Below are 267,647 nucleotides of genomic sequence, written 5' to 3' on the forward strand. Positions count from 1 at the left end.
TAAAAGGGGCCCAAAAATTTGCCATTTTTGGGCTTGTAAAACTTGAAGAGACCACTTTTTGTAATCAACTTTAATAAACTTCCCGCACAATTTTGTTTTGGCCCTAATTTCTGGGTTTTCCTTTTGGAAAAAATGGCCAGCCCCCTTCAGGGTTTTAGAGTTATGGCCCCAAAAGGGGCCCAAAAATTTTGCTATTTTTGCGGGGAAAAAAGATAGTCCCAAACATTTTGCAATAAAACCTTTAATAAAACAAACAGAAAATTGTATTGGCATAATACCCAGTTCCTTTAAAAAAACGGGCCCAGGACCCCTTTTTGGTTTCCGGGTTTTTTGGCCCCCCAAAAGGGGCCCAAAATAGGCTATTTTTTGTTTGTGAAAATATGGGGGAAAACTTTTTTGAAATAAAATTTTTAAATCAAACTTGCACACAACTTGTAACGGGCAAAATTATTTTTTCCTTTCGAAAATTTCCAGACCCCCTCATGATTTTTCCAGAGTTAGGGCCCCTTAAAATCAAAAATTTGCTTTTTTGGGTTTTTGCACCCTTATAGAAAATTTACAGTTTTTATGTTTTGATTTGATACAAATTTTCCCAAAAGGTTTTTGCAACAACAATAAATTTTGGTTTCCAGGGTAAATCTGTCGACCCCCAATTTTTTTTAATAATTCTAGTTTTACGGCCCCTGTTTGGCCCCTTTAAAGGGCCGGGAATTTGGTTTTTTTACCTTAGGGAACATGATGAAGTGGAATTTTTTTTGATTTTAACCAACTTACACAAAATTTAAAAGGGAATTCCTATATTTTTTTATGCAATCTTTCTGCGCACCCGAACATTTATGGAAAACTAAAAGTGGTCCATTTGTTGAAACAGTGCAGAAAACTGAAATATGGGGAAATTCTTAAAATGAAAAAACCATTTTTGAAAATTTTTTATCATTTAATCAAGGTTGTACGGGTTTTTTATTTGTATCGACAAGATCATGCCTGACAGGTATTTGCCTTTTTTGTGGTTGTTTTCCCAACGTCCCCAATTTTAGTACAAAGACAGTTTTGGCCCATAAAATGAAAGACAATTGACTTAGTACTGATAAGACAATTTTACCTTTAAAATTTTTTGTTTTAAAATTTAAAATTTCCCTTGTAATCTTTTTGGTCGGTTCGCGCCTTTTTTGGCCGAAAACGGTGTGAAATTAAGCGGTTTTTTTAAATAAAATTTGGGCCTGATGCCCATACTTTTTAAAGCCTTTTTTATGCTCACAATAAAATTTTTTAAACCAAGAAAAAAAGGGAAAATTTTTTAAGGGAAAGGGGTTTTTTTCCCAAGTTTAAAAAAATATATTTTTCCTTTGGGGTTTATTTTTAAATTAAAAAAAATTTCCCCAAAGTAAATTAAAAAACAATATTTTTTTTTCTTTTTGTACCCTTTTTGAAAGGGGATATAGTTTTACAAATAGGATTGTATCAAAAATTTATTAATAAAATCTGTAATAAAAATAAACCTTTGGGCGGGCTTTTGTATATTTTGGTCGGTATTTTTTAAAAAAAGCAAAAAATTATGAAAATGTTGAAAAATAGCTGGCATTTTTCCGCAAAAATGGGGGTTTCAAAAAAATTTTTTTCCCCAAAAACAAGTTTTGACCATTGATTTTTTTTTTCCATTTTTTTTCGGCACACATTTTCCTATCATATATGTGTTTTGAAAAAAAAATCTATAAAAGGGAAAAAAAGTTATGGGAATTTCTTTTTAAAGCCCACAATAAAAATCGGGTTCCTTTCGAAAAGGCCCTGATTATCATGGGCCCGAGGGGTTACTGCCCCTGAAAGGAGAAAATTTTTTATTTTGGCATTTTAAAGCCATTTTGGGAGGGTTTCTTTTTATTTTTTGGATTTGTTTAAAAAATTGCACAAAAAGATTATTTTGATGATCTCTGGGCCGGGATCGAAATAGGTTATGTCGGATAAAAAAACTGGGGTTAACCCAGGTCAAAAAAAGGGAAAAAGGGGTTGAAAAACAACCAAAGAGGCCCCCTTTTAAGACCCTATCTTCTTAAAATTTGGCCCAAAATTTTTCCTCTCAGAAGGTTTTTTGTTTTTCCTGGGGCCAAGTTTGAAACTAGGTCCCCAGTAAAATAAAAGGGAAAAAAGTGTTAAAAATATTGTTCTTTTGATGGCATGAAATTGGTCGAATGTTTGTCGCTTTGAATATCGTATGAATTTTTTTTGGGGTCATTTTGGTAAAAAACTGGGACCCCCAGGTAAAAATCGAAGAAAAAGTTTGTTTACACCCTAGGGGAAACTTTTTTTTTTCTATTTTTTTTTAATTTTTGGTTTAAAAATTTTCCCCAAGTCTGGGACAAGTTCTTTAAGGGGTCGGGGGGGTCAAAAACTAGGTCATAGGTCAAACAAAAAAAGGGTTTTTTTTACATTTCCAAGATGCCGTGTTTTTTTGGCCCAATCTTATTTAAAAAATTGGTCAAAATATTTTTTTTTCCAGGTAATCACTAGGAAAAACTTTTTTGCAGTTATGGTTGTTACACGGGTCAGCGAAACCCAAAAAGGGCCTCTTGGCCCTTTTTTAAAGGGATATCCGATGCCGTCCATAAAATAGATTTTTTGCCTTTTGTTTTTTCTCCAAAGCATGTTATGTGTTTGATGCTAGGGAACATAATAATTATAAAACATAAAAAACAGAAAACCCAGCGGGTGTTTTACAGGGTATTTGTTATTTTTTTCGGTCCTTCTCGTTTAAATGATTTCAATCTTTAAAATTTTGAAATTTGAAAATTTTGGTTTAAAGCCGGTGCTGGGGGGCATGGGCAGTTTTGCATTTTCAAAAATTTTCTCATAAAACAGGACTCGTTCAAACCAATCTGCAATTTTCATTTTCCCTTGTTCTCGGTGTTTTCCGAGGATTTTCCTTTCCAGATTTTATTGTAAAAAAACCCAAAGTTTTCGGCTGGAAAACAAAAATTTACGGTAAGAACATAATGTACGTTACAAATAAAACAAAAGTGGAACTTTGCTATCATGCTACACTGAAACATTATGAATCACATCTGGGTTACGGGCGTTTCTTTCCCATGCCTTTTTGTGCTACTCGGATAAAAAAGAGTGTTCAAAGCACTTCTAAACTAGCACTATAATTTTTTTGGTATGGTATACATAATTATCTTTTTGAAAAAAAAAAGTTAAAGTATAGGACAGCCAAGAAAAATATCAGGGATGTGTTTACCCCAATTGTTACCGGGCCAAAGCGCAGGTGCCAGGGGGCGGTTTTTTCTATCGATTTTTAAACCCCATGACAGTATTTAAAAATGTTTTAATTAAAGTTATTTTACATTTTTTTATATTTCTGTTTAATTTTCATATTTGTAAAATAACACCCCCCATCTTTCTTTTTCCCCAAAAAATTAATATAAAAAGATACCCTTTAGAAAAAAGTCTTGTTTTTATTAAAAAAAAAAAATTTCACAAAGGAAGGGAAAAAAGATAAAAGGAAATATTAGATTTTTGTCTTTTTTTTTAAAATTTTTAAATTTAAAAAGGCTACCTTACATTTTAGCTATTAAAATTTTTTTAACGGTTTTTATTATGGGTAGACATATGTAAAAAAAGAACCCTTTTTACAAAATTTTTAAGAAGAAAAAACTTTTATATCGAAAAATTATTTTTTGGGGAATAATACCTATATAGGTTGTCTATAATAAATAGAAACCACAAAAAATTTTCAAAAACAACTTTATAAAAAAGTATAAAAAAATTTTGGGTGGAATGTTTTTGCTGAAAATTTTAGGGGCTGATGTTTTTTTCCTTTTGAAATTTTCTTTCTGCGTGGGCCAAAATGTGTTTTGTTCTTTAAGTAACTGCTTGGTGGGTTTTTTTGGTTTTTTGAAATTTTTAAAAATTATTTAAAAAAAGGTTTTGAAAAACATTTAAATTTCACCAAAACAGTTTAAAATTTTTTAAACCAGTCCATATTTTTCCTAAACCCGTTTTTCAAAGGGTTTTTTAAAATTTGGGCCATTTTTTTACCAAAAGCAAGTTTATTTTACCGGTTTTTTTGGAAAAAATTTCATGAAAAATTTTTTAAATTTTTACATTAAAATTTTGCGACCGGGGTGGAAAAAATACTTGTTTTCCTATTTAAAAATTTCCCGATCATTTCTTTAAAACTTTTTTATTTTACCAATTTCCCCAAATTTTTTTTATCCAAAACACCATAAGTTTTAAATTTAAACACCGACTTATCAAATTTTAGGGAAAAAATAGTTTTGAAAAATTTACTGGGAAAATAAAATGAATTTTTAAAAACAATGGGTAAAAGGATTTAAAAAAAAAACATATCATCCCCCGGTTTTTACTTTTTTTACCCCTTTTTTTGATGATAAAAAAATTCTTTCTTAGGAAAATGGGATCATTTAAATTTTAAAAAAGTTCTTTTTAGGAAATGTGAATGCCAAAACCCCAAACAAATTTACAATTTTTTTAAATGGAAAAACATCAAGTTAGAATTTCAGTAGGGTTTTAAAATTTTAAGGAACCCCGTTTATTAAGGGTTATACCTGGAATATCCCCCAGGGGAACAATGTATAATTTTTAAAATCCAGATTTTTTTTTTAAAATTTTTATTTGGGAAAGAAAACCCTTTTTTGTTTTATGTTTTTGCTTTTTTGGGTTCCCTTTCCAAAATTTATTTTTCTATAAAGTTTTCCCAAATGTTCTTTTGATTTTTTTTTCTAAAAAAAGATTTTTTAATCTCAGCTAGTATTTTTTTTTAAATCTGTTTTCCTTTTTATCAAAAAGACAAAAACTTTAATTTTTTAATTGACCCTCATTGTTTTAAAAGGAACAAATGACTCACCCAATTTCTCTTGGAAAAAGGGTTTTTACATTAGAGACAAAATACTTTTTGGTTTCACCCTTCAAAATGCCTTTGTTTAAGTCAGTTTTAAAAAGATGCCCAAAGGGGATGTATTTTTTTATTTTTTGTTGAAAAAGTGGGAAAATTTAAAAAATTTTAAAAACTTCGCGATTTTGGACAGGTTTTCTGTTTTGAGTCAAATATTAAAATAATGTAGAAATGAGATGTTTGATTTTTTTTAAGAGGACGGGTTTATTTTTGGTTTTTTTAAGAATTTCAACATGGCTTTCGAATTTTTCAAATTCCCGATGTTTTAGGAAAAACCGGTATTTTGAATTTTTTTTATTTTTTGGTTTTTTAAAACAATTTTTTACAAAATAAGAAAGCTTATATAGTTACATGAAAAAATTAGAGTAAAAATACTAGTTACGGGCTTTGTATCAATGTAAGGCGTTGGGCAGCAATTTGGGGGGAAAGGGGGTTTGGTAAACCTCGCCCCATTCCCTATCAGCCCCAAAATGGTTTTCCTTAATATAAAAAGACAAAAACCGTTTTTTCTCTAATAAAAAAGGGTTTAGAAAGAAGGTTATGGTAATTCTAAATATATTTTGTGGTAAATTCGACCACCGGGTACAGGGAAAAAAAAATAAGTCGGGCGCCATTTAAATTTTACACTGTTTATTTGTCAAAACTTTGCAAACGAACTGTAAAATCTTTTTTATACTGAATTTTGGTTCGGGTCATTTTGTTTGAACAGTTGAACTCCAAAATTTCAGGGCAAAAACCCTCGCCCCACGAAGTAATTTTTAAATTTCCCAAGAACGAAAAATAGGTTTAAAAGGTATTTTTATCAAAAAATTCCCCCCTTTAAAGTAAGACTATGACTCTTTTTAATGGGGGTTAGGTGCCCGAGGGGGAAAATCCGGCCAAGGGGGGAACTGTTTTGGTGGTAACGAGGCGACGCTGAGTTACCACTTAAATAGTTTCCCCAGAAACTGGATATTTTGTATTCAGTTTTTAAATTTGGGCCAATCATAAAAACTTTATTTTTTCCCCCAAAAACATCAAAAAAAATGTTCAGGGGCTACACAAAAAGTTTCCCTTGAACCCGTCGCGGATGAATTTCAATTTATTTAAAAAAGTCCTAATTTTGGTTGTCATTATTTGCATGGGCCATTTGATCATATAAGATCTAGGCTGGTTTTGGTTTTATTTTAAACCCCCGGCTAAATTTAAAAAAATGTATTCAGCGTCAGTTAAAGGGTTTGAATGTAAATTTTTTTCAGAGGGGAAGGGTTTTAAAAAATTCAAAATTTTTTTCCTAACGGTGTTTCCAGCTTCAAAAATGGGAAAAGTTGCCCTTAAAGGGAAAATAGTAGGGCCCCCATCCCAAAAGCTGTTAAATTTTCCCTTTGGTTTTTTTTTTGGTGATTTTTTGCCTCGCCCCATTTTTTCAAAATTTAATTTTTGAAAAATTTCGAGTACAGGGATAAATTTCCCGAAAATTTTCCCTTTTGGCGGTCGGGGTTTTGTCATTTTTTTCCCTTTCAATTAATATTTTTTAGGAAAATACTGATTGGCCCCCCCCTTTTTCTTGGGTTTCAAATGGTTTAAAATTACACCCAAAATTTTCATCTATTTTTGGGGAAAAATTAAAAGGGAAAAAAAAAACAGTTCTTGTTTGGGCAAAACGGAAGTGTTTCGTTTAAACAAAATTTTTTTAAATTATTATAAAATTCCCCAAATGTACATTCTGGTTTTAAATTTTTTTTACACTATACTTTTTTGAAAGTATTTTAGTTGGGGATCATTCAAAAAAAAATTTAAACAATTATTTTTTTGGCAGTTTATATTTTTACCTTACATTCCCAAAGAGCCCCATTTTTTTAGTTTTTAAGTAAACACTACGTCCCCCACTAAAAAAGGTCCTCCCATTATTGTAACCCAAAAAACTCGGGGCAGAGAGATTTTCGGGGCAAAATAGAATTCATAGCCCAAAAGAGTTAAAAACTGTTAAAGGGTTGGGATTTGCCCATTTTTATCTCACATAAAAGAATTTTACCCGGCCGTGTTGCAAAAAAATTTTTTTATATTTTAAAGGGACGTTTTTTTTAAAGAGTTGGGTTTAATTTTTTTGGAGATTTTTTTTCATATTTTTAATTTTAAACATGAATGGAATATACTGTAATAAATTTACAGTATACATATCATTTAGGTTATTCTTGTAAAAAAAATGTTTTAAAAGTCTTAAAAAATTTTGGGGAAAAAGGGCAGTTTTTAAAAACAGAAAAAATCTGCATTTAAATTTATATATATCGATAGTTTTAAAATTAAAAATTTAAAGGGTTGTAATTTTATGCCCATTTTTTTAAACTATTAAATTTTGTACCCAGTAAAGGTACTGGACAAATTTTAAACTATTATTTTCCCCGAAGTTATTTTGGGTATTTGTTAATTGTATTTTGTAAAAATCTCGCTTTTGTTAAAAACGGAAAATTAAAAATTTTAATTTTTAAAATATTACAAAATAAAATTATTTTTTTAAAACTTGAATGATAGTAAAAAAAGCAAAAAAAAATATTATCGTTTTTAATTTTTGTTAAATAATATATTTGTAACATTAAATTTTGGGGTTTGCAGATTCACTTTTTTTTTTTTTCGGGTTTTTTGGTTAAACATTTTTATCTTTTTTGTTTATTTAGGGGTATGTATCATGAGTCTCTGAAATAAGGAAACTGTCATACAAAAATTTCCCTACAAAATTTTGGGTCCCGAACAAAAAATTTTTTTGATTTACTCCTCTAGGGAAAAATTTTCACCCAGATCAAAAATCGAAAAATCTTGATTGGTCACACTGAGTTGGCCCTTTTAAAATATGAAAATTTTTTAGTTTTTAAAAAAAAAAAGTTAAGACAGGTTTATTTATTCCCCACTCTGGTTTTTTTAAAAAAAGGGAAAAATTTTTTTTTTACTGAAAATCACATTTGTAAAATTTCATATTAAAGTATTTTTTTTTGATATAGATTTCAATCTAAGGTCCCAAAAACAGATTTGGGTTTTTTTTTTTCGTTAAAACCCGGGGTCATCTGTTTTTACAAAATGTCTTTGGTTTTTTGATAATTTAGGTTTAAAAAACCCATTTTTTAAAGTTTTTTTTTTCTTAAAATTTTTCCCGAATTATTTTTTGTTTAACTAATGTCTAGTATCAAAATTAAAAACAATCTAATTTAAAAATTTAAAACAAATAAAATACCCAGTGTCTTAAAATTTGGGGTGAAAAAAGTTTTTGCATGTTATAATAACATCAGGTAAAGTAGTGTTTCTGTAAATTTAGTCAACCGAGTTTATGGGCATGTCCCGAATTTCCCTTTTAAATTTCTTAAACAGAAAAAAATTTTAAAGTGTTTAAAAAATTCAATTTATTTAGTCTATAATTTTAAAAATAACACACATCTCCTGAATTTTGTTTTCCCAAATTTTTGAAAAACCCTAAAACCCGGGTTTTATCCATGGGGACCCGATTCCCAAAAAAAAAAGCCCCGTACGTGTTATACCCCAACCCTAGGTATTCTTTTTAAGAAACCCTGGTCTGAACGGGAAAGTGCAATAACCCGTTTTAATGTAAATTTCCAACTTAAAACCCCGCAGTTCGGTTGGGAAAGGGTAAGTATATTGAAAAAGCGATAATTTTTTCTTAATCGGGACCAGGCACATTGTATCAATATTCCATATTGCTGAGATTATAACATATTTTTTTTTTCGTCAACGTTTCAGAAAAAAATTTCTTGAATTCCCTAATGAACATCGGTCTAGAGGTCACGGAGTGCGCCCCATGTTTGGGGAAAAATAAAAAAACAAAAAAAAGATTTAAAAAAAAAACACAATTTTTTCACTAAAACTGAAATGATGAATGAAATTCATCTTGTATATGATCTTTAATTTGGGAAAACGTAAAATTTGGGCTGCAAACGTTTGTATATTTTTTCCTTTTTCCCCATTTTGCTTTCATTTTCACTTTTAGCCAAGTGTAGTAAAAGACGATTGACAACTTTTCACAACCGCCAAACAGATTGTTTTTTAATCTTTGAACGGAAAATTCAAACCCGGGAAATTCCCAAACAGTTTTTTGTGGGAAAGTTGAAATTTTCTAAAATTTGCGTTGTTTTTCAAGATTAAAAAAGTATGGAAAAAAAAAGTGAAGGGTACACAAGGGAAAATTAAAAATTTCTACCCTTTTTTGATATTTCCCTAGTACACATTTACACACTGGGGTGTTTTAGGTATGAAATGGGATTTGGGAAAGGGTTTGTATTTTTTCCGTTCACGGGCCCTGGTTCTTTTAGAATTTCCTAGGGGGAGGGTTTAAACTTGGAGGCCCTTTTTTTTCTGATCTGGTTTTCCAGTGGGTTTTTTCAGGTATTTTAAAAATGGGAAAAGGGGGTGATTAGAGAATTTTTATATGTTAAATTTCAAATACCAAAAATGTGCGTTACCCAAAAAAAGGTTTTTTTAAAAATTTTTTATTTTAAATTTTGGTTAAAAAATTTTTAATTATATTTTTTTTAAATTTTTTTTTAAACAAAAAATTTGAGGAAGATCCCTTTTGGGCGCAAAAGAATGCAACCAGCAACTAATTAAAAGACTGGGTTTTTTGACCCCCATTCACGAGAAAATTGTGAAATTGGGAACACCCCTCCCGCCCCTGGGACCGGCTTAAGCGGAAATTTTATTTAAATAAATTTTTGAAAAAGGGTCCTGATCTCAAAGGGGCCCGAAATTTTTCAACAGAAAAAGTTTCGGGGAGTACAAAAGGGCCCCTTTAAGTTTATGTTTGTTTTTATGTTAAGGAATTTTTTTGGAAGATTTAAAATTTTTAAAGAAAGGGAGAAGTTTATATAAAATTTAAAAATTCAGTGAAAAAGTGTTAAACTATGTGTAAGATTTTAAAAAACAAAAGTGCCCGAATGTCCCAAAAATACGCCCCTAAAAGCAATTTCTTTACTCTTGTGCGTATTGCAAAAGAATTTTAATTTTTTGGGTTTTTTAGTAAAAATTTTTTTTCAGGGGGTTTTTTTGGGTTTTTCCCCAAACCACAAAAAAAATTCTTAAAAGGGGTAGAGGACCTTGAAAAAACACCTAAAAAATTTTAAAAATAACATTTGGGGTAAAAAAAAGAAAAGGGGTTTTTTGGTTTTTTTCCCCATGGCAATTTTAAACAAAAACGCGGCCCCAAAGCCACGAAAACCCGGGGTTTTTAACCCCTTTTTAAAAGAAAAAAAAAAGTTACTGAAAACAGGGGCCCCTTTAAAGAAACCTAACCCCCAAACCCCAAAAACCCCAACCTAACCCCAACCCCTTTTTTAGTAAAATGACCCTTTACCCTTTATCCCCGAAACCCCAAAATCATCCCAAGTCAATTTATTAAGTTTTTTTATACACTAAATTTTTCATGATGTCATTCCTAAGTTAAGTTTTGACCGGAAAACCCTTTTTTCCCATTTTAAGTAACATTTACCTTGCCTTTACCCCAAACCTAAAATCAAAACCCAGCCTTTGTCTTTTAATAAGCTTCATTTCGTACCAAGTTTTATTCAAAATCTTTTCCGAAAAAAAAGTTTTTGACCCGGAAAAAACCAGGTTTTACCCCCCGCCCCCCCCGCCGACCAACGAATAACCCCCAAATTTAAAAACTCAGGTTTTTGTTTGAAAAACCCGGGTTAAAAAGTTTTCAATATAAAATTATTTTAGTAAAAAACTAAGGAAAGGGGAAAAAATCTTTAAAAAAAAAATTCCCAAAAAATTATAAGTCCCCACCCCCTTTCCGGTACAGATTTGGGCAAAAAACCCAAAAATTGGATGTAGCATGCAGTTGTATACAGGGAAAGTGGTCCGATTTTTCCCTACGATAGAAGAAAAGTTACAATATAAGCTATTTATAGTAACCCAAAAAAGGGAAAATAATTCTAAAGGAAAAGGGAAAAGTGCATGGCCCCCTTCCTCTCATGGGTGGGGTATAATTGGGGCCAAGGACACAAAAACCCCCCAAAGCATGAAAAAAGAAAAAGCTTCGGACAAAGTCATTTTTGTATTTGGCCTTTGGGCCCCTTTAAATGTGACCTTTTACCTTTTGACCTAGGGTCCCGGTTCTTCGCATGCCCCTCCGCCTCATGATGGTGAACAATTTTTTGAAAGTTATATCAAAAACCCTCTATTTCAAAAAGCTAAAAAAAAAAAAGAAGGGTCCCCGGGCAAAGTTTTTTTTTGTATCCTTTTTACCTTTCCCCTGGGACCCGGGCCTTTTGGGCCTAGGGGGCCCGGTTCTTGGCATGAACTCCCCCTCCTGATGGGGAAAATTTTTTGACAAGTTTTATCCAAAAATTTTCCCCCTATGCATGAAGAAAGAATGTCGGACCCAAAATTTTCATTTTTTATCCTTTTACCCCTAAGTGTGATTGACCTTAGACCCGGGGGCCCGGTTTTTGCGCGACACTCCGCCCCCGGGGGATGAAAATTTCTGGGCAAGTTTTATCAAATCCCTCTATGCCCTGAAGAAGAAATTTTCCCGGGCAAAGTTTTCATTCTTTTATCCTTTGACCCCTTTAAATGAGACCTTGACCTTGACCTAGGGGGCCTGGTTCTTGCGCATGGGCAATCCCTCTTGATGGTGAAAAAACTGTGAAGTTTTTTATCAAAAACCCCCATGCCATGTAGAAGTTTTTGTCCCGGGCAAAGTTGGGGGCGCGGGCCCCGGGCCCCCCACCCGGGCCCGCCCGGGGCCCTTCCCAAATAATCCCGTTTTTCAAAACCCGGGTGTATAAAAAAGAAAAAACTTATTTTTTGGTTCCCCAAGACATTTAAAAAGTCCAAGGGGTTTAAACAAATTATGGGAAAAAATATTTACTTTTCCATTGACAATCTGTTACAGGACCGGGGGAAAAAATTTTTTTACAATTTTGTTTAATACTTTTTTGGCAAATTTTTTAAAAATTCATGGAAAAAATTTATTTTTTGGAAAGTTACATAATACAGAACTGTCGAAAATTTTTTACAATCTTCCCCTTGGGAACTCTAGAATTTAAAAAAAGAACCTTTTAAAAATGTCCATGGAATTTTACGGAACCCTAGCGTTGCTTTTTTTTAAAAATCTTTTTTTTTAGTCCGGAAGGTCAAACGGGGGAGTAAAAACTCCTTTTTAAATCAATACATTTTTCTGGGGAAATGCTGTCGTCCATACCTGTAAATACGCCCCCCGTTTTGCGATCGATATTTTTTTTTCGCCCCAAAAAATTAGCGCGTTTAATTTGCCCTATTACCCCATGTTAATCCCCCGGGCTATAAAATTATTGTTCCCAAAGGGGGTTTCCCGTACAAGGGGAAGTGGCGTTAATTAGTGATCAAGATTGAATTTTAAAGGGATTTTGAGCAAAAAAAAGCTGCGAAATGCCATGTGGTGATATGCTTAATTATTTTTGAATTAACTCGAGCTCACTTCCCTAAAAAAATATTTTACCCCGTAAATTCAAACCCCTTTTTCAAAGGGCCGATTTTTTTTGGATTTGAAATAAAAAAATGGAAAAAATAAAAGAAAGTGAAAATTTTCTTAATCTTGTAGGGCCCTAATTATAATTATTTTTTTTAATGTCAGATTTCTACATACAGAAACAAACATTCTTCTTGAACGTAGGGAATGTTTCAAACGAAATTGTTGTTTAAACTCCAAAAATTAGTTTAATAAATTTAATCTTAAAACTGATGTGTGAAAAATACAATGTATTTAAATTAAAATAACAATATTTTTTTTTAAAAAAGGCCGACAACGAAGTTACATTTAGTATTCCGAACTTTTAGATAAAACTGCAGAAAATCATCTAGGTTTAACACGCATTTAAATGGTGAAGAACAGAGCAATATCATAAACAAATATTTTCAAGCAACAGTTTACAGTTTTGACTTGCTATTTTCATTAAAATATGTCCTAATTTTTTTATTCTAAATACTCTGAATCAACAAGGCAAATATCATGTAAAAAACGACATCTTTCTCTCTGGGTAAGACAAGTCTAGATTTAGCCATTTTCACAGGGCGAAAAGTAACATTAATGTAGATATTTTCCATTTAAAAACAGATGCAGGCAATAATTTCATGGCAGAACTTTTGTTTTCAACAAAAAATTCAACAAATGCTTTCCCAGATTTTCACTGAAAGGATGAGTTAAACTGTAAGGCGTAAGTGTTTGAGTAATAGCAGAATAACCTACGGCATACGCTTCGATTGGACGACAGCATCAGATAAGATAAATGCCTGTTTCCAGTCCCCGTATCAGTTGTTCCAGTTTAGATTTAGAAAATACAGAAATAAACTCTTTTATTTAAAATACTTCTGAACACATTAAGCGACAGACTGGAACTGATGTAATAAAACACGGGTGTGATCAAGATTAACTGATCTTACAAGGAGCAATTTCAAATAAAATTAAAACTCTGTGGTGAACAAGTCGTGAAGATTATTGAATATAGATGAATGCATGAAGTAAGTTTAAAAAAGGTGACAAATTCCTTGGAAATATGACGTAAGATATACATAAATTCATGAACATCGGATAAAACGTGCATGACAGTTGTGACAGGGTGATGTTTATGATGTAATTTTTTACATTATATTATCATCATTTAAACATTGAATGAAATAAATCATTATAGCATTTTAAGATAGCATACATATCCTACACTACAGACCGCGTTTGATGAAGATCCATCTAGCGGTTAATAAAAAGAAGTCGTTTAAAGATACTTAACATACTTACATATAAGCTACATATCAATCTAAGTACTATCACAAAACTCAATAATAATCAAATATAATAATATATAAACGTCTAGAAATAGGAATATAATGTTTATAAATAATTTCATATTGGCCTTGTTATTTGTCCAAGGTTGGTCTATTGGTCCCAGGCAAGAGGACATATAATAAGACCAATATGGCATCATTTGATTAATGATAACTTTATTAGCCCGACTATTCGAAGAATATGTGGAGCTATTGTCGTCCATTTGTCGTCGTTCGCGTCCCGATTTAGTTAATTTTTTGCATGTAAGCTGGCATGCGGGAATGGTTTAAACTTCACACACTTATTCACTGTGATGAACTGACTTATTCTGCGCATGTTCCATAACTCCATAACTATTTTGCTTCTTTACAAAATTTTGCCCCTTTCAACTTTGGTCAAGTTTTTTTTGTAAGCTGGATTCTCAATACCCAATGATGGAGATGGCTTGAAACTGACATACAGTAAACAGGTTTCACAACTGTACCTTGCAGTTTTACAAAATTTTGCCCCTTTTACGACTTAGCAAAGTCTTTGTATGTAAGCTGGTGTCTCAGTGCCTTCGGATGGGAATGAATTGAAACTTAATACACTTATCCAATGCGATGAATGGACTTGTACTGCGCAGGCTCAATAATTCTATTATGTTATTATGCGATATAATGCCCTTTTTTCGACACAACAATTTTTGGTTAAGTTTTTGTATGTAAGCTGGTATCTCAGAACCCACAGACGGGAATGCAGTGAAACTTCACGCACTTACTCATTGCAATGATCTGACTTCCACTGTACAGGTTCCATAACTCTGCTTTGCAGTTTTATAAAATCATGCCCGTATTCATTCAAACGACAATACTGCTTAATAGTTGCGCGTTGTTGTCCTCTTGACAGTTCTTGTTTTTAACTCCGTATACACCACCCAATCATCACCATTATCCCCTCCCCGTCAATTTAACCCGTAGCCCTGAAATGTCTGGTATAACAACGGACTGATGATTTCATTGGAAAACTACGTGCTAAATTTTTTTTTTCTTACGCATGAAATTACTTCTATCGTGCGCAAACCACAGGACAAATCATTTCACATTCTCGGGTTGTATACAAAGCAAAAAACATGAGGCAAATACATATATATGTACAATACACAGAATGCATTACATAATGTGGACAACGCCAAGAATGTAGACTTATTGACGTTATTGTCTCCTAGCTATTCTCCGATCTTGTACACTATGAAAAAACTAAAGTAACATAGACAAATTGAATGTAATGGTGATTATAAACAGATTAAAAATTTACAATACGTGAGCAGAAACAGAACAAACACGTCCCTTACGGAAGCAAGCCTCTGTGGCGTACATGCTGCGTATTTGCTGTGTATATGCCGCGAACACAGTAGTACGCCAGAGGAGTACATTTTACATACACCGCATGCCGCCTACATGCTGCGTACTATTTCGACGAGTACACAGCATGTACGCAGGAGGTCACTAGTACACTTCAAGTACGCAGCACAGACTCTGAAAATTTAAGGAGTACACTGCATGTACGCAGGAGGGACTTGTACAAGAAAATAGTACACTGCATGTACACCGCAGATACTTTGAAATTTGTGCAGTACACTTCATATACGCGGGAAAGACTTGTACAATTTCTTTTGGCATTTATACTTAGTTTTTTTTTTATAAGTTAAAGTCTGAAGTAAACTTCATATACGCGGGAGGGACTTGTTCATTTTCTTTCGGTGTTTATACTTTGAATTTTTTTAGGTAAAAGTCTGAAGTACACTTCATGCAGGAAGGATTTGTACATTTTTTTTTTTGGAAGCAAGAACTTGATTTCCGAGTAACTTTTATCTTAATAGCATAGAATTGTTCAGATTACCGGTATTCTGAACAATGAAAATTTGCCAAACTATTTGCAATGTTCATTTGTGAAGCTTACATCTTAGTGATTTCTGAGCTGCACCTTGCATGCAGTGTAAAAATATATTCTTTTTCATTTTGAATTAATCCTGGAGCTTTCTAACTTGGATAATTGAAAAGCCTTATTTGAACTTCGTTGCATTACATTTTGTAATACATGAAATAATTACCAAGATAATGCCTAAACAGTGCCCGAATGAGAAGAATTAATAGCTCTCACTGTTATTTGAATACTCTTCAGCAAAACACCATTCTATCATGTTTTATAAAGGCTTTAATGCTCATTATGTTAACTCATTAAGGCCTCACCAAATTAAAAAGTTGTTCATCGGATTTGCCGCTCGTATATTTTCAGAACGTTTTTGGCTAATTGCGCTCGCCCCATTGGAAAAAATCAATCCAAATTTTTTTGGCACGCTACTTTTTACGGACATAAAAGTGTATAAATGCTTATATAATTCCAGTCCTAGATTGTTCTCAGATGGATTTTAATCAAAATAAATACATACTACGCACACATCATCTATAATAAATCATAACACTTATATTTAGTTGCATTAAAGTTGTTTCCCCTTGATGCAATAACGCCATTTTCTTCAAATGTTTACCAAATTACATGCTACAAAAATTGATTTATTTCATTGAAAAGTGGATGAAGAAAAGCATACTAATTTATTTGATAACATCAATCTACATTATTTTGGTAAGGGTAAATACTTATTGATGCATGTCACTTATCTTTTTTCTGTTTTTTTCTGTCCAAATGACCAGCATTTGCATATGAAAGTTGGTGGGGTAAGGAATTTACATTATCACAGCAGTTTCGCCACAAGAGTACACAGCATGTATGCAGCAGGAGTACACAGCATGTACGCCGCAGGACTCGGGCCAGGAGTACACAGCATGTACACCGCAGGAGTACACAGCATGTACGCCGCAGGAGTACACAGCATGTATGCCGCAGGGGTAGTACACCGCAGGCTCATTTGCATGTGAAAAGTGTATGTGCCGCGTACATGCTGCGTACTATTTCCCGCATACTAAATTCCTCCAGCGTACATCCTGTGTACTATGTAGTCCACAGCATGTACGCAGCAAGTAGTACGCGGCAGAGCTCATTTGCATGTCATAAGTGTACTACAAACGTACTATCGGTGTATGTGCGGTGTATATCCTGCGTACTATTTAAAGCCCTTGTTTTCAGTACACATCATGTACACATCATATACGCTGTATGTACACAGCAAGAGTACGCAGCAGGCCTTTTTCTTCTGTAAGGGGTGACCTAATGTATAGTAGACGCAACTTGACCGCAATGGTTGACCTTAGGCTGATTATTCATATCGGTTATTTCATTATGGTATTCAAGGGTGCTTAGGGTAGCCATGTATATTTATATTGAATAAGTGTGTATACATTGCAGTATCAAAGTATATATACTTACATTTGATCAGTTAAAACTTTCAAATACACTGATTTATATTTACATAAATTTATATTTCCTTCTTTTCGTGCAGCTCCTGTTTTACGTACACTCCTTTTCAATAATAGGTTGTGCCTCATTATGTATTATAATGCAAAGGTCAACCATCGGGGTCAAGTTGCGTCCACTATACAGCAGATAAGTATAAAACATCAATATCAAACAAATAGTTAAACAATATGCATAGTCATGGCAATGATGCCAGTTATGGTAATATGACAGTAAAATTCTATTGAATAAATTGCAACTCAGGATATAAAACTGCAATAACAAAATGCGGCAAATTATGACAAATAACACTTATCAAATATTAACACCAAATACATTTTTATACTACTAAGAAAATGTAAAAGTAGTAAACGGCTTCTAGTTTATAAATTCTTCAAATTTGTTTTTCTCAGGTGACAAGAACTATGTCCTGTTCTCAAATATAGGCAGTGGAACAAAAAATACAAATTTCAAGTTATATATTTCAAGATATATAGGTGTAGTCAACTGTACCAAAGTACATAGTCTGAAAAAAACAAGGACGCACACAGATGATATATTTTAGCATTCTTGTAATACACAATAGGTATTGAAATTTTATTGCCAATATATATGTGAAAATAGAGAGATCTATTTTGACTAAATACAATATGGTCAATGACTCTTTTAGTGTAAATTGCTTGAAACAATAGGAATCCTTATAGGATTTTGATAGGGAAAACGACAGTAAGTTTATCGTCAATACTTTTATTGTTTTAACTTATGAAAAGTAAACCAGAGTATAGAATATCCTTCTAAAGAATATCTAACTGGAAGGTATAAATGACAGCAAACTTTTAATTAGGTCATGAGTCATTTTCCACCTGTCAAATTTTGTCCTTTGTTTTCACGATCTGACAAAATAAGTTTTATCTTTCAATTTTTCACATTCACTGACTGTGCAAGTATCTTGCTAGTACATTGTAGTGTGTAATCTAACAATAAATATTTGTGCTTGAAATTGTTTAGTTGAGCTCACTGAATCGCATAATAATTTCTATTGCTTTATTTAATTGTCGTTATAATTAAGGGCACTAAAACTCATTCTTAAGGTTATAAATGATACAGTGTAATGTATTTGGAAAGAAATGGTGACTTTAGTGACTACATAGCTATTAATTCCTGCTAACCATGCACTCTTTGTCTCTATGAATGAGAAAAAGCATGCAGTATTTCTCAAATAGTCTGTAATATGAAAAGAAAAATATGTAAAACCAAATCAAGAAATGCCCTGTAGAACATGTAACATTTTTGTTGTGAAATTTGTCAACAAACAGGCGATTTTTTTTAAATGTTAAAACACATAGAATTTCTCAAGGTAAAATTTGTTGAGAATACTACTGCTGGAAAGAGAAAAATCTCTGCTACCTATATATGCGTCTAAGTATGAGGAAAATATTTAGAAGTATGAAAAAATAAGTATGTTAGATGCATGCTTGTGTTATCCTGTATAGCATGCAGGTAACATAGATAGATAACTTTTTCATTGCATTGATATAACATGGACAAGATTGACAAGCGGTGTTCACTCAACAATTTCACTCTATAAACAGATTGTGTAAAAAGGATTTGTAGTAAGTCTCCGTCAAATATACCCGATTTCTTTTAATTGCAGAGAATTAGATAAATCTATTCGCATTAAAATATGATATTAACACGTTAATCTGTAATGTATACAACAAATGTTTATACAAATTCTAGGTACAGAAATAGCATCTTAATTATCGTTGATACGTTAAGTATAACCATAAACATTAAAACATTACGAGTAAATTCTTATCAAACCCAGTCTGAAAAATATAACTATTTACAATAAATCCGATTCGTATTCCTAACTTTTTGACGCCATCAAAGAAAAACTGTTAACACAAACAGATTAGTAAAAATGTCTAGGTCATGCGTTTTTTGCGGCAGTTGTGGATGTACTCTGGCAAAATTTTTCCTTTACCACTTATGTTGCACAGACTACCACATGTGTTGTACAGTATATCGCATGATTATCAATGAAGCTAATTTCAATAGCAGATAATTAGTACGTCATTTGAGCACACACGCACGCACGCACACTTTGAATGTTTGCCAGTAAACAGTCAAAACTATTTGTCCCAAGCAACAATAAATCTATAAGAGTTTTACTACGTGATATGAGGAATATATTTTCACCGCTTTTCAGCCCAGCAAACATTTTAAATACAGACCAGTCATATACACAACCTGTGGACCGGCAACTTATACAAGAAGTAATGTAACGTGATAATATATACACAAGGATATATTATACTAAAATAAAAAGAGACATAATGTTTAATCCAATATAATCTGTACATCAGTATAATTCACAGTGATTAAGCATGAAGGATTCAAATAATTCTCATCACAAACGCACGTTATGCAAACTTCATAAAAGCAAATGAACACTTACTAAATACTTTTAATACATTACTTTTCATTAGAGTAAAAGCAATATAGACTGGTATTAACATAAAAATTCGCATCGATTGTTAAAATCTTGAGTAAAAAAACAACGACAGCAACAACTATAAAATGACCTACAACATGTACAAAAGAATGCCTCATAAATTCAGTCGTTGGTATCTGTAATGTAAATGATCATGGGATACAGTAGTTTTCTAAAAAATGTAAAATCTCAAAATGATTTTGCTCAGTAATTTCTTAAAATTTCTTAAAAAATGCTCACCTCATCTGGAGTTTTATTATGATAAGATAATGAAACATAATTAGACATGTAATATGTCAAATTCTAAAAGAGTTGTGTTACAATAACGTTTCATCAATAAAAGTAATCAAGATGTCAAAAGTTCAGTTCTAAAAACTCTTACTTATTATATTTTCAAGAAAATGTATGTATGTTCTTTACAGTGCATCTCATTCTGACTATAATTCACGGGATTTATAGTGTTTCGTCCAACAGTGATTTAATTTCTCCTATCTGCTGCCTATAGCTCACATTGTTAAAGCCGCTAAGCTGTCCTTCCTTCAGTAAGGCATTTGTTCGTTTGTAAATGGTCGATAACGTCGTTTTTATGGATTGGTTGAACTCTCTCCTTGAGATAAGCTGAAAAACTTGTGTTATTATATCATCTATTTCTTCTGGTACCTTTCCCAGAGTTTCTGTTCTTTCATTAAGAACGTGGAAATGAGCCCATAGGCGCAGTCTTTGTAGTTCTTGGTCAACTTCTCGCCAGAACTGCGTAGTTGTAAAACGTTTACCTCTCAGTAACATATCTTTTAGCTTCAATGGATCAACAACCCCTTCAACATACTGAACTGCAACTGATGCAGATGAACCTTTCATGAAAATTAAGATTTCTAACAACTCTCTTATTCTGCCTTTCATAGTATCGGCATAATGCAAAAACCCAAAATTATACGGCAAAAGTTGTCTTAAAACAATATCAGTATCTTTTTTAGAAAGGCCTTTCCTCTCAAGCAGTTTGAATTCTTTCGAAAGAGTCGCTATTCTAATTCGACGTTCCTGTATTGTTCCTGTTAGTCTTTCAAATTCTTTCACAACTTTGTTTCTAGTTTCCTTCAAAACATTTGTAAATGATCTGATGTGCTTGGTAATTGGCTTGTTGCAATAGGGACATCGTTTGCAAAAGCCCCTTTGTCTTTCCAATATGTCCTTTCTAATATGACGACCAAATTTTCCTGCTTCCAAGATACAGAAACAGTTTGGGAGCTGTATAAAAACTGTATTTTTATCAAACACTTCTCCTTGATCGATTCTAACTTTTTCTTTTTGACACTCGATACAAAAACATTTCTCCCTGCATATTCCTCTACATTTGTGGCCTTCATTGCATTCTAGTTCCTTTCCGCAAACAGAAGAACAAGGCTGAACTTCACATAACTCATTGCATCCCAAGGTACATTTTATTTTGTGTCTGTCACAACTAAAGTGGCAGTCATAAATACAAGGCTCGCATTTTTCGTAACATTTTCGTTTACATTCGGTACCATGAGAGCAGGTGAACTCGCACGGTTTTGTACATGGCAGACAAAACTCACTGCAAGGAAATGTACATTGATGACCACATGGTAAAATCTTTCCGCATGATGCGCTGCAGCCTTGATGAATTCTTCCACCAAAACACTTCCCGCACCGCCCTGAACATTTGTGCTTGCAATCAAGCGTACTCTCACACATCTCTTCACAGTCAACTATTTTGGGATCCTCGTGACACATCATCGATTTTTCATGTCCGCATTCCAAAATTTTGACTATTTCAAACTTGCATGATGTTTCATGATGTTTATCTTTGGTGCATTCTGAGCATTGTCTATTGCAGGCATGCTTACAAGGCAACTCAAAGTCACATTTCTGTTTGCACTCCCATTTAAATGGATCATTATGACAGGACATTAATGTTTTATGACCACACATTGGGATCTCTTTCTCCACAAGTGTTTCACATTGACCACAGTCTTGGTAACAATGCTTCGTACACTGGTGTTGTTCACTACAAATTATCTTTTCGCATGGTTTCATGCAGAGGATGGTCTGGTGATCTCTGTCCGTTGGGTGACAACTTTTTGGACAGAAGTGACCACATGATAACTCTGCATTACATGAAAGGTTGCATCCACCTTCTGGCACATATCTAAAATCTGCAGCGGATTTTGCGAAAATCACAGTATCTCGGTGGTTTTGACATCTGAGTTCAAGACCTTCTTTTACCAATCCTTTCTGTCTCATTTTGTGAATCATACAGGCCCACATATCACTACATTCCTCAAGGAGTTTGAAGTTTCCAATAACATAAAATCCCCTTTTCGCCCTCGATAAGGAAACACATATCCTATTTTCTATTCCAACGAATCCAATAGGGTTTCTCTTTTGTGGAATATTTTCGATGGATCTGCTCCTTACTAAAGACAGCAAGATGATTTCATTTTCTTCGCCCTGGAAATTGTCGACTGCTGTAATGCGAACCCCTTCAAAGTCTGACTTTGGCATTTCATTTCGAATTAGCAGGACTTGTCCCATATAGGGTGTTATAACTGAAATTTCATCACGACGATATCCTTGATTGAGCAAATACCTACAAAGCTTGGCAACGAATTTCGCTTCATGCGGATTTGTATAGGTAGTCGATTCGAATAAACTTGTTTCTTCTTCTTCGTGGGTTATAAACTGAACGTTTATATCTACGCCTTTCACATTATCATAGTCATAAACACTAGGATGATTACGAAGTCCAGGATATAGGTTTTCATGGGTCAATAACATAGATATATCGGGACGCATTCTATGCTGTTCATTTAGTGTAACACAAGGAATGCCGTTGCGTACCATTCTTTCGAATAATGAAATATCCATATTAAACTTCTTGGCCAAAGCATATACTGTTGTTGATGGTCGGAGTTGTTTGTGATCCCCAATCAGTATTAGATGTTGGCAGGATTTGTTTAGTGTAGTAACTATGTGTGACTCTAATACCTCAGCGGCTTCTTCAACAATAATTATTTGTGGACAAATACGTTGAAGTATATTTCTGTATTTAGCTGCGCCAGTGGTTGTCATCCCCATTATATCAGAATCTCTTAAAGTTTCAATTGTTTCCATATCCCTTACCTCTTGAAGCTTTTTTGTTGCTTCATTAAACTTCATTTCGTACTGTTGAACCTTCTCTTTCCAATATGTGCGGTAACTTTCGACCCAGTAAGCATACAAATTTCTGCGCATTTGAAGAGGTAATCCCCACAGATGAGTCATTTTCTCCGCTTTTTGTGCAGTTAGAACTGTTGATTTTCTCAACATTGTTCTAATCAAATGAGAACGTGTTTTCTCATTCCAAATCTGAATCCACTCTCCATCCTGCTTTTCATGAGAGCGGTTGGCCTCTGCTTTCTTTATTTTCATTTTCAGATTTGATGCGTCTAAGAGGTATGGATCTTCCTCATCAAGTTCCCGTTCTTCCTCCATATCGTCCCCATCAGTTATAAAGTTCTTGTATGCAGCCGAACTGTCGCCATAGCGGTAAACATTGTCCTCAAGAACCTTTTTAATTTTTGAAATTGATTTCTTTGAAGTAGTCACACACAGCCATTGGGATAAACAATTACCTTCATGTTTGAGTTTCATTTTCAACAATTTCTTTAGTTGCTTTTTTGTGTTCGATCGGCTTACATAAGTATTAAGCTGATCTAATTTCAAAATGGAGATTTCTGCTTGAGAAAGGATATCTATCAATTCATCATTTATCTTTGGATCTTGTTGTACCTGGTCAGTTTCAATAAGTCTGCGAACATTTGATTCAAATTCTAAAATCCATGCTTTGTATAATGCAGCTCTTTGCAAAAGTTCAAGTGAAAAAATATCGTCAACATACTGCCTTTCTGTGTCTGTCATAGGTTCAACTTGTTTCAAAATGTATTCTTGCCAAATCTTTTTTATTCGCTCTTCGTGCGACAAACCAATTTCTGTTTGCTGTGATTCATAAACATTAAGCCATTTTGTCAAACAATTTTGTAACTCATCTTCCGTATGCGACGATTCAAATGCATCCTGCTGCTCTTCAGTCATAAAAGACTTAACAGCTTCGTACTGAAGAATCCTTGTTTCAGATTTCTTTATTCTACTGTTGATTTTCTCTATTTCTTGTTCGCAGTCTTTCAGATCTGCTTTACATTCTCTCTCATTTTCGTTTAAATGGTGATGCATCTGTCCGTGCTCTATTCGTCTGTGTTTGACATTGCGCAGAACATACGGTTCAACTGATTCGTTCTTACACCTGCCGCCGATGCGAATAATGTTTGTTTTTCCAATTTCTATCAGACCCTGTAAAAACTGGTCAAGAGCATGATTTGTGTAACAAACAATTAGAATTGGGGCACATCTTTTTCCTTTCCAGACAGCTTGGTTATCCAACAACAGCTGAGCTATTTTCAAGCCGACGAATGTTTTTCCAGTACCAGGTGGACCTTGAATTATTGCAAGCTCTTTTGTTATCGCTCTTTGCAGGGCTGTGTACTGTGATTGATCTAAGCCAAGTTCGGCAGGTTTTGGCCACTGTCGCGTGTTCAAAACTGGGAATGTAGGCGTATCAAGCTTTTCGTGCAGTAAGTTTGTAAAGTCAAAATACGGTCCTCCATCACCTAGCAGGTATCTTGGAGGCTTGACCGACGTTTCACAGTTAACTAAATATCTTTCAAAAGGTATGTGATCTTCAATTTCCTGAAGTCCCTCGAGAATAAATCTATACGCTTCAAAGAAAGCAGAAGTTTCAGCCATAACAAACTCTGCATTTCTCTGACTATCGGAAAGTTCATTAGCATTTTCAAAGTGAACTGTAAGGTTTCCGTCTTTCAACTGCAATTCGTCCCTGTCTGTGACTGTCGCATACCAAACAGTATCAAAATTGTCGTTAGACAAACAAAGAAGAGAGCCATGTATCAGTCTTCTTGTCCAGTTGCAATGCCTGAGATTTGATACGTCAAACTGTAAAACATAGTTAATTCCTTGTCGAGAACAGACTGGATACATAATTTTGACAGACTGATACAGTTTCAGCTCTTTAATTTTTCTGACCGACCCACCCGACTTCATACATTCACGGTATTCAGAAATGCCTTTACGCAAAGGTTGCATGTAGTCTTCGCGTAGCAGGCGGTACTGTATGTCCAGGTAAGTTTCAAGGTTGTCATACTTGCCTTGAACTTTATTTGCCCTAAGAAATGGTTTTTCATCTAATTGAAGATCTTTAAGCTCTGGGAATACAGGTATTTCACGAAAAGAATTTGGAGGCTCTGTCTGTGTCTTTGTGCTAGAACGTACATCAACTTGTTTCTTTTCTTTTAATTCTTTGTTTGTTTTAACTGTTTTTAAAAGGGTTTCAACGTCTTCAAGTGCAGCTTCTATACTATCTAAATTAAGCTCTTCTTTAACTTTCCTAGCTGCACTAAGTAAAGCTGAACACTTACCTAGCGATGGACTAATGATTGTGAGAATGACTTTTAAAATTTCTATAATATTCAAAAGAAACTTTTCTGTGTTACTTTGAACTTCCCATAAATTTGACAGATTTTGATCCTTCATGCTTAAATCATGAAGCAGAACTGAAAGGTTGTTTAACATATGTGATTCAACTTCTCTCATGATATCTCTTAAATGAGCTGTCTGTGTGGAATGAACGATGATACTCAAAATTCGTACTACATAATAAACTAAATGTGGGTCGAGTGGTTTTCTAAGAATATCGATAAAGCCTGTTGAAAGTTTATCTACTTTTAGTAAAAGTTCGTCTGGTTCTTCTTTAGATTTTGATAGGGTTATCAAATTTGATTCTGACAGTTTTTTTACTCTTGTAGGTGTTATTTTGTGTACTGAAGTATTTACCTCATTTGTGGCACTGTCGTTAGTTCTATTACCTCCTTGACGTTCCCAAAAATGTGCTCTTCTATCATATAAAACTTTATCATGCTTCCTTTCTCTCATAGATGCATTACACGTAGTTTGAAAACGACCTCGATGCCTACTCGCATTACCTCTATGACCAATACTTTTATCAAACTCCTCATACCTTCTGTCTGAACTCTGATATCTCGATCCACGTGGTCTTTCCCTGTAAGAACCTCTTTCTCGAACTCTTCCCCTGCCTCTTCCTAATCCGCTGTTTACCCGAACTATGGATTCATCCTGGTCTGCCGGAACAGGAAATCCTCGTGATCTACCGCGTTGATTTGCTAACCCACGATAACTTGCTGGTTCCCGTTGTTCTACTGGTCGATCCACATTTTCGTGTATTATCATTAACGGGTACTGTTTATCATCCGAACCTAGATCAGTCTCTTCATTCGTTGCCATGGTATCTGAAGTGTACCCAAGATTATCGTCAGAAGAAACCTGACTGCATTTGTAAGAAGTAAGTTTTGTTAAAAAAACTTAGACCTGCATTAAACAAATTAAAGTTTCCATACAATTTCGTCTGACATTTGATCTCTCTCTCTCTCTCTCTCTCTCTCTCTCTCTCTCTTCATTTAAAGGATGTGTACATCCAACATTATAACAGTACCTGGTGATTCAATTCAAAGTTGAACTGTCGTGTCAGAATGGGTTAAAATACGGAGTATTCAGTATAAATGATATATCTTCTGGTCATTGCAATAATTTAATATTGCTTTCATGGTTGAAAGAAATAAATTATCATAATTTGAATTTAAATTATTTAATTTGAGTATTTACAAAAATGCATTTAAGCTGATACTGTAAATTAACTTTGCATTATCCGTATCGTTTTTTATACAAACTATATTCAATAATGACTGTTCGGAGTTGTGTAAATGAGCCTTGACTTTTAAACAAAACTTGAAACTTGACAAAAATATAAAGCGTTCTTACCAATTTAATTGCTTTTTGTGAGTCCCCAAGATTAAAATGACCTGACTGAGTAAGTGTTAGTCTTTGCTCTTTCGGTCTGAACAGGTACCTGAAAAAAATATAAAACGTAATGCAATATATACTTAATTTACTGAACTATGATAATAGAATGGCATCATTTTTCGTTCTTTTTGAAGTACGTTTTTCTCTCTGCAGCGTTTATTTCTATGCATACGTTACGAAGCCTGTGCACATGTTAGGTGACCGATTAGTGAAGTGTTTTGATTTGATAACATAAGTTTACATAGTACAATTTTATCAGCAAGGTTTCCTATGTTTTGTGCGAGGTCTCAGTTCGAAACTGACCGAAAGTGCATTAAAACTGAGCTGTCATTCGTACACGGTTTCAGACAGGTTAGTTAACAATGTGCCTTTTTGAAATGTTGGGCGTATATTTTTAGAAAGAACTGCATGTTAACCAAATTGGTTTTCTTTTCTGTTAAAATCAATATCAGGAATTTATCATTATTACAATTAATATCTAAACAGCATCTACCATATTATATAAAATGACCGTCAAAAATATGACAAGCTAAAATTAATTATATATAAGATGTATAAATTTTGGCGGCCATTTTTTTAAAAAGTGGTCACCTTGAATACAATGATCTGTTATTCTAACAATACTTTGACTTGTTTTAACTATTTACGTAGTCCTGGTTGATTTTAAAAGCAAAATTAATATACGGATAGCTGTCTAATTTCGGGTAGCAATTTTGAAAAATGCGGCCATCTTCTAATAACAACACTCGTGGAAAAACTATTGAATTCCCCACCCCACCCCAGTTGGTTGAGATGTGACCTATACTCATCAAAGATGCACCCTACTATTTTGGGAAAAGAACGATATTTTCTCAAAATTTTTACACAGAAATGCACTAGAGGCCACCATTTCATACCTATATTTCAAATCCCCCAACGCCCACCTCATCAGGAGCGACCGACAATTTGTCTCATCATACAGTGTTATTTTGTTGTATGAACTCCATGAAAAGGGAAATATTGTGGACAAAAATATTGAATCAATATGGTATTACAACATTTAGTGCACTTATGAAAATGCAACCTAATGAGCAATTAGTTCATCTTATTTCTGGTATGCCACAGCATTTGTCTGAAAACGAATCTCTGGAATGCCTACATATTGTCAGTAAAGCACTTTATTTTATGTTTGTTGATATACTATAAATGTCACAAATTTGATTTACTAGCAATTTGTTATATTGCAGATATATCTAAAAACATTTTTTACACTCAAACATTTTGAACCAACAGGATGTCCTCAGTACATGTAATAGTATCTGTGAAATTTCTTTGTGGGATGTTTGACCATAGCCCATCCAACTTGTATTTCGTTTCGGCAAGTTTTTGGGTCAGTGGTGTAAGTTTTCCCGACACATTTTGCAAACTTATGCAAGTTGATATTTGCCTACTGTCATTGAATTTGTTCTTTAAGATGCTTATGTCATTGTATATATTGTAAATACTCAGAGTGCTTAATATATTTATGGTATATTGATATATGTATAACCTAAATTGTTGCATGTATTGTACTTTAAATAATTACTTTATGTTAACTGTATATAAACGCATGTACTCTTCCTGTGTGGAGGTAATAAAGAATTCTATCTAACTAAACTGCATCAGAGGCCGCCATTTCCTGCCTGTATTCCTTTTCTCCAAAAACATAGTGACAAACATTATCAAAGATTACCAGTTGGTTCTAATAAAAAAATATATCAGAACAAAGGAGCTATGTCCAAGGGATTAACACCTACAAGATATTCTCTTTTTTTTTCACAGCTATAAAATGCAAATTAGCATGTTTAAGGGAAGTGTCACTGGTGATAAACTTATAAACTACTTGTTCAACAAACTGAATTAATGCATGTGCCATGTAATTGGAAAGTAATTGAAATGTAATTGTCAATTAGACCCCAAAACTGCTATGAAATTGATTTAATTAAATTACAATTACATGTAATTGACAAATGACCCAATTACAAATTGCATTCAATTACTTAGGAAATGTAATTTAATTGTAATTAATTACAATTACATCTTTAATTACCACAGATCTGCCTGAAATAGTATAAAGTTTGCAACAAATGTTTTCAAAGTTTAGTGAAATAATGAATCGTCAACAGATTTAGTTATTTTTACAACAGTATTACATACTTTTATGTGCTTCATCATGTAAATTCTGTGATTTCTGGTTTGTTAAGAGTGTATATTTTTTAATTTTGTAGTTTTCTAAAAGATACTTCTATATGCTTTTTCATGTAGATTCTGTGATTTCTGGTTTGCAAATAAAGTTTAATAAAACAATGTTACAATGCAAAAACAGCTGGTCTTTTTTCTTCAAAAGAATAAAATATTTCACCCAGGGAGGGCGATGACAGCTGAGACTTTTACCCATTTCATGAATATAAGCCTTTAAGCAAACAAAAGTCTCAAGCAGATAACTGTAGCTGTTAAAAAATGAAATACGATCGATCCAATCAAACCATTCGGTTCATTCGATCTCATGCATATGAGAATAGCGAATGCATACTTCTGCATTAATAACCGTCGAGATATGACGGAAATATTGTTGAAAGCTACATAAAACCTCAAAACAACCATACCAAGGCATGTTTCCTATTTTCTCTGAAACAAACTATTAAGTTGTATCTCTTAAAGAATTACTCTAGTGTTAGTCTATATTCAATTCAATTCAGTTTCAATTTATTGCATAAAGCATGTAAATACAATGCCTATAGCAAGTACAAACAATATAATATGGAGCACAGAGAGTACGTAATAATTTTTAGAAGAGACAATAAAGTAATAAGACAATATTTCACAATGTTGTCACAAAAAAAGTTATATTATATAATATTTTCACTCTAAGTCGAACCTTTAACATGTGTTCTATGTACCTTTACTTAACTATCAAACAGTTAAACCTGTGTTTGGGGTATATGTACTGTCAATCCAATATATTATCAATTTTTCATTTCCATTGCCAGATAAATGAATTTTGCTAAATCATTTAAGATTTTACTAGAAGCTGACGAGATAAGACTTACGAATTTATTTGTGTTTGGCCAATGACAAAAATATGGTTTTAAACATTTCCTTCTAAGTTCCCTATAAAATGGACACACAAGTAGGAAATGATATTCACTTTCAGCTTTACTCATATTACAAAAAGTGCATATTCTATCTTCTCTTAATACGTTTTCATACCTTCCTGTTTCAATACGGAGTTTATGTGATGAAATCCGAAATTTACACAGTGCATTTCTGTATTTACCTTCAGGAACAATCCTTAAATATTTCTCTAAATCAAAGTCATGTTTAAACAAAGCATACGACTGCATTCTACCGGAGTTATTTATATCAGAATACCAATTTTGCATATAAATATCAAAAACCCTTTGCTTAATAATTTCATATGGGATATCTACAAAATCTTGATCAATCCACACTTGAGAGAATCCATGAGAATCTAAGAAATGTTTGAGTTGATATGCCCAATTATTGTTATTATAATTACTGTTTAAATCAGCATCTTGCCTAAGTAAGAAATACGCTTGTTTTACTAGTGAAGTGTTATTGTGGCTAAGTATTTTCATCCAATATCGCAGCATTAACATCTTTCTTAGAACTTTCAATGGAAACCGCCCTGTTTCCCCATACAGTGCCGACGAGTTTGTTGACTTCTTAACGCCAAGTATACTTCTTATAAATTTTGTGTGTATTAATTCTACCTCTTTTGCAGGATGAAAACCCCATATTTCAGCTCCAAAATTTAAAACTGATGCAACTAGGGTGTCAAATAGGTTAAATTTCTGTGACACAGGTAATTCTATATTTCTAAATGCTTTTAATAAATTGTACAACGCAAATGATGCATGCTGAGCAATACTTTTTTGGGGTTCTAGACCAGTAACCATTTTAAACAAGGTAATTCCCAAGTATTTAAATGAATTAACAACCTCTATTTTTGTATTATCTATGTAAAAATCAAATGTATGTCGCCCTTTCTCGAATATCATTGCTTTGGTTTTTGTTGTATTTTTTTAAGACCCCAAACATTACAAAAATTTTCAACATCTGTAAGCACGAGTTGTAGCGTTTCTGGTGACTTCGCGAAAAGTGCTTGGTCATCAACATGTAACAAGTGGAAAAACTTTATTTCGTTATATGTGAATACACCATCTAGATCAGAATTAATATTTTCTGAGATATCGTTCACGAATAACATGAAGAGTAGAGAAGAACTCAGGTCTCCTTGTTTTAAGCCTATTTCGGACGCGAAGTATTCGGAATATTCCCTGTTTAAAGCCTATTTCGGACGCGAAGTATTCGGAATATTTTCTGTTTTAAGCCTATTTCGGACGCGAAGAATTCGGAATATTCTGATTTATACCGGACACATGATTTTACCACGGTATACATTGACTTAATTGCTTGAACTAGTTTGCTACTAACATTTTCATTTATGAGTTTCTGCCAAAGAAATGCTCTGTCTACTCTATCAAAACATTGCTGGTAATCAATAAAAATGCAGTATAACTTTTGGCCAGAGGCTAGCATTTTTGATATCACAGAATGAAAAATAAAAATACAGTCGACAATAGATTTACCCTTTTGGAAACCAAACTGGTTATTAGATATTTTCTCATATTCCGTTGACCATTTAGTTAATCTGTTCAATAAAAGTTGCTAATATATTTTGGCAAGAACATTAATTAATGTGACTCCTCTGTAGTTACTTGCATATCGTCTGGATCTCCCTTTTTGAAGATTGGCGATATGATACCTTTACCCCATGTACGAGGATAATCTCCAGTTGAAAATATACGATTGTATAGTTTCAGTTGTAATGGGGATATAATTTCAAAAGAACCTTTAATCATTACTGCTGAGATGTCATCAATACCGGGACTTTTATTGTTTTTCTGTGAAAAGACTGCCGCTCTGATTTCTTGCTCCGAAAAATCCTTATCTAGATCTACATTTGTAACATTTGGCATATCCTCATATACATGCATGCCCTCATTATTTCGTGATTGTTTTAAAATGCTGAAATAGATTGTTTATTATGAGTGAATCAGGTTTACTTCCGTTTTTTAAAGAGATTTTTAATATTTTTCCAAAACATGCGTGTGTTTGATGCCGCCATATCATTTATACGTTTCCCCTCTTCCCTTAAAATTATATTTCCTTTTCGCCTTCTTCTTAACTCTATATATGTTTTTGCTATAAGCATTTAATTGTATGTTTAATGCAATAAACTTTTTGAGCTGAATTGAGTTACTCAGCGAAAACAGTAATCACTGCAGTGTTACTCAGTGAAAAGAGTAATTTCTCTAAAGTTACTCAGAAAAAAGAGCAACTACTACAAGGTTGCACTGAAAAGAGTAATTAGGCCCAGATTAATGCCAGCTTCTCGGTTTTTACACATAGTTTTTACTTTTATTTGTAACTTATTTATTTGTAACTTATTAAAATATTTATGTGATATGTACAGAAATTATATTGCATGCAGTCTCTTATAATTCTTTAATAGAATGAATGGTCTTGCAATAGTTTATTTGTAATTGTACGCTGTAATTATATGTTGTATGCAAGAGTGATACGTAATTAAAGATACAAAACTGAAACTTTAAAATCCATACATTTCAATCCCCAAGAAAAACGAAAATATAAATATCAATGAAATACAAATAACACGTTCGTTTTCCTATTTTATTTAGAGTATTAAATATATTATACATTATATTGTTATTCAAATAAACAGCTCCATGTTCGATGATGAGACATAAACAAACTAAACATCATCAAGAGAACTTTGATATTGAAAATATGGAATATGTTAGAGACATCGGAAAGCGATGATCCTATGGATCGACTTGTGGATAAAGTGTTCGAACAGTACCAAACAAAATATGAAGAAGTTCTGGCTTTAATGAATCGGGAACACATTTCAGAAGAAGAAGCTCGAGACAGGACGTACAAATCAATGAAAAGCGTTAATCGAAAATCGCTCACTGAGGTCTTTACAGACAATATTCTATGGTTTAGGTCACTCAAAGACAGTTCCCCCGTATTAGTTTTTCCAGGATGTAGGACTACATATCATTTGGATTTGGAATTCATGATTCCCTTACAAAATGTAAAGTCTGCAACACGAGATCTTGTAAGAACAATGCGTCGCTTCCTTTCAAATTCTTTACTATAGATGTCAAGTTCTAGCAACACCTTTTCTTTCACTCGGAGATAATATTATATCGGTGTATCGTAACATGCATCCCAACGGTTTCCTTTGACAGGTGTAACGCGCCGTAAAAGTGGTGTTGTCACGCCATTTACAATACTTTCGTCACAGATATTATAAATATAATACAGTTTCATTTGAGCGATATAAAGTTTTCGTACTAGACGCAAATACTTAAAATTCTAATGACGCAACGGAATAATTTCCATCCAATATGAGTGGTGTCTTAAGATGTTTTTTAAATCGGTATGGTTTATTGTCAGGAAAATAGTCATTACTTTCGTTGCTTTGTAGATACACGATCATGTTTAACGTCCTCGACCGATATCCGGGAGTTCAATGATGAGAGAAAGCCGTCGCACGGTACAAAGTACATTGTAACACATGCATTTGTCTAAAAGGATCAAACGTTCTTGACGGACGATGCAGCTGGGAAAAGATATGTACTTTCATTTCAACAATTGAAACTTAGTTAATTTTTTGTGTGCTATTTATTCAGATACTACTGGGTAATCTTTGCAATGTGTACATGTATATAAACACAGTGGCTGGGAAACTCTCTGTTTACCTGTTTCGAATAACGTGATAAATGTCGATATGGAGTATATGTATATCATTAAATTTCGTGATTTTTTTTTTACTTTATTATTAATTCCGTTCTCCGGCGATCTGATGCTCTGCATCAAAATTTTACTTGTGGTACTTGTATAGACATGCGATTCTCCCTGCCTGTCCCCGTCTATGATTTCGTCTAAAATAGATTAGTTCTTATGTTAAAAATATGTTTTTTTGAATTATTTCCCTTTATTCTTTAACTTTTCTTATTTTTTAGAGTTTTTACAATGACAGTCAAATATTATTTATTTCCTTTATTTAACTTTTTTTTTAATAATATTTTAACGATTGAAATAAAGTTGAGTCAAAGTTTTTGTTTAAGTTTATCTATTTTTTTTATTTTTTATTTATTTTTTATTTTTTTTGGAAATATAATTGTAGTATATATTGCTACATTACCCTTGTGGCATATATCTTACCCAACCTTTGCATAAAACATGGGATGATTTAGAATCTACATGCAATCGTCTTTCATCTGCAAACATTTATGCTACAATAATTACCATTCAATGTGTTATTCCCTGTGAATCGTAAATATGTTTCGATTTTTAGCGGGACTTAACAATATTTCGTCAGTTCCGGATTTGTATTTCAATAGTTGTTGAATTGAAGCCAAAATGTAGAAATTGACTCGAAGTTTTTCATTTTGATAAAGCATATCTTCTAGTTAAGAAGAAGAGAAGGGACCCATGATTCTTATTTGTCAAAACATTATTCTTTTATCTGAAAACTTGAAAACTGTTTTTTGTTTGTTTTGCTTTGTGGAGTGACATGAGCTATTCTTAATAAGTAACCTTATTTACTTAGTACATAACGATTTGTGAAGAAACCATTCACTCATATGTGTACTATTGACTTGTGGGCATGTACAATTTAAACATTTGGTATTATTGATTACGTCATGCCCGCTGCCAAATGTAGATTTGTTCGTAAGTTTGTAAAACGTTATAAAATACTGTAATCCAGACACGCAGAGGTTCATCCTAGATGATATATAGCTTCTGAATACTCAGCCCTTCTAGATCAGTCCTGAGAAATACGAATATTTCCCACTTTTATGCAAACCCAACTAGAACAGTTGATAATCCTCGTTTAATTTACCGATTAAGCCTCACAATTTAGCAATTGAACAAAAAAACTTGAAACCTGGCAAACATTGATAATTTTGGAGTTGAGCAAATTCATATTTATAATCTTGGAGTTGAACTTTTTGAGATCTGATAACTTGGAGAATGAACTTGGAGTTGAACTTTTGAGGTGTTAAATTCTTAGAGTTGAACTTTTCTGGGTGCAATAAGCGCATTCTTTTTCTGTACAGAGTGCATTGCCTGTGGTCGTCTGACTCTACGATATTATTTTCAGATCCTTCTAGTTTACGCTTGAAAATCCTACTAATTTACTGATTTATCACCACAATTTAGCAATTCTTGGTAATATGCTTCAATTTACAATCGTATAAAAATGACACATAGCAAACATAAATGATATTGGAGTTAAACTGTTGGAGATCTGGTCACTTGGAGAATAGCGTCTGATACCCTGGTGAGTAGTAAACATGATTTAAAACATCGTCTGCTACTGATCAAATCATACCTAAGCGAGTCCGTCATCTGTGCCATTGTCTAGGATGCGTTGACCTACCCTTCATTGTTCTCACTGTTCAGGGTGCACAGACTTTGACCAGCCCTCTATTATTTTCATTGAAATATAATCTTGATGTCGTCAGTCAGAATCCAGATAGATATTGGGGAGATATTTTACTACTTTATTACATGTTAAACTCGCTCTTCGTATAGAAAAAGATCTGAAAGGATGCACATGACCACTTATGGGGTTGACCGTAATGCACTGAAACCATGGTCACGTGACTGATAAACGTGATGAAAACGCTAATTCTGCGTAGGTAGACATCAAGAAATACCTACTTTCACTTTCATTTTATCAAACAGCTTCGATTCACTTTTTGAAGCATATAACGTAGCTTAAAATGATCAGCAGACATTCCTCTTTATAATCAAGCCTCAATAAAGCTTATATTTGGCATGAAAATGGCTTTACTGGACGGGAAAATTGCACTATATTGATATGGACTACATTCGAGTGGACCGCAGAGGCATATCCGGCAAATAACTACCTTCATGCCTTTAATACCAACTCCTGTGACACTGAAGACTACACTCACACTTCTTACCAGAACAACATATATTTCTTCAGATTTTGAGTTGTTAACAGCATATTGAAAGGTCTGAACCTTTCTATGCCTTCAGCGCTTTGATTTTATATGTTCTAGTTTAGGCTATTTGCGACTCATGATAAAAGCCGTACCGCAGTTATGTTTCTTCTGTCTTACTGTGCTAAGTATATGTATATATATTCATAGGAATTTATTACTTTAGCATTCAATTCACCAGAATTTACTAAAACTTGATAAAAAATGCAAGTCTTTTCAACCTGATTAATGTTAATACATAATTTGGGGGATTGCATATCGAAGTATAGTTGTTGTGTTTGTTACCTTTATATGATATTTGATATTATGTCCCTCAATTGTTTTGTTTTTTTCAAAAAGTAAAATATCATTATGTTATCGCTTCTTTATAAACATATATTAACGTTGACTATCAAAATATGCAAAATCGTTATCAAATTCAAGAGTAAAAGCCGACAGTTTTTCATAAAGTTTTAATCCGGCAACGTAGGGTATTTTTCACATTCTTTATTTCTTCTTTTTTAGTTCCCCCGTTTCTTGTTATTGTTCTTTATAATACATCAATTTTGTTAACAAGTAGGAAGTCTTGTATTGCTCTGCAATATTTTCTTGTTTGTACCCCTTACAACTTACACATTGTAAGCAATTTCATTTTCCTTAGGATAGTTTCCTAAAAGCAAGCCAATGCTATATTAAAGTCCGTGAATCAACTTAGCTTTTAACCATGGTGGGGGCCAAGAATAAGGTTAAAAGCGTAGCATAAACCGGTTTAAATTAACCTGTGGTGTGTTTGCCACTGACATTTACAAGAAGGTGCCCGACTATGTACCTTTCATTGTTCATTTTGCCCTTGTTTATCTATAATTTTTACATCATTTATATTGTGTAGATATGTTTATGTGTACACATCAATACATACACTGTTACGGGATTGTTGTTTGATTGGACTGCGTTCTCAAAACCTGACTTTTTCTGTTAGATATTAATCTTTGCGTTTTTCAGATTCTCACGTGAGAATTATGTGCCGTTTACCTCACTTACTGTGTTACCCCCAATGGAGCAAACGATAATGTTTTTTCACCATCTATAGTCTGTAATATCCTTACACTACCTTTTCAAGTTAATCAAGATGATTCCTCACAACAGTACCCTATGCTCGCCTTAGTTTGATATGGAAACCCCATAATATTTAAGATTTTATACACATCTTTCCCGCACAATTTTCATCCAGTGTTTTGTATGGTAGCCAGCCTTTCTGTACTTTCAGTACTTTGATTTATAAGCCCCACTTATCAGAAAAAACAACGATTTTCAACAGAATTTGATGAAAAATACATCGTTAGAACATCGAATATGCAGCATATAGGTGAGTATTGCAAAAGATTTTTTTTAAACTCTGACACCACGATGTGTGGGTTAGTCGCTTTAAAACACTCTTTCCTGATACATACTGAACTGCACGAGTGACACCATTAACAGTTATATTGCAAAAGTCATGACACCCTATTGCCAGATCGTTCCTAAATCATGTAAATGTTCTTTTCAGATGGGGGGCTTGTAAAGCATACCGGCAAAAATAGCGGATACGTGCTGCAGGAAGGATATTTTAATAATTACTTAGACAAATGTACCTATTTTCAAATTTTATTGAAGAGATAATTTATTTTGACCTAGATCTACTTCTTCTAGTATAAAGATTTCTTCCTAGCATAACTGAAATCACATGATATACGTTTGAAAATCTATTTTCGGTTTGCCATTATGAAAGAAGTATTTGACAAAATAATGAATTTGGCGAGCGATTCTCAACTGATACTGATTCAAAACCCATTTTGTATGTTGTATCTTTATTTTGATACAACTACAAGCAGGCCCGGATCCAGCCCCCACCCCCACCCCCAGTTCGCTGAGAAGTGATCTATACTCATCAAAGATACACCCTACTATTTTGACAAAGGAATATTTTTCTCAAAATTTAGACCCAGACACGATGCACCAGTGGTCACCATTTCATACCTGTATTTCAAAATTTTCCATGGGGAAAGCTACCTGACCCCCCAATCAAGAGGGGAGTTACGTACACCTCCATTACCTCAAAATTTCGACCTAAAAATGCACCAGAGGCCACCTAATATGAGGGGAGCACACCCACAAATAAATGCACCTGAGGACACCATTTCATACCTGTATTTCAAAAAATAATCCAGGGGAAGAATCCCCCAGTCAAAACATTTCTGGATCCGGGCCTGACTACAAGTAAGATTTCAAAAGAAATACTACATCTAACCATTGTGGAAGCGACTCGTGAATTCAAACTTCCCGAGTGTTTTTGAAAAGTGCAGAAAACTGGTAAAAGTATCAAGCATAGGAGATAATCGGAAGACAATGGTCATATGATCGGGTATGTTACAATGAAATAAGTCCTGTATTTAAGTCTAAATGCCCTATTTTTTCTCTAAGAACCAAGAGAAAAGACATCCATTTTTGCCGTGCATACTATCATGTGAAGTCGGTGCACTTTCTTTTTTCAAAAAATATTTCAGTTATATTACATGATCCGTCAGGCCTGTCAGTTCTTTTCAAGTATCTAAACAGATTTTTTTTCATTTAATACGATACGGACAGTCATTCATAATAAAACTTCCTTTAATATATAAAATGTTATTCTTCTTACAATTTAACTCAATACTTAACTTCCGTCATTTGAAACGTCTCTGTTGTTATACACAATCTATTTATCAGTTCATTCAAACATTTATAAATGCACACTTTACTCGATATATTCTTATCTTTTCAAAATTCGATACGAATTGTAAGTTATCTCACAGTCTATCAAATACATAGATTTTTTGCTTAACAAATTTGTTAAATATATTTATTTTATGCTAACTGATGAAATACCGACCTAAACCCACTGAAAATAAATCATAATAATAAACAAACGTAAATTGCATTAACTAGACTAAAGAAATTCATTGTATCCTGTCATAAAACTGACTATTCATAAAACTAATGCAAATTTGGTTACAGTGAAACCTGTTTTAAGAGACCACTTAAGGGAGAGCAAAAAACTGGTCTCATAAGACAGGTGGTATTTTAATACAGGTTCAATCTATATGAAATGCACTATAGAGGGACCTAAAATTAATGGTCTTATGATACAGGTTTTTGCTTAATGCAAGTGTTCTCTTAAGCAGGTTTGACTGTATTTGTTTTTTTTTTCTGAACAATTGAATTCACAGTAATTCGACAACGCATCAAATACTTGAGTTGACGTGAACAATTGAATATCATAATTTGTATTTTTATTGTTCAGTCAGTGACAAAACATTGTTTAAAGCTAAATCTATTCGGCGTAAATATCAATTACTTTGCCATTTAACGTCAATGTCTTAATATATCAAATTATGAAATTTAAAAATACCATCCATCCATGTCAGATACTGTCAAAATGCATAAACGTTTTTACATGAAAATCATAGAAAACGTCGTTTTACAAAATAATTGTAACGTTTTTAGTGCCACACAAATCCCGTCGGTGAAAAGCTAGCTCATCACTAAAGGTGATTTATCGCTCTTATATACTGTCATCTTACTCCAATGACAACTGACAGGTTTGCAAATTTGCATATTAATGGAATTACTTCCCTTTATGCATTCAGTAATCGTTACATAATTAAACACAACATAAAACATATATATCTTTCTGGATGGATTTACCCGAATGACTTAATTATCTAGGAACTCGCATACCAGTAAGTCCACTTCCTAGTTTATATGAGGATTGGGTAATAAAACTATTTAAGCTTACACCGTCCAGACCGAAACTGCACAAAGCCGTAGGCATATTGGTATGTAGGTTAGTAAACACTTACCTAGAACCTTGTTGAAATCCAAAGCTGACGTCCTTAAAACATTTTTTTGTTTTAGTTTTCTTCGTCGTCTTATAGGAAATCGATATAAATAAAATATTTATTATTCCGAAAGTTTACAATCTTTGGTCCATTATATAGATTAAAGTAGATTTTAATCATTAATATGTTTTCCTAAATCACATCAAATTTAAATGGACACTAGGAACTATTATTTTTTTCTTCTGCGAGATATCGCGAGAACTTAAAACGAAAGTACACTCCTTTTTTTCGGAAATAAGCCCGCTAGCGACTATATATGTTGATTTTTGTACACAAATGAACCTCCCTCATTGATTCTGCCGCTGTCACCAGAGCAGAAAGAAATTGCCATATTATGTGTTATCCCTCCCCGTATAGTTATAGTATGCTTAGGGGTAGGGCATAACGTGTATAATGGCATTTTCTTTCTGCGCTGGTGCAAATTGCAATAAATGGCAGAAACCAAGGATTTTTGGCTACAATGCGGTTATGTGGTTACCATCTGGAGATAATTTAAAGAGTGTGGAGGCCGGAAGTCTCCACTCGTACTTTAAACAAAGCAATACAGTGAACTAGCGTATTCCGAATCAGTTTTCGTTTGTTTGTTTGTTTGTTTGGTTTGATACGTCACACCGGCACAATAATTATAGGTTATATGGCAACTTTCCAGCTTTTGATGGTGGAGGATGGTGCCAGGTGCCCCTCCGTGCATTATACATGGGTAGATTTACCGCCTACCTTCTGCAAGCCAGCTGGATGGCTTCTTCACATGAAGAATTCAACATCCCGAGCGAGGTTCGAACCTATTTTGCATAATATTTACATTTTCTCGACCTCCGTGAGTCATATCAGGCCATTTCGAGCCAATTTGCTGTTACATGTTTATTTGTAGATGTCTACACACGAAAACTAGTTTAGAGAATGAGCACAGCAGTGTCTGGAGACCACATAGTATTCAGATTTTTTGGGGCTAAACCGTGTCTTTGAGTACAGAACATTAACATCAGTCCTGTATCAGCTTCTTCCTAAGTAGATGAGATGTCACTCAGTACCTCAAACCTATTGGCAAACATTAGAATAACCCTCTCGTGATTCTGAAATCCACCTGACAATATACTTTGGTTATTATCTGGCTTATGCGACATATTTTGCAACCATTCTTTGAAAGTAAAAACATTCAAGTTATCTTTGTTGTTTGGATTTCCAAGATATGTTTTCATTTTTCTTGGCAGAATTTGTTGCCTGGAATTTATAACGATTTCCGGAGAACCACCCCCTTGCCGCGCCGATTTCTTTCTCCGGATTTAATTGAGCTATCTTTGTCATATCTGTCAGACACAACACGGACAGTATTACCTTCCACAAAAGCAGATCTTATGAACTGCTGAAGTCCATCTACAATATCCGGTATTGACGCCTACTCTTGATTTTTATCTATGAACACATGCCATATGGTCAATGAAGATTGCTGTGATTGCTCCCCCACCCCACCGTTGCATGTGTAAGAAGTATGCCGTGTACATCGAAGACACACAAGGCTCTCCATATCTCGCAATGATTGTGATTTGTTAGTCTTCGCAAGATATGATAGGAGCATCCAATGGTGTACTCCCTAAACTGACAACACCGGTAGCAATATTTGTCAGTGGCTCTGCTTCCTCTTTTGGGGTGTATATATCAAGCAGAAACGGGTTGCCAAGATGATCCATTAGTGCAGACAAAAACTTGATCTTGTAAGATGGAAGATTTTCTGATCTCACAGTGTAAGTTTTCATCGACAGTATTCATCGGATATACCGATTAAAATTTCTTAATATTGAACTACATTCATGAAAAATCAAATACCATTTGAGCGTTACACTTTGTTGACGGCTGAATCCAATCCAATAATACCTCCTTGCTTGGACTTTGTATCCTTCACGGCTCCTTTCAAGTCCTAGATCAGACCAGACATTAAACACTGTTACCTATCTTTTCGCAGTCAAACTCGAGACTTACCTGTGGTGCTGATTCTGGAAGTAGAATCATTTCTGACAGGTAAACTAAACAATTCCCCATCCCGTCTAGCATAGTTTTGCCGATCGTATGCAAAAGCATAGCATAGTGTTTCGGCAAAGCATTTTAAATGACTTTGCCATTCTCTAGTCTTTTCAGCTGTTATGAAGTCGAACGCGAGTCCTACATCATATATATACTGCTGCCAAAATGCAGATGTTAATTTGGTATTATTATCTTTTGTACATTTGGTAATAACTCTTCAGTTTTGTTTGAAGGGTCTGGAAACTATTTACAACAGCAGTATGAATATCAGTAGTCATACTTATACTGGACAGCAAATTCTTCATGTCAAGCTGCACTGCTGAACTCAACTGCTCAAGATTTAACACATCAATGTAGTACAATTTGTCTTCTTTGATCAGCCAGGTGAGAAATCCTTTAAATTGTAAACAGCACATTACCCGATATATAAACCTGTGAGCAAAAAATACTGTGATGTAATAACCACCTTGCATAATAATAGACATCGCATTCGGACCAAATACTTCGGATTCTACAAGCACATCTTTAATGCCCGTTTACCTATTTTTTCCACAAAAGCTTCGTTAAATGAAATCCGCCTTATCGAATTACATGATGACCATGTTCATCCCAGTTTCGTAAACGAATTCCCTGTGCAGTAATATAAAGCTGCAGATCCAATGTGGTAATAGGAACATCTTGCCCGATAGATCTCATTTGCTGCTATATTAGTTTCAAGCCTGTGTATACTGTATTCCATTTGAAGTAGGTTTACCTTGTACAGTCGGGTTATATCCTAACGTAGTCGGGCTAGTCTGGCCAATAAAATTATAGTTTAGATTTGTATTGACTCATTTCCAGTTCGGAACATTCTGTTCATCTGGGGCAGATTGTGTGATGTCAAGTTCGAGTATTTTTTGTTGGACACATTCGGGCAAAGATCATTCATCTGACTATAAACCAGACTATGACTTGTCTGCTGCCTGTCAAGTGTTTGAGCGAGAAAGCAAGACCAACATGCTTCGGTGTCTTACATCTTGCGGTTGATGCAATACATGCAATATCTTGGGTAACTGAAAGAACTAGTCTGTTTGCTTTTTCATTTTGGCATACATGATCTACTAATTTGCCTCTCAACAAGAGGCATAAAAATGCATATAAATCCTTACGAATCAGCTTTGTTTGCAGAAAATATTATTATTGTTTAAATAAGGGCTCGTTTGTATACATTTTCCCTTTCTTCCTGGTGCTCTTAGTTTAAACGCTTCGTAAAGATCACTAGCATCAGGTAGATCAGATTTAATAGCTTGTTCTTATGCAGCTCGATAATTTATTGATTCGTGTCCTCAGATTAATTGCGTTGCTGTATACAAAGTCAGGTTGGTTCTGTGAACCCACTCTATGAAAAATATTGTTTCCTTAAAAGTACTTTTTAAGTTTTGCTTTGTGTCTCTCAGAATGATTTGCTTCTGGATTTGAACATCAATAATCAGCTAAAAGCAAATTTATAACGCTCCAACAAGAATGACATATCATAAGCACCTCCTTGTAGAAATATATCTTTGAACATTGTCCTCATATTTCTCTCTTAACTGATTAAATAGGGCTTGTTTTCCCTTTTTCTTAGGTTTTGGAAAATATATAAACGATCTATTGTTCTAGTGAGACTTGTTCGAAACTCGTGAACGCTTACATGGAGATGGTCCAAGGTAAATATGGCCTTCTGCCTGAGCCTCGTCTTGTTCTTCTGAACTGCTCATATTTCTATTACCTCGTTATATCTGTATGTCAATAAGATAATAATTTCTATACTTTCAATCTTAAACAAATTCCTGGGGTCAGCTGTATAACTTATCATATTTAGTACAAAAGAGACTTTCCTCTTTATTCATGTTTAAGCATATATTCATAGTTAAGACTCACTTATTAGTAGTAAGACCATTTCATAAAACCAGTTCTCTTTCTACAATGTTTGCAGTGTTTTATATCATTGATCAATTAATTCTTTTCCTAGCACGTGCAAAAATGTGATATTCTTAATGCTATCTAAATGCAAAACGACTTATGGAAAACTGAAATGTTTGAGAAAAATATTTTTCTGTATAGATGTGTTTTCGACACTTTTATTACAACATTTTCAATGTGTTGTATCACTTTTCATGAGATGTTTTCCTGTGACATGCAAAAATAGGATTTAATATTCTGAATACTATTTTAGTAAAGCGACTTATGACCGAGTATTTAGCAAAAATTACTCTGACGTTATATGAAAAAGGCTTGTTTTTAAACATTTATACCTTTACAAAACCGTATCAATAATTCAATTTATTTATTCTCTATAAATTGCGTGAACCAATCAAAACGGGAAAATACTTTTGGTACAAATTGAAATACGTTAAAGTTTTCAACACGTTATTTTCTTTAAAAAAAAAATAACGCGGAAAAAACTAACACCCAATTTAATATTGTTTTGCATTATACCTTTCAGCTGATATCTTCAAACTAAATGTACCAGGTATGTGTAATAGACTACTCTGTTTATTGTTTATACTACGTCATCAGCCTCGTGGTCATTTGTAAAAATAGGTTGCGAAGAAGTCAACAAAGCAATTTGCTAATCCTGTTAATTCATTTGTGCCTGTTTCGAATTGTATGGCATTTTTTCAGGCATTTTCGGGTGTTCCAGGCATTTCTTACTATTATCAACAGTAGTTCCGTTGTGACAATTGCATTTTTGATTTTATTCGGAGAAATTGCGACAGTGAACTACAATTTACTTTTCCATAATATTGTGTTATTACAGCCTTACTGCTACATAATGATCGCCATTAACATTTCTCTTACAATATGTTATTTGTACTAAAATAGTGATTTTTAAAAAAACAAGAGGGCCCTAACGGCCCTGTATCGCTCACCTGCAGAAAGTAGGTCAGTAGGTCACATTCATGGTCACTGAAGTCAGTTTTAAGATCGGTGTGCAAAACTGTACATGTCATCCAAATTTCAAGGCTGTATCTTAAAAAACACAAAAGTAGGTCAGTAGGTCACATTCCTCATGAACCAGATTCAAACTTGACCTAAAGATCATCAAGGTTAACATTCTGAACCAGATTCATTAAGATATGGTCATAAACGTGGCCTCTAGAGTGTTAACTAGCTTTTCCTTTGATTTGACCTGGTGGCCTAGTTTTTGACCCCACCTGATATAGATTTAAACTTGACCTAAAGATCATCAAGGTTAACATTCTGACCAAGTTTCATTATGGTATGGTCATAAGTATGGCCTCTAGAGTGTAAACAAGCTTTTCCTTTAATTTGACCTGGTGAACTAGTTTTTAACCCCACCTGATCCGGATTTGACCTTGACCTAAAAATCATCAAGGTTAACGTTCTGACCAAGTATCATTAAGATATAGTCATAAATGTGGCCTTTAGAGTGTTAACAAGCCTTACCTCCGATTTGACCTAATGACCTAGTTTCTGAATCCACTTGACCTAGATTTGAACTTGACTTAAAAATCATCAAGATTAACATTCTGACCAAGTTTCATGAAGTTACATCATAAATGTGGCCTCTAGAGTGTTAACCAGCTTTTCCTTTGATTTGACCTGGTGACCTAGTTTTTGATCCCACCTGACCAAGATTCGAACTTGACCTAAAGATCATCAAGGTTAACATTCTGATCAAGTTTTATGAAGATACAGTCATAAATGTGGCCTCTAGAGTGTTAACAAGCTTTTCCTTTGATTTGACCTGGTGACCTAATTTTTGACCCTACATAACCCAGATCTAAACTTGACCTAAAAATCATCAAGATTAATAATTTGACCAAGTTTCATAGAGATATTGTCCTAAATGTGGCTTCTAGCATGTTAACAAGCTTTTCCTTTGATTTGACCTGGTGGCCTAGCTCTTTAACTCACCTGACCCATAATTAAACTTGACTTAAAGATCATCAAGTTTAACATTCTGACCAAGATTCATTAAGATATGGTCATAAATGCGGCCTCTTGAGTGTTAGCTAGCTTTTCCTTTAATTTGATCTGGTGACCTAGTTTTTGACCCCACCTGACCTATATTTAAACTTGACCTAAATATTTTAAAGATTAACATTCTGACTAAGGTTCATTAAGATATAGTCATAAATGTGGCCTCTAGAGTGTTAACTAGCTTTTCCTTTGATTTGACCTGGTGACCTATTTTTTCAACCCACATGACCCAGATTCGAACTTGGCCTTAAATTCATCAAGACAAACATTCTGACCAAGTTTCAGGAAGATACAGTCATAAATGTGGCCTCTAGAGTGTTAACAAGCTTTTCCTTTGATTTGACCTGGTGACCTAGTTTTTGACCCCACCTGACCCAGATTTTATTCTGATCTAAATATCATCAAGATTAACATTCTGACCAAGTTTCATAGAAATATTATTATAAATGTGGCCTCTAGAGTGTTAACAAGTGAATGAAGTATTGCCATGAAATACAAAGTCCCCTACTGGAAGGCACCTTATTGTTTCTACTGCAGTATAACATAATGAATTGATATATGTCAATGATGTATAAACAATATTGTACTATATATACAATATGTTATAACAAAACACTTGGATTAAAATTTGCATACATGAAAAACCTATAGTTGCTTACATATGTATTTATTTTGGCCAATTATGAAAAAGTTCTCATATACGTTATCTACAGTAACAACAAAGGGAAATTAATAATAAAAAAATATCTATTAGAAAAAAATATATTACAAGTCCACACAAAACTCTTTACCAGGTAGAGATAGGTCAAAATACATCAAAAAAATTCAATGTAACATGCATGTTGTACCACAGAAAAGTTGAAAAATGTTGTACCACATGGTCTCGATTTTTCCCTACGGCCAGTAATAAAAAGTAACAATATAATCTATTTATAGTAATAACAAAGGGAGGTAATTCTTAAAAAAAGGGTGCCTCATGGCAATGAACATTTGTGCCAAGTTGCATCAAAATCTCTCCATTCATGGAGAAGAAATGCTCTGGACAAAGTCATTCTTAAATTTAACCTTTGACCTCCAAGTATGACCTTGATCTTAAACCTAGAGACCTGGTCCTTGCGCACGATAATCCGTCTCATAGTGGTGAACATTTGTGCCAAGTTTCATCAAAATCCCTCCATGCACGAAGAAGAAATGCTCCAGACATAGTCATTTTTGTATCTGACCTTTGGCCTCTAAGTGTGACCTTGACCTTAGACTCATGGCCCGGGTTTTGCGCATGACATGTTGTCTCATCCAGGGAAATATTTGTGCCAACTAATATTTAAATCATGCCTTGCATGACAAAGTTATAGACCGGACAGGAAAAAAATCCTATTGACCTTTGATCTCAAAGTGTGATCTTGACCTTTAAGCCAGGGTCATTGGTGTTGCGCATGACACGTCATCTCATCATGGGGAACATTTGTGCCAAGTAATATTAAAATTTCTTCATGGATGGCAGTTATGGACCAGACAGGAAAAAAGCCCTGTTGACATTTGACCTCCAATTGTGACCTTGACCTTTGAGCTAGGGGTCCGGGTCTTGCGCATGACACGTCATCTCCTCATGGGGAACATTTGTGCCAAGTGATATTAAAATTCTTTAATGAATGACATAGTTATGGACCGGACACGAAACAGACCCTGTTCATGCCATGTTAACATTAGACTGCTAAGTGTGACCTTGACCTTTGAGCTAGGGGTCTGAAAGTTGGGCATGACACATTGTCTTATTATGAGGTGCATTTGTGCCAAGTAATATTAAAATCCCTTCATGAATGGGAGAGTTATGCCCCAGACAGGAGAAAAGCCCTGTTGACCTTTGACCTCCAATTGTGACCTTGATCTTTGAGCTAGGGGTCCGGGTCTTGGGCATAACATGTCGTCTTCTCATGGGGAACATTTGTGCCAAGTGATATTAAAATCCCTTTATGAATGACAGAGTTATGGACCGGAAACGAAGCAGACACTGTTCATGCCATGCTAACATTTGACTGCTAAGTGTGACCTTGACCTTTGAGCTAGGGGTCTGAAAGTTGGGTATGACACATCGTCTTGTTATGAGGTACATTTGTGCCATGTAATATTAAAATCCCTTCATGGATGGGAGAGTTATGGACCGGACAGGAAAAAAGCCCTGTTGACCTTTGACCTCCAATTGTGACCTTGACCTCGGAGGTAGGGGCCCGGGTCTTGTGCATGACTGGTCGTCTCATCATGGGGAACATTTGTGCCAAGTAATATTAAAATCCCTTCATGGATGACAGAGTTATGGACCGGACAAGAAAATGTGGACGGACGGAATGACAGAATGACGGAAAAGCGCATTCCTATAGTCCCCGAAACTGGTTTTCAACCAGTAGGGGACTAACAAGCTTTTCCTTTGATTTGACCTGGTGACCTAGTTTTTGACCCCAGATGACCCAATATCAAACTCGTCCAATATTTTATTGAGGGTAACATTCTGACCAAGTTTCATTAAGATTGGGCCAAAATTGTGACCTCTAGAGTGTTACCAGTCAAATTGTTGACGACGACAGACGGATGACGACGGACACAGGGCGATTACAAAAGCTCACCTTGGTGAGCTAAAAATGCTGTGATGCGTGAAAAAGTACTGAAAAAGATGATGTGATAGGCAGCTATTTCAAAGGGAACGGTAGTTCTTCTTCAATACCAAAATCTTACCATCGACGACCAGGTAATAGATTGATATAGATATTATAAATATATGTACTGAACAAAACCTGTGAGAACAGAACAATTCTGAGCAACTCTATTAGTATTGATGCCATGTTGTGCATGTGTGAATGCAGAAAATAAAATCGAAACTGTTCTGTTCCGAGTTTGGAGGAGTGGTTAATGAGAACGTAAATGAAAGCACGTTAACGCAGACGACACAAAGTACTAATAATGCTATGGTATGAAGAGACAAGGAGCTGCGTTCAATAAACGATTGATGCCCCCGGTGGCATCCTTGTCGATACAACGCAACCTAAGTCCAAAACGAGGTCAAGGTCAAGGTCAAACTGAGGTAAGGTGATGTCTGAAGATGAGGAATGGTCACAGGTTACATCTGCATTAGTATCAAGTCATTCTAGTAAGGGGTACTGATGCTAGACGAAACGGTCCCATTTGGTTAACCTCGTATGGACGAACGGACGAACGAACAGGACAATCACTATATGCCTCCCGCATCAGTAGAGCCGGGGGCATAAAAATGAACAACCATCAGAAGCTCTTCAATAGTACCGACCGTGAATCAGAATAAGTTCACGAGGCTGAAGACGACAATTGTTTCAGGACAGCACACTACTTGAAAGTTTGTCAGTAAAATAATAGGTTCCATTGTCCGAATTCATGTAAGAGTTATGGAATTTGATGTATTATACTCTAAATGTGTGTAACAGTACAACCAAATATCTCATTTTTTTGGAGAAAGTATACATATACTTTACCAAAATGATATTCAGAGTTATGTGACATGCACCTTTCACCATGTTTTATCCACCTCATTTTTGTACAGTTTGAAGTCAATATCTGCACTGACTTCGGAAAAAGCATAATGTGTATGCAAAATTTCAACCTAGATTATCTAATTTCAAGAAGGCGATAATTTTATATATTTATTTTCACTTTACATTTTACATGATAGAAGAAAACTTAAACTTTATTTCCGTATAAACAACATTGGTGTTGTAATATCAAGGACGGCCCTTTGCGCCTGATCATCGTAATAATGTTAACAATCATGAAACAATGTCTTTTACGATTACCAACTAGGAGTATAAGAAATGCATGACCTTTAAGCTCACCTAAGTACACAGTGCCCATGGGGAATTTTATTTATTTATTTGGCTTTTACGGCGCACCAACAGTATAGGTTATATGACGCCAAACAAAAATTTGCATACCTGCTGGAATCACAGAGTTACAGCAAAAGCAAGTGTTAATACCCTATTAGTCGCCTTTTACGATCATGCAAGGGTAAGGCAGTGGTTCCAATTCTTTTCATACACAGATCGTCCCAGAACCACATGCCCATGGTGAACTTTCAGGATCGTTGAATGTCCATCGTCTACAATATTATAAAAAAAAACGTCTCCTAAACCACCAAGCCAGTTTCAACAAAACTTCACCGGAATATTCCTTTGGTGAATATTCCTTTCAGATTAAAAAAAACAACTTAAAATTTTATCTTCTTTTCAGGAAACTGCTGGCCTAATTTTGCTTCATCTCAAAACCATAAACATTCTGATAAATATACATGATGATCAAGTACATAAAAAATATTTTGCTGGGTTTAATCTCACACCGAAACTATAGTAGGTCCAGCATTTGATGGTGGAGGAAGACTCAAGGTACAGCCCGTGCATTATTTACCACGAGCTGGTACCTAGGAATAACCATCGACCCTTCGTAAGCCATCTGGATGGCTTCCTCACATGAAGAATTCAACGCCACAGGTGAGGCTCGAACCCTAATCGGTGACTGAGGGCAAGTGATTTAGTCAACTACATTAACTACCCTACAAGTAGAAATATGGCCTCTACTCTATAGATTGTACATAATACTTTTACTTGGTAACTTAGTTTTTGACCTCCTGTAACTTAATTTTGATTTTTTTCTAGACTTTACGAAGACAAACATTCTGACAAAGTCTTACGATGGTCAAGTGGAAAATGGTGTGACCTAGTGTTTGATCATAAATGACAGAGTTTCAAACTCGTCCGAGACTTTATTGAAGGAAACATTCTGATCAAGTTTCATGATGGGCAAAACATTGTAATCTCTTTGAGTGTTAACAGTAGAATTGTTAACTATAATGGACAACTTCGTGATACAGAGGTATCAAAACAGCTCATCTTGAGCACTTTGTGCAAAGGTGATCTAGAAACTATGTACGATACAGTGCCAGTTCATACTGCCGAAAAAATCGTAACCATGTAAACTACCCTACAAGTAGAAATATGGCCTCTACTCTATAGATTGTACATAATACTTTTACTTGGTAACTTAGTTTTTGACCTCCTGTAACTTAATTTTGATTTTTTTCTAGACTTTACGAAGACAAACATTCTGACAAAGTCTTACGATGGTCAAGTGGAAAATGGTGTGACCTAGTGTTTGATCATAAATGACAGAGTTTCAAACTCGTCCGAGACTTTATTGAAGGAAACATTCTGATCAAGTTTCATGATGGGCAAAACATTGTAATCTCTTTGAGTGTTAACAGTAGAATTGTTAACTATAATGGACAACTTCGTGATACAGAGGTATCAAAACAGCTCATCTTGAGCACTTTGTGCAAAGGTGATCTAGAAACTATGTACGATACAGTGCCAGTTCATACTGCCGAAAAAATCGTAACCATGTATGAAGATTAACACTTCATCATATGGAATATTTATAGTTTTGGTCCATGTACTCCTTTTCAATACTGATGTGTGTTGTTAAAAGCATTTTCGCCAGGTAATCATAGACTCAATGTAATATGTAAGTAGCAGCAATAGAATATTTCACAGTGTACCTGGAGTGTGACTGATGCTCAAAGAATATTACAAACGAACAGCACTCACTGCTCACAGTAATGTTCAGTTTTACTGGGTTAATATAGCAATACGCTTCCAGTAGTGTTCACTGAATATGCCTCGATTAATAATACCCCCAGTGAACAGTATACTCATTGAGCATTGCACAATAAACAACACTCATATAATTAGAATATTTAATTACCAAATTGAATGTAAAAAGAGTGAATAAAGTAAATAACAAAAACAGTATGCTAAAAATCAATTTATAAAAATCAAAAGTTACCGACATTTTTACAAAAATATTTAACAAGGACTGGATGATTAACAAAAAATGTATAATGATATTAATGTTCAGATTTCACATTATACTTGACTGCCAATGATTACCATTATTCAAAAAAATAACTCCAGTCAATGTCTCCTCAAACCACTTCATTCAAATGGAAGAGTGAAATATCTATTATGTGCGGAGAAAAAGACAACAATAAATAATACACTAGTCAAGAAACAATGTGTCTTGACAATGACATGTGAGAAAATAAAGCATCCCTTTACATCTGTCCTATTCGGCCAATAATACACCCTGAGCAAGTTTTGTGGAAATATAATGCACATATTGGTGAAGAAATGAAGGTTCTTATTTATTTATTTGGGTTTTATGGCGCACCAACACAGTATAGGTTATATGGCACCAAACAGGACTACAAATTTTGGTTTCACATCTCATTTACATCGAAATAAAAACATGAGGTATGGAAAAATGAAGGTTCTGATACACACTGTTAGTACTGGTGATGACCCTAGATCGCTCACCTGAGTTACGCTGTTTGTTTGAACAGTTATGGTAGATGGTTATGTAGGGAAAATGTCTCTAAAATTATTTTGAAATAGTGCAAGTGTTTTTCGACAAGAAAAGTTTCTACTAAATAAATACAGGCAGGTAATTGTGTGCGTGTATGTGCATGTGCAGGTATGTGTTGGTGAGTGGTAAGACACTGGGGGAATGATGACTCCGTTTACTAGGAGACAGTATCAAACAGCTTCCACTACATAGTTCTACATACTCATAGGGAAAAGTGACCACACCCCCTGGCGGCCATGTTTTTTTTGACAAAAAAGAATAATTTGTACAATCTTCGTAAATGGTCACCCAAGAGACATTTGTGTAAAATTATTTTAAAAGTGGGCCCACTGTTTCTGACAAGAATATTTTTGAAGTTTCCATTATATACATATTGGGAAATGTGGCCACGCCCACTGGTGGCAATGTTTTTGATGAACTAGAACAATTTGAAAATCTTGACAGAGGGTTACATCAGGACCATTTGTGTGAAATTATTTCAAAATCGCACTAGCTATAGGAGACGTTGTTTGAAGATTTTTCTTTTTTTCAGCTCTGGCAGCCTCAATGTGCAATCAAGCTGAATGTTATAAACAATTTTGGAAGTAAACCATCCAAGGAACTTCCAGGCTCAGTTTCATCAACTACTGTCACACGGTTTCATAGGAGATGTCTTTTTTAAGAAAGGTGTGGATAGATGGACAGAAGTCGGACGGCGAGTGATCAAAATAGCTCACCCCCATCACATTGTGCTCAGGTGAACTAAAACTAAGGTGCTAATTACACATTATTAGTATAAGTGAAAAATGAAGGTGCTTATGCACACTGTTAATATTGATGAAGAAATGAAGGTGCTTTAGTGTAAAGACAGTGAAATTTGTCTTTTTTGATATATCAAAAGCAATTAAATCTGAACCTAATTATTCCAGTACTGTAGTATACTATAAAAAAAATTATGAGATTATATAGTTATACACATGTGTAAATATAATTAGGATAGTGAGAAAATTAGCTGGAGAAAATGAATGTATTGGAGTAACAAGAGATCACAGAGTGATCTTGGCGCCCACCATTGAGCCATTTTTGCATGTTCCAAATTTCAAGACTAGCTCAAGGTCAAAATCAAGGTCAAAGTTCTTTTCAGTACACAAAACTGTGCATGTGGTCCATGCATGTGGTCCAAATTTGAAAGCTGTAGCTTGAGAAATGTGAAAGTAGGTCGCTAGATCAATTTCAAGGTCAAAGTTCATTTTGGTATACAAGACTATGCATGTGCTTCAAATTTGAAGGCTGTAGCTTGAGAAATATGTGAAAGTAGGTACTAGGTAAAAATCAAGGTCAAATTTCAATTCAGAACACAAAACTATCCAAGTGGTCCAAATTTGAAGCATGTAGCTTCAGAAATGTGAAAGTAGGTCACTAGGTCAATCTCAAGGTCAAAGTTCATTCTGGTACACAAAACTATGCATGTGGTCAAAATTTGAAGGCTGTAGCTTGAGAAATGTCGAAGTAGGTCACTAGGTCAAAATCAAGGTCAAATTTCATTTTGGAACACAAAACTATTCATGTGGTCCAAATTTGAAGCCTGTACCTTCAAAAATGTGAAAGGTCATTAGGTCAATGTCAAAGTTTGCTTCGGTACACAAACCTATGCATGTGGTCCAAATTTGAAGGCTGTAGCTACAGAAATGTGAAAGTAGGTCACTAGGTCAAGATCAATGTTAACTCATGTTAAGGTTCCTCTTGCCACTCTACACTATACATGTGGTCCAAATTTGAATGTTGTAGGTTATGGACAAGAAGATTTTAAAAGTTTTTTTCCTATATAAGTCTATATGAACCAGGTGACCCCCGGGGCGGGGCCATATTTGACCCTAGAGGGATAATTTGAACAAACTTGGTAGAGAACCACTAGATGATGCTACATTACAAATATCAAAGCTCTAGGCTTTGTGGTTTAGACAAGAAGATTTTCAAAGTTTTACCCTATATAAGTCTATGTAAACCATGTGACCCTCAGGGCGGGGTCATATTTGACCATAGGGGAATAATTTGAACAACCTAATAGAGGACCACTAGATGATGTCACATACAAAATATCAAAGACCTAGGCCCTGTGGTTTTGGACAAGAAGTGTTTCAAAGTTTTTCCCTATATAAATCTATGTAAATTAAAAAAATAAACAAAGAGCCATAACTCACTCAAAAATTGTTGAACCAGTCTGATTTTCAGGGGGACACAACTAGGGTACCAATACATCATTCTGACAAAGTTTGGTCAAAATCCCCCTAGTAGTTTCTGAGGAGATGCGATAATGAGAAATTGTTAACGGACGGACGGGCAATGGATGCAGAGTGATTTGAATAGCCAACCATCTGATGATGGTAGGCTAAAAACATAGTGAAATATGGCATAGTTTGACAAATTCAGGGCAAATAACTCTGAACCTAGAATCTGGATTCGGTTCATAATTGCATTTGAACAAAACTGTATAGGAACACTACTGTAGAGACAATCTGTGTAAATATGAATACTGTAGCAGAACTGGGAAAGATGCAAGGGTGTAAACATAATATAAGACATGTTGTATAGCAAAGCCCTTAAACCACCAAAGTCATTTAACAAGTGAATAAAGTATTGTCAAGCAATACACAAAGTCTCCTACTGGCAGTTTTAACTGCAACATAAACTAATATCATGGTGTTTATACAATATTGTGCTATATAAAAGTTCAATTTCCAAGGAATAACAGCAGTAGACTTTTGAGTTTTTTCACATTTTAATTCTTCACTGCAAGCGCTTTCAGTTGTGCTATATATTTAACAGTATCTAAATTTGCATATATACAACTGCTAATTACTTATAATATCAAAACATTTTTATTAACATTTCAGTTTGGTGGGAAAACTAGAGCTGCTTTTGAGAAAAGTGCATGTCTCCCACAACTGCCTAATCATCTAAATAGTAAGTCAGTCTTTATATACTGTTTACTCACTACAATTATACCTTTGAAGAGTAAAAAGGCCGATTTTGGGTAATTCAAGGGCCATAATTCCGAAGTGCCTCGGGCGATTTGGCTAGTTAATAAACTTGGCCGAGGAGTTACGGTCAAAAACATTTGGTTCAAGTTTGGTGAAGACCGGATCAGAACTATTCAACTTAGAGCGCAGACAAGAGTAAAAAGGCCAATTTTCGATAATTCAAGGGCCATAATTCCGAAGTGCCTGGACCGATTTAGCTAGTTATCGAACTTGGCCGAGGACTTAAGGTCAAACATATGAAACATCGTTTTTTTATAGGGAACCTTGTACCAAGTAATATTATAGCAATCCAGACAATCTATATCCAAAAAAACATAATGGAACTAAACTTGAGATTTAACTAAATATGATCTTTCTGTAAAATTGAAGTTTATTCGTATTTATATGAACATTAGAACACAAGTTTTCTTGTTAACTATTTAATAAAATGCTAAATCAAGACAAAATTTATGTCAGAGTCAGAATCCAACCAGGGTAGCTTCAGCAATAAAAAATTCTTATGAGTTTCCATAACATACAATCAAGTTTCAAAGCCTTATTAAGAAATGTAGCAATAATTTCCCAGTATCTTAATATTTTCTTTTTGGTTGCGGGTTTAAAGTGTATTTCTGACAATCATAGCATCTTTATTTGATTCCGAATCATATCCAAAGGATGTTCATGTGCTACACAAAATAGTCCCATTCATGAACAATGCGGATGAATTATCAATGAACAAGCAGTTCTTATTCAACCTGTATCCACTCACACTGACCATTTAGATTATATAAGATCTATCCATGATAAGGTATTCCAGCCCATGGTTACATCACAAGCTGGGTCAGGCAGAGTTCATCTTAGATATGAGGCACATTAAATTTGTATTTGTTTCTCATTCATGTATATTCATAGACTGGCATTTAAACAAAAATAAATCTATCAAAAACCCGCAACTATCAGACATTTCAAGGCTTTGATTTCACTCTGTTGTAGTATTTGGAGGTCAATGCCTTTAAATGGACAATAAGAAACATTTATGATAGACAGACAGACAGACAGACAGACAAGACAAATCAATATACCTGCCCATATGTGGAACCATAGTTAAACTAAAAGCACAAAAGTTGAAGAAACATAGTGGCCTAGTGGTTATTGTTCAGTTGTTATAACAATCAAAGTACTGAATTGAAACTTCAGCTTTAAGTGAAGATACATTGGTCTTTTAAAATAATTACGGGTCAGAGAACTTAATAATGGAAAATGAACGCCGAGTTGTATGATAACAGACATACAAATGAAAAATGAAAACAATTAATATCTACAACTTAAACAGATATTAAAAGATATGATGAGATATTTTACTATCGTATCATAAACAACATTGTCTTTAAAACAATTTCTTAAAACCATAAAACAAGTAAAAATGAAAAAAAAAATCTTAAAACAAAAATCAAAGTACAAACAAAATGAGTAAATAATGATTCAATAGCTATACATTCAAAGACATAAGATTTAAAACAAGCCAGTCTTTTACATAATATGAATGTTGGCTGTGTTTTCATCTTAAAACAGCCAACACTGTATTTGCTTTACTTCAAATAATTAAAACAATTTCAAACTATGGGATTAATTAGCAGAATACAATCAATAGATTTAGTGGCTTTCACTGACATTTTTTCAGCTCTAAAACTGCCATCACTTTCCTGGATTTCATAAAACTAAAACCACATCTGGCAAATCAACCACATGCAACTGTCCTCTGCAAAACTGATTTGTCCAGGAAGCAAACGTCTGTTTCCTCTTGTAAAAAAGAGCTATCAAGAGACTGCGCGCTCCACCACCTCGATGCATAATGCTTTGTCAGAGGAAACAAAACATGTGTTAAGTGAAGAAATTTATGTGAGGAGTATGAGTGCCCCCCCTACATACACACACCTCTCATCAAAAATAAGTCGCACACATCTATACAAGTGTATCAAAACATCAGCCTGAAATTCTAAGTATAAAGAAGGTATATAATTCAAGAAATATTTCTGCCAGAGTCATGGACCTTGTGACATGATGTGGGTGATGACACTGGACAATTAGTTTAAAACTGAATCAAGTCCATTTATTAATAACTGAAATAGAGCGAAAGTATATAATTTTGAACCAGAAATTTTAAGTATAAATGGGGTCATAATTCATGAAATATTTGAGCCAGTGTTATGGACCTTGTGTCACTTAAGTCTGAATCAAATCCATCTGGAAATGATAGAAATAAAATGAAAATGCGTCAAATTTCAACCTTTCATTGTAAGTATAAAGGGGCCATAATTCATGAATAATTGGTGCGGCAGTTATGGCACTTGAGTTATATGATATTGTGATGATTAGGAACAAATATTGTATGTTAAAAGCAAATCCATAAAGCAATAACAGAGATAAAGGGAAAGTTCATCAAAATTTTAACCAATGCTAACACAGTGGTATGGATATAGTATAGCTAAACTAAAATGTGCAATGTAATAACAGTCATAACTACATTAAGTCTGGTTTTAGATAAAACCAATACAATTTGTAGAAACTGTGTATCAGAAATGATAACATTAATCATCCCAAAATTGTGTTTTTAGTAGAAACAACCCTGTAGTATAAGATGATATTTTGCTTTTTATATTAGCATACATAGCTTGACTTGCTTTGTTGAAAGTCTCATATCAAGGTTACTGATACGTATCAACTTCACGCGCTCTGGATTCCCTGCATTAAAAACACGGTAAATATGAAAACTGCTCTTCATTTGGTTTGCAAATCTGACCTGCTGCACTGATATTTCAAATACTTCTTTACTCTCGGACACTGTGCTCTTCACCTCTATGTAATTTCTGTGCTCACCATCATCACCTTTAAGTTGAATCTCAAAATCAAATGGAAATCCTGTCTCTTCCTCACAATTTTTCCATGAGTAATCCTGTATGTTTCCGAGTTCTTTCTGTTTTTGCAGATACTGGGCTACAAGGGCTTCACCCCAATGTCCTACATCATTTTCACCAATTCCTTCTTTCAAGGTCATGCTATCAATGACACAAATGTCTTTCCCAGACCCAAGGTCATCATAAGTGTACTCTGTTGCCATGTTACTCCAGAAAGGATCACCTGTAAACATTTCTCATCTTTAAATGATCTTAATACTTAACATGGTATCTTATAATGGAAAGATGTCAACATCAGATTTATTTTATTTTCAAAGTAAACAAGGAATAATGTGCAAAAAACATTGTTGATATGACACAGACTGAAGAATGATATAACTAATAAATGATCTTACAAAATAAGTGAAATACTGGCACATATTTACATTAAAAACACTCACAAATTATAGGAGTGTAGAACATTTGTATCAAGCATAAAATAAATGAAGCATACCGGTATCTATGATGAATTTTAAATGAACAAACCTGTTATGTGTTGTCCTCTGCCAAGGTTCTGCTTTTCCTGGTATTTCTTTGCCTCACAGAGCCCAGGTGAATCTGCAGTGATAGTTTAGGGTAAAATGTGATATGATGAGAAGCTGTGTATAAAGCTGTAAGGTATTTCAAACAAATATATACATTATGTAGTACCTGGGATTACCATTTTCCTACATGAAAAAACAATTGTACAGCAAACAAGAGATCACAGAGTGATCTTGGCGCCCACCAATGTGCCATTTTTGAGTGTTCCAAATTTCAAGACTTATTGACTAGCTCATGGTCAAATTTAATTTCTGTACACAACACTGTGCATGTGGTCCAAATTCGAAAGCTGTAGCTTGAGAAATGTGAAAGTAGGTCACTAGATCAATTTCAAGGACAAAGTTCTTTGTACACAAAACTATGCATGTGCATCAAGTTTGAAGGCTCTAGTTTGAGAATTTAAAAGTAGGTCACTAGGTCAATCTTAAGGTCAAAGTTTATTTCGGTACACAAAACTATGCAAGTGGTCCAAATTTAAAGGCTGTAGCTTGAGAAATGTGAAAGTAGGTCACTAGGTCAAAATCAAGGTAAAATTTTATTACAGAATACAGAACTATGCATGTGGTCAAAATTTGAAGCCTGTACCTTCAAAAATGTGAAAGTAGGTCACTAGGTCAATGTAAAGGTCAAAGTTTGTTTCGGTACATAAAACCATGTGGTCCAAATTTGAAGGCTGTAGCTTGAGAAATGTGAAAGTAGGTCACTAGGTCAAAATCAAGGTCAAAGTTCATTTCGTAACAAGAAACTATGCATGTGGTCCAAATTTGAAGCCTGTACCTTCAAAAATGTGAAAGTAGGTCACTAGATCAATTTCAAGGTCAAAGTTCTTTTCAGTGCACAAAACTATGCATGTGGTCCAAATTTGAAGGTTGTAGCTACAGTAATGTGAAAGTAGGTCACTAGGTCAAAATCAAGGTCAACTCATGTCAAGGTTCATCTTGCCACTCAAAACCATACATGTGGTCCAACTTTGAATGTTGTAGGTTATTGACAAGAAGTTTTTAAAAAAAATTTCCTATATAAGTCTATATGAACCATGTGATCCCCAGGGCGGGGCCATATTTGACCCTAGGGGGATAATTTGAACAATCTTAGTAGAAGACCACTAGATGATGTCACATACAAAATATCAAAGCCCTAGGCCCTGTGGTTTTGGACAAGAGGTTTTTCAAAGTTTTTCCCTATATAAGTCTATATAAACCATGTGACCGCCAGGGCGGGGCCATATTAGACCCCAGGGAAATATTTGAATCATCTTGGTAGAGGACCACTAGATGATGCTTCATACAAAATATCAAAACCCTAGGCTCTGTGGTTTTGGACAAGAAGATTTTCAAAGTTTTTCCCTATATAAATCTATGTAAATTATAGAAATAAACAAAGGGCCATAACTTACTAAAAAATTGTTGAACCAGTCTGATTTTCAACGGGACACAACTAGGGTACGAATACATCATTCTGACAAAGTTTGGTCAAAATCCCCCTGGTAGTTTCTGAGGAGATGCGATAACGAGAAATAGTTAACGGACGGAAGGACGGACGTTCTAACGAAACGGTCTTTATGTGACTCCCCCATTGTTCTCTCTATTGTTCTAACAGTCACATAAAAAGAAAAATAGTCACATAAACAGAACGGAATGAATGACATCAAAGAGAAAGTACCGTTATGCAGTCACTTAACCATCATTATGCAGGCACGCACGGACTGACGGACGGACGACGGACCACGGACGCAGAGTGATTTGAATAGCCCACCATCTGATGATGGTGGGCTAATAAATTTGTACCTGGAGTCAATAAAGCCTTTTATGTTATACTGGTTCAGTGCCTAAATCCGGACAGTGCTTAATTATTCGGACACCATTTAAAAATGCTTTACGATCATGATTTTTTACTGAAATGAACAGGATTGACGCAAACGTAAACTTTGATGACCAGCTGTAAACAACAGTGTACGAATGTAAGCTTTTCCAGAGAAAACTGCTTTCAAATATCCGCACCGCAAAAAGTTAACATTGTGTGTGCTGGGGGATGACGTCATACAGCGCACGCCAGTTATTTGAAGTGCGACGAGGTACAGATTAAATAAGAAAAATATTCTGCCTATTGCAGACGACTCTTTTTGTTTGCTGATCGAAACAGATGTAAAAAACATGTTTTAGAATTCTGTACTACCCTCAGTATTTATTTAAAAGATTTAACCAATTTCTGTCACATACCAATTAATACAATAGAGAAAAAATGCCAACATTTTGCAGCCAAGGGAAGCAGTTTATTAGATAAAATCGGCGCAGTGTCATCATAATGATCTCCGTAGTTGTGTCAAAATGTATAACGGACAGCCGCAGAATCTACATGTAAGAAAGAATAATTTTAAACATTAGTTTTTGCTCAGATAAATTTTATTATATTAGATCTATTGTAAGTTAGAAACTAGTCCATATGATCACGTGATGAACAGATAATAAAATTTTATTCGGACGGAGATTTTTGTATATATTTACAGGACTGTATTTGACTGCTTTACTTCAAACGAGGTCATGTTTATTGTTATTTTTGGGTGCACATATTCGTTGCATTTTATACCCAAATAGTGTCCGAATATTTAAGCACTCTGAAGGTCAATTTTGACAGCTTTTACTGTCCCAATTCGGATGACATTTTTATGATGAAATCGGCAATATACGAAATTATTGTTTTGCAAAGAGGTTTATAAAGAACCTAAAATTATACAGTTAAAATTTTATGCACGTGTGGTTTCATAATGCAAAGTTACTGTCAAAAACCCAACAAAAGTGTCCGGATTTAGGCACTGGACCAGTAATAAGAAAGTTTCAAGTAAATGCAGGGTTTTTACAATAAAACTTTCTAATTAAAGTTTACTTCTTTTCAGTGTTGTTAGAGACTCTAAGTCAGATGTGTTAACACAAGAACGGAGAATAAATAATGTCAAACCAGCTCATCAGAAAAATTCTTGACAAAATGTAAGCAAAGGTTAGAATTGATAACGGAACGTTTATACTGCTTATGTCCATACCTTAATCTCATACACTATACTTACTAGCAGCAAAATTTAAAGAATGTATAGCCTTTCTTATAACCATTTAGCAAAATGTAGTCAGATGAATGATCGTATTCACAGCCCCTGGTCAGATAGCCACATTTTCCATAACTAAACTTTCTGCTCAGGACAGTACAAAATTAAGTCATGCATAAGAAACATATGTTTGCATCTTTTTCAAAATGTAATACTAAATGACATGCTCTTACTTGAACTGATGTGTGGCCGCTCTTCCAGACCATTAACTAAACTATGTTGATCCTCTGTACCAGAAACTGCACTTTCTCTTGTTTGATTTTTAGCATTTGAAAGATCTGTTTTGGTGTCTTGGCCTGCAAAGTTACACAGAAATATAGGCATATCTGTTAGATTAAAACCCAAGTTGCCTTTCCTATTTTCATGGCATAGAAAGACTCTAGGTATATTAGGCAACGGATGCTCATGCTTTACTTGGTGTATATAAATAGGCTGATAACCATTTCATACATGTATGTTGTCTATAAATATTATATATAGCATGACAGGATTATTATGCACACCTTCCAATATTGCAGAAATTCAACATTTTCAACGTATGTTTTTTTTATTGAATATACATGAAATAACTCAGGAAATGCTGGTACAGACGTGCTTCTTTTGTACTTAGCTTCACACTTCAAGTTTACAGTTTTTGTAAAGTTTCAAATATCATAATAGATACAAAAGGGCCATTATTGCATTAAGATGCTCTCCTGACATTGACCTTTTGACCTTTCATAAATGTCATGACACAATGTATCATTAATGCAAGAACTTTGTTTAATGACTTCATGAGAAGTTGTGAAAAGATTTGTTTGTATTCTTGGCGCAAACATTTGAATAAGCTTGAGGAATGTTCATATGAGGATGATGCAGACCGAATTTGGTGAAGATCAATCAACTGGTTAATGAGAAATTGTTTAAAGCTATTTTCTATCTTTTAGCTCTTGCTGTCCCTAAAAGGAGCCAAACACAACTTGAAGATGCTTTTGTAGAAAAGCGCATGTCTCCCCCAATGCATAGTCATTTAGGCAAAACGTCAATAGGGGACAGAAGCGAAAGTCAAAGAGACACTGATGGTTGGCTGCAATAGGGATCATCTACTTGGCATGTCCTATCATTCCACTAAGTTTCAACATTCTGGACCTAGTGGTTCTCAAATTATTGATCGGAAAGAGTTTTCTATGTTCAGACACCTTTGATGGAGTGACCCTAAAAACAAAAGGGGTCATCTACTCTGTAAGTCCTATCACCCTATGAAGTTTGAAGGTTCTAGGTCAAATGGTTCTCAAGTTACTGACCGGAAATGGATTTCCATTTTCTGTCTGCTGCCACCTTGATCTTTCACAGAGTGACCCCAAAATCAACAGGGGTCATCTACTCTGCATGTCCAATCATCCTACGAAGTGTCAACATTCTGGGTCAAATGGTTCTCAAGTTACTGACCAGAAATGGTTTTCCATGTTCAGGCCCCTGTGACCTTGACCTTTAACAGAGTGACCCCAAAATCAATAGGGGTCATCTTCTCTGCATGTCCAATCATCCTATGAAGTTTCAACAATAATCTGCTGAACAACCAAAATGGCCCCTTAAGGGTCCACCCCCTTAGTTTTAGACACATTGTGTAATTGGTCATTTCTTGAAAACAAATTTTTTACCTCCTCTGAGGCCCTATGATTCATTTACAGCAAAAAACAAGAGGCCATGGCCTCTTGTTGTAGACTGGCCCTCTGGTCACCTGTGGGGCACTAAAATGGCCCGCAAACCAAGTTTAGCGGCACAGTGTAAAACATGTTTGACCTAGTGATTTCATGGAAACAAATATTCTGACCAATTTTCATTAAGATTGGACCAAAAAATTGGTCTCTTGCGATAAAACAAGCATTTTCTTAGATATGACCTAGTTTTTGACCCTAGATAACCCATGTTCAAACTCGACCTAGATTTTATCAAGGCAATCATTCTGACCAAAATTCATGAAGATCAACTGAAAAATACAGCCTCTATCACATACAGAAGTTTTTTCTTTGATTTGACCAAGTGACCTAGTTTTTGACCTCAGATGACCCATATTCAAACTCGACCTAGATTTCATTAAGGCAATCAACCTGACCAAATTTCATAAAAATCAATTGAAAAAAAAACAGTCTCTATCGCATACACAAGATTGTTCTTTAATTTGACCTAGTGACCTAGTTTTTGACCTCAGATAACCCATATTCTAAATCGACCTAGATTTCATCAAGGCAATCACTCTGACCAAATTTCATGAAGATCAATTGAAAAATACATCCTCTATTGCATACACAATGTTTTTCTTCGATTTGACCTAGTGACCTAGTTTTTGACCCCAGATGACCCATTTTCGAACTCGGCCTAGATTTTATCAAGGTAATCATTCTGGCTAAATTTCATGAAGATCAGTTGAAAAATACAGCCTCTATTGCATACACAAGGTTTTTCTTTGATTTGACCTAGTGACCTAGTTTTTGACCCCAGATGACCCATTTTCGAACTTGGTCTAAATTTCATCAAGGTAATCATTCCGACCAAAATTCATGAAGATCAATTGAAAAATACAGCCTCTATCGCATACACAAGGTTTTTACGTGATATGACCTAGTGACCTAGTTTTTGACCCCAGATGACCCATTTTCGAACTCGGCCTAGATTTCATCAAGGTTATCATTCTGACCAAAATTCATGAAGATCAATTGATAAATACCGCCTCTATCGCATACACAAGGTTTTTCTTTGATTTGACCTAGTGACCTAGTTTTTGACCCGAGATGACCCATTTTCGAACTCGGCCTAGATTTCATCAAGTCAATCATTCTGACTAAAATTAATGAAGATCAATTGAAAAATACAGCCTCTATCGCATACACAAGGTTTTTCTTTGATTTGACCTAGTGACCTAGTTTTTGAACCGAGATGACCCATTTTCGAACTCGGCCTAGATTTCATCAAGGTTATCATTCTGACCAATATTCATGAAGAAGAATTGAAAAATACAGCCTCTATCGCATACACAAGGTTTTTCTTTGATTTGACCTAGTGACCTAGTTTTTGACCCGAGATGACCCATTTTCGAACTCGGTTTAGATTTCATCAAGGTTATCATTCTGACCAATATTCATGAAGATTAATTGAAAAATACCGCCTCTATCGCATACACAAGGTTTTTCTTTGATTTGACCTAGTGACCTAGTTTTTGACCCGAGATGACCCATTTTCGAACTCGGCCTAGATTTCATCAAAGTTATCATTCTGACCAATATTCATGAAGATTAAATGAAAAATACAGCCTCTATCGCATACACAAGGTTTTTCTTTGATTTGACCTAGTGACCTAGTTTTTGACCCGAGATGACCCATTTTTGAACTCGGCCTAGATTTCATCAAGGTTATCATTCTGACCAATATTCATGAAGATTAATTGAAAAATACAGCCTCTATCGCATACACAAGCTAAATGTTGACAGACGACAGATGACGGACGACAGACGACAGACGACGGACGACAGACGCCGGACATCGAGCGATCAGAAAAACTCACCTGAGCATTGCTCAGGTGAGCTAAAAACAATGTCTCCCTCAGTGGGGATATTACGGATAACCCTGTAATATAACCTTTTTTAATCTTCCACAATGAATTTTACTACATACAAGTAACTAAGATAATATAAAAGAAAACTAAGTTATCAAAAATTAACACAGTGTTGTTGTATATCCTAGTCTTGCTTGAGTGATTGTATAAATCTCAAACTTGTTTATCTCAATTCTCGAAGACATTTTTAAGTCCAATCCTGAAAAAATGTGATAAAATATCATTTTAAGTCAAATTTTGTTTATCTCAAAGTAAACCCTCGATCCCTTAGAATTCAACTATATATATAGGGAGAGATTTAAAATGTTAGTATGAAAATAACAGGCTTGTATCACTTTACGAGACAAAGATGAAAAAAAAGAACTAGCTAACATTCTTACCGTTAGTGTCATGGCCTATTTCTGATGTTGGGTGAGTCGCAGCTTGATTTGACTGTGCTTCAAAGTTTCGGATTTCACCAGATCTATTGGCTTGTCCACTACCGTCCTTGCACAGTCCACCTGCAGACACTGGTCCAATTTGTCCACTTTGTACAGCATTGTCTCCAGATCCAACCTGGACCGAGAACATTCCAAAGTTTTGGCCGAGGTCTATTTGTCCTGGTACAGGTACAGTAGCTGCAATAACATCAGTACTATCTACATTATCTCCAGCTCCAAGTTTCACCATTTTGCCATCAGAATCATGTTCTGGGGTTACCATTCTGATGTTAGCCGGAAGATCCTTAACTGACTTCATATATTCCTTCCCTTGAGGTGGAGGCCATATATTGGATGCCGTCATCTCAGATGCTGCTGAAATGTAAAATTCTGTATTTTGCCGTAATGTAATAACCACATTTACATGTACTTTAGCATTTTTGTATATACATTATAGTGCTTGATAAATACTATAGCTCAACTATAATATTGTATTACTTAGTAATAGCCTGCAACTGATATGTAAATGTTGCTCTACTATTGACACAAAGACCACAATGAGTGAAAAAAATGTCACATTTTGCCAAATTTGATTCAGAAATGGCCATTTTTTTGCAAAAAAAATAATGTAGTATTCCCATTTCCATAGTAACCAGGACTGCTCCATATCTTTTCACACAAAATTCTTCCTATATAGCTTGAATATTAAAAAGGGTTCAAATAGGAAGTAATTCTGAGACTAAGAGTTTTCAGCCCCTTCTTTAATTTTCTGGTTGTTACAATGAACTGAAGTTAATTTTAAACTGTTAACATTCTCAATAATTAACAATTTATAAACATTGTTTTCAGATTCTGATATAAACAAGAGAGCAATGGCGGTCCTAGATTGCTCACCTGAGTTTTGTTGTTTGCCTGAACAGCTTTGATAGATGGTTATGTGAGGAAAATGTCAGAGTTATTATTTTGAAAATAGTGCCGGCGTTTTCTGACAAGAATACTAAATAAATACAGACAGGTATTGTGTGTGTTGGGGAAGTGTTTGTAAAGGGTCACCCAAGAAACATTTGTATAAAATTATTTCAAAATTGGGGCCACAGTTTCATACAAGAAAATTTTCCAAAGTTTCCAAAATATATATATATGGAAAAATGACCACACCCCCTGGCGGCTATCTTTTTTGAGGAATCGGAATAATTTGAACAACTTTTGTAGAGGGTAACACAAGGATCATTTGTGTGAAATTATTTTAAAATCAGGCAAGCAGTTTCATACAAGAAGATTTTTTAAAGTTTCCTCAATTAGAAAAGTAACCATGCCCCCTTGATGGCCATGGTTTTTAATGAGTCGGAATTATTCAAACAATCTTGGTAGAATGTTACATACACAATTTGTGTGAATTTTTTTCAAAACCAAACTAGTGGTTTAGATGTAATTTTAAGATTTTTCTATTTTTAGCTCTGGTGGTCCAATGTGCAATCAAGCAAAACGGTTGAAAATAATTGGAGGAAGACCACACAAGAAACATCCAGGCCATGTTTCATCAACTTCCACCACATGGATTCAGTAGCGGTGTTGTTTGAAGAGAAGTGTGAACAGACGGACACCAGATGGTGAATGATCACAATAGCTCACCCCTAAGCACTTTGTACTCAGATGAGCTAAAAAGCATTAATTTAACTAACCTCTAGACTGGACCCTGCTGGGATTAGCTACTGGAGGCCAAGCCCTTATTTCAAATGGTCCTTCCTCTTGACCTGCCTTCTCTGGTGTACTTTCTGCGTCAGTTAGGTTTTCTTCATGTAAACAACACGTATAAATAATCTGTATTATTCCTCTTAAACTACAATCAAACCTGGTTATTTTCACAATGCATAACTTCTTTTGGTAATTGTTTTCTTTACTAAATGAATCAATTGTCTAATTTAATCGTTATAAAATGTGTGTTGTTTTACAGACTGATACTGGTTGGAAAAAGAACTTCCATGTAAAGTAAGATACACTTACCTGCTTCCTTTTCTTCCAGCTTGTCTTCTTCTGGTAAAACAGGAGCTTCCACATTCCATTTATCTTCCTCAAGAATATCAATGTCATCAGCATCATATCTCTGAAGGAGGCCTTCTACTGGCTCCTCTGATACTCCAGATATTATATCAGACAGCTCAGACAAGAAAGACCTAAAATATACATACCTAGACTAAGTCCTGAAAACTTCTTCCATCATATAACTTTCTTTAGCTTCAACAACTCCTCTTAAGTGATAATACAAGATTCAGTTACAACTTGATGGTGGTTTAAGTATGAGTTCAACCAGCTGATTAAAGGAATCATTGTAAGGGCAAAAACCTGAGCATAAATATGTCATTCATTGTTGGCTTAATTTATACATTTAACAAGTGAATGAAGTACTGCCATGCAATACAAAGTCCCCTACTAGAAGGGTGATCAATTATCTCAACTGCAGTATAATCTAATGATCTTATATCTGTCAATGATGTACATATAATATTGTCATGTTCTATACTTAAATATCCAGACATGGACGAAAAAGCTATATACAGGACAAGAAAAGTGACCTAAAATATTTTAGACTGGACAGAAAAGATCAATGTTGACTTTTGACCTCTGAGTGTGACCTTGACCTTTAAGCAAATGGTCTGGGTTTTGTGCAAGACACATTTGTCTTATTATGGGAAACATCTGTGCCAAGTAATACTAAAATCCTTATGGATGACTGGTATGACCAAACAGGAAACCTATTGGCCTTTGACCACCACATGTGACCTTGGCCTTTGGGCTATTGGTCTAGGTATTGTGAACCACATGTCCTCTAAGTATGAGAAACATTTGTGCCAAGTAATATTGTAACCCCTCAATGGATGGCAGAGTTCTAGACTGGACATGAAACAGACCCTGTTAGTTCATAGCATGTTACCATCTGACTTCATAATGTGACCTTTACCTTTAACCTAGGGGTCTGAAAGTTGAGCAAGACATGTCACCTTTATGGGGAATATCTGTGTCAAGTAATATTAATGAGAAGACAACAATAAGCTATCATAGCTTTCTGTCCAATTCCTTAACTAATGTTTTATAAATGTTTAAATAAAATATGTTTAAACTAAGTTATATTAAAATCCCTAGATAGATGGTTCAGTTTCAGACCTGACAGGAGAAAAGCCATCTTGGCCTTTCACCTCCAAGCGTGAACCTTTGAGCTATGGATCCGGAGATTTCTGACAAGTAATATTAAAATCCATTGACAGGGGTTGACAGGGGATAGAGTTATCTACCAGACACAAAATTGCAGATGGACAGATGGAATGACAGATGGAAAAGTACAATCCCACAGTCCCTGAAACTGGTTTTCAGTCATAAGGGACTCATAGATTAAAGAAGTCTTTCATAGGGGACTCATAGATTAAAGAAGCCTTTTCATAGGGGACTCATAGATTAAAGAAGCCTTTCATAGGGGACTCATAGATTAAAGAAGCCTTTCATCATAGATTAAAGAAGCCTTTCATAGGGGACTCATAGATTAAAGAAGCCTTTCATAGGGGATTCATAGATTAAAGAAGCCTTTCATAGGGGACTCATAGATTAAAGAAGCCTTTCATACGGGACTCATAGACTAAAGAAGCCTTTCATATGGGACTCATAGATTAAAGAAGCCTTTCATAGGGGATTCATAGATTAAAGAAGCCTTTCATAGGAGACTCGTAGATTAAAGAAGCCTTTCATAGGGGATTCATAGATTAAAGCCTTTCATAGGGGGCTCATAGATTAAAGAAGCCTTTCATAGGGGACTCATAGACTAAAGAAGCCTTTCATACGGGACTCATAGATTAAAGAAGCCTTTCATAGGGGATTCATAGATTAAAGAAGCCTTTCATAGGGGACTCATAGATTAAAGAAGCCTTTCATAGGGGACTCATAGATTAAAGAAGCCTTTCATACAGGACTCATAGACTAAAGAAGCCTTTCATACGGGACTCATAGATTAAAGAAGCCTTTCATAGGGGACTCATAGATTAAAGAAGCCTTTGCAACATTAATAACAGCACTTGTTTGACAGCAAACACTACCTGCTAAAAACCCAGAGTTCAATGATGCTTGATAAAATCACAAAAAAAAAATAGATTGCCTAGCAGGCTTTAAAGCATTAAATACTTACTAAATAGATATATTTAACACAAACCTGAGTAAATTGTTACAATCTGTATTTCCCCAACTGAAGTATCTCGCAATTTCCCTTACAATCTCTTTGAAGTTAGTCAGATGTTCCCGGTGGAAGTAGAATTCTGGAAGATGTATTATACATTTCTCTTGCTGGATGACAAATGTGTCATTTGACAAGTTTGGTAACCAGTAGCTCACTTCTAGATGGCCCGTCTGTGAAATCAAATAAATTCATATTTAGACCTACTGTAATTTCAAATGATATCATTTTGTTTTGAGCAAAACATACAGTTTTGACAATAAAAGTCTTTAAAAAAAACATGTTTATATCTGAATGGCATACATAATTGATAATGATGATGAAAATGAAGTAAACTGTTACTTAAGTCTAAATAGGACTTTTACTGATCAAATCTTTCCATTCATTTTGATATCTTGCATCACTGTTTAGTACTTCCTTCTTGCACCTTTAAAACATAGTATGAATAATTCAGAATACTTTGACACTGTCCATATAAAACAAAGGAAAAAGCTATATATTTAAGCATATTGTTTACTCCAGACCCTCAATATATTCACACATAACAGAAATGCACTTTTCCACCTGGGCTATCTATGACCTGAAAGCCACAAAGTACTCTGCCCTTTAGTATACTATACAGACACTGATACACTACACTACCAGGGGCACTTCTGGAACTGTAGCAACACCCAGCAAGCATTTTTTTTCAGCAAAGGAAAGAGAAACAAGTTTTAGATCAGAGGAGGAAGAAATTTTTTTTAAAGGAAAGCTAGATGTGTGTACATAGGACACAGGTGCCCCCCACCCCCCCTTTCCTGTACATGGTTTCATGACTCTAGGTGAAATATTTTTTAAGATGTTTGCAACACAAACTTTTAAGAACTTTATGTGTATTTTTCACTAAGTGAAGGACCCAAATTCTGGCCTAGCTGAATGAAACCCTAATAGAACACCAGTTGCACAACTTCACATGCTATAAAACAATCCTCTAATGATTTATGATCCTCAAGTATATTTTGAGATACATGGGGCACAAACATTTTTAACATGCCAAGGGCCAAAAAGTGAAATAAAACAAGGCAGTCTAAAAGACACCGCCACTGTTATGGATAGTGAAAGGGTTGATTGTACTGGGCGGAAGCATTGATGTTTTTTTTATTAGATTTTATAGTCCATGTACGACAACATCCATGAATTTGAAAATCCTTCAAGGGGTTTAGGAGATACAGAGTGGACACAAAATGGAAGGCTCAAACCTTTGACCTTGAGTTGTGACCTTGACCTTAAGCCAACATGGCTGACTCATGAGTTCTGCACATCATCATGATGAGGTGATCACTTGGCCCAAGTTTCATGAAAATCCTTCAAGGGGTTTAGGATATACAAAGCGGACAAAAAATGGAAGGCTCAAACCTTTGACTTAAAGAGTTGTGACCTTGACTTTGAGCTGACATGGCTGACTCATAAGCTCTGCACATCATCTTGATGAGGTGATCATTTGACCAAAGTTTCATGAAAATCCTTCGAGGGATTTATGAGATACAGAGCGGACACAAAATGTTACGGACGGAAGGACAGATGGACGGGGACCATTCCTATAACACCCCACCACTTGTGGCGACTCGTGGCTGGGGATTAAAAAAACAACTCAGTTGTACAAATTCACATTCTGGATAATATTCCTGTAATGTTTCATAATACTTTTGAGATACATGCGACACAACTTTAGGCCTTTTTATGCATATTTTTGACTAAGTCAAGGACTATAACTCTGGCCTGGCTGTGTAAGATCCAAATTAAACCCCTGGTGCACAACTTCCTATGCTGAATAACAATCCTGTGAGGTTTATGAAAGGATGCTGATGTTTTAGGGCCCACTACACCAGGTAGATCTTGGACTCTAGATTCTCCTTTAATAATATTCTTATCCATCCATGGACAGTGGCTTTGGGTGGGGAATAATCACCATAATGTTTTAAATTCTTGCAGACTCTGCCTGACTGGTATATTAGGAGAGCAATGCATCTTTCTGTAGGACCTAATTTCCTTCCTGCCTGGAGCCTCTATGCTTACAATAAAATACCAGTGTATACAAGTGTGGTGTGTTAAAATGCTTGTAAGTCAGCTATATCAAAACAAATTATCTTGAAATTTCCTATGTACATGAACCTCCCAAGACATTCATTGTACTTGTATACCTGTTTGTATTTAAGGACAGTACTCTCAAATTCTTTTTGAATTCCCATCATAAATGCCAACCCCAACAGATGTTTTTCTTTGCTTACAGGACCACATTTATTTCATTAATGGTTAATCTGACGGACAATCAATTCCAAGTATACGTTTCATATACATGTACAGTGAAACACTGCTCGCTCGAGCATCGATGACTCGAGCACCCGGGTTCGCTCGAGCAATTCATGTGGTCCCGGCCGATTTCCTTCTATTTTCTATGTGAAATTACCATGGCTGGGTTGAGCATTGATAACTCGATCGCTCGAGCATGACACCTGGTCCCTGTGTATTAATTTACTTTTTGTTGCTTATGGCAAACTCGAGCAGAGGTGTCAAAATTTTTCACACCTTTGGCGGCCAGAATGTATCGGTTATATTAAAATTTTCGCAAGCTGTGAGAGTTGCATGGTCTATTCCCCGACTATCTTAAATGTATATTTGTCGGTATATTTGACCTGATAATGAGATCAATTACTGACGAAAGGTGGAAGAAAATTTTTACTGATCAAAATTGTTATTAATTATTACTTTTTTCTGCGGGATCGAGGAGATAATTATGAGGTCTTAATATTTTAATCAACAGTTGTTTGCACGCAAATAAAGGAAATAAGATAGCCTTTTCATAAAATTGAGACAATAATTATGAGATCTTAATTTGGAGAAGAAAATTGCGAATTCGATTTCAGTATTTAAAATAAATAAAAAAAAAACAAAAAAAAAAACATGAAAATAAAATGTCTTAGCTGTTTCTTCACATGTGCCATTTACGATCTATCATAAATAACGTTTGCAATATGTTTTTGTGAAAACGTCACGAGTGTGTTATTATTAAGCATCACCATTTCTTCTGCAAATGGTCTCGATGACAATTGGTAAAACAAACTTCAATTTTCTTCGTATGTTGGTCAATGTTTGGGTCGCTCGAAACCATGGATAACTCGAGCATTTTGCTCATCCCCTTGCGACCTCGAGCGAGCGGTGTTTCACTGTATAATGTCTTTATTGTAAGAAAGAAGGATATTACTTTTAGTGTTTTCATCATCAAGTAACATTAATCACTATAAATATTGACCTGGTAAAACTTTCCATCTGCCAATATTTTTCTGATGTTAGTCTGTTCCAAACTTTGGTAAACTTCATCAAACTTTGCAGTTAAATACTGCTGAAGAACTGGAACTATTTGGCTGAAATACTTCTGCATTTGTGGACAAGGTGATATCATTTCTGGAGTTGGTCTAATATCCACACATTCACTTAATTTCTTGATACTGCATACTTCAACCACAACATTTATCATTTCCGGCTGTATATGACAATCTGCAACTATTAAAAGAGAAACAAGACCTGTCAATAAGACAGCACAATTTACTATTTTACAATTTCTTAGTGGAACAAGGGCCATAACTTGGCAAAACATGTGTTACTGAGGGAAGTACAAACTTAAGTTTTATTTTATTTATTTATTTTGATGGGCTTAACAAGGCACCGACGCAATTATAGGTCATATGGTGACTTTCCAGCTTTGATGGTGGAGGAAGACCCCAGGTGCCCCTCCGTGCATTATTTCATCACGAGCGGGAACCTGGGTAGAACCTAACGGAGATCTACATAATTCCCTTACAAGTCAGTTTTTTCACACTGAAACTTTTCAGTTTTTAAAGATGGAGGAGACTCTATGTGCTGTTCCTTGCATTATTTCATGCCCAGGTGGGGACCTTAGTAGAACCATCAACATTACCTAAGCCTGCTGAATGGCTTCCTCATAATGAAAGAATAATACATCCCAAGCAAGTTTTTGAACCACGGGTAAGAACAAATGCCAACTGACATTAACCACAGGGGTGAGGGCAAACGCCAACTGACATTAACCACAGGGATGAGAGCAAATGCCAATTGACATTAACCACAGGGGTGAGGGCAAACGCCAACTGACATTAACCACAGGGATGAGAGCAAACGCCAACTGACATTAACCACAGGGGTGAGAGCAAACATGAACTGACATTAACCACAGGGGTGAGAGCAAACGCCAACTGACATTAACCACAGGGGTGAGAACAAATGCCAACTGACATTAACCACAGGGGTGAGAGCAAACGCCAACTGACATTAACCACAGGGGTGAGGGCAAACATCAACTGACATTAACCACAGGGGTGAGAGCAAACGCCAACTGACATTAACCACAGGGGTGAGAGCAAACATCAACTGACATTAACCACAGGGGTGAGACCAAACGCCAACTGACATTAACCACAGGGGTGAGGGCAAACATCAACTGACATTAACCACAGGGGTGAGAGCAAACATCAACTGACATTAACCACAGGGGTGAGAGCAAACGCCAACTGACATTAACCACAGGGGTGAGGGCAAACGCCAACTGACATTAACCACAGGGGTGAGAGCAAACATCAACTGACATTAACCACAGGGGTGAGAGCAAACGCCAACTGACATTAACCACAGGGGTGAGAGCAAACGCCAACTGACATTAACCACAGGGGTGAGAGCAAACGCCAACTGACATTAACCACAGGGGTGAGAGCAAATGCCAACTGACATTAACCACAGGGGTGAGGGCAAACATCAACTGACATTAACCACAGGGGTGAGAACCACAGGGGTGAGAGCAAATATCAACTGACATTAACCACAGGGGTGAGAGCAAACGCCAACTGACATTAACCACAGGGGTGAGAGCAAACGCCAACTGACATTAACCACAGGGGTGAGAACAAACGCCAACTGACATTAACCACAGGGGTGAGAGCAAACGCCAACTGACATTAACCACAGGGGTGAGAGCAAACACCAATTGACATTAACCACGGAGGTCCCTTTACCATGTTTAGACTGATTAAAAGACACACAAGTAAATAAATATTAGCAAATTTAAGTTTCATAGTTTTAACATATAAAACAACACTATTTATACTGAATGCTTTGCAATCAGGTTGTAGCAAAATATGTCTGTAAGAATATTTGTCGGAAGAACCCCAGAATGCAACCAAAGCAAATTAATAGCTGACTTTGTTCGATCAAGTTTGTTAGAGGTAATGAAAAGTGCAACACTTTCATCCCACTAGCACTAGCTGAAGTGGAACTCGATGATAATACAACATGAAATGGACACCATGATCTCAGTACAGAGCAACTTTTACTGACAAAACTAACACCAGAGATAGTTAGGAAAATTCATTCTATCTGACAGCTTCAACACAAATCCTACTGCACCTTTACTCCTATGTCCACGCTGCACTGTACCACCTCTACCTGTCCGTGATGTTCTGTTTGTCTTATTTTCCATATCCAGAAAGTGAACACCCTGTTTATCAATAAACATTTTCTCCCATTCCCTATTGTCAGGGATCATTGGTTGGTCTTCTAGACTCACCCAAACCTGTTTGTTTGTTGGAAACACCTGTATATGCATTAAAAATGTTTGTATTTGTATCCATTACTTGTTTATTTGAAATATCGGTTGTAAAGCGTAATTTCGTCAGTTTTCCCCATTACATAAATGGGATGGGATATATGAAAACTAAATGATGAGCTAGAATACTGCTGTAGAATATTTCACAATTTTCCATTCACCTTATTATTTTGTATATTTGACAATACTGTTAAGGGGAAATGTTAATATATAAGACTTTTCATCATGGAGACAATTTCACCATTGATATTATTATAATTATACTATTTTCTAACTGTTAAGTTATTACCAAATATTACATTTAAAGATGAAAGTGTATTTCCATATACCTTTTGTTTTTTCAGCTTTCTCTTTACAAAGACTTTAAGTGCGTCAAGGGCATTATTGCCTGCCTGTCCACCGGGTATACCGACTGGGGGAGTAACCAACATTTCACCAATTGTAGAGAAGATATATAGTACATCATTTAAAACATCGGTTTCCTTTGGTGAACTTGTACCACAAAGTAGGCTCAGCAGTTTTATATATTCATCAAGCTTTGGCTGCACATCCAATTTAGCCTCTACTTTGAAGACTTCGATGAGATCTGTGCTGTCACTGTAAAACTCAGCTATGGTCGTTTTGTTACAAATCTCCGAGTGGAATTCTTCAAGAACCCGTCTATGCTTAGCAAATAGTCCTGTCCTATCAACCAACCAAATTTCATTTTTGTTTAGCATTTTCCCAGGTACCACTATATCTCTTGCAACATTCACAGCATTTTTATCTGGTACAAAGAACACTGGTTTCTCTTGTAACAAATTCTGAAATTCCTGTCGTGTTAATTGGGCACTTAGATATCGGTAGACATTTTTCATGTGTTCAAGTGTTGTACAAAACACAGCTGGTAAATCTTCATCCTTTCTTTCACTCCACTGCAACAACAGATCTTTTACTGTTTTCACTTCAACAGAATTTCTGATGCCAAGAAACTGACAGAATGATCCTCCGATGGTTTTAGCATTCAAATAAAGAACTTTGTCAAACAGAAGACTCTGTACAACATCAGATTCAATGTATAAACCAGAAGGTTGTTTCATCACAATCTGCTTCTCACGCTTCAAGAAGCCTGTTACATCTTGTGCTGTCATGGTTTCCACAGCCGGCAACCAATCAGAAGTACGCAACAAAATGCTGAAGGAGGAGTCAGTCTCTTTTAACTTGTTTCCATCTTTATCTAAAACTTGTACCTTACAATATTTTGAAAACCGACTATCCCAGTGGCGGTCTAAATATGTGAACAAGTACCTCATTTGATCTGCAAACAGAAGATCGCTTCCATAACGGTTGTTCTTTATAAGGCCTTCTACCTCAGCACTGTAATAATCTTGTACAATAAACTCGTGCTCTTCTTTTGGCCATAAGACACTCTGACTTTTCCATAATGACTGTTCCTGTCAGATATATTTAAATGTGTAAACCATAAAATCCATTTGCACACCAAAAGGCATACACCAAAGACATTTGCATAAATTTTCAAACAATACTGTAATATAATGGGGTAAAAGTCTGAAGAACATCCAACACTGCAAGCAGAAGTAGTACAACATTATAACAGATTTTAAAATAAAAAGATGAGTATATGATAATGACTGTGTTTAGATTCAAAATTTAACAGTAAATCTTACAAACCAGTTCATCTCTTTTAATGTGTATGTCTTTCTTCCTGAATGAGAGAAAATCCTCAACCCCAAGCTTCCTCAAGAAATTTTGCCAACTGATGACCACAGACTGAGTACATGGGTTAGGAAGGTAGCAAGGATCAACCAGCGTCCAGTCATAACCTGCAATAATACAACTTTAATTCTATAAATAGTCTATAATATCTGTAAATTATTTCTGATGAATAACTTTAAATTAATGTGTTAAAATGAAAGTTGTTCAGGATTATGTCAGTTTAGCTGGATGAGAGCATTGTGCATGAAAATCTGTTTGAAAATATTTGAGTAGAATGAACTCTGCACGACTTATGACATTTCCTCAGAAATCAAACTGTTACAACTGTGGTTCGAAATAATTGTTACCACTTACCAGCTGCTTGTGATATGCATTAGTACAAGTATAGGAGTTAATCCAGTTAGATTCACATCCCTGCCCGCCCCTGTCTAAAAGCCCCGCTCAAATTTTTTATTGGTTAAAAAAATATAACAAATTCCAGATATCCAAAATTTTATATCTTTCTTAAAATTGCATAAATCTCTTATTAAAACAGTATGTTTGATAAATTATGATGATGCAAAGACAGATTAACATTTTTTTACAGTTTGTGACATTATACATTACCATGATATTACATCTTATTAAAACAGATGAGAAATGTTCATGAAAAAATTGGCAGTATATGACACTATTAGCAAACCTTTCATTCTCAGAAACATTTAGAAAATATATTTCTTACCTAAATTTGATTGTCATAGATCTTCATTGATTTTTGTCTAGACTTAACAACAGGGGTATTTACGCTTGTCAATAAACTGACAGTGAGGAAGCCATCCAGCTGGCTTACGGAAGGTCGGTGGTTCTACCCAGGTGCCCGCTCGTGATGAAATAATGCACGGAGGGGCACCTGGGGTCTTCCTCCACCATTAAAAGCTGGAAAGTCGCCATATGACCTATCATGTGTCATTGCGACGTTAAAAAAAAAAAAAATAAAAAAAAAAAAAAAATAAACTGACAAGCCATTTTCACGTACAAAGCAGGCAGTAATACCGCACTATTTAATCAACAGTTGGTCAACATTTTCATGAGTCAATCACAATATATATATTCAACATAAGCCTTAAGTGAGATTAACTGCACCATTATCAGTCCCACTGGAATTGCTTAAGGTAATTCTTCATGTTTAATAAACCAGAAGTGATGGCGTAATGTCATTTATCCGGGTAGTAGAATAAAGCATGGATTCAGTATACATAAAGGGAAAATCATTTGTAAAGATATTAAAACAACAATACTACTATCTTTCTAAAGACAATATATGATGTTACAAATGTTGACATGTTAAATAATTCTAAGTAATGTCTTAAAAAAGCTTGAAATGTGGATTTCTTTAATCAAGAGGGAATATCTCAACAAGAGGGCCAAGATGGCCCTTAGGTCGCTCACCTGAGAAACAAACCATAACAGTGTAAATATGCTTGACCTAGTGATTTCATGAAAACAAATATTCTGGCCAATTTTCATTAGGATTGTACTAAAAATGTGGTCTCTTGAGTTTAAACAAGTATTTTCTTTGAAATGACCTAATGACCTTGTTTTTGACCCTAGATGATTCATATTCAAATGTGACCTAGATTTTATCAAGACAATCATTCTGACCAAATTTCATGAAGATCAATTGAAAATTTCAGCCTCTATGGCATACACAAAGTTTTTCTTTGATTTGACCTAGTGACTACTTTTTAACCCAAGATGACCCATATTCAAACTCGACCTAGGTTTCATTAAAGCAATCATCCTGGCTTAATTTCATGAAGATCAATTGAACAATACAGCCTCTACCGCATACACAAGGTTTTTCTTTGATTTGATCTAGTGACCTACTTTTTGAACCCGGATGAACCATATTCAAACTCTATCTAAATTTTATCAAGGCAATCATTCTGACCAAATTTCATGAAGATCAATTGAAAAATACAGCCGCTATCGCATGCACAAGGTTTTTCTTTGATTTGACCTAGTGACCTACTTTTTGACCCCAGATGAACCATATTCGAAAATGTATTTTAAATTTTGTCAAGGCAATCATTCTGACCAAATTTCATTAAGATCAATTGAAAAATACAGCCTCTATCGCATACACAATGTTTTTCTTTGATTTGACCTAGTGACCTACTTTTTGACCCCAGATGACCCAAATCTGAATTCAATCTATATTTGATCAAGGCAATCATTCTGATCAAATTTCATGAAGATCAATTGAAAAATACAAGCTCTATCGCATACACAAGGTTTTTCTTTGATTTGACCTAGTGGCCTAGTTTTTTATCCCAGATTACCCATTTTTGAACCTGGCCTAGATTTTATCAAGGCAATCATTCTGACCAAATTTCGTTAAGATCAGTTGAAAAATACAGCCTCTATTGCATACACAAGGTTTTTCTTTGATTTGACCTAGTGACCTTGTTTTTGACCTCAGTTGACCCATTTTTGCCTCCATCGCATACACAAGCTAAATGTTGACGGATGACAGACGGTGGGGACGCCGGACATCGAGTGACCAGAAAAACTCACCTGAGCATTGCTCAGGTGAGCTAAAAACAAACATATGCAGGGTTGCCACTTTGTTGAGAAAATGAAATTCCCTTACTTTTCCCTGACTAAACCATACTTTTCACTGACCAATACCACCATTTTTCCGGCATCCTCCGCCCCTACAGCCATCCAATCCACCCTTTTATATTATTTTGTTTCAGATATAACAAACTTTCATTAACAAATACCAAAAATATATACAATCTTCAAAATTCCAGAGTTAACATAAAAACGAAATTGATTCAAACACATTTAAATTATGTTTATAAACAATTACACCAAAATGTGTTTGGAAATACTTATAAATACTGCTTGAAGACTGCCAAAGCCACTGAACATTTTAAACATTGAACCAGAATTTCATTTTTCCCTGACTTTTCTAAAATTTCGTTTTTCACTGACCATTATCAAGATTTCCCTGACAATTCACTGACACTGAAAAAAAAAATAAAAAAAATTCCTGACTTTTCAAGGTAAGTGGCAACCCTGATATGGACCTACACATTTAATTTCACTATATTTTAGCCCGTATGTTTTTTACAACAGTTACTGTATGGAGTTTCAGTAAGTTTGTGAGAGGTTTAAAGAGTAGGCAGTTAAAAGACACAACAACATACACTGATATTATCAAATTAGCAATTTTTATGTAATTTGTCAACTTTTAAGCATGATTTGACCTCTGGTTGCCCTTGTTTCAAAAATAATAAATAATGAAAATAAAAAGTGCCGACACACCCCATTCCCCGCCCCCATCCCCCTACCTTCCCCACCCCTAAAATCAGTATCTCACATGAGCACTATAGAATCTATAGATTTACTTTCTCTGGCCTTAATAAGTAAGTTCTCCCTTTTTATCTGTTCAAGTTTAAGAACATGGCTTACCACTGAAGATTTCTTTCAGATGGATTTGGTTCCCATATTGTGGAGGGAAATGCACTGGTTCCAAGCTTGGATTTTTAAAGCCTTTGTTTGTCATTACCACAGCAACATCCTTGAACTCATCAAAGTTGCAAACAGACACCTGTTTTTCTGTTTGACCTTTTACATACACTAAATAGGATACCAGTGTTTCTGGCTGTTTTGACTGTATCAACAAAAAACATTTAGACCTTTTCATTATCAGGAAGCAAAACACAAATACATTTTTGCAAAAATCCAATATAAAAACATTTTACTTTTATGACTAATATGCCAACTTGTCTTAGTAAAAGACCTGCAAGTTTAAAATATAGTATGGCAAGAGCTCGTAGAACACGAAATGCCCCTCTTGATGCATTCAGTAATTGCACAAGGAACAGAAATTATTTGGTCACTGCACACAAAAGTTCTACTGTTCTGGGTCAATGTGACCTTAACCTTTGACCTACTGACCTCAAAATCAATAGGGGTCATCTAGCTCAATATCAACATTCATGATCCTAGGCCCAAGCGTTTTTGAGTTATCGTCCAGAAATGGTTCAACTGTTACGGCCAATGTGACCTTGAACTTTGACCTACTAGACTCAAAAGTGCTGGTCATGACCAACCTCACTATCAACTTTCATGAACCTAGGCCCAAGCATTCTTGAGTTATAATCCAGAAACTGTTCAACTGTTCCAGGTCATTGTGACCTTGACCTGTTGATCTCAAAATCAATAGGTGTCATCTGCTGACCATAATCAACCTCACTATCAAGTTTCGTGATCCTAGGCCCAAGTGTTCTCAAGTTATCATCTGGAAATGGTATAACTGTTCTGGGTAAATATGACCTTGAACTTTGACTGATTAACCTCAAAATCAATAGGGGTCATCTGCTGGTCATGACCAAACTCCCTATTAACTTTCATGATCCTAAGCCCTAGCGTTCTTGAGTTATCACCTGGAAACTGTTTAACTGTTCCGGGTCACTGTGACTTTGACATTTGACCTACTGATCTCAAAATCAATAGAGGTCATTTGCTGATAATGACTAATCTCCCTACCAACTTTTATTATCATAGAACCAAGCGCTCCTGGGTTATCATCAGGAAATCATTTAACTGTTCCGGGTCACTGTGACCTTGACCTTTGACCTACTGATCTCAAAAGCGAAAGGGGTGATCTTGTTGGTCATGACCAACCTCCCTATCAACTTTCATGATCCTAGGTCAAAGCGTTCTTGAGTAATCATCCAGAAAACATTTAACCGTTCTGGGTCACTGTGACCTTAACGTTTGACCTACTGACCTCAAAATCAATAGTGGTCATCTGCTGGTCATGACTAACCTCCCTATCAGCTTTCATGATCCTAGGCCCAAGCATTTTTGAGTTATCTGATAACATTTTCAAAATTCAGGTAGTGCAACTCTTAAACTGATTCCTTAAACATCTATGATGCTACACATTTTTTCTACAAATATATGTCATTCAGACCAGGTAGTCTTCTGGTTTGTTTCAGAGAAATCCTACAAATATCAGCAAAAATTTCACATGAACCAACATTCAATTATTTATACCATGAATTAATGACACTGATATCAGAAAATAACAGTTGTTTATTAAGTCTTTGTGGTTATCCTGCTTACCTTCCACAAGTCAGACTTAAGAACTGGTAATATATGATGATTTATCACATCAAAGGGAGATAACTGTTTGATTCCTAGTCTCTGTAAGAGTTTCTGAACCTGACTGTTTACTTCATCATCACCTGTGTTCAGCAATAAGGGGTGTATGCTTTTCACATCTTGTTGTAAATAACATAATGGATCTGAAAGGTAACCATATACAATGATGGTAACTTTTTGCATTACAGCAGCATGTTGATATAAATCAAAATTACTGATATGGAATCACTACTGGCAGTGAACTGATTAACTGTAGATAGTCAGTGCCTGTCCGTGCTGGAAATAATGCCTGGGATATTATCCCAAATCGCTAAGGTCACCCTATGACACAAACTGTTTTGGCGTGACGTAAAAAACATCAGAACAGACAAACAATGCTTCTAGTATATCAAGCAAGCAAATGTAAAATAAGAAAACTCTATACACCTTTATTGTGTCCTAAGGGTATATAAAGAGCAATAAGAAATTAACAATATAACTGGCTAGAAAATGAAAGAGCAAAGAGGTATTAGCTTGTCAAATAAACTACAATATTTATCAAAATTCAAACCTTTTTTGTTCTGTCTGTCAGCATTGGATATTTTTACTAGATAGAACACTGTTTTGTCTTGCAGCAAGACAAGTTCTCCATCAGAGAGAGGAAACATACGATGTGATTTAAGTGTTGTCAGTATCGTATCGTCGTGGTGAAATTCATCCAAGCTACGATATAAACATGCCATCCACTTTGAAATCAGGATTATGTCTTCCTCTTTGCCTATTCAAAATGTGACAAAATGTTGTAATAATTTTTGTGATGTCATTTGTAATGTAATTTAGCAGAATAATAAAGAATAAAGATATTTCTGTAATTCAACTGATTAAGAAATAAAATTATCTTAAAGTTACATCTTTATTTTTTCTAAAGTAAACATTTTTATATCAATGTGCAATATTAAAACTTACTACAATGTGTCCCCTTGTTCAGTATAAGGGCCTTTCCTAGCTGGAACAAATGGTCAGATGTCAGGGTCTCTATGCCTAGGCAAGAGGTCAAGGCAGGATTCAATATGGCAGCAACATCGCTATGAAGATAGAACAGATTCAAATGTTCCTCAAGTAGGTCAGCTGTGATAACACTCCGTACTAGTGGATCTCGAACCCTCACTGTCTGAGATGGCATTTTCCAGTTTATGACTCCTGGTCATGTATCAAAAAAATCCAAAATAACAATATACACCCGAAATTTTTTATCACAGGAGGAGGAAGTAAAATATAAATAAACTAGAAGATGCTTTTGTAGAAAAGCGCATGACTCCCTCAATGCAAAGTTGTATAGGCAAGAAGTCAATAGGGGACAGGAGCGGAGGTCAAAGAGACATTGATGGTTGGCTGCAATAGGGATCATCTGCTTGGCATGTTCAATCATCCCATCAAGTTTCAACATTCTGGTCCTAGTGGTTCTCAAGTTATGAACTGGAAACAGTTTTCCATCTTCAGGCCCCTGTGACCTAGACCTTTGATCAAGTGACCCCAAAATCAGTAGGAGTCATCTTCTCTGCATGTCTAATCATCCTATTAAGTTTCAACATTCTGGGTCAAGTGGTTCTCAAGTTATTGATTGGAATGAGCTTTCTATTTTCAGGCCGCTGTGACCTTGACCTTAGCTCAAGTGATCCCAAAAACAATAAGGGTCATCTACTCTTTAAGTCCTATCATCCTATTAAGTTTGAAGGTTCTGGACAAATGGTTCTCAAGTTATTGGTCGGAAACTGTTTTCCATGTTCTGGTCCCTGCGACCTTGACTTTTGATCAAGTGACCCAAAAAACAATAGTGGTCATCTATGAGATACATGTTTAATCATCCTATGAAGTTTCAACATTCTGGGCCTAGTGGTTCTCAAGCTATGAACTGGAAACAGTTTTCCATGTTCAGGCCCCTGTGACCTTGACCTTTGATCGAGTGACCCCAAAATCAGAAGGGGTCATCTACTCTGCATGTCTAATCATCCTATTAAGTTTCAACATTCTGGGTCAAGTGATTCTCAAGTTATTGATTGGAATTAGCTTTCTATTTTCAGGCCCCTGTGACCTTGACCTTAGCTCAAGTGACCCCAAAAACAATAAGGGTCATCTACTCTTTAAGTCCTGTCATCCTATGAAGTTTGAAGGTTCTGGACAAATGGTTCTCAAGTTATTGGTCGGAAACTGTTTTCCATGTTCTGGTCCCTGTGACCTTGACTTTTGATCAAGTGACCCAAAAAGCAATAGTGGTCATCTACGAGATACATGTTTAATCATCCTATGAAGTTTCAACATTCTTGGTCAAGTGGTTCTGAAGTTATTGATCAGAACGGTATTCCATGTTCAGGCCCCTGTGACCTTGACCTTTGATCTAGTAATCACAAAAATTATAGGGGTCATCTTCTCTGTAAGCCCAATCACCCTATGAAGTTTGAAGGCTATAGGTCAAATGGTTCTCTGTTTATTGATCAAAAATGAAGTGTGATGGACAGATGGCCCCAGTGACGACCTTTCATGGAGTAAAACCACAAACAATAGAGGTCATCTACTCTGTAAGTCCTATCACCCTGTGAAGTTTGAAGGTTCTAGGTCAAATGGTTCTCAAGTTACTAACTGGAAATGGATTTCCATGTTTTGTCAGTTGTGACCTTGACCTTTAATAGAGTGACTCCAAAATCAATAGGGGTCATCTACTCTGCATGTCCAATCTTCCTATGAAGTTTCAACATTCTGGATCAAGTGGTTCTCCAGTTATTGATCAGAAATGAAGTGTGACGGATGGACGGACAGGGCAAAAACAAATATTATGTCTCCCCCAGTGGTGGGGGGAATAATAAATATTTTTCTGGTGTGTGTATCTGAGAGAGGATCCAATATGGTGTTGTGTGGTTAGGGTTTTTTGAGCAGTGGCAAAGGCACAAGAAACGAAAAACAAGAGGGTCATTGACCCTAAAGCGCTCACCTGTGTACAAGGCTTCAAGCGTGTTTATGTAACATACTGGTACAAGTACAAAGTTAGATTTCTTCTATGTTAGCCTAATAAAAGTATATTATATACATGTCACACACATTGTTGAACTTAGGGCAATAATTTGAACAATTATGATAGACTGTACAACTCTGATATCACACGTCAAAAATCAAGACTCTACCTATTATTGATTCAGAGAAGAAGATTTTCAAAATGTTTCTTATTTATAAGCCTACAGTAAGTACATGTCACACACAGGGGCCCTTAGGGCAATAATTTGGACAATTATGGTAGAGAGTCACGCCTTTATATCACATGCCAAATATCAAAGCTCTAGAGAGAAAGACTTTTAAAGTCTGATAGCTGAAAACCTATTTCTAACCAAGAAACCCATATGTTCAATGAACCAAAACCATTGAACAACTTTTAAGGAGGGCTACCCAGAGATCATTTGTGTAAAGTTTCATCGAAATCCATTCAGTGGTTTTGGAGATGTGTTGATGAAAAGTGACCATGCCCTCTGGCGGCTATGTTTTTTAACGAATCAAAATTTTGAACATTATTTGTAGAAGGTCACACAAGGACCATTTATGTAAAATTATTTTAAAATTGGGCTAACAGTTTTATACAAGAAGTTTCTACTATATACATATGGGAAAAAGTGACCACGCCCCCTGGCAGCCATGTTTTTTGACGAATAATTTGAACAATCTTGGGAAAGGGTCACACAAGGACCATCTGTGTAAAATCATCTTAAAATTGGGCCAGCAGTTTCACACAAGAAGATTTTTAATGTTTCCACTATATACATATATATAGGGAAAAGTAACCATGCCCTCTGACACCTATGTTACATGTATTTGACAAATCAAAATAATCTGAACAATCTTGGCAGAGGGTCACACAAGAACCATTTGTGTAAAATTATTTTAAAATCGGGCCAGCAGTTTCACACAAGAAGATTTTTAAAATTTCTACTATATACATATAGGGAAAAGTGACCACGTCCCCTGGCAGCCATGTTTTTTGACGAATCGGTATTATTTTAATAATCTTGGTAAAGGGTCACACAAGGACCATTTTTGTTAAATTATTTTAAAATTGGGCTAGCAGTTTCACACAAGAAGATTTTCCACTATATACATATAGGGAAAAGTGACCACACCTCCAGGCGGCCATGTTTTTTGACGAATCGGAATAATTTGAACAATCTTGGTAGAGGATGATATAAGGACCATTTGTACTAAATTATTTAAAAATCGGCCCATCGGTTTAGAAGGAGATGTTGTTCGAAGTTTTTTCTATTTTTAGCTCTGGCAGGTGCAACCAAGTGGAACCGTTTGAACAACTTTGGTAGAGGACCACACAAAGAACATCTTGGCCAAGTTTCTTCAAAATCCATTCAGTGGTTTTGGAGTAGATGTCGTTTAAACACAATTGTTGATGACGGACAACTTGACGGAGGGACGCAAGATGGACGACGGTCACAGCGTGATCACAATACCTCACCATGAGCACTTTGTGCTCAGTTGAGCTAATTAAATGGGAGGGGCTATATGTGGGTGGTGGGGGGAGGCGGGGGAGTAATGTGAACTCTTCAAAATTTTTAAGTTTTAAAATTGCACTCTGGACACAAAATTCAAAGGGCAGATGTGAACTCAATTTGTGACCTTGACCTTTGACCTACCAAATCAATATCTTTAATGGTTATTAAGTTATGCTCTTGAGGACAAAGTTAACCTTTGAGCTCCATTTGTGACCATGACCTTTGACCTACTAACTTGGTACATGCACTCTGCACATCGTCAGTAAAACTCAGTTATAAGGAACTCGTCAGGGTCACAAAGAAAGTGTTTGCTATATTTGAGATATGCTATATCCATAAAGCGGACATAGTTCACTATAAATGAACTGTATAACAAACACGAGACTGACATAAAGCAAACATAGAAAACTGTGATTTGAGTCATTTTTGACATGTTTAATTGCTGTTTTATCAAAATAGAGTTTTACTTAAGTATTTATATTTATTAATTTTTTTTTTATTTTTATCTGTCACTGTTTGGTTATGATATTTTTATTCCAATTCAGTTTTTCAGTATTTGTCTAACCAAAAACATAGAATCTATTTATTTTTAGTTTAATTCTTTACCTCTGTGTTAAGAGTATCAATGGAACTAACTGCTTTGATAATTCTGGAATTTGTTTTAAGATGCCTATCACTTGTCATTAAAACACATGACCAATTACAACTATGTACTTTCATGTTACAGTTACTTTTATCTCACTGAATTAAATGTTTGATGTTAATGTATATGTTTATTATAAATGCACTGTTAGGTACTATATCGCACAATGACAATAACTTTTGTCATTAGAGATAATGGCATTTAGATAAATGATTGTAATTATTCAAATTATACATGAATTGATCATAGTCACATATTTAGCCATGAACATATACATTTGAATACTTTTTGTTTGTTACAAGTGACAGTTAATCTTGAAATTACGAACTAAATTAGTTATAAACGAGTGAAATATCACATTGTGACATAGAAATGTCTTCCTTATATCTGAGTTTGATATATCTGTGTTGTTTTCATATACAATACATTTAGGAAAAAATTTTGCCAGAAAAATGAGTTCCTTATACCAGAGTTTGCTATAAGAAAGTTTTACTATATATGCCAAATTTAAAGTCAATAATTATCTTGAATAGTAATTAAGCTTTGTTCCAGACATGAAATATGAGTGGCAAATTTTACCTTTTACCTTCATTGTGACCTTGACTTTTGACCTACCGATCTGGTTCATGCGCTCTGATTATCGTTTCATCGCCACTTTCTTATATACAAAGTTTACAGTCAATACCTGATGGTTAATGAGTTATGCTCTGGATACAAAATATGACTGACAGACAGGCAGACAGACAAATATATCCATTTTTTAGTTGCGGGTTTATACCAAAGTTAAGTGTAATTCTGACAATCATGTAGCATCTTTATTTGATTCCAAATCACATCCAAAGGAATTTGTTCATGTGCTACACAAAGTAGTCCTATTCTTGAACAATGCGGATGAATTATCAATGATCAAGCAGTTCTTATTCATCCTCTATCCATTCACACTGGCCATTTAGATTATATAAGATCTGTCAATGATTAGGTATTCCAGCCCATGGTTACATCACTGACTTCCATCTGTTCATGTAAGGTCAGGCAGAGTTTATCTTAGATATGAGGCACATTAGTATTTGTTTCTTATACATGTATATTTATAGATTGGCATTTAAAATGAAAATAACTCTAGCAAAACCTGCAACCACCAGACATCTCAAGGCTTTGATTAAAAAATGGGCCCATAAAAATGCACTTTCCTTTGTTAGACTAACTTAGTACACTGTACATGCACAAATTAATCCAAGATGTTCAAACCTAAATCCTGCCTGAATGGATCTAGTTTCTAAATTTAAGCTCTAGATTTTGATAATGCTTACCTTCAGCATTAGCCTGAGTTGGAACAAACTGTTTTGCTTTCAGTTTTTTAAGTATATCTGAAGCAACAGGCTTAAAGAACTCGAGAACTTCATCTTCCATAGGCACGAACTGAAGAAAGGCACACACAGCTTCCATACTGCCAAATTCAGGGTGGGTCTGCAATGTATAGAATAGCAAGTGGACATGCTGATGACATGCAAAAACTACGTTTCACACTGATCACTCATGAGGTTTGGTGAACTTAAGCCTAATGGTATATGTCAAGTAGTAAAAACAATGTAAAATACAAGAAATGAAGGGCCATAGCTCAACTGACAAGAGCTGTCCATAAATCAGCATACTAGACTTTTCTCAGTGCTTGACGCTGAATTAGAGCTTTGCCAGTAAACACTTTATAAAACTTTAACCAAACAGTTCTAAGTTAAAAAGGGGCATAACTCTGTCAAATTTAAAATCAAGAGTTATGGGGATTGTTTCTACTGGTGTAGACTTTGATAGTAAATAACTATTTTAAGTTTCAAGTCAAAAGCTTTGATAGTAACAGAGATATTTGACTTTATCAAAAACTTTTATAACTAAAACAAAAATCTAAATTAAAAAGGGGCATAACTCTGTCAAAATTCAAATCAGAGTTATGGGGATTGTTTCTCCTGGTGTAGATTTTGATAGTAAATAAATATCTTAGTTCCAAGTCAATAGTTTTGACAGTAACAGAGATATCTGACTTCATCAAAAACTTTAACCAATGCCGGCGTCAGGGGTGGGGGTTCTTTGAAAGTCGAGCTTAAAATCAATGAACCAGACCAGATAAGAAATGTGGCCAAAACATCATAAAATCTGATGTATAATGGCCATAACTCTGCTAAAAACCATCAAACTGTAACAAGCAGAAGATATGTACAAGAAGGTTTGGTAATGACTATTTTGTGCAGTTTGGTTAATTCAACAAAACTTAACAGGAGTGATCAGTACCAACCCTAGTTAATTGTGCATATTGCCGACATGTTCCGCTTTGCTGTACAAAATGGCTGCCAGAGCTGAAAATAGAAAATTCTTGTCTGGCTTCGACAGGTCAAACTGCTGGCTGGATTTCAATGAAACTTCACAGGAGTGATCAGTACCAAGCCTAATTGTGCACATTGCTGGCATGTTCTGCTTCACTGCAAAAAAATGGCCACCAGAGCTAAAAAAAATTTAAAAATCTTGTCCGGCTTTCACAGGTCAAACTGCTGGACAGATTTCGACAAAACTTCACAGGAGTGATCAGTACCAAGCCTAATTGTGCATATCGCCAACACGTTCCGCTTCACTGCACAAAATGGCTGCCAGAGCTTAAGGTATACATAGAGGGGAGACATATGTTTTTGTGAAAAAAAAAAACACCTTCTAGTTTTCAGTATTATTAGCTACTGATCATAGGCAATCACAGTGTGAAGTTTAAAGGTTGTAGGTTAAGAATATTCCAGTCATTGATGAGAAACAATTTTCCACCTCAAGGTCACTGTTGACCAAATCACTACAAAACTGCAAGGAGTAACCTGTTGGCAACAGGCAATAATGCTATTAAGTTTCAGCTGTAGGTCCTAACATGCTCAATGTAACTGACCAGTTACTATTTACAATCTCAAGGTCACTTTTAATTTAACGTAACTGTAACTTCTTTAACAACAGTAATCATCAAATAACTATAGGCAATCATACCCATGAAGTTTGAAAGCTGTCAGCCAATACTGATTGGAAATAAGGTAGATCCAAGTAATCATCCTATAAATTCTGACAGCTGTAGGCCCAATGGTAATTCAGTTATGTAGCAAACACAAATTTTGTCTCCCCGACCATTGTCCCCAAAATAATATAGGTCAACAATTAACTACTGAGATCAGTTCAAGACAAGCAATAGTTCTATGATTTTAAAGGCAGTAGGCCTATGTGATCTTTAGTAACTAAAACACCTTTCATTCACAAGATCATTTTGACCTTGACCTTTTCTCTATAGGTGACTACTGACCCAAGCAATCATCCTTTGCATTTTTACAGCTACAGGACAAATGGTTATTCCATTCCATTTTAGTCTAAAAATCACCATGACCATGACCTTTGATCCCCAAATCAGTATGGGTCATCAACTGACAACAGGCAATCACTCTATGATGTTTAATGGCTGATGACCCTTAAGACTGCTTTGGGGAGCTATGGTACAAGTGCATCTTGTGAGGCTAAAGCTTTCCTTATACTACTGAAAAGTTTATAGGGGACACCTTAGCTAGCATCATAGCATACTCCCCTTTAAAAATGACATTTAAGGGGTTATAACTCATTCAGCTGTGAAATGATCATACATATGCAAAACTAGCCTAGGTACTAGTTTGGCTGAAATATTTTCAGTAGTTCAGAGGAGTAATCTGGATAAACTTTTATGGACAGCCAAACTACCTGATGGACAGCACATAATCAATATATCTCCCAACATATGGGGAGACAGAGTGACAAAATATCAGACTGTATAAAGAAAAACATATAAACAGGGTCAATCCAAGGTGTCAGTACACCAATGTACTTTATAACTTGTCTGATGTCAGAGCATTTAAGGGCATGACTCAGCACTCTGTAAGACAAAAATACACTCCGTCTGTTTTGTAGGATTTAGCAGATAGGCATCACAAACTTTCTAATCAAACAAATGGACAGAACAAGGTAACATATGTCAAAGGAATTCATTCACAAAACTATTTCAATCAATGTATTAATAATGCTAATTAAAATCAGTCAAACTAAACTGCCTATATTACCCTAAAAATATCAAGACACTCTATGAAGACGTTGTGTATTTCATTCCTAAGCCATTGGTTCCAAGAGCTGTCTCTATCTACATCTTCCCGACTTGATGGAACATCAAAGTCACCTGCAAACAGAAGAATATAAACGTACAGTAATGTGTACAGCCTGTTCTCTCTACTTTGCTGCTAATGCTTACCAAAACATTAAATCAAAATTTTGAAATGGTTGTAAAAGAACGAACAATGTGGCCTAGTGGTTATTGCATACACCTCAGAAACATGATGTTGAAGATTCAAATCCTGCTGGATTGTTCCTATATTGCTGCTTGGGGAGCCGCTGGCTATTTAAAGAACAGTCATGGCTGCTTTCTGTCTGATATCTTGCATTAAAAGAAAGGATTCGGTGGGTAAATGTGCACAGAGCATATGTATCTCATACTAGTAAGTCAAAATGGCTGGCCAATTCAATAGGTGTGATATTAATGCAGTTAGCCAAAAGTAATGTATGTTGTTGTTCTAAGTAACATATATAAGTAACTTATAACATACATAGAATTGATGGATAAAATGTATTTCAACACATCTTCTTGAAACATTAAACTAAATATATTATTTTCCACATAAATACATGTAATACTTCTTGCACATTCATATAATGGTTACCTTGAATAATGAACCGGAATCCATAACTTCTGAGAGGCAAGAAGGCAAATATTGGTTGTTTTGGGGGCATTCTCTGAAAAGTAAACAATGCATATCATATTTCACAATAGGAAGTCTTATTATTTACCCATCAAAAGGGTCATGATGGCCCTATATTGCTCACCTGAGTTTCGGAGCTTAAACAGGCTAGAGTGAGCAACTTTGGAAGAGGACCACAATATACTCCAGCTAGGTGTCCGAAGTTTCAGAGACAGCAGAAGTTGATTACATAAATTAATGTGACAGATGACAAACAGTTTAACAATGCTTCTTAGACCTTTAAAATTGGGTGGACAAAACACACACAGACAACTGGAGCAGACTGAAGGTATTTTGTAAGGTCTCTTAAAAAGGTTGTATTTCTAACTCTAGCAACCCCAATAAGGAGCCAACTGCCCTCATATGCATATGTTTGGGAGAGGACCATACAATGATACTGCAGAGCAAGTCTGATAAAGATGCATACAGCGGTTCATGAGAAGTTGTTTAAAGGTATTTCTTTATTTGGCTCTACTGGCCCCTAAATGGGGCGAGATGCCCCAATTTGAATAAATTTGGATGCAAAACTTACAATGATGCTACAGAAAAAGTTTGATGAAGACCCATTAAGCAATTCATGAGAAGTTGTTTAAAGGTATTTTTATTTTTAACTCTAGTGGCCCTTAAAATGGGCAAAAGCACCCCAATTGGAACAAATTTGGGAGCAAACCTAACAATGATATGTCACAGGGTGAGAAAAATGTGCAGCCAGACTGGGACTCGAACCCGGGGCCTCGGAATACCGTTCCGATGCTCTACCGACTGAGCCTCCCAGCCGCCTACACATTTTCTCCCCATTTTAATATTCAAGTCCTATACCATGACATACTCCCCTGTCATATGAAATTCGTCCTCGAATTTCCAATGGGATAGAGAACAAGATAAACATGATCTCGGAGTATATTAAGTCATGGCCTCACGTCGGGCGCCAAATACCATGACAGATACTTCAGACCAAGTTTGATGAAGATACATCAAGTATTTCAGGAGAAGAAGTCATTTAAAGGTACTTCTATTTATAGCTCTAGTTGCCAATACTAGGGGCTGAGCTCCCAAATTTCAACAAGTCTGGGAGAAGACCTTATAATGATGCTACAGATCAAGTTTGATGACGATCTATCAAGCAGTTCATGAGAAGAAGTCATTTAAAGGTATTTCTAGTTTTAGATCTAAAAGGGACAAAGTGCCCCAATTTGAAAAATTTGCGAAAATGACTTCATAATGATGTACAGACTAAGTCTGGTGAAGATACATCAATCTGTCATGATAAGTTGTTTAAAAGTATTTCTACTTTTAGCTCTAGTGGCCCTAAAAAAGGACAGGTGCCCTATTTAAATAAATTTGGGAGCAAAACTTAAAATGACGCTACAGACCAAGTTTGATGAGAATCCATCAAGCAGTTGATGGGAAGATCTCCTTTAAAGGTATTTCTATTCTTTTACTCTAGTGGCCCTAAAAAGAGTCGAAGCATCACCATTTGAACAAACTTTGGATCTGACCTTACAATGATGCTACCAACCAAGTTTTTAAAACAATGGTGTAAATAACGTTACACAAGAAGACTTTTTCTATTGGACTGAAGATGTAAGTTTACCTGGACTGTAGTCTTTTTGCCCTTCTGGTTTAGTGGGAAAGCTAGGGCTATTTCTGTTGATTCCACGTCTGCCCCTGATTTTGTCTGTATAGATATCTTACTGGCATCCAGCATTTTCTTTACAACCAGCCACTTTTCACTGCCGTGTGCATGTTGTATTTCGACAACATTGTCACCAATGTCCCGCCTTCGCATAGTCTGAACAGAGTTCTCAACCTACAGATGTAAACACACAGTTTTCTAAGGTTATGCACTGAATTCAATATCTAGAATTTATGTTTTTGTTTGTTTGTGGGTTTAGCACCATTTTTCAACAGTATTTCAATTATTTAAGACATCCTTCATTCAGTATGTAACCAGTTACTATTACTATCCTTCAAGAAAAACAATGCATTTATCAGCTATGCATACTTACACTTTTTCATTTCTACATGTTTGTACAGTACCGTAGCATGTTCAGTATGCAAACAGTTTGTCTGTTATACTGTTATTGTCCTTCAGAAAAGTTCACATTAGCTAAAAGACATTATCAATTTCCAAATGTTCAGGAGAAATCATTCCACATATTACCTTGTTTTCTACAGTAATTTGTCTCAGCCTGTGCAAGAAAAGAAGCAGTGAAGGGTGTATATCATTAAACCTTGCAGCCAGGGTTCGTGTCTGCAGTCTCATGTCCGCCTTCAACTTCAGAATTATATGGGTCATCCATCTAAAACAGTCAAACATAATAATTAAGTACAATATTTGCTTAGATTTTGGCCACAGTTGGTCCAGATGGAAAGGCAGACTCTGTGAAAGCATACATCTGTTTCTTAAGTGTTCCTTGATCTGTGGAATTTTAAACTGTTTATGAATCTGTCAATCTTCCTAAGATGCACTTTAGTCTAGTCAAATGTTATAATCACACACATTGTAACTTGAAGTTAAACACAATTTCAAAAGTTCCTAATAATGAAATGAAATGAATGTCACATTATGCCACCTCTGCCATTTAAAACACAGATATATGTTTTTTATTTCTCAAATTCAAAGAAAATTAAGTTTTAATGCTAATATGCTTGTTTCTATTAAAGCATGCTCACAATTAAATGATGACACTGATGGTTGGCTGCAATAGGCATCATCAACTTGGCATGTCCGATTATCCCACTAACTTTCAACATTCTGGGCCTAGTGGTTCTCAAGTTATGAACTGGAAATGGTTTTCCATGTTTAGGCCCCAGTGACCTTGACCTTTGATCGAGTGACCCCAAAATCAGCATGAGTCATCTACTCCAATCATCCTATAAGTTTCAACATTCACAGTCAAGTGGTTCTCAAGTTATTGATTGAAAAGAGTTTTCTATGTTCAGCCCCCTGTGACCTTCACCTTTCACAGATTGGTCCCAAAAACTACAGGGGTCATCTACTCTGTAAGTCCTATCAACCTATGAAGTTTCAACATTCTAGGTTAAGTTGTTCTCAAGTTACTGACCGGAAATGGATTTCCGTGTTCTGTTAACTGCAACCTTGACCTTCAACAGAGTGACCCCAAAATCAATAAGGGTCATCTACTCTGCATGTCCAATCATCCTATGAAGTTTCAACATTCTTGGTCAAGTGGTTCTCAAGTTACTGACCGGAAATGGTTTTCCATGTTTGGGCCCCTGTGACCTTGACCTTTAACAGGGTGACCCCAAAATCAAAAGGGGTCATCTATTCTGCATGATCAATCATCCTATGAAATTTAAACATTCTGGTTCAAGTGGTTCTCAACTTATTGATTGTAAATGGTTTTCCATGTTTAGGCCCCTGTGACCTTGACCTTTGTTAGAGTGACCCCAAAATCAATAGGGGTCATCCACTCTGCATGACCAATCATCCTATGAAGTTTCAACATACTGGGTCAAGTGGTTCTCAAGTTATTGATCGGAAATGGTTTTCCATGTTCAGGCCCCTGTGACCTTGACCTTTAATGGAGTGACCCCAAAAACAATAGGGGTCATCTACTCCATAAGCCCTGCCACCCTATGAAGTTTGAAGGTTCTAGGTTAAATGGTTCTCCAGTAATTGATCGGAAATGAAGTGTGACGGACGGAAGGACGGACATGGCAAAAACAATATGTCTCCCCCAGTTCACAAATGTAGATGCAACAGTGAAATTGAGAACCATACAACAGTTTAACCAACACTATTTCAATATCTAACCTTACTGACCTTGCTCTTTAGGGTACTTGACCCTAAACAAGAAAATATCTACCCATTACCAGGACAAATTTTTATTGTATGGTACAAAGTTTGGCAATTATAAGGACACAGAATCCTACACATTCAAATTCACCCATAGGCAACCAGTCATAATGTAAGTAATACTATTCATATGTACAGATAATTAACATATTAAACAAGTGAATGAAGTATTGCCATGCAATACGAAGTCCCCTACTTGAAGGCACCTAATTTTCTCTATTGTTATTTATAGCAACAACAAAGGGAAGTTAATCATAAAAAAGAAAAAAAAATCTAAAATTCTATATATTAAGTCCACAAATAACTCTTTACCAGGCAGAGATAAGTCAAAAAACATCTAACAATTGGATATAACATGCATGTGGTACCACAGAAAAGTGGTCTCGATTTTTCCCTACAGCCAGTAATAAAAAAGTTACATTATAAGCTATTTATAGTAACCTCGGGAAGTAAACAAAGGGAAGTAATTCTAAAAACAAGGGTGCGTCATGGTGGTGAACATTTGTGCCAAGTTACATCAAAATCCCTCCATGTATAAAGAAGAAATGCTCCAGACAAAGTCATTCTTGTAGCTGACATTTGGCCTCTAAGTGTGACCTTGACCTTGGACCTAGGGACCTGGTTCTTGCGCATGACACTCAGTCTCATAGTGGTGAACATTTGTGCAAAGTAATATTAAAATCCCTTTAAGGATTGTTGAGTTACAGACTGGACAAGAGAAAAGCCCTTTTGGCCTTTGACTTCCAAGTGTGACCTTAACCTTTCAGCTATGGGCCCGGGTTTTGCGCATGGCATGTTGTCTCATCCAGGGAAATATTTGTGTCAACTGATATTTAAAATCCTGTTTTGCATGAAAAAGTTAAAGACCGGACAAGAAAAAAAATCCTATTGACCTCTGTTCTCCAAGTGTGACCTTGAACTTTAAACTTGGGTTCTGTGTGTTGCACATGACACATCAACTCATCATGGGAAAATTTATGCCAAGTAATATTGTAATCCCTTGATGGATGACAGAGTTATTGACTGGACAGGAAAAAAACCCTGTTGACCTTTGACCTGCAATTGTGACCTTGACCTATGAACTAGGGGTCCGGGTTTTGCACATGACACGTTGTCTTATCATGGGGAATATTTGTGACAAGTAAAATTAAAATCCCTTAATGAAAGACAGAGTTATGGACCGGACAAGAAACAGACCCTGTTCACGCGATGTAAACATTTGACTGCCAAGTGTGACCTTAACCTTTGAACTAGGGGTCTGAAAGTTGTGCATGACACATCATCTTATTATAAGGTATATTTGTGACAAGTACTGTGAAATCATTAATATGCGTGGGGGACTTATTTTTCGTGGATTTCGTGGTTGAGCAATCCACAAAATTTAATCCCAATGAACAAGTAAAATTCCCATTCATTTTATGTTCAAAAGTTGAAATCCATGAATTCATATCCCCACGAAATTGCAGTTTTGACCAAAATCACAAAATTTCATGCCCACGAAATTAAATGATTTTACAGTAATATTAAAATCCCTTCATGGATGGCCGAGTTATGGACCAGATAGGAAAAGAGCCCTGCAGATCTTTGACCTCCAATTGTGACCTTGACCTTTGAGCCTGGGGTCACGTCGTCTCATCATGGGGAACATTTGTGCCAAGTAATATTAAAATCCCTTAATGAATTACAGAGTTATGGACCAGACACGAAACTGCGTATGGACGGAAAGACGGATGGAATGATGGACGGAAAAGTACATTCCTATAGTCCCCGAAACTGGTTTTCAACAAGTAGGGGACTCATAATGTGTAAAACTCACTCATCCTGACTGATTCTTTCCTCCTCTGGTACCCAGTGTGGCAGTATATAACCCGTAGGTCCACTGTTTACATCAAACCGGATATGGTACCCATTGGAATGCACTTCTGGCACATCAGTAATTCGGAAAACAGATTTGAAACCAATTCCCTTTTGTCCTAAAAAAGGAAACATGTGATGAACATTATCAGCAGTTACCCCAAGGCATATACAGTCAACATTGTATTAAGAGACCGCCTAAGGGACTGCAAAGAAGTGGTCTCTTAATGGAATGGTCTCTTAATGAATTTCAGTCAGATGAAAAGAAAAGTTACTTTTAACTATTAATGTAACTGTATTCATTATGAACATACATGTATGGTTTTAAAATCTGTTTTAACATCGTGAACACATTTCTAAGTCCACAAACCGTGAAAATTATGGCTAGACTGTTTGTCAATTCGACTGATATAAAGGTTAATTTCATTCAGTCACGTGCAAAATGTACTCGCTAATTACACAGATGAAGAAATGTCCGGTAGAATTTTGGTAACCGGTGGCTTAATAGATACTTTTGTCAAATATTGTATATGTCGGGACTACAATAATGTGGCGCTAGTCGTTTAATGGAATGAATCTATATACAGTCAAACTTGTGCTAGCGACCACCCGTGAATAGCGACCACCGGTCTCTGGTCCCCCTATAGAAAAATGCTCATAAAAAGGCCGTGAATAGCGACCACCTGGCGCCCGCGACCAGCGACCGGCCTAATTCATTCCCAAGGGTCATATTTGCCTCCCAATAACGACCAAGCTGGACCGTTTCGGCATGAAAATATTTGAAATCCGCCGAATTTTCACGACTTTCGCCTTATAGCAAACATAATAATTACTGCTTGAATGAAAATTTGCAAGTTTGCACTGGCCGAATTAATACATAGAACATAAAGAGAGCAAGAACCTGTAAAATACTTTTTATCAGCATGATAATGGCTAACTGAGAAGTGACCCTTCCCCCCGAATACAAAGACCACTTTTGCTTGTTCCGAAGAGTGGTCTTTGTTCACATTTTTGACTGTACTGAAAACGTCCGGGAGGGATTTTGACCGGTCGTTTAATACAAAAATCGCTTAATAGAGGGGGTCACAAGTACGATGTCGACTGTAGTGTCTATGAAAGTTATAGAGCAGGAACCATTTTCAATCTCCAGGTCTCTGTGACTAACCTTTGACCTACTGACTCCCAAAACAATAGGGGTCATCTACTGACCACAGGCAATAATCCTTTGAAGCAGTATGCCTAAGTGTTCTTAAATTTCTCAGCAGAAACCATTTACGTCTCAAGGTCTCTCTGACTTTAACCTACTGACCCCATCAAAACAAAAGAAGTTGTCAACTGACCACAGGCAATCATTTTAAGAAGTTTAAAGGCAGTAGGTCCAAGTGTTCTTAGCAGAAACCATTTTCTGTCTTGAGGACACTGTGACTTTGACCTTAGACATACTGACCCCCAAAACAGAAGGAGTCATCTACTGACCACAGGTAATCATACTTTAAAGGCAGTATGTCACTATGTCAGTGTTGTTAAGGTACTGAGAAGAAACCATTTTAAGTCTCAAGGTCTCTGTGACTTGACCTTTGGCCTACTAACACCAAAAAATAAATCTGTTGACAACGGACAAGCTTTCTTCACTGGCTGTGTGGAAACCTGTTTTCAGTTGGTCACTGTGACCATGGCCTTTGACCTACTGATCTCTAAAACAATACAGGTCATCTACTGACAGAAAGCAGTCATCCTATGAAGTGTAATAACTGTACATCAAAGCATTCTTTCAATATGGAGCAGAAACTATTTTCTGTTTCGAGGTCTCTGTGACTTTGAGCTTAGACCTACTGAACCCTAACACAGAAAGAGTCATCTACTGACCACAGGCAACCATTTCTTAAGATACTGAATGGAAACCATTTTAAGATCAAGGTCTCTGTGACTTGACATTTGGCCTACTGACACCAAGAATAGGAGTCATATACTGATCACAGAAAAAGCAATCTATAACAACTGTACGGAAACTGGTTTTCAACCTCAGTGTCACTTTGACCTTGATCTTTTATGTACCAACCCCACAGTGATAGGGTTTACCTACTGACCACAAGCAATCATCCTATGAAGTTTTATGACTATAGGCCAAAGCGTTCCTTTGTTATGGAGGGGAAATTTTCAGTCTTGAAATAACTGTGACCTTGACCTTCAACCTTCTGATCCCCAATCCCCAAACTAATAGTGGTCATCTACTGACCACATGCAATTATCCATTAAAGTTTTATGATAGTAGGCTGAGGTATTCTTTAGTTATTGAATGGAACCATTTTCAGACTTATTTTCACTGCGACGTTTGACCTACTAACACCCAAAATATTAGGGTCTTTTCCTGATCTTAAGCAGTTCTCTAATGAAGTCTGATGACTGTAGCCCAGTGTTCTTCAGTTATAGAGGAGAAACTGTTTAAAGTGTTGCTGTGACTAAGCCTTAACTTTTGATCTACTGATTCTGAAAGCAATAGGGATCATATACAGATCACAAGCAATTATCCTATAAAGTTTAATGACAGTAGGCCAAAGCATTCTTTAGTTATAGACAGAAACCGTTTTGAGTCTCAAGGTCACTGTGACCTTGAGCTTTGAGCTACTGACCCTCAAAATGTAAGCGTCATCTACTGAACACAAGCCATCTTCCTATAAAGTCTGACGACTGTAGGTCAAAGCATTCTTTAGCAATGGAGCTGAAACCATTTTCAGCCTCAAAATCGCCGTGACCTTGACCTCTGACCTACTGGTTCCTAAAACAATACTGGTCATCTACCAACCACAAGCAGTCATTCTATGAAGTTTGACAACTATAAGCATTCTTTCATTCTTTGTCATGAGGTCACCGTGATCTTGGCCTTCAGCCTACTGATCCCCCAAACAATATGGGTCATATATTGTCCACAAGCAATCATCCTATGATATTACACGGATTAAATTTGATAATTGCAAATTCAGCATTCTTAAAAACAAGAGTAACTAGAGATGCTTTTGAGAAAAGCGCATGTCTCCCACAACTGCCTAATCATCTTGCGCATGCGCTTTCGTGCACCCAAAACGTACCCTATACTACTAATTTCGCATGCGTTTTCGTGCAGGCAAAATGCACCCTACCCTTACAGAAGAAAAAGGCCTGCTGCGTACTCTTGCTGTGTACATACAGCGTATATGATGCGTACATGATGTGTACTGAAATCAAGGGCTTTAAATAGTACGCAGGATATACATCGCACATACACTGATAGTACGTTTGTAGTACACTTTTGACATGCAAATGAGCTCTGCCGCGTACTACTTGCTGCGTACATGCTGTGGACTACATAGTACACAGGATGTACGCTGGAGGAATTTAGTATGTGGGAAATAGTACGCAGCATGTACGCAGCACATACACTTTTCACATGCAAATGAGCCTGCGGTGTACTACCCCTGCGGCGTACATGCTGTGTACTTCTGTGGCGTACATGCTGTGTACTTCTGCGGCGTACATGCTGTGTACTCCTGGCCCGAGTCCTGCGGCGTACATGCTGTGTACTCTTGTGGCGAAACTGCTGTGATAATGTAAATTCCTTACCCCACCAACTTTCGTACGCAAATGCTGATCATTTGGACAGAAAAAAAACAGAAAAAAGATAATTGACATGCATCAATAAGTATTTACCCTTACCAAAATAATGTAGATTGATGTTATCAAATAAATTAGTATGCTTTTCTTCATCCACTTTTCAATGAAATAAATCAATTTTTGTAGCATGTAATTTGGTAAACATTTGAAGAAAATGGCGTAACTGCATCAAGGGGAAACAACTTTAATGCAACTAAATATAAGTGTTATGATTTATTATAGACGATGTGTGCCTAGTATGTATTTATTTTGATTAAAATTCATCTGAGAACAATCTAGGACTGGAATTATATAAGCATTTATACACTTTTACCGTTTTACGTCTGTAAAAAGTAGCGCAACAAAAAATTTTGGATTGATTTTTTCCAATGGGGCGAGCGCAATTAGCCAAAAACGTTCTGAAAATATACGAGCGGCAAATACGATGAACAACTTTTTAATTTGGTGAGGCCTTAATGAGTTAACATAATGAGCATTAAAGCCTTTATAAAACATGATAGAATGGTGTTTTGCTTAAGAGTATTCAAATAACAGTGAGAGCTATTAATTCTTCTCATTCGGGCGCTGTTGAGGCATTATCTTGGTAATTATTTCATGTATTACAAAATGTAATGCAACGAAGTTCAAATAAGGCTTTTCAATTATCCAAGTTAGAAAGCTCCAGGGTTAATTCAAAATGAAAAAGAATATATTTTTACACTGCATGCAAGGTGCAGCTCAGAAATCACGAAGATGTAAGCTTCACAAATGAACATTGCAGATAGTTTGGCAAATTTTCATTGTTCAAAATACCGGTAATCTGAACTATTCATAATTCTATGCTATTAAGATAAAAGTTACTCAAAAATCAAGTTCTTGCTTCCAAAACAAAAAAAAAATGTACAAATCCTTCCTGCACGAAGTGTACTTCAGACTTTTACCTAAAAAAATTCAAAGTATAAACACCAAAAGAAAATGAACAAGTCCCTCCCGCGTATATGAAGTTTACTTCAGACTTTAACTTATAATAAAAAACTAAGTATAAATGCCAAAAGAAATTGTACAAGTCTTTCCCGCGTATATGAAGTGTACTGCACAAATTTCAAAGTATCTGCGGTGTACATGCAGTGTACTATTTTCTTGTACAAGTCCCTCCTGCATACATGCAGTGTACTCCTTAAATTTTCTGAGTCTGTGCTGCGTACTTGAAGTGTACTAGTGACCTCCTGCGTACATGCTGTGTACTCGTCGAAATAGTATGCGGCATGTACGCGGCATGCGGTGTATGTAAAATGCACTCCTCTGGCGTACTACTGTGTTCGCGGCATATACACAGCAAATACGCAGCATGTACGCCGCAGAGGCTTGCTTCTGTAAGGGTATACTACCCTATACTACTAATTAGTAGTATAGGGTACGTTTTGCCTGTATGAAAGCGCATGCGAAATGAGGATTTTTCATTATTCAAGGGCCATAATTCCAAAGTGCCTGAGCCGATTTGGCTAGTTATCGAACTTGGCCGAGGTCTTATGGTAAGACACATTTTGTTCAAGTTTGGTGAAGATCGGGTGAGAAATGTTCAATTTAGAGTGCGGACAAGCTTTGTGATAGACAGACAGACAGACACACAGACAGGAGTAAATCAATATGTCTCCCACACCACTGTGTGGTGGGAGACATAATAAATAAGAGAATAACTACTAAGAGCAGTAAATAGGTTAAGAGCATATTTTCGTATTGTGTTTGATAAACTTAGGTGATACAAATATGATCTATGGTTGCATGGATAACCCATTAAGCTCGAAAGCTTATTTCCAATGGGGTCCAGTTTACCAAAAAAAAAAAATAAGATGGAATCTGAGAAGTAAAGAAATCTAATTTAGTAAATCATAAATCATATACCTACGACAGTTAAAGTCATAAGAAAAATAAAACCTTAGTATGTATATAAAAAAAATATATATATATGCTCTCTAGGTATGAGATGTTTTAGTACTACAGACTAGAAACACTATCACAAAATGTTTATATAATATCATAATTAAGTTAATAAGCTAGTGTCAAACAGCCATAAAATTAGAAATATAAAAAGCAATCTTCAGTCTGAGCTTTCCATTTAGTTGCAAGGTGGCTTTTGACAGAAGATTTAAACAAGGACGGGTTTCTGATACCCTTTACACTATCTGGCAAATTATTCCAGTCAAACTATTCCATCCTTATTTTTGTTAAACAAACAAACAAACAAGAGGGCCATGATGGCCCTATATCACTCACCTGAGTTAGGTTGCTTGCTTGAACAAATTTCTTTGTTAAAGCTTCAAAAACAAGAAAGTACGTCAGTAGGTCATATTCATGGTCAATGAAAGTCAGTTTTAAGATTAGTGTGCAAAACTGTACATGTCATCCAAATTTCAAAGCTGTATCTTAAAAAATAAAAAAGTAGGCCAGTAGGGCACATTCATGGTCACTGAAAGTCAGTTTTAAGATCTGTTTGCAAAACTGTACATGTCATCCAAATTTCAAGGCTATATCTTAACAAGAGCTGTCTGTAAGACAGCCAAGCTCGACTATTCGAAATATTGTCCCAGAAGCAGGAAAATATTACCCAAAAAGGTTAAATATCAAAAGAGTTTTAAGTTCAAAAGGGGACATAATTTGACCAAAATGCATATCAGAGTTATGGGACTTGTTGCTATCAACTAGTTTTATAACCCCGAAGGCACATGTGAAGTTTCAATTCAATATCTGTATTAGTTTTGGAGATAGTAACTTGCATGTAAAACTTTAACCAGAATTTTCTAAGTCCAAAAGGGGGCATAATTTGCCCAAAATACATGTCAGAGTTATGGGACTTGACCCAGTGCAGTTGGTAATTGATCTAGAAAAAAAAAATAAGTTTCAAATCTATATGCCTTTTAGTAATAGCTGTATGTACTTGCACGCAAAACTTTAACCAGGATTTTCTAAGTCCAAAAAGGGGGCATAATTTGGCCAAAATGAAGGTCAGAGTTATGGGACTTGATGTTATCAACTAGTTTTATAACCCCGAAGACACAATCATGTGAAGTTTCAATTCAATATCTGCATTAGTTTTGGAGATAGTAACTTGCATGTAAAACTTTAACCAGAATTTTCTAAGTCCAAAAGGGGGCATAATTTGCTCAAAATACATGTCAGAGTTATGGGACTTGATGCTATCAACTAGTTTTAAAACACCGAAGGCACATGTGAAGTTTCAATTCAATATCTGTACTAGTTCTGGAGATAGTAACTTGCATGTAAAACTTTAACCAGAATATTCAAAGTCCAAAAGGGGGCATAATTTGCCCAAAATACATGTCAGAGTTATGGGATTTGACCCAGTGCAGTTGGTAATTGATCTAGAAAAAGAAAAAATAAGTTTCAAATCTATATGCCTTTTAGTAATAGCTGTATGTACTTGCACGCAAAACTTTAACCAGGATTTTCTAAGTCCAAAAGGGGGCATAATTTGGCCAAAATGAAGGTCAGAGTTATGGGACTTGATGTTATCAACTAGTTTTATAACCTCGAAGACACAATCATGTGAAGTTTCAATTCAATATCTGCATTAGTTTTGGAGATAGTAACTTGCATGTAAAACTTTAACCAGAATTTTCTTAGTCCAAAAGGGGGCATAATTTGCTCATAATACATGTCAGAGTTATGAAACTTGACTCAGTGAGGTTGGTAATTGACCTAGAAAAAGAAAAAATAAGTTTCAAAGCTATATGCCTTTAAATGATAGTTGTATGTACTTGTCGAGCTAAAAAACAAGAAAGTTGGTCAGTAGGTCAAGGTCACAGTCTGGTTACCATTATCACTTCGGTCGTCAGGTAAATATAATTAAACAGTCTAGGAAATATGATCTGATAGCTTTTGAAGTATTTTTTCCTATTAACTCATACATCAAGTGACCCCTGGGGCTGGGCCTCTTTTAACCCCAGGGGCATAATTCGAACAATCTTGTTAGAGATCAACTAGGCAATGATACATACAAAATATCAAAGGCATAGGCTTTCAACTTTCAGACAAGAAGATTTTTAAAGTTTTTTCCTATATAAGTCTATGTAAACCTTAGGACCCTCAGGGCAGGGCCTTTTTCACCCCAGGGGCATAATTTGAACAATTTTGGTATTAGACCACTAGGCAATGCAACATACCAAATATCAAAAGCATAGGCCTTGCAGTTTCAGGCAAGAAAATTTTTTAAGTTTTTTCCTATATATGTCTATGTAAAACTAGGGAACCCCATGGCAGGGCCTCTTTTCACCCCAGGGGAACAATTTGACCAATCTTGGTAGAGGACCACAAGGCAATGCTACACACCAAATATTTAAGCCCTAGGCCCTTTTGATTTTGACAAGAAGATTTTCAAAGTTTTTCCCTATATAAATCTATACAAACAATGTGACCCCCAGGGTGGGGCCATATTATATCCTAGGGGGATAATTAGAACATTCTTTGTAGAGGCCCACTAGATGATGCTACATACTAATTATCAAAGCCCTAGGCCTTATGGTTTTGGACAAGAAGATTTTCAAAGTTTTTCCCTATATATGTCTATATAAACCATGTGGCACCTGGGGCGGGCCATATTTGACCCTGGGGGATAATTTGAACAATCTTGGTAGAGGCACACTAGATGATGATACATACTAAATATCAAAGCGCTAGGCCTTGTGGTTTTTGACAAGAAGATTTTTAAAGTTTTTCCTTTTCATTACCATGGCAACAAGAGTTCTGTACGGAATTCAATTCTTTGAAAATTTTTAAAGAAGACCATCTAAGGATCATCCCTGTGAAGTTTCATCGAAATTGGCCTGGTGTTTTAGAAGGAGATGTTGTTTGAAGGAAAGTGTGGATGGACGCCGGACGGACGGACAGACGGATGGTGAGTGATCACAAGCTCAGGTGAGCTAAAAACCAGATGTGGAGTTAGGAAAGTTGTTGAGTATACAAGAGTTGCCAGAAACCCAGGTGAAAAACTGGAGTGAACGTAAACTAGATGCAAGCAAGACAAGGAGAGTGATATGTTTGTACCAATATATCCAAATTTATGTTTTCCTTTGGTACTTCTTCCAACGTCACAGAGAGCCCTGATGTCTTTCTCTCTAAATCCTTGTTCATTATTCAGGACATATATTCCTTCATGCTCTATTACAAACTTCACTGAAGGGCAATTGTCTGTTGTGTCATTAAGAAGATTATCAGAATAACTGTTATCATCTGCATTCTGAACTAACTCTAGTACAAAGTGTGTGTCTTTGCTGTACAGATCTTTGGAAAGGCGGTCTAAACTTCTACCCAGTCGTTCTTGTTGTACCTGAAAGTGGAAAAAACAAGAGAGCCATGAAGGCCCTGTATCGCTCACCTGACCTATTGACCTAAAGATTATCAAGATTAACATTCTGACCAAGTTTCATTAAGATATGATCATAAATGTGGCCTCTATAGTGTTAACTAGCTTTTCCTTCCAATTGACCTAGTAACCTAGTTTTTGACCCCACTGGACCCAGATTTGAACTTGAGCTATAGATCACCAATATTAACATTCTGACCAAGTTTCATGAAGATATGGTCATTAATCTGGCCTCTAGAGTGTTAACAAGCTTTTCCTTTGATTTGACCTGGTCACCTAGGTTTTGAATATACATGACCCAGATTCAAACTGGAACTTGAGATCAAGACCAAGTTTCATGAAGATACAGTCATAAATGTGGCCTCTACAGTGTTAACAAGCTTTTCCTTTTATTTGAACTGGTGACCTAGTTTTTGACCCCAGATGACCCAATATCAAACTTGTCCAAGATTTTATTGAGGGTAACATTCTGACCAAGTTTCATTAAGATTGGGCCAAAATTGTCACCTCTAGAGTGTTAACAAGCTTTTCCTCTGATTTGACCTGATGATCTAGTTTTTGACCCCAGATGACCCAATATCGAATTCGTCCAAAATTTTATTGAGGGTAACATTCTGACCAAGTTTCATTAAGAATGGGCCAAAATTGTGACCTCTAGTGTTAACAAGCTTTTCTTTGGATATGACCTGGTGACCTAGTTTTTGACCCCAGATGACCCAATATCGAACTCGTCCAAGATTTTATTAAGGGTAACATTCTGACCAAGCTTCATTAAGATTAGGCCAAAACTGTGACCTCTTAGAGTGTTAACAGTCAAATTGTTGACGATGGACAGACGGATGGCTGATGACGAAGGAAGACCGACACAGGGTGATCACAAAAGTACCTTGAGCACTTCGTGCTCAGGTGAGCTAAAAAACAAATTTTAATTTTAAGATTTTTAAAGCAATATAAATTAATCATGTTGGGAAATAACACCTCTTGAGATTTAAAAATTATTCACTTTCATCAGCCTTTGTCCATCTTCACTGAGCTGAACACCCACACCAAACTCATCTCGGCGTATCTGGTTAACAATTGCTTCACATGATGATATTTCCTTCGTTGTATCATCCTCAATATCTTTCTTCTCCTTTGCAGCTGCAAGATACAGACAATATACAAAGAAATCAATACAGCTACATGTGAAAAAAAATATTCCTTACTGTTTAGATATCAATTAATTTCATATCCCTAAGATAACATCAAACTATTTTCCCAACAATATTATATACATGTATCACATAAAAGAAAGACTTCATTTCTTTGAACAAAGACATTTAATTTGCTTTATCTTTTATGAAAGGCCCAAACTGGCTTAAGCCGCTCACCTAAGAAAGAACCTTTTGACCTTTCCTCTGTCATGTTTGGTGTATATCCAGTTGGTAATTCTTTGTAGTTTCAAATTATTAACTCAGGTGGCCCCTAAATGCAGTTAAATTGAACACCCTCCTTGAGATACAACTCCACTTCAAGGATGTTATTATATACAATGTATATAAGCAAAGTTTAATCAATTGTTTTAGATTAATTTAACCAATCAGTTAATACTTAACCTTACATTTTGAGAAAAAAATTTCAAACAACACCAAATCATAGTTTCACATGAAAACTGAACAGCATATAAAGCATGTACATAACTCCATAAACCAAGTGTCAGTATACTGACATATACAGTCGAGACTGCCTTAACGACCCCCTGAATTAAGCAACCCCCTGCCTTACGTGACAAGCGACTGTGAAATCAGGCTCCCGAATCGATATTTAGACCGTTTTCAGCGACTTTGAGACGCTCCCTCGCAAGATTTTACACAACAGAGTTACTCTTCTTTATCTCGCGTGAAGTTGTTTGAGACGAGAACTTATTTGTTTACAAAAAATGGCCGAAGAAAAACATAAAAAAAGAACTGTTTTGACATTAGAACAGCGTGTTAAGGCACTTGAATTGCTCGATTAGGGAAAACCAGCGTATAAAGTCGCTGAAGAATTCGGGGTCGGTGCATAAATTAACTTTATTCCTGGTGAAACAAAAATATGGTGGTATTTAACAGGAAACGACGAAGCAAACACAGATTAAAGATGCAATCAATAATCGAATAAATGTCAATGAACAATTAGTACACAAAAATATAAATATCATAAACCTCAGTGTGTAAATAGTTCAAATGGAACATTTATATTTTACTGCTCCCCTTTATTTTCTTGCCAGATCATGAGCTTTAATTTGTTTTATCAACATCATACGAATGATGCAAATTATTTGAAATTTATATTTTATCAATATGCAATTAAAGAAATAGTATTTAATCATTTTCCACTCCAACCTTAAAAGTGGCCAATATATAAGTATCCTATATTCATGTACTTTAATTGGAAAAATATATGAAACCAGCGTCATCCTGTTTAGTGAGACTGTTTTAAGAGACTCCCTGTCATATGTGACCTTTTTCGCTGCTTCCCAAAGTCGGTCTCTTAAAACAGTCTCGACTGTACATTGAATTCCAGGAAAAAAAACTGCATAAAGGGGCCACACTTCACCTTTAAAAACTCACCATTTTCAATGAACTGTTATGCATCTTCATTTTGATGCATTTGAAAAAATAACGTACCATGTAACTAGGTGGAACATAGTGTTCAGCAGTTGTTTATTTTTGTTACCTTTTTCAGAATATTTTAAGTCTCATTTTATGGGACATTACAGCAGAAGATTGTTGGTAAAGATGTTGTTTGTTTATGAAACATTTCTGTATTTTGATAATATACTCATAAACCTTAAAAACATTATGGGAAATAATATCTCTCATCAAGTATGAGTGGGGGGAGGGTAAAGAGGTGGTGGGTTGGAGGGGTGAGTTTGCGGTGGCAGTGCCAGGATAAAAAGTTATAAGGAACTAAATGTGATTTTTTTTAAGGGGGGGGGGGGGGGGGGGGGGGGGGGGGGGGGGGGGGGGTGGGGGGGGGGAGGTGTTAATGTTTGGATGGGTTAGAGTCAGTGATCAGTGCGGGTTGTGGCACTTTGGGCATTGTCTCATCACCAATTTGTAACCTTAACCTTTGACCTACCCACTTGATTCATGTGCTCCACATATCACCAAATCCCAATCTATCTATATGACAAATCTGAAGTCAATTCTATTTTTTCCAACTGCTTTAAAGTTCTACTCTAGAGGTCGATGCAAGGATGCTACAGACTATGTTTAGTGTAATTCTGACCAGTAGTTTCAGAGAAAGTAATGTGTTAGTAAGCATGTTGACACAGGATGACGGATGACAATTGCAGGATGATGAACACATCCTCAACCTTTCGGTTAAAAACTGAGTTAGCAAAAATTTGCATGAAGTAAAACACTGCTGGAATTTTTTTCTCTTACAACTATTTATATTTATTTAAAGTCCATGATGTATCCACCACTTACTTTCCGCTGAAGGGATGGTGATCTTTTTCTCTTTGTCTTGAGCTTCACGCTCATATATAATTTTGTTACTTTCCCCTGTCACTTTCACTTCATCAACAGAAAGTTCCCCAGCTAAAATTTCATCAACATCTTCTGTATCAGAATCATCTGACACTTCAATATATCCCTCTTCCTCTTCCTAGAAATACACAAGTGAACCAGATTTAAATATTTAATATTATTTGAAGCTCTCTGTTAGAAATAACTTTTAATGTGGCTAATAGGATCTATCTGTTATTAAAATTTAAAATTAAAAATGTGTGATTTATAATACAATAACTAAAAGGTGTTTTTGTCACAAAAACATATGTCTCCCTCCTATGTATTCTATTTTTAGCTCTGGCGGCCATTTTGTGCAGCGAAGCGGAACGTGCCAGCGAAATGCATAACTGGAGTTGGTACTGATCACTCCTGTTAAGTTTCATTGTAATCGAGCCAGCAGTTTGACCTGTGAAAGTGGGACAAGATTTTTCTATCTTTAGCTCTGGCAGCCATTTTGTGCAGTAAAGAGGAACGTGTCAGCCATATGCATAACAAGGGTTGGTACTTATCACTCCTATGAAGTTTTGTCAAAATCCGGCCAGCAATTTGACCTGTAAAAGCCGGACAAGATTTTTCTATTTTTAGCGCTTGCGGCCATTTTGTGCAGGGAAGCTGAACTTGCCGGCAATATGCACAACAAGGCTTTGTACTGATCACTCCTGTGAAGTTTCGTCAAAATCCGGCCAGCAGTTTGACCTCTGAAAGCCGCGCAAGCATAATGCGGACTGACGGACAGACAGCGAAGGCAAAAACAATATGTCCCCCCAACCTATGGGGGAGATATAACAAGCACTAGAATCAAGTCTATCATACCAACAGTATTTCAGTCCTTAGTACAGACAACTAGAGTTGTCACAGGAGTGACAAATCATACCCCCATAATACGGCCTTGTCACAGAACTAAGCCGATGTCAAAGCCTAACCTGCTTGACCTTTGACCTACTGACCTCAAAATCAATATCATCTGCTGGTCATGATCAACCTCCCTATGAAGTTTCATGATCCTCAGCCCAAGCGTTCTCAAGTTATTGTCCGGAAACTGTTTAAATGTTCTAGGTCACTCTGACCTTTGAACTCAAAATAAATAGGGGTCATCTGCTGGTCCGTTCTGGGTCACTGTGACCTTGAACTGTGACCTACTGATCTCAAAATCAACAGGGGTCATCTGCTGGTCATGACCAACCTCCCTATCAATTTTCATGATCCTAATCCCAAGCGTTCTTAAGTTATCACCCAGAAACCATTTAATTGTTTCGGGTCATTGTGACCTTGACCTTTGACCTACTTATCTCAAAGTCAAAGCTGACCTGTACTTTATCATGTTACACCTATGTACCAAAATTCATGATCCTAGGCCCAAGCGTTCTCAAGTTATCATCTGGAAACTGTTTAACAGTTCAGGGTCATTGTGACCTTGACCTTCGACCTACTGACCTCAAAGTCGAAAATGACCTGTATTTTCTGATGTTACACCTGTGTATCAAAAATTATTTAAATCTGTCAAGCCTTTTATGAGTTATTGTCAGGAAACCATGAAAACCAACAAACTGACCGACATGCTCACTCCTATGTACCTCCCCCCCCCCCCCACCCCGTTTTGTGGGGGTATGAAACCTTGAATTGTAAGTATATGCAGATGTACAATAGCATATACAACAGGATATTTTCAAACAAAGGTTAGTTCTGAACTAGGTGTACTGGTAAATGTTCCATGTTTTATCATTTCTTCTGGTATTTCAAATACTACATTAAGTAGATATACAACCTATTAATTTAACCATCCCACTGCAATGGTTATATAACAGAAGATGTAAATAGTGGGAATTGAAACCAAGAAAGCAGTAACTGTGCCTTGTTAACATTAGTTACATAACTTCTTTACAAGCGAAATGTCATTTCATGAAAATAAACTATGACCCTTTAAATGTGTAGACCGTTTACAATATTTTTGTGTAAATCATATATTACAGTTACTTTACCTCACAATGGTCATTTTCAAAGAACTCTTTAACTTCTGATGGAAGTATCTGTACAACTAAGTCATGGAGTTGACATTTTTGCTGCATTACGTCTGTCCATTCCTGAATTCCTAGTAAACACCCTAATTGTATCAAATGACTTAGCTCTGTCTCAGTCTTACACAACTGTACAAGCAATATTTTGGACTTGGTTGAGCCTACAACTTGTCCCAAAGGTTCCAGGAATATTTGGTTGGCAAGTGAGACACATATCTTGGTGGGTATGCGCAAAATGCATTGTAGAGTAAACAGAGCAGCAGTATTCTGACTTGGGAGACCAGCTAGAAGTACAAAACAAGGCATGAATATCATGGTACAGCATTTGAAAAAAATAATTAAATGTATACATCACTTATGAGATACAGCAAATGCCAATTAAATTCTTTTATATAGATGCCTTCTACATCAAAAGACAGAAACATTGCATAGTACATACATATCCCATCAACGACTGACCCTACATTTGATTTAATTCAGTGCCAGAAATTAAGCTCTGAGACACCTAGCATTTCTCCTTCCATTAAAACACTTAAACTTTACTACCAGCAAAAGGTTTACAAAAGAAGTGAAAAGAAATCTATTCTGTCTACCTGTTTATACTAGAAATGCTCATTACACATTGGGACATCTTGTCATTATTTTAGCAGTGTATATAGTTCAGCAGTGTATATAGTTCAGCAGTGTATATAGTTCAGAGTGTATATAGTTCAAAGTGTATATAGTTCAGATTGCATATAGTTCAGCAGTGTATATAGTTCAGATTGTATATAGTTCAGAGTGTATATAGTTCAGATTGTATATAGTTCAGAGTGTATATAGTTCAGAGTGTATATAGTTTAGCAGTGTATATAGTTTAGCAGTGTATATAGTTCAGAGTGTATATAGTTCAGAGTGTATATAGTTTAGCAGTGTATATAGTTCAGAGTGTATATAGTTCAGAGTGTATATAGTTCAGATTGTATATAGTTCAGAGTGTATATAGTTTAGCAGTGTATATAGTTTAGCAGTGTATATAGTTCAGAGTGTATATAGTTCAGAGTGTATATAGTTCAGATTTAATCTATACAAGATGTAAATTTACCCGTCATTTCCAGTCTAGGTTCCTCTGCATGTATTTGTATAAGTGCAGTCTTCATATGTCTTGCAATCAGAGCAAGAGGCATATTATCAATACCTTTGTATGCAACTACCATGGAAACCAAATGACCTGTTGTAGACTGAACATCACGATTCTTCAAAGCCATGGCAACATTCTCTACTGCTGTTGATGACACAATTTTGACAAGTTCTCCAGGTTTTCTCTCCAAAGCCAGGAAGTCAAGGGTTACAATTTTACCCCCTGAAAAGATCTAGTTGGTTCATATGAGCAGTTAAAACAAACTCTGTCAACTTTGAGAAATACTCATTTTACACTGAATTACTTTGCGAGATTAGTGTTTACCACATATAGCTGTTAACTTAGTAATATACATCATTTATATAAAATAGGACACATCAGTTAATGTTAAAAGCAATATTGTACTTCCCATTTACCTTCCAACGTTTTTGTTGTCACACCTCCATATTTCTGCACAAAATCTTTCAGTTTTCCAAGTTCTGGCTCAAACACAAGACTCCACTGACTCCAGTCAGCCATATTTTCCAGGAGAGGGCAGTTGTGTAGGCAGATTTTTGCAGCATCTCTGGTCTGATGACCCAAAATTCCAACCTTCAAACTGGAATTCTGCGAAAACCTTTGTATAAAATAGAACCATACTTTTTAATTCCTATTTAATATGTAAAAGGTATGTGAAAATCCATGCTTTGCATCTTATATGGGATTGCTCCTACTTTAACAAAATAAACATCTTTCTAGTAGAATTTCATTTTTTTTTTCACGAATCGAAAATCGTGAATAAAAGTCCTACCTGACAGACTGAGCAAGTGCTGACTCATAAAATACGCAACATTGTTCCAGCATGTGTTTTCCATGTTTCTCTGCATAACTTAATAGTCTCATGGTGTTACCGTAACCAAGGTCTCGCACGTTCTTCACACTGTAATGTGCACATAAGGCCTCCTCTACATGGTCAGGCTGAAGAAGTGGAAATAATCATGACAAGTTTGATGAGTTAATTCCGTACAATGAACAAAGGATAATTCCAAAAGACCAAAACAAGCATATTTGCTGACCCATAAGTAGATCTATCTGTTAAACATTTGTTTTTCATTTTGTTTAACATTTCTTTTTTGTACTATATGCATTACAGAAAAAAAAAGAATTAAAGCAGAAAATAACATGTAAAAGATGAGATATAAGTAACGCCAATTATATTACATTTCTGTATTATCTGAAAAAAAAAAAGACTGTTGCATAAAACCTAACTCACACTATCTCAACACTTACAACAAACAAACTAATAACACTGAATGGACTTCATGGCCCACAAGGACCTGATATAATAACATCAGACTGCTTTTGTAAAGGATAATACAATTTGTAAGATCTTTTGGAAGTATAGTAACATCTGGATTATTTACAATGCCACACCTGACTATCTTCCTGATGTCTGCATTGCTTAATGAAATCCACCAAGTCCATCTGTTGGGGTTTAAATGATGATTCGCAGTCCCCACCTCCTGATCCAGAACCAAGAAGTAACCCAACACTTTCTTCCAGTATCTAAGATGAAACAGTTATTAAAAGATTTCACTGAAAGCCTCTATCTGATGTGTTTTGTATTTACAGTTTGCAGTAATATGATATTTTTTTTTACTTCAGCTGCATATGATCATACAGATAAATATTAGAGGTAAAATAAAACTGTGAGGGAACAAAGATACCTACTAGCGGAAACATACACGGTGCTTCATTTATTTATCATGCAAAGGTTGCTATGGGCCTGAACTGACAGACATGGTTTATGCCTTAACGGGTAAAGGGCATAACCTGTGTACATGCATATCAAGTAACATAAAGAAGTTTAAGACAATAAATCAAAGTACTATATATATATATATTTACAGAATTGGTAAGTCATAGAAACTAAAAGCCATAAAAATACATAATTATACCTCCTAATAACTTTTTGTTATATTTATGAATTCAAAAACATCTATTGCATTAGAATAACTAAACTGTCAGCTACCTGTTTTGTCTCCTCTAACAGAAGAAACTCTAGAAATCTTCCATAACCCATCATACCAAAATCAGGAAATCCAAACTCTTCGAGCATTTTCTCTTCAATGCGGTTCAGATGTGTAAGACTGACGGCACCAGCATTCAAGCATCGTTCTATGTATGTCTTTAGCGATGCTACCAAGGCGTCTGAATATGGCAACCATCAATTCATAAACAGTTTCAGAAAAGTAAGGAAAATCATCTTCTTAACAAGGAAAAGCTACATTTTTGTGACATGAACTATTTAATTAGTTTAAAACAACTTTACTATACTGATAATTTAACACTTTGGTTAGTAACTATGGCATTAACTTGTAAAAATATCACCTGTCATGATAGTGGGAAGAAAGTTAGGAAAATAGTGCAAATGGTAATACAAGCATGAATCTTTCAGAAATTCTTCATATGACCTTGGGAACTTCAAATGTGAAGTGGGTCCAAAAATATACTTCCTTATTCAAGAAAACCACTATTTCAAATTATACAGAGTTATGGACCAGACAGAAAAAAAAACACCTCCAAATGTGACATTGACCTCTGAGATAGGGGTCTGGGTGCTGCGCATGACACATTGTCTTATTATGATGTACATTTGTGCCAAGTAATATTAAAATCCCTTTATGGATTGTCAAGTTACAGACTGGACAGGAAAAAAGCCCAGTTGACTTTGACCTCAAAGTGTGACCTTGACCTCTGAGCTAGGGGTGCGTGTGTTGCACATGACATGTCAAATCATGGGGAACATTTGTGGCAAGTAATATTAAAATCCCTTGATGAATGACAGAGATATGAACCATACGAAATTGCCGAAAGACAGACAGATGGAATGATGAACATCTTTACAAATGGATACTTATGTGGCTACCCTTTTGATCTCTCCATTGTTCTTTTAGCCATTTAATAGAAAGAATAGCCACATAAGAGCGTACGGAATGAATGACATCAAAGAAAAATTACAGTTACCTATTGTTCCTATAGCCACCTAAGTATCCAAATGTTACCACGGATGGAGGGGCAGAAAAGTGCAATCCTACAGTCACCAAAACTGGTTCTGGTTTTCAACCAGTTGGGGACTAACAAGAGGTGTTTGTAAAACACATATGTCCCCCATGATGGGTTGTTCCTTTTCCAGTACTGTGATCACTAAGACCTTGACCCTTGACTTACTACCTCCAAAAACAATAGGGGTTATCTAATTAAAAGCCCAATCATGCTATCAAGTTTTAAGATACTGGGTCAAGTGGTTCTCAAGTTATTCAGTGGGAACCTTTTTCAAGGTTCAGGCCCCGGTGAGCTTGACCTTGGACTTACTGACCCCAAAAATAATACGGGTCATCTACTTCATAAAGCCCAACCATACTATCAAATCTGAAGGTACTGGGTCAACTGGTTCTCAAGTACCATGCAGAGATAGTTTTCAATGTTCAGGTCCCCTTGACCTTGACCCTTAAAATAATAAGGGTCATCTATTTCATCACATCCAACCATGCTATCAAGTTTTGAAGGTTCTGGGTCAAGTGGTTCTCAAGTTATTCAGTGGGAACATTTTTATTATTATGTTTTTAAGTTATTGTGCGGAAGCTGTTTTCAAGGTTCATACCCTGTGACCTTGACCTTTGACTTACTGACCAAAAACAAAATGGGTCATCTTCATTATTAAGGTTATAACACACTAAATAGTTGTTGTTCTTTATTCTATATAAAACTGACCTATTTCCAATGACTGCAGCACACATCAGGACCCATTTTAAATTTCTGTAACTTACATTTTCTTGAAGAATATTGTCAGTGTTAACTAAAAATCAAAAGAAAAGTGGGGGTCATGTTTGATGCAAGAAAAATAATTGCAGTCAAACACACAAACTGCAAAATCAGCTAAAAAATGAGACCCCAAATTATACTGGTGGTGTATGATCTAAGTTTCCATGAAAAAATTTGTCATGTTGTTATTTCATTATGAAAGTGCTACCTACATGTCAAGCATAGATCTGTCATGTGATTTTAGCCAAAAAATTGCAAAGAAAATAAGGAAAACAGCTCTACAGAGCAAAAAAACTGAGGACTATTTGTGTCCGCCATTATGCGACTACCATTTTTTTTCGCGCCATTTTTCTATTTAGTGTCTGTATGCCTTATGTTTATAGGTTATAACACACTAAATAGTTGTTGTTCTTTATTCTACATAAAACTGACCTATTTCCAATGACCGCAGCACACATCAGGACCCATTTTAAATTTCTGTAACTTACATTTTCTTGAAAGAATATTGTCAGTGTTAACTAAAAATCAAAAGAAAAGTGGGGGTCATGTTTGATGCAAGAAAAATAATTGCAGTCAAACACACAAACTGCAAAATCAGCTAAAAAATGAGACTCCAAATTATACTGGTGGTGTATGATCTAAGTTTCCATGAAAAAATTTGTCATGTTGTTATTTCATTATGAAAGTGCTATTTTTCGCGCCATTTTTCTATTTAGTGTCTGTATGCCTTAATTAAGCCCAATCATGCTATCAAGTTTAAAGGTTTTGGGTCAAGTCATTCTCAAAATACAGTGCATAAATAGCTTTTAATATTCAGTTCCATGTGACCTTGACCTTAGACCTTTTGACACAAAAAACAATAGGGGTCATCTATTTCATAAAGCCAAATTAAGCTGTCAAGTTTGAAGGTTCTGGATCAACTAGTTCTCAAGTTATTGAGCAGAAACTGTTTTCAAAGTTCAGGCCAGTGTGACCTTGACCTTTGACCAGTTGACTCCAATAAGAATAGAGGTCATCTACTTTATAAGCCCAATCAACTTATCAAGTTTGAAGGTTCTGGATCAAGTGGTTCTAAAGTTAATGAGCAGAAACCATTTTCAAGGTACAGGCTCCTGTGGCCTCGACATTTGACTCACTGACCCAAACATTATAGTGGTCATCTACTTCATAGCCCAATCATGCTACCAAGTTAGAAGATTCTGGATAATTCAAGATCAAGCCTGGGTACCTATTATTTTTAATACATGTTTCCGTTTTAAACTTGACTCTCAGTCAGTACAAAAAGTTTAAAGAAATTCTCTACATATAGAAAACTGTCCGATATGTCTTTAAAATACACACATTAAATCTTCTGATCTTCTCCTGCAGTAACATTTGATTTTTGAAAGAGGTTGGGTGTTCCCAATAATGAGATTATGTGTCATGCGCAAGGCATTATTATTATTATACCAGATTTATATAGCGCCCTTTTCATGATAAACACGTTCAAAGGCGCTTTACATATAGGAAACAGACATGGACCCCTGTCAAAGGTCAAGGTCAGACTTAGAGGGCAAAGGTCAACTGGGCGCTTTTTTCCTCTTTGGTCTATAACTCAACTATCTATCAAGGGTTTTTAATATTAAATGGCACAAATGTTTCCCATAATCAGACGATGCGTCATGCCCACATCCCAGAACCCTAGCTCAAAAGTTAAGGTCACACTTTGAGGTCAAAGGCCAGTAGTGTTTTCATCCTGTCCTGTCCATAACACTGTCATTCATTTAGCACAAATGTATCCCATAACGAGATGATGTGTCATGCATAACAGTAGACCCCTAGCATATAGGTCAAAGTCAAATTCATACGTCAAAGGAAATAGTGTTTTTTTCCTGTCCAGTCCATAATGACTTAATAGAACCTGACACAAATGTATCCCATAATGAGACAACATGTCATGCGCAAAACAAGACCCCTAGCTCAAAGGTCAAGGTCCCATTTTGAGGTCAAATGTCAGTAGTGTTTTTTTCCTGTCTGGTCCAAAACTCTGTCAGTCTTGAAGGGATTCTAATATATCACTGCACAAATGTATCCCATAATGAGATGACGTGTCATGAGCAACACAAAGACCCCAAGCCAAAAGTTCAAGGTCACACTCAGAGGGCAATTTATTCATCTATTTTGTTGGGTTTAACATCACACCAACACAATTATAGGTCATTTGGCAACTTTCCAGCTTTGATTGTGGAGGAAGTAAGCGACCTAAACCACTTGGCCATGGAGGCCTCTCTCAGAGGGCGAAGGTCAAAACTTCTTTTTCCTATCTGGCCCATAACTGTCATCCATCCAAGGACTTTAATATTTCTTGAGACCCAGACCCCTAACTCAAAGGTCAAGGTCATATTAGGTCAAAGTTCTGTAGGTTTTTTTCTGTGTGGTTCATAACTCTGCCATCTATCAAGGGATTTTAATATTTTTTTTGTAACAACTGTTTCCTAGAACTTTTCATGCGCAACACCGTGATCCCTACCACAAAGATCAAGGTCACACTTCGAGGTCAAAAGTCAATAGGGCTTTTCCCTGTCCGATCCATATCATAAAGGTTACCAAATATTAGACCAAACATTGATTTAGATATTACATATCAGTTACCACTTCCATTCAAATGAAGCAGTATTGGGGTGTGTGGGGGCATGCACTTTTTCAAAAGTAGTTTCTTGTTATTTCTGGTGGCTATTCTGAAAACAGCCGTCATCTTTGTTTTTTTATCGTTTTAACAAACCTGTCTATTCTACAATCAATCTGACATGTTTACTCCATTATAAGGTAAATTCAAGTACATTTTGATAACTATATCTCATCTGTATATATAAGTTTGGACTTATTTTAGGTGGCCATTTTAAAAATGGCAGCCACCTGGAAAGCATGGAGATATTTTAGGGCCTACTTCACTTTTGAGGCTTCCCAATGGTCCGGTGAAGACTGCCTGAAAGTTTTGTGTTTGTAACATCATTTGCAGCATTTTGACTTCCCGCCCTACTATGAAGAATACACTAACAAAACACTATACTCTAGCTATTAGTAACTGTACAAGAAATGTCTTAATAATCATGACAGACTGTGTCACATTCCTCTACAGATATTTGTAACTGTACAAGAAATGTCTTAATAATCATGACATACTGTGTCACATTCCTCTACAGATATTTGTAACTGTACAAGAAATGTCCTAATAATCATGACAGACTGTGTCACATTCCTCTACAGATATTCACACTGGCCATAGCTTTATCAGATCAAGTGGTTCCAACGTTGTTTGAGCGGTGAATTTTACGCCGATCAGATGGAGAAATATGGCCGATACGACAAATTTCTGGTATTGTAAGCATGATTTAAAGGAATTTCTACCTGTTAAATAACGAATCAAATGAAACCGATGGGTGCACCTGGAGCGCAAATGTGTCTATATTTTAGCACATGTGTCTATTTAGCTGAGGTTTGTGCCGTTTATTCAAACGCTTCTGTACAGTCCGGCGGGGGAAGGAGATTTTTGACAGTTTTTGAAAATATCGCCTCGAATATAGTGTTTATCGGAAGCAAGTAACTGTTAAAACACTTTTTTTGTATAGGACTACCTCTTAAAACAAAGCGTGTGTATTTTCATAGAATTATTCAGGGTTGTTTCTGAACAATCGGCCGTAAACCTAATGCAACGCCGTTTCGAGTGGGCCGCTATGCAACGCAATCAAGTGGATACCGTTCTGTGTCTTACTTGCGAAGTCTTATCCGTCTTAAAAACAGTCATTAAAGCCTAACAATGATTAAATTTAGAGAGTTTTATATCATTATAATGATCCCGCCATTTCTAATATCTTGTACTAAATATATATAATACATTTTAATGCTCGCTTAACATTTAACATATTTTTGCGGACTTGTCAAAAACATCAACACAAAAACATAAAGCAAGGTGAACATCGAACAATATCATTAAGTAAGTAATAGTAATAGTTCGTAAAAACAAGAACCAGTTCAAGGACATTTATCTCCTCCACGAATGGTACTGAACAGCATGCCAAAAGCGGGTGGACTCTTTATGAGGATTGTTCAAATACGAATGCATCTGAGCACATAAAATGTATCCTTGACAGATTTCAATGAAAATTTTAATTGATCCCCTGGAAGTATTCACCTTCAACAGATTTGCAAAATTTCAGTTTTCTAATCCAATCCTTGAAGCCTTTTTCATAGTGTTTTCTAGGTATACTATGAAGACACTGGAATATTGCAGAACCGAGGTGTTTGCGCTGCACCAAGTTTCGACCAGAAAGGTATTTTTGCGCCTTGGGAACAAAAAGAAGTCACACGGGGCAGGGACAGGCGAATAAGGAGGGTGATGAAGGGAGCACAACAACCTTTTCCTGCTTCAGAAAGTCTTGTACAATAGACGCCTTGTGCGATGACGCGTTTTCATGTAGCAATCTGACATTAGCCAAACCAGTTGCGGGTCTTCGAGTTTTGAAATATTTCTTTAGTTTTCGAAGAACTTTAGTCTTGTTAAACTTCGAATTTACGGACTTGCCTTTAGGTACAGCAACCTGAATGACAGGACCCTGAGTTGTGAAGAATATGGCATACATTACCTTCTTGACACTCATGGTCCGCTTTGCAATGCATGGTCTTTTGCCAGACTTTGTTGCCCATATTTTGTTCTGAATCTTTCGTTTGGGCTCAGAAAAAGTGAACCAATGTCTTGTCACCAGTGACGACATTTGCGAAAGATTGTGCACTGTAATCTGGAAACTGTTTAAGCAACAAGTCTGCGCATTGCACGCGTGCCTTTTTCTGCTCATCTGTCAACAGATGGGGAATCCATCTAGCACAGATCTTTCTCATTTTCAAATTACGTTTCAGAATTGTATGAACTGCTCTTATGAGATGCCAACCATACTAGCTATTTGTCTAGCGGTGTATCTTGCATCAGTAGCAACTATTTCTTTCACTCTAGCAACCATCTTGGCAGACGTTGCTGTTTTCGGTCGACGGCCATGTGGTTCATCTTCTGTTGAAACTAACCAACATTTGAACGAATAACTGTCGAAAAATATATTTCATTATGTCCATAAACAGAACATATATCATCAAGAATGTCTTTACACCCTATGCCAAGAACACAACGGTTCTTAATACAGGACCGTACGGCGTACGCTGACCTTCTTCCAACAATTTTTGTATTAGTATACACGAGTAGGCAATGTTAGCGAGCGATAGACACAGCTAAAGTGAACAGATTTTAATGGGTGTGGTATCAATGTATAAATGAACAAATAAAATACAGACACCAATGAAAGAAAATAAACGGACTAGCAATACTAAGAGAGACGTATTACACTTGTACTATTTAACTGTTTCCAACAAAACTTTTTTTCATTGGTGTCTGTATTTCATTTGTATTTTGATTTTTAAACGGCGACCATAGAGTTTTATTACATCGTTTCTGTTTTATGGAGGACAAATAAAATCTTGCCTTTTCCCTGGCCAATTTTAACGGTCTCTGTGATTTATCTCTCTGAAAATAAATGAACGTTTCACCAGGAATATGAATGAAAATATATACAAACAACTGATCAATACTTTTATCATGGACCAAACTTTATTTTAAATTGTATGAACAGCTTAAATGCACAATAAATCAGTAATGAAATGGCAGTGTATTGGTTTTAAGGGACTAAAAGTAACCAACTGTAACTATACTGATTTAAAGAGTCAACCCGAGTTTGGCATGCTGTTCAGTACTATTCGTGGAGGAGAAAAATATCCATGAACTGGTTCTTATTTTTACGAACTAATACTATTATTTACTTAATGATATTGTTCGATGTTCATCCTTGCTTTATGTTTATGTGTTGATGTTTTTTGACAATGTCCGCAAAAATATGTTGAATGTTAAGCGAGCATAAAAATGTAAAAGTACAATATATTAGAAATTGCGGGATCAATATGATGATATAAAACTATCCAAATTAATTTATTCATTGTTAGGCTTTTTTAAATAATGACTGTTTTTAAGATGGATAAGACTTCGCAAGTAAGACACAGAACGGTATCCACTTGATTGCGTTGCATAGCGACCCACTCGAAACGGCGTTGCATTAGGTTTTCGGCTGATTGTTCAGAAACAACCCTGAATAATTCTATGAAAATACATACAATTTGTTTTAGGAGGCAGCCCTTTACATAAAAAGTGTTTTAACAGTTACTTGCTCCCGAAAAACACTAAATTTGAGGCGATATTGTCAAAAACTGTCAAAAATCTCCTTCCCCCGCCGGACTGTACAGAAGTGTTTGAATAAACGGCACAAATCTCAGCTAAATAGACACACATGCTAAAATATAGACACATTTGTGCTCCAGGTGCACCCATCGTTTTCATTTGATTCATTATTTAACAGGTAGAAATTCCTTTAAATCATATTTACAATTCCGGAAAATTGTAGCATCGGCCATATTTCTTCATCTGATTGGCGTAAAATTCACCGTTCAAACAACGTTGGAACCACTTGATCTGATAAAGCTATGGCCAGTGTGATATTTGTAACTGTACCAGAAATGTCTTAATAATCATGACAGACTGTCATACATGCCATATCTCCCGCCGGGAGGCTTTTTCTCCCGTATTTCCAGTATATCTCCCGGTCTCCCGCCGGGACATGAAAACCTCCCGTTAATTCGGAAAAAAAGTCCTCTGTCGAAAAATCATATCTCGGACCCAATGTAGACCCTTGAAATTCAATATTGAGTAGCATGGAAATACACTTCAAACATAATTTTCATAGTTGTCTATAATCCCTACTGGTTGGCGACCCAGAATTTCGGGCGACCCAGGAAATCGGACAGTCGCGTAAACGCTTATTTTTGTGTTATATTTGATCATTTGTTGACAAGTACAAAGACGCTTGCATTATGTGCAACATCATCTGCAATAATTGCAAATCGGTAAGTAAAACTTACAAAATTTGAATATTTACATTTGTTCACGAAATGTTGTGTCAGCTCTCGCTGGGGGGAAGCTGCATGTGCTTTCAGTGCGCATGCGCATACTTGTTTTGAGGCCCCAACATTATTCAAGGGGTACTCATCTACAATCTGCTAAATGCAGACGAGAAAATTGCGTGTTTTAAAACAAGTGTCAAGGTTTTCCCGATAATAACACGAGTTCAATGTGTTTAAACCAAGTTGTTTTACCTTAAATTTTGTGTCGTATATAGGCCAGCCGGATATTTTAAACTTTTGACAGCCTTATATCAAACATTAATAGTTGAATGTAAACAAGGTAAACATGTCTTTTTATCATTAACACCGACCTAAACGTGATTCTGCGAGACAAAAATGATGATAATTAGCGTTTTCTTACTGTCCAATTTCTGGGTCCTGCAACACGCTAAAAAAGTTAGATTTACGTACCCTCTTTCGGGCCTCAGTGACGTGTTCAGTTTATTTTTATATACAAACAAATTGGCGTTTTGCGTCACCGAAGAACTGAACTTGATTCAGGTAACATTTCATGGATCTTGCATTGAAAATGAAAATATGACAGCTGAAAAGGTTGTAAAATTGTCCGAATCTGGGTCGCCAACCAGTAGCTTGCTTATCGAGAGATACACGCCTGAGGCATTAATTATCTTACCACCTACTGTCACCATATCTGCAAACAATTAACCATTTAATCTTACCCGTAGGCAATTGTCAACATGCAAGATTTTAGACTGATTCAATAACATCAAAGCCACTGATCCATAATTTTTCAAAACAATATGTAAACCAGTCTTAAAATTACATCATTTTACCGCCACCTGCCAAAGTGTACTTTCGTTTTCGCTGACCTTAATATTTATCGGGAAACACTTTTTCCTTATTTATTGAGCCATCAGAGGATGAGACAGGTTAGTGCTAACACCGAGTTTATGTTTCTCAATTTAAATACTTGCACAACATGCAAACAATCGACAACAACTTAACAAAATTGGCGAGTTAATGTCACACTACACAGAATTTCGGACAAACATGAATTCGGATAAGTGAATTTTATGAAATAAATTGCAATTCATATTGCCCGAATAACTGCCTGTCATTCCTTTGTGATATTGTCATGTTGCAATAGTTAACAGGAGAAAAATTCCCAGGTTAAATACATGTAAAGACTGCCCTTAAAAGACTGTTTTGACATGATATCTCCGCAATCTTTTGAGTATTGTATGCTTAAACATGTCAAAAAGATCACTTTCCCCAGATGCAGAAGCATCAACACATAAAGCAAAAACAAAGCTCCTGGTTCAATCTTTCATGGAATTCTGAACTTCCTTGGATTAAGTTGAGTGCTATAAGTAATAATCATGCATTCTGTACACAACTGTTAGCTCCACTCATCAATTAAATGTAAAAAAAAACTTGATGATGTTTTCATGAAAACGGCTATTTAGCGCGTAAAATGTGAGCGAATAAAAGTCTCCCTTATTTTTACCCAAATCTCCCTTAAAACAAGAGCTCGTCGGACATGAAATGCCCCCCTTGATGCATTCAGTAATTGCACAAGGAACAGAAATTATATGCTCACTTTAAACAAAAGTTCTACCATTCTGGTTTAATCTGACCTTGACCTTTAACCTATTAACCTAACAAGAGATTACAGAGTGATCTTGGCGCCATCCACTGAGCCATTTTTGAATGTTCCAAATTTCAAGACTAGCTCAAGGTCAAAATCAATGTCAAATTTCATTTCGGTACAAAACAATGTGTATGTGGTCCAAATTTGAAAGCTGTGCTAGATCAATTTCAAGGTCAAAGTTCATTTCGGTAGACAGAACTATGCATGTGCTTCAAATTTGAAGGCTGTAGCTTGAGAAATGTGAAAGTAGGTAATAGGTAAAAATCAATGTCAAATTTCAGTTCAGAACACAAAAATATGCATGCGGTCCAAATTTGAAGCCTGTAGCTTGAGAAATGTGAAAGTAGGTCACTATGTCAATCTCAAGATCAAAGTTCATTTCGATACACAAAACTATGCATGTGGTTCAAATTTGAAGGCTGTAGCTTGAGAAATGTAAAAGTAGGTCACTAGGTCAAAATCAAGGTCAAATTTTATTTTGGAACAAAAAACTATGCATGTGGTCCAAATCTGAAGCCTGTACCTTCAAAAATGTGAAAGTAGGTCACTAGGTCAATAAGAAGGTCAAAGTTTTTTTCAGTACACAAACCTATGCATGTGGTCCAAATTTGAAGGCTGTAGTTACAGAAATGTGAAAGTAGGTCACTAGGTCAAGATCAAGGTCAACTCATGTCAAGGTTCATCTTGCCACTCAAAACTATACATGTGGTCCAAATTTGAATGACGTAAGTTATGGACATGAAGGTTCTAAGTTTTTCCCTATATAAGTCTATATGAACCATATGACCCCTGGGGCGGGGCCATATTTGACCCTAGAGGGATAATTTGAACAAACTTGGTAGAGAACCACTAAATGATGTTGAATTACAAAATATCAAAGACATAGTCTTTGTGGTTTGGACAAGAAGATTTTCAAAGTTTTTCCCTATATAAGTCTATGTAAACCATGTGACCCCCAGGGCGGAGCCATATTTGACCCTAGGAGAATAATTTGAACAATCTTAGTAGAGGACCACTAGATGATGTCATATACAAAATATCAAAGCCCTAGGCCCTGTGGTTTTGGACAAGAGGTTTTTCAAAGTTTTTTCCTATATAAGTCTATATAAACCATGTGACCCCCGGGGTGGGGCCATATTTGACCCCAGGGAAATAATCTGAACAATCTTGGTAGAGGACCACTAGATTTTGCTACATACCAAATATCAAAGCCCTAGGCCCTATGGTTTTGGACAAGAAGATCAGAAACCGTTTTAACTGTTCCTGGCCAATGTGACCTTGACTTTTGACCTAAAGACCTCAAAATCAATAGGGGTCATCTGCTGGTCATGGCCAGCCAAACTATCAATTTTCCTGACACTAAGCCCAAGCGTTCTAGTGTTATTGCCTGTAAACCATTTTACAGTTCCTGGTCACTGTGACCTTGACCTTTGACATACTGACCTCAAAATCAATAGGGGCCATCTGCTGGTCATGACCAACCTCCCTATCAACTTTCGTGACGCTAGGCCTAAGCGTTCTTGAGTTATCATCCGGAAACCGTTTTACTGTTCAGGGTCACTGTGACCTTGACCTTTAACATACTGACCTCAAAATCAATAGGGGTCATCTGCTGGTCATTACCAACCTCCCTATCAACTTTCATGACCCTAGGCCCAAGTGTTCTTGAGTTATCATCCGGAAAAGGATTGGTCTACATTCCGACCGACAGACCGACCGACCGACCTACGGACCGACATCTGCAAAACAATATACCCTTCCTTCTTCGAAGGGGGGCATAAAAAGCCCTGCTGAGGCAAAACTCCCTTATTGACCGTCTGAAAATATGGCATGTATGGACTGTGTCACATTCCTCTACAGATATTTGTAACTGTATAAGAAATGTCTTAATAATCATGACAGACTGTGTCACATTCCTCTACACATACTGAAAAAGAACTTTTAATAAGTGTTTAAACAAAAACACCTTTTCGTGGAGGTGGTTTATGATGCATCTGATTCTCATTTTCGTCATCACTATCATCATCAGCTGGAGTAAACATCTCTCTAACTGTCTCTTCAACAGCAGTGTTTGACATGCATATAGCAAGGTGTAGAATATTCTTGCCCAGATCATCTTCCCTCAGCATTGTCAAGAAATCCTGTATATATAAATGTTATCCAGCCATTGATATGGTTTATGTGTGTGATGTCAGGAATAACAAGAGCTGTCAGAGGACAGCAACGCTCGACTATTCACCAGTCTTGTCAACTGAATGAATATAAAAGTAAACAAGAGGGCCATGATGGCCCTATATCGCTCACCTGTTATCACTGCACTTGAGGACAAGAAGGTCCTCAGAAAAAATATCTAAATCCAAAGGACAGGAACAACAAAGGGAAGAAATTTAACCAAAAAGAAAAAAAAAATCTTACAAGGTACAGATATCTCAAAATACACCTAAAACTTGGAGGTACCATCCATGTTGTACCACAGAAAAGTGGTCTAGGTTTTTCCCTATGGCCAGTAACAACTAGAAATGTGTCCATGGGACACAGATGCCCCCACTACATGACATTAAAATGACAAATTTATCCCAGGTCAGGGGCCATAATTCCTACAATACTGAATGAATCCAGACGCGAAACCCCAGGTGCACAAGTGCACATGCTGACCAACATTCCTGTAACCTTTGGTGACTCTAAGTCAAATACTTTTGGAGCTAGGCACGACACAACACTAAAATGACCAATTTTTACAAAGTCAGGGGCCATAACTTCTACATGACTGAATGAATCCGGACGCGAAACCCGAGGTGCGCAACTACACATGCTGACCAACATTCCTGTAAAGTATTGTGACTCTACGTCAAATATATGGCTGCAAAAGCCAAAATAGCAAATTTTGGACCTTTAAGGGGCCATAACTCTGGAACCCATGATGGAATCTGGCCAGTTCAAGAAAGGAATTAAGATATTGTGATGATACAAGTTTTGTGCAAGTTTTGTTATAATCAAATCATAAATGAAGCTGCTATTGTGCAGACAAGATCAAAATAGCTAATTTTGGCCCTTTCAGGGGCCATAACTCTGAAATCCATTATGGGATCTGACCGGTTCAAGAAAGGAAACGAGATCTTATGGTGACACAAGTTTTGTGCAAGTTTCAGCGCCGTAGCCACACTGAGGCAAACCGAGGCAGCTGCCTCGGTTAAAATTTGAGGAGCCAAAAAAAAAAAAAAGAGTGAAAAGTAGGCCTATCACACTGATGAAAAATTCAGTTACAAAAATTCAGAAAAGTATATAAATATGAATAGAATATATTAGAATATCATTTGCCTCATTACATCTTTGAGGCAAGGTGAGGTAGAAATCCTAGCAGTCATATTAATAGCCTTGCCAGGCCCTTGCCCCACCCCCAGTTTGCTTACAAGTGACTTATACTCATCAAAGTCAAACCCAATTGTTTATTATCATTATCACATTTAAACCCCAAAACGCACCAGAGGCCACTATTTCATACCGATATTTAAAATTTTTCCAGGGGAAGAATCACCGTGACCCCACTAAAATAAGGGAACCCCCATACTTGAAACTTAAGACCATAAAATGCACAAGAAGCCACCACTTTATATCTGTATTTCATTTTTTCCATTGAGAGAGCCCATTAACACCCCTAACACGAGAGGCTTTCCCATTCAGTACCTAAACATTTACACCAAACAATGCACCATAGGCCACCATTTCGAGAGAGAGGCCCCTAAAATGCCCCGCCCCCCTCACACAGTACCTCATAATCAAGACAAAAAAATACACCATAGGCCATCATTTCGAATCTGTATTTCAAAACTTTCCAGGAAGAAAGCCCACTGGCCCCACTAAAATGAGGGGGAAATCCCCGCCATACCTTAAAATTTAAACCGAAAAATGCACCAGAGGCCACCATTTCCTACTTGTATTTCAAAAATTTCTACTGGGAGATCCCCTGACCCCCCCCCCCCACCACACCGGCAAGAGCTCCCTCCCATACCTTCCCTATCTCGGCCTATATAAACTAATAAACTACTAGTAAACTGATGAATAGCATGTTCTTGTATGTCTTTATTGGTGGCTTTCTGATTTTACTGCCTTTTAGTTACAAAAATGATTGTATCCGACCATATAAATCCCCAAATATCATTGTTATCAATATATTTCTTTCTTAAAATATGAAAGTAGAACTCTGATAAATACGGCTAAAAAGACGATTTTTATTGTTATATAACACAATCTGAGAGGGCTCCGGAACGCACCAGAGCCTTCCTGAGGACAAATATTCCAGGGGGAGGGGGTATGCCCACGGACCCCCTAGATTGCCTCGGTTAAAATTTGTGTCTGGCTACGGCACTGAGTTTGGTTAAAATAAAATCATAAATGAAGCTGCTATTGTGCAGACAAGGTCAAAATAGCTAATTCTGGCCCTTTCAGGGGCCATAACTCTGGAACCAATAAAAGAATCTGACCAGTTCAAGAAAGGAACCAAGATCTTATGGTGATACAAGTTGTGTGCCAGTTTGGTAAAAATCAAATCATAAATGAAGCTGCTATTGTGCAGACAAGGTCAAAATAGCTAATTTTGGCCCTTTCAGGGGCCATAACTCTGGACCCTATTATGGGATCTGGCCAGTTCAAGAAAGGAACCGAGATCTTATGGTGATACAAGTTGTGTACAAGTTTGGTTAAAATAAAATCATAAATGAAACCACTATCGTGCAGACAAGAAATTGTTGACGCACGCACGGACGCACGAGACGCACGGACGGACTGACGACGGACGAAGGGTGATCACAAAAGCTCACCTTGTCACTATGTGACAGGTGAGCTAAAAAATGGGGCATTATTTTGTAACAAGAGGGCCATGATGGCCCTATATCGCTCACCTGTTATCATTGACAAGAAGGTCCTCAGAAAAAATATCTAAGTCCAAAGGACAGGAACAACAAAGGGAAGAAATTAAACCAAAAAGAAAAAAAAAATCTTACAAGGTACAGATATCTCAAAATACACCTAAATATTGGAGTTACCATCCATGTTGTACCACAGAAAAGTGGTCTCGGTTTTCCCTACGGCCAATAATAAAAAAGTTACTAAAAATAAGCTATTTATAGTAATGTAAAAGGGAAGTAATTAAAAAAAAAAATTATTGTAAGTGAACAAAAGAAAGATCTGCCAAATAAATCTGTTGACATAAATGAAATTTCAGATCAGTATCTTCGTTAGTTACAGAGATATACCCATTGAAATAAAGGGAGGTAATTTGACATAAAATCAGTCCATAGTTATCTACCCTGATTGGCTCAGTCCAACTAATGACAATAATGAAATTTCAAATAAGTCCTATAAGTACTTACTGATATAAATCCATTTTGATCACAATCAGGGGAGGTAATCAGATATAAAATAACCTACGATTGGATCTGAGTATTGTATCAAATAAAACCATAAATGAAGACTCTATATGACTGCAAAAGCCAAAATAGGCAATTTTGGACCTTTAAGGGGCCATAAGTCTGGAACCCATGATGGAATCTGGCCACTTCAAGAAAGGAACCAAGATCTTGTGGTAATACAAGTTGTGTGCAAGTTTGTTTATAATCAAATCACAAATGAAGCTGCTATTGTGCAGACAAGGTCAAAATAGCTAATTTTGGCCCTTTCAGGAGCCATAACTCTGGAACCCATTAAGGGATCTGGCCGGTTTAAAAAAGGAACCGAGATTTTATGGTGACACAAGTTTTGTGCAAGTTTGATTAAATTCAAATCATAAATGAAGCTGCTATTGTGCAGACAAGGTCAAAATAGCTAATTCTGGCCCTTTCAGGGGCCTTAACTCTGGAACCCATGATGGAATTTCGCATGTTGAAGAAAGGAACTAAGATCTTATGGTGATACAAGTTGTGTGCCAGTTTGGTAAAAATCAAGTTATAAATAAAGCTGCTATTGTGCAGACAAGGTCAAAATAGCTAATTTTTGCCCTTTCAGGGGCCACAACTCTGGAACCCATAATGGGATCTGGCTAGTTCAAGAAAGGAACTGAGATCTTATGGTGATACAAGTTGTGTGCAAGTTTGGTTAAAACTAGAGCTATCACTAAAGGTGATGAATGTATCCCCCGCATGCACTGACACAGTACATTGCAATTTGACGCACACAAGATTGCATAATTATGTGGACTGTATGTATATAGACTATTAGACTGTATGTATACAGTATAGTAACAAAAAACAAAGTCCCATAACTATGCAGAATATTTATCTAAAAGAATGTAACATGCACCATGCACAACTAGGGTTGGTACTGATCATTTGTGTGAAGTTTCATTAAATTGCATGCAAGGGTTTGGTAGATTAGGCATGCACAAGATTGCATATGCAGACTGTATGTTCATAGTATGTTAACAAGAAACAAAGTCCCATAACTCTGCAATTTTTGTCGCTGAAAGAACCTAACATGCCCTATGCACAACTACTGTTGTTACTGATCACTTGTGTGAAGTTTCATTAAATTGTGTCAAGGGGATGAGGAGAGATGGTGCGCACAAGATTGTGTCTATGTATATAGTATAGTAACAAAAAAAAACAAAGTCCCATAACTCTGCAAATTTTTTTTCTGAAAGAACCTAACATGCCCCATGCACAACTACTGTTGTTACTGATCACTTGTGTGAAGTTTCATTAAATTGTGTCAAGGGGATGAGGAGAGATGGTGCACACAAGATTGTGTCTATGTATATAGTATGGTAACAAAAAAACAAAGTCCCATAACTCTGCAATTTTTTTTTCTAAAAGAACCTAACATGCACCATGCACAACTACTGTTGGTACTGATCACTTGTGTGAAGTTTCATTAAATTGTGTCAAGGGGATGAGGAGAGATGGTGCGCACAAGATTGTGTCTATGTGTATAGTATAGTAACAAAAAAACAAAGTCCCATAACTCTGCAAATTTTTTTTCTAAAAGAACCTAACATGCCCCATGCACAACTACTGTTGGTACTGATCACTTGTGTGAAGTTTCATTAAATTCTGTCAAGGGGATAAGGAGAGATGGTGCGCACAAGATTGCGTCTACGGACAGACGGACAGACAGACAAACAGACAACCTGAAAGCAGTATAACCCCCCTTACAACTTTGTTGTCGGGGGGTACAATAAAATCATAAATGAAACCACTATCGTGCAGACAAGAAATTGTTGACGCACGGACGCACGCACGCACGGACGGACGCATGAATGGACTGACGACGGACGAAGGGTGATCATAAAAGCTCACCTTGTCACTATGTGACAGGTAAGCTAAAAATGCAAATCAGAGTTAAGGAACATGTACAATGCATGTGAAGTCATCACAGTGGACAAGTGAGTGAAGTTTCAATCCATTTCCATTAGTGGGTACTGAGATACCAGCTTACATACAAAAACGTAACCAAATTGGGACACCGCCGCTGACGTCGAAGCTGACGCACAGGTGAGTCTAATAGCTTGACCTATTCTTCGAATAGTCGATTATTAGCAGTATGTGATTTAACAGTAAAGCGCAATATTTGGTAATCATTTTTCGAACCATTCCAAAAAGGGATGGATAAGAGTACTGTAAAAGCACATATTTTCGCTGGGTCAAAATTATGCGAATTTAGAATTTTGAATATGTTCACGAGGTTTAATATTCGCAAAATTTTAAAAATAGTATCATACTTTAATTAGAATTCTAATAGGCTTTTTTCTGCTAAAACACGCTTACACTAAAATGACGTTATGTTAACACGTGATGACGTCAATGTTTTTGTTGCCACCAAGAAAGAGGGCTACTATATTTTATCTACTATTTTAGATTAAGGGCATATTAGAATAAAAATAATGTATAGCAAAATCGTGTTTCACCTAAATTAATACACTCAAAATCGGTTATACATCGCCAGAATAATTCACTTGGACTATGCACTTGTGAAATCATTCCGTGGACGTGTATTAAAAACGTTAAAACGCGGTTTTTCTATACATTATTTCTTAATTATACTAATGGTGAATATTTATGCAAGGATTAATTTTGAAGAGATGTAGGGTCTCGCAAATATAGCGAAAAACAAACCCTCACGAAAATTTCTATTTTACAGTACTGAGTGGTGAATGGGAAATACGTGCTTCTTTATTCATATGCATCCAGACCCCTTTCCCATTCATCTCTCAATATCTTACCTGTAAAACTGCCTTTCTCTTCAAATTCTGATATAAATATGCAATTAAATGCCTCCTTTAACAATGGCAGTACAGTCTAACCTGTCTTAAGCAGTCAGCCAAGAGAAGCAGACAATTTGGCCGCTTAAGCCAGGTGACCGCTGATCGGAGGTGCAGCCAGTATATGTATTTTTCAGACTTCTGACCAGTTTAGCCTTTAGGCACATTTCTTTTTGGGTTTTCCATTATAATTTTACCAGATACAATGACGTGCATTTGCCTTCGCAATACGAATGGTCTTCTTAGCAATCTAAAACTCCGGCGTGGTTTTATTTTACTACAAAAATTGTTACAGACAATTTTCCATCTTCAAAACAAGTTTGTTTAGGCTGAACACCACTAAATCCAGCTGTTCTTTATTTCATATAAAATTCACTCATTTCATAACGGTTTTTCGACATTTTCTAGCATATCAGATTTTCAGAGACTTATATTCCCATAAAGAACTAGATCGCTACTTTAGAAAAACAAAAAGAAAAACGGGTGTTAACTTTTATATAAGAAAACTACAGTTCGTTAAATACAACCCGCTGAATCTACTACTTTTCGCTTCTTTCAATTTCTCTTTTCGTGACATTAAATTCTTACGCCTCCATTTTTATCTAGCATGCGATAGGAACATGCCGATTTCAATAGAATGCAAAGTGATACATACTGAAACGCGGTAGGGTAAAAGTAAGCACGTTGCTGCCGAGAAAATGCACTAGGAAAGGAAAAATGATTAGTACTATTTATATTTGGACTACTTGTGACTAGACCTGTGGAGGCTTACATTCTATTTGGTAGTGATCAGCCTATAAGAGAAAATTTTTGTTTGATTTTTCCATGAATTTGCATTCATTTTCAAGGTACACCTATTTTACTATGATTCTGCTTAGTTTTGGTGCAAAATATTGAGAAAATGTAGAGAAATGACAATTCATTACAGGTCACCCCCATCCCCAAAAATATGCAAAATTTAGCCCTGTGCAGGCAATATTTCAATTTATTTTACCTTATTCGTGGAATTTACATTTAACATCCATTTAATCGTTACGATGTTTGTCACTTTCATTCAGAAACATGCTAATTTCAATATTATTTAGGCAACTGAAGTGCTAAAATGCGAGAATAGACATTTACTAGGTCTTAAAACGAACCAAAATAGTGCCACCTGGTCGAAAATTTGATCTAAATTCCAAAAACACAAGAAATTTAAGCGTTTTTAGCCATTTGTTACTGTTTTACATCATAAAGAATAGATTAATGGCATTTCCATTCATTTCGAGGGGTTTCAGAAAATACCATGTATTGCCCCTTATAGGCTGAACACCACTAAATCCAGCTGTTCTTTATTTAATATAAAATTCACTCACTTCATAAAGGTTTTTCGACATTTTCTAGCATATCAGATTTTCAGAGACTTATACTCCCATAAAGAACTAGATCGCTACTTTAGAAAAACAAAAAGAAAATGGGGTGTTAACTTTTATATAAGAAAACTACAGTTCGTTAAATACAACCCGCTGAATTTACACCTTACTCTTCTTTCAATTTCTCTTTTCGTGACATTAAATTCTTACGCCGCCATTTTTATCTAGCATGCGATAGGAACATGCCGATTTCAATAGAATGCAAAGTGATACATACTGAAACGCGGTAGGGTAAAAGTAAGCACGTTGCTGCCGAGAAAATGCACTAGGAAAGAAAAAAAGATTAGTACTATTTATATTTGGACTCCTTGTGACTAGACCTGCGGAGGCTTACATTCTATTTGGTAGTGATCAGCCTTTACAATTTTCGCCATTTTGCTAAGGGAAGCTACTCTCCGCGCTTATTGTCTACACTAAATCTAAGATTGCCGTTACATTCTGTAAAAGGTATAGTGGTTTTTTTTTTCAAACACAATTAATTTCGTATAAATTTAATAGTACCTTAATAACAGAAGTATAAAAAAATCACAAATATTATGCTACTAATTAGTTATCAAGTATTACTTTAACCGAGGTCAAATTGTGAACAACAAAACTGACACGAGGTGACACGCTAATTGCCAGTAATTACTGGCCATTTGATCATAACAAAAAGAGGATTACACCTTTGGTTATCAGTTTTAATTGAGAAGCTCATGTCATTTTGTCATTCTTGTGGTCAAGTCACGCGAAACTTAGCAATCACGTGCTTCTCAAAAATTGGGTATCTTCGGCGATTATTGCCTAAAAATAATTGGTTTTGGAAGAAAAATGGCCACTGAAAGGGGTCAAATACGGCGGTCGGGAGGCAATTTCTGTGGCTGCTGGCCGCAGACGGCAGGTGACCACTGGATAAAGTGATAAAATAGAGGAAAATCCGTCGAGGGCGTCATAAAATGGCCGCTGAACGGAGGTGACCGCTGATCAGAGGTGACCGTTAGTACAGGTTAGACTGTACATAAATTATTCCAAATGGTCGCAGTTTTGAGTATTATGCCAAATGTGCAGATAAATTAAAAAATTTCAAACACTTTTAAGACTACAACTACTACTACAAAACATACTATGCTATTACCTCAACGACCCTCCTGAACTTTGTAGGTTTTGTAAGTCTCCTGTCCTGTGTCACCATAAGGAGTACATTAAACTTGTCAAATATTTCCATGATGACTAGTTCTGGTTTCATCTTTAAATAATGCCTGCGTACTTCCAGTCCATCACCCTCTCCGGTTTGTAAAATACTGATTCGAAATTTCCTAAAATATATCACATTTATTGAAGCATCAAAGAAAGAGACTGAGACTTATATTGAATTGAACACGTTATGTTTTATAATATATCTACCTGAAAGCATCTCCAATTTCAGTCTTCAAATTTTCTTCAAAATGGTCTTTGATTTCATGGTGACTGGCTGCAGAATCTCTTTTAGCTTTCTTCAATACCTAAAACAGAATGGTGGTGTATATCATAAAATAAACTATATAACTTTCAAAATATGGATAAATGTTTGCTTATGTGTCAGTTTTTTACTGATCCATATACTTTTTACTCATTATTCATTATTCTAACACGACCAGCAAATAACCTACATGCATGTAGAGCAAAATCTATCTCGGGTTATTCTGCAATAACCCATGCGCGTGCATGACGTCATCCCATCCAGGTGCATAGCACGGCCATAAAAAGTAGTTAATATTTTTTCTAACACTGTTGATACTAGTATGTCGTGTTAGAATTGTAATAACAAGCTCCCAAGTGTGATTTATTGTAGAATAACCCAAGTTTTTCATTCTTATGCGAAACAATATATCACTCAGGCCTACGGCCTTCGAGATATATTCTTATGCATAAGAACTCAAAACACGGGTTATTTTATGATAAACCACAATGGGAATTTATTATTTCTTAAAGATAATTGTCTTTGAAGTATTTCACAAAAAATTGTTCTTAATTACATACATGCACTCTTGTTTAGTTATGTTATTGGTAACTTATTCAATGTACATGTAGTTGGAAATAGCAGGTCTCCATGTAAGTCTTAATGACTTTTGATCTTTATTTTATCTTATCAAACTTTTATTTGTCAGTTTTTGAGTTTCGTGCAGTTTTTCAACATGTAATACCTAACCAATTTTCCTGGATTCTGTACAAGTACTAACCTGTTCTGCGCAAGTAACTGCCAACTTCTCCACATGAAATGTAGGATGAAAAGACTCCTGATATGTTTACTATAAACTCATCATGGTGAAGGAATGGGAATCAAACCTCACAGTCCTTAGATCTGTACTCTCTCTACTGAGTTTAGTGTACAGACTAATGTTAAACTTTTATTAAAAAATTCTACTAACAATATGTCCATAAGCAGAAGACTAACAGTGCATTGAAAATGTACACTGATGATATTCTGGAACAAAAGGGGATGATACTTTGAAATTTGTGGGAAAAAATCTAGGAATGAATTACATATTCAACAAAAGGTGGTTATTACTTACTCCAATGGCTAGTGGCAGTGACCTAATTCTTACTCCGAGCATGTAAGCATTATCAGCATCATATTCTTGCACTAGGTAGTTCATGAACGGCTCTAGTTCTAGTTTACTATTAACCCACAATCTGTTTTTTGACAGATAATTGTTAAAGTGTTCAAGAATATCCATACTTGTAATTTCAGGAATTTCTGCTTGATCCGGTGGAAAACGGAATTGTTGAAATACAACCGGGAATCTCTGAAGAGGTCCAGTTTTCAATATGCTAAAGTCTCCCTTGTCAGGAACATAGTCTCTTAGGGCTTCCTTTAGCTCATGAAGAGTACATATTGACCTTGTTTTCAGAAAAGCTGTGATGTAAGTGTTGATTTTGCTTACAAGTCTTTTATGTTCAAAAACACATGGTATTTGGTCGACATTGTATACTCCAAGCTCTTGAATAACATTGCAGCCAAATCTCTGAAGAAGAAGTTTTTCCACTCTTTCTTGGGTGACAAATTCATTTGCATCAGCCAACATTTCAATACATTCTTTTGCAACACTGTCCACTTGTTCACCTGATGGTTTTCTGCCTAGTGGGACATAAACTGGCCTGACCTCTATAATCTTTGCCTCAAATTCTTCCTTATCTATTGGCTTTACTGCAAAATCTTTAATATCATCTGCAAATGGTTGCCACTGGTCAAGATCCCATCTATTGAATTGACTGATTACTGTTTGCTGCTCCTTCTTGTTTTCAATCAAAGCTGTATGATTTTGGGGTATTATTCCTTCATAGCCCACTTGCATATGTTGTTTTGGAAGACTGTATTGTCCCCAGTCTACTGTTGGTGCTCCAGGTGGGTTTCTCCCAGGTACAGTCAAAGGTATCGGCATTGCCATTTGACTGACTCTAGTTGATGGTACTGTTGGTGCTCCAGGTGGGTTTCTCCCAGGTACGGTCAAAGGCATCGGCATTGTCATTTGACTGACTCTAGTTGATGGTCTGACCGCTTGATTCTTGTATATATTATTGTATAAAGATGAAATACCAGCAGACGACATTCCAACATGATCTCCTGCATTGTCCTGTTTTGATGACAATTCTGTAAAATTTGATACTGGTGTCAGTGTCATTCTAGGTGCAGGTGACGGCATTTTCACTTGGCTCAAATAAGATTCTCGTTCATCTACCTTCGTCCAGGCTGGGGTTGGTTTTCCTGCTTTTAAATTAGTGTTGTCTGAATTTGGTTCAACACTAGGACTTGAAATAGGAGACGGACTTTTTGACATGGATTTAGACATTACTACATGACTCCAGGTTTTTGTATTCACTGGGCTACCTTGGGTTGTTGACATGAAACTTTCAGATGCAGAAATCAGTGAAGGGGATTCACGTGGTATTGTCCCAGTTGTTGGTATTCCACTTAACTCTGTAGCTTTGGGCGGTTGTCCGACAATATGCATGTTTTGGGGCATAGGTGTGGTGTGATTCACTACATTCTGTGAAGTTCCCATTCCGAACTGACCATCAGCAGGCACTGGTAGTCTATATGTTATTGGCATTCCAAATAAGGACATCCCAGTTTGCCCATAGGTTGGAAACATCATTCCTAATTGATTATGGCCTTGCACTGGCATATAAAATCTATTCACCATACCTTGTAGAGGAAATCCCATGTTGCCTAGTCCTGGAGTTGTTACACCAAACTGATGGGATGGTATTTCTGACTGACTCGAACCTAACCCTTGCACAGCAGGTTCTTTATTAACTGACAATGAAAGTCCTGGTGGTTCCTTTAAAGGTTTTGACATTATACCCTGTGCATGGCCTTGTCCATGTGCAATAACAGGTTCTGTTTGTATTGCTAACTTTCTCTGTTCTTCTCTTATAACTGCAGGCATTCCCAGTTGTTCTCTTACTGGTAATTGCATTCTAGCTTGTAAAGTTTCCAGTTTTGTAATTTCAGGTGGTTTTGAAGCATCGGCAATATGCATCCAACTTGGCATTGAAGGTGCTTTCTGACCATTCACTGGCTTTGGTGGTTCAGCATTCTGACCATCTATAAGCTCATCTATAACTGATTTAATTTCTTTTCTTTCGTCATCAGTATCAACATCAGACTCATCCGATAAATCTGAATCAGATAAGAACCCAAATGTGACAATATTCTTGTTTTGCTTCACAAAGTCAGCAAAGTGATCTTTGGTTTTCTTGTTTCTCCTATGGTTTGTATTAAAAACATCTGGCAACATTGTTAGATCATGGTCAGACCCTGTTTGAACACGGTTATTGTCATCATGTCTTTTTTGTTCTCTTTTTAGATCTGTTTCATACAGAATATTTTCTTTTTGAGCAGTATGTATATCAGACACTGAACTCAGACAAAAACTTTGTGTGACAGATTCCTTTTCCTCACCAAACCCTTCCAACTCTGTTGGTGAAAAATCATTCTCATTTAACGTTTCCTGAGAACTCACTAAGAATAGCTTTTCTGCATTCATCTGAATAACATCTGTCCACTTCTCAAACACACGGCCCATTTTTGATACTCCATAATCTTTTGCACTGACTCTTAGTCCTGTCTCTTTATGAACAAGTGTCCAGATATCATTTTTCAAAACACCATCTGGATGTTTCTTCAGAATTCTAATAACAACATTCTTCAATTTTTCTAGCTTTGATTCATGATGTCCTTTATTCGATTTTTTTGATCTCATCTTTCCTATAAGACAAAAACAACATGACGTTGTTGTAACAATATAATCTGGCAACAGATAAGGACAGATATACCCTTTATATACAGTATAGCATCTGCAGGGCATCACTCTAAGCTATACTTCACTTCTTGCAAACTGGACATAGTCTAGTATATACAAGTTGTATCTCAATAAGTTAATACTTCATTTCTTGTATACTGGTCATAATCTAGTATATTTAGTTATATCTCAATAAAATTATTCTTCAGTTCAGGCAGAACTGGGCATAATCTAGCATATACAGTTTGTATTTCGCTAAACCGTACTTCACTTCTAGCAAACTGGACATTATCTAGTATATAGTTAGTATCTCAGTAAGCTTATACTTCATTTCTTGTAAACTAGACATAATCTAGAATCATATACAGTTTGTTCTTTATTTCTGGCAGAAATGGACATAATCTGGTCTGTACAGTTTGTACCTCAATTAACTTATACTTTATTTCTGGCAGAAATGGACATAATCTGGTCTGTACAGTTTGTACCTCAATTAACTTATACTTTATTTCTGGCAGAAATGGACATAATCTGGTATATACAGTTTGTACCTCAATTAACTTTTACTTTATCTCTGGCAGAAATGGACATAATCTGGCATGTACAGTTTGTATGAGGTGCTATCATAACCCTAGAGGGTTGAACTCCTGAACATTGGGTTGAGTGGCAGACACATTAACCAATCTATCATAGTCTTAAAAATAAAACGTCTTAATTATCTTCAGAAGTTCAACACGCTTTTAGTTTAGTGCTTTAATCCACCTACCATAAAATATTAATAAACAAAATCAACCACAGAGTTTTTAGATTAAAAGTTCACAGACAAATGCCTCCTGATTCTGAAGTGTCATTTGGCACAATTAATTTTGACTTTAACACTCATACAAATCTGAAAGTAACTAACTAAAACTGGATGAGACTAAAGAAGGTTTTAAAATCAAATACCTTGACTTTCCAACATTTCAGAAGGTTTTGTCCCTGGACTGCTTTCAGCGTTGGCTTCATATTTGCTACCAGCTTTTCTATCCTAAAATAAAAAAAATGTTACAGGACGTGTCGGTCCCTTCCTTAGGTTTGCATGAGTGTGTGTGCAGTAGTGTGTATGTAAGGTATATTGGGTTATGAAAAAAGAGGTCATTAGGTCAATCCTCAAAGATCTAATGAATTGATCAGGAAGTGTAGTCACCAAATTATAAAGACATCACTTGCTTTTATCACAATATTATGTCTTAACATCGATATAATAACCTTTTATTTACAGGTACGTAACTGCTTCTGAACGAAAAGATCTGTTTTAATCGGACATGATACAACACACTAGAACTTGACTCTTTCAAGGTAGAACTGTCATATTTCAATAAATATCCACATAAATTATGTTACACTTTGATTTACCGTGTAAATATGTTGGCACTCCTCAGTAATTATCAACCCCGTCATAATACTGATTTTTTTTTTTTTTTTGAAAAGCGGGAGAAATATGGTTTCGGTCGGGAGACGGGAGGCAAGGTGAAAAAATCGGGATTTTGACCCTCCCGCGCGGGAGATCACATGTATGTCATAATATTATATCAACTGACAAAATATCAACAATGTGACCAGTTCTATATTTTAAATATATTTTTATTATGAAAATCATTAAAATAACATTAAGTCATTATTTTATCAGAGTGCCCTTACCTTTCTACAGTTTATTACTTATCTAGAAATAATTATAGCTAAACATATGTGCATTTGATTTGGTCTGCTACTTCAAAAGATATTCCAGACAGAATTTGATATGGTAATAATTTAATTAGTAAGTGTTAATTAGTATCAGAAAGTAATAAGCCACTGGAGTAGACAAGTACTGGTCAAGTTTTAATGTATGCATGTGTGATATGATTGGTTGAAGTATGATGCATGTGTGATGTGATTGGTTGAAGTATGAAGTGGGCATGAATGAATAGGTTGCAGAGTTTGGAGGGAAAATAAAAAGAAGGCAGTTTTGAGTTTGGAATTGGAGTTAGATTTAGGTTTTTGTTTTAGGCACCGGAAAGTCAAAATTAGTCAAAATTGATATTTTAATATTTTAGGCAAGAAATACTTTGGAAACTTTGAGAATTATAAATTATGATGTACTATGAATTGATAAATTGGAATTATTGAAGTGATATAACATTATTATTTAGAATGGAATAAAAGAATATTAGAACTCTACCACTTGTTTAATAGTAGCTAATTTCCCCGAGAAAAATGGACCCCGGTTATAACAATACCTAAAACACAGAAGTTTAACAGACTGATTCAAATTAATTTCAAGATTAAATAACAATTTAAGAATTCATCTTTTTGACTAATCAAAGAAACTATTTTTTTTATTAATCTTTGAAATTTTTTCATCAGTTTTCCTTTTCTAATTGTTCCGATAATCCAAAATGATGTATCGATATATCATTGAGATGACCATATTGTCAACAAATCGATAACACAATTAACAATGTCCGATGGCCCTATTTCAAGGTAAATAATTCACCAGCTGTGTAATGTTGTGAATCAACATGAACTTTTGCCATTAACTTGATTCATTAACAGACACCTGGGGGTGAGCCCCCTCCCCTCATCCACCTCTGCCAACTGTCAATCAATATCTTTTAGTCTTTTAACCTTTAGCCTGCTGGTGGCAAGCGATTTTGCCTTTGCAACCAGTGCAGACCAAGATCAACCTGCACGGATCATAGTCTACTCTGTTTGCTATTTTTTGTGAACACCCCTTCAAACAAGTGAATGAAGTATTGCCATGCAATACAAAGTTCCCTACTGGAAGGCACCTAATTTTCTCTACTGCAGTATAACATAATGAACTGATATCAAACAATATTGTACTATATATACAAATGTTATGATTAAAATTTGCATATACAAAAACAGTTGTTGATTGTTTCATAACACCTATAAATATAAACAAGAGTGCCAGAATGTCACAATATACGCCCTTCATAGCAAATTTCTTTACACTAGCACCTGTGTTTTCATATGGATTTTTTTTTACCCATTTATAAAAAAGGTATAATATAAGTTATTTATAGTTGACGTTAATTCTAAAAAACAGAAATAAGAAAAAAAATCTACATAATATAAGTCCACACAAAACTCTTTACCAGGTAGAAATAGGTCAAAATACACCTAAAAATTTTATGTAACATGCATGTTGTTCCACAGAAAAGTGGTCTTGATTTTCCCTTTGGCCAGTAATAAAAAAAGTTGCAGTATAAACTATTTATAGTAAAACAAAGGGAAGTAATTCCTTAAAACAAGGGTGCCTCATGGTGGTGAACATTTGTGCCAAGTAACATCAAAATCCCTCCATGCATGATGAAGAAATGCTCCAGACAAAGTCATTCTTGAATTTGAACTTTGACCTCTAAGTGTGACCTTGACCTTAGACCTAAGGATCTGGATCTTGTGCACGACAATCCGTCTCATGATGGTTAACATTTGTGCCAAGTTACATCAAACTCCCTCCATGCATGAAGAAGAAATGCTCCGGACAAAGTCATTCTTGTGTCTGACCTTTGGCCTCTAAGTGTGACCTTGACCTTAGACCTAGGGACCTGGTTCTTGCATATGACACTCCATCCCATGGTGGTTAACATTTGTGCCAAGTAATATAAAAATCCTTTTAAGGATTGTTGAGTTACAGACTGGACAAGAAAAAAGCCCTTTTGGCCTTTGACTTCCAAGTGTGACCTTGACCTTTCAGCTAAGGGCCCGGGTTTTGCGCATGACACATTGTCTCATCCAGGGAAATATTTGTGCCAACTGATATTTAAATACTATTTTGCATGACAAAGTTATAGACCGGACAGGAAAAAAATCCTATTGAGCTTTGATCTCCAAGTGTGACCTTGACCTTTAAGCTAGGGTTCTGGGTGTTGCGCAAGACATGTTGTCTCAAGTATAACCTGACCCTGTTCATGCCATGTTAACATTTGACTGCCAAGTGTAACCTTGACCTTTGAGCTAGGGGTCTAAAGGTTGTGCATGACATATTGTCCTATTATGGGGTACATTTGTGCCATGTAATATTAAATCCCTTCATGGAGTTATGGACCTGACAGGAGAAAAACCCTGTTGACCTTTGACCTCCTATAGTGACCTTGACCTTTTGGCCAGGGGTCCGGCTTTTGCATATGACTCGTCCCTAATCATGGGGAATATTTGTGCCAAGTAATATTTAAATCCCTTGATGAATGACAGAGTTATGGACCAGACACGAAACAGACCCTGTTCATGCCATGTTAATATCTGACTGCAAAGTGTGACCTTGACCTTTGAGCTAGGGGTCTAAAAGTTGTGCACGACACATCGTCTAATTATGAGGTACATTTGTGCCAAGTAATATTAAAATCTCTTCATGGATGGCAGAGTTATGGACTGGAAAGGAAAAAAGCCCTGTTGACGTTTGACCTCCAATTGTGACCTTGACCTTTGATCCTGGAGTCCGGGTTTTTCGCATGACACGTTCTCTCATCATGGGAAACATTTGTGTAAAGTAATATTAAAATCCCTTTATGAATGACAGAGTTATGGACCGGACACGAAATTGCGGACGGACAGAATGACGGACTGAAAAGCGCATTCCTATAGTCAGTAGGGGACTAATAATAAAATTTTAATGGTACTGCCCAAATTGAATGACAGACCAGTCCATTTAAGAAATTCAGCATGTTAAAAGATAAAACAAGAGGACCAAATAGTCCTAGGTCGCTCACCTGAGGAACATCTGGAATAAAATGCAGCCTCTAATTTTCCATACATATGGACCCCAGATGACCTACATTCAAACTTGACCTTAATTTGATCAAGACAAACAATCTGATCAAATTTCATTAATATCCAGTGTTTAATGCAGCCCCTATACATACACAAGCTAGGTTTCTCTTTGATTTGACCTAAAGACCTAGTTCTTGACTCCATATGACCCATAATCAAACTTAAAATGGAATTATGCACATTTTTCTAGTAAAAATCTAGCTTAAATAGATGTGTGTGTAAAAAGGGTGGAGGAAATAATAGCTTTTAACCCAATCTATCAAGCTCTTCCTGTTACCAGTATGAAATAATAACTTTCCAAATATGACTTTTCTTATTTTGACTGGGGCAGTCTTTTAAAGAGATGTCAAACCGTAGGCAGGAGTTGCTTCCCTTCCAGTTCAGAAATCTCCACCTATAGGTAAGAGAGATCACTGCGTAGGAGATTGAAGACAAGAACTATTATTTTATTAGTCTGATTTCTTTATTTCTAAAGCATTAACTTCAAATACTTATGCGGCATTATCGTTAATGTAACACATTTAAATGCACAGCAACTGAAAATTGCTTTTATAAAACAGTCGCCAGAAACACACTAAGTGCAGTAAGATGCGCATAATGCCACTTTAACCTAGGTTCATCAAGACAAACAATCTGATCAAATTTCATGAATATCCAGTGAAAAATGCAGCCCCTATTGCATGCACAAAGTTTTTCTTTGATTTGATTGAAAGACCTAGTTTTAGACCCCAGATGACCCATATTCAAACTTGACCTTGATTTTATCAAGAAGATCATTCTGATTAAATTTCATGAATATCCAATGAAAAATGCAGACCCTATTGCACACAAGTTTTGCTTTGATTTGACCGGGTGACCTGGTTTTTGACCCCAGATCACCCATATTCGAACTTGACCTAGATTTTATCAAGATAAACTTTCTGATCAAATTTCATGACAACCAGACTTAAAATGTGACCTCTAGAGTGTTCACAAGGTTTTTCTTTGATTTGACCTGGTGACCTAGTTTTTGTTCCCAGATGACATACTTTCAAACTCCAACGAGAAATCATCAACACAAACATTCTTACAAGTTCCCATGACAACTGGACTTAAAATGTGGCTTCTAGCATGTTCACAAGGTTTTCCTTTGATTTGACCAGGTGACCTAGTTTTTGACCCCAGATGACCCAGATTCGAACTTGGCCTAGACATCACCAAGACAAATATTCTGATGAAGTTTCGTGAAGATAAAATAGATAATGTGGCCTCTAGAGTGTTCACAAGGTAAAATGTTGACGACAACGCCGGACAAAATGTTGATGACAATATCTCACCTTTAAGCACTTCGTGCTTAGGTGAGCAAACAAACTGGACACAAGTCGCAATCATTAAACATGATTTGTTAGTTTAAAAAAGTTCCCATTTACTATCAATGCAATAAATAGTAAAGAACCCTATTGCAACCTACTTTTTTGACCAATCAGAGCGAGTTGTTTTTAAAAAAATTTGATTCTTATTCCTGACAAATGTGACTGTTAAGCAATAATTTTCAAAGAACGGTTCTATATGCTGAAGAGCGCATGCATACCAATAACCACCCCATCATCATTTTTCAAAGGAAGCCGACACATTTTTATTACTTCAAGGTGTCACTCAAAGGTAGGTGGAGAATCTGATTGGTCAAACGTAGATTTCACACTATGTCAGATAAGATAGAGTCCATAAAGAGAATTCTTCGAGAAAAAGAACCTCGGTCGGTCACTCCCTATCTATTTCTTTTTCACAAAGAATATTCACTTCATAAACTCTATCTATAACGAGGATTATCTAAGTGTTACTCTGTTGATGCTATTTATATACATTATTTTATTGTTGTTTTTCTTGTTTTTACTAATATATGTGAATCTGTCAAATGAATAAATGGAAAGCATTGTTATATATTTTTTTCTGCAAATGAGTCATAAAATTGTGAATGTTTGTATTTACATGTATATTGCTGTTGTTAATTGAAGGCCATACTGAAAATAAATATTATGTCAATATTACATATGCCCATGTACATTTTGTATGTTATCGATGTCTCAGTGCCATTCAATCCTGCAACCTCCAGTATTTTATCAGTTACTAATAAACAAATAATGACCTTGATTGAAATAACAATGCTATATTACATGATACTGGTATTTAAGTGCTAAAAGTAGATCCAACTTACTTTTCTTTCTGCCATTATCTCATGTTCAGGCTTGTACAATAGCCTATCACAGATACATTCCTTTCTACGTAGTTAGAAATATTTGTACCATTTTCCTAAAAAACAAAACCACACAAGACAATTTTCAATCTTGGTAATGGAAATTAAAGCACATGAAATAGTGTCAGCATCGAAGCAATAGTTTATCCCTGCACATTTTATCAGGTATTTTAGATTTTCACATGATTTTTACTAATCAGTTATCAGCAGTTAATCATTCTAATCAATAGTGACACCAATTTTCTGAAAATCATGTTTACAATGTTTACACTTCCTGGATTGAATGAGTGCATTTGTTTACATTAAGTCATATCCAGATATAGGTTATGTAACAGAAACTACGAATTTTTTTCCAATTTCTGAAAGTGTATGCATTATTGTGGTGGTGCGGTGAAGACACCAACCACACTAAACTTTACAACATCTTTAACTCATTTATGATATACTTAACAAATAATCAAGGCCTTCGAATGGTTTATCGTTTGATTTACCACAGTTCAGAGTTCAGATGCGTAGGAATTGAACCACGAGGGCGTTAGCCCGAGTGGTTAAATACTGAAGCATCTGAACGAAGAACCGTGGTAAATTAGACGATAAATCACAAGAAGGCCTTGATTGTTTCCATTCTGACATGGTCATTGATATATTTTAATAAATATTATGCTGGGCTTCATTTACGCGATGAGTAATGTATCGGACGTCATGCGGCGATTTGACGTCATAATTGACATCATAATGCTCTCGCGCGTCAACCGTTGTTTATTGCAGAATATACAGAGCTGGGTTTTCTTCTTTGTTTAACTGGAAATCAAATCGAGCCATGTTAGAATTAAATGTAATGTGTAATATTTTTAAAAAAAATATGTTTTTAAATAATATCATTTATTTTAATTCAAGACATCATTAATTATATCTAATGATATCATTAAATAGTATATATAATTCAGTATCTACAAATACAATGTTTTATATATCCTTAAGTTAGATATTTCACTTTCAAACATGCATCTGAAAAAATATAATGACATCTGTAAAACTTTAAAGTATCAAAATATGTGTGTGAGTTTGTGATATCTAAACTTCGATTGATATATAACAATTTAATACTTTGAAAATAAAATGTTTATTGCAAGATTCTTCACCATTTTTTAATTTGGATATCAAACATCGATTGTACCTCAATATCTTTTAAAATTTCATAAAATTGATTTGTCTTTAATGATATCCTTGATTCCACTTCTGTTATCTTAAATTTGTTTAATTTTTGAGATATCAAAATCCACTTATTGAGTAAAAAAGATAAGATACAAGAATTAATGAAAAACTAAAACATGATTTTAAAGGTATCAAAAATTAGATATCTCTTATATCTATCTATCTATTTATACTGCAGCGCTCCTCTCTGCGAGTATTATGTGCAGCTGCGCGCCTGTACAAGAAGTTAAAAGTAGATTGGATAGAAGGATAAAAGTAATACACGGTGTGTATTGCAGTATAAATACAGTTGATAGTGTTAAAAACAAGAAGGATTAACAGATAAAAGCAGTTTAAAAACAGGTCTATCATGTTAAGCATTGTGTACAAGTTTGGTCACACCCTGTTTAAACTGATTCAGGGTGGGGGCTTGCACAAGTTGTACTGGAAGGGCATTCCAAAGTAATATGGTGGCTTGGAAGAAAGAGTACTTATAGTAATTACAGGGAGTGAGGATCTGAGTATAGGAGTGGGGATGCATGTGTCTTGTTAGACGGGATGGGGGGCTGACATAGTGGGGGAGTGGCACAGCAACCAAACCTTTCACTATCTTGTAGAACATAAGGAGGCGTAAATCAGATCTCCTATCTTCAAGGGTACGCCATCTCAGCTGACCTAGCATGTTTGTGACACTGCTTTGTGATATCTTAAAATGCATTTCAGATAATTTATGATATCATAGACTGATTTTGTGACATCCATAACATGAAATTAATGTTAGATTACATAACAAAATAGTGAAAATTTATAATGCATCAAATTACATCAAAAACTAAAATGAATCAAATTACATGAAAAAAAAAAATCGATCCTAAATTCTATTTTATCATATCTTAAGATCATTAATTTTGTGGTAATCGGGTAAATAATTAATTAAAGATGTCATTAAATTGAAATAATAAATATGCACTTATGAAAAAAAAACATGATTTAAAGTTATAACTAGATCTATCTCAAAATGTTTCGTGGTGGTTGGCGGGCTATGGGATCCGGACAAGGTCTGTGGGCTACCTGTCTAAGAGTAGTCCTGTTTCACTAATAATCCAGTAGAGTGTCTCCATCCCTCCGTCGCAGTATGCACGCGCCTTTAAAATTGAATGCACTTACCTAAGACAAATGACGAAATCCGCTCACATTTTTACAAATGGTGTTAAGTGTTGACAGGGGAAACAACTATGGAATTTAGGACTATTGTGCCATATATTTACTGTCCCATACTAAAAGCAGAACGAGCCTAAAATGGGTCAAATGCTCTCAGATAATATGGTTACGGGATTTCAGGTTCATATTTTCATATGTAAAATATTGTTTGGTTCGCATGCAAGCTATTTCTTCTTTTTGTCTTAACATATTTACAACTGATACAGGAGATTAAAGGTCAAACCTTTATCAAAGACGTTGACAGTTTGAGGCCCGTCTGCTAAAATAACATTAAAGCGCACCAGTGTGTTGTGACTATTCAATTGCATAGAAAATCAAGGCTTTATTGTAAAGGCACAACTGCAGATGTGGGCCTCAAATACCCCGGGTTAAATCCTAACAGTAAATACCACAGTTTTAAGCACGCCTGCATAGGGCGGGCAAGAAAAGCATGTATTAGTACCACTGTGATTTTGAATATACCAAACTACGTAATGTCTTTAATGTAATTGTGCTGTTTATCTTTTTTTAAAGATATTTCTTGTTTGCTTTCAATGAAAGTCGTTTTTTTCTCTATCAGAACTTGAAGGAATGATATTTGTTTCAGAATCAACTAAAGATAGTTTCTGAGGTTTTTTTGTGTTTTTTTTTTTTCAAAAATAGTTTTGTCAAGTTATACTTTCGTTATTCAAAAGCTGAAACAACTGATGCGTATTAGACCTTCCTGTTCAAAAGATAATATAAACATTCAAAATTGAGTCATTTGCTTTAAGTATATAATGCAAGTATCCTTGATTAAAGCAATGCGATTGATATCTATAAAAGAGGGGTATAGCCAACCAAAACTGGTTGTTCACGGATGTTTAAGGGTATTACGGGGATATGCTCCCCAGCAAAAATTTGAATTGTAAAACAGCCTTGGTGCATTTTGATGTAGTACATTTGGAGATATAATCTACCCCCAATTTTGAAATTATCAATGTAATAAATGCTCAGGCCTTTGAACTTGATGGGTAGCTGATGGCTACTCTATATACACCTGTGTGGCTTATCAGATGTCAATTCATGCAAAAATATTTGATAAAATTTGTTTATATTTTTCAATAATGAATGCTTTAGGTAAAACAAACGTCATAACTTTCTAGATCAAGTGCAATAAAGGATCGAATAAAGAAAAGGAGAAGAAGCAACCTACGAGGGCTGTTCAAGAATAGGGTAGACTTTGTCTCTAGCTTTGACATACTTTAATGAAGCAAAAAAACAAAAAACAAACAAACAAAAAACATCATAATTCGTAGTCTTTATACTACATCAAGTGTAAATTTGACATGATTATGATCATATACAGTAGGAATTACGCCTCCTCGAAAACACGAAAACAATTCACTCACGTGAATCCGGCGCACGGTAACCCTAGTTCAACGACGTTAAAACGATGTCGTGACTTCATCGAGATGTCTTCATTAAGTTTGCATTAATTCATATTTGTGAATTTCTTTATTAAACTTTATAAACAATACCTAAGTCATAATAACCTGTTTGGTTAGAATACTGAAATTATTATGAAGCGTTATCTAAGCGTTATAAACAGCCACGTCCGAATTACGCCATATTTCCAGTGCACATCGCCTTGACGAATTGCTGCACTTTGGTATATTTTCAGGTAAACAAGTGGACTATCAGTGCAAAAATTAGCGGTCGAATTCAAAACATGGGAGCTGAAAAAGCGACTGCGCCGGTTATGTGTAGTTAACTTATGATATTGGAATGTAGTTAACTTATGATATTGGAACGATCTACGCTTTTCGCGTAACATCAAAATTGCCTACAAAAATGTATGACCAACTTACACAAAGATTGCAAATTTACAGTCATATATTTTGCATTGCAATATACGAATATGTAGCTTTTTTGCAGCAACAGTCTACATTATTTTGAAGAGCCCTTGTATGTTGTATAACGAACAGTGGGTCTGTTGCCTGATCTCTCCTGGATTTTGCTTATTATAAATGCTACTGATACCAAGTTTTGCAGTTTTAGCGAGCAAAATGGCCTTGGGTCTGAATTTAGGCTATCAATATGTATGCTCATCGTTTATTGGGTTGATGCGTTTTTGACCCCTAAATTACAGTATACTCAGTTCCAAAAAAAAGTGTGCACTTTTTTAAGTTTAATATTTCAAAAAATTCCCCGAGTTTTTGTTTCATTTTTTCATACACTAACTCTCAGGTATAACTCAAAATCTAAATGCACACCAGTTTGTTTACGAACTGTTTTAAATTTTTGGTCCCCAAACATTATAAGTTTTCATAAAAATAACCGAGAAAAAATAACAGAAAACTAAGTGCACACTTTCTTTTGGAACGAGTTATTTACACAGTATTGTACACTTAACAACTTTTTCTAACGCTACCCGTAACCTTTTCGCAAAAATTTTAAAAACTACCAAGAGAACTGAATAAATTTTTAAAGGATAATTTAGAACAATATATAAAGACATCGTTTGGTACAAAATGAACAATGAAATAAGTCTAAAAATAACTGATTATATTACTAATCCAACGAAACCCTTGTTTTAAAAGTCGCAAATTTTACCCAGTAATTATGTACAGTAGTAACTAACGAAAAAGTTTTCATTAGAAATATTCTTGCAAATTTATAATAAATTGAATTTCGGATTTTTATTTATAATCGCTGTCATTTTTTATAGTTTAATGTGAGTTTATATGCACGCTTCCAAAAACCGATAAATAACTGTTTAATTGTGATGTAAGCATTGCTTTATTTTTCCGAAAAAAACCGTTTTTAGATGAGGCGGGGTGCACGTGTATGGGTTTTTTACACCGGGCACGCTAAAGAACCAGGGAAGCTTCTGTAAATGCAGCGTCTTTTATATCATGCCCTATCCGCCCATTAACATTACGAACAGACTTCTGGAGGAGTCGGCCATATTGGTTACCGGTGGCGGCTATAAATAAGCTTACAAATAAACAAACAGGCTTGACACAATCATTGTTTAAAAATTGGCTGAGTCACCCTTGGTCACCGAATCAGTGTTTCTCCCCATATAAGGACAGACTGGGTGTCTATCCAGGGTCTGTAATACAGAGCCTTTCCCAGTAAGCTAGTAGTGACCAGTCCACAGCAAGCTACAAATCATGGATCATTAGCTATGCAGTCAGGTCTAGTGCTCTTTGGAAATGACATATGTAACATTTGCAGACCTCAGAAAATAAAATGTTATTTTTCAGGATCCGTTGTATCAGAGACCCTTTTTAAGAGAAGTTCGATATTTCACAGGCACATCCCTTTATACTGAGGCATAAGAATAAAGTAACAAGTTCGAAATCTATTGATTTTATTCGCAAATACTAAACAAATTAACAAAACTGACACAACAATTAATCAAACTTAATAATATACAATTTCTACAAACATGCTTGTAAACCTATTTATGTTTTGTTACAAACATATTGTAGAATTCCAGTCTTAATATATTGGTTTATGTAATGCTATGCTGTTTTCCTTTTCATGACATGACGAACTTGATAAAAGTTTACACGTAAAAAACTTGGATAACTTAAGATTCTTATAAGTTATAACCATTAAAAACCCTTACTTCTTTAATATATTGTTTACAGTAAGTGTTTACTTAGTGTTACATGAAATTTCAAAGTGCACATCAATGCATGCAAATGATATCATATCAAACTATCACACTTCATTCATGTGCTTGATAATAACGAAGATTATATTTTGGAAAAAAAAGCGGGAGTGGCTTTTCTGATTTAGTAATAAAGTACGTACAAAATATTTTTACACAATGAAACATACTCTTTACAATTGTAAGAGTGAAAGTTTAGCGGACAATGCAATTTGCAGAAAGCGAATGTTAGTTAACCCTTACCCTGCTAAATTTCTATAATGAACTTGCCCATCTTCCAATTCAGCCAGAACCATTAACTGTTAAAAGGGGTGAATACCAAAAAAGTACTGACTGAAAGGCAAATAGTGCAGATCATGATCAGACTGCACGGATATGCATGCTGATCATGATCTACACTGGTCGCAAAGGCAGAATCAATCATGTTCAGCATGATAAGGGTTAATTTGTTACGTATTTCAGTGAGAGATATTTTCCAGTTTTATTACATTATACAGCCATATCAATTTATTAAGTAAAAGAGATTATTTATACTTAGGATGTAGCCAAATACATATCGAAGCAATATATCTTTCTGATGTAATGTGGCAATAGGTGAAATTATTTTGTCATTTATTTTTTGAGGGGTATTGTAAAGACTTACCCTAAGCTCTCTTTACACAAGGGAAATAACTTGTTTATAGAGTGAAGTTGTTGAATGAACACCATTATATCAGTGCAATGGAAAAGTAATCTATCTATGTTAAATGCTATGCAGGGTAACACAGTCATGCATCTAACAGTCCTGACTTCTTTGATTTTCTCAGATTTCTACAACTTCTTAAAAGCAATGTGATGTTGTTGATGTGTATTTAGTTCTTTTTACTGCTTCATCACCTTAAAAGTGGCTAGGCAAGAGTTTTAATGCACTTGGTGATAAAGCAAAACCTTAGCACAATAAGGATCATTGAAATACATTGATTTTATTCTGTTACCACAACAAAATGTTGTTAATGATAAAGTAACAATAAGTGTTTATAATGAGTTTTCATATAAATCATAATCACTTTCCAAGGAAGACATTTATGATTCATATTCATGGAAAACTCACTGGAAACAATTGATTATCATGTACAGATTATGAATGAATGTGGATACTAGTTACAGGACATACTGACGGATTTTTTGTGTGTACAAATGTCTGATATTTGAAAGTACTGCAGACGTCAACTGCTTGCTAGTATATAAAGCAGGGACGTAGATAGGGGCCGTAAAGAGGTGGAGCGAAAGGGGTATATCAACTCATGATTTGCGTAAATTGTTTTACTGTCAAAAGGCTCTCTTTTGGGTAATTTGGGGAAATATCGAGCATTGATTTGCGGTCAGTTTCCAGTAAACCTTGTAAGAAATCTACTTTGTTTGTTTAACACTCTAAACTTTGTAATTTATTCTAATAGATACAATTGCTCCACTTTTTGGCAAGTTGGTTGAAAGAAAAAAAGGGTCCGAGTCAGACAATTATTTCAACTGTTTACTTGTTTTTCCTTTAAATCAAATCAACTATATTATCATTCATATTTATAAGTAATTATAGTGAACCCAAAATTTGGTAAAGTTTTAAGATCATTTTCCTACATAAAGGTAGTTTCAAAAGTACTGAAATCTATGAAATACTCAACTCATAAGACTATTCTTAAACACTTTAGAAAACTGTCAGACTTATACATTACATATATAATACCACTGCAAACCAAAGTATATTGCAGTGTCTATTTTTTATATAAAATTGAAAGTGGAGTAGATCACATACATTTTCTAAAATAAGATTGTTATCAAACATTATCAATATAAATGTACACGAAGATAGATAGAATAATGAAAATTATAACAAAGTTTAAAGCTGATAACAAGCTATATCTTGTCCATGTTAACAGTCAGTCACAACTGGAAGACATACTGTTAGCTAAACAAGACCTGCTTGTAAATCACAAAATGTCTCCCATGACGACCTGTTTGAAGTAACCATGACAACCTGTTTTAGGTAACCATGATGACCAGTTTGAGGTAACCATGTCGACCTGTTTGTTTGAGGTAACCATGACGACCTGTTTGAGGAAACCATGATGACCTGTTTGAGGTAACTGGGCACATAATTAACTGTATGTTGGGACACTGACTTTTAACCAAATGACCACAAAAATCATGAAATAAGGTTGGACAGCTGTCAGCACAAACATTCTTGAGCTAAAGATCATAAGTTTTTTTAGTCTCAATGTTACTGTAACCTTGACTTTGACCTACTGACCCAAAATACTACTAACCACAGACCCTCTTACCCAAAAACGATAGTGGCCATCCATAGACCATATCAAAATGTCATGAATATTGATAGCCCTAGTCCCATGTATTCTCCATCTATTGAAAAAAAATCCTATGAAATTTGACACTGTGTTTTCTAGTCATTGATCAGAAGCCAAAGTGTCTTTCCAGGGACTGACAGAACAACACAGTGAAAAAATATGCCTTTTCTTTGATGGTGAGCATAAAAATTAAAGTCCTACATTCATTTTGGTGATACATGTAGTCATAGCTTCTCAAACAAAAGAAAATACAGGCAATCTGAAACACAGCTATATCATCCGCCACTGTTATGGATAGTGAAAGGGTTTATGGTATTGAGTGGAACCATTAAACATTCGAGTTGTGACCTTAACCTTAACATGGCAGGGGTGAATTTTGAATTCTGCACACTGTCTTGATAAGGGGAACATTATAGCCAAGTCATATTAAAATCCTTTAAGGGGTTTAGGAGATATAAAATGGAAGGCTCAAACCTTTGACCTTAAGCTGTGACCTTGACCTTGATCCAACATGGCTGACTCATGAGTTCTGCACATTATCATAATGAGGTGATCAATTGACCCAAGTTTCATGAAATTCCTTCAAGGGGTTTAGGAGACACAGAGCAGACACAAAATGGAAGGTTCAAACATTTAACCCAGAGTTGTGATCTTGACCTTGAGCTGACATGACTGACTCAAAAGTTCTGCACATCATCTTGATGGGGTGATCATTTGACCAAAGTTTCATGAAAATCCTTCAAGGTGTTTAGGAGATATAGAGCAAACACAAAATGGAAGGCTCAAACCTTTGACCCAGAGTTGTGACCTTGACCTTGAGCTGACTCATGACTTCTGCACATTGTCTTGATGAGATGATCATTTTACCTAAATTTCATGAAAATTCTTCAAGGGGTTTAGGAGATACAGAGCAGACACAAAATGGAAGGCTCAACCTTTGAACTTGAGTTGTTGCCTTGACCTTAAGCCAACATGGCTGACTCATGAATTCTGCAAATTGTCTTGATGAGGTGATCAGTTGACCCAAGTTTCATGATTATCCTTCAAGGGGTTTCGGAGATACAGAGTGGACACAAAATGGAAGGCTCAAACCTTTGACATCGAGCTGTGACCTTGACCTTGAGCCAGCACAGCTGACTCATGGTTCTGCATATCGTCTTAATGAGATGATCATTTGACCCAAGTTTCATGATTATCCTTCAAGGGGTTTAGGAGATACAAAGTGGACATAAAATGGAAGGCTCAAACCTTTGACCTCGAGTTGTGACCTTGACCCTGAGCCGACATGGCTGAGGCATGGGCGCTGCACATCATCTTGATGAGGTGATCATATGACCAAAGTTTCATGAAAATCCTTCAAGGGGTTTAGGACATACAGGGCAGTTGTGGCGGGGGATTAATGAGCGGGCCATGATAGCTTTAAGTCACTCACCTGACCTTGACTATTTGGTTTTGAATATACATCATGAAACACTAAAATAAAAGGTACCTTCAAGTCATTCATAAGAAGTCATTTCTTTTTTATATTTTTACTTCTGGCAGCCCATCAAAGTGGTCACATGGAACTAAGTGACGAGACTTGTAAGAGATCAATACAAGGATGCTACACATCTAGTTTGGTAAAGATACATCTAGCATTCCATGAGAAGTTGTTTAAAAGTTATCTATATTGAGCTTTGGCACCAAGTGATCTATTTGAAGGAAGTTGAGAGAAGTCAATGCCAGCATGCTTCAGACCAAGTTTGGTGTAACTGTAACCAGTAGTTTAATAGAACAAGATATTTGTGGACATTGGGTGCAGGACTCTCCACCTACAATAAATTTCTATGTCTATTTGGGTTCAGGTTTGAGGGAAAAAAGTTTGTTAGCTTATCAGATCAACATACATAATGTTTTGTTTTAATAAAGTAAGACATCAATAACACATACACTATTTGGTTAAGTATTAAATCTAGTTGGTATACTTACTAGATTTTCACTTTAGCAAAATGAGCCGCGCCATGAGAAAACCAACATAGTGGCTTTGCGACCAGCATGGATCCAGACCAGCCTGCGCATCTGCGCAGTCTGGTCAGGATCCATGCTGTTCGCTTTCAAAGCCTATTGCAATTAGAGAAACCGTTAGCGAACAGCATGGATCCTGACCAGACTGCGCAGATGTGCAGGCTGGTCTGGATCCATGCTTGGTCGCAAAGCCACTATGTTGGTTTTCTCATGGCGCAGCTCATATATTTCTGCTCTTTAAATAATCACAATCTACAGGAGTAGGACTATATTGTCAGTTAACAGTTGCCAATGATCCTCACAGGACTACTGTTAAAACAAAAAGGCCATGATGGTTCATGATTGCTCACCTAAGTTTAAGAGCTTAAATAGGCTAGATAGTGCAAAGTGGAAGAGGGCCATATAATGCTCCAGGTGTTGAAAACTCCAGAGGCAGTAGATGCTGATTACTTAAATTAATGTGACAGATGACAAACAGTTCAAACACTATATGATTCTTTGCTTTAAAACTGGGTGGAAAAAATACACACAGACCACTGGAGCAGAATGAATGCGTTTTAGAAGGGCTCCTAATAATGGTTACCTGCATCCTGTGGTTCATGAGAAGTTGTTTAGAGGTATTTCTATATTTAGCTCTTGTGGTCCTTAATATAGGGCTGAGTGTTTCGATATGATCAAGTTTGGGAGAGGACCTTACAATCACTCTACCAACCAAGTTTGGTGAAGACCCATCTTGCCTTTCAAGAAAAGATGTTGTTTACAGGTATTTCTATGTTTAGGTCTAGAGGCCATGGCCCTAGGTCGCTCACCTGAGTAACACACTGTAACAGTGTAAACATGTTTTACCTAGTAAATTCATGGAGACAAATATTCTGACCGATTGGATCAAACGAGTGGCCTCTTGAGTGTAAACAAGCAATTTCTTTGATTTGATCTAATGACCTAGTTTTTTACCCCACATGACTCAGATTCAAACTTGTCCAAACTTTAATACAAAAAAAATATTCTGACAAAGTCTCAGGAAGACTGGAGCAAAAAACGTGGCCTCTAGAGTGTATAAAGCTTTTCCTTTGATTTGACCTAGTGACTTAGTTTCTGACCCCACATGACCCAGATTTGAAATCACCCAAGACTTCATGATAACAAACATCCTGACATAGTTTTGAAGATACAATCAAAAATGTGCCCCTTAGGTTGTAAACAAGCTTATTCTTTGATTTGACCTGGTGACCTAGTTTTTAACCCCACATGACCCAGATAAAAATTCATGTGATATTTCAATGCAGACAAACATTCTGACCAAGCTTCATGCACATCAAATGAACAAGAGTGTTACAAGCTTTTCCTTTGATTTGACCGGGTGACCCAGTTTTTGACCCCACATGACTCAGTTTCAAACCTGGCCTAGGACTCATCAAGATAAAGATTCTGACCAAGTTTCATGAAGATAGGGTAATAAATGTGGCCTAAAGAGTGTTAACAAGCTTTTCCTTTGATTTGACCTGATGACCTAGTTTCTGACCCTATATGAGCCAGTTTTAAACTTGGCCTAGAAATCATCAAGATAAACATTCTGACCAATTTCATGAAATTTGGGGTTTATAAGTGTGGCCTCTAGGCTGTTTTAACAAGCTTTTCCTTTTATTTGACGATGACCTGTTTTTGACCCGACATGACCCAGTTCAATCCCGGCCTAGAACATCAAGATAATCATTTTGTGCAAGTTTGTTATCAAAAAAAATTAATAAATAAACATCTTATGGCTGAAAGGGCCCCAAATAGAAAAATTTTTCCCATTTCAGGGCAGTAACTCTAGAACCTATGATGGAATCTAGCTGCTTTTCTGAAGGAAGAGAGATCTTATTGTGACTTAAGTTGTGTGTAAGTGTGGTTTAAACCAAGTATAAAATGTCACTTCTATTGTGTTCACAAGGTAAAATTTTTTTTTATAGCTTTTTCTGGGGTCAATCAGGGGCCGTAACTCCCAAACCTATGATTGGATCTGACAGATTCATCACGGAATCCAAGATTTATTGTTGTTAAAAATATTTTGCAAGTTTGTATCAAATCAAATCTTAAATGAGGTCTCTATATGGCTGCTAAAGCCAAAATAGCAAATTTTGGCCCTTTAAGGGGCCATAACTCTGGAACCCATGAAGGTATCTGGCCAGTTTTCGAAAGGAACCGAGGTATTATGGCAATACAAGTTTGTGTGCAAGTTCAATTAAAGTTGATTACAAAACGTGGTTTCTATCATGTTCACAAGCCAAAAATAGCAAAGTTTGGCCCTTAATGGGGCAATGAGTCTGATACCCATGATGGGATCTGGCCAGTTTTCAAAAGTAACCAAGATATTATGCCAATACAATTTGTGTGCAAATTTGATTAAAGTTGATTGCAAAATGTGGTCTCTATCGTGTTCACAAAACCCTTTAAAGGGCCATAACTCTGGAACCCATGAAGATGGGATCTGGCCAGTTTTCGAAAGGAACCGAGATATTATGCCAATACAAGTTGTGTGCAAATTTGATTAAAATTGATTACAAAATGTGGTCTCTATCATGTTCACAAGAAATTGTGGACTGACAATGATGGCCGACAGACGAAGGGCGATCACAAAAGCTCACCTTGTCACTACATGGAAGGTGAGCTAAAAAATTGCAGAAGAACTTACAAGGATGCTATAGACCAAGTTTGATGAAGATTCATCAAGCAGTTCACCAGAAGAAGTTTTTTAAAAGTATCTCTATTTTCAGCTCTAACAGCCCCTAAAAGAGGCCAAGGGCCCACATGCTTAGGAGAGGACCTAATAATGATGCTTCAAACCAAGTCTATGACGATCCATCAAGCAGTTCATGAGAAGTCATTTTAAGGTTTTTCTATTTTTAGCTGTGACAGCCCCTAAAAGGGGCAAAGCTAGCCTGAGAAGGCATTGATAATACCTGCGTTGTCAGACGAAAACATACCTAATACCTATGCTTTAAAAATCCCACTAAATTTGCACTAATTAGTGTAAATTGGCATTCATAAAGTTTCTGATATTGTCAATTCGCAGGTACAAATAAAGTTAGAAATTGTCAGACTGGATTCCCAGGCTAGGGCCAAGCTGAAACATTGCACAAACTTTAATAAGGACTATGCAAGAATGCTACAGATCAAGTTTGGTGCAAATTGCAAATGTCGACCAGTAGTTTCAGAGGAGTTGTCTCCTGAAGAAAAGTATAGATGGACGTTGACTGGCAGAAGGTGAGCAATCACAATACCCTACTCCGAGCACTTCATGCTCAGGTGAGCTAAAACATAGTCCACAGAATACAAGAGGGCCAAGATGGCCCTAGGTCAGTCACCTGATAAACACACCAATAACACAACATATTATACAGTGTAAACATGTTTGACCTAGTGATTTCATGGAAAAAAATATCCCGATCAATTGTCATTAAAATTGGAGCAAAATCTTGAGTATAAGTATTTCCTTTGATTTGACCTAGTGACCTAGTTTTTGATCCCAGATGACCCATATTCAAACTTGACCTAGATTTTATCAAGGCTATCATTCTGACCAAATTTCATGAAGACCAATTGAAAAATACAGCCTCTATCACATACACAAGGTTTTTCTTTTTATTGACCTAGTGACCTACTTTTTGACCAAGATGGACCCATATTCAAACTTGACTAGATTTCATCATGGCAACCATTCTGACTTAATTCAGGAAGATCAACTGACAAAAATAGCCTCTTTCGCATACACAAAGTTTTTCTTTGATTTGACCTAGTGACCTAATTTTTTTTCCCAGATGACCATATTCAAACCTGACCTAGATTCCTCAAAGCAATCATTCGGACCAAATTTCATGAAGATCAATTGAAAAATACAGCCTCTATCACATACACAAGGTTTTTCTTTGATTTGACCTAGTGACCTACTTTTTGACCCATTTTCAAATTCGGCCTAGATTTCATTAAGATTATCATTTGGACTTAATTTCAGGAAAATCAACTGAAAAATACAGCCTCTATCGCATATACAAGCTTTTCCTTTGATTTGACCTAGTTTTTGACCCCAGATAATACATATTATAACTTGACCTAGATTTTATCAAGGCAATCATTCTGACCAAAATTCATGAAGATCAATTGAAAAATAAAACCTCCATTGCATACACAAGGTTTTTTTTTTTATTTGACCTACTGACCTAGTTTTTGACCCAAGATGACCCATATTCAAACTTGACCTAGATTTCATCAAGGTTATCATTCTGACCAAAATTCATGAAGATTAATTGAACAAGAGCACCGCCTTGCGGGTGCTGACTCTCATCTGATTTTTTTTGTGTAATAGAAACATTGTCCTAGCCATGATTTTCTAAGTCTAAAAAGGGCCATCATTCTTGAAAAAAGCAGGATAGAGTTATGTTTCTTGATGTACAGTGTCCACTTATGATGGTGAAAAACTGTTGTAAGTTTTAAAGCAATAGCTTTGATAGTTTATGAGAAAAATTGACTTAAACATAATACTCAACCAAGAAAATGATTTTCTAAGTCCAAAAGGGGCAATAATTATTGCAAAAAGCAGGATGGAGTTATGTTGCTTGCTGTACAGGGTCAGCTTATGATGGTGAACAAGTGTTGCAAGTTTCAAAGCAAAAGATTTGATAGTTTAAGAAAAAGTTGACCTAAACATAAAACTTAACCAAGAAATCTGATATTTTCTAAGTCAAAAGGGGCCATAAATCTTGCAAAAAGCAGGATGGAGTTATGTTTCTTGCTGTACAGGGTCCAACTTATGATGGTGAACAAGTGTTGCAAGTTTTAAAGCATAGCTTTGAAAAGTTTAGGAGAAAAAACCCGACCAAAAAAATAAAAATTTAAACCAAAAACTGATTTTCTAAGTCCAAAAGGGGCAATAATTCTTGCAAAAGCAAGATGGATTATGTTTCTTGATGTACAGGGTCTGCTTATGATGGTGAACAAGTATTCCAAGTTTCAAAGCAATAGCTTTGATAGTTTAAGAGAAAAGTTGATCTAAACATAAAACTTAACCAGGCAACACCAACGCAGACGCCAACGCCGACAACCGCTCAAGTGATGACAATAACTCATCATTTTTTTTTTCAAAAAATCAGATGAGCTAAAAATACAGCCTCTATCGCATACACAAAGGTTTTCTTTGATTTGACCTAGTGACCTAGTTTTTGATCCCCGAGACCCCTTTTCAAACTCGGCCTAGATTCATCAAGGTAATCATTCTGACCAAATTCCCTGAAGATTAACTAAAAAAAACAGCCTCTATCGCATACACAGGTTTTTTTTTTGATTTGACCTAGTGACCTAGTTTTTGACCCCAGATGACCCATTTTCGAACTCGGCCTAGATTTCATCAAGGTAATCATTCTGACCAAATTTCATGAATATCAGTTGAAAAATACAGCCTCTATCGCAAACACAAGTTAAATGTTGACAGACAGACGACAGACAGAAGACAGACGCCGGACATCGAGCGATCAGAAACAGGTGAGCTAAAAAGGTGTCCAGTTTTTTTCCAATTTATGCCTCATTACGGCAGATGATAAAATGCAGAGTGTATCAAATAAAGTGTTTTCAACCCAAATTTGACACAAACAAGAGCTGTCACTAATGGTGACAAATGCCCCCACAGCACCTTGACCTTTGACCTGGTGACCCCAAAGTCAGTAGGGGTGGTGTACTCAGTAAGTACTATCAGCATCTGAAGTTTGAAGGTCCTGGGTGAAGTGGTTCGGGAGTAAAGTGCCTTCATGCAGAAATTAATGTTGGTCCCTGTGACCGTGACCTTTGACCTGGTGACCCCAAAGTCAGTAGGGGGGGGGTACTCAGTAAGTACTATCAGCATGTGAGTTTGAAGTTCCTGGGGCGTGGTTCTTGAGCAAAGTGCCTCATGCAAAATGTTAACGTTGGCCCTGTGACCTTGACCTTTGACCTTTGGGGACCCCCAAATTTAGTAGGGGTAGTGTACTCTTAAGAACTTCAGCATGTGAAGTTTGAAAGGGCCGGGTGCAGTGGTTCGCGAAATAAAGTGCCTTCATGCAAAAAGTTAACGTTGCCCCTGTCCTTACCTTTACCTGGTACCCAGTCATTGGGGTGGTACTTTAAAAATACTATCAAATGTGAGTTTTGAAAAGGGCCTGCGTGCAGTGTTCACAATAAAGTGCCTTCATGCAAAAGTTAACTTGTGAAGAACGAACGAACGGACAGTTTGAAAACTAAATTTTCTCCCTTCGGGGGCTAAAAATGTGTAAAAAGAAAAGTAAAAAGATCGAGTCCAATTTCTTTGGGCTTGCTTTAAAGTACTATCACATCTGAAGTTTGAAGGTCCTGGTGAAGTGGTCGGAAAAAGTGCCTTCATGCAGAAATTAATGTTGGTCCTGTACCGTGACCTTGACCTGGTGAAACCCCAAAGTCAGTAGGGGTGGTGTACTCAGTAAGTATATCAGCATGTGAAGTTTGAGTTCCTGGGTTTTAGTGGTTCGCGAGCAAAGTGCCTTCATGCAAAAGTTAACGTTGGGCCCCCGTGACCTTGACCTTTGACCTGGTGACCCCAAAGTCAGTAGGGGTAGTGTACTCATTAAGAACTATCAGCATGTGAAGTTTGAAGGTCCTGGGTGCAGTGGTTCGCGAGTAAAGTGCCTTCATGCAAAAAGTTAACGTTGGCCCCTGTGACCTTGACCTTTGACCTGGTGACCCCAGTCAGTAGGGGTGGTGTACTTAATAAGTACTATCAGCATGTGAAGTTTGAAGGTCCTGCGTGCAGTGGTTCACGAGTAAAGTGCCTTCATGCAAAAAGTTAACGTTGTGAAGAACGAACGAACGGACAGTTGAAAACTAATATGTCTCCCTTCGGGGGGGCATAAAAATGTGTAAAAAGAAAAGTAAAAAGACTCGAGTCCAATTTCTTGACTATGCTTTAAAGAACTTTGATTGATAAATTTTAATATATCCAATACAGATTGTATTCAGTCTTCACACTAAACAAAAATGACAGGTAAAACATTTAATCAGCTTAATATGCATTTATTTCACAGACACTCTAGCTGATACTCGGGTTTGATATGTGTACACATCAGATCATCATACAAAGTTTAACCTGTTTTGTTGAAAGACGCATATTCAAGTCAGTGATACGTATCAACCGCACCTTTTCTGAATGTCCAGCATTGAAAACTCGATAAATATGAAATCCATCTCCTTTCTCATCTGCAAATTTTATCTGTTGCACTGATATCTGAAACACTTCTTTGTCGCTGGACTGTGTGCTCTTCACTTCAATGTAGTCTTTACGAGTGCCATTTTCATCTTGGATTTGAACTTCAAAATCAAATGGAAATCCTGCCTCCTCCTCTTTGTTCCTCCACAGATAACCAATAATATTTCCAAGTTCTTTTTGTTTTTCAAGATAATGAGCAACAAGTTGTTCACCCCATCGTCCTATCTCAGGGTCAGCCGCACCTTCTTCTAAGTTCAAGGGTACTGGAAGATCTTCACCATATCCAAGCTCATCAAATGTGTACTCTGTTGCCATGGTGCTCCAAATTGGGTCACCTACAAAATACAAGAAAATTTATTGTCTGAACCACATGGAAGATTTTTATACAACTAGCATCAGTTGTTTATCTCATCAGGACAACATACAAAGCATTCAACCAAAGTCAAGGTCCCACTTGGAACTCTGCATGTTGTCAGGCAATTGATGATGATAAACAACTGCTAAAGCACAGAGCTAAGAGTGAACATTCACGTCAATTATGCTGTCAAACTGTTGCATGACAGAGCTAAGAGTGAACTGCATGACAGAGCTAAGAGCGAACATTCACGTCAATTATGCTGTCAAACTGTTGCATGACAGAGCTAATAGCAAACATTCATGTCAATTATGCTGTCAAACTCTTGCATGACAGAGCTAAGAGTGAAATTCATGTCAATTATGATGTCAAACTATTGCATGACAGAGCTAAGAGCGAACAGTCATGTCAATTATGATGTCAAACTGTTGCATGACAGAGCTAAGAGTGAACATTCATGTCAATTATGCTGTCAAACTGTTGCATGACAGAGCTAAGAGCGAATTGCATGACAGAGCTAAGAGCAACCATTCATGTCAATTATGATGTCAAACTGTTGCATGACAGAGCTAAGAGTGAATTGCATGACAGAGCTAAGAGTGAATTGCATGACAAATCTAAGAGCGAACTTTCACGTCAATTATGCCATCAAACTGTTGCATGACAGAGCTAAGAGCAAACATTCATGTCAATTATGCTGTCAAACTGTTGCATGACAGAGCTAAGTGTGAATTGCATGACAGAGCTAAGAGTGAACATTCATGTCAATTATGATGTCAAACTGTTGCATGACAGTGCTAAGAGCGAACATTCATGTCAATTATGCTGTCAAACTGTTGCATGACAGAGCTAAGAGCGAATTGCATGACAGAGCTAAGAGCAACCATTCATGTCAATTATGATGTCAAACTGTTGCATGACAGAGCTAAGAGTGAATTGCATGACAGAGCTAAGAGCGCACATTCATGTCAATTATGATGTCAAACTGTTGCATGACAGAGCTAAGAGTGAACATTCATGTCAATTATGCTGTCAAACTGTTGCATGACAGAGCTAAGTGTGCATTGCATGACAGAGCTAAGAGCAACCATACATGTCTATTATGATGTCAAACTGTTGCATGACAGAGCTAAGAGCAAATTGCATGACAGAGTTAAGAGCAAACATAGTCAATTATGATGTCAAACTGTTGCTTGACATCCGGTTCATCACTACTCAAATGAAGAAAGTTAAGCGCAAAGAAAATTCAGCACATCTTATCACAATTTAATGAGAATGTTAGGATGAAACTTGTACTTTATCTTCTGATTTACCATGACTCGTAGTTCATATTCTATAATATATCTAACATCTCAGACATGTATCCTGTGCATGAGAATTCTGAACTGTGGGAAATCAGACACTAAACAACATAAAGACATTATTTGAAAAACTACAGGGATAACAGTTATTACACAGCACATCTACATGTAAGCCTGTCCACGTGTAAAAACCTACAATTGATAAATTTGTTTCTGATATCGACTGATAAAACTTCCTCTTTCAAGAAAGTGACTGGTTTGTTGCTACAGGTGAAGAATGTAATGCTTACTTGCATAATAAGGGAAGGAGCCAGTTTAAACACACTGCAATATATATGCAATTGTGAGAAAGTTAATGAAATAATGAACATGAATTAATTTTCGAATATCAAATCTAGTCAGTAAAAGTATACTGTGAAATCATTTTTATTCGCGTAGGACGAATTTTCGCGTATTACGCGCTAGAACCATTGCGCGAATTTAAGACCGAGCTATTATTATTTTTTAATTTATTTTTTCATTTATAAATTGAAAATGCGCGAATTAAAGCCTGCGCGAAACAGTCCTTTTTCACGTTTGCGCGAAATTTCATGCCAGCGAAATTAAATGATTTCACAGTAATAGTTTCAGTTCTAAATTTTTAGCAGTCTTTTGTTTACTTTTGTTTTGTTTAAAGAGCTCTTTATGTACATATATTTATCCTTTATATATTTCATATTGCTGTATGACAGACAAAGTGACATACAAGTATTTACAAACCTCTCCTCCGTTGTCTTCTTTGATATTGGTAGTTATCATCATGTTGATCATCATCTTCATTCTGTCTGTGTTTCAACTTCTGTCTGTCACTATCATCTTGAAGTAACAATATCAATTATTAATTTTATATCTGATGCAGAAACTCACATTTTGGAAAAGGAATTACTACTTGAAACATGACAAATTCATCCTCGTAGAGTTCTAGAGAAAGTTTGTTCTGCTGAGTACTTTGGTAAAAGTGAAGAATTACTGGTAGTCTAGCTGCAAAATATATTTCTTTTGTTGGAAGTGTTTTTTTTTTCTTCAAATTTCTACTTTTTTTTGCTTTTACTAACTCAGCAAAGTCTGTCTCAGCTCTGGTTATCTTTGATTTGAGAAGAAATGGGGCATGATTATACAAAATTTGAATTGCCTCAGGTGCTATCTCCTACAGGGTCTGAATACATTGGAAAATAGAAACAACATCAACTGATAGTCAAGAATTGTTTTATTTGAAAGGTTTGAAAAATTAAAATAAACCTTCATCATTTTTAGGTTTGTGTCCACTTTCTTCATTGCTAGATGCAGGGCCAGCTTCTTCATCCCTGAACCTGCCAGACTGACCTTCCATATTTACTGACCTGTAGTGACCTTCACCTCTGTTGCCTCTTGTACTCCTCTCATCACCACTGGCTTCTGTGTGTTTTCCTGTTTTATACATATGTCAAAATAAGTCAAAAGTAGCAGAAAGAAATGGTATTCCCTCTTAATAATAGATTTTTATTGTCTAAAAACTGTTACTAATATATGCAAGTATAATGTCATTTAGGTAAAATATGTGAAAGTCATAGCGTGTTTGTATAGCACTGGCACTCTAAAATATGCATAATGGCAAGTTTGAGTATTTTGCGTAAACTATTCTTTCCAAAATTCAGATTTTAATGATTAAAGGGAAAAAAAGCTGCTTCTAAAATATATATACCACTAACCATGGCAACAGAGTAAGTAATTGTGCATGCTGTGATTATGACTTAATGACCTTAAAAATAATGAGAGTCATCTAATGAATACAGGCAATCTTCAAATGACCACAAGCCATCTTCCTCTCAAGTTTGACTATCATAGGCCAAAGTATTCATTATTTACTTAGCAGAAACTGTCTTCAGTCTAAATGTCATTGTGATCTTGACCTTTGACCTACTGACCCCAAAACAAAACAAAACAATACTGACCTCAGGCATCCTTTGACTACTGTAGATTAAATTATTTGAAAATCAAATGGTCTATAAACAAGCAGACAATTAGCAGAACCATAAAATGCATCTTCTTTGAAAGGGGTTGCATGTGAAAATGTTGCATAAATGGACTGCCACAAGAAAATATGTGATACTTGACACTTACACAATTTGTCATATGGCATTTTTCTATTTTTTGATGATGAAGACTGGTGAAACCCAGAGCGAGTGCATTTTTTAAGCACAAACACAAATACTGTGAAATCATTAATATTCGTGGGGGACTAATTTTCGTGGATTTCGTGGTTGAGTCAATCCACGAAATTTAATCCCAACGAAAACGTAAAATTTCCATTCATTTTATATTCAAAATTTGAAATCCACGAATTCATATCCCAACGAAATTGCCGTTTTGACCAAAACCACGAAATTTGATGCCCACGAAATTAAATGATTTTACAGTATAGGTAGAACCACAAGCATTCTATAATCCTGTGAGATGAATGAATTCTACACCCCAAGTGAAGTTTCAAACACACAGTGGTGAACAGGAAGTGATCACACAGTGGTGAACAGGAAGTGATCACACTGTGGTGAACAGGAATTGATCACACAGTGGTGAACAGGAAGTGATTTGAAGTAAATGACCTTAGCTATCCGGCAGGAATAATGTTTTAGGCTCATGCAAGCTGTCTTACATGTTGTTCATTCTGTTAGCATTGTGTGTCTGGTATTTACCTAGTGGTTCACACTGTCCTGTGACTTAGTGGTGTGTGTGGGGGGAAGGGGGGAGGGCGGGGGAGCAGAATGTTTTCAGAGAAAGGTAGGTTTGTTGCATACAATAAAACCAGTTTAAACTCGCCAGTTGTGTTTTAGCTTTTGACTGTTCATAGAATGAGCCCCACTGTGTTCCTCTGTTTTGTTTCTATTGTTAACTATTTTACATCAATGTATTTTTGTGTAAAAAAAACAATCATCTGCCCAATCATACATAGACTGTTGTAAGGTTTTGGAGAGGCTGCATTCTAGACACGCGGCTACTGATTGTTTTTGCTCATTGTTCTCATTTTTAAAAAGACAACTGATATTTTTACAAGAGGGTCATGATATCCCTATATCACTCACCTGTTAAACTTGGCCTTGGAATCATCAAGATAAACATTCTGACCAAGTTTCATGAAGATAGGGTCATAAATGTGGCCTTTACAGTGTTAACAAGCTTTTCCTTTGATTTGAGTGGTGACCTAGTTTTTGACCCCACATGATCCAGTTTCAGACTTGGCATACGAATCATCAAGATAAACATTCTGACCAAGTTTCATGAAGACAGGGTCAAAAATATGGCCTCTAGAGTGTTAACAAGCATTTCTTTTGATTTAAGCGGGTGACCTAGCAAACTTGGTCTAGGAATCATCAAGAGGAACATTCTGACCAAGTTCCATGAAGATAGGGCTATAAATGTGGCTTCAATAGTGTTAACAAGCTTTTCCTTTCATTTAACCGTGACCTAGTTTTTGAACCCATATGACCCAGTTTTGAAACTGGTATAGGAAACATCAAGATAAATATTCAGACCAAGTTTCATGAAGATAGGGTCGGTCATAAATGTGGCCTCTATGGTGTTAACAGCTTTTCCTTTGATTTGACCTGGTGACCTAGTTTTTGACCCCACATGACCTAGTTTCGAACTTATCCTATACATTATCAAGATAAACATTCTGTGCAAGTTTGTATCAAATCAAAGCATCAATGAAACCTCTATATGGCTGAAAGGACAAAATTGAAATATTTGCCCCTTTCAGGGGCATTAACTCTAGAACACATGATGGAATCTAACCAGTTATCTAAAGGAACCAAGATCTTATTGTGACTTAAGTTGTATGTAAGTGTGGTTAAAATCTAATGTAAAATGTCATCTATCATGTTCACAAGGTAAAAATTAACAAATTTTGGCTCTCTCAGGGGTCCATCAGGGGCTGTAACTTCAGAACCTATGATTGGATCTGCAAGATTCAGCATAGAATCCAAGATCTATTGTTGTTAAAGATATTTTGCACGTTTCTATCAAATGTAACCATAAATGAAGCCATAACTCTGGAACCCATGATGGGATCTTGCCACTTTTTGAAAGGAGCTGAGATATTATGCCAATACAAGTTGTGTGGAAGTTTTATTAAAATCAATTGCAAAATATGGTCTCTATAGTGTTCACAAGCCAAAATAGCAAATTTTGGCCCTTTGAGGGGCCGTAACTCTGGAACCCATGATTGGATCTGGTTTTCGAAACAAACCACGGTATTATGCCAATACAAATTGTGTGCAAGTTTGATTAAAATTGATTGCAAAATGTGGTCTCTATCGTGTTCACAAGAAATTATGAACAGACGACGGACGGACTGACGACGGGCGATCACAAAAGCTCACCTTGACACTACATGACAGGTGAGCTAAAAATATGAAAGAGAAGTTTTTATATTGTAGAGAAATGACAATGCTTAGTATCTTTTAATGAGTATGAAATCATGTACCATCATGTATATATTCTCTTCGACCTTCCTTAGACTGTCGCTTGACACTTCCTTCCTCGTCGCAACTTGACAGCTTCCTTTTCCCTGTGAAAAAGTATCGACATTTAACAGAATATTCTCACAATTACAATACATACACATTCATAATCTTCCTAACAAAAAACTAAAGAGAAACCTTGCCAATATACTGATCAATATTACAAACCTCAAGTAACAAAGACATCAATGTCAACTAGAGATGCTTTTGAGAAAAGCGCATGTCTCCCACAACTGCCTAATCACCTAAATAGTAAGTCAGTCTGCGCTTTCTTGGACCCAAAATGTACCCTATACTACTTGTGCATGCGCTTTCTTGCACCCAAAACGTACCCTATACTACTAATAAAAGTAGTATAGGGTACGGTTTGGGTGCACGAAAGCGCATGCGCTCCGAGGATTTTTCGGTAATTCAAGTGCCATAATTCCTAAGTGCCTGGGCCGATTTGGCTAGTTATCGAACTTGGCCAAGGTCTTATGGTCAGACACATTTGGTTCAAGTTTGGTGAAGATCGGGTGAGAAATGTTTGACTTAGAGTGCGGACAAGCTTTGTGACAGACAGACAGACAGACAGACACACACACACACACACACACACAGACACAGACACACAGACAGACAGACAGACACACACACAGACTGGAGTAAATCAATATGTCTCCCACACCACTGTGTGGTGGGAGACATAATAAGTAAAGAACAAAAGCATCTAGTGATCAGGTAATTTACAGAGCATAGAATCTCCAGAATCTCTATGACTGGATGGACTTATAAGTCAAATTGATGAAATCAAGATATTAGTTTGATTCTGACTGATATCCTAGTATTCTTTCAATACCTAATTTAATTTGCATATCTTCTCTATTTCTCTACTTCTCAAAATGGTAATATAAAACACATTTTTACAGATATATACTATGAAATTTGAACATTCTAACACTATAACATTATGAAGAAGAACAAAAACATTTTAATCATTTTAAAAACTGTCTTACTTCTCTCTATTCTATCAGTGTCTTCATCAGACTCATTCAATTTGTTTTTGGATTCATTATCTTTGGTCCCTGATTCAGTGCTATCAACTGTCTCCCCATATTCCTCTTTGTCAACAAGCCTGATGTTTGTCGGAAGATTCCTAAGTGACTGTCTATACTCATGCGCTTCCCTAGGTAACCGACCTTTCGAGATTCTATCCTGTGTACCTAATAAATACAGTACCAACACTTTTTTTATCTAACTTGGATTCAATTTGATACATGTCCCAACAAAAATGATTTTACTTTCCAATTGCTATAATGTGTGGAAATCATTTCAACAGTAATGATCCTGTTGGATTTTGAGTATTAAAAGTGGATATACACCTAATATACTATAGCTTCTGGATATGTTTGTGCATCCAAACTTATACAAACATGGCAATGCTGACAATATGAAAACTGTCTCAGACATTACAAATAAACAGTTGCTGCTAATAGCCTATACCTCCTTGATGTATGTTCCTGTGGTCTCCTACAGGTGGCCAATGTCTCATCTCAAACGGCTCTTCTCGTTTAACTTCAGGTCCTGTCTCCTGCTGAACTTCAGTTTCAACTACAGCTTCTTCTTCTTCTGTAAAATCAATGGAAGTTGTCTGATCAGTATTTAATATTTCAATGAAAGGAAGTTAATAGATTCTATAGGTTCTGGTTCACTGAAGACATCTGATCACTTCAAATAGAGGCACAGATCAAATTGCTACTGCTTTATTCGCACAAGACCAGGATTCAAAATCTATTGATTGTCAGTACTAAACTATGGCTATTGTAAACTGACAATGAATAAAATTCTTAAACGAAAAACATTAATGACAATTTCACTGCTTTTTCTTGCAAAGCTACAATAAACTGAATTACTATGAATTCATATTTTCCTTAAATTTCCGTAAAGATCCTATTCTGCACTGAACAATTAAGAAAAAGATAAATAGCTTTTCAGAGCAGCAAATAAGCAAGATTTGAATGATTACAGAAAAACGTTTAATTTACCTGGCTCAGGTGGTGTTTCTACTGGTATTTCTATAAGTGGTGGTTCTACCACCCATTTTTCATCATCTGCTACCTCTATACCATCTGCTTCATGCCTCTGTAGAACTGCTTCAATAGTTTCTGCAGTTACTCCTGATATTATATTTGAACACTCTGACAGAAATGATCTGAAAACAAGTCATTTAAATATTATATTTTTTCCTAACATGTCCCTTTCACATTCAATTTGCTAATAGAATATTTATCTCCCTGCCAGTCAGTAAGTCCCCCTCCTCCTTTATATATTGGTAGAGAGCCAAGAGCATCACTGTCTTGCATTGGGGTTGCTCAAAACTTAAACTACTGGAGAAGCTACCATTGGACAAACTTGTTCTGATCTGACATCCATCCATGTCAAGACCTTGTATATCATAAAACTTATCTACAGACATTTTTTCTATAAGTCAGTAACTGTTGATTAGAAGTTTTAAATGACCAGGATAAATGAACCCATTTAATTAATAAATATGTTTCCATTTGTAAAGACATTAATTATTCAGTCTATAATCAACCTTATGATTTTTTACACTATGAAAACAAATTACCTAAGACATAGTTGTGAGGTGATCTTTACAGAAATAAATTGTTGTAGAAGATACAAACCTGAGAGCAGTATTACACTCGCTATCTCCACGGCTGAAATATTTAGCTACTTCTTTATTTATCTCAGATACAGCGGCGACGTGATCTTTATGGAAATAGAACTCGGGTGGTGTTATGTTACACTTCACTTCTTGTACAACAAATGTGTCTTTGGTCATTGATGTTAACCAGTAACTTACTTCAAGCTTGCCGGCCTGTTGCAAAAAAATCAAAATGAAACATCAGACAAGAGAATTGTATAGTGTTCAACTAATACCTAAAGAAATAGGAAGAAACAAGTGAATGAAGTATTGCCATGCAATACAAAGTCCCCTACTGGAAGGCACCTAATTTTCTCTACTGCAGTATAACATAATGAACTGATATCTGTCAATGATGTATAAACAATATTGTACTATATATACAATATAATATAACAAAGCACTTGGATTAAAATTTGCATATATAAAAAACGTACAGTTGTTTTCATTTGGAATTTTTTTAGCCGATCATACAAAAGTTATCATAAAAGTTATTTATAGTAACAACAAGTGAAATTAACCCTAAAAAAAAAATAAAAAAAATTTTATAAAATATAAGCCCACCCAAAGGAACTCTTTACCCGGTAGAGATAGATCAAAATACACCTAAAAAATTTTGGGGTACCGTACAGTTGTACCACAGAAAAGTGGTCTCAATTTTTCCCTACGGCCAGTAATAAAAAAGTTACAATATAATCTATTTATAGTAACAACAAAGGGACATAATTCTAAAAAAAGTGTGCCTCATAGTGGTGAATTTTCTGCCAAGTTACATCAAAATCCCTCCATGCTTTAAGAAGAAATGCTCCCGGACAAAGTCATTCTTGAATTTGACCTTTAACCTCTGGTATGACCTTGACCTTAGACCCAGGGCCTGGTTCTGGCACGCGGCAATTCGTCTCATAGTGGTGAACATTTGTGCCAAGTTACATTAAAAACCCCTCAATGCATAAAGAAGAAATGCTCCAGACAAAGTCATTCTTGAATTTGACCTCTAGGTATGACCTTGACCTTAGACCTAGAGCCCGGGGGTTTGCGCACAACATGTTGTCTCATCCAGGGGAAAAGTTTGTGCCAATGATATTTAAATCCTGTTTTGCATGACAAAGTTATAGACCGGACAGGAAAAAAAATCTATTGGGCCCTTTTATCTCAAAGTGTGACCTTGACCTTAAAGCTAGGGTTCTGGGTTTTGCGCATGACACATTGTCTTATCATGGGGAACATTTATGCCAAGTAATATTGTAATCCTTGATGGATGACAAAGTTCTGGACCGGACAGGGAAAAAAAACCCATTGACCTTTGGCCTCCAAATTGTGACCCTTTACCTTTGAGCTAGGGGTCCCGGGGTTTTTCGCATGAAATGTTGCCTCATCATGGGGAAACATTTGTGCCCAAATAATATCAAAATCCTTCATGGTGGCAGGGGTTATGGAACCAGACAGGAAAAAGCCCTATTGACATTTGACCCCCAATGGTGACCTTGACCTTTGAGCAAGGCTCCGGGATTTGCACATGACATGTTGTCTCATCATGGGGAACACCTGTGCTAAGTAATATTGAAATCCCTTAATGAATGACACAGTTATGGACCGGACAGGAAAAAAGACCCTGTTTAAAGACATGTTAACATATGCTGCTAAGTGTGACCTTGACCTTTGAGCTAGGAGTCTGAAAGTTGTGCACGACACATCGTCTTATTATGAGGTACAATTGTGCCAATTGATATTAAATCCCTTCATAGAAGGGAGAGTTATGGACTGGACAGGAAAAAAAACCCTGTTGACCTTTGACCTCAAAATTGTGACCTTGACCTTTGAGCTAGGGGTGCAGGTTTTGGCATGACACGTCGTCTCATCTGGAAACACTTGTGACAAGTAATATTAAAAAATTTCATCATGGATGAAAGAGTTATGGACCGGACACGAAACAGACCCTGTTCATGCCATGTTAACATTTGACTTTCTAAGTTTGACCTTGAACCTTTGAGCTAGGGGTCTCAAAGTTGTGCATGAAAAATCATCTTATATGAGGTACAATTGTGCCAAGTGATATTAAAATCCCTTCATGGATGGGAGAGTTATGGACCGGACAGGAAAAAAGCCCTGTTGACCTTGGACCTCCAATTGTGACCTTGACCTTTAAGCTAGGGGTCCGGGTCTTGTGCATGACACGTCGTCTCATCATGGGGAACATTTGTGCCAAGTAATATTAAAATCCCTTCATGGATAAAAGAGTTATGGACCGGACACGAAATTGCGAACGGACGGAATGACAGAATGACGGAATGACAGAATGACGGAAAAGCGCATTCCTATAGTCCCCGAAACTGGTTTTCAACCAGTAGGGGACTAATAATTCTAAGTTTATGGGATTTTTTCTAAATCTTATCTTGGTAACCGACTGGTTTTCTTTTATTTTCTAAATACTGAAGATGCAAACTTCTTGCAAAAAGTCTGACAACAAACAGTATATCATGGGCTTATGTTTAAACTGTTGTTTTTTTGTTTATTTTGTTGGATTTTGTGTCATATCAACACAAGGTTATATGGTGAATTTTCCAGCTTTTGTTGGTGAAGAAAGACTCCAGGTGCCCCTCTTCCACCTTGGTATAGAACCACCAACCTTCCATAAGCCAGCTGGATGTCTTCCTCAAATAAAGGATTCTATACCCCAGGCAAGGTTTCCAGCCTGTATCAGTGAGGTGCAAGTGGTTCAGAGTTAGCGACCTTAACCACCCCATCATGGAAGTCTTAGTGAAATGGTTGTATCTCCAAATCTATTTCAAATGGATTGTAGCATCTCCAAATTTATTTCAAATGAATTACAACCTTCAAATGGCAAAATAAATCCAAACTAAAAATTATGCAATCTACACAATTATCGAACTCACCTGAAAGAATTTTGCATCTTTCAGCATGTCCTTTGTTTTGATCTGTTCTAGCTCCTGGTACACGTCACTGTATCTTGCCATCAAATATTGCTGTATGTATGGTATAATCTTACTGAAGTACAGCTGTAGATCTTTACACGGTTCTATCATGTCGGGGGTCGGCTCGATGTCCAGAACTTCACTTAACTTCTTGATACCGCAAACTTCAACCACTTCATCTATCCATTCTTGATGTCTCTGACTGTCAAATACTGTAAATCAATTTTGTTTTAAAATAGGTAATGAATGTTTTCAAAATGTCTCAAGGTATTATATGTGTAGATTCCACATAGTTTTACATGACAGCCAATAAAAGCTAGAAGAAGATGCATTTGATGCATAGTATGCGATCAAGCAAAATAATACCTGACTCAAACTGATGCACACTGTTCATGTTTTATTCACCTAAGTTTGACCAACTAATTGTTCAACTTGATTAATGTTTCAGTATGATCACATTTAGAAGAAATCATTTTACCAACAAGAGGGCCAAGATGGCCCTAGGTCGCTCACCTAAGAAATACACCGTAACAGTGTAAAACATGTTTGACCTAGTGATCATGGAAACAAATATTCTGACCAATTTTCATTAAGATTGGACCAAAAAATTGGTCTCTTGCGATAAAACAAGCATTTTCTTAGATATGACCTAGTTTTTGACCCTAGATGACCCATGTTCAAACTCGACCTAGATTTTATCAAGGCAATCATTCTGACCAAAATTCATGAAGATCAATTGAAAAATACAGCCTCTATCACATACGCAAGTTTTTTCTTTGATTTGACCAAGTGACCTAGCTTTTGACCTCGGATGACCCATATTCAAATTCAACCAAGATTTCATTAAGGCAATCATCCTGACCAAATTTCATAAAAATCAATTGAAAAAAACAGTCTCTATCGCATACACAAGATTTTTCTTTAATTTGACCTAGTGACCTAGTTTTTGACCTCAGATAACCCATATTCAAACTCGACCTAGATTTCATCAAGGCAATCACTCTGATCAAATTTCATGAAGATCAATTGAAAACTACATCCTCTATTGCATACACAATGTTTTTCTTCGATTTGACCTAGTGACCTAGTTTTTGAGCCCAGATGACCCATTTTCGAACTCGGCCTAGATTTTATCAAGGTAATCATTCTGGCTAAATTTCATGAAGATCAGTTGAAAAATACAGCCTCTATCGCATACACAAGGTTTTTCCTTAATTTGACCTAGTGACCTAGTTTTTGACCCGAGATGACCCATTTTCGAACTCGGCCTAGATTTCATCAAGGCAATCATTCTGACCAAAATTCATGAAGATCAATTGAAAAATACCGCCTCTATCCCATACACAAGGTTTTTCTTTGATTTGACCTAGTGACCTAGTTTTTGAACCTAGATGACCCATTTTCGAACTCGGCCTAGATTTCATCAAGGCAATCATTCTGACCAATATTCATGAAGATCAATTGAAAAATACAGCCTCTATCGCATACACAAGGTTTTTCTTTGATTTGACCTAGTGACCTAGTTTTTAACCCGAGATGACCCATTTTCGAACTCGGCCTAGATTTTATCAAGGTTATCATTCTGACCAATATTCATGAAGAATAATTGAAAAATACAGCCTCTATCACATACACAAGGTTTTTCTTTGATTTGACCTAGTGACCTAGTTTTTGACCTGAGATGACCCATTTTCGAACTCGGCCTAGATTTCATCAAGGCAATCATTCTGACCAATATTCATGAAGCTCAATTGAAAAATACAGCCTCTATCGCATACACAAGGTTTTTCCTTAATTTGACCTAGTGACCTAGTTTTTGACCCGAGATGACCCATTTTCGAACTCGGCCTAGATTTCATCAAGGTAATCATTCTGACCAAAACTCATGAAGATCAATTGAAAAATACCGCCTCTATCGCATACACAAGGTTTTTCTTTGATTTGACCTAGTGACCTAGTTTTTGGCCCGAGATGACCCATTTTCGAACTCGGCCTAGATTTCATCAAGGCAATCATTCTGACCAATACTCATGTAGATCAATTGAAAAATACAGCCTCTATCGCATACACAAGGTTTTTCTTTGATTTGACCTAGTGACCTAGTTTTTGACCCAAGATGACCCATTTTCAAACTCGGCCTAGATTTCATCAAGGTTATCATTCTGACCAATATTCATGAAGATTAATTGAAAAATACAGCCTCTATCGCATACACAAGGTTTTTCTTTGATTTGACCTAGTGACCTAGTTTTTGACCCGAGATGACCCATTTTCGAACTCGGCCTAGATTTCATCAAGGTTATCATTCTGACCAATATTCATGAAGATCAATTGAAAAATACAGCCTCTATCGCATACACAAGGTTTTTCTTTGATTTGACCTAGTGACCTAGTTTTTGACCCGAGATGACCCATTTTCGAACTCGGCCTAGATTTCATCAAGGTTATCATTCTGACCAATACTCATGAAGATTAATTGAAAAATACAGCCTCTATCGCATACACAAGCTAAATGTTGACAGACGACAGACGACAGACGACGGACGACAGACGCCGGACATCGAGCGATCAGAAAAACTCACCTGAGCATTGCTCAGGTGAGCTAAAAATTCTGGTGATATATGATTCAATAATATCAAGTATAAATGTTAAAGAAGAAGTGAAAAACATACCATTAAGTGTGCCTTTCTTAACTTTAGCTTTCCCTTTCTTTGCTTTGAGGATCTTTGTGGCCTGGTCTTCCATATCAAGGAAATGAACACCTGGTTTGTCCCAGAACATCTTCTCCAATTCTCTATTATCACCAATCAAAGGTTTATCCTCTACACTCACCCACACTTGTTTGCTTGTTGGGAAAACCTTCAACATGTTGTAAAGTGAGGATACTAACAAGGTACTTGTAACAAAATGATAATTTGTCAAGACAATATAAACTTTTATTTTAATGTTAATATCCAGTTTTCCTTATTTCCTTTTTAGAGCTGTAAATTGTCAGGCATGCAGCAATCCGATCCAGTCCATGAGTCAGGGTCAACGATTCACAGATCAAACCATGAATCTCATTAAAAGAACAATACACAATCAATGTAATAAACAATGAACTGCTCATGCCAATGTAAATGTATTTTATGTTCTCATGTACCCAAGTCTAATAAAAAATACAGTCATTAAAAGAACAGGACTTCTGTCATCAAAACATCAGCAAAATTGAAAACTAATCAGTCTAGGTATGCAGGTCACTAGAGAAAGGCGAAAATTTTACTGGCACATTTCAATATATCTGTTCAGCAATACTTGCAGATAGTCAATATGACGTCATGTTATCTTGGAATCTTTTCAAATTTTCAACTTACAGAACTTAACTTTGATGAAAGTAAGATGACAACATTTATTTTTGACTGGAATATTTTGAAAAATTTTAGTGACGCAATTGAAATAATTTTCAAGCATTTCGATATTACCTAATCGAAAACTAATGACTACTAGCTTTACATAATTTATGTTTTGATTACTTCTGGTAAACAATATCTCGGGTGGTATAGTGCACAAAATACATTTGTTTCACGGTTAATAAGGCTTCTTGAATGGAAATTATAATTAATATTAGGTTCACTCTTCAAAAAGTTTGCAATTCAACGATCTCAAAGATTAAGATTACTTGTATTTGACTTTCAGGTTTAGCTCATGGTTATCTCTGTACCGAGATACTCTCTACAGCCCCATTCCTTTTCTTTAAAAAGTAAAATTTCATTGGAGTGCATGATAAATTCTAAAATGCAGTTGTATTGTGTGTTCTGTCCAGGTTTGGTGTCTTTTTCAACATTTTTTCAGTCATATAAACGACAGTGTCTACTTGTAGCAGAGAGCACAATGCCCAACTTTATAATGCTGCCTCACTGGAATATCATACTGAAGACATGTGGCATGACATCAAACTCGGTCACATAATACTGACACCAGGCTGACCAGTCCTAAAACTATCTTCTTTATGCTGAGCAGCAAGCAAACAAGAGCTCCGCCAAGCGGGGCAATATACGCCCGAAGGGTTACATCAGAGGATGGGAGCAAAATTTAAAGAACTTGACTGTTGAAGCCCAAAGTACAGGAACAACAAAGGGAAGAAATTCCAAAAAAAAATTCTATGTCCACAAAAAAATCCTAACCAGGTACAGGTATGTCAAAACTCACCTAAAAATTGGAGGTACCATCCATGTTGTACCACAGAAAGGTGGTCTCAGTTTTTCCCTACGGCCAATAATAAAAAAGTTTCAAAATAAGCTATTTATAGTAACATAAAAGGGAAGTAATTCCAAAAAATTTATTGTAAGTGAACAAAAAAGGGATCTGCCAAATAAAAACAAGAGCACTGCAATGCAGAGCAATATACACAAAGCAAAGTCCTATATGACCTTTGACCCTTAAGTGGGACCTTGACCTTGAAGCTAGTCATCTGAAACATGCGCTCTGCATGTGGTCTCGGTGGGGTGAACATTTGTGCCAAGTTTCTTTGAAATCCTTCAAGCAGTTCAAGAGTTACAGAGCAGACACGAAACAAACTGATATGACCTTTGACCCCTAAGTGTGACCTTGACCTTGAAGTGAGACATCCAAAACATGCGCTCTGCACGTCGTCTCAGAGTGGTGAACATTTGTGTCAAGTTTCTTTGAAATCTTTCAAGGGGTTCAAGAGTTACAGAGCGGACACGAAATTGCTATCGGACGGACGGATGGACAGACGGACACTGGCGGTATAACATAATACATCCCTTCGGGCATCATTTTTCATGTCTTTGGTGTGGCAGGACCAGGAAGCGTACCCACAACCTCCCACACTCAAAGCCGGCACTCTTACCACTAGACCAAGGTGTAATGTTAACAAATTTACAACAATAACAAGTTTAAATTTTTCAATGACTGTATATTTAACCTTAAACAACCTCTAACAAAAGAATCTACATAGAATGATCTACTTAACAATACCTTCTTTTTCTGAAGAGTTGTCCTCACAGTTGATTTAAGTGCATCAAGAGCCATATTTGCTGTCTGCTCATCTGGCATACCTTCTGGTCCTGTAACAAGAGCCTGACCAATTGTTGAGAAAATGTACAACACATCAGATAAAATCCTTGCATCCTTTGGAGAACTCGTACTACACAGCAGACACAAAAGTTCCAGATACTCTTCAACCTTTGGCTGTTGGTCTAATTTACCTTCCTGTTTGAAGAGCTCCACCAGTTCACTCTTATCACTGTAAAAGCCTTCAATAGTTCTTTTACGGCAAATATCAGAATGAAACTCTTCCAGTATTTGTCTGTATTTATCAAACAAACCAGTCTTATCTGAAAACCAAATTTCATTCCTATTCAACAATTTACCTGACACACATTCTGACTTATTGTAAGTCTGACTGGAACTTTTATCTGGCACAAAGAATACTGGCTTTTCTCTTAATAAGTCTTGAAATTCTTTCCGTTTCAATTCTTTACCTAGGAAACTGTACACATTCCTCATGTGTTCAAGTGATGTACATAACGTCGCTGCACTGCCTTCTGTTGTTCTTTCACACCATTTCAAAACATATTCCTTCACCGTTTCTATGGAAACAGTATTCTTTAGACCAAGGAATTGATAAAACGATTCCCCTGCAATCTGCACATTCAAGTATAGCACTTTGTCTGAGAGGAGTTTCTTGACAGCATCTGACCGTAAATACAAGCATGAGGGTTCCTTCATGACTGTCTCATATTTATGAGACAGGGTCCCGTCACAACGCTGACTGGTTATGGTTTGTGTTGCTGGCAACCATTTTGCAGTTTTTAGCAAAATACTGAATGAAGTGCATGTTTCCTTAATAGGAATTCCATCTTTATCATGAACATGGGTAGTACAGTATTTTGAGAATTTGCTTTCCCAGTTTTTATCCAGATATGTACATAAATATTTCATTTGATCGGCATACATGTCTCCCGCAGGAATCCGGTTCCTCATGATAAGTCCCTCCAGCTCGGCACAGTGATAGTCATGTATGACAAACTCTGTCTTATCATTTGGCCACTGAGAACTGTATTCACTCCAAGGTGAGGAGACCTGAAATATTTTTGTCATAGCTAAATCATGAATATGTAACTAGGTTGTCAAGAAAAGCAAGTCACATGGAAATATGGGTTAAAACACAATTTCTAGTAAACTCAAATCTTTGAAAACTAAGAAGACACTATCCGATTCACCTGCAATGTCAATGAAACTAACTACAAACATATTTGAATCACAAGCCCTGGTTGTTAACCAAAGTTCTTATCTGAATTTATATCATTATCACATCTTTATGACATACCACGTCTTCTCTCGTGAGATGTATTTCTGTTTGCCTGATAGACAAGAATTCCTCCACACCAAGCTTCTTGAAGAACTCCATCCAGCTAACAATCATTGGCTGTGAGCAAATCTCAGGTAAATAGCAATCATGCAGCAGTGTCCAGTCATAGCCTGCAATAGTTCAAATTTTCTAAATAACACTTCAGTTCAAATTTATACATATTTAAGATTGGGAGCATAAAGAGAATGTCAAAGTCACACATAACTGCACTTCACGGTTATCAGTTGTATGAAGTTTCATTGGAACCCGTTTAAAACTGGGGAAGTAGTTCACTCCATAAACTTTTTTGCAACAAAAAGACCAACCAATCAACAAACCAACTGTAAAAAGCATCCTTTATACCACCTAAACATTGTTTTTAGACATATCATTATTGTATATGAAAGTCCTGACAATATGTGCTTTGTCCACTTCATGTTGATGTATACCAAGTTTCATTTCAGTTGGACAGAAACTAAAGGAGGAGTAAAGTATGTTCTGATTCAAACTCCAGAAAAGGGCCTTATCTTATGTGGATGTCCACTTCAGGCAGGGGATTCACATTAATATTCATTAAATGGACACTGTAGGGAAAGTTGAGAACAAAATGTTCTCATGTTTATATCAAGTCCAAAATAAATGCTGTAACTCCAGGAAAAATAATTGGCCATGCAAGTTCAGATAGTAGGCCCATACCCTCCAAATATAATGTATACCAAGTTTTATTTCAACTAAATGGAAATTGTTGGGAGTTAAGTACACAAAGAAGTGCGACAAATGGACAATTCAAACATTATATACCTTATTGGCCTTTGACATCGCAGATATTTAAAATATTCAGTCCATCTTATCTCACTTCCACACTATCGATATTTATTTCAGTGGTTGCAGACTCATTAAATACACTGTTGATCTCGAGTGGAAATTTCCAGTCAGAATTTAGAAACAAGTGAATTTTTAGTAATTCGTCATCATGCCTCATTTCCAACTTGTATATACTGAAAATTAAGTTTATGTTATTATTCATTTATTTCAAACTAAATGCTTACCAGAAAACTTTTCTTGCAGCTTGACTGAGTTCCCATATTTTGGTGGGAAATGGACTGGTTCTCTGGTTGGATTCTTGAAGCCTTGATCGGTTTTCACCATAGCAACGTCTTTGATCTCCTCTATATTGCAGACAGAATTTTGTTTCTCTGTTTGTTCCTTGATGTATATCAAGTAGGCAACTAGCATTTCATTTGACTTGGTCTGCAAAAATCAACATGGTTTTAGTCTCATATATGTTTTACAACAAATCTAATATAGAATTTTGTTTGATTTACACTGGATGTGTGTCCATAAAATACTGGTGTCCCCACTTCCCCGACACTGTACATGGTTTAATGACTAAGATAACTGCAACATAAACTTCTCAGCACTTCATGTGTATTTTAACTAAGTCAAGGGGTAATAACTCTGGCCTGGCTGAGTAAAATCAGGTGCAAAAACTTCATATGCTATATAACAATCCTGTCATGTCAATGGCCATAACTCTTATCTGACTGACAGAAATCTCAAACAAAACCCTGGGTGTACATATTCACATGCTGAATAATATTCCTGTAATGTTTAATAGTCCTACATCAAATACTTCTCGAGATACATGCAATATCAATTTTAAGGCTCTTTTATTGCGTATTTTTGACTGTCAAGGGCCATAACTCAAGTATGGTCATTTTACGTCACAATTAAAACACCAGGTGCACAACTTCTCATGCTGAATGACAATCCTGTCAGGTCTGATGACTCTGTCAAATACCTTTTGAGATATGCACTATACAAATTTGGTGGACTGATTTACATATAGACAGGGCAGTGCATCCATAAAATATTCCGGGGGTGGGGGTAGGGCGTGGGGCTGGGGAGAGCACACAAAAAAATATTACTGTTATGAACAGTGCAATTATTGATGGCTTGAGCATCCTGGCCCACTTAGGCAACCCTTAGTCATTTTCCTTATATTTTCTTTCCTTGGATTTCTAGAAATCCTGGAAAACTCTAGCATTTTGTTCATCCCCTTGTGACCTCAGGTCACTGGCAGGGGTATCCAGCATTTTGTTCATCCCCTTGTGACCTCAGGTCACTGGAAGGGGTATCCAGCATTTTGTTCATCCCCTTGTGACTTCAGGTCACTGGCAGGGGTATCCAGCATTTTGGTTTTTACAAAGAGCTCCTACAGGCGTCTGTAGGCATAATCCACTTGGAAAATTGGTGCAATCTGATATATAACTGACATGGTTTGAGTGTAAATATTTAAATGTCACTTTTCAAATTTGCAAAATTTCAAAAACACCAATTTGACAAAGCTGATAATTTTTTAAGTTCCCATCTATTAAGTTATAGTTTTGACTAAAATGACCCTTGTCTCTATTTTAAGCTATCAAAACCGCTTGCAGGCTTTTAGGGGAGATGCTTGCCATCTTGGATTCTTCCTTGAACAGACAAATGCTTTTACCTGCCAAATGTCAGACTTCATGACTGGGATAATATGGTGGTTGATCACATCAAAGGGAGATAACTGTTTGATTCCTATTCTCAACAAGAGTTTGTGAACCTGGCTGTTCACCTCATCATCATCTGTGTTGAGCAGTAAGGGGTGAAGGCTGTTAATATCCTGCTGAATTAGGTTTAAAGTGTCTGAAACAAAATGAAAAATATATAAGTGAACATTAAATTTACATTTTTGGAAGTTTGTTAACCCTTAATATGAGATTACTGAAAAGTTGAAGAAAAGTACCATTTTCGTAAAAACAAGTAACTTAAAAAGTGGTGCCTCAATGCAAGTGGTCCTAACAGCTGTGGTCTCTCCAGCAAGTTTGATTGTACACTTAAGCTGCTACATAACTCTCTAAAATGTTTTTTCACTTAAAACTTCAAATTCTACGTTTAACAAAAGTGGCAAACTGTTATAATATCATGCCCATCACAGCAAAGTATTTTTGACATATTCTACTTACTGAGCATACTGGATGTTAAATGTCCTCAATTAATTCAAGGGGCATCAAGGGTTATAACTCCAGAGCAACAAGGACTATCCACCTGCTTATAAAACTTGGCCAAATCAATATGCCCATGATTATTCGCCTAAGTTTAATGAAGATTGGATAAGAACTGCTTAAGTTATCAAGAGGACAGTGTCATCTTTTTAAAGTTTAAGTAATTCGAGGGCCATAACTCAATAGAGACTGGGATAATCTAGATATTATGCCCATTAGCATTTTGGAAAACAATGGTGAACACTGGATAAGAACTTCAGAAGTTAGAGAGCGAACACTCAATTTTTGTGGAAATTCAAGGGCTAAACTCAAGGCAGACTTAGAGGATCCAGCTGGCTATCAAACTTGCCTGAGACATTATGCCCATACAAAATGTGAACTATGACCAAGATTGGTGAACACTGGATAAGAACTGTTCAAGATAGAGAGTAGACAACTTTAGCAGATGCCGCTCCCACAGGTGATATACATAAACCTTTATTTTTTAGGATGGTCTCTGAACTTTCTAAAATTTCATACTTAATCATGTGCCACATTAAAGTGGCTATTATGCTTTTCTATGAAAAACAAATCAACTTTAACTTAAATGAAATTTGTTAAGCATTACATAATTTTCAGCAAACTTAAAAGCTAAAGATGTAAATTTTACAACTAGAATGTGTCTGTAGGACACAAGTAGTGCCCCCACTGTACATATGTCACAAATAAGGGGCAATAATTCAACTGTTTACAGTCTTAAGGGGGTATAGCCTCAACAAATATTTTATATAAAAGATCCATTATTCTAGGCCATATACTTTTTGAGCTATGAGCATCACAAACAAAAAATCCACTATTTTGGCTATTTCAAGGGCCATAACTCTATAATAAGTGCTAAGATTCTCAAGAATGCCAAGTGTGCAAGGTCACATCATGATAAAGGCTCATGCAGGATTTCATTAATTTATATCAAATTTTTGAGCTAGGCACATCATTAGGTTAAAATGTGCATTTTTGACTATTTCAGGGGCCATAACTTTGAAAATAGGGGGTGGAGCCAGACGAAAAATATGTGCACAAGTTTATATTATGATAAAGACTCATGCAAGTTTTCATCAATTTATATCAAAAACTTTTTGAGCTAGGTGCGTCACAAGGTGAAAATGTGCATTTTTTACTATTTAAGGGGCCGTAACTCTGGAAATAGGGGGCAAAGGCAGACGAAAAAAGGAGGTGCCCAAGTTCATATCATGATAAATCTCATGCAAGGTTTAATCAATTTATATGAAACACTTTCTGAGCTAGGTGCGTCACAAGTTGACAATGTGCATTTTTGCCTATTTCAGGGGCCATAACCCTATAAATAGGGGGCAGAGCCAGACAAAATAGACACAATAGAAGGTGCGCAAGTTCACAAGGTGAAAATGTGCATTTTTGACTATTTCAGGGGCTGTAACTGTGGAAATGGGGGGGGGGGGGGGGGGGGGCGGAACCAGATGAAAAATAGGAGAAGCCCAAGTTCATATCATGATTAAGACTAATGCAAGGTTTCATCAATTTATATCATAAACTTCGGATGGACCGATACACAGACAATACCAAATCTACATGCCCCCTCCACTGAGTGGCGGGGGCAAAAAAACTTAGTAGGCCATGTTATAAAATTAGCAAAGTTTAAACACAGTTTATCATATTACGATGTCATCTGTTTTGTGAAGATTCTTCAGAGATACGAAAAGAATAATAACAGGAACAAGAGCTGTCACTAATGGTGACAAATGCCCCCGCAGCACCTTGACCTTTGACCTGGTGAGCCCAAAGTCAGTAGGGGTGGTGTACTCAATAAGTACTATCAGCATGTGAAGTTTGAAGGTCCTGGGTGAAGTGGTTCGCGAGTAAAGTGCCTTCATGCAAAAAGTTAACGTTGGCCCCTGTGACCTTGACCTTCGACCTGGTGACCCCAAAGTCAGTAGGAGTGGTGTACTCAATAAGTACTATCAGCAGGTGAATGTTGAAGGTCCTGGGTGCAGTGGTTCGCAAGTAAAGTGCCTTCATGCAAAAAGTTAACGTTGGCCCCTGTGACCTTGACCTTTGACCTGGTGAACCCAAAGTCAGTAGGGGTAGTGTACTCAATAAGTGTTATCAGCATGTTAAGTTTGAAGGTCCTGGGTGCAGTGGTTCGCGAGTAAACTGCCTTCATGCAAAAAGTTAAAGTTGGCCCCTGTGACCTTGACCTTTGACCTAGTGACCCCAAAGTCAGTAGGGGTGGTGTAATTAATAAGTACTATCAGCATGTGAAGTTTGAAGGTCCTGGGTGAAGTGGTTCGCGAGTAAAGTGCCTTCATGCAAAAAGTTAACGTTGGCCCCTGTGACTTTGACCTTTGACCTGGTGACCCAAAAGTCAGTAGGGCTGGTGTACTCAATAAGTGTTATCAGTATGTTAAGTTTGAAGGTCCTGGGTGCAGTGGTTCGCGAGTAAAAGGCCTTTATGCAAAAAGTTAACGTTGGCCCCTGTGACCTTGACCTTTGACCTGGTGACCCCAAAGACAGTAGGGGTGGTATACTCAATAAATACTATCAGCAGGTGAAGTTTGAAGGTCCTGGGTGCAGTGGTTTGCGAGTAAAGTGCCTTCATGCAAAAAGTTAACGTTGTGACGAACGAACGAACAAACTAACGAACAGACAGTTGAAAACTAATATGCCTCCCTTCGGGGGCATAAAAATGTATACAATAGATTACATCACTGTAAGGAGAAGAAACAACAAGACAAACATACCGTTTTTCTTGTTTTTCTGTGAGCTAGCATCTTCAATAGGATAAAACACTGTTTTGTCTTGCAAGGCAACCAGCTCCCCATTTACCAAAGGTAATATACGACTGCACTTGAGATTTTTCAGTATCATATCGTCTTGATGAAACTCATCCAAACTACGGTACATACATGCCATCCATTTTGCTATAAGAATTATGTCTTCCTCTTTTGCTGAAAGACAAATGAACTTTGTTTTGCTGTTTGTACAAAGCTCAGTGCATTTGTTCAGTGTAATACTGTTAATGACATAAAATGGCTAGTCTACTCATGTTTCTAGCAGTCAGTTTACTCAAGTTTCTAGTGGTCAGTTTACCCATGTTTCTAGCAGTCAGTTTACCCATGTTTCTAGTAGTCAGTTTACTAATGTTTCTAGCAGTCAGTTTACCCATGTTTATAGAAGTCAGTTTACACATGTTTCTTGCAGTCAATTTACCAATGTTTCTAACAGTCAGTTTACCAAACTTTCTCGCAGTCAGTTTCCTTATGTTTCTAGCAGTCAGTTTACTAATGTTTCTAGAAGTCAGTTTACTAATGTTTCTAGCAGTCAGTTTACCCATGTTTATAGAAGTCAGTTTACCCATGTTTCTTGCAGTCAGTTTACCAATGTTTCTAGCAGTCTGTTTACCCATGTTTCTAGAAGTCAGTTTACACATGTTTCTTGCAGTCAGTTTACCAATGTTTCTAACAGTCAGTTTACCAAACTTTCTCGCAGTCAGTTTCCTTATGTTTCTAGCAGTCAGTTTACTAATGTTTCTAGCAGTCAGTTTACTCAAGTTTCTAGTGGTCAGTTTACCCATGTTTCTAGCAGTCAGTTTACCCATGTTTCTAGAAGTCAGTTTACTAATGTTTCTAGCAGTCAGTTTACTAATGTTTCTAGCAGTCAGTTTACTCAAGTTTCTAGTGGTCAGTTTACCCATGTTTCTAGCAGTCAGTTTACCCATGTTTCTAGCAGTCAGTTTACCAATGTTTCTAACAGTCAGTTTACCAAACTTTCTCGCAGTCAGTTTCCTTATGTTTCTAGCAGTCAGTTTACTAATGTTTCTAGCAGTCAGTTTACTCAAGTTTCTAGTGGTCAGTTTACCCATGTTTCTAGCAGTCAGTTTACCCATGTTTCTAGAAGTCAGTTTACTAATGTTTCTAGCAGTCAGTTTACTAATGTTTCTAGCAGTCAGTTTACTCAAGTTTCTAGTGGTCAGTTTACCCATGTTTCTAGCAGTCAGTTTACCCATGTTTCTAGCAGTCAGTTTACCCATGTTTCTAGCAGTCAGTTTACACATGTTTCTAGCAGTCAGATTACCAATGTTTCTAACAGTCAGTTTACCAAACTTTCTCGCAGTCAGTTTCCTTATGTTTCTAGCAGTCAGTTTACTAATGTTTCTAGCAGTCAGTTTCCCCATGTTTCTAGCAGTCAGTTTCCCTATGCTTCTAGCAGTCAGTTTACTGATATTTCTAGCAGTCAGTTAGTTTACTCATGTTTCCAGCAGTCAGTTTCCCTATGTTTCTAGCAGTCAGTTTACTAATGTTTCTAGCAGTCAGTTTCCCTATGTTTCTAGCAGTCAGTTTCCCTATGCCTCTAGCAGTCAGTTTACTCATGTTTCTAGCAGTCAGTTTACTCATGTTTCCTGCAGTCAGTTTCCCTATGCTTCTAGCAGTCAGTTTACTCATGTTTCTAGCAGTCAGTTTACTCATGTTTCCAACAGTCAGTTTCTCTATGTTTCTAGCAGTCAGTTTACTAATGTTTCTAGCAGTCAGTTTCCATATGCTTCTAGCAGTCAGTTTACCAAAGTTTCTAGCAGTCAGTTTCATGTTTCTTACAGTCAGTTTACCAACGTGTGCTACATTTAGGTTCAATGCGTTTTTCATCACTATCTAAGTTATGTAACAACGAGCAGTTAACCTAACCAGTATTACTTGATTCTGTACCAGTACTTACCTGTTCTCCGCAAGTTATTGCCAACTTTCCCACATGAATCTGAGGTGAAGGACGAATGATTTTAGACACAAAGTCTTTTATCAAATCGTCAAGGAGAACATACACCTGCCCAGGGATCAAACTCAAAACCCCATGATACATAGATCTTCGCTCTACCTACTGAGGCGGCCTGGCCAGTTTACAAAATTTTTTAGCAGGCAGTTTACCAGTATTTCTAGCAGTCACCCATGTTTCTGGCAGCCAGTTTACCCATGTTCCTGGCAGCCAGTTTACCAATGTTTCTGGCAGCCAGTTTACCCATGTTCCTAGCTGCAGTTTACCCATGTTTCTAGCAGTCAGTTTAACCATGCTCCTAGCTGCAGTTTACTCATGTTTCTGGCAGCCAGTTTACCCATGCTCCTAGCTGCAGTTTATCCATGTTTCTGGCAGCCAGTTTAGCCATGTTCCTAGCTGCAGTTTACTCATGTTTCTAGCAGTCAGTTTACCCATGTTTCTGGCAGCCAGTTTACCCATGTTCCTAGCCGCAGTTTATCCATGTTTCTGGCAGCCAGTTTACCCATGTTTCTAGCTGCCAGTTTACCCACATTTCTGGTCATTTACAAATATGGCAGACAAATGTAGTAACTCTAATTTCTTATTCTTTTAAATCAATTAATTTTACAGCATAACATTTTTTTTGGTTTAGCTACAACAACTATTTGTTGAAAGATGAATTAGCAAAATTTCACATTTTAGAAAATTAACTGAATTTTGTTTGTTTGAGCTGATGTCATGGATTAGTACTACCTAGAAATCAAAGAAAATTAGGTTGCCACAAAAACAAGTGATTTTAAAGTAAATAAGACCAACAGCTCCCAATTTAAGATTCCGAAAATTCTAATCCGAAACAACAGTTATATCAGAAATGTTCTCTACTCACTGTAATGTGTCCCCATGTTCACTACAAGTGCTTTTCCTAGCTGGAACAAATGGTCAGAGGTCAAGGTCTCAATGCCTAGACAAGAGGTCAAGGTTGGGTTCAGCATCGCTGCTACATCACTATGAAGGTAGAACAGGTTGAGGTGAGTTTGTAGCTGGTCAGCTGTGATAACACTTCGGACAAGTGGGTCTCGAACTCTAACGGTTTGCGAGGGAATCTTCCAACTTACAACACCTAAAAACAGGACATAGGTATAAATATTAAGACAGTCTAAAATAAACTGTTCTAAGAGATCAGGTCTATTAAAGACTTGCAGACCAGTCTCACAATAGAAACTTTTAACTGGCTCATTTGTGCTCAGAAACCTATCAGAGGCTGCACTTTGAGTTTCATAACCTTGGAGCCCGATACAAATGAAACAGACAGACAAAATTACTTTTCAAATAAATTCTCTTGCATTGAAAACACTATTAATCCATACATGTATAGAATAGTAATACCAAATCTCCTAAAAATTCTGTTTTGTCTATTGATATAGCATTGTTTTTTCCTAACATCTAACAGATTGTTGGGAAATTTCTCTCAAATTATATTAACTGCAATGATGACTGCTTCTAGGGCCTCAGTCAAATAATGCTCTAACTGGGGTTTGTGCCTGTGAGCTTCAGATCAGACTCCGTGTTCACAAAACAGTTTTCGGTCTCAGCTGAGTTTGCGTTTGAAATTTTAATATAAATTTTACTAAAACTTCAAGGTTAAATTCCAACAAAGACTAACCATCAATACTGAACAGCTACTTGAAGATATTTATTAACTTAAAATTTAGTTTTAAACATGCTATTTAGATATAAATGACAAATAAAGTTTCAATATCAAACTCAGCTGAGACTGGAAATGTTTTGTGAACACGGGGCCTTGTCATCGATTGAATTATAACAGTTCTATATAGTTTGTATAGACTACCTTGACTATTCTTGACTATTTGGCTGTGTTGGAACACATGGTTTTGCTCTCAGTTTCTTCAATATGTCCGAGGCAACTGGTTTAAAGAAATCTAGAACCTCATCTTCCATAGGAACAAACTGAAGGAATGTACATACTGCTTCCATACTGTTGAATTCTGGATGGGTCTACAAGCAATGATAAAAACATGCAGATCAAGACTGTAAAATGTAATACACTCTACTTATGGCAAAAATAGTAAATTGACATATTTTCTGTAAGTGTACTACATATAATAGCAAAATATATGATTTACCTTTGACCTTATGACTAACTATTGAAGTAACAGAGGATATTTCTTTGTAAGACTATAATTATATCTTCCACTAAGTGAACATCAGATTTATACAATTGTGACAACCATGTAACAGCTAAAATTCTTTTAGACTATGGTACTTTAATCCTTACCTTGAAAACCTCTAGAGCTTCAAAAAATGCCACATGTATCTCATTTCTAAGCCACTGATTCCATGGACTGTCCCGGTCAACGTCTTCACGACTTGATGGTACATCAAAGTCACCTGAAAACGTAATGTTACATAAATATACTGTAAAATCACTGAATTTCAACAGTGTAACATTTTGTAGTTTGGGCAAAATATCTATATTATGGGAAAATTAATTCATGAAATTTCACATTCTAAAAATAAACTGAGTGGGAATTTCTATTGTTCTATGTGAAACTGATACATTTCAGATGATATGGTCACTGCAGAGCAGGAATATCCTGGCCTCTCCACACGCATCAGGCACTGGCAGTCATACTGGTACAACCACAAACTCATTCAAAGTCAGTAACCACTGAGCTGTGGTAGCCATGACAAAAAGTTGACAAACACTAAACTGTTAAAAATAACAGAAGCATTTACCTTGGATGATAAACCTGAATCCATAGCTTCTTAATGGTAGAAAAGCAAACACTGGCTGCTTCGGTGGCATTGCCTGAAAACATATAAAATCAACTTTCTTGATATTTAAATATTGTGGTGAACAAAACTGTTATTTTGGAAAAAAAATGCTGTTTACATGTCAAAATTATATCAAAGGTCTAATACCAGTCATGCAATAAAATCTAAATTCTACATTAATTGTAACTGCATATTTCAGTTCTATTTTCCTTCAATATTTGTTTTAGCCATCCTGTTAGTTAGTATGTAGTGTGCAAGATGAATCAAGCTGTTGCCAGTTTGATCCCCTGGCACAGTCTATGTTCAGTTTGATCCCCTGACACAGCCTATGTTCAGTCCGATCCCTCGGCGCAGCCCATGTTCAGTTTGATCCTCTGGCAAAGTCTATGTTCAGTCCGATCCCTCCATGGCGCAGCCTATGTTCAGTTTGATCCTCTGGCACAGCCTATGTTCAGTCTGATCCCTCAGAGAAGCCTATGTTCAGTTTGATCCTCTGGCACAGCCTATGTCCAGTTTGATCCCTTGGCACAGCCTATGTTCAGTTCAATACACTGGCACCTGATCCCTCAGCCCAGCCTATGTTCAGTTCGATCCCCAGGCAAAGCCTATATTTAGTTCAATCCCTGTGCAAAGCCACTGTTCAGTTTTATACTCTGGCACAGCCTGTGGTCAGTTTGATACCCTGGCACAGCCTCTGTTTTCTGCTGCAATTTACCCTTCACCATTGATTCATGCATGACATTTGTCAGTTACTTGCCCATAACTAGTCAGAGCAAGCACAGATTCTAAGAACACTGGTAATGTTAACAAACACATCGTTAGAAAACTTACTTTAAGAGCTATTGTCTGTCCTTGTTGTTTGAGTGGGAATGCTAGGGCTATTTCTGTTGATTCAACATCTGCCCCTGATTTGGCCTGCATGGAGATCTTTCTGGCATCCAGCATCTTTTTGATGACAAGCCACCTCTCACAGCCGTGTCTGTGTTGTATTTCTATTACATTGTCACCTACATCTCGTCTTCTCATTGTCTGTACACTTTTCTCTACCTATAACAGAATCAGGCAATATGTCCAGATAATGGCAAGAAATGGTCCACCCAACCAACTGACCCACTGAGTTAACAACTTGAGCAAAGCAACCAGGCAGATATTGAGCATAGTTAAGAGTTCTGGATCAGACATCTGATGCTTAAACCTGAGGTACAAGTTCGAACCAATGCCTACCACTTAATCTGCATGTACAACTTTCAAACATGGTTTGCACCTTTAGAATAGGTTATACAGTTTCAAATCCTGATATCTATCTACCTATAGACATGAATGTTAAAACCATGATAACTGCCATACAGCCCAGACGTACATGTTTGAACCTGTGTGTCTTATTTAGCAGTAAGTTGTACCCTGGTACATGCAGCAGTACCCAGAGATTAGAGGCTATGTCTGTTGTTACATTCAGTAGTACAAGTCTGAAACCAAGTGACTGCTGCTTTATCCAAAGGTTCAAGTTTGAACCATGGTAATTGTTACTTAACCTAGAGATACAAGTTCCCACTGGAAGCAGATTTGAGACCAAGTCAAATAACCCCTCAATTTTTTTCACAGTGGACACATGTAATACAGTAAGTTTCACAGTGAAATCTCTGTAAAGAGTATCAGACCTAATCTGTCTCACCTTGTTTTCTATAGTTATCTCTCTGAGGCGATGCAAGAAAAGTAGCAGTGAAGGATGTATATCATTGAACCTGGCAGCCAGCGTTCGTGTCTGTACCCTCATGTCTGGCTTTAACCTCAGTATTATATGAGTCATCCATCTGTAAATTAACCAAACTTCAAATTATATACTGAACAAACAGGTTTTATTATGACATTCTGAAAGATCATAATTTAGTTGTTGTTGATTTTTTTCAGGTGAATTTTCAGGAGATATTATGTAAAAGAAAGAATACTTAGATAAACTGATAAGAGTTTTCTGTAAATCATATCCAATAATCTGTACTTTCTTCAGTATTTTTATTTGACACATTTTTTCACATACACATATATTTGGGCTGACACAAGAAATTCATGTAGCCTAAGCTGTTTTCCATACATTTAGTCTGGATCAATTGGAACCTTGGGTAACTTAGGAATTTTGCTTATCTCCTTGGGTCTCCAAGCTGTATGTACTTTTCTATTTTTGACATAACAGCTATTTAAGACAAACACTTTTATAGAATAGTTGGTGAAATTGATTGACTTGCATCAGTTTATTTAAATCAACAGAGGAAAACAGCATGAAGAATGATGTTAACATGTATGACCCATAAAATAATATATAAAATCTATGAAAGGGCTTTAATTCCAAAAATAAATACTTTAACATGACAGTCTTGAGTATAAGTGCATGTCCACTTCATGTGGATGACGTACAATTGGACTGAAACTAGGTGAATTTCTGTATATTATGTACACAATGCTCTGATGTAGTTGTAATATTTCTCTAAGTAAAAAAAAAAGGCCATAACTCGAAAAAAAATCTAACATAAATGGAAGTCCTGACAACATGCACAGCTCCACTTCATATTGATGTAATACACCAAGTTTCATTACAACTGGATGTAGGAAAAGTTGAGTAAACTATGTTCTGACATAGCTGTAATATTTCCAAGTCCAAAAAGGGCCACATTTTCAGAATAAATACTTGGGCATGAAAGTCCAAAAATATGCATATGTCCGTTCATGATCATGATGTAAACAAAGTCTTATTTCAACTGAATGGAAACTGTAGGAGTTGAGTACAGATGCTCAGATGTAGTTGTAATATTTCAAAGTCTAACAAAGGGCTAGAACTACAAAACAAATGTAGTACACCAAGATTGAATGGAATTGGATGAAAACTGCAAGAATTGAATACACAAGGCAGTGTGACAGACAGACAGATCAAAAACTATAAACTATGCTTTCAAGGTCTAAGGCACCAGAGACATAAAGACATATCTTGGATCTTTTTTATGTAGGAATTCCTGTCACTCTTTTAAAAATTTTACTTACTCATCCTGACTGATTCTCTCTTCCTCTGCTACCCAGTGTGGAAGTATATACCCCATAGGTCCACTGTTTACATCAAACCTGATATGGTATCCATTGGAATGCACTTCTGGTGCATCAGTAATTCGGAAAACAGACTTGAAACCAATTCCTTTCTGACCTGTAAGACACAGCATTACAATTTTGGAATTTGTTATGGCAAGCAAGTCTTCTTCTAACAAAAAGAAAATGAAATTAAATATTCCAGGTTTTACACTGACAAACAGTAGCCAAACTATTCAAATTTTCCTCTGATAAACAGTTGCCAAACTGTTCAAAACTTTCCTGTGATAAACTTTAGCCAAAATATTCCAGGGGATCTTCTGATAAACAGTAGCCAAAATTTTCCAGGGGATCTTCTGATAAACTGTAGCCAAAATATTCCAGGGGATCCTCTGATAAACTGTAGCCAGAATTTTCCAGGGGATCTTCTGATAAACAGTAGCTAAAATTTTCCAGCGGATCTTCTGATAAACAGTAGCCAAAATATTACAAATTTTCTTCTGATAAACAGTAGCCAAACTGTTCAAAATTTTCCTCTGATAAACATTAGCCAAAATATTCCAGGGGATCCTGTGATAAACAGTAGCCAAAATATTACAAATTTTCCTCTGATAAACAGTAGCCAAACTGTTCAAAATTTTCCTCTGATAAACATTAGCCAAAATATTCCAAGGGATCCTGTGATAAACAGTAGCCAAAATATTCCAATTTTCCTCTGATAAAAAGTAGCCAAAATATTCCAATTTTTCCTATGATAAACAGTAGCCAAAAGATTCCAATTTTTCCTCTGATAAACACTAGCAAAAAGATTCCAATTTTTCCTCTGATAAACACTTGCCAAAAGATTCCAGTTTTTCCTCTAACAAGAGCTCGTAGAACACAAAATGTACCCCTTGATGCATTCAGTAACTGCACAAAAAAACAGAAATTATTTGGTTGCTGTGCACTGGACATTTCACAAACTGACCCCAAATCAATAATTATGGGTCATTTACCAGTCATAAGTGACCCACATATAAAATGTGACCTTAGACCAAAGGTTTCTCTAGTTATCTGGCAAAAAAGTTCTACTGTTCTGGGTCAATGTGACCTTGACCTTTGACCTACTGACCTCAAATACAATAGGGGTCATCTGCTGGTCATGATCAATCTCCCTGTTAAGTTTTGTGATCCAAGGCCCAAGCATTCTCAAGTTATCTCCAGAAACGGTGTTCCGGGTCACTATGAACTTGACCTTTGACCTACTGACCTCAAAATCATTAGGGGTCATCTGCTGGTGATGATCAACCTCTCTATTTAGTTTCTTGATCCTAAGCTAAAGCGTTCTCAAATCATTTTCCTGAAACTGCTTAACTGTTCAGTGTTACTGTGACCTTGACCTCTGACCTACTGACCTCAAAATTGATAGGGGTCATCTGCTCTTCATGATCAATCTCTTTCTTACGTTTCGTGACCCTAGGCCAAAGCGTTTTCAAGTTACCATCCGGAAACCGTTTAACTGTTCCAGGTCACTGTGACCTTGACCTTTGACCTACTGACCTTAAAATCAATAGGGGTCATCTGCTGGTCATGAACAACCTCCCTATGAACTTTTATAATCCTAGGCCCAAGTGTTCTTGAGTTATCATCTGGAAACCAATTGGTATAGGGACTGACCGACTGATATACCGACCAAAAGACCTCTGTAAATTACCCCTCCTTCTTCGAAGTTGGGCATAATAAACAGTAGCCAAAATATTCCAATTTTTCCTCTGACAAACAGTTATGGTACCAAATATTCCAGGTTTTCTTCAGTAAAAATAGACATTTTTTCTAAGTACTGTGAAATCATTTTAATTTGCTGGCATGAAATTTCGTGCAAACGGCAAAAAGGACAGTTTCGCGCGTGCTTTAATTTGCGCATTTTCAACATGACAGCATTTTTTTTAAATTGCCAGCACCGCACGTGTTGCTATCATGTACTGCCTGTCAATTAAATTGGCCGGTTTTATGACCTTGTTAAATAAAGAATATGACAGTCCAAATAATAATCAAATTTCATATTATACTTTAGTACAAAAACAACTAAGTTCCTGTCAAGACAACTTTAAATTAACTGCCAATAAACTGTGATATTTTGAGAAAGATTGAAAAACATGAGTCTTATAACACATATATTTTGGACAGGAAATAAACTAAATGCTTAAATGATAGCGTGGTCTTAAATTCGCGCATCGGTCTAAGCTCAAAATACACAATAATTTGTCCAGCGCAAACAAAAAAGATTCCACTATAACAGTACATCTAGTGACTGAAAAGGTCTCTGCACATCACAAATATAACAATCTCTTCCCCTATACTGCAGCTAGGATTATCTCCTCTAAAATAGAAAGAACATCCTGCTGTCTTATACATGTTTTAGTATTTCCATTTAAGCAGCAAGTCCTTAAAGACATCATTAACTTCTGGGACCGAGCTCATCAAAACTTTAGCCAATGGTTAAAAAGTCCAATGGAAAACTTGCATCATCTATGTTCTAATAAATAATGTGGTAAAACCAGATTCATTGATGACTGTATTGTAAAGGAGGTTAAAAATTAGCTGGTATAGAAGTTATTCAGTTGATGAAGTTTTGTGGTGGTCAGGCATGAGGTGTAATATATACTCTATGGTGGACAAATGTAGATAAACTTGCTTAAAGTTTGCCTTCTCTAGCCCAAACACTGAAAACTAATTAACATTTTAATCCTCAAATATTCAAACTGCTTATTTTTCTACAGTGTAAGGAACAGAAATTTACCAATGTATCCAAATTTATGTTTTCCTTTGGTACTCCTTCCAACATCACATAACGCTCGAATATCTTTCTCAGTAAATCCAAGTTCATTGTTTAGGACATATATCCCATCATGCTCTATCACAAATTTCACAGAAGGACATTCATCTGTTGTGTTGTTAAGCAGGCTATCATGGTAACTGTTGTCGTCTGCATTCTGTACCAGTTCTAGGACAAAGTGGGTATCCTTACTGTACAGGTCTTTAGATAAACGATCCAAACTTCGACCCAGTCTTTCTTGTTGTACCTTTTGAAGGAATAAAACAGAGCTATGAGTCAGAAACAAATACTGGACTGAATGGCAAACTACATATATCCCTATACATGTATATATAGTCCAAACACATTTCAAAACAAAAGGGACCCACAAACTTCAATTACTAAACAAGAGCTCTGCCTAGAGAGGCATACTCTAGCAAGTCAACTGGGACAGGTCTGATTCAGCAGATATCATGTTTGGGATGCACGGGATGTGGATACCAAGATACAGTATTTGGAAACTGAACTGAAAGCAACAAAGAATGTGATAAACAGTAGCCAAAATATTACAAATGTGGGGGATCTTCCTCAAATATTACTAAGCCATTGTGTGAAGTCTTAAAGCTATTATACATTTTGACTTAGAGCCCAAAACAAAACAATTAGCAGAAATTAAGTCAGGTCCCTGTGACCTTGACCTTTGAGCTGCTAACCCTAAATTCAGTAGGGATCTTCCTTTAGTGGCAGTAAGTCTTTATCTTTCAGTTTATCATTATTGTGAAAGACCTGAAACCATATTTAGTCACCAGGTCACTGTGACCTTGACAGATCTTAAGTGTTTTAGAGCCTGGACACAGAAAATGATGATGGATGGACAATGCCATTCCATAAAACCAGTTTTTTTTCCAAAACAGATGTTTAAACATAATCTTACTTATTTGACAGAAATTATTTACCCTCATAAGTCTTTGTCCATCTTCACTTAGATGAATACCAACACCAAACTCATCTCTACGTATCTGATTCACAACATCTTCACACAATTTTGTCTGCAGTTGTTCATCAGCGACATCTTGCTTTGTTTCTTCATTGAGAGTGACATCCTCATTTGTGCCTTTAAATGTTAAAATTGCATATTTTTACATTAACCATACAATGTACTTTCATGACTTCGACCAGAACACTGCTAGTAGTATACTCTCTATTCTAGGTAAACTGCAGTAAATAATTACAGAGAACTTTTTAAACATATACCTTTCTGTTTATATTTAACTATTCTCTTTACCTTCAGTTACATCTAGTTCTTTTTCTTCAGTTTTCTTGTCTTTGATGTCAGTATCCTCTGTTTTCTTAGATGTATCTGAATCTTTTTGTGTGGCTTTGTCTTTACCAAGATCACCTGCTAAGATCTCATCTACATCTTCTGTACCATCATCTTCAAACATCTCCACCTCCTCCTCTTCTTCTTCCTACACAAATGATTCAACATTCAATGTTTCATTCCCTTTTCTGTGTCACATTTTAAACTCACTCTTATTTCCTGCAATCTATTTTGGTTCTAAACAATGATGTTTTATATTTCTCTGTTTTAGTAGTTTGTCTGTCTTAATGAAGTGGCATTAAATTGTTTTCCTATGTCTTAATTATACCAGTTACATATATAAGTACTACTGTCCGGATAAAGTTCTTCAACAATCTCTGCAATTCATCAATATCTTTTAAACATTTAATTTACCATGACACTTGGAAATATTCATTTTTGCTCTCATTTAGTTAATACTAAAACAAGAGCTCGTAGAACACAAAATGCCCCCCTTAATGCATTCGGTAATTGAACAAGGAACAGAAATTGTTCGGTCACTGTACATGAAAGTTCTACTGTTCTGGGTCAATGCGACCTTGACCTTTGACCTATTGACCTCAAAATCAATAGGGGTCATCTACTGGTGATGATCAACCTCTCTATTAAGTTTTGTGATCCTAGGCCCAAGCATTCTCAAGTTATCATCTAGAAACGGTTTAACTGTTCCAGGTCAATGTGACCTTGAGCTTTGGCTTACTGATCTCAAAATCAATAGGGGTCATCTGCTGGTCATGACCAACCTCCCTATCAACTTTCATGATCCTAGGCCAAAGCATTCTTGAGTTATCATCCGGAAACCGTTTAACTATTCCGGGTCACTGTGACGTTGACCTTGGACCTACTGATCTCAAAATCAATAGGGCTTATCTGCTGGTCATGACTAACCTTCCTATGAATTTTCATGATCCTAGGCCCAAGCATTCTTGAGTTCCCATCCGGAAACCGTTTAACTGTTCTAGGTCTTTGTGACCTTGACCTTTGACCTTCTGATCTCAAAACCAATAGGGCTTATCTACCACTCATGAGTAACCTCCCTATCAACTTTCACGATCCTTGGTCCAAGTGTTCTTGACCTTGTTCTTAACTGTTCCGAGTCATTGTGTCCTTGACCTTTGACCTATTGATATCAAAATCTAAAGGGGTCATCTGCTAGTCATGACCAACCTCCCCATCAACTTTCATGATCCTAGACCCAAGCGTTCTTGAGTTATCATCCAGAAACCATTTAACTGTTCTGGGTCACTTTGACCTTGACCTTTGGCCTACTGACCTCAAAATCAATAGGGACTATCTGCTAGTCATGAACAAGCCCCCTATCAAATTCCAAGATCCTAGGCCCAAGCGTTCTTGAGTTATCATCTGGAAACTGTTTAACTGTTCCAGGTCACTGTGACCTTGACCTTTTGGCCTACTCATCTCAAAAACAATAGGGGTCATCTATAGGTAATGACCAACCTTCCTATCAATTTTCGTGAGCCTAGGCCTAAGCATTCTTGAGTTATCATTCAGAAACTGTTAAACTGTTATGGGTCACTGTGGCCTTGACCTTTGACCAACTGATCTCAAATCGATAGAGGTCATCTACTGGTCATGACCAACCTCTTTATCAACTTTCATAATCCTAGGCCAAAGCATTCTTGAGTTATCATCCGGAAACCTTTTAACTGTTCTGGGTCACTGTGACCTTGACCTTTAACCTACTGATCACAAAATCAATAGCGGTTATCTGCTGTGATGACCAACCTCCCTATTAACTTTCATGATCCTAGACCCAAGCTTACTAGAACCAACCTTAACTAAGATTCCTTTTCTGGAAAAAACATGATTCATTATAAGAGGTTATTATATCGTAATGACCTCAGTCAGCTCAAACCCAGGACCTCAACTTTAAGTGGCCAATTTCTTAACCACTAAACCGCTGCTCCCACTTTATAGTAATAACAAAAATTATATCAAGTTATATTACTATCATATTCCTGCTGTTTTTTTTTACCGTTTACACATGTAATCCAACTGGTGCTAAAGACAACTTTGGAATAGTGGCTTCTACTATAAAAGCCAATATTTTCTCTTCCTGTTTACCAAAGTATAAATCCACCTATGTTGTCTGAGCAACTGTCAACAATTTTTCATTTCTTAAGCATGATCTTAACAGATAAGTTTGACTGTACTTAATTTTCCAATCAACTATAGCAGAGTAGTAAAGGTTACTGACCTTGTATTCCTATATTTTTTAGACTATTTAAATTCAATCTATGTCTGAAATACTGCTTTTTGGTCAATCTAGTGTCTTTCTCCAGCATTAAAGCTGGAAAATCACATTAGACGCACATCTTGCCTATTTCTATGCATATGGCAATTTATGCTAACAAACTATCCAAATGGATTTTAAATTTGTCAAAACGCAATGTGTTTACCTGATCAGGATTTACTTCCCCAAAGAGCTCTTCAGCATCTGGAGGTAATATCTGTATAGCTGAATCAGGAAGTATACATTTCTGCTGAATCAGGTCTGTCCATTCCGGTATTCCAAGTAGACACCCAAGCTGCACAAGTTGATTCTGTTCTGACACAGTCTTGCACAGTTGCACAAGCAGCTCTTTGGATTTACATGAACCTACAACCTGCCCCAAAGGATCCAGGAATATCTGGTTGGCCAGGGACACACATATCTTGGTGGGTATACGCAACAAGCACTGCAGAACAAACATGGCTGCCTTGTGGTGGTCAGGATCTGATGTCTTTCCTAGGTAGTCCAAAAATATTGATTTGTTGCATTTTTTTTTGTATACAGCACCAATTAAATATGCACAACACAAATCTGGATGGACAGAAGGACTGGTGGACAGACTGCAGGATGGACAAAGACAACTTAACCCCTAATTTTTGTTGTTGTTTTTTTTGGAGGGGGGAGGGGACACAAAAACTTAAGCACACACCCTTTTTTTACTTTTTTTAAATTTCACAGCACAATACAGAGTTTTGAACAAATGAGAGAAATCAAATAAACTACGATAACTGCGGGATGTATATGCTGACCTGTTCTTGCATCTGTTGATGGATCCTCGGCATGCATCAGTAACAGTGCTGTTTTCACGTGCCCCGACAACAGAGCCAGCGGCATACTTTCAACACCCTTGTATGCTACTGCCATGGAAACCAGGTGACCAGATGTTGCTGAAATATCACGATTCTCAAGGGCTGTTGCTACATGTTCTGGAGAAGTTGTCGATACAACCTTGATATATTCCCCTGGCTTTAGTTCTAGAGCTAGGAAATCAAATGTAGCTAGCTTTCCACCTGTAAGCAGAATTTTTTTTTTTTTTTTATTTATTTTGTTATGCTAGGTTTACAGCAGAGATGTTAATATTTGGTTATTTTGATAACTGGTTAACCATTAAATTTTCTGTGGGGGAATAAAAATCATTCAAGTTCTCTATCTACCTTCCAATGTTTTTGTTGTCACACCTCCATATTTCTGCACAAAATCTTTCAGTTTTCCAAGTTCTGGCTCAAACACAAGACCCCACTGACTCCAGTCAGCCATATTCTCCAGGAGAGGGCAGTTGTGTAGGCAGATTTTTGCAGCGTCTCTGGTCTGATGGCCCAAAATTCCAACCTTGGATCCAGAGTTTGAATTTAAACTAAAAAATATCGTAAATATTATAGTTCTTTTACCAACAAATACACATTTCCAAATACTTCAACTGAACAACTTTGTTAACAATTCTATGAAACAAGTCAAAAATGAAGACATTAAAACTTAACTGTTAACATATCTTCTTAGTTCAGCAAAAGCAGCTGTTACCAATCAAATAACAGTTAATGGATGGCTGTATTCTTCACTTAGTAAAAAAGATAATAGGTATAACCTGTCCAAAAAATCCTTTGGAAACATAGAATGCAAGACTAGGTTTAAATTTTGAAATTTGAGATCAATTTGTGACCTTCACTTTTAAACTACTGACCTAGTTCATGTGCTCTGCATTGTCCCTAACAATTTGACCTACTGATTTAATTCAGGCGCTCTGCCCACTGTCTTATTGCCAACTACCTAATTGCCAAGTCTGAAGTCAAATATCAGACAGTTTTGACCTTACAGCTCCATCTGTAACCTTTACCTTTGACCTTCCTTCGCAGTATTTGTGCTCAACAAATAATCTAATCTCACCTGTCTATATGCTAATATTAAAGTCAATACCTTGAATGGTTTCCTAGTTAATCTCCTGACATGAGTTATGACTGACAGATGGACAGCTGTATAAACCATCACATAATATATCCTATTTTTTTACAAAAGAGGCATATTTAAGCAGTTGGCACAAAGGTTCTTTAGTTATTATGCTGGAACAATGAACAAAACAATATACCCTATCTTTTTCGAAGAGGCATAAAAATATAACTAAAACTGAAAACATACCCTGCAGATGGAACTAAGGAAGATTCATAAAGCACTGTACATTCCCCATATATATGTCGAACATGTTTATCAGCATAGCTAAGTAGGCGTGTAATGTTACCATAACCAAGGTGACGCACCTCCTTCACACTGTACTGTTTGCATAAAGCATCTTCTATCTGCTCAGGCTGTAATTAATTAAAATTCTGTTGCTATTAACTTGAAATTTCTTTTGGAAAAAAATTATCTCCCAATATTGCTTCAAGTTAATGCAAGGGTGCATTAACCCGTGTTCTGTTCTTTGTCAAAGTATGGGAAAACTTGTCATGTGATTTGTCTCCTTTAAGTGGTCAACTAGATGTGTGTCCATAGGACAGTGATGCCACATCCTTCCCCCCACCCTTCCTGACACCGTACATGGTTTCATGAATCTAAGTGAAATACGTTATTAGATAACTGCAACATGAACTTTTAAACACTTCAAGTGTATTTCTAGTATTTTTAACTAAGTCAGGGACCATAACTCTGGTCTAGCAGAGTGAAATCCTAACACACGCTATATAACAAACCTCTAATGTTTTATGACCCAAGGTCAAATACTATCTGAGATACATGTGACACAAACTTCACAGGCTATGTAACAATCCTGTAATGTTATACACCACTAGTCAAATTCTTTTTGAGATACAGCATAAACTTTTATGCCCTTTTAAGCATATTTTTGAATAGTCCAACGGCAAGATTGTCTAGCTGAGTGAAATCTCAAACAAAACCCCTGGTGCACAACTTCTTTGTTCGATTTAACGTCGCACCAACGCATGATAGGTCATATGGCGACTTTCCAGCTTTAATGGTGGAGGAAGACCCCAGGTGCTCCTCCGTGCATTATTTCATCACGAGCGGGCACCTGGGTAGAACCACTGACCTTCCGTAAGCCAGCTGGATGACTTCCTCACATGAAGAATTCAACGCCCAGAGTGAGGCTCGAACCTACATCGATGAGGGGCAAGTGATTTGAAGTCAGCGACCTTAACCACTCGGCCACCGAGGCCCCCGATTACCTCGACTAAAGCGTTACAAACACTTTTCAATTTTCAATGTAAAAATTAGTAAAAACAAGAGCTGTCCGTAAATCGTTGTCCCAGAAGCAGGAATAGTACACTGAATGTTAAAATATCTATAGAGTTTCAATCCAGTATCTGCATTAGTTTTGGAGATGGTAACTTGTATGCAAAACTTTAACCAGAATTTTAAATTCAAAAGGGGACATTAGGCCAAAATGCATGTCAGAGTTATAGAACTTGATGCAATCAACTAGTTTCATAACCCCGAAGACACATGTGAAGTATTGATTTAATATCTGCATTTCTTTTGCAGATAGTAACTTGCACACAAAACTTTAACCAGAATTTTCTAAGGCCAAAAGGGGCCATAATTTGCCCAAAATATATGTCAAAGTTATGGGACTTTACCCAGTGAGGTTGGTAATTGATCTAGAAAAAGAAAAAATAAGTTTCAAATCTATATGCCTTTAAGTAATAGCTATATGTACCTGCAAGCAAAACTTTAACCAGGATTTTCTAAGTCCAAAAGGGGGCATAATTTGGCCAAAATGCATGTCAGAGTTATGGGCCTAGATTGTATCAACTAGTTTTATAACCCCAGTTTCAATTCAATATCTGCATTAGTTCTGGAGATAGAAACTTGCATGCAAACCTTTAACCAGAATTTTCTAAGGCCAAAAGGGGCCATAATTTGCCCAAAATACATGTCAGAGTTATGGGATTTGACCCAGTGAGGTTGGTAATTTACCTAGAAAAAGAAAAAATAAGTTTCAAAGCTATATGCCTTCAAATGATAGCCATATGTACTTGCACGCAAAACTTTAACCAGGGTTTTCTAAGTCCAAAAGGGGGCATAATTTGGCCAAAATGCAGGTCAGAGTTATGGGACTTGATGCTATCACCTCGTTTCATAACCCTGAAGACACATGTGAAGTTTCAATTCGATATCTGTATTAGTTTTGGAGATTAAGTAACTTGCATATAAAACTTTTACCAGGATTTTCTAAGTCCAAATGGGGGCATAATTGGGCAAAATACATGTCAGAGTTATGGGACTTGGCCCAGTCAGGTTGGTAATTTACCTAGAAAAAGAAAAAACTAGAGTTGTCACAGGAGTGACGAATTATACCCCCACAATATGGCCTTGTCACAGAAGTAAGCCAATGTCAAAGCTGAACTTGCTTGACCTTTGACCTACTGACCTCAAAATCAATAGAGGTCATCTGCTGGTAATGATCAACCTCCCTATGAAGTTTCGTGATCCTCGGCCCAAGTGTTCTCAAAGTGATTGTCCAGAAAAGGTTTAAATGACCTTTGACCTTTGGAACCCAAAATAATTATGGGTCATCTGCTGGTCATGACCAACCTCCCTATTAAATTTCGTGATACTAGTCCCAAGCATTGTGAAGTTATTGTCCAAAAACCGTTTAAGTGTTCCTGGTCACTGTGACCTTGACCTGTGACCTGCTGACCTCAAAATCATTAGGGGTCATCTGCTGGTTATAACCAACTTCGCTATCAATTTTCATGATCCTAGGCCCAAACGTTCTCAAGTTATCATCCGGAAACTGTTTAACTTGTTTCATGTTATTGTGACCTTGACCTTTGACCTACTAACCTCAAAGTCAAACATGACCTGTACTTAATCATGTTATACCAATGTACAAAAATTTAAGATCCTAGACCCGAGTGTTCTCAAGTTATCATCCGGAAACCATTTAACTGTTCCCGAGTCACTGTGACGTTGACCTTTGACCTGTATTTCATAATGTTACATCCGTGTACCAAAAATTATGATCCTAGGCCCAAGCGTTCTCAAGTTATCATCCGGAAACTGTTTAACTGTTCAGGGTCACTGTGACCTTGACCTTTGACCTATTGACCCCAAATTTGAACTTGACCTGTATTTTCTCCTGTTACACCTCTGTACCAAAAATTATTTAAATCGGTCAAGCCTTTCAGGAGTTATCATCCGGAAACCAAAACAAGAGGGTCATGATGACCCTGGATCGCTCACCTGAGTAATATGAGCTACATGTTTCAAAGATCAAACTAATGATAAAATATTAAGAAAGTCAGTAGGTCACATTCATGGTCAATGATATTCAGTTTTACGATTGGTGTGCAAAACTGTGTATGTCATCAAAATTTCAAGGCTGTATCTTAAAAAACAAGAAAGTAGGTCTGCAGGTCAAGGTCAAAGTCAAGTGACATCATATTACTTGGGTTCATCAGGTAATTATTATTAAACAGTCTTTGAAATAGGATCAAATGATTTTTAAGTACTTTTTCCTATATAACTCACATAGTAACTAAGTTACCCCAGGGTGAGGCTTCTTTTAAACCCAGGGGCATAATTTGAACAATTTTCGTAGAGAACTACTCGACAATGCATCATACCAAATATCAAAAGCATAGGTTGTATGGTTTCAGACAAGAAGATTTTTAAAGTTTTTTTCCTATATAAAACTTTGGACCCCCAGGGCAGGGCCTCTTTTTACCCCAAGGGTACAATTTTAACAATTTTGGTTGAGGACCATAAGACAATACTACAAACCAAATATCAAAGGTCTAAGTGTTGTGGTTTCAGACAAGAAGATTTTTAAACTTTTTTTCATATATAAGTCTATGTAAAACTTGAGACCCCCGGGGCGGGGCCACATTTGACCCTAGAGGGATAATTTGAATAATCTTGGTAGAGGACCACTAGATGATGCTACATACCTGATATCAAAGCCCTAGGCTGTGTGGTTTTGTACAAGAAGATTTTCAAAGTTTTCCCTATATAAGTCTATATAAACCATGTGACCCTCGAGGCGGGGCCATATTTGACCCTAGGGGGATAATTTGAATAATTTTATTAGAGGACCACTAGATGATGCTACAAACCAAATACCAAAGCCCTAGACCATGTGGTTTTGTACAAGAAGATTTTCAAAGTTTTCCCTATATAAGTCTATATAAACCATGTGACCCCTGGGGCAGGGCTATATTTGACCCTAGGGGTACAATTTGATCAATTTTGGTAGAGGACCACTAGGTGATGCTACATACCAAATATCAAAGCTCTAGACCATGTGGTTTTGTACAAGAAGATTTTCAAAGTTTTCCCTATATAAGTCTATATAAACCATGTGACCCCCGGGGCAGGGCCATATTTGACCCTAGAGGGATAATTTGAATAATTTTGGTAGAGGACCACTAGATGATGCTACACACCAGATATTAAAGCCCTAGGCCCTGTTACTTTGGACAAGAAGATTTTTAAAGTTTTTCCTTTCAGTTGCCATGGCAACCAGAGTTCTGAACTTCTGCATGGAATTCAATTCTTTGAACAATTTTGAAAGGGGGCCACCCGAGGATCATTCCTGTCAAGTTTTGTGTAATTCTGTCCAGTGGTTTTCAAGAAGAAGATTTTTTTAGAAAATGTTGACGGACACACGACGGACGACGCACACCGCACGACGGACATTGAGCGGTCACAATAGCTCACCATGAGCCTTTGGCTCAGGTGAGCTAAAAACTAACGGACGGACCGACCGCCAAGCTCACTCCTATATACACCCCAACCCCCACAAAAACTTCGTTTTGTGGGGGTATAATAAGTTTCAAAGCTATATGCCTTTCAATGATAGCCATATTTACTTGCATGCAAAGCTTTAACCAAGGTGTGATGCCGACACCGACACCAGTGTGAGTAGAATAGAATAGTCCAGCTAACAACTAAGCTAACAACTAATTCTCATGTGTTTTCATCAGCAATTAAAGTTTCAAAGCTTTCTTTGCAGATACGGATATAATAACAATATGGTTGACATTTGCTTTATTTCGGCTTTGTATCTGCTAGTTTGTGGGATTTGGGCACACAGGTATAATTTCAATGAAGAAAAGAGACACAAATGGAGACCTCTGTATGTGTACACTGTCTGCACTGTTTGATGAACTCAAGTATGTCAGTCTGGTGAGGTTTGAAGGATAAATCCGTGTCACTACCTCCAGAACCAAGTGACAAACCTCCGCTTTCCTCTAGCATCTACAATTTAATAATTCATTTTGTTACACGTTTTCAGAAAAATAATGAAATATTACAGGGTAATATATTTGGTATTTTCTTGGTAAAAATTGTGACATCATAATGTTACATATACAGCACAACGTTACTTGTGAAAATCTTGCATCTAGTGTTCATTCTATGAAAGATACTTCAATACATAGAAACAAATATCCTCTATACAGGTATACCATAAATCATAGAAACCTACTGCAGTAATCTTGATATAAACATTTTCATGTTACATTACTTTAAACAAAACTTACAGGTATAAAGCACAGCAAAATTTGTCTGAATTGCATAAATATGGTTTGGAACTGTGGTAGCTAATTTTCAAAACTAGTACAAATATTTATAATATAATATTCACAGCTGTTCTGGTTTTTAACATAAATAAAGGCTAAATAAAGGCTTATCAAAAATCAGCATTTAACTTAGATTTTAAATTAAAATTTACATTATTCAAATATAAAAACAAGAGGACCATGATGGTCCTGAATCGCTCACCTGTTCCAACATGACCCAGTTTTGAACTGAGTATGACGTCGTTTTTTTCTATCATTTGACATAGTGACTTAGTTTTTGAGCTCATGTGACCCAGTTTTGAACTTGACCTAGATCTCATCAAGATGAACATTCAGACCAACTTCCATACAGATCCCATGAAAAATATGGCCTCTAGAGAGGTCACAAGGTTTTTTCATTATTTGACCTACTGACCTAGTTATTGACGGCACGTGACCCAGTTTCAAACTTGACCTAGATATCATCAAGGTGAACATTCTGACCAATTTTCATGAAGATCCATTCAAAAGTATGGCCTCTAGAGAGGTCACAAGGTTTTTCTATTTTTAGACCTAATGACCTAGTTTTTGACCGCAGCTGAATCAGTTTCGAATTTAACCTAGATATCATCAAGATGAACACTCAGACCAATTTTCATACAGATCCCATGAAAAATATGGCCCCTAGAGAGGTCACAAAATTTTTCTACTATTTGACCTACTGACCTAGTTTTTGACGGCACAGGACCCAGTTTCGAATTTGACCTAGATATCATCAAGGTAAACATTCTGACCAATTTTCATGAAGATCTTGTGAAAAATATGGCCTCTAGAGAGGTCACAAGGTTTTTCTATTTTTAGACCTAATGACCTAGTTTTTGACTGCAGCTGACCCAGTTTCGAACTTGACCTAGACATCATCAAGATGAACATTCAGACCAACTTTCATACAGATCCCATGAAAAATATGGCCTCTAGAGAGGTCACAAGGTTTTTCTATTATTTGACCTACTGACCTAGTTTTTGAAGGCATGTGACCCAGTTTCGAACCTGACCTAGATATCATCAAGGTGAACATTCTGACCAATTTTCATGAAGACCTTGTGAAAAATATGGCCTCTAGAGAGGTCACAAGGTTTTTCTATTTTTAGACCTACTGACCTAGTTTTGGACCGCACGTGACCCAGTTTCGGACCTGACCTAGATATCATCAAGATGAACATTCTGACCAACTTTCATAAAGATCCCATGAAAAATGTGACCTCTAAAGAGGTCACAAACAAAAGTTTACGCACGGACGACGGACGCTGCGCGATCACAAAAGCTCACACTGTAACTTTGTGACATGTGAGCTAAAAAGAAAAGAGAAGAAAGCATGAAGTGTACTTGTTTCATTTCCATAAGTAGGAATTCAATGAATCTTCCATATCCCATCATACTGAAGGCAGAGTAGCCAAAATCTTCCAGCATTTTCTCTTCTATACGATCCAAGTGAGCAAGACTGATAGCTCCTGCATTCAAACATCTCTCAATGTACGTCTTTAAAGACTCTATCAAGGCATCTGTGAGAAAAAGTAGTGAATTCACTCTGACATCAAAGTCTAAACATTTTTAATATTCAGCAAAGTATTTTAGAGTAAAAACACTTGCCATGCATTTGCTTTAACCTTAACCAAGTCATCAGAATTTTAGATCAGAACAGACTGATTTTAGTTAAGTTTATACTAATATATTTTAGCTTAACTGTGATAAAAGCTTGAGGCTTATTTGAGCCACTGCTGGATCCACTTTCTGGGTGTCATATGAGAAACTGTGATTTGACCCTAATGGGGCTCAAATCGGGTTGTGTCATTAAAGATCCTAACCAGAAGACCACCACTTCCATGGAATTCAAGAGGCAGGTAAACGTGCTATATATGTAATATACATCAAGTGATGCATACTAGAGGGCTGCTTAAACATTAATATTGTGTCTCTCAGCTGTCCTAGTCAACTTTTTATTTTCAAAATTATGGATGACCCCTCTCTGACAGTTACACTTCTCTTACATGTATTGATTTTTCATACACAACTTATATCTTCAAATAAAAGCCATGCAAAAGAACTCCTTTACTCATTTCAGAGAAGAGAATTGTCCCAAGAATATGCCTATTTGAAATATCGTAAAACCTTTCTGTACTTTCCTTTATTATTTCTGTCAAAAATTTGACTTTATTTAGCGTCTTTTTAACAATTAATTAAGGACAGTGTCTACTGGTAGCAATTAACACAATGCCAAACTATATAATATTATAAGTGTTGCGTCACTGAAATACCATACAGTTCTAGAACTATCCACTTAATGCTGCGAGCCAAATGAGAAAGTCAACATTACCATTTCTACTGAGGCTTTTGAATGACCTAGCCTGGGCTCTAACCAGACCTCCAACTTGCATGGGTTACTCTACCTCTAAGCCATGTCAAACAAGTGACTGAGTATTGCAGTGGAAATACAGAAGTCCCCTACCTATGTAAAACTTAGTTAGTGTCCGTCCCTTGTGGTTGTTGGCAACAGTGTTATGACTAAAAATGCGTCAAGGCATTTAAGAGCAAAGAAACAAAAACTAATTTTACTTAAATTTCAATAATGAACTTGATCTACAAGCAAGGGTCATGTATGCGACACATTGTCTCATCATGGGGAACATTTGTGTATAGTACTAAGATAATCCATCAATGCACATAAAAGTTATGGAGCAGAAACAATTTTAGTTGACCTTCAATAGTGACCTTGACCTTTGACCGACAACCATGGGTCATCTGCATGACACATAGTCTAATCATGGGGAATATTTCTGTGTAGTAATAAAATCCTTCAATGCATTTAAAAGTTATGGAGTGGAAACAAATTTTTACTTGACCTTAGACTGTGAGACAGTGACCTTGATCTTTAACCATCAAGCATAGATCATGTGTTGACAAATTGTCTCATCATGAGGAATGTTTTTGTGTAGCTCTAAGATAATCCATCGAGGCAAATAAAAGTTATGAAGCAGAAACAATTTTAACTAGACCTTCAATAGTGACCTTGACCTTTGACCTACAAGCATGTCATTATTGCCCTCTATTCACATACCAAGTTTTATGAACCTAGCCTGAATACTTTTTGAGTAATTGCAGGATCCGGATTTGCAGACAGACAGATGGAGGCATTCCTATAGTCTCTCAGGTGATCCACCGGTAGGGGACTGTAAACAGAATATCATCCAGTGTTTTTTTTTTGCCTATTTTTACTGCCGAATACCGGCAGTTTCCCGTTGCCAAAATAGGCTATTTTTCCCCCAAAAATCGTCAATTTTTCCCCCCAAAAAGAGGTATTTTCCCCTCTCAAATTAAAAGATTTTATTTCCAAAATGTAACAGTTTATATATTCGGGTGTGAGATCCGCGATATCTAACATGAAATTCGCAGAAATGACATCAAAAACGTCCTTTTTGAGATCAAAATTGCATCAAGGTTACCCTCACGAAAATACGTGACTAAGAAAACATTGGCAATTTTCAAGAGAAATATGGACTGCAGTGGGTTTAAATATGTTCCATTATGCCAGTTTATCATTTATGATAATGAAAAATTTCAATATCTTTCCTAGTTAGATCAAAATCGGCGAAATGAACTGATTTTCGGATAGTCAAAAATTTCGGACGTTTTCATTTCAGCGGGCATAGGCACCTTTATTATTTCCCAAAAAAAATCACTGTCATCATCCATTTTAACGTATTCCCAAGTAGAGATCAGCCTCAATGCATGAACTGAAATGCCAGCATTAGTTTGTGCATTATCACAATAGACCGAGACATTAATGATGGGAATCAAGAATACCTTTACGAGGTGGGGGTTTATTCTGTGTCGTTTTCTGTTCCTTCTCATCATCACTGTCAACTTCTTTGGGTACAAGCATTTCCATTGCAGTTTCTTCCACTGCAGTATTTGACATACATAATGCTAAATGTAAAATGTTCTTACACAGGTCATCATCTCGCACTGCCTGCAAGAATTCCTGAAAAATAAAACAAACAAGAATTATTGGAGGACAGCAACACTCCACTATTTAATAGCCTTGTCAGTATAGAAAGTTAAAAAAACAAGCAAATTCTATGAATTGGTATTCTCCGCCGAAAGGGTCTGTGGTGAGAAATGGCAAAAAAATATATCCGGCAAAAAGTTAAGGATGTTAATAAGAAGCAAATAATTTCATTAGTCAAAATCAATTTAACAGAAAACAGATGTTTAATTAAAGAGTACATAATAAATGTATGATACTTTGATCCTGACTAAAGAATTTATTTTGAATGGGATATGCTTACTGTAATAAGCTTAGCTTTTAAAATTAAATGCAGTTAATTGAAATGCGAATAAAATAAGGAATACATATTTTTTTTTTTTTTGCGGGGGGGGGGGGGGGGGGGGATGGGGGGTGATCAAGGTAAGGGGGTGACCAGGTGTGGGTACACAACTTCACATGTTACCAATAAATGTTCATGGAAAAGAATGAAAGAAATTTAATGAAATTCTACCAAATGGTAAGTTTGTTATGTACAAATATCTGGATTTTTATACAATTAAAGGGCAATAACTCTTAATTTACAAAATAAATCTGAACAAAACTGTGTGTACATTATGGTGATCAAAAGTCTGTTTAAATTTCATAGTTCTAGGTCAAATATATCAAAAGTTATGATGCAGAAATTGCCATATTTATAGTACCCTATATAGTTAACACTAGAAACTTCTAAGGGTCATAACTCTGGTGTTACTAGGGGATTCTGACTGAAACTTGGCGGGCCGCAAAAACTCATAGTGGTGAACATGTGTATGAAGTAATATATAAATATTCCCAACCATTTCCTAGATATGGCTCCGGACGGACGGATGAACGGAAGAACTGACGGAAAGACGGACGGAAGGACAATGCCAAAACTATATCCCTCCGACTTTCGTTGTGGGATAATAAATACAAAATTCAACAAGAGGGTCATTATGACCCTGGATCGCTCACCTGAGTAATATGAGCTACATGTTTCAAATGTCAAACTGATAATAAAATATTAAGAAAGTCAGTAGGTCACATTCATGGTCAATGAAATTCAGTTTTACGATTTGTGTGCAAAACTGTATATGTCATCAAAATTTCAAGGCTGTATCTTAAAAAACAAGAAAGTAGGTCAGTAGGTCAAGGTCACAGTCAAGTGAAATCATATTACTTGGGGTCATCAGGTAATCATAATTAAACAGTCTTGGAAATAGGATCAGATGATTTTTTAAAGTATTTTTCCTATATAACTCACATAATAACTAAGTGACCCCAGGGCGGGGCCTCTTTTAATCCCAGGGGCATAATTTGAAAAATTTTGGTAGAGGACTACTAGACAATGCATCATACCAAATATCAAAAGCCTAGGTCGTATGGTTTCAGACAAGAAGATTTTTAAAATTTTCCTATATAAGTCTATATAAAACTTGGGACCCCCAGGGCAGGGCCTCTTTTCACCCCAGGGGTACAATTTGAACAATTTTGGTTGAGGACCATAAGACAATGCTACAAACCAAATATCAAAGGTCTCAGTGTTGTGGTTTCAGACAAGAAGATTTTAAAACTTTTTTTCCTATATAAGTCTATGTAAAACTTGGGACCCCCGGGGCGGGGCTGTATTTGACCATAGGGGGATAATTTGAAAATCTTGGTAGAGGACCACTAGATGATGCTACATACCAAATATCAAAGCCTAAGGCCATGTGGTTTTGTACAAGAAGATTTTCAAAGTTTTCCCTATGTAAGTCTTTATAAACCATGTGACCCCCGGGGCGGGGCCATATTTGATCCTAGGGGGATAATTTGAACAATCTTGGTAGAGGACCACTAGATGATGCTACATACCAAATATCAAAGCCCTAGGCCATGTGGTTTTGTACAAGAAGATTTTCAAACTTTTCCCTTTTTAAGTCTATATAAACCATGTGACCCCCGGGGCTGGGCCATATTTGATCCTAGGGGGATAATTTGAATAATTTTGGTAGAGAACCACTAGATGATGCTATACACCAAATATCAAAGCCCTAGGCCCTGTGGTTTTGGACAAGAAGATTTTTAAAGTTTTTCCTTTCGGCTGCCATGGCAACCAGAGTTCTGAATGGAATTCAATTCTTTGAATAATTTTGAAAGGGGGCCACCCAAGGATCATTCCTGTGAAGTCTGGTGTAATTCCGCCCAGTGGTTTTCAAGAAGAAGATTTTTATAGAAATTGTTGACGCACTACGCATGACGCACTACGCACGACGGACATCAAGCGGTCACAATAGCTCACCTTGTCACTTCGTGACAGGTGAGCTAAAAACGGTGCATATTTTTTCAAAAAATGCAACCTAGAATTATTGAACCTGGGTACTGAGATACCAGCTTATAAACAACAAGAGGGTCATGATGACCCTGGATTGCTCACCTGAGTAATATGAGCTACATCTTTCAAATGTCAAACTGATTATTTTTAGAAATTTTTTGGAAGATTTTCCGATGTACAATCAAGTAACCCCTGGGGCGGGGCCAATTTTACCCCGGGGGTCATGATTTAAACAAAGTTTGTAGAAGTCTACTAGGCAATGTTACATATCAAATATCTAAGATCAAGGCCTTCTGGTTTATTTTTAGCAAATTCATGAAGATTTCCCTATGTACAATCCAGTAACCCCTGGGGCTGGGTCAATTTGACCCTGGGGGGGTCAAGATTTGAACAAATTTTGTAGAGGTCCACTAGGCAATGTTACATATCAAATATCTAAGATCAAGGCCTTCTGGTTTATTTTTAGCAAATTCATGAAGATTTCCCTATGTACAATCCAGTAACCCCTGGGGCTGGGTCAATTTGACCCTGGGGGGTCAAGATTTGAACAAATTTTGTAGAGGTCCACTAGGCAATGCTACATGTCAAATATCTAAGCTCTAGGCCTTCTGGTTTATTTTTAGAAAATTTTGAAGATTTTTCTATATACAATCAAGTGACCCCATGGGGCGGGGTCAATCTGACCCTGAGGGTCATGATTTGAACAAATTTTGTAGAAGTCTACTAGGCAAGGCTACATGTCAAATATCTAAGACCTAGGCCTTCTGGTTTATTTTTAGAAAATTTTTGAAGATTTTCCTATTTAAAATCAAATGACTCCTGGGGCGGGGTCAATTTTGACCCCGGGGGTCATGATTTGAACAAATTTTGTAGAAGTCTACTAGGCAATGCTACATGTTAAATATCTAAGCTCTAGGCCTTCTGGTTTATTTTTAGAAGATTTTTGTAGATTTTCCTATGTAAATCAAGTGACCCCTGGGGCGGGGTCAATTTTGACCCCCGGGGTCATGATTGAACAAATTTTGTAGAGGTCCACTAGGCAATGCTACATGTCAAATATCTAAGCTCTAGGCTTTCTGGTTTATTTTTTAAAATTTTTTGAAGATTTTCCTATAGAAATCTATGTAAAATCAAGTGACCCCTGGGGCGGGGTCAATTTTGACCCTGGGGTCATGTTTGAACAACTTTAGTAGAGGTCCACTAGTCAATGCTACATGTCAAATATCTAAGCTCTAGGGCTTCTGGTTTCTGAGAAGAAGATTTTTTAGGATTTTCCTATGTAAAATAAAGTGACCCCTGGGGCGGGGTCAATTTTGACCCCGAGGTCACGATTTGAACAAATTTGGTAGAGGTCCACTAGGCAATGCTTCACACCAAATATCTAAGCTCTAGGCTTCTGGTTTTTGAGAAGAAGATTTTTAAAGGTTTTCCTTTCTATTGCCATGGCTGCATGGAATTCAATTCTTTGAACAATTTTGAAAGGGGGCTATCAAAGGATCATTCCTGTGAAGTTTTGTGTAATTCTGCCCAGTGGTTTTCAAGAAGAAGATTTTTTTAGAAATTGCTGACGGACGACGCATGACTGACGATGCACTATGCACGACGCACGGTCACAATAGCTCACCTTGTCACTTCGTGACAGGTGAGCTAAAAACTGAACCAAACTGGAATGCCGAGCCAAATATCTTGAAAAAAGTAATTAAGAAATTCATCTGCTTTCCTTTAAGTTTTCTTTAATTGGGAATACATTGAGACCTGCGGTAAAAACTACATGTAAACAGAGACCATCTTAGACTGAAGACTACGAGTTTCATTTCTGGTCTACCTTAAATATTGACTGTGTATTACAACCTCTGAATAGAATCTACCTGCTAATAAATACACATAATGACTCTAACGTATGGTCTTGAAGTACACGTTTTACAGTACTTTATTCTGCTTTAAATTTAAATTATTTTTTCCAATACCACTGTGTTAGTGTCAATACTTTTTGTGTCTTGTGTAAAAGTATGTCATAATACATAACTAATGTGCTAAAATATTGCATAATTTGAACAAGAGGGTCATGATGACCATGAATCGCTCACCTGAGTAATATGAGCTACATGTTTCAAATGTCAAACTAATTATTTTTAGAAATTTTTTTGGAAGATTTTCCCATGTACACTCAAGTAACCCCTGGGGCAGGGCCAATTTTACCCCGGGGGTCATGATTTGAACAAAGTTTGTAGAAGTCTACTAGGCAATATTACATATCAAATATCTAAGATCTAGGCCTTCTGGTTTATCTTAAGCAAATTTATGAAGATTTCTCTATGTACAATCAAGTAACCCCTGGGCTGGGTCAATTTGACCCTGTGGGGGGGTCAAGATTTGAACAAATTTTGTAGAGGTCCACTAGGCAATGCAACATGTCAAATATCTAAGCTCTAGGCCTTCTGGTTTATTTTTAATAATTTTTGAAGATTTTTCTATGTACAATCAAGTATCAATTTGACCCCGGGGGTATTGATTTGAACAAATTTTGTAGAAGTCTACTAGGCAATGCTACATGTCAAATATCTAAGATCTAGGCCTTCTGGTTTATTTTTAGAATTTTTTTAAAGATTTTCCCATGTAAAATAAAGTGACCCCTGTGGCGGGATTAATTTTGACCCTGGGGGATATGATTTGAACAAATTTAGTAGATGTCCACTAGGCAATGCTACATCTGAAATATCTAAGCTCTAGGCTTTCTGGTTTATTTTTAGAAAATTTTTGAAGATTTTCCAATATGAAATCAAGTGACCCCTGGGGCGAGGTCAATTTTGACCCGGGGTCATGATTTGAACAACTTTAGTAGAGGTCCACTAGGCAATCCTACATGTCAAATATCTAAGCTCTAGGGCTTCTGGTTTTTGAGAAGATTTTTTAAGATTTTCCTATGTAAAATCAAGTGACCCCTGGGACAGGGTCAATTTTGACCCCAGGGGTCATGATTTGAACAATTTTGTAGAGGTCCACTAGGCTATGCTACATGTGAAATATCTAAGCTCTAGGCCTTCTGGTTTATTTTTAGAAAATTTTTGAAGATTTTCCTATGTAAAATCAAGTGACCCCTGGGGCGGGGTCAATTTTGACCCCAGGGTCATGATTTCAACAAATTTGGTAGAGGACCACTAGGCAATGCTTCACACCAAATATCTAACCTCTAGGGCTTCTGGTTTTTGAGAAGATTTTTATAGATTTTCCTATGTAAATCAAGTGACCCCTGGGGCGGGGTCAATTTTGACCCCGGGGTCATGATTTGAACAAAATTGGTGGAGGTCCACTAGGCAATGCTTCACACCAAATATCTAAGCTCTAGGGCTTCTGGTTTTTGAGAAGAAGATTTTTAATTTTTTTCCTTTCGGTTGCCATGGCAACCACAGTTCTGCATGGAATTCAATTCTTTGAACAATTTTGAAAGGGGGCCATGCAAGGACCATTCCTGTGCAGTTTGGTGTAATTCTGCCCAGTGGTTTTCAAGAAGAAGATTTTTTTACAAATTGTTGACGGACGACGCACGACGGACATCAAGTGGTCACAACAGTTCACCTCCTTGTCACTTCCTGACAAGTGAGCTAAAAAGCACATCTGTCAGAATAACTATAACCGGTCTTTAATACCTCAATCTGTCTCCTGAACTTTGCACCTTTGGCTGTCTGTCTATCGCCCACTTGTGTGACCATAAGAAGAACACTAAACTTGTCAAAAATTTCCATGATGGCCAGTTCTGGTCTCATCTTCATGTAATGTTCTCTTACTTCCATGCCGTCACCTTCACCAGTCTGCAGGATGCTTGCTCGGAATTTTCTGAATATGTACAAAGGACAGTTAAAAGGAATCATTTTTTTAAGATGAAAGATATAAATATATACACTCCGAGAAAGTTATTAGTTTTATATCACCAATCTGAACTTTATTATTTACCATAGAGAAATTAAATAGCAGATACAGTAAAATCATAAATACTGCTCAGGAACCAGTTTTCAAGGATTTAATTGAGTTTGATTGTTTGGGGTTTACTAGTGCCAGTTTTTGACAGTAAAATGATTACATGGTTGTGCCAAAACACAAAATAAAATCCTAACAAACCAAAGATATGACCATTTATTTTGTCTTTGAAAGTTTATATCAATTCATATATCACAGTAACATTGAGCTTTGTTCTATCACACTGGGAAAGTTTTACTTAATTTTTACCAATTAAAAATTTTCAGCTAAGTTTAAAAAGAGTGTAATTTTAGTTCTATCAGAAACATTTAATAGTGTTACGAGTATGGGCAAACTTTTAGTTCAATCAGAATTATTCTAAATCTAAAATTGTAAGAAGCATGAGCAAAATAAATTGTGCTAACTGAATTTTCAAAAAACACAAGCACAGCCTTAGCCAACTGAATGTTACCGTGTGTATATATATATATATATATATATATATATATATTTAGTCATGTATAGTCTTGATTAGGATCAAACAAAATTAATGGCAGAAAAAATGTGTATCAGCAAAACTAATGTTTGTTTGATGAACTGAACACCATTTTCAACAGCATTTCAATTTTATAGAGACCCAAATCAGAGTTTCTGGATTCTGTACCAGAACTTGCTTGTTCTCCACAAGTAACTGATAACTTCTCTACATGAATCAGAGGTGGAGGACAAATGACTACAGACACAGTTTTCTGTCAAAGAGTCACAAAGAACATACACATTTCCCTGCTATCAAACTTGCAAGTTTTGGGTTCACAATCTTGCACCTACTGAGATAACTAGTTTGGCAAAAGTCAACTGTGGGAGACATTACTCCATACTAAAAGAAACTAGAACTGTCACAGGAGTGACTCATACACCCACCATAATCTTAAAAATACTTAGAATAATATAAAAATGTCAAAAAAGCTTAATACTTAAAAAGAAGTTTACTCTTCTTTGGAGTACTTCATCCTGGGCTTCCACATATAAGTAATACTAGTATAATTATGTGCCCTGGATGAGGGATGAGGTAATATAAAAAATAAAATCTCTAATATTAGAGATACACTAAAAGTGAATACAAAAAAAATGTCTTACTGGCCCTTGTTACCACAGAAAAATGTATTTACTTTTTACATAGGACAGATAATAAAAAAGTTAGAAAAATACCTAAAATATTGAAAATCTAAAAATAGGATTTCTAAAAATAGACTAATTCCTGGAATTTAAGGGGAAGAAACTCAGTACAAAAGTTAAAAAAAGGTTACTTCCCTTTGGCTCTAAGCCAATCAGAATGAGATATAGTGAAAATACATCAAAATTAACCTTAAATTCTAAGTAAAAGGGGATATAATTCAAGAAAAATTGGTGTCAGAGTTATGCACCTTGTGTCACATGATGTGAATGATGAGGTGGAACATCTATTTTAAGTTTAAATCAAATCCATTTAGTAGTAACTGAGATGCAGTGAATATACATCAAAATTAACCTTAAATTCTAAGTAAAAAGGGGCATAATTCATGAAAAATTGGTGTCAGAGTTATGCACCTTGTGTCACATGATGTGGGTGATGAGGTGGAACATCTGTTTTAAGTTTGAATCAAATCCATTCAGTAATAACTGAGATATAGTGAAAATACAACAAAATCAACCTTAAATTTAAAGTAAAAAGGGGACATAATTCATAAAAAATTGATGTTAGAGTTAAGCACCTTATGTCACATGATGTGGGTGATAAGTTGGAACAACTATTTTAAGTTTGAATCAAATCCATTTAGTAATAACTTAGATATAGTGAAAATACAACAAAATTAACCTTAAATTCTAAATAAAAGGGGACATAATTCATGAAAACTTGGTGTCAGAGTTATGCACCTTGTGTCACATGATGTGGGTGATAAGGTGGAACATCTATTTTAAGTTTGCATCAAATCCATTTAGTGATAACTGAGATAATAGATTTCGGGACGCGACGGGACGTGACGCGACAAAACTGACTCCTATATACCCCCCTCCAAACATGTTTGGTGGGAGTATAATAACAGTAAACTGACATTATATTACCTGAAAGCATCTCCCATTTCATTTTTTAGTTCCTCTTTGAAATGTTGAACAATTTGCCGGTGATGGTTCCTGGAGTCTCTGTGGGCTTTCTTCAGAACCTATCAACAAATAAATGTTTTCATGCAACAGTTTACTAAAAACATGTACATCATGCGGCGGGGATGAGCCTTTGAGGTATACTAAGAAACAATATGGAGGAATGCAACTGAGAAAGAATGAATGTTGACTTTAAGTGTGTATTATTGCTTCATGATTCAACATTGTGTAAAGATGTATAGGGTTTACTACATGAAAGAACACTTTAAATCAATGTGGAAAAAGGGATGTAATTTTGTTTAAATTAAAGTCAGAATTATGGGACTTTGGACATGAACTTTTTTACAATCTGTTTTGAAGTTTAATTTAATATGTTTAATAGTTTTAAACAATGTTTTGAAAATCAATAATTCTCCTATATTTTAATTTGCCAAATTAAAATGGAAGAATAATTTTGTCAGAGTTATGAAAGTTGATATGTAAAGTAAGAATATGTTATTTTGGGAAATAGATTTTAGTTTTGCATGCTTTGTTGGCAAATAAAACAGAGTTTTGAGTTCAGATGTCATGAAGGCTGAAAAAAAAAGTTTTATTTGCAAACAAAGCATGCAAAACTAAAATCTATTTCCATCCTAACACGCTCGAATTACACAAGGAAGGGATACTGATCTGGAATCCTTTTTTAGGGGGAATAGCCAAAAGTAGGTCATTTTGTGAAACATGTTTTAATCGACAAGACAATACATGGCAAAATATTTCTTTGTTTATATAAAATTAAATCTTAAAAGTGTTAGAATTAAAGTTTTTGTGATGTTTCCATCAAATGCATAGACATACTTCAGCAATTTAAATGTTAATTTTTGGCCATTCTCAAAGTGAAAATGAGAAATAATTTTGTCCTTCTAAAGAACAGTCAGAGTTATGGGACCTGATATATGTTTAAAACTTACACAGTAAACTGCAGAATTTTCATAACAGTAGCTCTGGAAACAGGTACTGTAAAATCTTTAAGGAGGTAGTCTACCTTAAAACTTTTATGTGCACATGCCTAAACAGAAGCCAACGTGAGGATTTATGACAACATTTACAACAAACTAAATACGTTTGTAATTATATTAATTTCTCCGAAACAAATTCATTAACCTGTTTCTGATCTGATACTTAATGGTCTAATAATGCTGAAATAACAAATAAATTATTGCAAAAAAAACTACAAAACATTGCTATGTTAAAATGACATCACTGACATAATCACGGTGCACAATCACGTGGTCTATGACGTCATGCTGTAGGTATCGCGCCAAGCATTTTTTGTCAACAAAGCATCGATTCAAGGAGAAAATTCGTCGTAAGTATTTTGTTATGAATTTTTGTAAATTGTCTTCAGTATGTTGCAAGTCCGTTTATAAATGCGTACCTCCAATCATACTGCATTTGCCCGTGTCTGCTTTAGTTTGGCTGGAAAACGGGACAAACTGACCAAAATCTCAAAATCGCTCTTGCTATCGCGCCAAGCTGATTCCAGAACCGCATTAAAACCAGCTTTCTCATGCTGAATTCTCCAGATGGCTGTTTTGGTTTGTTACTTTTTGTCTCAAAACAGGCGCTGATAGATTAGGCCTAAAAAAAAAATATGTCTGTTTCCTGTAACCCGACCGACCGTAAGTTTTTACCGCCGACCGCAATTTTTTTATGGGCCGAAATTCGAGATTCTGATCATATCTTTATTGATTATAGGGATAATTTAGTTGTACCCGACCTAGGCGGGAGCAAATTTTCAACAATTTCATTTGATTACTGCAGGCCTCGACCTTAGCGGCGGACCGTTGGACCGGCGCAACCAAAATATCGGCAGGTCCACTTTCAAAAGTTGGGTAGACCGACGGTCAACCAATTTTCAGTCACGGTCTGCAAATAAAATAAAACCCTTAAAAGTGAAAAATAGGGGGGAAAATCGTACCCATATCGGCGAATTCACAAAACGAAAGTTGATTTTGCCTTAAGTACGGCATTCTACAGTTATAAGCATTGGCGAGTTAAAGTCAGGATAGCACGAATGGACTACTACACCGATCGGGCGAGTGGTTTTTACGTGGTAACTTTACCAAATTGAGTAATTACATCAGGCAAAATTACCTGGATTGACTGGAATTTACCCGCGAATCGTAAAAATATCAAAACGTCATGCTGGTAATTTTCCATTCCACAAGCACGTGCGCCCTATCGTAATACTTAATTTACATCGCAGTTACTTCTGACACAAAAAACGCGCGTAGTGCATTCATTTTTTAATATAATCGCTTCAGATTTTCAACACCGCTTGAGAACTAATACAGTTTGAATTCTATAACAATTTTAATAAGATATCGACAGGAATGTAGGCAAAATTCTTTAAAAACGATCAAATTTTCATATAATGTTTTGTAAAATTTCAAACAGCGCGATCTTGATTATTTATTTCCTTTTTAAAGTAAATAAACGGTACATACTATGGTAATAAAATTCAGACTTTTGACCAGAAAGTACAAAAAACACAATTAAAAAATCTTAAATAATGAAAAAGCGGCAGCAATTTAAATACATGGAGTAAAACGATTTTTTGGCAAACAGATTTCTGTTAGCACGGCAGAATAGGTTACGTGACCTCATGAACGTAAATAGAAATGTGTTTTAAAATGAAGCAGTATGATGTCGTTGCGAATTTTAATAAGTTTTTAATGAGTCTTCGTACATATATTTTTTGACACAACACTTTGTTAGATATTCTTCTCAAACAATAATGTAAATTTCTTGAGGGCAAATAGGTCATCATCGTTCACGGTCTGACACATTTTACATGTCAGTTTATTCGGGATATTGCACATTCGCTTTTAAAAAATTAAAGAAAAAAACTTTTTTACTGATTTCTTCTCAACAATTAAAGGAATCGAGAAAGTAAGATCAGACAGTGATGTGTCACATGGCGCGAAAACATGACGTAATGCAATTGACAATCTCGTGGAAACTATACTGCTTTGATCTCCACTGCAGATGCCACAATAACCGACACACTTCTTTTAGCTCTTTGAGGGGGTGTTAATTGATGATGAAAACGAGGCCAATTACTTAGTTTATCATCAGAATGATTACCGATAATTGTTGATGTTTTTTTTTCACTTTCAACACTGGTCGGAGGATGATGATTGTGTCCATATTTTGGGACACTTTTCAAAATAATTATTTTTCGGGATAACAGATTGCTACAGTCTTCCATTTTTAATTATTTTAGAAATAAGTCCCGTTTCTTTGAGTGATATGAAGTTATGACGTCTACAGCATCACAATTTATGAGATAGAACAAAGAAGTATAAAATACATTATTTTTATAGCTCTTTGGATAGAATTGGAGGTCCACTAAAGTCTGAGCAGGTCTACTAGATTTTAGCAGTTGCTGAACCTGCTGGCAACTGCTGAAAAAAGTTAAGGTCGAGGCCTGATTAGGCAGTTAATTGGCGATAATAAGGTTACTAAATAACAAATTGGATAATTATAATCGAACGTTACAATGTATAGCACATTTTCCAGTATTGTCGAGGCTTAGTTTGGGCAGAAACAAATAAAAAAATCTTTTGATAAGCAGAAATTATAAGTAGTGAATAGCTATGATGGTAGAAAATAAATTAAACAGATGCATTTTATTTTCAAGAATTAAACTCCAACTTTCGTTTTCCGTATTTGTCACCCGTTTTCACGGCCGTGATTTTCGGACATTTCTGTCATTTCCAACGAGATTTTCTAGTGCAAATCTTAATATTAAGCCAATAAAAAGTCTGCTTTAAGAAAAATATGACAACTGTTACTGGTTATTTTGTACCTTTATGAACTGTTCTTGAGTATTTTATGACACTATGGCTCAAAGAAAACTATTTGATTTAGGATTTATAGGTGGTCAGAAAGGTTCTAATGACAGTGATAATGACAGTGTGTGCTGTACTAACCAAACATTCAATTAAAGAATGATGATGTTAGTGATGCTGAAACACCCAAGTCTAAAATTAAACACAAGTTCAATCAGAACTGGATGGCTTTGTTTTCTTGAAGACTTGCATGGAGACTAATGTATTTGTCTTAGATAAAGTTTATAACAGAAAAGCTTCACCCCTGAATAGCTTGACTCTTGAAAATCTGATTTTGACTGTTGAAAATTTAGGCAGAAGAGTCTATGATTTATGTTTCAGAACCTACCAAACGCCCTGTATAATGATTAAATAATAGATAAATAATCACCTGTCCAAAGATGGACAATAAATAGAAGAAGGTGATTGTGTCAGTCGATTACAGTCAAACTGTACGATGTGTTTCAGTTCTAGTCATATGCCATTTTAGATATTTTTTGTGGTTCTGTCACCATTCTTGTCATGTTCAGTAATCTAAAATAAATTGTCTAAATGTTATCTGATTCACATATTCACTCAGTTACCAGTATCAACTATCTCAAGTCACATTTAGCACAATTTATTAACTATTGCCAGGATTTCACCCCTATTACCTTCTATATCAAAAAAGCAGAAACACTGAAATGTTCTGACACCTACTAAAAAAAAAAAAAAAAAAAAAAAGAAAAATTCCTACCTACCGACCCCCATTTTTTTCAGCATGTTACAGGAAACAAACATATTTTTTTTTTAAGCCTTATTTTTCGCGTTAGAAGTGTTATTTTCAGGTAAAATCAAAGATAACAAGAGGACCATGATGGTCCTGAATCGCTCACCTGTCCCCACATGACCCAGTTTTGAACTGAGTATGACGACGTTTTTTCTATTATTTGACATAGTGACCTAGTATTTGAGCTCATGTGACCCAGTTTTGAAATTGACCTAGATATTGAGATAAAAATTCTGACCAAGTTTCATGAAGATCCATTGAAAAATATGACCTCTAGAGAGGTCACAAGGTTTTTCTATTATTTGACATAATGACCTAGTTTTTGAAGGCATATGACCCAGTTTTGAACTTGACCTAGATATCATCAAGGTGAACATTCTGACCAATTTTCATGAAGATCTCATGAAAAGTATGGCCTCTAGAGAGGTCACAAGGTTTTTCTATTTTTAGACCTAATGACCTAGTTTTTGACCACACGTCATCCACTTTCGAACTTGACCTAGATATCATCAAGGTGAACATTCTGACTAATTTTCACGAAGATCCATTCAAAAATAAGGCCTCTAGAGAGGTCACAAGGTTTTTCTATTTTTAGACCTTATGACCTAGTTTTTGACTGCATGTGACCCACTTTTGAAAATGACCTAGATATCATCAAAGTGAACATTCAGACCAACTTTCATGAAGATCCATGGAAAAATATAGCCTCTAGAGAGGTCACAAGGTTTTTCTATTTTTAGACTTAATGACCCAGTTTTGAACCGCACGTGACCCAGTTTCGAACTTGACCTAGATATCATCAAGATGAACATTCTGACTAATTTTCATGAATATCCATTTAAAAATATGGCCTCTAGGGAGGTCACAAGGTTTTTCTATTTTTAGACCTACTGACCTAGTTTTTGACCGTACATGACCCACTTTCAAACATGGCCTAGATATCATCAAGATGAACATTCTGACCAATTTTCATGAAGATCCATTGAAAAATATGGCCTCTAGGGAGGTCACAAGGTTTTTCTATTTTTAGACCTAATGACCTAGTTTTTGAACTCACGTGACCCACTTTCAAACATGGCCTAGACATCATCAAGATGAACATTCTGACCAATTTTTATGAAGATCCATTGAAAAATATGGCCTCTAGGGAGGTCACAAGGTTTTTCTATTTTTAGACCTAATGACCTAGTTTTGGACCGCACGTGACCCAGTTTCGAATTTGGCCTAGATATCATCAAGATGAACATTCTGACCAATTTTCATGAAGATCCATTGAAAAATATGGCCTCTAGGGAGGTCACAAGGTTTTTCTATTTTTAGACCTAATGACCTAGTTTTGGACCGCACGTGTCCCAGTTTCGAATTTGGCCTAGATATCATCAAGATGAACATTCTGACCAATTTTCATGAAGATCCATTGAAAAATATGGCATCTAGAGAGGTCACAAGGTTTTTCTATTTTTAGACCTACTGACCTAGTTTTGGATAGCACGTGACCCAGTTTTGAACTTGACCTAGATATCATCAAGATGAACAATCAGACCAATTTTCATACAGATCCCATGAAAAACATGGCTTCTAGAGAGGTCACAAGGTTTTTCTATTATTTGACCTACTGACCTAGTTTTTGATGGCATGTGACCCAGTTTCGAACTTGACCTAAATATCATCAAGGTTAACATTCTGACTAACTTTCATGAAGATTCATTGAAAAATATGACCTCTAGAGAGGTCACAAGGTTTTTCTATTTTAAGACCTACTGACCTAGTTTTTGACCGCAGTTGACCCAGTTTCGAACTTGACCTAGATATCATCAAGATGAACATTCTGACCAACTTTCATAAAGATCCCATGAAAAATGTGACCTCTAGAGTGGTCACAAGCAAAAGTTTACGCACGGACGCACGGATGGACGACGGACGCTGCGCGATCACAAAAGCTCACACTGTCACTGTGTGACATGTGAGCTAAAAAAGTATGCTATTGCGGCAAGTTCTGGAAGATAATTGATATTGCAACAAGCTTAACAAGCAAATTCGATGAATTGGTATCCCCCGCCGAAAGGGTTTGTGGTGAGGAATGGCAAAAAGATATATCCGGCAAAAAGTTAAGGATGTTAATAAGAAGCAAATAATTTCATTAGTCAAAATCAATTTAACAGAAAACAAATGTTTAATTAAAGAGTACACAATAAATGTATGATACTTTGATCCGGACTAAAGAATTTATTTTGAATGGGATATGCTTACTGTAATAAGCTTAGCTTTTAAAATTAAATGCAGTTAATTGAAATGTGAGCTTGAAGTTTAACTGGAATGAAATATTGTCTTTGAGTGGTTTGGCACCAGGTGTTGCTGTTTTACATGTACATTTGAACTTAAAGATGTTTTTCACAATTATTTCTAGCGGACAGATTTTTCTATAACTTTGCATATTTATAGATTGATGTATGACAAGTTAAAATAAAAAATAAAAATAATAGGTACCCGTGCTTCTTTTTTCAGTATTCAAAGTTTATCAAGAACACCAAATCGGTATTTTTGTCTGAAGAAACAATACATACATGTCATAATAAAACTACTGCAAACAACTATTTACTTAGAATTTCACTCTGATGTTACTGTTTATGCGTAACAATTAATGAAACCACTATAACTATGCATAAAATGTCAACATATAGATATATTAACTCAGAAAAATTACTCTTGACAGATGTCGAAAGTATCTGAAACTGAGAAAAACACGAAGTATTTCTTAATGATATGAAAAATCTAGCGGACAGAATTTTAACAAATTTCATATTATATAAGCTAGAACTAAGACAAAAAATTCTAAACGAAAAAAATAATATCAACCCGTGCTTATTTTCAAGAAAAATTACAAAATATTCACTCCACCCACAAAAGTATTTTTTCATTACCCCACCCACCTAAAAATTATGAACATTTTTTTTTCTTACACAACAAATTGCACAATGTTATTATCAGTTTCATAACCAGTTTTCTTACTCACATGCGGAATAATGCTCTTTTAAGAATGCATGCCTCTATGTCAAATACTTATTGAGATACGTGCTACACAAGCTTTCACATGCCATTTACGTATATATTTGACCACGTCAAGGGACATAAATCTGTTTTTACTGAGTGAAACCTCAAATAAAAGCACTGGTGCACAACTTCGCATGCTGAATTTAATGCTTGTATGGTTTCATGACTCTTGGCGCATATACTTTTGAGGTACATGCGACACAAATGTTTAGACCCTTTATGTACACTTTGACTGCCAAGGGCCATAACTCTGGTCTTACTACGTGAAATGCGGGATGGGGCACAAAAAGTATAAGAACATTTTTAGCAAGTCACATTTAAACTTGAAGGAGATAGATCTACGTTAAGATTTTCTGGAATTTTATGTGACTTGGAGTCGGCTGCATCATTGCTGGACGAAATAGTTTACTTTGGCTGTCCACAGTGTATTCGATTCGAGCACCTCCTACGATTACTCCTCCAATAAAACACCATCCCTTTTAAAGGTAAAATATGCACGACCTATATTGTCAGTACATACGATATTTTTTGCGCGAGTGCGCTGCATATCCGACAATTGTGCACTTTCGGCGGCGAATACTGAACTTTACAGTGGTTATCGCTTGCTGCGCGATTGAGCTGTGCATAAAATATTGTGATGAACTCCTTTAAAAGATCAGATGTCCTTAAGAGAACACAGATAAGATATCTTGAACATGGCCGAGGGCAAGGTTTGTGCAAGTCACAACTTAACATGTTGAAGGTTTGAACATTTAAAAAAAAAAAAAAAGGATGGAAATATATATATCTATATATAGATATATGTATATATTTATTTTTTTAGGGGGTGGGGGTGCAGGGGAACGGGAGAGGAAACAAAATTTCGCATGCTGATTATAAATATTGATTGAAAGTTAAAAATGAAAAAAAAAAAGGTAAAAGGGTGAAGTTGGAGTGGGGGGGGGGGGGGGGGGCAGAGGATGCATGATCAGTGGTGGGCATGACTGGGTGGAGAAGTGAGGTGGGGGAATAGTACAACTTGGAAGGTTCGAAAAAAATCTAAAATAAATGAAAAAAAAAAAAAATTGGGGAAGGGGGGAGGGGAGTGGGGTTGGGAGGGGGAGGGGGTGTGACCAAGGCAAGTGGGTAACCAGGTGTGGGTGCGCAACTTCACATGTTTATAATAAATGTTCACAGAAAAGAATGAAAGAAATTTAATGAAATTCTGCCAAATGGTAAGTTTGTTATGTACAAATATGTGGATTTTTAGACAATTAAAGGGCAATAACTCTGAAGTTACAAAAAGAAATCCGTACAAAATTGTCTGTGCACAACCACATTATAGTGCTCTAAATTCTGTTAAAGTTTCATAGTTCTAGGTCAAATATATCAAAAGTTATGATGCAGAAATTGGCATATCTATAGATCTATAGTACCCTATATAGTTAACACTAGAAACTTCTAAGGGCCATAACCCTGGTGTTACTTGGGCAATCTGTCTGAAACTTGATGGGCCCCATAACCTCATAGTGGTGAACATGTATATGAAGTTTGTTTGAAAAAAAATCTAAAATAAGGAATGAATTTTTTTTTTTTGGGGGGGGGGGGGGGGGGGGGGGGGGGGTGGCGGGGGATAGAGGGGGAGGTGTGTGATCAAGGTAAGGGGGCGACCAGGTGTGGGTACACAACTTCACATGTTTACAATAAATGTTCATGGAAAAGAATGAAAGAAATTTAATGAAATTCTACAAAATGGTAAGTTTGTTATGTACAAATATGTGGATTTTTATACAATTAAAGGGCAATAACTCTTAATTTACAAATAAATCCAAATGAAATTGTGTGTACACAACCACATTATGGTGATCTAAATTCTGTTTAAGTTTCATAGTTCTAGGTCAAATATATCAAAAGTTATGATGCAGAAATTGCCATATTTATAGTACCCTATATAGTTAACACTAGAAACTTCTAAGGGCCATAACTCTGGTGTTACTTGGGCAATCTGACTGAAACTTGACGGGCCGCAAGAACTCATTGTGGTGAACATGTATATGAAGTTTTAAATAAATATTCCCAACCATTTCCTAGATATGGCTCCGGACGGACGGACGGACGGACGGAAAGACGGACGGAAGGACGGACAGAGCCAAAACTATATCCCTCCGACTTTCGTCGGGGGATAATAAGTATGCTCTAGCAGGTAGTTTTAAAAGATAAATTCTATCGCAACAAACTGGAGCATTTATATGCGACGACGGCTTGAAAGGTTTGAGCGTGATTTTCAGGATAAATCAAAGGCTTTGAAACAAAATAAATATGTTTATGTGTTAAAGTAGAGCGGTATATTCGCGGGGCTATTATAATCATGTTACAAGATTAAAGGTTAGTCGTCAAAGAAGACTAATAAAAAATATACAGTTCTTATGTTTGTAATTTAATCTGTGATTTACACCGATTTGATAAATGCCAGTATTTTATAGTTTAAAGTCTATGTTTGTTGCAGTAGTCATTAAATCCAGGCGTCAACAATCCGTCTAATACATCGCCCACTCACAAGCACGCTTGAACACATACACGCTTGAAAAATCACCCATGCCCTTGCACTACCTCCCAAAATACATATAGGTATCAAAACTTCTAAAAACTGGATTAGATCTTTTACGTGATGTGATAAAAAAACAACAAACAAACAACAACAACAGAAAAATGCTCCTATTTGCCGCCATTTATATATAAGCATATCATTTTAGGCCATGAGTGCAGTTTATTTCCGGGTATATAATATTTTTGTAACGGAAATGTCCATAAGTGTAAGCAATATATGATGGAATTCATTGGTTGAAATTTACTTTACTCAGCCTTCTTTAACAAACAAACAAATTGACGTCATACTTCTTTTAATGCAAAATCAGAATTACGCGATTGAGAAGTATTGATGAAGTCTTTCGATTTTCAGAAAAGAAAACGTACTGTAAATATATTAAGCCTTGTTCACTTTATTTACAGATAAACATTGGGTCTTTAAGAAAAACAAGCAAAAGCAATCAATGGCTAAACAATTCTGGCATTATTTTGCAAAGTAAACAAGAGTGCAAGAATGTCACAATATACGCCCGTCACAGCAAATTTCTTTACTCTAGCACCTGTATTTGCAAATGGAATTTTAATTTTGTGGTTGTTTAGTAATAACTGTTTTGTTTTTCTAAGTCCACAAAAAAACTCCTTACCAGGTAGAGATACCTTAAAATACACCTAAAATTGGAAAGTAACATCTATGTTGTACCACAGAAAAGTGGTCTTGGTTTTTCCCTACGGTCAATTATAAAAAAGTTACAATATAAGTTATTTATAGTAACAACTAAGAAAAAATTGTAAGTCCACACAAAAATCTTTACCAGGTAGAGACTGGTCAAAATACACCTCAAAATTGGATGTAGCATGCATGTTGTACTACAGAAAAGTGGTCTCGATTTTTCCCTACGACTAGTAATGAAAAAGTTACAATATAAGCTATTTATAGTAACAACAAAGGGAAGTAATTCTAAAGAAGGGAACTGCACATGACACTTCGTCTCATGATGGTGTATAATTGTGTCAAGTTACATCAAAATCCCTCCATGCATGAAGAAGAAATGCTTTGGACAAAGTCATTCTTGTATCTGACCTTTGGCCTCTAAGTGTGACCTTGACCTTAGACCTAGGGACCTGGTTCTTGCGCACGACACTACGTCTTGTGGTGGTGAACATTTGTGCCAAGTTATATCAAAATCCCTCTATGCATGAAGAAGAAATGCTCCGGACAAGGTTTTCATTCTTGTATCCTTTGACCTCTAAGTGTGACCTTGACCTTAGACCTAGAGACCTGGTTCTTGCGCATGACACTCCGCCTCATGGTGGTGAACATTTGTGCCAAGTTATATCAAAATCCCTCTATGCATGAAGAAGAAATGCTCCGGACAAAGTTTTCATTCTTGTATCCTTTGACCTCTAAGTGTGACCTTGACCTTAGACCTAGGGACCTGGTTCTTGCGCATGACACTCCTTCTCATGATGATGAACAATTGTGCCAACTTTCATCAAAATCCCTCTATGCATGAAGAAGATATGCTCCGGACAAAGTCATTCTTGAATTTGACCTTTGACCTCCAAGTGTGACCTTGACCTTAGACCTAGGGACCTGGTTCTTGCGCATGACACTCCGTCTCATGATGGTGAACAACTGTGCCAAGTTTCATCAAAATCCCTTCATGCATGTAGAAGATATGCTCCGGACAAGGTCTGTGGACGCCGCCCGCCCGCCCGCCAGGGGCGTTCCCATAATATGTCCCGTTTTTCAAACGGGCGTATAATATAAAATGAATGTTCAGAAAATTCATTCCACTTTTTCAGTAGCTAAAAATATAGTGGATATATACACAACCTTTAAAATTGTAGGAATTGTAATACAGAGGAAACAGTTTGCAATTGATACAACTATGCCTCGACATGTGGAACAGTTACTGGAAGAAATTATTTTGAAGTTTCGAAATATAAAATTTTAATATCGTATGTTACATTCACAGTCATTGGCAAAACTGGTGTAAGCATCTAATTTTGTCAGAAATCCATCATTACAGAAATAATACACATGTTTTAGATACTATAAACACATCATTAAAGTTTACAAATGTAAACGTTCTTTTAGCACATTATGAACTATTGTTTCAGAAAAATAGGATTTCTTACTTTCAATGTAGAGACAAGGTAAATGTAAACCAAATATTCATAGGAACGAATTTTCGGGAAATGATACATTATTTTACAATCATATGATAAGTGTGACTTTTATCTTGTTTAGTATGATTATACATGAAGTTACATGTCTTTAAAAATAATAAAAATGAAGCTGAAAGTTCTGGAATGTGTTAGTATTAAAGTTCTGGAATGTGTTAGTATTACAACTGTTTAAACGACCTGACTCAGGAAAAGTCCAGTCTACATCATGATACATAACCTTAAAGGCTTACGAGAGTGAACTGTGTAATAACTAAAATTTCCAACATACAAATTTCTTCAAACTTGGTCTATTGACTCATGACAATGTCTAAAATAGAATTTTGAAAGAAACGTCCTATGTCAGCACCCTTGAATTTTTAGTCAAAAGGCAGCCAAATAACACGCAAACATGCTGTGTATCATCAGCTGTCGAGTCCAATTCTAACGCTCGAAGGGATCACAGTTTGCTTTCATTCTGCCTTGCACTGCTGTCCCATTGAACACAAAGGGATCCCCTTTAACTGCATTCCTGCCTAGGCTCACTTTAGCTACCTTTTTCATGCACAAGACCCTAGTTCTCTTTGAGCGATCAAAGTCGTGGTCCCTGTAACAAGCAAAAAGACAAAAACTGGTAAAGTCTTAATATAAGATCAAAGATGACTTATTATAAATGCAGATGTGACATGTTGTGTGCCTGCTATATCATGTCGCTACGTATTTAATCCCAAAACAAATGAATACATACATGAACTGCTTACGGCGTTGCCAGGGCCATTGATAGTTTTGTTTTACTCATAGTTCGTTATGAACTGACTCAAATCGAATTTTGTTTTTGTTTGTCTTTTTTTTCTACGGATCTCTTCAGAGTTTATTCAATTATTTTGTAACACGACGGTGTTTCCTATGAAGTTTGTTTGTTTTGCCGGTATAAAGGTTATTTCAGTGAGTTTACAGACTAGAATTTCCCCTATTTTTATCATTATCAATAATTATAATGATCTTATTATTATAATTATCATTGAATATAGGTTATTACCTGTCTTCCAATGTACAACGCTTATTAGTGGGCGCACGTTGTATGGATCTGTCATCTGCTCGTTGCTCAATATTTGCTACCAGATTGAAAACAGTCTTCTGACTAGTTCGATAGGAAAATGACCAGTAAAATAAGAATAGCACGTATAATCCAATGTCATATTTTCTCAAAATAAAAGTATCAAATATAACACTTTTAACATGAAAAATAATCTCATACTTTTTATCTTTGGTTTTACCTGAAAATAACACTTTTAACATGAAAAAAAATCTATCAGCAGCTGTTTTGAGACAAAAAGTAACAAACCAAAACGGCCATCTGGAGAATTCAGCAAGAGAAAGCTCGTTTTAATGCGGTTCTAAAATTACCTTGGAGCGATAGCAAGAGTGATTTTGAGATTTTGGTCAGTTTGTCCCATTTTCCAGCCAAACTAAAGCAGACACAGACAGATGCTGTGTGATAGGAGGTACGCATTTATAAACGGACTTGCAACACACTAAAGACATTTTACAAAAATTTGCAACAAAATACTTACGACAAATTTTCTTCTTGAATCGACGCTTTGTTGACAAAAAATGCTCGGCGCGATACCTACGGCGTGACATCATAGACCACGTGATTGTGCACCGTGATAATGACATTACGTGTCAGTTACAGCGCAAAATTAATAGCTATTATCTTGAACATATGTAATTCTGTTTTTTTTTTTATTTGAGCTATTTTTAAACAGCTATTATTTGCGATAATATTTTTTATGAGTCTTTTGCTTTGAATGATGATCAATATTTTGCAGCTTTTATGTACTTAAGTTTATATGTAAGTATTTTCCTTCTTCTTTCAATATAAAATACCTTTAGAGGGTCATGTGCCTCAAACATGGATAAAAATTGTAGTTGAAGGGACAGAGAAAAGCAAACTTTAGATTGTAACAGCTAAAACATTAAAGTACACGAAATACACTAAACTGGTATGGTTTGATGAATCTGAGTCTACCCTGGTGGCAAGGTACACTACCTCCTTAGTTTTCGTTGAGATATTTAGTGCATTCATGGTTGCATTAATCTACAAACTTAAACCCCAAAGAACAATATTTATATCAGTTTATGTTCCTAAATACATTAGCTCATATCACCATGAAGTAACAGTTTCAGATTAACCAAAGAAACTGCATGCCCATAAAATAAAATGATTTAATGGTAATCTAGATGGCTAGGACACATTTACAAGAGCTGTTCGAAGACAACAATATAACGCTTGAATATTTAAAAGCCTTGTCATTGAAAAAAACATGCAAAACAGGAGTGGCAGACTGTCACAAAATACGCCCGTCATCGAACTTGGCCTAATTCAAGGGCCATCATCCAAAAGTGCCTAGGGGCGATTTTGCTGGTTATCAAACTTGGCTGAAATATTATGCCCACACACATTGTCAGCAAGTTTGGTGAAGATCAGATGAAAACTGTTCGCCTTAGAGAGCGGACAAGGCTAAATTCACCGATTTCGGGTAGTTCAGGGGCCATAATCTAAGAGTGCCTGGGGCGATTTGGCTGATTATTGAATCTGACTGAGATATTATGCCCACAGACATAACCTGCAAGTTTGTGGAAGATCGGATGAAAATTGTTCGACTTAGAGAGTGGACAAGGCTAAATTTGCAGTTTTTCGAGTAATATTTATTTATTTATTTATTTGGGTTTTACAGCGCACCAGTATAGGTTATATGGTGCCAAACAGGACTATATTGGTATCAAAATTTGCATACCTGCTGGAATCACAGAGTTACAGCAAAACCAAGTGTTAAGACCCTATTAGTCGCCTTTTACGATCATGCAAGGGTAAGGCAGTGGTTCCAATTCTTTTCATACACAGCTCGTCCCAGAACCACATGGGGCTTTTTCGAGTAATTCAAAGGCCATAATCCAAGAGTGCCTGGGGCAATTTGGCTGGTTATCGAACTTGGCTGAGATATTATGCCCACAAACATTGTCACCAAGTTTGGTGAAGATCGGATGAAAACTGCTTGACTTAGAGAGCGGACAAGGCTAAATTCGCAGTTTTTCCAGTAATTCAAGGGCCATAATCCTAAAAGTGCCGGGGGCGATTTGACTGGTTATCGAACTTGGCCGAGATATAATGGCCACAAACATTGTCACCAAGTTTGGTGAAGATCGGATGAAAACTGTTTGACTTAGAGGGCGGACAAGGCTAAATTTGCAGATTTTTGAGTAATTCAAGGGCCATAACCCAAGAAAGCCTGGGGCGATTTTGCTGGTTATCAAACTCGGCCGAGATATTATGCCCACAAACATTTTTTGTCATTAAGTTAGGTGAAGATCGGATGAAATCTGTTTGACTTAGAGAGCAGACATGCTTTTGAATGCCGTACGCCCGCCTGCCTGCCACATAATACGTTCACATAATACGACCCACTCTTTCAGAGACGGGCGACTATAAAAAGGAGGCAAAACATTGTGAGAGAGCAAAACAGAGAAACTGTTATAGAACCTGTGCATTTCAGATAAGCACAGTAAACAAGTGACATTCACACATGTGGTTACAGAGACACAAGCTTACAAACAAGAACTTTAACCAAACAAGAGGGTCACTGACCCTAAAGCACTCACCTGTGTTCAAGGCTTTAAGTGTGTTTGTTTAAGTACAGAGTTGGGTTTCTTCTATATTAGCCTATATTATATACATGTCACCCAGGGCAATAATCTGAATAATTATGGTAGACATTACAAATCTGATATCACATGCCAAATATCAAGGCTCTAGATATTATTGATTCAGAGAAGTTTCTTACATAAAAGCCTATAGTAAGTACATGTCAGACATGGGCGTGGCCATTTTTTTGATCCTATAATAATTTTGACAAGTATGGTTGAGAATTAAACCCTTATATCACATGCCAAATATCAAGCTCTATAAAAAAGAATTTTTAAAGTCTGATAGCTCAAAACCTATTTTTAACCAAAAAGACCCATATGTTCAATAAACCAGAACCATTTGAACAACTTTGAAAGAGGGCTAACCAGATATCTTCTGTGTAAAAATGCATCAAAATCCATTCAGTGGTTTTGGAGGAGATGTTGTTTAAAGAAATTGTTGATGAAAAGTGACCACACCCTCAGACGGTTATGTTTTTTGACGAATCAGAAAAATCTGAAAAGTATTTGTAGAAGGACACAAAAGGAAAATTTTTGTGAAATTATTTTAAAATCAGGCTAACAGTTTTATACAAGAAGATTTTCTAAGTTTCTACTATATATATATAGGGAAAAGTGACCATGCCCTCTGGCAGCCATGTTGTTTGACAAATCAAAATAATCTGAACAATCTTGGTAGAGGGTCACACAAGGACCACTTGCTTTAAATTATTTAAAAATAGGACTAGCTGTTTCACACAGGATTTTTAAAGTTTCCACTATATACATATAGGGAAAAGTGACCTCGCCCATTGGCGGCCATGTTTTTTGATGAATCAGTATAATTTTACCAGTCTTGGTAAAGAGTGACTAAGGACTATTTGTGTGAAATTATTTCAAAATCTGACCATCAGTTTAGGAGGAGATGTTGTTTGAAAAATTTTCTAATTGTAGCTCTGGCAGTCCCTATGTGCAACCAAGCGGAACTGTTTGATCAACTTTCGTAGAGGACCATCCAAGGAACATCTATGCCAAGTCTCATCAAAATCCATTCAGTGGTTTTGGAGGAGATGTCGTTTAAACACACTTTTTGACGATGGACGACTTGACGGACGGACACATGACAGACACAGCATGATTACAAAAGCTCACCATGAGCACTTTGTTCTCAGGTGAGCTAAAAAGTGGAAGTATTACTTACAGCTGCTGCTAGTGGCAGGGATCGTATTCTGCATCCTAACATGTAGGCATCATCCGCTTCATATTTGTGCACCAAATAGTCCATGAATGGCTGAAGTTCCAACCTTTTTGACCACAACTTAAACTTTGTAAGGTAGTTGTGGAAATGATCTAATATATCCATGCTTGTTATCTCTGGGATTTCTGCTAGATCTGTCGGGAAATGGAACTGCTGAAATACAACTGGGAACCGCTGCAAAGGTCCTAACTTCAGAGACTCAAAATCGCCATTTTCTGTGGCATAATCTCGCAATGACTCCTTCAGTTCATGTAAAGTACACATAGATCGAGATTTCACAAAAGCAATGACATAAAGATTGACTTTACACAACAGTCTATTGAGTTCGTTGATACATGGAATCTGGTCGGTGTATTGAATTCCAAGCTGTCTAATGTTGTAACAGCGGTAACGCTGACAGACAAGCTTCTCTACACGCTCCATAGTTACACTTTCATTTGCCATAGCTAACATTTCAATGCATTCCTTAGCTATAACGTCAACCTGCTCTCTAGAAGGCCTTTTGCCATATGGAACATGAACTGGTCTCACATCTATTGTTTGTGTTTCAAACTTAGTCTTATTAATAGGAACAACTGTAAGATCTATGACCTGGTCAAGAATTCCTGGCAAAGATGGATCATGCCTGGTTTCAACGAACTGGTTCCTTCCTATTTCTGCTTCATCCCTTTCAATTTGTTCGCTTCCAAGTTTTACTGGCTCAACACCTCCATGTGAAGGTTTCAGCAAATTTGAAGGCACTGGAAAAGCTCCAAATTTGCTTGTGGATGGTGCCTGGGGAGTATTTGCTGGAGCCCCAAATTGAAGAGAACCAAGAGGAGGTGTTTTAAAATGAGAAAGAGGGCGATCTGGATCTTTATCCTCTGTAAGATCAATAACATTTGACTTTTTGTCTTTTTTATCATCATCTAACAATGAGATGTAACTGGCTGTAGACACAGTCTCAGATTTTGAAGTATCCTGGTTCTTACTTGAAGAATTCTTAAATGAAGACATTTGTGACATTATAGACATAGCTGTTGGTGCCTCTAATTGTTTCTCTGTTGCTCCAGCTTCATTTGCTTCAATCAGAAATACAATAAGAGATTTTTCTGTTTGTTTCATATTCACTATATCTTGACATTGCTCACTCAGGAGTTTCTTTAATGTATCTGGTTTTAAGGATGATACAGCTAATTCTTCTTTAAGCTTTCCTTTCAGAAATGCCCGTAAACTTGATAACTTACATGATCCTTTTCTTCGCTCTAGTCTCAAATGTTCCATTATCCATGACTTAATAACTGGCAAATTTTTAACCAGTAAGTCATAATGGGTTTCAACATGCTTGTATTCAACTTTATCAACAATTTCAACATCTGCCTCATAAGCCTTTGGTATCTTTTTTTCATCACCTTCATCCTCATCTACTTCCATTTCTTGTTTTAAGACATCATTTGTAGAAGTTAAAGGTAGTGTTATTCCCGCCGTTTCTGTCCGCCTTTTAATTTCTGCAAGTAGTCCTAATGGCACTGGCTCCGTAGCTAAAGGACTGCTTTTTGTTGCAACACCATCTTCTGTCCTTTTCTTCAGAATGACACATTGATCTGTTCCTGGACCAGTTACTGTGATTTCATCTGTCCATTTTTCCAGTATACGACTCATTTTGTTCACCCCATACAGCTTTGCATTAATTTCGCGTCCTGTTTCTCGATGCACACGATTCCAGAGGTCAGTCTTCCGTAAACCCCGAGGATGTTGCTTCAGAACATGTATAACATCCTTCTTCAACTGCTCCACTCTGTAGTAATTAAATGCCATCTTGCTTTGCCTGAAAAAGATTGATTTGGGTTTTACAGCACACCAACAGTGTATAGGTTATATGGCGCCAAACAGGACTAAAAATATTTTGGTTTCACATTTCATTTACATCGAAATAACAAGAGGGCCATAATGGCCCTATATCGCTCACCTGTTATCATTGCACTTAAGGGCAAGAAAGTCAAACAATCATAATCAAGATCATTCAAAAGAATTATGAGAAAATATAGTTGAAATTTTCTTAAAGTTACTTCAAATAAAATTATTTTCAAATCAGGCCAGTAGTTTCATACAAGAAGTTTCTTAACCAAAAAGAAAAAAAAATCTTACAAGGTACAGATATGTCAAAATACACCTAAAAATTGGAGGTACCATCCATGTTGTACCACAGAAAAGTGGTCTCGGTTTTTCCCTACGGCCAATAATAAAAAAGTTACTAAATAAGCTTTTTATAGTAACATAAAAGGGAAGTAATTAAAACAAGAGCCATGTTACTCATGGCTAATCCCCCCGCCGGGCATATTATAATTGAAGGCTAAAGTTCCTGGCAAGTTAGTGTCTGGAAGTATTAATTTTGGGGAAAGCTTTGAAGAACTGTTTAGTTGTGGTCCGCATCAGGGGTTTTAAGATGTAGAAGAAAGAATAAGTCAGTAGTGAGGTGGTTTACTGCTAAATTTTATTAATTTTCATGAACAGTATAGCTATGATGTTTTTCTATATGGCTACTGTAAAAAGAAGGAATGGAAAGCTAACAGGGAACAAGAGTGCCAGAATGTCAAAATATATGCCCGTCAAAGCAAATTTCTTTACTCTAGCAGCTGTATTTGCAAATGGAATGTTAATTTTGTGGTTGTTTAGTAATCATTGTAAGTCTTTTGTTTTTTAAAGTCCACAAAAAAACTCCTTACCAGGTAGAGATACCTTAAATATAATAAAATACACCTAAAATTGGAGAGTAACATCTATGCTGTACCACAGAAAAATGGTCTTGTTTTTTCCCTAGGGTCAATTATAAAAATGTTACAATATAAGTTATTTATAGTAACAACTAAGGGAAGTTAATCTTTAAAAAAAAAAAAAAAAAAAAAATTGCAAGTTCACACAAAAATCTTTATCAGGTAGAGATTGGTCAAAATACACCTCAAAATTGGTTTAGCATGCTTGTTGTACTACAGAAAAGTGGTCTCGATTTTTCCCTACAACTAGTAATGAAACAGTTACAATAAAAGCTATTTAAAGTAACAACAAAGGGAAGTAATTCTAAAGAAGGGAACTGTGCATGACACTTCGTCTCATGATGGTGTACAATTGTGCCAAGTTACATCAAAATCCCTCCATGCATGAAGAAGAAATGCTTCGGACAAAGTCATTCTTGTTTCTGACCTTTGGCCTCTGTGACCTGGATCTTGCGCATGACATTCCATCTCGTGGTGGTGAACATTTGTGCCAAGTTATATCAAAATCCCTCTATGCATGAAGAAGAAATGCTCTGGACAAGGTTTTTATTCTCGTATCCTTTGACCTCTAAGCGTGACCTTGACCTTAGACCTAGTGACCTGGTTCTTGCGCACGACACTCCGCCTCATGGTGGTAAACATTTGTGCCAAGATATATCAAAATCCCTCCATGCATGAAGAAGATATGCACCGGACAATTTTTTTTAAGAAAATATGATAAAGGGGAATAACTCAAAAAATAGGCAAGGTAGAGTTATCGTTCTTGCACAATGCACTTCCTCCCAATGTGTTCTATCAGAGTATGAAGTGTGAAGAAAATCCCTCCAGTACTTTTGGAGTTATGCTCTGGACAAAATTTTTTAAGAAAATATGATAAAGGGGAATAACTCAAACAAGAGGGCCATGATGGCCCTATATCGCTCACCTGAATTTAATTGCTTTCTTGAAAAATATTCTTCGCTAAAGCTAAACAAGTAACACCATGGCGTGGGGTAAATTTGACCCCGGAGGTCATGATTTGAACAAATTTTGTAGAAGTCTATAAGGCAATGCTACATGTCAAATATCTAAGATCTAGGCCTTCTGGTTTATTTTTAGAAAATTTTTGAAGATTTTCCTATGTAAAATCAAGTGACCCCTGGGGCGGGGTCAATTTTGACCCCAGGGGTCATGATTTGAAAAAATTTGTAGAGGTCCACTAGGCAATGCTACATGTGAAATATCTAAGCTCTATGCCTTCTGGTTTATTTTTAGAAATTTTTTGAAGATTTTCCTACATAAAACCAAGTGACCCATGGCGTGGGGTCAATTTTAACCATGGGGGTCATGATTTGAACAAATTTTGTAGAGGTCCACTAGGCAATGCTACAAATGAAATATCTAAGCTCTAGGCCTTCTGATTTATTTTGAAGATTTTTCTATGTACAATCAAGTAACCCCATGAGGCGGGGTCAATTTGACCCCGGGGGTATGATTTGAACCAATTTTGTAGAAGTCTACTAGGCAATGCGACATGTCAAATATCTAAGATCTAGGACTTCTGGTTTATTTTTAGAAATTTTTTGAAGATTTTCCTATGTAAAATCAAGTGACCCCTGGGGCAGGGTTAATTTTGACCCCAGGGTTCATGATTTGAACAAATTTTGTAGAGGTCCATTAGGCAATGCTACATGTGAAATATCTAAGCTCTAGGCCTTCTGGTTTATTTTTAGAAATTTTTTGAAGATTTTCCTATGTAAAATCAAGTGACCTCTGGGGTGAGGTCAGTTTTGACCCCGGGGTATGATTTGAATAATTTTAGTAGAGGTCCACTAGGCAATGCTACATGTCAAATATCTAAGCTCTAGGGCTTCTGGTTTTTGAGAAGAAGATTTTTTAAGATTTTCCTATATGTAAAATCAAGTGACCCCTGGGGCGGGGTCAATTTTGACCTGGGGTCAAGATCTGAACAAAATTGATAGAGGTCCACTAGGCAATGCTTCACACCAAATATCTAAGCTCTAGGCTTCTGGTTTTTGAGAAGAAGATTTTTAAAGTTTTCCTTCTGGTTGCCATGGCAACCAGAATTCTGTATGGAATTCAATTCTTTGAACAATTTTTAAAGAAGACCATCCAAGGAACATCCCTGTGAAGTTTCATCAAAATTGGCCTGTTGGTTTAGGAGGAGATGTTGTTTAAAGGAAAGTGTGGATGGACGCCGGACGGACGGACGCCGGACGGTGAGCGATCACAATACCTCACCCTGAGCACTTTGTGCTCAGGTGAGCTAAAAATAGGCAAGGTAGAGTTATTGTTCTTACACACTGCATTTCCTCCCAATGTGTTCTATCAGTGTATGAAGTTTGAAGAAAATCCCTCCAGTACTTTTGGAGTTATGCTCCGGACAAAGATTGTTGCGGACGCACGCACGAACGGAGAGCATTTCTAATATCCCCTTCGCCTTTGGCGGGGGGATAAAAAAAATTATTGTAAGTGAACAAAAGAAGGATCTGCCAAATAAAAACAAGAGCATTGCAATGCAACACAAATGCAGAGCGATATACACACAAAACAAAGTCATATGACCTTTGACCATTAAGTGTGACCTTGACCTTGAAGTGAGCCACGACAGTGCTTGCAGGTCGTTTCGATGAGTGAACTTTGTGTCAGGTTTTTGAACCCAGGGTTCAGGTCAGGAGGGTTGCTACCGACAGACACGAGGCGATACATATATGTCTATGGGTTCAAGGTTATCTTATGAAATATTGTTCAAGTGGTTAAACTCTCATCATGAGCTGATGTGCAGACAGTGTCAACAAAGTAATTGACCTCAGGGTCATAACTTGAACCCTTATGGGCGGCAGTTAAAAAGGAACAAGATCTTATGGTGATAAGTTTTGTGCAAGTTTGATTAAATTCAAATCATAAATGAAGCTGCTATTGCAGACAAGGTCAAAATAGCTAATTTGGGACCCTTCAGGGGTCCATAACTCTGGAATCCATTATGGATGTGGCAGTTCAAAAAGGAACCCAGATCTTATGGTGACACAAGTTTTGTGCAAGTTTGATTAAATTCAAATCATAAATGAAGCTGCTATCCTGCAGACAAGGTCAAAATAGCTAATTCTGGCCCCATCAGGGGCCATAACTCTGGAATCCATAATGGAATGTGGCCAGTTCAAGAAAGGAACCCAGATCTTGTGGTGATACAAGTTGTGTGCAAGTTTGGTTAAAATCAAATCATAAATGAAGCTGCTATTATGCAGACAAGGTCAAAACAGCTAATTTTGGCCCTTTCAGGGGCCATAAATCTGGAACCCATAATGAAATCTGGCCAGTTCAGGAAAGGAACCAAGATCTTATGGTGACACAAGTTTTGTGCATGTTTGTTTAAATTCAAATCATAAATGAAGCTGCCATTGTGCAGACAAGGTCAAAACAGCTAATTCTGGCCATTTCAGGGGCAATCACTCTAGAACCCATAATGGAATCTGGTCAGTTCAAGAAAGGAACCAAGACCTTATGGTGATACAAGTTGTGTGCAAGTTTGGTAAAAATCAAATCATAAATGAAGCTGCTATTGTGCAGACAAGGTCAAAATAGCTTATTTTGGCCCTTTCAGGGGCCATAAATCTGGAACCCATAATGAAATCTGGCCAGTTCAAAAAAGGAACCAAGATCTTATTGTGATACAAGTTGTGTGCAAGTTTGGTTAAAATAAAATCATAAATGAAACCACTATCATGCAGACAAGAAATAATTGTTGACGCACGCACACACGCAAATTCTGGCCCTTTAAGGGGCAATAACTCTAGAACCCATGATGGGATCTGGCCAGTTTTCGAAAGGAACCGAGATATCATGCCAATTCAAGTTTTGTACAAGTTTGATGAAAATTGCTTGCAAAATGTGGTCTCTATCGTCTTCACAAGAAATTGTGAACGGACGGACGATGGACAAAGGGCGATCACAAAAGCTCACTCTGTCACTATGTGACAGGTGAGCTAAAAACATGAAGTATGGAATCAAAATTTTTATACCTGCTGGAATCACAGAGTTACAACAAAACCAAGTGTTAAGACCCTGAAAAAGAGGTTTAAAGTCATACTGGAGGCAGCATCCTAATTTATAATACTTTTCTGGCCCCAAACTGAATCCATGCAATTTATTTTACTCTTTGAACTACCATAAAAGAACTGTACATATTAAAATGGACATAATCTTCTTTAAAGATAATGGTTCTCTTTTAAAAAGACTCATTCTATAGTTTATAACAAAGTATTCATATTGTTAAACTTTAAAATTCTACTAACAAGACGCCATCTCAAGACCTGACGCTCTACTGACCTGACCAGTGTTTTTGCATCATGATTGTTTTCTCCTATAAAGGTCTGGTAAAAGGAGGAAATAACAGCACCTTCCACAAAATTCTGACAGGTCTTTTGGTTGTTAAACAATGGTTTTGCTATTTGCAACCTCTCTTAGTTTTTGAAACAATTATTACGAGAATGCCATGATGGTCCTAGATTTCTACACTACACAGCTCAAACTGGTATCAATCTTGAAAGAGTTAATACCTAAGAAACTCACATGTAAATTCAGTGATTTTCCATTCAGTCATGTTGGGAAAACAACCAGCCAAATGGTAGCTATGTTTTATTTGACAATTCAAAACGGTTAGGGAGGAGACAGAGTTTAGTTATTTTTCTCTCAGCTCTGGCAGAAATAATTTTGTTTTGTTTTGTTTCTGGATTTAGTGCCATTTTTCAACAGTGTGTCAGTTATGGAACAGCTAGCAGTTGCCCCCTCCCCAGCCCCACTAGGAAGCTACAGACCAAGTTTGATGATGATGAAATTAGTCAAGGAGAAATTATTTTAACAATTAATCGGCACAAAACAGTATTTTCATTTGGAGTTCCTTGGTGTTTTACGTTTCGGAAGAAAATGTAATTAATAAGGTGAATGCTAGTATATGTAAACCATTTTGATTCAAGTTTAGTTGAATATCAGTTAAAATTTATTTTTATTCATTTTCTGCCAAATTAAAGCTGTAAACAACCCAAATAAACAAACAACAAACAACAAAATATGCCTGTCATCGAACATGGCCTAATTCAAGGGCCATAATCCAAGAGTGCCTAAGGCGATTTGGCTGGTTATCGAACCTTGCCGAGATATTATGCCCATAAACATGGTCAGCAAGATCGGATGAAAACTGTTAGACTAGTTAGACAGCGGACAAGGCTAAATTCACAGTTTTTTTAGTAATTCAAGGGCCATAATCCAAGAGTGCCTTGGACGATTTGGGTGGTTATTGAACTTGGCCGCGATGTTATGCACACAAACATTGTCAAAAAGTTATGTGAAAATCGGATGAAAACTGTTTGACTTAGAGAGAGGACATGCTTTGGACATAATGCGCATCGCTATCTCAGAGACGGACATATAAAAAGGAGGTTCATACCCCTAGACAACCCCTAATAAGCTTTCTAAAGGTACGGATCAGTACCCCTAGACACTTCCATTTTTTCAAACTAGCTCATGTAAATTTTACCTCTGTTGTATGACAAGTGTCTGTGTCAGGATGTACCATTAGGGGTGTAAAGAAGTTTTCCCATCACTCATACTGCAGGACTAGTAGCAAGTAAAATGTACTAACCCTTAGTGAACAACAAAATTACAACTATCTTAATGACATCTTTTTAATACTGTCACTTCTATGAAAGAAGTATTATGAACAACTAACAAATTGCAAATAGAACACACAGTAGACAAATAATATTCTCTTGTACACTACATTTCCTTTTTATTTCATCATATTCGTTTTGATATTTTCTTTTCTCGGTAAGACGTTTTTCGTTATTTGTCATCCACCACTCAGCCACTTTCTAAAATTTAATGAACTATAGATGTTGGTTTGTTTCATTCTCGTCCATCAGAGGTTGGTCAAAATCCCAAGACAAACTTCTGATTTATTTCTATTGTTTATTTAGTGAGCATGCATACTCGTAATTACTACCGGGTAGTTACAGCCAATCTATGTTCAACTCTATTTGGCACGCCAAATTGAAACTTCAAACAATATGTAAGCAAGGTACTTGCTAATGACGGATAAAGGCGATATTTCATGACTGCGATTAATAAAGACTTATTTCTGTTATTCGATGTTAAGAAATTTCCCTCAAGAAATAATAATATTTTCCACATAAGTCGGCATCAATATGAAAGGATGCGGTCACGCTTTTTACGGACGATTTTGATTGGTCTGCTACACTTTGTCGCGAAACGACGTTGATTGGCTGAAACGTTTTACCTGTAAGGTAACCAAACCACAAATATCGGCGAAATGTGCCAGAGGTTCATCCAGGGAACCACGGTAGACCTCTGGTATGCGAGATGTTGATGCTTTGGCAAAGTACGGGAAAATAAACGGTGATGATAATAACATTAACTCAAATAAAATATTTTTATCTGGACTGGCTTCAGGTACATGTTTTTATTGCAATAACTGCATCGATAAAAATAATAATCGCAGTCAAGCGCACACCTGTTAAGCATTATCATTGTGCGATTGAATTTTAAAGCGTCTACCGACACAAAGATCGTTTTTTGCGAAGTAATTCAAAACCTTTTTTGTTGAATTTTGGAAAAGTTACGACGTAAAACGCACTCACCCGGTCGGTCGGGTATACAGCGAGGTCCACTTGTTCTATCCCGACTTTAGTCCAAATAATTTGACGTCAGAACTGATTCTGAGATATTTTCGTGATAGAGCAGAATCCCTCTCTTTACGTCAAAATCAGTAAGGACCTTTTCTGTGGATAGATTTAGGTAAAATCAAGATCTGATCAGGCAATATAATTAAAGGATGAAATCATAAAAAAAATAAAACTGAATAATTTTATGGTTTAAACATAACAGAAATGCACGTTAATAAAGCGAAAACACTATTTGCCCGTTGCGGGACAGATCGCCCGATAACTCGCGGATCAACGTTGAGTGGTGGGTCGAGTTTCTATCTATAATCTCGAGCTTATCCCGAGTCAAACGGGTTGCAGGGCTTTTCATCAGGAAATTGGGAAGAGGCCCTGGCCTTTCAAATTGGGAAATTCATACACTATAATTGCTCATTTTGGGAAAAGAAGGCCTTTTTTCCTTCTGCAAAAGAGGTGTGTAATAAAGGACACAATGTGGTGGTTTCCTAATAATAAATGAGTTCATTGCTTCCTATTTGTGAAATATAATTTTTAAACAAGACGGCCATCATGGCCCTATATATCGCTCACCAGAGTTGATCTGGCCTACTGACCTAGTTTTTGACCCCACATGACTAAGAGTTGAACTTGACCTAAAATCATCAAGGCAAACATTCTGATTAAATTTCATTAAGATTTGGTTACAACTGTGGCCTCTCGAGATTTCGCAAGCTTTTCCATTGATCTGACCGGGTGACCTAGTTTTTGACCCCACATGACCCTGATTCGAACTTGACCTAGAAATGATTAAGACAAACATTCGACCCAGTTTCATAAAGACTGAGTTACAACTGTGGCCTCTAAAGTGTTCACAAGCTTTTCCTTTGATATGATCAGGTGACCTAGTTTTTGACCCCACCTGACCTAGATTCAAACTTGACCTTGAAATTATTAAGTCAAACTTTCTGACTAAGTTTCATAAATATTGGGACACAACTGTGGCCTTTAGAGTGTTCACAAGCTTTTCATTTGATTTGACCAGATGACCTAGTTTTTCATCCATCATGACCCAGTTTCGAACTTATTAACCTAGAGATCATCAAGACTAACATGCTTACCAAGTTGCATAAAGATTGGGTCACAAATGTGGTCTCCATGAAAAATATGGCCTCTATGGAGGTCACAAGGATTTTCAATTAAAGACCTACTGACCTAGTTTTGGACTGCACATGACCCAGTTTCGAATCTGACCTAAATATCATCAAGATGAACATTCTGACCAACTTCCATAAAGATCCCATGAAAAATGTGACCTATAGAGTGGTCACAAGCAAAAGTTTACGCATTCACGGGACGCACTGACGGACGACGGACGCTGCATGATCACAAAAGCTCATCTTGTCTCTTTGTGACAGGTGAGCTAAAAATGACCTTATTTTCAATTGGGAAGTGGCCGAATTTCGGCCTCTGTATTGTAAGAATGAAAAGCCCTGGGTTGTGCATGAAAATTTCAAGTCTCACTCAGTTGAGTAATGGATGATCGGTAAATCATGTTTATTGAAGGATTTACATGCACATGTATAGTAGGTGTGTGTATACACGGTACAGCATTATCAGATTGAAGATGCCCAGGCAAAAGGGCATGTTATTTTCTGCTTATGAGAAAGAAGTTTTAATACAGCTTGTAGAGAACCATAATGCAACAATGCGAAGATACGTACTGCTTCAGAAGGAGGAGGCCTGGAAAAAGATAGTAACATCATTTAACAGTCGGTAAAGAGGTTTTGTTTTGTTTTTCTCTATTCCTTTGTCAAAGTCTTATGTAGTTTCAGTTTTATTTATTTACGCTCAGCAGATATATAAAACATGCAATGTGTGCAACAACCTTGCTCCAAAACATCTCCATCTCACGACGGTTGTAATTCATATTGTACTGAATCTCCAGCTATTGTGTAACCTTTTTATTCACTTCTGCGGTTTAAGCCGAGTTAAACGATTATTGCCCTCCCCCACCGCTAGCACATACCTATACCTCTTACTGCCTACCATCAGGATAGTCCTAAATATAAGACCTGACATAACTCATATCACTTTATAAGTTCATTTTAATTGATATTTTTCATTTTTTATTTTCCATGTTATGTCGAAAAAGGCTTTGATATTAAATGTCGAACGTCAAATGATATTATTTTTTCACGTCTAATTATTTGGACTAACCATCAGGATAGAGACCGATTACAGACAGCAGCAGCTGTAATAGAGACAATGGCTAAGGCAGCAGTAGTAGCAGTGCCAGCAGGAGTACTTACTGACCCAGATATCAAGGGTTTAAACTTTCAGAAAAAAGCCAACTACGCATATATAATTAATATACTTTGCAAGGGCTAATGTCACGAACAAAGCTGAATGAATGAGTACTATTACCTTTCTTCTTTTAGTTGCCTGCAAGGGCTAATACCTGTAGGATGATTTTGCGCTCTGAAGTAAAGACTAAGTCTTTTTTAAGCCCCTCTCCTTTTGGACTTTATTTATGACGTTATTACTGCAAGTTCTCAAAACAAATTTGGTACTTGTGTTGGCAACAGATAAAGAATACTTAGTTACAAAAGTTGTCCTGACAACATCTATTCTGTTCTCAAAACTGGTACAGCATGTCTCCCTGCCAGTGATGGTCAAGTCTGATCTTGAAACTATGGACATCCTTGGCATCAACTACTTCTTGAGGCAACCGATTCCACATGTCAATCACTCTACGTGAAAACTGATTTTGACAAAAGGTTGTTCTACAACGGGGCTTTTGAAGTTTTAAGTTGTGTCCTCTTGTAGATGATGAATAACAGAAAATTTTTTCAAAGGAACAGTCATCTATACCTTTAACAATTTTGAAAGTCTGGATAGCATCACCACCAATTCTACGATGAGCAAGTGTTGGTAAATTCAATTCCCTAAGACGTTTTTCATATGTAAGGTTTGTAACAGAAGGCACTAACTTGGTAGCTCTTTTCTGAAGTCTTTCTAAACTATCTATGTCTTTTCTAAGATATGGATACCAAACAACATTAGCGAATTCCACATGTGGTCGAACCAAGGCTGTATACAGTTTCAAGAATGCATACTTGTCAAGATATTCAAAAGATTTACTTATGTGGCAAAATACTATTTGCTTTATTAATCTTAGTAGAAATGTGTTTACTAAATTTCATACATTTCATTTCTAACCTCTCATACCACTTACCCAAGTTTCTGGCAAACGATTCATTCCAAGGTAATCTTGGCGATAGAGTATAAGTAAACTATGTATAATATGTATACTAAATTGTTATTTTCAACTGTGACTGGGCCACAGACACTACTGCATAGGGTCCTGGGTTTGAGTCCTGTGCAGTACAACTAACAGTTGGGCCGGTGGTCTAGTTGTAACACGCCTGACTGTCAATCCAGAGGTCCGGGGTTTGAATCCTGGTCCAGGCACTGGAAATTTCTGAGATGCTCTTGAGTGTCTCCCACCTAACTTAGAGGCCTTGTGCTGGTTCTTCCTAGGAAAGACGGCTTCGTGTGTATCGGTGCTACACACAGGGCACGTTAAAGAACCAGAATGTCTATTCACAAAGAGCTAGGCTAAGTTAGCCGGACAAGTCTTTATCTTAAAAGGATTTCTCTCTATCTGTTCTGGGGGCTATATCTCACTCTGTCCCTCTGGTCAGATCGCTCTGTGACTGTACTAGTAGAGGATGAATTTCGCGCCCCTTATGGCTGCGTTTACAATATGTAAAGCGCCTTTGAACGTGTTTATCATGAAAAGCGCGCTATATAAATCTGGTATAATAATAATAATAATAACAGTAATGTGTGGATTTTCACCACTTTCGCCTTCCGAAGTGGGTTAGTTGCCGCTTACTATCATGGAGCTGGCATGTACTGGTAATATGTTAGGTAACTTGTCGCTTTGATCTAAATGAAATTCTGCTGAAAGCAGGGCGTTAAATTTCATTTGCTTAAATGAGAATTTTGATATTAAGTTATTGTGTATAAAAAATAAATAAACATGTAGTTTTGTTTTTACTACAAGGAAATTGCTGGTAAAATGGTATACTGTCTACATGTTGCCATATGTTCTTGCTATTAAAATTCTCTCAAATCGAAGCTGAAGTAAAGTTTAGTATTTCTATGATTATACTAATTTTTCAGGATGGGTGTAACACAGAAAACCGTGAAACAGTTGAAAGACCTTTGGAAAAATGTAAAAGCCCGCGCAAAAGGACAGGTGGCCGCTGTTAGAAGGAGTATGGCTAAAACTGGTGGAGGAACTAATGCTGAGGATGTAGATACTTTCACAGAAGAAGTATTTTCAATGTTGCCACAACAAATTCAAAGCCTCAGCAAGTTTGGTGAAGATCGGATGAAAACTGTTAGACTTAGAGAGCCATATGATGAAGATACAAAGTTCCAACAGGATGAGCAGGTATATTGATAACTAAAGTTTTTATTTTGTCAGTCTGTGAAGCCACTCGGCTAGCTCAATGGATAGAACCACGGACTGAGAGGCAAAGGTTGCGGAATAGAACCAAAAGTGACGCAGCCCTGACTGGCGAATTTTCAGGCATGATTGTTGCCAGTTACTGATATGAAGTTGACATATACAAGGACGTATTGAATACAGCGTTGAACTAAACTTTATCATCTGTGCGTCAAACAAGCTATCAAAACTCAACACTGTAACGCAAAAGACTGCATTCTAATGTTTCTAGCTAGCAGTACTGGATTATGATTTGGGATGCGAAATGATTCTACGGATTGGAAGGAATACACTTTCTAAATCACTTCTTACTACATGCTGAATTCAGAAAGGACGAATCTATCAGCAGCACAAATCACAACACCACAAAATAATTCTGAATATTCTTATATTACGTTCTAACACTTATCATTTACCACCAGGGTTCCCCTTCCAAATTCAAATACTTTAAAGAATACACTGCATATATTAATCTAAACATATCTGCAATTATAACTTATTTGTCTTATGTTTCTGTCTCATGTCGCGCACAATAATGATAAACAATATTTTGGAATACATTTTAACACTGTATGTTGCGCCACATCTCGTATTCAGATGACTAGTAGTTCAAAACGTATGTTCAAAAGACCATTCTGTTACAGGTAAAAATGGTCACAATGAATTCTACTTCCAGTGGCGCACGTGGTGGACCTTCTGAAGTCCTGGTAAAAACCAGGGGATGATACAGGCAGCGTGCATCTGAAGAAACAACAGAGTCAGTTACGTGCACAGAAGCAACAAAGTCATCATGTAATGTATGTGACTGAAAAAAGGAAACCAACATCCGACATTACAAAAGCAAACAGGAGGCTGCATTAAGTATGGCCTAGAAAGAGCACAGAGAATGAATTTTATGGCCGAAGAAAATAAATTATGAATGGAAATGCCGGAGGAGGACAGAGCAAGAAAAACAAGAGCTGTCAGTGAACAGCGAGCTCGACTATTCTCAGTGCTTGATAGTATAATATAAGCTATGAGTCATTTATGTGGGAGAGGTGGACCTCAGTCTGGGTAGGATGTGTGGTGGTGTAAAACGTATTTCAATTCAGTAGGGTTTAGTTGTTTTTTTGTTTTTTTTTAAATTTAATTTTTGTTCATTGGGATTTTATCAGACAAACTTAATGTAGGGGAAGAGAGTGATATCTGATGAGGCTACGGATCCATGGTATATGTGGTTTGATTAAAATGATTCACCTAAAAAGGTCATACTCCCAATCTCCGGACGTCGATCTTAAACTTTCCTTCCGTAAATACTTTGTGCAAAGACAATCTGCATTTCAGAAACTTTACTTAAAGTAATTTAAATAAGCCTCTAAATGTTGAAATCTATTCGCATATGTTACGAGGAAAATATGCACACATTTAATAATGAATTATTAGACGACATGAAATGCATGTGTCTTATTTTCCCGCCAAAATATAATACAGAGTTCAGGATTTGTTACCGTCTGTATTTCAAGTCGTGAAACGCAAGATTCTTAGCTATATTCATATTAACATCCGATAAATTGATGCATTTTGCACGGCGACATTGAATAAAATGGCAGCATCCATAATAAACGTTTTCGGTGGCAGCGTCTACGAGTGAGACTGGAGTCCCCATTCTGCAAACACAATATCCGTCATGAAACGCACGTGCTTGTTTCCCGCCGAAATCATAATAACGTGTACACTAAGTAATAATTTTCGCAAGCGTGCACAATCAATGAAAAAAAGTATCCGCAGATGTTACAAACAAAAACAAGAGGTTCTTGCAGTTTTGTACAGTACGTCCAAGATGAAAAGTCAATTTTTCACGCGACCTCCGTGACAAAAAACGATTGACTGTGTCCTTTTGCGGTGTCCCGAACACGCTACACATCGAAATGGACACCGAGTCCGTTATCGGCTGCCTAGCAATCAGCAGACACAGTGCGTCGCGGTGTACAATTGCGGTGATTCTCCGTGTTCAGATCGTCTCAATTAATCCCGTTTTTTATTGTAGAAAGATAATTTTTGCTCCTATATTTTGTTTTAACAATATTGTTTTCTGTTTTCAGGTAAACATTAAGCTTACAAGATGTGTAATTATAAACTGTTTTGTTTCTTTTGTTTATGTTCATAGTTGTATGTAAAAAATGTTAAAACGTCCACTAACAATTACTACTAACATTACATGTTGGAATAAATGTTTTACTCACCTCTGTTGCAATTAAACTGCCTAAATCTTTCTTTCGTTTAGCATGTTTGCCGATTTTCACATGTTGCGAAATTATTTGGTAAGTTACTTATGATTAATAAGTTCATGTTGGTATAACAAGTGCTTATTTGGTAATTGTCAACATCCATAAAGAGTATTTAAATTTTATAGTTTTCGAGTAAAACTTCTTTCTATAAAATGCAGTTTCAAACAGCTAATTTTAACTTCAAGTCATGAAAATTGTTCGATGTTTAAATCAATATCATTTTCACTTGTACATGTAGTCTAGTTTATTTTCAATTTGCAATGATTTATTATCGTAAAATTTACAATGAAACAAGAGATAAATCAAAAGTTACGAAGCAATTGTTTTATATTTCAGGCACACACCAACTACTAGTATATAAAAAATAGAAGAAAAAGAAACAGAAGTGAAGTTTCGGAGCAAGACGCGGTTGTAGCTAGTCATACGTGAGGCACGTTCAGCTAGACAGTCTTGCTTGGACTGCAAGAGTAGTGATAATCACATACTACTAGATTTTTGGCCGTCGTGCGGGACTGTCCACTACAGGATGTTTTAAAGCCACTAATAAATATGTATCATTTCCATATGGTTTATAATAAATAATGAAAGCGTAAAGTAGTTGTTATCTATACTTACGGGTACTGGTAGAAACTTTCAACAAGAGTGAAAATTACAGCACAACACCAGAGGAGGGAAGAAGCAGAAAACGAAAATCGGGCTTCTATATCTTTTATTAATTCACATTTTTTCTATACGAAATTTAACGGAATATAATATTTATTAGGAAGCACAAACAATTCAAACAAATAAAGCCAAGAATGATTTACACTAGAAAGAAAAAAAATACTTTTGCTATGTTGCGTTCTCATATAATGCTTCCATTTGATTGTATTTCTTATTCATAACATGTACATAGATACACACGATACCAACAATCGAAGATTATTTACACAAAATACAGACAGACAGACAGACATATTCTATAAATCATCATATAATAATCACACACATAACGTGACAAATACACGTGCAGTTGTTAAAACTAAACAGTATAATTCTACTTCATATTTTGTGTCTGTTCCCTTTAGTCTATTACACAGACAAAATTTTATGAAAAAGATCATATACGTTATTGCGAATATGCAAATATTACGAATATGAAAGTATCTTAATCTTGCCGAAAATAATACAGAATGGAGAATAAACAATTTTTGTCAGTAGTGAATACATAATATGAATTATATAATAAACACAAAATAATTTCTGTAAGCATTACCAATACACAGGTTTTTGTTTTATATGAGGCTATAAACATATATGACATTTAATGCTAATAAAATTATGTTTACAAAAACAAGAGCTGTCCGTAAGACAGCCAAGCTCGACTATTCGAAATATTGTCCCAGAAGCAGGAAAATATTACCCAAAAAGGTTAAATATCAAAAGAATTTTAAGTTCAAAACGAGGCATAATTTGACCAAAATGCATATCAGTTATGGGACTTGCTGCTATCAACTAGTTTTATAACCCCGAAGGCACATGTGAAGTTTCAATTCAATATCTGCATTAGTTTTGGAGATAGAAACTCGCATGTAAAACTTTAACCAGAATTTTCAAAGTCCAAAAGGGGGCATAATTTGCCCAAAATACATGCTAGAGTTATGGGACTTGACCCAGTGAGGTTGGTTATTGATCTAGAAAAAAAAAAGTTTCAAATCTATATGCTTTTTTGTAATGCTGTATGTACTTGCACGCAAAACTTTAACCAGGATTTTCTAAGTCCAAAAAGGGGAATAATTTGCTCAAAATACATGTAAGAGTTATGGGACTTGATCCAGTGAGGTTAGTAATTGATCTAAAAAAAGAAAAAATAAGTTTCAAATCTATATGCCTTTTAGTAACAGCTGTATGTACTTGCACGCAAAACTTTAACCAGAATTTGCCAAGTCCAAAAGGGGGCATAATTTGGCCAAAATGAAGGTCAGAGTTATGGGACTTGCTGCTATCAACTAGTTTTATAACCCCGAAGACACATGTGAAGTTTCAAATCAATATCTGCATTAGTTTTGGAGATAGTAACTTGCATGTAAAACTTTAACCAAAATTTTCTAAGTCCAAAAGGGGGCATAATTTGCTCAAAATACATGTCAGAGTTATGGGACTTGACCCAGTGAGGTTGGTAATTAATCTAGAAAAAGAAAAAATAAGTTTCAAATCTATATGCCTTTTAGAAATAGCTGTATGTACTTGCACGCAAAACTTTAACCAGAATTTTCTAAGTCCAAAAGGGGGTATTATTTGGCCAAAATGAAGGTCAGAGTTATGGGACTTGTTGCTATCAACTAGTTTTATAACCCCGAAGACACATGTGAAGTTTCAAATCAATATCTGCATTAGTTTTGGAGATAGTAACTTGCATGTAAAACTTTAACCAAAATTTTCTAAGTCCAAAAGGGGGCATAATTTGCTCAAAATACATGTCAGAGTTATGGGACTTGACCCAGAGAGGTTGGTAATTGACCTAGAAAAAGAAAAAATAAGTTTCAAAGCTATATGCCTTTAATTGATGGCTGTATGTACTTGCATGCAAAAACTTAACCATGGTGTGATGCCGACGCCGACGCCAGGGTGAGTAGAATAGCTAGACTATTCTTCGAATAGTCGAGCTAAAAAATTAAAAAAATATAAAATTGTAAGTTGTTGCTTCCAAGGCTCTTACTCAGCACTATTTTTCGTAATCTTGCCCTGAAAAAAAAAGCAGATAGAACATAATTTTTAACAGCTGTATGTTACACATCAATAGTTTCCTGAAATTTGAAATGTCATGTGATATAATTCGATTAATTTGTTGTTTCAGACTTGTAGCCAAGCATCTAAATGTTTAAATGGATAATTACTTTGTTTACTTTAAGTGAATACCACTGTTTTCTTTCCCGAGCGAAAACTTTAATGCCGATATTCTATGTTGTATTAAAATTAAATTTCAAATTCTTTTTTGATATTTACAAAAGCAAATAAATTCGTTACAAATTAACAAGTTATTTAAAAACTATTAATTTTAACTGGTAACTTACCTCTTAAATAATCATCTAACTCCATGCCAAACTGTGAACGAAGATTAATCGTTAGGGTTTTAAATAAGGTAATCGTATTAAAGTAATTGTTAGTATAACAACAGAAGTTTGCAACAAACATACAAAACTGCAAAAGTGAACTCTAAATAAAACAACTGAATTTACAAGTTTTATTGTTTATTAAGCACTGTCTCGTCGTATACGCTTCATGTCAAGTGCTGTACTGCAAAATACGAAAAGTTTCCAAAATTACCTTGCAGACGAACATTGAAACTGAAAAATTACGATGATATTTCGTGTTAACATACACATAAATATATCTTTTAATTTTTGGTTAAAATAAAATGAAAAATAGCATATTTTAAAACAATATCATGAACACCGCAATCCGCCGCGATTTCACCGCGGAACAGCGTGTTCGGCGAGCACCGTGTCCGGACACGCTGTTCACCGCGATTTGCGGTGAAATCACCCAGCTGGGTGATCAAATTTCTTTGAACACGCTAGTCTGGTGTCACTGTGATGGGTGTCCATTGGAACTTTTCATTTTGGACGTACTGTATATATATTTTTGTGGTTCATTACTGTTCTGTCTTTTTTTTCTTAAGAAGGGACAACCATGTTGCAGCAGACGACTTCGAATGAACTTTTGTTAATCAGTTGATAGTGTTCAACAAAATGTTTTGGGGTTCTTTATGTGCATTCAAATATTTTCAAAGTTTAATGGTATTATTTGTTTGTAACATTTGCGAAAAGCCGCCTCACCTTTTTTATTTTAGATAATTAGTATACTTACATCTAAATAACAACTGCTAAAAGTTTTAATTACCTCTAATAATGATAATTACGAAAGTGATGTTCGAAAAAGATCCCGAAAATATTTGAGTTAATTATCAAATTCAAAAGTTGACAAAAGTGTAGCACGTGCACAGTCCTGCCCTCGTGGCGTCTAGCTTGACATATGTAAAACAAAATGATGCCTTGAAATTGCTGTGATTCGCAAAACTGGTTTGATCGACGTGTGGGGCGGACCTAAAAGACGGTCACGTGTGTACACGGAAGCGACCTTGAAGATTGGTGACAGGTGTAATAAAGTGATGTTGTATATTGCATAACGGAAGCAGCTCTCGCAGCGGGAGAGGACAATAAACAGGACACATGGGGCTTTTTTACACTAAGGCATATATTTAATGGACTCAAAAGGGCACAGGGCGCTATTAAAAACGGCAGGGTGCTTTGAGAAAGAGGCAGGGTGCCGCGCCCTTCTATTCCGCACTAGCTGGAACACTGGTACACGATTGACGTTAACCGTGTATAAACGCAAATATGCGCAAGTGATAAAACCAATAACTTTACACGACTGTGTACTGTGATTCATCCTCCGTTATTTTGGTCCTTCAAAGTTTAGACGTTTAGATTGCCAGTCACAAATATAAAACAATCTGAAATTAAAATTATTTTGACTAGCTGAAAGGGAGATTCTGAAGTTAGGGCTGGGGAGGACAAGTGTTAAACTACCCAGGTGTCTATGTAAATTATTTATGCACTACTTACCGACGGCGACGACAGCAAATGGTTGAAATGCAGACCTGTACAACTTTAACAATGGCCTGATTAAAAACAGTTATTTTCAGTAACGAGATAAGTTACCACATGACCATTCTGTAATGTTTCTAACAACAAGCACAACCTCTTTTAAAAGATTTAACAATTTACTTTCCCTTCGACCATGCTTGCGGTCTCAAATTAATATTTCTTGTCATGAAAATTACTTGCTTATGTGTTTTACACGTGCCATACCGTACGCGTCTTTACGGTACGTCTCAAGTGCCAAAGGCACTCCTTTTCACGTAAGCAATAAAGTTATTTCAACAATTAATGTATTGCCTTCCAATTTTATTGATCGTTTGAAATAAGAATATAGATTCTCTATTTATATATTTATTATATGAAATTAGGCGCTGCCTATCTGACGGGAAAACCTAGTCATAGTGATACGGATTCTTTCCTTTTTTCTGCATAAATTGTTCTTTCTGATATTTTCTGTTTGGCTTTCAGTTTTGACAGTAAGCCTGATGGTTTTGCTATTGTTATAAAAAATAACAAAGGAAAATGTTTTAAAAAGTTTTGTTTAAATGAACATAGTTTAATCATCTCTTCAAATGTGTCAAGACTAGACAGACAATGGAAAATAGTGTTCATGAGTTAAAGATAATAGTGATATTTGGGTGCACAGAATCTAGTCCCAAAATGTACCCATACTGGTACTGATGATAAAATAGAGAAAAATGGAAACTTCACAGGTCGTTCAACACGACAAAATCGAAACTGTTGCATAAACCCGGACAGATAACGAGGGACTTTTTACCTGTCACTTTTTTTTTATTTCTGCAAATTGTTATCATTTATTGTTATCAAAATAATGCTTAACATTTGCTGAAAACTTTACATAATTCAAATTTATATTTAGTAAGCAAATTCTAACTCACACGAAGTGAGGGACGGAAACGGGTATGTAAAATGGGGACTGTACGAACGTTGATAAATTCGACCACTTTGTCATTTACAAAATTTTCCTCATAGTATTATATATGGTGAAACAGTCATTCAAAAGTGACCCAATGTCAGGCCTGTGTTGACAGTGAGCATGCGTAAAAACACCCTCTTCCCCAGTAGTTTTGGAAAAATATTTTATTATACAGATAAATGTAAGTCATTTATTTATACAGAATATTATCAATTTTGTTTTTGTTTACACCAGTTGGTGTTGTAAGTGGTTGCTATTAGATGGTGTGTTCCATTGTATAAATAACCGATTGCAATCAAATAATTCCAAGGTGGTCGACTTTATCATCTGTCCGGGTTTATCATCAGTACCAGTAGGCCACGAATTACATACGTACTTAGTTTTAAAACTGTTCAGTATTACCCTCTTCGGTAATTACCTACACTTGGCGCTATGCGCCTCAACTATTAATTTGTTTCTCTAATACACATTTCTGAATCCGGAAATGCACAGTTTCTTTTCAGTTCATTTGTTACAAATAGTTTTGAAAAACGACAAAAAAAATCCAAAAAATAAAACACAACAATTTACACATTATGCCTGCGTAACATCACGCTCAACTTCATGTTCTTCTGATATTCTTTTTTAGTATAGATGCCGGAACTTATATAATCCTGCTATCTTAAACACTGGCTATTTCAATTCTTTTAAATGTCATTATTGTCAAATGACACTCTTTTAGGACAAATTGTGGTACAGCTATGGTAAAACTCTTGTATGTGGGAATGACAAACAACCATTTACATGTAAAATTCTTGTTTCAAATTCATTCCAAAAAGTTCTTGACCAGAATTTTATCTATAACACAAACACTCCTGGTCGAAATTCAAGAAATCCAATTTAATTTACCTAACTCCTTACAGTCTGGGGCCATTTTTTGAATATGATTAAGATTAATTTCATAGCTCGATAGGGGTCGTAGTTGGGGCCTCTCAAGTTTATAGCCAATATTTTTCCAAGTGTAAAAACGAATTGATTTTTGAGGAAGTAGTTGCAAATGCCAATGTATGTGAAAGACTGTGGAAGGGAGGGGAGATAAGCAATATCGACATATGCTTTTCCATGCCTTCGAATTTTTTGTTCAAAATTTACAGACAGAACATTGGTTAACTATACTCATTATTGATTTCTGTTCCAATAAACGCAAAAAAATGTGATAAATATCAATAGAAAAAATGGGCCTAAGCAAAAAAAAAAAAAAAAAAAATTCAAGCATCTTACGAGATTCGAACTCGGACCTCGCGCATGGAATATACGTGCGCTAACCACTGGACCACGGTGAATTGTGACACAATTGTGTGATAAAATTATGTATACAAATAAATTTTGTTAGGGCAGCGTGTCTAAATTCGTTTTACTTTGACATTTTTCAAATTATTGGCTTTTCTACATTAAAAAAAGAATAAATAAACGATGATTTTGTTATTCAAATAGTGCTGTAATGTAGCTTACATCATAATTCAATATTGGAAACAAAAAGCGGGCCGCTTGAATCATCCATAAACTCGTTACATGAAGAAACCCGAATAACACCGATTTCTATTGATACCGCGAATTTTCAACTCGATAGAATAATTTGTTTTGATAATGCGGCCCCGGATCGTTCATAAGCAATTTTATTTTATCAAATGTCGTCCTGAAAATTATTTATTGCGCAAGCACGGCAGCAGTTCCGGGAATTATGGGTAAAAACAACAACAACGAAAACGGTGAAGGTATAGAACATATTCCCAAGTTGAACTGTATATAGGTTTACTTTGACATATACACGTACACATTATCTATATAGACGGAAAAACCTTCGGTTTTCCCGTATTATCTCTTTTTATAGTGATTGATTTTATCAAATAAATTGAAATTGTCTGTATTGTGTTTCAACAACTGACTGTGTTTTCGCTTACATATTACTGTTAATAAACAGTTGCTAAGATTTCTGTACTTGGATCACAAATGCAAACTGTCGGTATTTTTTCTACTCGGTTACAGTACAAAAAGGTAAAACAGACAGAAGTCTTTCAGTTCTGTCATCAAATAGCACATGCCTATGTGAAATGGCGTCTTCGTTACGACCACATTCTTGTATTGAATATGTTTTTGCAATGTAAATAAAGTATCTGCATTTAAAACAGAATTAATTTTTTACTTCAGTAACTTTATAATTATTTTTATTTTTCGTGAAAATTTACCTGGTTTCATGATCTTTTCACTTATCATAAAAGTCTTCGTGATTTACTTACTTTCATAATTTATTGTACATGTTCAATTCAAGATAATTTTACATGAAACCATTACTATACTGTAATCTTATTGAATGATAGTTTATAGAAGTAATAAAACATACAACACATACAACACGCGTAAATCCTTTTTTATCGGACCTGTAATAAAATTTGCCAATCACCTTAAATAAGGAGCGTTAAAACAACACAGAGGTTTACAACACTGATAAGGCTATAATTGCGTTATTAATTACGGCTTTTTTTTTTTTTTTTTTTTTTTTTTTTTTTTTGCAAAATACCTGTACCACGCTGATTGCCACTATCTTTAAAAAAAAAAAAAATTTACAGACATACCATAATTTCCGATTCATTAAAGTTCCTTTTTTTTGCCAATATGTTAACCTGTGTTATAGATGATGATCAACTGTTTAAAAAATAAAAAATAAAAATAAACTTATGTATGTATTTTTATGACTTAAAAATGGATGTGACATTAAAGAAGCAGACTGTTCGTACCAGAAAACAGTCATTTTTATGTGTGGTGCTAATGAATCGTTAGTAAATGATATCAAACAGAAATTGGATGAATTAGATATATACATAAAACTTAGAAAAAAAGAAAAACTGTAAGAATTACTGAAACAGTATAGATGTCAAAACAGTAATACAGTAAAGCCCTATTTTAGATTTCCTACAATTTAAGTGTTGAATTATACGTTCTTCTTATATAAGAATATGTATGAAAATATGATTTTTATATGAAAACATGGTTTTTATTGCGATAGATGTGTTATATGGAGTATTAAAATTTAATTTAATTATCATAAAATAACATGTTTATAATGCTATGATTCAGACAAAATTACGTAAAAATCACTTGTTTTATTTCTAATGAAGAATCCCTTGTCCAAAGTTTGTAACTAAAGTGACATTTCAATTAAGCTTGTTTAATTATCTTATGGAAAACCTTCTCTTTTATAACACTTGATATTGAAATAAACATCCAGTTGACAATACCCGAGGCAATAAATATCAACATCGCATTATCGGTCACTGTTACCAATACCATATAGCTGTTGTCTCCCCTGATATCGATTTTCTGCAATATCGGTCATGAGGTCAATTCTTCCTCATGGATATTGCATCAACGGCTTTAAGAATTCTTTCTTGTCGTTGATCCATAAGCATATATAGCTGTTCATTACAGGAACATTCTTAAGGCCTAGATTCACTACTATATAAGTGTCCCCCCCCCCCCCCCCCCCCCACAACTCCCATCTTATCTGCTGCTTATCAGCGATTATGTAACGGTAACTGATTAGAGGGCAATTAGCACAGCAGGGACCCCAACTAGACCATGAAGATGTGTGCAGTGGAGTTGAAAGAAATTATTTTTTCTTCAGTAAATATTATATCTTTATTGCCTCCATTTTCTGAAGATGTACATAGCAAAATAATGTGAAGCAAATAGCAAAATAATACACGTCAATTTACATGTGATAGACAAACAGAAATATGCACAGTTACAAAATAATAATGTACGATTGTAATAAAACACATAATAACAGGTACTGCCTAAGACTTTAAACTCAGTTTCTTCGAAAACGAAAAGGAAACTATGTTAATTGAGTCTTAATATTGTACATGAATGGGATTGAAATCTCAGCCACCTAAATTACATTCATGAGACAGTCATACAAGTGCATGATATTATATAGTCCCTACTATTTGTGCACTTGTTTTAGAAGTTCAGCACATAGAATCAAGAATGTTGGGTACAGATCGACAGTTAACACTTCAGTTAAGTTTTCGTCAATTTTACCAAGCATATAGTCAATGAGTTCATGAGTTGAAATTCGACTTAACATTTGACTGAGGGTAATACTCAATGATCTGACATTGGTAAGGAACGTATTTAGCAGTCTTTCACCGTCAGTACAGGGACACTCAAACAATAAGTGCACTGTTTCATTTTTGCTCTTCCGGAAACAGCGGAAGCAATCTTCCGGTTGGTCTGTTGGTCGCTTACAACAGATACAAGCAAGAAATTTCATCAAGGAGAGACTAGCTGGACGTAATTTAGCAACGGTCCAAATGCTTGACATACTAAGGTTCGGATGACAACGTTTGAAGTTGTCAAAGTCTTCGGACGAGTCCATTCTAGTACGCCAAGACGACTGTTCGTATGCGTATACAGCTCGATAACACAATTTTTTCCAAGTGATCTTTGGTGGAAAAGTACCATCTGCTTTG

At 36.2% G+C, this 267,647-nt stretch overlaps 3 protein-coding genes across 4 annotated transcripts; all 3 read right to left on the reverse strand.

Annotated features, from left to right (window-relative positions):
- Positions 1 to 18,073: 18,073 nt before the first annotated feature.
- On the reverse strand, positions 18,074 to 26,577 carry LOC123549152 (NFX1-type zinc finger-containing protein 1-like). Its single transcript, XM_053545666.1, has 2 exons — positions 26,488 to 26,577; positions 18,074 to 25,958 (listed from the first exon to the last, which is right to left on the reverse strand). The coding sequence occupies exon 2, from the start codon at positions 25,951 to 25,953 to the stop codon at positions 20,035 to 20,037; it is 5,919 nt and encodes a 1,972-aa protein (XP_053401641.1). The 5' UTR covers positions 25,954 to 25,958; positions 26,488 to 26,577; the 3' UTR covers positions 18,074 to 20,034.
- A 24,696-nt stretch (positions 26,578 to 51,273) lies between these two features.
- LOC123549155 (uncharacterized) lies at positions 51,274 to 148,348 on the reverse strand. 2 transcript variants are annotated; one of them, XM_053545669.1, is made up of 36 exons: positions 148,033 to 148,348; positions 141,969 to 142,050; positions 138,294 to 140,992; positions 137,146 to 137,243; positions 136,877 to 137,057; positions 128,066 to 128,240; positions 115,663 to 115,841; positions 115,065 to 115,196; positions 114,442 to 114,608; positions 114,068 to 114,267; positions 113,616 to 113,873; positions 112,496 to 112,815; positions 110,436 to 110,613; positions 107,984 to 108,120; positions 106,662 to 106,944; positions 97,936 to 98,092; positions 94,461 to 94,599; positions 93,891 to 94,106; positions 92,219 to 92,291; positions 91,568 to 91,680; positions 88,778 to 88,934; positions 83,250 to 83,483; positions 82,855 to 83,061; positions 82,266 to 82,447; positions 80,604 to 80,805; positions 77,100 to 77,251; positions 75,758 to 76,861; positions 75,230 to 75,416; positions 73,065 to 73,315; positions 69,755 to 69,948; positions 67,564 to 67,733; positions 67,242 to 67,352; positions 65,521 to 65,931; positions 61,722 to 61,844; positions 58,395 to 58,466; positions 51,274 to 58,092 (listed from the first exon to the last, which is right to left on the reverse strand). In XM_053545669.1, exons 1-36 carry the CDS (start codon positions 148,045 to 148,047, stop codon positions 57,608 to 57,610), a joined length of 10,044 nt encoding a protein of 3,347 aa, XP_053401644.1. In that variant the 5' UTR covers positions 148,048 to 148,348; the 3' UTR covers positions 51,274 to 57,607. The 2 variants fall into 2 exon arrangements, with proteins under 2 accessions (XP_053401644.1, XP_053401643.1); XM_053545668.1 differs by having other exon boundaries at positions 65,521 to 65,934.
- A 16,709-nt stretch (positions 148,349 to 165,057) lies between these two features.
- LOC123550539 (uncharacterized) lies at positions 165,058 to 242,987 on the reverse strand. Its single transcript, XM_053546776.1, has 35 exons — positions 241,290 to 242,987; positions 223,937 to 224,034; positions 221,527 to 221,713; positions 215,364 to 215,541; positions 212,889 to 213,064; positions 211,075 to 211,200; positions 206,125 to 206,291; positions 205,149 to 205,348; positions 204,744 to 205,004; positions 204,122 to 204,450; positions 201,627 to 201,810; positions 201,298 to 201,455; positions 200,327 to 200,609; positions 197,509 to 197,665; positions 196,151 to 196,289; positions 195,310 to 195,525; positions 194,440 to 194,512; positions 193,979 to 194,091; positions 193,542 to 193,698; positions 192,569 to 192,802; positions 189,681 to 189,887; positions 186,384 to 186,565; positions 184,936 to 185,137; positions 183,866 to 184,017; positions 182,512 to 183,618; positions 180,204 to 180,390; positions 177,493 to 177,743; positions 174,579 to 174,772; positions 173,937 to 174,103; positions 173,395 to 173,520; positions 172,908 to 173,114; positions 171,876 to 171,959; positions 168,653 to 168,820; positions 168,134 to 168,229; positions 165,058 to 166,053 (listed from the first exon to the last, which is right to left on the reverse strand). Exons 1-35 carry the CDS (start codon positions 242,985 to 242,987, stop codon positions 165,575 to 165,577), a joined length of 8,943 nt encoding a protein of 2,980 aa, XP_053402751.1. The 3' UTR covers positions 165,058 to 165,574.
- Positions 242,988 to 267,647: the final 24,660 nt, after the last annotated feature.

Source organism: Mercenaria mercenaria, chromosome 6 (assembly GCF_021730395.1).
Source record: "Mercenaria mercenaria strain notata chromosome 6, MADL_Memer_1, whole genome shotgun sequence".
Lineage (NCBI taxonomy): Eukaryota > Metazoa > Mollusca > Bivalvia > Venerida > Veneridae > Mercenaria > Mercenaria mercenaria.

Bases quoted from the DNA above. Each gene is read 5' to 3' on its own strand.
- LOC123549155 (XM_053545668.1), bottom strand. The intron at 88,935-91,567 runs GTAATATAGGCA...TATACATTGCAG, and splicing joins AGTGTCTTGATATTTTTAGG to ACCCACCCTGAATTTGGCAG. The intron at 58,093-58,394 runs GTTTGTTCATTT...AAATGTTTACAG, and splicing joins CAGAGGACAACACATAACAG to GTGATCCTTTCTGGAGTAAC.
- LOC123549152 (XM_053545666.1), bottom strand. From the start codon at position 25,953: ATGGCAACGAATGAAGAGACTGATCTAGGTTCGGATGATAAACAGTAC.
- LOC123550539 (XM_053546776.1), bottom strand. From the start codon at position 242,987: ATGAGTCGTATACTGGAAAAATGGACAGATGAAATCACAGTAACTGGT. The intron at 205,349-206,124 runs GTATGTTTTCAG...GATATTTTTTAG, and splicing joins TCCTTAGTTCCATCTGCAGG to TTTAAATTCAAACTCTGGAT. The intron at 196,290-197,508 runs GTAAGTAAAATT...GTTAATTTACAG, and splicing joins GAGAGAATCAGTCAGGATGA to ATGGATGACTCATATAATAC.